The sequence below is a fragment of the Neoarius graeffei genome, chromosome 23 (genome assembly GCF_027579695.1).
Source record: "Neoarius graeffei isolate fNeoGra1 chromosome 23, fNeoGra1.pri, whole genome shotgun sequence".
Lineage (NCBI taxonomy): Eukaryota > Metazoa > Chordata > Actinopteri > Siluriformes > Ariidae > Neoarius > Neoarius graeffei.
This window is the reverse complement of record NC_083591.1, coordinates 53,306,147-53,528,794: the sequence shown is the minus strand read 5'-3', so window position 1 is coordinate 53,528,794 and position 222,648 is coordinate 53,306,147. Positions and strand designations below refer to the sequence as shown.

The 222,648-nt window shown below is 42.0% G+C and overlaps 1 protein-coding gene and 1 non-coding gene across 2 annotated transcripts; both read right to left on the bottom strand.

Annotated features, from left to right (window-relative positions):
• Positions 1 to 4,734: 4,734 nt before the first annotated feature.
• On the bottom strand, positions 4,735 to 148,858 carry egfra (epidermal growth factor receptor a (erythroblastic leukemia viral (v-erb-b) oncogene homolog, avian)). The gene is made up of 28 exons (XM_060906408.1): positions 148,657 to 148,858; positions 72,663 to 72,814; positions 69,587 to 69,773; positions 67,080 to 67,208; positions 66,915 to 66,983; positions 65,367 to 65,485; positions 63,878 to 64,019; positions 58,928 to 59,044; positions 55,310 to 55,436; positions 54,918 to 54,991; positions 54,583 to 54,673; positions 54,239 to 54,438; positions 50,382 to 50,514; positions 49,880 to 49,970; positions 48,534 to 48,691; positions 48,375 to 48,413; positions 48,139 to 48,283; positions 47,511 to 47,633; positions 46,137 to 46,235; positions 42,103 to 42,288; positions 39,891 to 40,046; positions 33,017 to 33,092; positions 32,675 to 32,821; positions 32,339 to 32,436; positions 31,859 to 32,026; positions 22,544 to 22,585; positions 16,063 to 16,156; positions 4,735 to 8,245 (listed from the first exon to the last, which is right to left on the bottom strand). Exons 1-28 carry the CDS (start codon positions 148,733 to 148,735, stop codon positions 7,893 to 7,895), a joined length of 3,594 nt encoding a protein of 1,197 aa, XP_060762391.1. The 5' UTR covers positions 148,736 to 148,858; the 3' UTR covers positions 4,735 to 7,892.
• A 6,559-nt stretch (positions 148,859 to 155,417) lies between these two features.
• trnar-ccu (transfer RNA arginine (anticodon CCU)) lies at positions 155,418 to 155,490 on the bottom strand. The gene has a single exon. It is a non-coding gene; the product is annotated as a tRNA-Arg (tRNA).
• Positions 155,491 to 222,648: the final 67,158 nt, after the last annotated feature.

Below are 222,648 nucleotides of genomic sequence, written 5' to 3'. Positions count from 1 at the left end.
GTGCTCCAGTTTCCTCCACAGTCCAAAGATATGCAGGTTAGGTTAACTGGTGACTCTAAATTGACCGTAGGTGTGAATGTGAGTGTGAATGGTTGTCTGTGTCTATGTGTCAGCCCTGTGATGACCTGGCGACTTGTCCAGGGTGTACCCCGCCTTTCGCCCGTAGTCAGCTGGGATAGGCTCCAGCTTGCCTGCGACCCTGTAGAACAGGATAAAGCGGCTACAGATAATGAGATGAGATGAGATTTTCCTTATAGCATGGAATGGCTGCACTCTCGATTCTGATTGGTCAGAAGTACCGTATTCGTTTTCTATCACAGCAGCTCTGACTGGTTTATATTAAATCTGCTTGTTGTAATAAACATTAGTCGCAACTAATGCAGGAGCTTGTATGACTCAGAGAGGGGAAAAAAGATGCTGGTGAAGGAATGACTGTTTATCGCTGCTATAAAATAAGTCATAATAGGAGCTAACTTGTGCCGTGGACGTTCCGCAACACTGAACGCAACTACAACCCCAATTCCAAAAAAGTTGTGATGCTGCTTAAACTGTAAATAAAAACAGAATGTGAAGATTTGCAAATCATGGAAACCCTATATTTCATTGAAAATCGTACAAAGACAACATATCAAATGATGAAACTGAGAAATGTTATTGTTTTTTGAAAAATATATGCTCATTTTGAATTTGACGTCAGCAAAACATTTCAGAAAAGTTGGGACGGGGCAACAAAAGACTGAAAAAGTTCTGTAATGTTAAAAAAAATTAATTTGGTTAATTGAAAGCAGGTCAGTAACATGATTGGGGCATCCCAGAGAGGCGGAGTCTCTCAGAAGTAAAGATGGGGAGGGGTTCAGTGCGCTGTTGCCCCTTTTCCACCAAAGCAGTTCCAGGGCTGGTTCGGGGCCAGTGCTTAGTTTGGAACCGTGTTTTCTGTTTCCACTGACAAAGAACTGGCTCTGGGGCCAGAAAAACCGGTTCCAGGCTAGCACCAACTCTCTGCTGGGCCAGAGGAAAGAACCACTTACGTCAGCGGGGGGGCGGAGTTGTTAAGACCAACAACAAGACCACGAAAGATCACCATTTTTAAGCGACGAGAAGCAGCAGCTGTACAAACGCGAAGTCATCCATTATTATTATTATTGTTGTTGCTGCTGCTGTTTCTTCTGTGTTGTTTTTGCTTCGATATTCGCGCCAAGGTTTATGCAAACGTAGCGACGTAACTGACGTGTACAACGACATAATGATGTGGCTTCCCTTAGCACCGCGAGCTATGGAAAAGCAAACTGGTTCTCAGCTGGCTCGCAAGTTGAACGAGTTGTGAACCAGCACCAGCACTGAACCAGCCCTGGAACTGATTTGGTGGAAAAGGGGTATGTGAAAGGCTGCATGGGCAAACAGTGCAACAATTTACGAATAACGTTCCTCAATGTAAAACTGCAAAGAATTTGTGGATCACATCATCTGTGGTACATAATATCATTAAAAGATTCAGAGAATCTGGGGAAATCTCTGTATGCAAGAGACAAGGCTGAAAACTGGCACTGGATGCCTGTGATCTTCAGGCCCTCAGGAGACACTGCATTAAAAGCAGACACATGTCTGTATACTGTAAAACATTTCAGCCTTGTTTAGTTATGCCCACTTACTTTTTCTCTTTAACTCAATGAGCTCCGAAAAGTGTTTTAATTTGAACTAATCTGTGCAAGTTTTCAAAGGTTAGACTTGAATTACTTAGTTGTCTTGACTAATTGAGACTTCTTGTGAGTTGAAACAAAGATAATCGTCAAATTGAGTTAATTTGCATTTTCAAGGCAGCAGGTGAACTTGCATTTCCAAGTTAAACCAATTTGAAATGTTTTACAGTGTAGTGGAAATCACTGTATGGGCTCAGGAACACTTCAGAAAACCATCGTCTTTGAAAACACTTCATTATGGCATCCACAAATGCAAGTTTAAACCAGATATAAACAATATCCAGAAACACCGCCACCTTCTTTTTTTTTAAACCTTTATTCGTCTTCAAGCACAGTGAAATTCATCCTCTGCATTTAACCCATCTGAAGCAGTGAACACATGCACAGAGCAGTGAGCAGCCACACCAGAGCACCCAGGGAACAGTCAGGGGTTCGGTACCTTGCTCAAGGGCACCTCAGCCCAAGGCCACCCCATGTTAACCTAACTGCATGTCTTTGGATTGTGGGGGAAACCGGAGCACCCAGAGAAAACCCATGCAGACACAGGGAGAACATGCAAACTCCACACAGAAAGGCCCTCGCAGGCTGCTGGGTTCGAACCCGGAACCTTCTTGCTGTGAGGCGACCGTGCTAACCACTACACCACTGGGCACCCAGTATGGTTTTCCGGCCTTGACCCTTACACACAGAGATTCTTCCAGATTCTCTGAATCTTTTGATGATATTATGCACTGTAGATGATGATATGTTCAAACTCTTTGCAATTTTACACTGTCGAACTCCTTTCTGATATTGCTCCACTATTTGTCGGCGCAGAATTAGGGGGATTGGTGATCCTCTTCCCATCTTTACTTCTGAGAGCCGCTGCCACTCCAAGATGCTCTTTTTATACCCAGTCATGTTAATGACCTATTGCCAATTGACCTAATGAGTTGCAATTTGGTCCTCCAGCTGTTCCTTTTTTGTACCTTTAACTTTTCCAGCCTCTTATTGCCCCTGTCCCAACTTTTTTGAGATGTGTTGCTGTCATGAAATTTCAAATGAGCCAATATTTGGCATGAAATTTCAAAATGTCTCACTTTCGACATTTGATATGTTGTCTATGTTCTATTCTGAATACAATATCCGTTTTTGAGATTTGTAAATTATTGCATTCCGTTTTTATTTACAATTTGTACTTTGTCCCAACTTTTTTGGAATCAGGGTTGTACATGTCGGTCCTGGGATCGAGATACTGACCTCTTCGGCTCTTCGGACCTGCCTGATCCATCCTGGTGCCCTGTGTCTGGTTGGAGTCTCATCGCATCACTCCTGTGGAGGATGGCCCCATGTGGACAGTTGGGGGCCGCGCCTGGAGGACGCTCTGGACTCTTGCAGTGGTGCTTTTGTGGCTGGGGACTGCAGTTGACTTGCTGACTTTAGATTAGATTAGATTAGATTAGATTAGATTAGATTAGATTAGATTAGATTAGATTAGATAGATCTAATTTATTGATCCCTTTGGGCAGGTTCCCTCAGGGAAATTAAGATTCCAGCAGCATCATTACAGATAAACAGAAAAAAGAAATAGAGAAAAAACTTCTAGATAAATTAAAATAAATTAAGTATTTACATATACAAATATAAAAAGAATAAGATATGGGGAAGAGAGGAAGGGGGTAGAGAGAGGAGGGAAGAAAAAAAGGGAAAAGGGGGGGCAGCAGGAGAGATACTGCACTTTATATTGCACATTATATTGCACATTGTCCAGTATTGCTTATTGTTAGGCTAGGCTACTGCTCCTTCCCGTCCTCTGTCCTCCTGTTACCCCTCCTCCCCCCCAGAGAGGAGTTGTACAGGACTGCAGTTGACTTGCTGACTTTGGGACTGCGGTTGTCGTGAACGGTTTTGCACTCGGGTTTCCGTCAGTGGGGGGTTTATAGCATCAACGAAGCTGACTTTATGTTAGGACTGTTAATGTTATAGTCATGTTGTCTGTTGTCGCCCAAATGAGGATGGGTTCCCTTTTGAGTCTGGTTCCTCTCGAGGTTTCTTCCTCATGTCGTCTGAGGGAGTTTTTCCTTGCCACTGTCGCCACAGGCTTGCTCATTGGGGTTAGATTAGGGATAAAATTAGCTCATGTTTAAAGTCATTAAAATTCTGTAAAGCTGCTTTGTGACAATGTTTATTGTTAAAAGCGCTATATAAATAGACTTGACTTGACATATGTCAAAGCGATGGCCATAAACGAGATTCGTTGAGACCTGTGCGAGACATCGTAGGACAGAAGTAAAACATACAGCGGAAATCAAAGTGACCGACATCTGCCAACGTTGTCAAAAGACGCGCGCGCCCTCTTTCGAATGCTGATGTAATCAAGCTGGAAGTTTTGTTTGTTTTGATAGCAATCAGGAAAGTTTGAAAAAAGTCGGCAGTAATCGTCATTTAAACTCGTTTTTGTGCAATATTTCATTTGGAAAACAGTTTTCAAAATGTCGGCACTGACACCTGGCTGACACTTGACGTTTCGAAGTCTCGCACAAGTCTCGTGAAGATCGCGCGGATAAGCGACGCCTGCCGTGGACCAAACGAACTAAATTCAACACGGCTAAAAACCGAATAGGCCGATAAGTATAATATTTAATTGTGAATAGTTGCCAATACGAGTCATGATATAAGGTTACTAAAACCGAAAACGTAATTGAATAACACGCTAATTAAGAAATAAAGCAAGTTGAAAAATGATTTCAGTTCCCCTTTAAAATAAGTTTGAAAATCAGTCCGCTGGAGGATAAAATTAGCTCATATTTTAAGTCGTTCAAATTCTGTAAAGCTGCTTTGCGACAATGTTTATTGTTAAAAGCGCGATACAAATAGACTTGACTTGACTTTAGCCCGTGTACGACTCGATTTCGTGGAATAACTGTTAAACAGTTTTTAAGAAAGAAAGAAAGAAATGAAACCATGAAATTTGTACTGTATTAATGTTTAAGAAAGAAAGGCTTAAATTCACCAATATCAAACCAGCTCTGTTAAAAAAAAACAAAAACCCATCACACACAGACGCACACACTTTATTCTGTTTACTTTTTAAAAGTAATAATTATACTCAAGAGGACATATGTGAAAACTTCAAGGAGCAATGTTCCAATAATAAGAATACTTTTTTAAAAGACAAAAGGTGAGACAAAGAAAGATTTTTCCCAACTGAAGACTATCTAGAAATCTTACTGTATGTACACTAATCACACATTTATTTCTCTTTTACACCGCTTAAGCACAACCTTAAAGTTTTCAACAACAACAAAAAAAGCTTTGCAAGCTTGAACAGTTTTCACTAGTGTTTCGATATAAAATTTCAAGAGTTGTACAACACAATGACACGAGATCCGATTTACAGACAGGGAAGGATACATGTTGTGTGACTGTACACAGCTTGTATGATGCAGAATAACATGCTGTAATAATAGATGCGATAACAGGAAAAAAAAAACAACAAAACCCAAACCCTCAGCCGTGTTTGTCAGTCTTATGAGCGTACCGATCGCTTGGCGGCTTGTTCGACCAGCCAACACTTTTCCAGCATTAAAACGGCGGTGAAGTTTTTCCTGCTGTCTTGTTTTTGAATCACAGAGAAGACGTGTGGCTCAGCCTCCGTGTTCTGATGATTGATCACCGAGTGAAAGCTACACATGCTACAGAGCACAGCATGTACAGGATTACATGAAGCTTGTTTATTAATCACGTTTTCACATTCGAGAGAGAGAGAGAGAGAGAGAGAGAGAAAAAAAGGTCTGATTCTGGGAGTTTAAATGAAGGCGCCATTATGATGAGGTTCTCCTTTCTGATCAGGTTGATTCTTTAAGTTTAAAGAAAGAAAGAACGAAAGAAAGAAAGAAAGAACGAAAGAAAGAAAGAAAGCACAACTTTATTCATCACACACTTGTGAAATTCCTCCCTGCATTTAACCCATCTGAAGCAGTGAACACACACATGAGCAATGAGCACACACACACACACACACACATACCCAGAGCAGTAGGCAGCCATGCTAACAGCGCCCGGGGAGCAGTTGGGAGTTCAGTGCCTCGCTCAAGGGCGCCTCAGCCCAAGGCCGTCCCATATTAACCTAACCGCATGTCTTTGGACTGTGGGGGAAACCGGAGCACCCGGAAGAAACCCACGCGGACACGGGGAGAACATGCAAACTCCGCACAGAAAGGCCCTTGCCGGCCTCGAACCCAGAACCTTCTGCTAGACTGCCTTTCAGATTCAAGTGTAGGTCGTAAAAAGAATTTTCCTCGACACCCAATTATTTTTGTTTAGTGGACCGAAAGCTACTGAATTTGAATCACAGACTTCTATTTAGAAAAATAAAACTAATAAAATTGGAACAATTAATGAATTTAGAGCCACGTGGCCCTAAATTCTCCGCTATTTTTTTCCTGCTTCACCATGACCCAATACAAGATACTACGTCATGCGTCACGTGGTGGGCTTTCCCCGTTCGCGCAAGGCATTGTGGGATACAAATTTGAAACAGGAGAGAAAAATGGAGGACGTGAGTGTGCGAATGAAACGTGAAAGACCGACTACAGTAACGGAAAGAAAGCGAGAAGAAAAGACGTTATGTTATATACGAAGGAAAGGAAACGCAGGACCAAACTAATAAATATTGGCGCTCAGCGAGCACCTCGGTGTGATCAGCTGTTCGTTTAGCGACAGAATGATGGAACTGTCAGTGCACACTCAAAGGTGAACCTGTAGATGGCAGTAATGCGACACTGTGGATGCCAGCTGCCGCAAAACCCAAAAGAAGAAGGTAAACCTGCGCATGCGCACACGGACTTCCTCTGTCTGCTTGACTGCGCGAAGCGAGCGATTTCATGCACATTATTTGCTTTAATCCCCTCAAATTAAATAACTTCCCAGCCACAGAACAGAATGGCCTGATCATTTTTAGACATTACAGAAATAAACATACATCACAATGACCAGATTTCAGAGGGGACTAAATTTCACCGATTTTTATGAAATCGAAAGGCCGTCTCGCTTTAAGTTCTGCTGAAGTGTGAGGGAAGTTGATACACAGAGTATGTACATTATTATTATTATTATTATTATTATTGATTTAGCCTTATATTCAAACCTGCACAATTCCATCCACAAATCTTTTTCTTAAAATTTTGTTTGAGTCGTGTTTTTGGCTCCATGTGTACCACAGTATGAGAGTCTTTCCCTTGGACATTATAAAACCTGAAACAGGAAGTAACATGACCTGATGATAAAATTCACTCGAACAGGAAATGATGAAGGGATGTGGAAAAAAAAAGAAGACGTTCACTTCTAGTAGTAAATTTTGTTTTGCGCTCAGCTCATCTTTAACTCTTTATTCTTCAAAGACGTCTGTTTTTTCTGACAAAAAAAAAAAGCTAAAATTGAGGCTACGGAAAAAAAAGAGTTCACCATATAATCGTAAGATTTGAGAGTTCAAATCCAAATGTCGTTCAGTCATCCATGTCTGGGCGCCAAGGGAGTAAAATTGGCTGTGCTTTCAAGAGTAGGAGGGGCTTATTCTTTTCTTTCTATTCTTTCTCATCTGTCAATCACAGCAACACTAGCCAATCATCGTGGGTGTCTGGGAGCTCATGTATGCAGAAGATCATGTGTTAGCCCTCATGCTTCCTGCTTGGAAACTGTCGTATGATAGCTGGTGGGTGGGAATCGGCACGTGACCGAATTGGTACAAAATGGAGAAACTGGTCATTCAATAATAGTAACAACCACAACTGCGCACTATCTATCCGTTCCCTCATTTCTGACTACCTGCATGAGATCCCGTTCCCGATACACTCCTCCAGACCAGATGTGTACCCTGGATTGGATTCATGAAGCGCTTTCACACTCAACCAGTCATAGATGTGGGAAAAAAGTGCAAGGTGTCTTAAAATTTGGCCTAAAAGTTCTGTAAGGTTGGAAGTTTAACACAGTTAGACTTTGCCTGAAAAAGAATTCAAATTCTGACACTGATTTGCAGTCTGTGGCAGATGGGTTTGTGTTGCGTCCCCACCGTCCAGCTCCGAAGAAACCTGAAAACATAAAAAGTCTTAAAAAGTTCATGGCAGTTCAGAGCCTCAACCAAAGCGCTTCAGTACAGCCTGCGTCCATCAGTTCAGTCAGGTCGTTTTTAAAGAGGCCACACCCTTCTGAAGAGTTCTAGTGCACCTCCACACCCATGTACTCAGAGTTCTCTGCAGCCGGGAAGTGCCCGTTCGGCTTGGACCCCACCGGAAAGAAGTCCTGCTGATAGTCGGGATTGTCGATGCTGTTCTGCGTGATGTAGCCATGCCCATTCGGCTGCTTCTGGCTGGATGTGAGCGGGGAGATCATCTGAGAGTGGGAGGTGTTTAGGTACTCGGGAGCGGATTTAGAAGACGTGACGAGCACTGGGTTTTTGAAGCAGTTGAGGTACTCCTCCTCTGTCTCGTCCAGGGTCCCATGTGCAGGATGCTGATACATGGGGTTGGCCATGTCTGATGCAACAGCGCTGCCATTCTGGTTCATGTATTCTAGTTGGAAAAAAGAAACAGAATTTTAGTGTTTCAGGAAACGTCAAGGGATCCTCCAGCGGACTGATTTTCAAACTTATTTTAAAGGAGAACTGAAGTCATTTTTCAACTTGCTTTATTTCTTAATTAATGTGTTATTCAATTACGTTTTCGGTTTTAGTAACCTTATACACTACCGTTCAAAAGTTTGGGGTCACTTTGAAATGTCCTTATTTTTGAAAGAAAAGCACTGTTCTTTTCAATGAAGATCACTTTAAAGGTCCCATGGCATGAAATTTTCACTTTCTGAGGTTTTTTAACGTTAAAATGAGTTCCTCTGACCTTCTTAAGTCACCCCAGTGGCTAGAAATTTCATAATGTGTAAACCAAACTATGCCCAACATTTGAGAATGGCGCGTCAAAACGGCGCGTTGATAAGCTCTTCCCTTTACTACGTCAGCAAGGGAGATGATCCCCACGCCCCCCCCTCTGGATTCCCACCCACTGTATGGATTGCCCCGCCCAGGTAGTGAGGAAACCATAGAGGACACAACAACATGGCATCACCTAAGCGAGCGAAACATGGAAATTGCGCTGTACATGGATGTGACGACACAGAAAAGAGTCTGTTTTTACTGCCGACGGGAGAGCCCCTGAAGACGCAGTGGCTTAATTTTATTTACTCCAATAATACGCCGTCGAGTCTACCTAAGACGGTGTATGTTTGTCGGAAGCATTTTCCTGAGGAATGTTTCCACAACTTGGGACAGTACAGGGCAGGTTTTGCACATCAACTGTCACTGAAGCCTGGGTCCGTACCAAGCATCCCTGCCGCATCAGCAACAAACACCGAACAAGTAAGTGTATAACTGTTAAGTCGTTTTGCCGTGTTTTAAAATCGGTGCGTTAGCCTAGCAATGGCTACATTAGCTGTGCAGCTAACCGCTTCCTGCAGTTAGCCAGGTAATCTGCGCTACAAAACTAAAGCGCATGCAGCATGCTCTGTTAAACTGAGTTTAGTCTGGAAATTGACTGTAACTTATGAGCTTATGTTTGACTATTGCTCCGCAATGCATGTCTTCTGTTGGATAAGCGATATGTTGCTGCTTCTATCCTCTTTGGTTATGGAGTGCGTGTTCAAGCCTAGGGTATTATACGTTCGTAAACTACCACTCCGAACACTCTCACTCTCTGTTCTCTGTGTCACGTTGAGTTTACGAAAGGAGTCCGAGGGAGAACGGGGTTTTGTCTTAGCAGCGTGGCTACAGGCGCTGATAGCAGCGAGTATGTGTGTGCGCAGCTTGGTCAAGCCCCTCCCCCTCCCCCCATGGCCCGCCCCCACCCTCTACCCTTCCACGCCTCCTGCTTCTCATTAGCAAAACGACGCACTGGGAAAAGCGCTGAAATGGGGCTTTCTCCCAGGAGGCTATATTTACGTGCCGAGGGTTCATTTCGAGAAAGGCTGCGGATATAACATCCGGAAGCCTCCACGAGCCCGTTTAAAGCATCAACAAACCACCATGCCATGGGACCTTTAAACTAATCAGAAATACACTCTATACATTGCTAATGTGGTAAATGACTATTCTAGCTGCAAATGTCTGGTTTTTGGCCCCAGTCACACCGCTCGAACTTTGCTGGAGCGTTCCTTGAACGGTGGGGGGGGGCGAATTTCGACAACGCTCGTCACCGCGCACAAAATGGGAAAAAAATCGAAAACACGGGCATTGGCTTAGCGGTGCACCGCTGAAGCTGGCGTTGCTTTAGCGTTGGTTTAGCGGTAGCGAGCGTTGGTATAGCGGCGTTCTGCGCATGCAGGCTTTGGCTCGGCGGGGGTATAAAGTTGGTTTAGCACCAATCATCGCAAGTCTCTCAGCATCCATGGTGATACAGTTTTACTGTAACTTTGAGCAAATTCGATATAGATGAGGTCTGAACTCAACGGCAGCTCGATTCCAAATGAGCTCCTGGTCCATTTCTCCCCGTATTTATAGCCAAATTCTGGTCCCGCTCCGACACCTCTATACCAACGCCAAACCAAAGTTCATCGCCGCCATGGATAGCTGCTTCAACGCCCGACACCGTTCCAGCAACCCCGTGTCCGCTCGTAAAACGCTTACAACCGCTCCACCGAAGTTTGTGCAACGTTTAATCGCCGCCCGGGCAACGCTGGCGAAGCAGCGGTGGTCCAGTGTTCAAGATTTCTGCGTTGGCCTAGCGGACCCAAGCGTCCATGAACTTGCGTCTAGCGGTGCCAAACTTTGACTGGGCGTTGGTGGAGCGGGGGTGAACTTTGCCGGGGCGGAAAATTGCCCCCTCCTCACCGCTCGCAATATTTTGTGCAGCTCAAAACTTTCGGAGCGGTAGGAGGGCCCCTCGAGAAACATCAGCGGTGGCCGAGCGTATACGGCGTTGCTTTAACGGGGGCCAACTTTTGTTAAACGGTGGTGAACGGTTACGAGCGGTGATGAATTTTTTTCACCGCTCCAGGAACGCTCCAGCAAAGTTCGGGCAGTGTGACCGGGGCCTTTGGTGCAATATCTCCATAGGTGTATAGAGGCCCATTTCCAGCAACTCTCACTCCAGTGTTCTAATGGTACAATGTGTTTGCTCATTGCCTCAGAAGGCTAATGGATGATTAGAAAACCCTTGTACAATCATGTTAGCACAGCTGAAAACAGTTGAGCTCTTTAGAGAAGCTATAAAACTGACCTTCCTTTGAGCAGATTGAGTTTCTGGAGCATCACATTTGTGGGGTCGATTAAATGCTCAAAATGGCCAGAAAAATGTCTCGACTAGATATTCTATTCATTTTACAACTTATGGTGGTAAATAAAAGTGTGACTTTTCATGGAAAACACAAAATTGTCTGGGTGACCCCAAACTTTTGAACGGTAGTGTACATGAAAAATTCCCAGGAGAAAAGCCCAGTGAGTTTAGGTCCTGGTGGTTAATCAGTGTTTCTTTTACCAAGGAATGCGGAAAAACAGCTTTGTAGCTAATAAAGAGCCGTCTCTCTATCAAACTGCCGTGAGGCTTCAAGGCAAAAGAACGTTCTAGATGTTTGTTTAACTAACCTGAATGTTTTTCCCCCCTTTTTCAGTTTAGCCATGCAGAAACACGGCACATTTTATCCTTTCTGTTTCTATATTACACGTGACATGACGTTTGATGTAAATATAATTACATAAAACATATTCTGTGATCTTCCATGAGCGTTCCTGAGACACCGAATTACCATAAATAAGAGTTTTAAGCTTGTTGAGATCTAATTGTCAACATTTTCTCATGCAGTATATTCAGAGTGAGACTTTCTCAATCATCTTATGATGAGTAGGTCATGACGAGATCTCGTTCAGGAAACGGAGGTGTGTGTAAACAGGATGAGTCACAGCATTACGAAATGAAAGCCGTGTCAACACACCTCGCTCTGTCTATATATACAGTCCCATGCATAAGTCTGAGTTACCCTGGGTTTTTTTTTTTTCTCCATACAAACTTTGTTATAGATTTCTATTTTATGATTTCTACATTATCGAGTCAAAACATCGCAAAAACATTTTAGAGTTCCAAACGTTCGTTTTTTTTCCAGCACAAAATTAAATGTTACTGGAAAAAAAAAAAAAGTTTGTATCTGAGATCTCCTCTCATCTCATTATCTCTAGCCGCTTTATCCTTCTACAGGGTCGCAGGCTAGCTGGAGCCTATCCCAGCTGACTATGGGCGAAAGGCGGGGTACACCCTGGACAAGTCGCCAGGTCATCACAGGGCTGACACATAGACACAGACAACCATTCACACTCACATTCACACCTACGCTCAATTTAGAGTCACCAGTTAACCTAACCTGCATGTCTTTGGACTGTGGGGGAAACCGGAGCACCCGGAGGAAACCCACGCGGACACGGGGAGAACATGCAAACTCCACACAGAAAGGTCCGCGCCGGCCACGGGGCTCGAACCCGGACCTTCTTGCTGTGAGGCGACAGCGCTAACCACTACACCACCGTGCCGCCCCTATCTGAGATCTGAGTGGCATATTACAGTCCATAAGAGAGCGCTTTTCAGTTTGCATGTTCTCCCTGTGTCCGCGTGGGTTTCCTCCGGGTGCTCCGGTTTCCCCCACAGTCCAAAGACATGCAGGTTAGGTTAACTGGTGACTCTAAATTGAGCGTAGGTGTGAATGTGAGTGTGAATGGTTGTCTGTGTCTATGTGTCAGCCCTGTGATGACCTGGCGACTTGTCCAGGGTGTACCCCGCCTTTCGCCCGTAGTCAGCTGGGATAGGCTCCAGCTTGCCTGCGACCCTGTAGAACAGGATAAAGTGGCTAGAGATAATGAGATGAGATGAGATGAGATGAAGGCTACTGGGTTTTGGTGTAAAATGAAGATGTGAGTGTGACAGTCAGAGTGTCTAGAAGAATCGTGGCTGGTTCTGGAAGATGCTCAGTAAAACCTACAAATGTGAAAAACACGAGCAAGTCGGTTCTTCATCATGTTCAAATCTTTTTGATTTTCTGTCCAATTTTTCCGTTTTAAATTTTTCACGTGCACAATTTTTTTTCTCTTCTTGGTCTTTTTAAAAAAATGTCTTATTTTCCGCTGTTCTTTTTTTGTTTATTTTATTCTCTTTTATTTCTGATGAGCCTTAACCTTAATGAAGAGACAGGAGGCAAAGTTGGAGGTGGCGGAGTTGAGGATGTTAAGGTTTGCGATGGGAGGTTGGACAGGATAAGGAACGAGCACATCAGAGGGACGACACATGTGGAGAGCTTGGGAATTAAGCTAAGAGAGATGAGACTGAGATGGTATGGGCACATCCTGACACGAGATGCAGAGCATGTTGGAAGGAGGATGCTGAGAATGGAGCTGCCAGGCACATGAAAACGAGGAAGGCCAAAGAGGAGATACAGTGGTGCTTAAAAGTTTGTGAACCCTTTAGAGTTTTCTATATTTCTGAATAAATATGACCTAAAACATCATCAGATTTTCACACAAGTCCTAAAAGTAGATAAAGAGAACCCAGTTAAACAAATGAGACAAAAATATTATACTTGGTCATTTATTTATTGAGGAAAATGATCCAATATTACATATCTGTGAGTGGCAAAAGTATGTGAACCTCTAGGATTAGCAGTTAATTTGAAGGTGAAATTAGAGTCAGGTGTTTTCAATCAATGGGATGACAATCAGGTGTGAGTGGGCACCCTGTTTTATTTAAAGAACAGGGATCTATCAAAGTCTGATCTTCACAACACATGTTTGTGGAAGTGTATCATGGCACGAACAAAGGAGATTTCTGAGGACCTCAGAAAAAGTGTTGTTGATGCTCATCAGGCTGGAAAAGGTTACAAAACCACCTCTAAAGAGTTTGGATTCCACCAATCCACAGTCAGACAGATTGTGTACAAATGGAAGAAATTCAAGACCATTGTTACCCTCCACAGGAGTGGTCGACCAACAAAGATCACTCCAAGAGCAAGGCGTGTATTAGTCAGCAAGGTCCCAAAGGATCCCAGGGTAACTTCTAAGCAACTGAAGGCCTCTCTCACATTGGCTAATGTTAATGTTCATGAGTCCACCATGAGGAGAACATTGAACAACAATGGTGTGCATGACAGGGTTGCAAGGAGAAAGCCACTGCTCTCCAAAAAGAACATTGCTGCTTGTTTGCAGTTTGCTAAAGATCATGTGGACAAGCCAGAAGGCTATTGGAAAAATGTTTTGTGGACGGATGAGACCAAAATAGGACTTTTTGGTTTAAACGAGAAGCATTATGTTTGGAGAAAGGAAAAACTGCATTCCAGCATAAGAACCTTCTCCCATCTGTGAAACATGGTGGTGGTAGTATCATGGTTTGGGCCTGTTTTGCTGCATCTGGGCCAGGACGGCTTGCGATCATTGATGGAACAATGAATTCTGAATTATACCAGCGAATTCTAAAGGAAAATGTCAGGACATCTGTCCATGAACTGAATCTCAAGAGAAGGTGCGTCATGCAGCAAGACAACGACCCTAAGCACACAAGTCGTTCTACCAAAGAATGGTTAAAGAAGAATAAAGTGAATGTTTTGGAATGGCCAAGTCAAAGTCCTGACCTTAATCCAGTCGAAATGTTGTGGAAGGACCTGAAGCGAGCAGTTCATGTGAGGAAACCCACCAACATCCCAGAGTTGAAGCTGTTCTGTACGGAGGAACGGGCTAAAATTCCTCCAAGCCGGTGTGCAGGACTGATCAACAGTTACCACAAATGTTTAGTTGCAGTTATTGCTGCACAAGGGGGTCACACCAGATACTGAAAGCAAAGGTTCACATACTTTTGCCACTCACAGATATGTAATATTGGATCATTTTCCTCAATAAATAAATGACCAAGTATAATATTTTTGTCTCATTTGTTTTACTGGGTTCTCTTTATCTACTTTTAGGACTTGTGTGAAAATCTGATGATGTTTTAGGTCATATTTATGCAGAAATATAGAAAATTCTAAAAGGTTCACAAACTTTCAAGCACCACTGTACATGGATGTGGTGAGAGAGGACATGAAAATGGCAGGTGTGGTAGAGAAGGATGCGGAAGACGGGGAGCAATGGAGACGAAAGATCCGCTGTGGCGACCCCTAATCGGGAGCAGCCAAAAGAAGAAGAAGGAGAAGAAGTTTCTCTTTTATTTCTGATGTACCTTCAAACCGTTTTATTTTGCTCATAGGTTGTTTTTTCCATTCTTTTTTTCCCCTCTCTCATTGTTTTTGATTTTTTTTCTCTCTCTTTATTTTCTTTTCCTTCTTTTATTTCTCCTGTCATTCTCCCTGACTTTAACAGTAAAGAAACAAAAATATATTTATATTACTGTGCAAAAGTCTTAGCCCCTCCTATTTTTTATTTTTTTTGTCATTTCGACTTTGTTATCGATTTCTATTTTATGATTTCTATATTATCAAGTCAAAACATCACAAAAACATTTTAGAGTTCCAAACGTTCGTTTTTTTTTTCCAGAACAAAATGAAATGTTGCTGAAAGAAACAAAAAAAGTTTGTATCTGCAATCTGAGCGGTATCCATAAGAGAGCACTTTTCAGATTAAAAAAGAAAACATAATGAAGGCTGCTGGGTTTTGGTGTAAAATGAAGACGTGAGTGTGACAGTCAAAGTGTCCAGAAGAACTGTGGCTGGTTCTGGAAGATGCTCAGTAAAACCTACAGCTCATTTCCGCATAAAACTGCACTCATTGGACCTGAGACTATTTTTTCCACCAAATACTGACTTTGTTTAATTTATTATGGCTTACTGCTTACTGTATTTTTTAATGTTGAAATATTTCATTTCGGGCGGCACGGTGGCGTAGTGGTTAGCGCTGTCGCCTCACAGCAAGAAGGTCCGGGTTCGAGCCCCGTGGCCGGCAACGGCCTTTCTGTGCGGAGTTTGCATGTTCTCCCCGTGTCCGCGTGGGTTTCCTCCGGGTGCTCCGGTTTCCCCCACAGTCCAAAGACATGCAGGTTAGGTTAACTGGTGACTCTAAATTGAGCGTAGGTGTGAATGTGAGTGTGAATGGTTGTCTGTGTCTATGTGTCAGCCCTGTGATGACCTGGCGACTTGTCCAGGGTGTACCCCGCCTTTCGCCCGTAGTCAGCTGGGATAGGCTCCAGCTTGCCTGCGACCCTGTAGAACAGGATAAAGCGGCTACAGATAATGAGATGAGATGAATGTACAGTATGTACACCAGTTCTCCATCATTCCATCCGATGGTCATGCCAAATCACAATCCCTGACTGATTACTCTTGAAAAATCCCCCACACATGCCAAAGACATGTCCAGACATGACCTTTAACTCTTGTTTACCTGGGGCAGGCTGGAAATCTCCATCCAGGAAGCGTTCAGTGGGGTCGGGGATGTAGCGCAGCATGACGCTGTTCTCACGCACTGGCACGAGAGCCTGAAACAAACACAACAGCACTATGGATTCCAGAGTTACCGGAGAAACTAGTTTTACTTGACAAATATTATGTGCACATAACATTTACACTGAGGACAAAGTTATTCAGGTAAAATAGAACTCAAAACCCTGAGTGATTTTTGAATAGAAGAAGAAGCCTTTATTTATCACATGTACACTCTGGCACAGTGAAATTCCTCTTCTGTATTTAACCCATTGGAAGCAGTGAACACACAAGTGAGCAATGAGCACACACACACACACACCCAGAGCTCTACTACAGCACCTGGGGAGCAGTAGGGGGTTAGGTGCCTCGCTCAAGGGCACTTCGGAGTGATCCAGACGGAGAAAGTGCTGTTCATCAGAGGTGGACAGTAACGAAGTACATTTACTTGAGTACTGTACTTAAGTACACTTTTTGACTACCTGTACTTTACTTGAGTATTATTTTTTTTGGAAACTTCTGACTTTAAAGGAACAGTCCACCGTACTTTCATAATGAAATATGTTCTTCTCTGAATTGAGACGAGCTGCTCCGTACCTCTCCGAGCTTTGCGCAACCTCCCAGTTAGTCAGACGCGCTGTCACTCCTGTTAGCAATGTAGCTAGGCTCAGCATGGCCAATGGTATTTTTTGGGGCTGTAGTTAGATGCGACCAAACTCTTCCACGTTTTTCCTGTTTACATAGGTTTATATGACCAGTGATATGAAACAAGTTCAGTTACACAAATTGAAACGTAGCGATTTTCTATGCTATGGAAAGTGCGCACTATAATGACAGGCGTACTAACACCTTCTGCACGCTTCGACAGCGCATTGATACCTTCACTCCTCTTCGGGCACAGCCAGGCGGGCGAATGCCCTGGTCTGTCCGCCCTGTCTAAAAAAATGGTACAACTCGAGCCCCATGGTAAAACTGGGACTTTGTCATTTTTCTGCAAGAGGCCCATGGTAAAACCACACTTCCAGGCGGGGCTGCCGTCTGCCTCCCAAGCCGGCCGAGAACGCTCCTCGTCGGGCACGGCCAGGCGGGCGAATGCCCTGGTCCGTCCGCCCTGTCTAAAAAAAAATGGTACAACTCCGAGTGAAGGTATCAATGCGCTGTCGAAGCGCACAGAAGGTATAGTGCGGACTTTCCATAGCATAGAAAATCGCCACGTTTCAATTTGTGTAACTGAACTTTGTTTCATGTCACTGGTCATATAAACCTATGTAAACAGGAAAAACGTGGAAGAGTTTGGTCGCATCTAACTACAGCCCCAAAAAATACCATTGGCCATGCTGAGCCTAGCTATATTGCTAACAGGAGTGACAGCGCGTCTGACTGACTGGGAGGTCGCGCAAAGCTCGGAGAGGTACGGAGCAGCTCGTCTCAATTCAGAGAAGAACATATTTCATTATGGAAGTACGGTGGACTGTTCCTTTAACTTCACTACATTTGAAAGGCAAATATCGTACTTTTCACTCCACTACATTTCTATCAAGGTCCTCGTTACTTTTTCGTTACGTGATTGATTTTTTCCCAGGTGACACTGAGACAGCTGATCAGTAATCACTAGGGTCATGTCACGTCCATAGACCGTACAAAATCAAGTTCAATGATTTCTCCGCAGCGTTATTTAACACGATCAGTTGATGGCAGAATGGAAGAAGGCGGTTCTTCTGGAGAACGCACGCACTCGTGGCTTTACCTGGAACCCTTGTTTCAGTTTTTGGAAAGGATTAAAGATTTGTTTCTTTTTAAATGTTTGCCAAAAACTAACTACGTACATCACGGCCGACAAAAACTCGCCGTCCAACCTGCGGAAGCATATTGAGGGATATAAACATTTTATTCCAAGAGGAAGCTTGCAACGAAGTTGTCTGTGCTTTTAGAGCTAGCGATAACGTTGCAAATGTAGCTATGCAATCTGGTTAGTCACATGACTTTCTATGGTATGGATTTGCCAGCCAAGTTGCCGTAGCCTTGTCCATGGCTAATGTTTACACATAGCTAGTTAACTTAGACACTGTTAGTTAGCATGTAAAAACGGAGTTACGTTAACATGAATAACGTTAACTTATCTGAAGTCCTTTCAGAAATATGTTTTAGCATAATCTTGCCAAATAAACAGAATGTAGAAATCTTTCTTTTCTAGTAGCGTTAGCTACCCAATATGATTTCGAGTTTGAAAAGTTTGCTAGCATGTCAGGTGGAGCTTCACTGACTAGCTAGCTTAACGTTAAACCACCATGATGGCGCAGCATGCGTTCGTTTTGTGAATTCACATTTCTGTCTTTGGTAACGGCGTTAGGTTTGTAAGCGTTGTGGCAATAATACAACAGTGCACTGACTGGATAACTTTCACTTGTATCAGAGTAACATTTGACCAGTGGGATCTGTACTTTGACTTAAGTGATGAAGTTGGGGACTTTGTCCACCTCTGCTGTTCATTCACTCAACTCCCTTCACTTTTTTCCTGCTGGTCCTGGGAATTGAACCAACAACCCTTTGGGCCCAAGTCTGCTTCTCTAACCTTCAGGCCCTATAATTCGTTCCTAGAATGAATTATAAATAATTGTAAACTTATAATTCGTTAAAACTACATCATTATATTGCATAGCAATCATAGTACTTTTATTTTAAATAATCTGATTTCGAGACCCAGTTCAAATGCAGCCATTTACTGCCAAAAAACAGGAACTTGACACTTCAGGTGCTAAACGTTCTGTCATGTTCCGCCCCGGACTTCCACTCTGGAGATTACTTATCTCCCAGGTCTGCGCTAATCCGGATCCGGGACAGGAATTCCATCTTGCCTGCATTTCATGTCCTGGTTTTCCTGCTGTGTATATAAACTCCGTTCTCAGACAGGGACTTCGCCAGAACGTCTTGTTGGTTTTTCTTGCCGTTTCTGTGCCCTTTATGCCTTCATGTTTTTTTGCTCTCTAGCCTGCTTGTTTCTTGTCACGGTTTCATGTTTTTTGTGCTCGTGTTTTTTGTCCTGCCTGCCTCGTTTTTTGTCTCGCAGTTTTTTTATCTGGACTATTTTTTCATGTGGGGCGGCACGGTGGTGTAGTGGTTAGCGCTGTCGCCTCACAGCAAGAAGGTCCGGGTTCGAGCCCCGTGGCCGGCGAGGGCCTTTCTGTGTGGAGTTTGCATGTTCTCCCTGTGTCCGCGTGGGTTTCCTCCAGGTGCTCCGGTTTCCCCCACAGTCCAAAGACATGCAGGTTAGGTTAACTGGTGACTCTAAATTGAGCGTAGGTGTGAATGTGAGTGTGAATGGTTGTCTGTGTCTATGTGTCAGCCCTGTGATGACCTGGCGACTTGTCCAGGGTGTACCCCGCCTTTCGCCCGTAGTCAGCTGGGATAGGCTCCAGCTTGCCTGCGACCCTGTAGAACAGGATAAAGCGGCTAGAGATAATGAGATGAGATGAGATTTTTTCATGTCTTTTGCACTAGCGTTTTTGTCATTGCCCACCTCGGTTTTTTTGTCAAGTTTTTTGTCTCTTTTTTCCTGGACTATTTTGCTATTTGTTTTTTCTATACTGTTTGCCTTTTTTGCCACACCCTTCCCCTGGATTAAATCTCATTATTTATTGGATTACTGTCTCTGTGTTCTGCTTCTGAATCCTAATCTTGCCACACCTCCATCACGGTCAGTCAGCACAGAGTATACACTGATTAGCATCTCATCTCATCTCATTATCTGTAGCCGCTTTATCCTGTTCTACAGGGTCGCAGGCAAGCTGGAGCCTATCCCAGCTGACTACGGGCGAGAGGCGGGGTACACCCTGGACAAGTCGCCAGGTCATCACAGGGCTGACACATAGACACAGACAACCATCCACACTCACATTCACACCTACGGTCAATTTAGAGTCACCAGTTAACCTAACCTGCATGTCTTTGGACTGTGGGGGAAACCGGAGCACCCGGAGGAAACCCACGCGGACACGGGGAGAACATGCAAACTCCACACAGAAAGGCCCTCGCCGGCCACGGGCCTCGAACCCGGACCTTCTTGCTGTGAGGCGACAGCGCTAACCACTACACCACCGTGCCGCCCCCCTCTGATTAGCATCGCTACTGTAATTGAGTTATCTCAGGTCTCTTCAGTTTTAAAAAGTTTCAAAGGAAGAAGCGTGATAATGCTCTGCAAACTGTGCGAGCTGAAACTTGTGGAGCAATCAACATTTCACAGCTCAGCATCAAACCTGCGGAAACATGCACGGATATGTACGCCGTTAGCTAACTGAGTGAACGAGACTTCTTCTTCTTCTTCCCATCAGGGGTTGCCACAGCGGATCTTTTTTTCCTGCATATTTGATTTGGCATAGTTTTTACACTGGATGCCCGTCCTGACCCAACCCTTCCCAATCTATCTGGGGTTGGGACTGGCATTGAGTATATACTGGTTGGGGAATTTTACCTAATTTGCATGTCTTTGGACTGTAGGAGCAAACTGGAGAACCCGAAAGAAACCCACGCAGACACGGGGAGAACATGCAAACTCCACACAGAAAGGACCTCATCAGCCGTGAGGTTCGAACCCGGAACCTTATTGCTGTGACGCGACAGTGCTAACCATCGCTTTATTTATTTATTTATTTATTTATAAGCTTTATTTATACAGGGGACACCCTTCAGCATAGCTGTTCTCCCAGGTGACCCGATACAAAATAAATTACAATTGTTTACAATGTGAGATTCGATATCAAACGATTCAGTAGTGACTCTTAAAATATATGCACTAGTAAGTACAGGTGTAGGTGAATCTATTAAAGTATATGTACTAGTAGGTATAAGGAAGTAATTTTTAAATGCACGGCACCACCGTGCCGCCTCCCTGAGTGAACGAGACTAGCTAGCCCGATCTTTGGATTGCTTGTTTTATGGAATAAAAGCTCTGTATCAAACATGTCACTTCGATGCTTGGTAGTGATCACTTGTGTTAATAAGAGTGCTCTGAGAGCACAATATCCCCCGCTGGGAACTAAACCATAACTCTGGTAAAATGCGACCGAATTGAACGAAATTGCAACATCCGTATTACCAACATATAACAAAGAATCCTGTCAAGTTTCGTGAAATTCCTCCAAAAATTGTAAGAGGAGTTGATTTCAGAAGGTGAGCGCCCTTCCTCGGATGGACGGACGGACGGACATCGCCATGACATAATCCCCCTTCGGGCCTTTCAGCCAGCGGGGGATAAAAATTGTGAGGGAAGTTGATTTCAGAAAGCAAGCACACCTTGATGAAATTACCAAAGTACAAGTTTGTTAATAATCAAGTGCATAACTCGGGTAAAATTTGCCCAAATTAAACGAAATTTCAATCTGCGTATAACTGTCATATAACAAAGCCTTCTGCCAAGTTTGGTGAAATTCCTCCACAAACTGTGAGAGGAGTTGATTTCAGAAGAGCGTACGCCCTCATGAAACTGTCAAAGTACAAGTTATTTAATTAAGGGTCAAAACTCTGGGAAAATTTTCACAAACGAAATTAAATCGCAATATGCGTATTACCGTCATATACGTAACAAGGCCTTTTGACAAGCTTCAAGAAATTTGTCCAAAAATTGTGAGAGGAGTTGATGTCAGAAGGAAAATGCACCTTCATGAAACTGTGAAAGTACAAGGTTGTTAATCAAGGGCCGCAACTCTGGGAAAATACGACCAAATTTAACGAAATTACAATATGCGTACTACTGATTGTTATATAACAATGCCTTGTGCCAAGTTTCGTGAAATTCCTCCACAAATTGTGAGAGGAGTTGATTTCAGAAGGAAAACACACTCTCGTGAAATTGTCAAAGTATAATTTTGTTAATCAAGGGCTGTAACTCTGGGAAAATGTGACCCGATTGAACGAAATTACAATATGTGTATTACTGACTTACAACAAAGAATCCTGCCAAGTTTGGTGAAATTCCTCCAAAAACTGAGAGAGGAGATGATTTCAGAAGGTGAGCGCCCTTCCCGGGACGGACAGATGGACGGACAGACGGACATCGCCACGACATAATCCCCCTTCGGGCCTTTCGGCCAGCAGGGGATAAAAACTATCTATCTTTAGTCAGTGCTTTTACAGGACACACTGTAGGAGAATGTATAAAGGCTAGTTTTGCTAGCTAGAAACATGTACACGTTAACATAGCAAGCTGCAGAAAACCCTAAGTTAGCTAGCCAGGTATATTCCGATGACTCCCACACACCAAACCTGAACCTGTAAATCTCCTCTCGGACGCAGTCGGTGCGGTCTGAAAGTCCGCAGCTGGTGATTAATGATGAATATGAGGCAAAACCGCTGTGAGCATCACTACAGTGCGATACAGTACAGAACAAAATGTCTACATTTGGTTACACAAGAACTGCTCCTGAGATTTTATTTCATAAATCACTCACCCCGTTCCTGTTCTGGCATGACCCGATGCTGCTGTTCAGGCTCTGAAACGAGAACAAGGAACACAGCGTTGTCAACAATCCCAGAAGATTTTACAGTTCGATTGTGCTATGTTTTAAAAGTACTCTTGGTAAAACGGTGACTGTAAAAGAATTGTAAAAGGAGGATGAATAAAAGAGTTACGTTAAAGATTGTGGGTTGTAAAAAAAAAAAGGCATGTTTTGGATCTACACTGAATTTAGACCGCCATCATCACATCTATTGGGTTGCTTTTAGGTCACATGACCAGATACGCACTTTTTATTCCCCATTTCCACGCACCATTTCCGTTTCCACTCTGTTTATTCTGACTGTAAAAAATGTAACTTGCAAAATTGTTGAGTGAAAAAAGGATTCTAAGTTGAATGAACACATTTCCCTTCTAATTGTTCAAGTAACTAAAAAAAATAGTTGAGACGCCTTTCCTTCGCCACAAGTTCATAGGAATTGGAAAATTAAGTTAAGTGAACTTATATATTCAAGTGCTGATTGACGCCCCTTAACCAATGCCACTGCGCATGCGCACTTCACAAGTTCGAAAGTTTCAACAGTCGGGTGGAGTGAGAAGTCCGTGGAAACTGACACGAGACGTTGTATAGGAGTCTAGACTAAGCTTTCCTCAACAGACGCCAGGGAATTCCCTCCTTGTATGTCGGTATTTGTTTCTGTTTGTGTAATAATAGGCAAAGTGAAGTAGAACTTAAGTGTTGAGAGGTTTGTGTTAACTAAAAAATGTAATGCACACTAAATCTCATCTCATCTCATTATCTGTAGCCGCTTTATCCTGTTCTACAGGGTCGCAGGCAAGCTGGAGCCTATCCCAGCTGACTACGGGCGAAAGGCGGGGTACACCCTGGACAAGTCGCCAGGTCATCACAGGGCTGACACATAGACACAGACAACCATTCACACTCACATTCACACCTACGCTCAATTTAGAGTCACCAGTTAACCTAACCTGCATGTCTTTGGACTGTGGGGGAAACCGGAGCACCCGGAGGAAACCCACGCGGACACGGGGAGAACATGCAAACTCCACACAGAAAGGCCCTCGCCGGCCACGAACCCGGACCTTCTTGCTGTAAGGTGACAGCGCTAACCACTACACCACCCACACACTAAATCATTGTAAAAAAAAAAATAGTCAAGCCAACTTAAAAATGTAACGCAACCTGCTGCCAAAGGATTTTGAGTAAACTCAACTTAGAACCATGATGTGCCAACTTGCTCTTCTAAGTTAATTGGCATTATTATTATTTCAACTAAACAATTTGTTGGACTGAACTTCTAAAGGCAAGTCAAGTCAACTCAACATAAAATACTCTTCTATGTGAACTTAAAAGAACATTTTGGGGCGTCGTAGCTCAGGTGGATAAGGCGCCATCCCATAAATCCAGGGACCCGGGTTCGATTCCGACCCGAGGTCGTTTCCTGATCTCTCTCCTGCTCATTTCCTGTCTCTACACTGTCCTATCCAATAAAGGTGGAAAAAGCCCCAAAAAAATCTTTAAAAAAAGAATAATTTAGGATAACAATGTTTTTTGTGCCAACTTGCTTTTCCAAGTTAATTGGAATGATTATTTCAATTTATTTCAACATCACAATTTGAATGCACTGAGCTTGCTAAATAAAGTAAGGTCAACATAAAATACTCATCTGTGTCGACTTAAAAGAGCAAGTCAGCACAACTATTTGGCCCGGAGTTGAGTTTACTCAAAATCCTTTGGCAGCAGGTTGCGTTACATTTTTAAGTTGGCTTGACTAATTTTTTTTTACAGTGTATGATGGCCTGAATCATTTTAATAAAAGTATAATTCAGCTTGAAATGAAAACTGTTGTAAACGTGAAAAACATGAGCAAGTCGGTTCGTCATCATGTTTACTATGATTCTTCTCTTTTCCTCTCTTTTTGATTCGCTGTCCAATTTTTCTGCTTAATTTTTCACATGCACAATATTTTTCTCTGTCTTTTTTCAAATGTAATATTTTCTGCTTTTCTTTTTTTTGAGCTTATTTTATTCTCTTATTTCTGTTGTGCCTTCAAACTGTGTGTTATTTGGCTGGTACATTTTTTCATTCTTTTTTTCTCTCGTTGTTTTTGCTTTCTTTTTTAATTTCTTTTCCTTTTTCATTTCCTTCTGTTTCCCCCTGTCCTTCTCCCTGACTTTAATAGCTGTTTAAAAAAAAAAAAAACCTGGCTGACACTTCACGTTACGAAGTCTCACACAAGTCTCGTGAAGATCACGCGGATAAGTGACGCCTGCCGTGGACCAAACGAATTAAATCCAACACGGCTAAAAACCGAATAGGCCGATAAGTATAATATTTAATTGCAATTAGTTGCCAATACGAGTCACGATATAAGGTTACTAAAACCGAAAACGTAATTGAATAACACATTAATTAAGAAATAAAGCAAGTTTAAAAATGACTTCAGTTCCCCTTTAAAGGCTTATGTGGTGGTGGTGGTGGTGGGGGTGTTTCTCTACTTCTTGTTTTTCTCGCCATCTCTTAGAGTAAAAAAAAAAGTAAAAACGTAACTTTATACTCCATTCATCCATCCATTATCTGTAGCCGCTTTATCCTGTTCTACAGGGTCGCAGGCAAGCTGGAGCCTATCCCAGCTGACTACGGGCGAAAGGCGGGGTACACCCTGGACAAGTCGCCAGGTCATCACAGGGCTGACACATAGACACAGACAACCATTCACACTCACATTCACACCTACGGTCAATTTAGAGTCACCAGTTAACCTAACCTGCATGTCTTTGGACTGTGGGGGAAACCGGAGCACCCGGAGGAAACCCACGCGGACACGGGGAGAACATGCAAACTCCGCACAGAAAGGCCCTCGCCGGCCACAGGGCTCGAACCCAGAACCTTCTTGCTGTGAGGCGACAGCGCTAACCACTACACCACCGTGCCGACCTGTTGAAAAAATCTAGAAGGTATAATCTTGCTGTAATCTCTAACTGCCATTTTCAATTCCAACACTTGTTGTTTCACAACTTGTTGGTTGAGACAAAGTTAGCATTTAATAGCCACAGCCATCATTGTCTTTTTCTTTCCTCTAGACAGCCAGGGTTTTTTATTTTTTATTTTTTTCAAGTCCCCTTTTTTGTAGCTGATGTCTAGTCACTGAGTTTATCCATGTTTACGGAATAAAAATGACAAAATATGTCCAGACATTATCGGTCTGATTTCATTCATTTCACTGAAATCCTATTTCCTGTGTCTTCCTCAGCTCGTTGTGAAATCTTATCAATGTTCTGATCACGTTTGAACACGCCATTTGGATCACGGCGAACTCTGACGTATTATTGCTAACAGTACAGTTTGTTAGCGGTCGAATATCTCTGTCAACAGTTCATTTTCTTCTTGGCCAAGCTCCACTTGATGGATGACTGAAGTCAAGATAATAACTTGTCTTGCAGGCTCAGCTTTGCTTTACACGCATGATTTGAAGCAAAACAAATTGAATTTCCTGTAAAAGTTTAAGAAAACCAGCCTCCTAAGCTAAGCAAGACGAGGTCACCCGGGTTCTCTTTTTTAAAGAACTCTTTTTAAAAAGTTAAAGGTCAAGAAACAAGCTAAATAGGCTACCATGTGTGAAGACGAGAAGATGAGATCCAGCCCATAAATGGCTATAGCCTGAAGTCTGCGTTATATAAGCTAACACTTCACACACGAATCCCTTTTTTCGCCTTCAGCCAAATGTTTCTGAACAAGAAGTTTCGCCTGCAAAGGCAATAACACTTGAAAGGCTTGAGGGAGTTTAGCGAGCACTCTGCAATGGGCAAGACGCCAAAACACGATGAGGCCATTTCTGTGATTCTTTCAGTGCACAGCGCTCATTAATCAGTGGGCACCTGGGAGGAAGCGGGGGTGCGGAGACGGCAGCACACGAGTGAACAGGAAACAGGCGGAACAGTGAAGCTGGGCCAGAAGAAAGCAGGCCAGGTAGCAGAACTGTTTCTGCAGCAGGGGCTCAAAGAAGAGCGCTCAGGCTGATGTGCACGCAAACAATACCTGAAAAACCTATTCAACTACACAGGGGAGTATCATGGTGCGATATCACATGCTATAAACACGCGGTCAATAACGGCATCCAGTACTGTAACACAGGCACCACAGATCCTCTATTACTATAAAACATGTCGTATAGTAATAGAGTAGTAATGTGCCATAGCTGCTATTTTACTACAAAGCATGCAATATTAGAAGAGTTGATTAAAATGAAATTATGGCCCTACCATAATATACTATTAGTATGCAGGAGGGCAATTTTATTACTACAAGGAATGGTAGGATGGTGTTCTATTCCAATATCCTAAATTCTTAATACAATTAAGTGTGAAGGACTGTGATGTATTCTTACTCTATTACCGCAAAGTGTGACATACTTTTTCTCAATTACTATAAAGTATAGATTATTGTTACTCTATGACCACAAAATATGACATTACTCTGATACTACAGAGTATGATGCATTGCTACTCTATTACTATAAAGTATGGCATATTGTTGCTCTATTATTACAAAGTGTGGCATATTGTTACTCTTTTATTAGAAAGTATAGAGTATTGTTACTTTATTACTAGAGAGTGTGATATATTAGTACTCTATTACTATAAATTACAGGGTATTAGTACTTTATTACTACAAAATGCGGTACATTAGTACTCTAGTACTATAATTGCGGGGTATTAGTACTCTATTACTATAAAGTGTGGTGTAATAGTACTTTATTACTATAAAGTGCAGTGTATTAGTACTCTATGATTATAATTGCGGGGTATTAGAACCCTATTACTATAAAGTACTTATAAAAGTATTTATATATACACTTTATATATAAAGTATATAAAGTGCGGTGTATTAGTGCTCTATTACTATAAAGTGCAGCGTATTAGTACTCTATGACTATAAAGTGAGGTGTATTAGTGCTCTATTACTATAGAGTGCGGTGTATTGATACTGTATTACTATAAAGTGCAGGGTATTAGTACTCTATTACTATAAAGTGCGGTCTATTAGTGCTCTATGACTATTAAGTGCAGTGTATTAGTACTCTATTGCTATAAAGTGCGGTCTATTAGTAGTCTGACTATAAAGTGCGGTCTATTAGTGCTCTATTACTATAGAGTGCAGTGTATTGATACTGTATTACTATAAAGTGCAGGGTATTAGTACTTTATTCCTATAAAGTGCGGTGTATTAGTGCTCTATGACTATAATTGCGGGGTATTAGTACTCTGACTATAACGTGCAGTGTATTAGTGCTCTATTACTATAAAATGTGGTGTATTAGTACTCTATGACTATAATTGCGGGGTATTAGTGCTCTATTACTATAAAGTGCAGTCTATTAGTGCTCTATGACTATAAAGTGCAGTATATTAGTACTCTATGACTATAATTGCGGAGTATTAGTGCTCTATTACTATAAAGTGCGGTGTATTAGTACTCTATTACTATAAAGTGCAGTGTATTAATGCTCTATTACTATAAAGTGCAGTGTATTAATGCTCTATTACTATAAAGTGCGGTGTATTAGTGCTCTATTACTATAAAGTGCGGTCTAATAGTACTCTATGACTATAAAGTGCAGTGTATTAGTACTTTATTACTATAAAGTGCGGTGTATTAGTACTCTATGACTATAAAGTGCGGTGTACTAGTGCTCTATTACTATAAAGTGTGGTGTATTAGTACTCTATTACTATAAAGTGTGGTGTATTAGTACTCTATGACTATAAAGTGCGGTGTATTAGTACTCTATGACTATAAAGTGCAGTGTATTAGTACTTTATCACTATAAAGTGCGGTGTATTAGTACTCTATGACTATAAAGTGCGGCGTATTAATGCTCTATTACTATAAAGTACGGTGTATTAGTACTCTATTACTATAAAGTGTGGCGTATTGATGCTCTATTACTATAAAGTGCGGTGTATTAGTGCTCTATTACTATAAAGTGCGGTGTATTAGTGCTCTATTACTATAAAGTGTGGTGTATTAATGCTCTATTACTATAAAGTGTGACATATTAATGCACTATTACTATAAAGTGCGGTCAATTAGTACTCTATGACTATAAAGTGCAGTGTATTAGTACTTTATTACTATAAAGTGCGGTGTATTAGTACTCTATTACTATAAAGTGCGGTGTATTAGTGCTCTATTACTATAAAGTGCGGCTCATTAATGCTCTAGTACTATAAAGTGCAGGGTATTAGTACTTTATTACTATAAAGTGCGGTGTATTAGTACTCTATGACTATAAAGTGCGGTGTATTAGCACTCTATTACTATAAAGTGTGGCGTATTAATGCTCTATTACTACAAAGTGCAGTCTATTAGTACTCGATGACTATAAAGTGCAGTGTATTAGTTCTTTATTACTATAAAGTGCAGTGTATTAGTACTCTATGACTATAAAGTGCAGTGTATTAGTGCTCTATTACTATAAAGTGCGGTGTATTAGTGCTCTATTACTATAAAGTGTGGCGTATTAATGCTCTAGTACTATAAAGTGCAGGGTATTAGTACTTTATTACTATAAAGTGCTGTGTATTAGTACTCTATGACTATAAAGTGCGGTGTATTAGCACTCTATTACTATAAAGTTTGGTGTATTAGTGCTCTATTACTATAAAGTGCGGCGTATTAGTATTTTATGACTATAAAGTGCGGTGTATTAGTACTCTATTACTATACAGTGCAGTGTATTAGTGCTCTATTACGATAAAGTGCGGTGTATTAGTACTCTATTACTATAAAGTTTGGTGCATTAGTGCTCTAGTACTATAAAGTGTGGCGTATTAATGCTCTATTACTATAAAGTGCAGGGTATTAGTACTTTATTACTATAAAGTGCGGTGTATTAGTACTCTATGACTATAAAGTGCAGTGTATTAGTGCTCTATTACTATAAAGTGCAGTGTATTAGTGCTCTATTACTATAAAGTACGGCATATTAATGCTCTATTACTATAAAGTGTGGCATATTAATGCTCTATTACTATAAAGTGTGGTGTATTAGTACTTTATTACTATAAAGTGTGGGGTATTAGTGCTCTATGACTATAGAGTGCAGTGTATTAGTACTCTATGACTATAATTGCGGGGTATTAGTACTCTATGACTATAACGTGCAGTGTATTAGTGCTCTATTACTATAAAGTGCGGTGTATTAATGCTCTATTACTATAAAGTGCGGCGTATTAGTACTCTATTACTATAAAGTGTGGCATATCAGTACTCGATTACTATAAAGTGCGGTGTATTAGTACTTTATTACTATAAAGTGCGGGGTATTAGTGCTCTATGACTATAAAGTGCAGGGTATTAGTGCTTTATTACTATAAAGTGTGGTGTAGTAGTACTCTATTACTATAAAGAATGGCGTATTAGTGCTCTATTACTATAAAGTGCGGTGTATTAGTACCCTATTACTATAAAGTTTGGTTTATTAGTGCTCTATTACTATAAAGTGCGGCGTATTAATGCTCTAATACTATAAAGTGCAGGGTATTAGTACTTTATTACTATAAAGTGCGGCGTATTAGTACTCTATGACTATAAAGTGCGGTCTATTAGTGCTCTATTACTATAAAGTGTGGTGTATTAGTGCTCTATTACTATAAAGTGCAGGGTATTAGTACTCTATTACTATAAAGTGCAGGGTATTAGTACTTTACTACTATAAAGTGCAGTTATTAGTACTCTATTACTATAAAGTGTGGTGTATTAGTGCTCTATTACGATAAAGTGCGGTGTATTAGTGCTCTATTACGATAAAGTGTGGTGTATTAGTACTCTATTACTATAAAGTGTGGTGTATTAGTACTCTATTACTATAAAGTGCGGTGTATTAGTGCTCTATTACTATAAAGTGCGGTGTATTAGTGCTCTATTACTATAAAGTGTGGTGTATTAGTACTCTATTACGATAAAGTGTGGTGTATTAGTGCTCTATTACTATAAAGTGCGGTGTATTAGTGCTCTATTACTATAAAGTGTGGTGTATTAGTGCTCTATTACTATAAAGTGTGGTGTATTAGTGCTCTATTACGATAAAGTGCAGTGTATTAGTACTCTATTACTATAAAGTGCAGGGTATTAGTACTCTATTACTATAAAGTGTGGTGTATTAGTGCTCTATTACCATAAAGTACAGGGTATTAGTACTTTACTACTATAAAGTGTGGTGTATTAGTACTCTATTACTATAAAGTGTGGTGTATTAGTGCTCTATTACGATAAAGTTCGGTGTATTAGTACTCTTACTATAAAGTGCAGGGTATTAGTACTTTATTACTATAAACTGCGGTGTATTAGTGCTCTATTACTATAAAGTGTGGTGTATTAGTGCTCTATTACGATAAAGTGCGGTGTATTAGTACTCTATTACTATAAAGTGCAGGGTATTAGTACTTTATTACTATAAAGTGTGGTGTATTAGTGCTCTATTACTATAAAATGTGGCGTATTAATGCTCTATTACTATAAAGTGCAGGGTATTAGTACTTTATTACTATAAAGTGCAGTGTATTAGTGCTCTATGACTATAAAGTGCGGTGTATTAGTGCTCTATTACTATAAAGTGCGGGGTATTAGTACTCTATTATGATAGTGTGGTGTATTAGTGCTCTTACTGTAAAGTGTGTTGTATTAATACTCTATTACTATAAATTATGATGTATTAGTACTCTATTACTATAAAGTGTGGGGCTTTAATGCTCTATTACTACAATGTATGGAGTATTGTTACTCTTACTATAAAATATGTTGTATTGGCACTCGTTTAGAAAAAAAAACCACCTGAATTTCCCATGTATTTCACATGTGATCACGTTACCACATGTGTTACCATGTAGAGCACATGTGGAAAACATGTTACCCCATGTGTAAAACATTCCCACATGTGATTCACATAAAATTGGGCCAAAACCACATGTTTCCCATGTGCAAATAACATGTTTCCCATGTGCAAAACACATTTTCCACATATTTCACATGTGAGAAATCACATGTCAAGTTCATGTGGTTTTTCTTGTGTGTGGGTGCTACCCTACTAGACAGTATGCAGTATGGGTAGTTTAATGTTTATTACTTTTAAGCTATTAAATTAAATAAACTATTAAATATTTAAGGTTTAATTAAATTATATATAAGTTATACATGCTTAGGTACCACAACACACATTAACCATCATAATGCTTGGAGGTAAGATGAGTCTACCATGAGTATGTGCACGTGTGTGTGTGTTATTACCAAAGAGTGCAGTAGCTGTGTACGAGACGTGCTGGGGCTGCTGAAGAAGCCATGGTTGGGTAATAAATACTCATCGGCATCCACGACCTCGTCTAGATCCACCCCGCTCATCAGACTGCGGAAGAATTTGGGGTCTGTGGGACTGGGCAAGTGCATCTTCTCATCGCCCTGGAGGACCAAAAATACAGAAGACACGCTGCAAAAACAAGTCTAAAATATGCACATTTGGAAAGGCATACATTTGTATATTTGTATTTACACCACAGTGATGTTAAATTCTCGATTCTGATTGGCTGTTGATGTTGACTGATTATTTTATATAACAGCAGCCCTGATAGTAGTTCTGGTTGCAAGGTTTATATTAATGCACTCATTATAATAACATGTTATTGTTTCTGAGTAAAGTAGCCAACAGGAACATGAGTGTCTCAGGGTTAATTTTCTACCAACACACAAGAAATTTAAAAAAAAGAAGCTCACCTGAATGACCAGGTAGCGTGTTGGATCTCGTGCCATCTTGGAAAACTCGGCAATGAGCTCTCTGAATCTTGGTCTGCTTTCCGCGTCAATCATCCAGCCTGAGATAAATAAAAACAAGATGACATAATATTTGTATTTAGTTTACAATAGCTTCATCTATAGTGAGTACGTATATTTATATTTACTGTATTTTTGGACAGCATTTCATAACATGGCATTTCACCTGCATATCATATCAGTATCATATATTACTGGCTGCTTTAAATGTATCCCATCTGTTCATTGATATGACCTCAGGAGAAGATGCACACAAACCTCCAAACCTTCAACACTTACATTTGACCATGATCATGTAGACGTCAATGGTGCAGCTTGGTGGCTGAGGGAGTCTCTCTCCTTTCTCCAGGACCCCGGCGATTTCACTGGCAGGAATTCCGTCGTAAGGCTTCAACCCGAATGTCATCAGCTCCCAAACAGTCACACCTCCAGAGATAACCACACACAACGTTAAAAGAACAGCTCGTTCCCAAAGAGCTTGTTTAGCGAACAATATGCCAAGCAAGTGACCCACATTCTAATCAATTCAATAAATCTCTTCTTACATACGGTATACATTTCTTTGAAACGTTAACTACGTCCACACTCATGCGACTTTTTCACATGGGATGTATTTCTTACCATAACTCCATACATCACTTTGATGCGTGTAGGTCCGGTGAAGGATGGATTCAAGGGCCATCCATTTTATTGGCACCTAAACAGTAAGGAAACATGACTAGGTTTAAATACGAGTCCTTACAAGAATGACTTCATCACTCAAACTGTAATAGAAAAAAAAATCACTCTGAACACCTTGTATGGCAACTGATATGTGATGTGTTTAACATTTAATTCTGATGTAGGTACAGTCCCTTTAAGAACTACATTTCCCATCAGCCAACTTCCGCGTTGACCTACGGCACGCGTGGGCGGGATCACCTACGTCACTTCCTCCATGATTCCATAAGAAACTAAGACACGCTACTCTCTTCCTCTTTCCGTCTGGACCAGCTGTCTGTAGGCACAAAGAGATTCGCTCCGCCGAGCAAATCAGATAAAGACGTCTTTTCCTCAAGAATCAGAGTTTCGTGCTTTTCTCTTACCTTTGGCCACGGTAAAGTCTAGAATCGCGCGATTTTGACTCAGATTGAGCTACAACCGGTTTTTGTTTGTCTATCAGTAACGTTACCAAACTGCAGCCCAAGCAGTTAATTAAAGTTAGAGGCGACCGGCTCCCTCTAATAAAGCGCTGTGCACATTGTTTTAATCAGAGACTTTCTTTTCATCACGAGCAACCACGCGTCGGACCAAGAAATCCTCTGCTTTCCACGGAAGCAACTCATGTGCTCCACAACGGTGAAACTCCAAAAGTCTCGGAACATCTCTTCATAATCTTGCGTAGAGGCAAGATACTAAGTAAGACTGGCAAATTTTGGGCATAAAACTATTCTTAGGAATTAGCTTTATGAAGAAGTGTGAATTTAAACTCAGGAACGGTTTAAATGTGTAAACTGTAGACCCTCAGGGTATTGAATTAATTATTGTTCTATTTTTGTCCTCTCAATTGCTTAATAGATAGGTTGCATGCTCTCTCTCTCTATTCCTTTCTTACCCTTAACTTCATTATTACACATATTTTGACCTCATCAAGATTTCAGTGGAATTAGCTGCTACGGCTAATTCTTTTGTTTCATTAGCATCCAGGGCTAATTGTATTGTCTCAAGGGACCATGAGGTCATCATCCTCCCCCCACAAACACACGTGGAGTTAGCTACCAGAGCTAATTCTTTTGTTTCCACCACGTGGACACAAACACATCTTAGCTAGCAACCAAAGCTAACTCTTTTGTTCTACTTAGAAACACGTGGTCACGACCCCCCACACCTCAGATAACACACACACACACACACACACACACACAAACACACACACACATACCTCAGATAAGATTCCAATCACTCTCACACATCACTCTCAAACACACACACACATACCATATCATATTTGTATATCGTCTCGTCTTCTTCCGCTTATCCAGGACCGGGTCGCGGAGGCAGCAGTCTAAGCATGGAAGCCCAAACTTCCCTTTCCCCAGACACCTCGGCCAGCTCCTCGGGAAGAACACCGAGGCGTTCCCAGGCCAGCCGAGAGACATAGTCCCTCCAGCGTGTCCTGGGTCTTCCCCGGGGCCTCCTCCCGGGGGGACATGCCTGGAACACCTCCCCAGGGAGGCGTCCAGGAGGCATCCGAAAAAGATGCCCGAGCCACCTCAGCTGGTTCCTCTCGATGTGGAGGAGCAGCGGCTCTACTCCGAGCTCCTCCCGAGTGACTGTGCTTCTCACCCTATCTCTAAGGGAGCGCCCAGCCACCCTGCGAAGGAAACTCATTTCAGCCGCTTGTATCCGCGATCTTGTTCTTTCTGTCATTACCCAAAGCTCATGACCATAGGTGAGAGTCGGAACGTAGATCGACCGGTAAATTGAGAGCTTCGCCTTTTGGCTCAGCTCCTTCTTCACCACGACGGACCGGTAAAGCGACCGCATCACTGCGGAGGCTGCACCGATCCGCCTGTCGATCTCACGCTCCATCCTTCCCTCACTCGTGAACAAGATCCCGAGATACTTAAACTCCTCCACTTGAGGCAGGACTTCTCCACCAACCTGGAGAGGGCAAGCCACCCTTTTCCGGTCGAGAACCATGGCCTCGGACTTGGAGGTGCTGATTCTCATCCCAGCCGCTTCACACTCGACTGCAAACCGCCCCAGTGCATGCTGAAGGTCCTGGTTTGAAGAAGCCAACAGGACAACATCATCCGCAAAAGCAGAGATGAAATCCTGTGGTTCCCAAACAGGATTCCTTCCGGCCCCTGGCTGCGCCTAGAAATTCTGTCCATAAAAATTATGAACAGAACCGGTGACAAAGGGCAGCCCTGCCGGAGTCCAACATGCACTGGGAACAGGTCTGACTTACTGCCGGCAATGCGAACCAGACTCCTGCTCCGTTCGTACAGGGACCGGACAGCCCTTAGCAAAGAGCCCCGAACCCCATACTCCCGAAGCACCCCCCACAGAATACCACGGGGGACACGGTCGAATGCCTTCTCCAGATCCACAAAGCACATGTGGACTGGTTGGGCAAACTCCCATGAACCCTCGAGCACCCTATGAAGGGTATAGAGCTGGTCCAGTGTTCCGCGACCAGGACGAAAACCGCATTGTTCCTCCTGGATCCGAGGTTCGACTATCGGTCGAATTCTCCTCTCCAGTACCCTGGAGTAAACTTTCCCTGGGAGGCTGAGAAGTGTGATTCCCCTATAATTGGAGCACACTCTCCGGTCCCCTTTCTTAAAAAGAGGGACCACCACCCCAGTCTGCCACTCCAGAGGCACTGTCCCCGACCGCCACGCGATGTTGCAGAGGCGTGTCAACCAAGACAGCCCCACAACATCCAGAGACTTGAGATACTCAGGGCGGATCTCATCCACCCCCGGTGCCTTGCCACCGAGGAGCTTGCAAACCACCTCAGTGACTTCGGCTTGGGTAATGGACGAGTCCACCTCTGAGTCATCAGCCTCAGTCTCCTCAGTGGAAGACATGACGGTGGGATTGAGGAGATCCTCAAAGTATTCCTTCCACCGCCCGACAATGTCCCCAGTCGAGGTCAACAGCTCCCCACCCGCACTGTAAACAGTGTTGGCAGAGTACTGCTTCCCCCTCCTGAGGCGCCGGACGGTTTGCCAGAATTTCTTCGAGGCCGACCGATAGTCCTTCTCCATGGCCTCCCCGAACTCCTCCCAGTTCCGAGTTTTTGCCTCCGCAACTGCCCGAGCTGCAGCACGCCTGGCCTGCCGATACCCGTCGGCTGCCTCAGGAGTCCCGGAGGTCAACATGGCCCGATAGGACTCCTTCTTCAGCTTGACGGCATCCCTTACTTCCGGTGTCCACCACCGGGTTCGGGGATTGCCGCCACGACAGGCACCGGAGACCTTGCGGCCACAGCTCCGAACAGCTGCGTCCACAATGGAGGTAGAGAACATGGTCCACTCAGACTCAATGTCCCCCGCCTCCCTCGGAAGCTGGGAAAAGCTCTCCCGGAGGTGGGAGTTAAAGACCTCCCCAACAGAGTGCTCGGCCAGACGTTCCCAGCAGACCCTCACCATACGTTTGGGCCTGCCAGGTCTGTCCAGCTTCCTCCTCCGCCAGCGGATCCAACTCACCACCAGGTGGTGATCAGTTGACAACTCAGCCCCTCTCTTCACCCGAGTGTCCAAGACATAGGGTCGGAGATCAGATGACACGACTACAAAGTCGATCATCGACCTCCGACCTAAGGTGTCCTGGTGCCACGTGCACTTATGGACACCCCTATGCTCGAACATGGTGTTCGTTATGGACAAACTGTGACTAGCACAGAAGTCCAATAACAAAACACCACTCGGGTTCAGATCGGGGAGGCCGTTCCTCCCAACCACGCCCCTCCAGGTGTCACTGTCATCGCCCACGTGAGCATTGAAGTCCCCCAGTAGCACAATGGAGTCCCCAGTCTGAGCACCCCTCAGTACCTCTCCCAGGGACTCCAAGAAGGCCGGATACTCTATACTGCTATTTGGCCCGTAGGCACAAACAACAGCAAGAGCCCTCTCCCCAATCCGAAGGCGCAGAGAGGCGACCCTCTCGTTCACTGGGGTAAACTCCAACACATGGCGGCTGAGCTGGGGAGCTATAAGGAAGCCCACACCAGCCCGCCGCCGCTCACCATGGGCGACTCCAGAGAAGTGGAAAGTCCAGCCCCTCTCGAGGAGCTGGGTTCCAGAGCCCAAGCTGTGCGTGGAGGTGAGCCCGACTATCTCTAGCCGGTACCTCTCAACCTCCCGCACAAGCTCAGGCTCCTTCCCCCCCAGCGAAGTGACATTCCATGTCCCAACAGCCAGCCGCTGTGTCCGGGGGTCAGGTCGTCGAGGCCCCTGCCTTCGACTGCCACCCAATCCACACTGCACCAAACCCCTACTGCTACCTCTGTGGGTGGTGAACCCACAGGAGGTCGGGCCCACGTCGCCTCTTCGGGCTGAGCCCGGCCGGGCCCCATGGGCAAAGGCCCGACCACCAAGCGCTCGCATACGAGCCCCAACCCCGGGCCTGGCTCCAGGGTGGGGCCCCGGCTGCGTCCTACCGGGCGACGTCACGGTCCTGGATTTTTTCTCCATAGGGGTTTTTTGGTGAACTGCTCTTGGTCTGGCCTGTCACCTAGGACCTGTCTGCCTTGGGAAACCCTAACAGGGGCATAATGCCCCCGACAACATAGCTCCTAGGATCATTCAAGCACACAAACCCCTCCACCACAATAAGGTGGCAGTTCTAGGAGGGGCATATTTGTATATAATGATTCCAACTGCTATTATTCATTTTTATCTTTGTTATAATAAATTCAATTATTATTGAAACTGTGTGTTTATTTGTTGTACCAATATTTTTGAAGTACCCAACCTCAAAGAATTCCAAGGTGCATATGAGTTATGTAATACGGTAAGTGATCATAATAATTTGGAATATACCATAATTTAGCTGTTTGGTAATTTATTATTAAGCACCAAAATTAATGGTATTAATTAATGAGACTGATTTAATGGTATTTAATGAGACTGATTTAATGAGACTGATCACTCAATTACCAATTGCACCTACACTGAGATTTTGGTTTAAACGTCTTTTATCGACATGTTGGTCTAGTTTCACTTTGGGTAACAGTTTATAACTTCTACATTATCGAGTCGGTACAAAAACATTTTAAAGTTCCCAACGTTCATTTTGTCCAGCACAAAATAAAATGTTTGTATCTGAGATCTGAGCGGCATATTCCCTTCCATAAGAGAGCACTTTTCAGATTAAAAAAGAAAATATAATGAAGGCTGCTGGGTTTTGGTGCAAAATGAAGAAGCGAGTGTGACAGTCAAAGTGTCCAGAAGAACTATGGCTGGTTCTGGAAGATGCTCAGTAAAACCTACAGCTCATTTCCGCATAAAACTGCACTCACTGGACCTGAGACCAAGCAAAGGGTCGTCTCACACCAAATATTGACTTTGTTTCATTTATTATGGCTCACTGTTTACAGTTTATAGTATTTTTGTGATGTTGAAACGTTTCATTTCATTATTTTTAAGCCATTTTTGGTCGACAGCATTTCTTTAAACACATACAAGACTTTTGCACAGTATACTCTATGTCATCTCATAGAGCCAAGTCTCTGCTGTAACATTGCATCGGAAGGTTAAGTCCAACATTTGCACCAACGTCTCCCCTGTTTCCACATCGGATTTCTCATTAACCCCTTCAATGCCTTTGGACGAGTCACATACGTCATGAAATCTTTTACCGCTGTGCCTTATGACGTACACTACTCGTCATAAATGCCTCCTTTTATGTACTTTACATGGCACATTACTTTTACTTCACAGTGGTATGTTACCACAAGTTGGCCTGGTGGTTAGTGTGTCTGCCTCTCGAGCAAGAGCTTGCGAGTTCTATTCACGGTCGGGTCGTACCAAAGACCATCGTAAAAATGGTACCCAGTTACTTGGAATACATGGCCCCTTGGTGTACGTTGTGTTTTCAAGTACTAGTAATTCATGTTGATGGACAGGTTCTCATTGACAAGACCCAATGTTTTTGATTACTAAAGTTATTTTTACTCTACAACAGTGGTTTTTTTTGTGATTTTTCTATACAAATATTAAAAATATAAGGTTCTGAACAAGTTAGATAAAGATTATCAAAATATCCCAATTTTGACCTATTTTTGTCCTATATGCCCGGCACATTACAATTAATTATGGGTGGCAGCCAAGGGGTTAATATGGCATTTGAACGTCAATGGAAAATCGGTAATTGAGAAGTGAAGAATGTGCCTGAGCAGCAGAAAACTGCTAAATGCTAATGCAGTATCAACCAACAACCAAATTAATATATTTAATGTGTTTCAGGGTGGGGTTTTCCTCTAGTTTCAGAGCTGGAAACATAACTGGAGATTGGTATCGCTTTCAGAAACTGATTACATCAATAAAGTTCTTGCTATTCACGATTGTCTATTTGTTCTCCAAAGGTAATGGGACACTATCCAAAATTGAACCATTTAATCATCAAGGTAAGGTTTCTCTTAGCATTTCCTGGTTTCAGAGATGGAGAAAACCCCCTTCAGATGACGTATTTTGGTGGCGCAATGTCATTTTGGAGTATACTTACGAACAAACTCCATTTACAATAAAGCTGCAAAGAAGCTATTGTGAGGGAATTGCAGGAACCTGATTAAACATTGACAGACATCCAAACCCATGAATTCTGCCAAACATGACATGCACTACATGATAAATAACACCTTAAATGTTAGGTTTACGCCAGAACAAACCAACAGACTCCAAAAACAGTCAACTGTCACCCAGAATGCAACATTAAATCCCCTTGTCTTTCAAACATCATGTAAAGTATTTAACAATCAGCCATCAGGACTGTACGCACTCACCTTCCCTCCGTCCGCGTGGTACTCTTTCTCATCAGCGTTCAGGAGTTTGGCCAAGCCGAAGTCAGTGATCTTCACATGCTGAGGGGTTTTCACTAGCACATTGCGTGCGGCCAAATCCCTGTGCACCAGGTGGCGCTCTTCCAAGTAGTTCATACCCTGAAATAAGCAGCAAAGCACAATTTCCATAAAGAGGGAAAGGATATAAGAGATGAAGAATGGAAGCAGTTGGTTTGAGTTACATAGTGATGGTTGATGAGATGTGGATTAATATTTATCGCAGGTCAAATATCATGTTTTTGAAAATGTCATGATGCATCCAGTGTGCTTCATTTCTCTCCTCATTATTATCTTATTTAATATTCATATTCAAAACACTGAGGAGATCAAATTCATTTCCAAGGCCATCAGGGAAATCTGGCAAACGCTGACAAATATTTTTATCTGCCTTCCCGTGGAGTCGATCTCAGCGTCTCAGTATGAGATAAACATCCGAGCGGAAAAACAGATCCCGTGATGATGATGAAAAACTATTCCGATAATCGTTTTTATGTATGATTCCTCATGGACTGATAAACTATTACTCAATAAGTAGAGCCACTAGAGAAGCAAAATGGAAATATTTTCTGGGAAAATATGACTGCTCCTCTTTGGACTGATCTCTTCTGAGAATTATTTCCCAAAACACACATGAGCTCAAAAGTTTGCATCCCCATTCGCATGCCCTTATTCATTGATATCAATGTCTGTCGGTATGGCACTTAATGCAAAACAGCTTTGTTTTTCCCCTTTTCATTTTTTAATTTAAGACACAAGTTCTCAAGCGGGGATCAGAACAACTCGCATGAGACCTCAAAAATGATAATATTGTCCTTTCATAGTGCTGGAGAAAGGAATAAAATGATAAATCTTCAGTTCCAAAAAAGTTGGAACATCGTGTAAAATATGAATAAAAAACAGAATGTGATCATTTGAAAATCATGAAAACTCTGCATTTCATTGAAAATTGTACAAAGACAACATATCAAATGTTGAAACTGAGAGATTTTATTGTTTTTTGAAAAATATATGTTCATTTTGAATTTAGTGCCAGAAACACATTTCAAAAAAAGTTAGGACAGGGGCATGTTTACCACTGTGTTGCATCACCTTTACTTTTAACACCATTCTGTAAATGTTTAGGAACTGAGGAGACCAAGTGCTGTAATTCTGAAAGTGAAATGTTATCCCATTCTTGCCTGATGTACAATTTCATTTGCACAATCGTTTGGGCTCTCCTTTGTCATGTTTTTTTTTGCTTCATAATGTTTTCAATGGGAGACAGTTCTGGACTGCAGGCAGGCCAGTTTAGCACCTGGACTCTTTTACTATGGAGCCATGCAGTTTGGAATTTGGATTGAAGTTGTGTTACGTTTGGTAGAGAGATTCAGCAAATATGAAGGTTATACTTTAGAAATGAAATATCTATCGAGACAAAGATATGATTAAAGAGTGGAAGATAAAGAACTAAAAAACCAGCAGAAACATGAAAATGTCATTATTATTGTTGTTGTTATTAATTATCATTCCACATCCATCCATCCATTATCCATAGCTGCTTATCCTGTACAAGGTCGCAGGCAAGCTGGAGTCTATCCCAGCTGACTATGGGCGAGAGGCAGGGTACACCTGGACAAGTCGCCAGATCATCGCAGGGTTCACACACAGAGACAAACAACCATTCACACCTACAGTCAATTTAGAGCCACCAATTAGCCGAACCTACATGTCTTTGGGGGAAACCAGAGCGCCCGGAGGAAACCCACGCAGACACGGGGAGAACATGCAAACTCCACGCAGCCGCTGGGCTCGAACCCAGAATCTTCTTGCTGTGAGGCGACAGTGCTAACCACTACACCACCGTGCTGCCCTATCATTCCACATTTGCTGTACAAATAAAAATCCCAACTGAACATGTTTGTTACTTGTGATTATAAGTAAATTGCAAAGCGTACTTAAATGTTTTCCTTTTTAAATTATACAAACTTCTGCGCTCAAATCTATAATAACGAACTACCCCAGCATTAAAACAGACAAAAAGTGGACAATAGGCCAAAACCAGGTCTGTATATTTGACTCAGGCTTTTGCACCCTACTGTAAGTGATAATTGGCTTTGGTCTGGCTCTGTTCTTCCTCGGAATGGCGCGTAGCCAAGATAGAGGCCGTTCTCCGTACCTTAGCGATTTGCACACACCAGTTGAGCAGGTGCTGCGAGCCAATATTGTCCTTGTTTGCCTTGACATAGTCGAGCAGGCAGCCGTAGGGCATGAGTTGGGTCACCAGCTGCACGTTGGAGGTCAGGCAGATACCCAGCAGGCGGCACACATGCGGGTGTTCCACACTCGCCATCACATAGGCCTCCTGAAAGCAAAAACACTTGCAAATGAGAATTTGCAGCAAACTGGAAGTTAATTTTAAAACAACACTCACTGAGTGACTGCATGCTTGCTTAGTGTCCCTGTGTTGTGAGTTACAGCTTATTACAAACAACCATCCATCCATTATCTCTATCCTGTCCTACAGGGTCGCAGGCAAGCTGGAGCCTATCCCAGCTGACTGTGGGTGAGAGGCGGAGTACACCCTGGACAAGTCGCCAGGTCATCGCAGGGCTGACACATAGACACAGACAACCATTCACAATTCATTCATTAGCATAATTCGCCTAACCTGCATGTCTTTGGGGGAAACCGGAGCACCCGGAGGAAACCCACACAGACACGGGGAGAACATGCAAACTCTGCACAGAAAGGCCCTCGCCGGCTGCTGGGCTCGAACCCAGAACCTTCTTGCTGTGAGGCGACAGCGCTAACCACTACACCACCGTGCCACCATTATGTACAACCTAGCATGCTAATAGTTAGCTACAACAGAATGGCCTGGGAGCCCTCAAAAATAATATTTTTTCATTTGGTATGCAGCCTAATTTTAATTATAAATGTAATATGCCTTAAAGTAGTGGACTTCATCTTTTTGAAGCTCAGAAACGTTCTGCTCAGAGTAGAATGATTTTTCCTAAGTGGATTAATTAGCCCGCACAAATGACAGACAGGCGGCACGGTGGTGTAGTGGTTAGCGCTGTCGCCTCACAGCAAGAAGGTCCTGGGTTCGAGCCCCATGGCCGGCGAGGGCCTTTCTGTGTGGAGTTTGCATGTTGTCCGCGTGGGTTTCCTCCGGGTGCTCCGGTTTCCCCCACAGTCCAAAGACATGCAGGTTAGGTTAACTGGTGACTCTAAATTGAGCGTAGGTGTGAGTGTGAATGGTTGTCTGTGTCTATGTGTCAGCCCTGTGATGACCTGGCGACTTGTCCAGGGTGTACCCCGCCTTTCGCCCGTAGTCAGCTGGGATAGGCTCCAGCTCGCCTGCGACCCTGTAGAAGGATAAAGCGGCTAGAGATGATGAGATGAGATGAGAAATGACAGACAATGTTTTCAGGATCAGAGTGCAGCTAGCAGCTCCTGCTAGCATCGCACACCTTCACGTCATGATTAAACATATCAAGAGGGACACTTTCCAGACTCAAATAATATCTTTTACCTTATTATTAGCCAAAATTTTGGACAACTGCTCATATTTGTTGCACGTTCATTAACTCATGAACTCAACATGCTGACTAGCTTCCTGAACATTATTACATTAGCGATCACTTTTTAGCTTTGTTTTCCAGACAGAACACTGTAGCTGTTGTAAGCTAGCTAATGGATTTATCATTTTCCACCCCTGTCTGTAGCTACATGCTAATATTTGACACAGAACCAGGATGTTTTTGCAAAAAGAGAACATAATAGCGCACCGGATTCAGCAGTGTTTAAAAAAAACAAACAAAAACCCCCCAAAAAACCAGGCTGCTAATGTGGACTTAGCATAAAAATGATTAGCTTAGTGAGACAGTAATTATAAGCTATAATTATAGGTTATATAATTATAGGCTGTATGAGCGTGCGTGGTTCAGTACAAATCTTCAGAGTATTAGTAGTGTCATGCTGGAATGGAATGCAGTTTTACCGGAAGGCACAAGGACGAACGAAATAAAACGTAGCTTTAGCCTTCAAGTCAGGTCACTTTCAGGAAAAGACTTAATGCTCGGCCAATACAAATAAATGCTCCTTTCCTCTTTAGTCACAGGGAGTCAACAGCATGTGTTCTAGATGCAGCACATCCTTATTATTATTTTTGCCGGCCTGTTCTCTGTCATGTTTCTGCTTCTGTAAGTTCTTCTGACTAATCAAAGGCAGCCATGTTTACATATCTGACTTATCTTCATAGTAACCCTGCTATCCAGGCTATCGCTAAAAACACATCCTTTAACTCAAACAGGATTTTCTTTTAAACTAATATTATTTTTTTCGTCTTAAGACCTTCTGGCCTTAGGGTTCACGGACGAGCGGCTGAAACAGAACTCCCAAGAAATACCACGATATGTAACACTGTAGGGCGTTTCTGCGCACACGCCGATGATGCATTCTGTCCCCCCCCCCCAAAAAAAAAAGTCAAAGAAAATGAAAAAAGTTATTATATTGAGATCATTTTTATGCTTAATATAAGGGTTAGATACATATGAGAAACCTTTGTGGTTTCTCAAACAAACAGCAAGTCTGTTTTTTTGATAGAATTGCTGAAGTAAGGTGAATTTATGCTCATTTAAGGCCAAAATGCACCGTTTGAGGTTTTAAACATTATTTTCCACACAATATGAGAATTTAGATATTTAAATAATATTGGCTGGCGTTGAGTGGTCTATCAGATATATTCCATTCAGCTAGCATGATATGGAACGAGTCAAAGACGTGTAGCTGAATAGAATATATCTGATAGACCACGAAAAAAAGCCAGCCATTATTATTATTATTATTATTATTATAATACGTACAGGGCGGCACGGTGGTGTAGTGGTTAGCGCTGTCGCCTCACAGCAGGAAGGTCCGGGTTCGAGCCCCGGGGCCGGCGAGGGCCTTTCTGTGTGGAGTTTGCATGTTCTCCCCGTGTCCGCGTGGGTTTCCTCCGGGTGCTCCGGTTTCCCCCACAGTCCAAAGACATGCAGGTTAGGTTAACTGGTGACTCTAAATTGAGCGTAGGTGTGAATGTGAGTGTGAATGGTTGTCTGTGTCTATGTGTCAGCCCTGTGATGACCTGGCGACTTGTCCAGGGTGTACCCCGCCTTTCGCCCGTAGTCAGCTGGGATAGGCTCCAGCTTGCCTGCGACCCTGTAGGACAGGATAAAGCGGCTAGAGATAATGAGATGAGATGAGATAATACGTCCACACTCTCTTCATATCAGCATTCTCGAAGTCCAACTCTAGCTTAGTTGGCACCATCAGCGCAGCAGTGACGTCACCTTCCAGCCGGTGTAGCGTTCATCAGTAGTGTTAGCAAAGGCTAATAAGGCAGTCAAGCCAGTGCTATCGAGAGCTACAGGTTAACGACCGAGAAACTAAGATTTCTGTCTCCAGACTCTTCTTCCACGCATGATCGCTATGGTATTTTTCACTCAGACTTAAGTATTCATTTCCATATGTAGTTTACTTTGTGACTTTTAAAATCAACATCCACAACTACACACACGGAGTGACCTGGCAGCCAAAATTCTCTCAAAATCTTCCGTATTTAACAAAGCAAACCTGGCGGCTATGTTTGTTTACCAATTGTCACAGTCGCTCACTAGTGCGGAAGTTTTACGTCTCCGACGTGTCTTGACAACCGTGCAATATCGTAAACCATATTCAACACTCATTCTCCATTGGATAGAGTGACATAATACAATACATGTAGGATAAGCGATATGCTAACAATATTGCATGCTATCGAACCAAATGAATGAAACCCGCTAGAAGGGAATAGAACACGTTTTTAATCCATGGAAAAAGTTGATAATTTAATTGGATAATTTATGTATAATAATCAACTATATGTAACTTGCGCTAGAGTTTTTTTTTTTTTAAATTAGCATCTCAAGATCAGAAGCTCATCATCACCATCATCATCGTTCTTCAACAGTATGAGTGCCAGATGAAAAGTGGTACTGATTAGTTCATCTAAAGCAATGGAACATCCTGATGCTAACTATAACTATGAACTTCTAATCAAGAGCAAGCAAATGTGATAAACATCATTCTAATATTGAACCTCACTAGAGTCAAAAACCCGATCTAATCTCTGATCCTGTATTTCATCATCATTTAAAAAAACAAACAAAAAAACCCACAAAAACTCACATCCAGGATCTCCTTGTTCGCTTTCTGTAGCGTGGCCTCACGTAAAACCTTAATGGCGACGGGAATCTTCACATCTTCTCCTTCGGGAACCCATAAACCCTGCATCAAGGGATTTGATTTATCATCACTTCAAAACATATAAACAGCTTTCAGAAGCCAGTGGCACAAAAGACTCGGTGACGTAAAGCCTAGAAATAAAACGTCTCAGATGAAAACAAGTCAAACAAATAAAACATAACTTCTGAAGGTCCAGTGAGGATTTAGTGTCTCAATGAGGAATAAAGAACCTAAATCAAATTTACTAGAAACAGGAGGTCCGCTCGAATCAGAAGCACAGAATCTGCACAAAATGTCTACGAATAAATGGAACAGTCTCAGTTTCAGTGTTTGAATAAATATCATGTTTTTCTTTAATTTCCAGAGATCATGAGTGCAAAATGCTTTAACACGTCAAGTCAGTTGTTATTTGTTTTTATTCTCTTCTCCGCACGTAGGGTTGCTGGAAGAATATGGGTTAAGTTAAATATGTATGGAATATTATTTTCCCAGAACAGCAAGTTCTGATCGTGACCAATCAGAATCGAGATTTTAACAGCGCCATGGTATTCATGTATTTAATGTAAATTATATAGGATATTATTAGCTCATCTGGCCAACAGATGTTGTTATTAGCTCATATGTCCTCATATGTTGTCCGTTGTCATCCACATTTCACAAAAATCGCTTCTTGTCTCTCAATTCTTCACTGATTTTTATTATTTTGGCATGAAGGTAGGGGTATCTAGGGTGCATAGAACTTCTACCTAGATTGGCTTCATTACAATTAATAATGGACTAATTAAGCCTTAATGAGCAGTTCAACAAAAATCACTTCTCAGTCAATTCCTCGCCGTTTTGGATTCTTTCTAGCAAATAGGTCGGTATTCCTAGAGTGGATATCGCTTCTATATATAGCTTGTATATAGTGTATATAGCTTGCAACACTTACTGTGCAAGGTGACCCACTTTAGATCGTTCCTTCTGGACTAGACGGAGACGGAGTGAGCTACGCTGTCACTGACGGTCTCGTTTTTAACGAATTACAAAAAAGACTCAATCGAAACCAGAAATATAACTCTAAATCAGGGACCGTGTTTTATTTATTTTTTAAAAATAACCATAATATGAGACCATAAAAATTTTCATTTTTTATACTTTCCCAGTAATATCTGGAATCACCTGCATATCTAGTTTTTTTTTAACTGTAAAAAAATGAACATAAATAAATAATATACAGTAATTGACCAGGTGTAGATATCATATTTCAAAATAGTGGTTTTTTTTTTTCCTTTTTCAAAAAAAGGTCATGTATCGGAAATAAAAAGGGTTAGTCACCTTGTACACGGTGCCGAAAGCTCCGGAGCCGAGCACTTTGATCTTCTTGAACTCGGTCTCTTTGAGGACGCGCAGCAGAGCCTGGTTTGGAGCTTCTCCGCTGGGAGTGAGAGGCTCCACTAGCTGAGAACACACACATACACGTCCTGTCAGGAAACGTCTCCACACTCAGTGAGGAGCATATCCTGTCTTGATGTGCTGCTTCCTCTCCCATGATGAATGATACAACGCTCGGCTTTGTTAAGAGAGACATGCTCATGTCCTACTTATCAGCCAACTGGTTCAGATAACAGTGTCCAGAGTAACAAAGCTCTCTTTACTACTAAACAACAGATGTCACACTGACCCAGACCGTGTATTTACACAGAAACGACAGCAATGCAATCGTTAAATATTTTTTAAAAGACTGTTACAAAATTAAAAAAACCCAAAAAAGCACAACTTTTCTTGTGACGTTAATTCCAGTCCATGTCATCATCATTTTAGTTCTAAGAATAGCAGTTAATTATAATAAGATTACTGCAACACAATACTCTTAACCAGCCCCACACAATTCCAAATCGGTAAACGGTTTACTCTTTTACTAAAACTCGAGTGTGCATTTTTGGAGTCGGGTGTTGAGCCGAACCTCTCTCTCCTGCAGTAATCTGCGCAGTGTTCTCTTCCGCTTGATCTTCCGTCTCCTGATAAGCACGGCCACGGCCAGGCAGAGAATGACGAAAGCCAGGAGTCCACCGACTATGCTGGCGGCGATGATGGACGTGCTCGCATCACTGAGAAACACGAAGAGCTCGTTTATTTATACAGAATAGGTTTTATTGCTGTTTTTTTTAAAGGCAGACTGTTTTCTTTTCGTATTCTTACCTTGTATCTTTGCAGTCATGAAGCTCTGGTCCAGTGCATCTAAAAATAATGCACAGTCATCAAAAAAACAACAATATACAATACATAGAATGTAGAAGAGAAGAAATCTAATCTAATCTAATCCAAAGTTAAATTAGCAGGAAGAAGACTGGTGCTCACCCTTGGGTGCAGTTGGGGTGGCAGAGCTGACACACCAGATTGCTGTCCGGGTATTTCCACACGAGTGTGTCCTTCTCCCCGGGTACACCCTGCGGGCAGCGTGACACGCAGTGTGGCCCGTCTTTGTAGTTAACACACACTGCACACATGTCAGGACCCTGTGAACCAAAACACTAACTATTACACCTTTACACCAGTACACATTTACATCATTACACCTTTACACTAGCACACCTTTATACTGGCACACCTTTACACCATTACATCATTACACCTTTACACCAGTACACCTTTACATCATTGCATCATTATAACTTTACACCAGTATACTTTTTGACCAGCACTTTACACCAGCACACCTTTACACTAGTACACTTTTACACCAGCACAGCTTTACACTAGTACACTTTTACACCAGTGCACCTTTACACCAGTACACCTTTATACCAGCACACCTTTACACCTTTACACTAGTACACTTTTACATCAGCACACCTTTACACTAGTACACTTTTACACCAGTGCACCAGTACACCTTTACATCATTACACCATTACACCACACCTTTACACATTTACACTAGTACACTGTTACAGCAGCACAACTTCATACCAGCACACCTTTACACCTTTACACTAGCACACTTTTACACCAGCACACCTTTAAATGAGTACACTTTTACACCAGCACACCTTTACACTTGTACATTTTTACACTAGCACAATTTTACACCAGCACACCTTTACACCTGCACACCAATACACTTTTACACCAGCACATCTTTACACTAGTACACCTTTATAATTTTACATCAGCATACCAGTACACATTTACATTAGTGATCCTTTACACTTTTACACCAGTACACATTTACTCCAGCACACCTTTACACTCATACACTTTCACACCAGTACACTTTTACACCAGCACACCTTTACACTAGTACTCTTTTACACCAGTACATGTTTGTGTTAGTAAACCTTTACACTTTTACACCAGCACACCTTTACAATTTTACACCAGCACACCTTTACACAAGTACACTTTATACACCAGTACACTTTTACACCAGCACACTTTTACAGATAGATAGAATAAAGAAAGATAGAATAAAGAAAGAAAGGACAGATAGACGGATGCACAGATGAATGTACTTTATCCATCATTGAGGGATGAATGAGGAGAAAACGCAGGCTTGTGTTTGCTGTGGAGAGCCACAACCCTACACACTGCTGTCTCTGTGAAATGATTTCCTATAAAACTCTTTCCTGCTGCTGGTTTCGGGAGCCATTTTAGTTCCTGTGTTTTGAATTGTTGTGTTTTTTAAGATTCTTTATTTTACTCACAGGCCCGGTGCAGGTCAGAGTTCCATTTAGAGGCTTGCACTCGGGGTCACACTCCAGACACGTCTTATTGACCTCACATTCACGTGGCTCGCTGTTGAAAGAAACACAGCTTTCATTATTTCATTGTTATGCAATCAGGGATACAGTGTGTTCCTCTGTAATTACAGATTTAGCTCCGGAACATTCTGTAAGATTGCTCAGACATGGATGAATTAGTGCTTCAGGCCAGACGTCCGAATAATTATGGCTGCATTCACATTTCAAAGTGGCACAAATCAAAAACATGAGACACTTGGTCCTACAGTAGGACATATACAGTATCTGATACTTTGTCATGTGATGTAATCGAAATTCATCCCGTTTCTGATCTCACACTTCACTGCAAACGCGTGTACCACTGATTTTTTTCTCATCTCACACGTTTCTTGGATAAAGATCCCAGTACCAGTTGGTGGAAAAGTGTAACCGTGATGTGCACCACAGCAGTCCAGATTGGACTCACCCCTCCAGGAGGTTACAGGAAGCTACACAGCGTTTCTTGCGGCTGTGGCTCATGCAGCTGAAGCACATGTCGGGCCCCGGACCCCAGCAACCGTCAGACGTACACATCTCATCACAGGTCCGGTTCTGCGCCACTGTAGAAAACAGAGAAACCAAGCAATTGTGGCGTTAAGAGCACGTGTGTGTTCTGCTCAGGTGAAAAAAACCCCCACTTTATTCTACAAGTCCCATGGAGGACATTGCCTCCGAGTTTCATCAGAAGAAGAAGAAGAAAAATAAGTTCTCTCATTGCGATATTAACTGATGAGGTCACTGTTAAAGCACAACCCTGTTCGGAAAGTAAATTATTCATTGGAAGTAACTAATTGAATCATTTAAGAATGTCCTTAATGCCCTCATGCAAGAACATTTAATAAAGCAAGAAAGCATCAAATGCTAACAGCTAGTTTAAAAAAAAAAAAAAAAAATAATAATAATAATACATAAACCTGTTTCCTTCAACACTTTTACTTATTTATGAGCAAAATAACAGACAGAAAGTACAGACAGGAATAAAGAAAGGATGGACAGAAAGAAAGAAAGAAAGAAAGAAAGAAAGAAAGAAAACATGGATCAATAAAAAGAAAGAAAGAAAGAAAGAAAGAAAGAAAGAAAGAAAGAAAGAAAGACCAATAGACAGAAAGTAAAAAAGAAAGGAAAGAAAGAAAAGAAAGAAAAGAAAGAAAGAAAGAAAGAATAGGTAGACAGACAGACCAATAGACAGAAAGAAAGAAAGAAAGAAAGAAAGAAAGAAAGAAAGAAAGAATAGGTAGACAGACAGACAGACAGACAAAGAAAGAAAGAAAGAAAGAAAGAAAGAATAGGTAGACAGACAGACAGACAGACAGAAAATAAAAATGGAAGGAAAGAAAGAAAGAAAGAAAGAAAGAAAGAAAGAAAGAAAGAAAGAAAAGATGGATAAATAAAACCAAAGAAAGAAAGAAAGAAAGAAAGAAAGAAAGAAAGCTAGATAGACAGACCAATAGACAGAAAGTAAAAAAGAAAGGAAAGAAAGAAAGAAAGAAAGAAAGAAAGAAAGAAAGAAAGAATAGGTAGACAGACAGACCAATAGACAGAAAGTAAGAAAGAAAGAAAGAAAGAAAGAAAGAATAGGTAGACAGACAGACAGACAGAAAGTAAAAATGGAAAGAAAGAAAGAAAGAAAGAAAGAAAGAAAGAAAGAAAGAAAGAAAGAAAGATGGATAAATAAAACGAAAGAAAGAAAGAAAGAAAGAAAGAAAGAAAGAAAGAAAGAAAGAATAGGTAGACAGACAGACAGACAGACAGAAAATAAAAATGGAAGGAAAGAAAGAAAGAAAGAAAGAAAGAAAGAAAGAAAGAAAGAAAGAAAGAAAGAAAGAAAGAAAGAAAAGATGGATAAATAAAACGAAAGAAAGAAAGAAAGAAAGAAAGAAAGACCAATAGACAGAAAGAAAGAAAGAAAGAAAGAAAGAAAGAAAGAAAGCTAGATAGACAGACCAATAGACAGAAAGTAAAAAAGAAAGGAAAGAAAGAAAGAAAGAAAGAAAGAAAGAAAGAAAGAAAGAAAGAATAGGTAGACAGACAGACCAATAGACAGAAAGTAAGAAAGAAAGAAAGAAAGAAAGAAAGAATAGGTAGACAGACAGACAGACAGAAAGTAAAAATGGAAAGAAAGAAAGAAAGAAAGAAAGAAAGAAAGAAAGAAAGAAAGAAAGATGGATAAATAAAACGAAAGAAAGAAAGAAAGAAAGAAAGAAAGAAAGAAAGAAAGAAAGAAAGACAGACCAATAGACAGAAAGTAAAAAAGAAAGGAAAGAAAGAAAGAAAGAAAGAAAGAATAGGTAGACAGACAGACCAATAGACAGAAAGAAAGAAAGAAAGAAAGAAAGAAAGAAAGAAAGAAAGAATAGGTAGACAGACAGACAGAAAGAAAGAAAGAAAGAAAGAAAGAAAGAAAGAAAGAAAGAAAGAAAGAAAGAAAGAAAGATAGACAGACCAATAGACAGAAAGTAAAAAAGAAAGAAAGAAAGAAAGAAAGAAAGAAAGAAAGAATAGGTAGACAGACAGACCAATAGACAGAAAGTAAGAAAGAAAGAAAGAAAGAATAGGTAGACAGACAGACCAATAGACAGAAAGTAAGAAAGAAAGAAAGAAAGAAAGAAAGAAAGAAAGAAAGAAAGAAAGAATAGGTAGACAGACAGACAGACAGAAAGTAAAAATGGAAAGAAAGAAAGAAAGAAAGAAAGAAAGAAAGAAAGAAAGAAAGATGGATAAATAAAACGAAAGAAAGAAAGAAAGAAAGAAAGAAAGACCAATAGACAGAAAGTAAAAAAGAAAGGAAAGAAAGAAAAGAAAGAAAGAAAGAAAGAAAGAAAGAAAGAAAGAATAGGTAGACAGACAGACCAATAGACAGAAAGTAAGAAAGAAAGAAAGAAAGAAAGAAAGAATAGGTAGACAGACAGACAGAAAGAAAGAAAGAAAGAAAGAAAGAAAGAAAGAAAGAATAGGTAGACAGACAGACAGACAGAAAGTAAAAATGGAAAGAAAGAAAGAAAGAAAGAAAGAAAGAAAGATGGATAAATAAAATGAAAGAAAGAAAGAAAGAAAGAAAGAAAGAAAGAAAGAAAGAAAGAAAGAAAGACCAATAGACAGAAAGAAAGAAAGAAAGAAAGAAAAGATAGATCAGTAAAATGAAAGAAAGAAAGAAAGCTAGACAGACAGACCAATAGACAGAAAGTAAAAAAGAAAGGAAAGAAAGAAAGAAAGAATAGGTAGACAGACAGACCAAATAGACAGAAAGTAAGAAAGAAAGAAAGAAAGAAAGAAAGAATAGGTAGACAGACAGACAGACAGACAGACAGAAAGTAAAAATGGAAAGAAAGAAAGAAAGAAAGAAAGAAAGAAAGAAAGAAAGATGGATAAATAAAATGAAAGAAAGAAAGAAAGAAAGAAAGAAAGAAAGAAAGAAAGAAAGACCAATAGACAGAAAGTAAAAAAGAAAGGAAAGAAAGAAAAGAAAGAAAAGAAAGAAAGCCCAATAGACAGAAAGAAAGAAAGAAAGAAAGAAAGAAAGAAAGAAAGAAAGAAAGAAAGATCAGTAAAATGAAAGAAAGAAAGAAAGCCAGATAGACAGACCAATAGACAGAAAGTAAAAAAGAAAGGAAAGAAAGAAAGAAAGAATAGGTAGACAGACAGACCAAATAGACAGAAAGTAAGAAAGAAAGAAAGAAAGAAAGAAAGAATAGGTAGACAGACAGACAGACAGACAGACAGACAGACAGACAGACAGAAAGTAAAAATGGAAAGAAAGAAAGAAAGAAAGAAAGAAAGAAAGAAAGAAAGAAAGAAAGAAAGATGGATAAATAAAACGAAAGAAAGAAAGAAAGACCAATAGACAGAAAGTAAAAAAGAAAGGAAAGAAAGAACAGAAAGAAAAGAAAGAAAGCCCAATAGACAGAAAGAAAGAAAGAAAGAAAGAAAGAAAGAAAGAAAGAAAGAAAGGATAGATCAATAAAAAGATAGATAGATAGATAGATAGATAGATAGATAGATAGATAGATAGATAGATAGATAGATAGATAGATAGATAGATAGATAGAACGGATTTGTGAGCAAAATGCAAGCTGTAAACAAATAAACCTTGTAAAAATGTACTTCTTGTGTGAAATTGGATCCTGTGTTCAAATTTTCTTTGATTCCGTGTTGAAAAACGATAAAAACTAGTTTAAGAGACACAAAGTGGAAAAGGCACTGTGATCACAGAACCACGCGAGAGCCCTTTAATACACTGCAGACCGTTTATTTTCTAAGATCTGGGTAATACAGTAAAGTCTGTACCACAGGTGGCGGCGTCTGTGTTATACGCGAGTTTGGCCGTCTGTGTGTCTGATTTAAACAGGAGCTTCCAGTGACTTGGACTGCTGTAGCACAGTTTGCTGTTGTGTATGATGGTTACGTCGCCGTCGCTGATCTCTCTCAGAGCGCGCAACCCCAGGTGCGTTATGTCCGTCCCACTGACACCCAGACTCACCGTACCTCTGAAAAACAACAATAATAATAATAATAATCAGCCTGTCATGGTGACACTTTCCTTCTCAGAGCAAGGATTACTGGGAGATTAACCTCAATCCAATAAGAGTTCTGTATAAAAAGACTTGGGATGAACGTGTTTTAAAGCTTACTGGTGTTTGGTTCTTCCACGGATCACCTCCAGGTTTTCAAAAGGGCTGAGAGAAGGCAGGTCAGACGTCCAGCACTGGATCAGCAGCGTGCCTGGGAATGAAGTGGAATGAATTAATTAATATAATGTGATAAACTAGATCATGAAACACTTTGGTGAGAGAGTTTCAGTTAAACTGAATTACAGTTAATTCTATCAAGCCAATAAAAGTTCAGGAGCGATGACACTTTAACCTTCGGAAGGACAGATTTTTAAAAATTGATTATTATTTTGTAGTTAATAGACATATAAAACTATGTAAATAAAAGGTGTTTAGTCACACGGAGCTGTACTCACCAGTGATTTCTTTCACTGTTTTGAAAATGTTGAGTCTGGCGGGATCCAGGGGCGGAGTGCCAGTAAATTTATCCCTGTAATAAAACATCATGAAATACTCAACATCATCAGCTTTTTGTTCATCATGATCTTGAGGAATCTTAATGCTAAGAAGCTCAGAGACAAGAATCAATCAATCAAGTTGTTTGTTTTACTGATACTGTATAACATAGCCATACTTTTAGGTTTTTATTCAATCTCAAGACCATTTCATCCTACTGTTTTTTTTTTTTTACAGTTAAAGGTCTTGCTCAAGAACAAGTCCATCGTGGGATTCAAACTCAGCATGGTAACCACTAATCCATTATGTTGGGATTCTTTCTTAACACGATGCTTGATATGTCTCAGCTCACCCTTGGAACGTTGTCCTCAGGATGGAGATGTCTCCATTGATAGTCGTGCAGTTCTCGAATGAATCGATGTTGCTGGCGTTGACTGACATGACGTGAGTTAGATGGCCCACACCTAGTCCAGAGCACACTGCAAAATAAAAATACATGATAACTAGATTTGGGGAAAGAACTTGATTGATAAGGCGGAAGCCATGGCTAAATGGTGAAAGAAACAGCTTTGGGAGCAAAAGGTCACTGGTTGGATTCCCTGAACCATCAGGACTGGCTCAAGTGCCTTTGAGCAAGGTACCGGTACCTAACTGACAACTGCTCCGGCAAGTGTGGTGCCGTACCTTGTGTCTGATTAGCCAAAGAAAAACTGAATATGGGATTATCAATTCGGGCAAGAACCCAGCCATAATAACGATTTGTTTTAGTAAAGTAGCACTTGGATGTCCTTCTTGTTCTGGCTACTCCTGTTAGGGGTCATCTTGATCTGCATATTTGATTTGGCATAGCTTTTTACACCGGATGCTCTTCCCGACGCAACCCTCCTCAATCTATCCGGGCTTGGGACTGTGGGAGGAAACCACAGCACCCAGACACGGGGAGAACGTGCAAACTAAACAGGCCATCGTCAGCCACTGGCTCAAACCCAGAACCTTCTTCCTGTGAGGCGACAGTGCGAACCACTGCACCACCAGGTCACCCAGGAACTGGATGTCCTTACGACATCTCAATCTCAAAATCCCTAAATCTAATAAAATTAGTACGTAAACTCCTCATGATTAACAAGATCACGCACCCGTACGCTAAAACTTACTAAAACTCTAAATCGTGACAAGAACGAGTACGAACAATGACAAGACACGTCCACACGCTTTCCCTCTAAACCCCGCCTCAATTTCTAGTTCGGATGTTTAACGACGTATCGAGTGAGTTCAGACTTCAAAATGGTGGTTGAATGGAATGATTTTTAGCTTTAGATAATATCTAAGGAATAAAACACTTGGATGTTAAACACTTGATGTCATTCGTCTGAAAATAATCAACAACAGGGTGAACAGTGAAAATGTATAACTGGATTCTTTTCCAATAAGAGCATGTCGCAAAGTGTTTCACTGGTCTCATATCATAAAAATGTCCCGGCAATTACATTTATTATGAAGTAAAGAATCAAATCTTGTACTTTTTATCCATTTGTAGTTACTTGTAATGTTGTGGAACGCCCATGAAACAAGCTCCTGTTAACACTTACATTATAGCAGCTATAAACAGTCTTTCCAATTATCAATTGCAAATAGTGTTGCCACCTGTCCCGGTTTTTCCTGATTATCCCGGATTTTCATGGTCTGTCCCGGAAAAAAAAAATAAAAATCCGGGACACTGAATGTCCCGGTTTTTTGTACATGATGGGCAAAATGTGTATTTCAACTTGCGAGCCAGCTGAGAACCAGTTTGCTTTTCCATAGCTCGCCCGTGCTAAGCGCCACTAAGCGGAGCCACGTCATCACGTCACTGAATACGTCATTACGTCGCTGTATACGTCACTTACGGCGCTACGTTTACATAAACCTTGGCGCGAATATCAAAGCAAAAACACGGAAGAAGCAGCAACAACAACAACAATAATAATAGATGACTTCGCGTTTGTACAGCTGCGGCTTCTCGGCGCTTAAAAATGGTGATCTTTCGCGGTCTTGTTATTGTTGTTGGTCTTAACAACTCCGCCCCCCCCGCTGACGTAAGCGGTTCTTTCCTCTGGCCCAGCAGAGAGTTGGTGCTAGCCTGGAACCGGCTTGGACTGATAAAAGAAACAGACTCTCTGTTGCAATGGTGAAGGCTGAGCTTCAAGTCAGGCTAAACTTTCAGTTGTCCTGTACTGAGTTCAAGACATTCATTGAAAATCAGCCAGGACTCATAGCAGCAGCAAAGAAAAACACCAAATATAAATGGAAGATTAGGTAAGGTTTTGGTGAATTAAATGAAATAGTGTAGTGTAGTACATACTCCTGTATGTACTCAGTTATATCAGTTACATGTCCTCCTATGTATTTGTTTAGCCAAGAGCAGCAGAGGCACAGGCAAGCACAAGCAAAGCACACACCACACTCTAAGCAATCAGGTAAGCTGTTTGACACTACACCTTACATTGTTACATTCAGGTATTCTTAGATACAATGAAAAATTAGATTCATTATTTTTATTCCACATAAGCAAACAAACAGAACTTATGTATTCCCCTTTTACCTGTGCCCACTACTGCCCCCAGGTGTCCACAACCAAAAACTGTTGGAAATAAACCAAAATAATGAAGACCTAGCCTAGTAAACTAGACCCACCCGCCTAGCGGCCAAAAATATTTTTGCCTAGCGAGTGGGTCTAGCCTCGCACCATATAAACAAAAACACCCCGGGCATCAAATCGTGCCCGCCAATCACAACGCAAGGTTTTTGTTTGGATTCTTTGGGCGGGCTTTTGCAGGAGTGACGACAAGGCTGCGTGACGCTGGAGAAAGCGCAACAGGAAAGATGGCTACGGCTAGTGAACAGTGCGCGTTTGACTCCGCTTTGGAATCAGTTTTAGAAGAATTAGACTTGGAGTTTTCGTTGAAACATGAGCAGGAAGAGGCTCTCCGCTCATTCCTTTTCAAGAAGGACATTTTCGCTGTTTTGCCGACCGGCTATGGCAAAAGTCTGATCTACCAGCTGGCTCCGCTCGTAGCCAAAAGGATGGGGCTAGTTTGTGCAGTACGAAGAATTAATAAACAGCTTTGAAACATTACTTTTTGATTGTTTCTTATTTTCCTGTTATTTTAAATTTAAGGGAAATTATTTCACCAAACACCACTAAATAAAAACTCTCAAAAACAGTTTAAGCAAAGCCTTGAAAAACACTTGGGAAAAAAAATGAGTGTATGTTAAGTATGTGTTACAGACTCCAAACTTGTGGTCATTATCTCCAAACTTCTTAATGTCTAGAACCTGTTTATTAATTAATACGCATTTTGAAAAATTATTTATTTCAAGGTCTCCCCCACTGCTTTCTGTCACTCTGGCTACGTCACAGTCACTGTTGCGCTGATTGGTCAGAGCGTTGGCCTATACGCACAGAGACAGTTTGAAAGACAGCGGTTTGTTCATCCCACCCCCGTCAGAAATGTCTACGGATCGAGGCCAGACTAAATATTCACATTTAGTCTGGCTTGCCAGGCTAATGAAGACCTGCTATATTATGTAAAGCAATTAACTAAACAAATAACTAGCAAAAGCATCATTTTTACTAATTAGAGCAATACAGTTTCAGCGTAGAAGGGCGATTTTTGTCTTGGGTTAGATGTGCGAAGGGCGCCGTTGCTTACAAGCAAAAAGGTCGATTGGATGGTCGAAATGTCCAGGATTTTTGTCAGACACAGGTGGCAACCCTAATTGCAAACCACTAGCACTTTTAACAGCAACACAAAATTTGTTGATTGTTGTGATTAGATTATGTGGAGTGTTAGGATTACCGGTATGTACGGTATAAGCCCCTGTGAATTAGTTACTACGGAAACGATAATGTTAGAACAAGAGCATTAATATAAACATTATACAGAAAATGAATCATGCAATTTCATGCAATCCATCTTTCATACCCTACCTTTCGGACACAGACCCTCGCACTTCTTACACTTCCTGACCCCGTCTTCGTCCACTTCATAAGTTCCAGGGCTGCAAGCTCGCACACACGCGCCGTGGTCTGTGACCACATAGTTATCTGTGAATGAAGGGGGGGAAAAAAATCAGTAGCTAAAAATGACTCCAGAAAAATGTATCTGATGTTACTCAGAAACCAGGAGAGTCCGGAAAACGAATGCAAGCTCACGATTCAGGATTCAATGATTGTCTCTGCTTTGGTTAGAATCGATCACATTTTAACTACGGTGCTCTGACACACGGAGCTGTGCGATGACAAAAAAAAAAGTTTCACTTTCCGTCTTTTTTCCCCCAGCTTCTCTTAAAGTATGCCAGAACATCATTTTAAACAATTAGATAATAATAATAATAATAATAATAATAATAATAATAATAATAATAAATGACCTTTGCATTAAGTGATTGTTACATCAGTTACAGCCTAAAGAGGTTTTATACAAACAGAAATTAAAATAAAAGGAAAAAAGAGCAAAAACAAACAAAATCATGCCAACAAATCAAACTGAATAGAATAGAACTGAATTTTTTCTTACTGCCCAAGAAGCATAAAGATCACCTTGGAACTTTACACTCATCCAAATACAAGATACCAGGAGTATTGAATATTTAACAGTTATTCCACAAAATTGAGTCGTACATGAGCTGGTAGCCGACAAGGCGCGTAGCACCGAGTTGTCTATAAGCCATGTATGATGAGATTGAGTGGAATTGCAGTTTTATTCTATCCAAATTCACTGGATTTTGAGAAACGGAGCATTTTTATTGTTTTTTTTTTGCAAATTCGATAAATAAAAACTTTATACAAAACGTCCGACAAAATCATTTCCGCTTAGAATGTAAACAAACCGGCAAAATGACAGGAGCAATTTGTGAAAAACACTATAATAATAATAATAATAATAATAATTCTTGAAAAATAAAAAATATACATTATTATCATCAAATACTTACGGAAGCCGAGAGAGGCCCTTCATATAATCCTTTTTTTTATTCACCTTGTTATCCCGAGATAACGACATAATTAATTCAGGATCTCGAGAAAACAACACAACTAATTTGAGATCTTGAGAAAACAAAACAATTATTTCATGATCTCGAGTAAACAGCTGAGAAATGGTTCATTCAGGTACGCCAAGAGACTTGTGATATGCTGACTTTGGGGCTATTTCTCACTCTGTATAGACGCAACTTTGGTCATTAGAATGTCTGGAATAATCGATCACCTAATAAGGCAATATTTTGATCAGGGTTTGACACAGGGAGAGATTGCATTAAGTCTTTTAATAAGGGATAATTTCAAAATTAGTCCGTGGCACCTCCGCAGAAGACTGGCCCGGCTTCGTCTCTACCGACGGAGATACGGTGATCCAGCTGAGATCATGAAACAATTGTTTTGTTTTCTCGAGATCACAAAATAACGGTTTTGTTTTCTCGAGATCTCGAATTAGTTGTGTTGTTTTCTCGAGATCCTGAATTAATTATGTCGTTATCTCGGGATAACAAGGTGAATAAAAAAAGATTATATGAAGGGCCTCTTTCGGCTTCCGTAAATACTTTCATTCCATATTTTGTTGCTTTTTTTGGTCATTTTGTTTTTCTCACGGTATATAAGCTGATATCCTTGTAGTAGAGTGGCCAATCAGAGTGCGTGATTGCTCATATCCAGTGAATGTGGATAGAATAAACATGCCAATATCATCCTACCATGATAAAATACATCAAATTAAAAAATAAATAACTAAATCTCCAGCCAATTAATTACCCTGAGCCTTATTTTGGATCATTCAATTCACGAGAATAATTCAATATTTTGTTAATTCAATAATCACCAAATGTTTCAAAATGTACTGCAACTGTGATTTTGTTTACGGACATCAGCAAACTTAGCTAGCTAGCTAAGCACACAGGATCTTTGGCTAAAATTTCCCAAGCGTCTCGTGATTTTTATGCTGCTGTAACTTGCAATTTGACCCAGAAATCAATCAATCAATCAATCAATCAATCAATCAATCAATCAATCAATCAATCAATCAATCAATAACCAAAAGCAGCAATACTAGATTTCACCACTGTTTACAAATAATATTTTTTGCTGTAGGTTGTGTTTAATTGTCTGTTAAACTACCTGAAAGAGTAAAGTCAGTCAGAACCAAGTAAGAAAACGTGCACTGTCGGAAATAAAACCAGCTTTATTGAATTTGATAAGCTTGGTGTTGAGTTGAAATAACAAGTTCTTTTAGTTCTTTCAGTCTATTTGGCGCAATTTACTAGCTCGATTTTGGCTCTGACTTTTAGTTTTACCCAGCATTTGTTTCGTTAAACCTTTAAAATCTAAACCCCTTAAAATCCAGGCTTGTATCTCAGTCCTTCTTATGTAAATATAATTCAGTAACTGCTACGATTTATTCAGTAACCAATGGAAACTAAAAAGGACTTCTGGATTTGCGCATCTGCCGCATGCTGTAAATCTAAATGGATCGTCAATGACCCTAATATTGAACGTGTGAAGGTATAAGCATGAGGAATGTCAGGATCTGCCAATGTTTCCTGGGAGCTGAAGGGTTAAACCTGGTCCTCTAGAGTTACTTGTGTTGTTTGCACTGTGGTCCACATGATAATGAATTCACAATGAATAAGAATATGAGCGAGGCAAAGCCGTGGTTTGAGTCAGGCAAGGATAATTTAGTGAAACTAAAAGAAACGTGAAACCAGCTTTTGTTTGCTTGTAAATTCATTAAAGTGGAATTTAAATGTAATTTTCATGGGGGCTGAGTGGTGCAGCTGCCCAAGGTTGAGTTTTATTGTCAAGAGAATGGTGCGATTGAATACTGAGGATGCTTTGCATGTCTGGGGATCCGAGAGAGAAAAACGGTGATTCTTCTCACCTGTTGTTTAGGGTGGTTTAGGGTAGGCTAATCATGTGACCAAAAACTGAGGGGAAACTGGGTAAAAAAAATTGCATGACTGATTTTATCATAGACACTATTGCTAGGAAGTTGAAATTTTCAAGTTGCAAGCAGCTGAAAGTTCGGAATTTATTAAACCTCGAGCAAAAAGCAGTATTGCTGACTTTGTTTGGAAGAAAGAAGCTGATCCCTGGTCAAAGAGTATCGAGAGAGGAGTCTTTGTTCATACAAACACTTTATGTCATTACAAAATAATCAATTGAACAGGTCTTTGGGCTCAATGTGATCAATGACTGGTCTTTAAGGAAAATAGACGATCAGGGATTGGCCATTGGGAACAATGGGGATCAGGGATTGGTTTTTAAGAAAAACGGATGATCAGTAACTGGTCATTGGAAAAAATGGTGATTGGTCATTTTGAATAATGGGGATTAGTGAGTTGGTCTTTAAGAAAATAGATGATCAGGGATTGGCCATTGGGAACAATGGGGATTAGTGATTGTTCATTTAAAAATAGATGATCAGTAGTTGGTCATTGGGAACAATGGGACTTTTGCCCCTTTTCCACCAAAGCAGTTCCAGGGCTGGTTCGGGGCCGGGGCTTAGTTTGGAACCGGGTTTTCTGTTTCCACTGACAAAGAACTGGCTCTGGGGCCAGAAAAACCGGTTCCAGGCTAGCACCAACTCTCTGCTGGGCCAGAGGAAAGAACCGCTTACGTCAGCGGGGGGGCGGAGTTGTTAAGACTAACAAGATCGCAAAAGATCACCATTTTTAAGTGGCGAGAAGCAGCAGCTGTACAAACGCGAAGTCATCCATTATTAGTATTGTTGTTGTTGCCGCTGCTGCTTCTTCCGTGTTGTTTTTGCTTTGATATTCACGCCAAGGTTTATGTAAACGTAGCGCTGTAACTTCCGTATACAGCGACGTAACTGATGTATACAGCGACGTAATGATGTATACAGCGACGTAATGACATGGCTCCGCTTAGCACCGCGAGCGATGGAAAAGCAAACTGGTTCTCAGCTGGCTCGCAAGTTGAATGAGTTGTGAACCAGCACCAGCACTGGCTCCAAACCAGCCCTGGAACTGATTTGGTGGAAAAGGGGTATTAGTGATCGATCACTGTGAACAATGGGGGTCAGGGATTGGTCTTTAAGAAAAAAGATGATCAGTAATTGCTCATTGGAAACAATTGTGATTGGTCATTTGGAGCACTGGGGATTAGTGACCAGTCTTTTAAAAACAGGTGATCAGTAATTGGTCATTGGGAACAATGGGGATCAGTACATTGTTGTTGGGAGCAATTGTGATTGGTCATTGGGAGCAATAGTGATTAGTGACTGTCTTTAAGAAAAATAGATGGTCAGTAATTGGTCATTGGGAACAATGAGGATCAGTAGTTTGTCAGTGGGAGTGACTGTGATTACCGATTGGCCATTTGGAACAATGGTGATTAGTGATTGTTTTTTGGAACAATAGTGATTAGTAATTCATTTTTAAGAAGAAACAGATGATTAGTAATTGGTCATTGGGAGCAATGATGATTAGTGACTGTCTTTAAGAAACATAGATGATCAGTAATTGGTCATTGGGAACAATGCGGATCAGTAGTTTGTCACTGTGAACAATGGTGATTAGCGAGTTGGTCATTTGGAACAATTGTGATTAGTCTTTAAGAAAAACAGATGATCTATGATTGATCACTGGAAACAATGGTGATCAGTGACTGGTCATTTAGAACAATTGTGATTAGTGATTGCCTTTAAGAAAAATAAATGATCTGTAATTGGTCATTGGGAACAACTGACTGGTTAGAATAGTGATTAGTGATCAGTCTTGCTATGGTTCTAAGCATTCACTAAATCTAGCAACAATAATGCCAAGTTTCCTCAAAATGTGACACTGAAATACCACAAAAAGAGTAGAGTCTCATTGACAGTCTTCAGATCCTAACTGAGTTCATTTGACTGAATGAATTGAATCTTACGTGGACACTTCTTCACACACGTGGCCCCGAAGTTGTACTTCCCATTCGGGTTGGGGACCAGCTGGTGTGTGTTGGGGTCGTAGAGCATCAGAGGAGGACACGAATCTTTGCATGTATCATCGTCCTGGAAGGCCCTACAGGCCTGCAACACACACACACACACACAGTTATGATAACCGAGCATTTCCTCATTGCCCCAGAGATTACGCTTCCTCCAGCTGTGCTCAGAGCCGGAGGCACGGCAATGCTGATCGATGTTTAATCACCAAACCACTTGGTTCAGCCACAACGTACACACAACAGTACAGAAGTCTCAGCTGAGTAAATGTTTCCAGACTCTAACATACAAGAAGCTTTTAAGAAACTGTGTCAACAATAAAGAAGTGTTGGAAAATATTCTGCAATAAATTACATTATCAGCTTCACAAGAAATACACTTCAGCATGTGGTCATGCTATTATTCACTGTTGAATCATGCAGACTACAGTCATTTTTTTTTCATGTTATGTCTTTACATCGTGTTCAGGTGCAAAATTAAAGTAAAAAATAGAATTCTGGTTTTGACAAGTTCTAATAATTTGCACGTCAACCGTGATAGGTTTGCTAATAGCTACTGATGCTATTTTGTGATGTCGCTAATTGAACTCATGTGACACTACTTAAAAGAGACTCTGAGAAACTCTCTGGATTCTCATCTCATCATCTCTAGCCGCTTTATCCTGTTCTACAGGGTCGCAGGCGAGCTGGAGCCTATCCCAGCTGACTACGGGCGAAAGGCGGGGTACACCCTGGACAAGTCGCCAGGTCATCACAGGGCTGACACATAGACACAGACAACCATTCACACTCACACCTACGGTCAGTTTAGAGTCACCAGTTAACCTAACCTGCATGTCTTTGGACTGTGGGGGAAACCGGAGCACCCGGAGGAAACCCATGCGGAGAACATGCAAACTCCACACAGAAAGGCCCGCGCCGGCCACGGGGCTCGAACCCGGACCTTCTTGCTGTGAGGCGACAGCGCTAACCACTACACCACCGTGCCGCCTCTAATAATAACAATAATAATAATAATGCTGACTTTAAATTGATTATAGATAAAACTTGTAGATAATCAAATCAAATAATAAAAGAAATCTATAATAAGACAAACAATTAACAATCCCCAGGCTATACGTCATGGATGTCTGGTTATGATTTGCTCTATAGATCACCAACAATTAATCTATAAAAAAATGATAGAATAAATAAAAAGAAGTTGAAATATCTAATGTATTTTAAAGACTGAAATAAAAGTCAACATGGGGATTTTGTCCTGGTGTGACAGGGTTAAGACAGGGTTCTACTTCCTCCTCTGCCTTTCAAAGGTCACTCCAGCCAATAAACCTCACAGGCAGTGAGTGATATAAACACCACTGGATGAGCAACATAAATCTTGCATTTTCAACCATGCAGACAGTGAAGTGTTTTCGGAGTGTTGTTTCCTCACCAGGCAGTCTGTAGGTCTCGGGCCGGTGCAGCCGGACGCACAGTGTTCGTTGCAGCAGTCGCTGGGCTTGGGGCCTTTACATCTCCCGGAGCACTGCTCAGCGCATGTCAGCTTTGTGACTGCAAACACACATACAAATCAAGTACTCATCATTAGAATAACATACATTTCAAATTATTCTATCCATGTTCACTGGATATGAGCAATCGCATGCTCTGATTGGCTACTCTACTACAAGGCTATCAGCTCATATACCGTGAGTAGAGAAAAACAAAATGGCGGAGCGTGTTGCTGAACCAACCAAGGATGAAATAAAAACTGTACTTGAAAACCAAACTGCAAAAAATACAAAAGAAAAGCAACAAAATATGTAATAAAAGTATTTGATCATAAGAACGTATCTTTTTTTATTTTTCAAGAATTATTATTATTATAATAACATTTTTCACAAATTGCTCCTGTCATTTCGCCGGCTTGTTTACATTCTAAGCGGAAATGATTTTGTCGTCGTTTTGTATAAAGTTTTTATTTATTGAATTTGCAAAAAATAAAAATGTTCTGTTTATCAAAATCCAGTCAATGTGGATAGAATAAAACAGTTATTCCACTCAATCTTGTTGTACATGGCTTATAGCCGACTCGGTGCTACGCGCCTCATCGGCTATCGGCTCATGTACGACTCGATTTCGTGGAATAACTGTTAAATATATGCGATTACCTTCGATTTGGTTGAATTTATAGATCGCTTGACTGCATTTCTGAAGTCAAAATGTAATAAAGTTCTGTACTGATTTGTAATTTACACATTGAGTACCAAGAAATACTTTGTAACGTCTACATTGTGTCATGCATTGACCAATCCATTCTCTTTAGAAATTTATTAGGCCTATAACCAGCCAAGACGTGAACTGTGGGGTCCAAGCACCCTTTTCAAAGAGTACCTAGACTGGCCAGTTCTTGCCAAATTACACAAAACACTTAAGAATCCATATTTTCAGGTTTTGTGACCAGAGCTCACTGTAAATTGCCTGCTGAAATCTGATTGGCCGGTTCTGGCCAATGTTTTTAAGTAATCCAGTCATTATTAGAATTCCACTTACAGATATGTACAATAATCCAGTACACCAAACTTCAACTCAATCGTGATTATGCTTCCTGAGAAACACCTATATGAAATTAACCCCGTGTAGAGACATTTGGGTAAATTAAGCATCTAGGAACTGGAGGGAAAAAAAGTTTTGATTAAAATAGTGGTGCGTGGACCCTTAAAAATTCTAACAATAACAAAAAAAAGAAAAAAAAAGATTTCATGCTTGGACCTCTGACGATATCATTCACAACGTCATTATCAACATGGAAGTCAGTTGTTTGCGTAGGAAAGAACCTGTAGTGATTTTATGGGTGAATCAGCAAGAACGTCTACATTTTAGTCATTTAGTGAGCTCAGCACTTCTTGTAAAAGTGTTTCATTCAACATAGCATTTATGAGCTGTAAAACAGGAAACATTTAACTCCTTCATTGAAATCCTCCGAACATTTATTACTTACAAGTCTGGCAGTTTGTCGGGCCAGGAGCCCAACAGGAGCCGTTATAACAGCTTTGGTCACACTTCTTACCTGTAAGAGAGATAATAAAGCAAGAAGCATCTTAATATTCAAAGGAACAATGGATAGAACAAACAGAATATTGCAAAACATAAAGGGTTCGCTTACAGAATTCTTTTAAATTGGGCAGATGTTCGATTACTTTGCTGTTCTTTTTCACAATGTCAGCCCACTGGATGGTTTCCACATTACATAAGAGCTGGTTATTGGAAAACTTCACACCACCCCGGAGTATTTCTTGAGGAGAAGAATTTCCATTTTAAAAGGGATCCAAAAAAAGTCAGTGTAAAAAACCTAGCAGTGACTTAGCAGTTTTTATAAATAACGTCCAAAGAGGATATTACATGGTGCCGTGAAGATATGAAGTTTATCTTCAAGTGGTGAATGTAGATATTCACGAATAAGTGAAGTGAACAAATGGAAATATTTTCAAAACGAGAAGATAAACTTCATATCTTTGCGTCAACGTATAATGTTCTTGATATTATATGGACACATCCACAAAAAAAATACGCAAGTTAATCAAAAGAATTTTAATTTTGAACACTGGGAGTGACATCATTGGAGTGAAATATCAGAAATTATTATCCATACAGGACACTTTTCGATGGAATAAAAACGTGTTCTATTCCTTTCTAGCGGGTTTCATTCATTTGGTTCAATAACATGCAATATTGTTAGCATATATCACTTATCTTACTTGCATTACATCATTCTACCCAATGGAGAATGAGTGCTGAATATGGTTCACGACATTGCATGGTTGTCAAATCGACATGACGTCACACTTCGGAGACGTAAAACTTCCGCTCTAGCGAGTGACTGGGACAATTTGCAAACAAACATTGCCACCAGGTTTGCTTTGTTAAATACGGAAGATTTTGAGAGAATTTTGAAACAGAAAGACGTGTTGAACACCCGAAAGGAATGTGTATGTATAATAATAATAATAATAATAATAATAATAATATTGGCTGGCTTTTTTTCGTGGTATATCAGATATATTGCATTCAGCTATTCGTCTTCGACTCGTTCAGTATCATGCTAGCTGAATGGAATATATTTGATATACCATGAAAAAAATCCAGCCAATACTATTTAAATATGTCGCTCAGATCCGCGATGCATTTTGGATGAAAAATGCGAGTTTTTCAACATGAGAAGATAAACTTCATACCTTCAAGCCAACGTGTGATTTTCTTTTTATTATACAGACACGTTCACAAACAAAAAGTACCCAAATTTATCAAAACAATTCATCAATTTCCTCACGAGTGACATAATAAAGATTTATGTCATGGTTTTGGTTCTCCATGTCCGGGATGGAGCTCGTATGAAAAGTATGAGTATTAGTACTAGTATTTCCTAGTAAAACATTCGTGTCCGTATAATATTATATATATATATATATATATATATATATATATATATATATATGAGTGATTCCACGCTTATGGGTACTGAAATGGGGACATGAACTTATTTTTAAAAATTCACCTAAAACCATTTTTTTTTTTTACCATCAGGTCACAAAACATGTAATCTTTAATGAATGATATGTTAAAAGATAACTTTAATTTTCTGAGATGTAATAAAAACATATTTATATGCCAAAGTCAGAACGCAACAGAGAGGTGAAGTGGCCAAGTGGTTAGAGTGCTTGACCACTAAGCAAACGGTCCCCGGTTCGAGCCTCGTCTTGGACGGTGATCTGGGGCTCGCCTCCTGTCCACCCAGCAGTGAATGGGGACCTGGTGGAAACACTGGGGGAAGTCAAAAGGCGGCGAGGAAAGGAACTGGCCACCCTACCTCACCATGCCGTGGCCTAGACAGAGTGTGCTCTCTAACAGGCACTCTCCCCAATGTACGAAAATGTATATGGGACTGACTTCTTCTTCTGGGGGCGGCATGGTGGTGTAGTGGTTAGCGCTGTCGCCTCACAGCAAGAAGGTCCTGGGTTCGAGCCCCGGGGCCGGCGAGGGCCTTTCTGTGTGGAGTTTGCATGTTCTCCCTGTGTCCGTGTGGGTTTCCTCCGGGTGCTCCGGTTTCCCCCACAGTCCAAAGACATGCAGGTTAGGTTAACTGGTGACTCTAAATTGACCGTAGGTGTGAGTGTAATTAATTTGTAACAGACGCGAGATGGACAATCGTAACAGACATCATTTTGGAACTCATAGGCTTGACTTTGGCATATAAATATGTTTTTATTACATCTCAGAAAATTAAAGTTATCTTTTAACATATCATTCATTAAAGATTACATGTTTTGTGACCTGATGGTAAAAAAAGAAATGGTTTTAGGTGAATTTTTAAAAATAAGTTCATGTCCCCATTTCAGTACCCATAAGCGTGGAATCACTCATATATATATATATATATATATATATATATATATATATATATATATATAATCTCTAAATCTTTTATGTTTTATCTAAAATATCATTGGCATCAATAATTCTTAAAATAACCATTAAAAGGTTAACAATGTAAAGCTATTTTTAATTCCATTACCACGGTACACCATCACTGCTGTCATCATACCCCAATTATCACAATCCACTCCACAAACCTGTATAGGAGTCATTCGTTACTGGCATATGATCATGACGTACCGGTGAGGCTGTTGAGCGACAGCTGTTTCAATCCTTTGAATATGGTTTGATTATAATTTAACAAGACTGCCAAGGCAAATTCATTATCGTATAGTGAGTGGCCTCGGATGAGGCGCAGGTTGTCCAGTGGGATTTCTGATGCCTTGTTCAAAGCTATGAGAACATGGCCTCCAACTTCTTCAATGGTCTAAAGAAAAACAATGAAATCATATCAAGCATTTACGTATTGAAGAAAACACAGTTTCCTGTTCACTTCTTGTCTTCTCCCACTTGGCCAAGCCCCTCATCAATGTATAGTTTAGTCAGGTGTTCCGTTATTAGCTAAGTTTATTTTCATTTTTGTATTTTATTATTTTACTGGTGTCTAAGAGAACAGGAAAACAAAAACTAAGATATCATTGCAAGTCTTGAAGTCATAAACAGTAAGAAATATGAAGACCAGCTTTAAGTTAGCTAATGACCGAGACTAACTATTTATACACATAGCTGTTAAATCTTAAATGAAGGTGCAGTGATAAACAACAACAAGATAAAACTATCAGGAATATCGACATTTTCCTCAGATGTCTTGGTAAATCAGTAAGAAAACACTCTCTTTGGCTAAAATTACAATGCAAGTACAGTTAGCATCAACCGCTATCTGTGGACGCTGCCATATTAAGAAAAACATCAACAAAATTTATAACCTCGGGGTTCATGAATGTCACAAGCAAAAGTGGTTTAGTTAAATCTTCTCTCCTCTCTAAGCTGTGTGTAATCATAGATCGTGATTGGAGGGTTAGCTAAATATTAAACTAGCCTGCTGGCTGATGTTCAGATTACGAGAGAAACATTTTCAGGTGTATACAAGTTGTATAAAAACGGGACATTAATGAGAAGACTCACTATGAAGCCTTTTGTAAAAAAAAAAAAGTAAGGGGTTAGCTAGTTATCTAGCTAATGTTTGTAAATGTCATTCTGGTTGTCTGCCTAATGCTAGTTTTAAATAGATGACGTGGAAAAAATAATTTGACTTAATAATCTGATTTTTGATTTAAGCAATAAGTTTGGGGGTCCAAGCATTCTTTCCAAATAGCATCCTAATAGCTAGTTCTTGCCAAATTACATAGAACCATAAAGCAACCATGGTAGCTCAATGCTAATCATGATAAATGCCTGAGGAAGCTGATAGAAGCCAGGTATATATATATATATATATATATATATATATATATATATATACACACACATTTTAATAATCTACAATATAGAACTGCCTTTTAAGTGTCACATGAATCCATGAACTAAATCACAAGCCACAAATGTCTGGGTAAATCTTGCGGTACATGGCTTATAGCCGACTCGGTGCTATGCGCCTTGTTGGCTATCAGCTCATGTACGATTCGATTTCATGGAATGACTGTTAATTATTTTTTCGCGGTCTGGTTTCCATCAAATCCCACGCTCTGATTGGCTAGCGAGCAGGTCCGTATCCTACGGTACGGACCCCAATTACAGACCCCGGTTACAGCCCTCTGGTGACTCACTCATTCACAACAACAACAAACATAGTAGCAATTTTTGTCAACATTTATCTTTTTTATAAGATTTATTTATAAGATTTTTATCAAAAATCTTATAAAGTTTTGCCAGCATTTCTCAGGAGAATAGCATTAATTTTACAGCATGGATAGCGATAACGACAGTGTTCACAGCGAAAGCGAGTTTCACTACCCTGAGGAAGAAGAAATAAAAGAAAACATTTCAGGAGAAAGCTAAAAACCTGTAACTGTTGCTAACACGAGCAAAAACATGGCTGAATCCTGAATGACTCAATTTTGTATAAATAGGGGACTACATAGGCAGCAAAATGTAGTTTTTTTTTTCCTGCCATGGAAGTGCACTTGTATACCGAGGACGAAGCCATTTGCATTACAGCTGTGAATGAGGATTCAAAATGGCGGCTCGGTTCGGTTTTCCCTTTCGGGCGCTCTCGTTTTCTGTTAGAATTTGGTAAAGAAAAAAATAAATATATTATTTAGCAGCTTAAGGTCGGTCCGTATGGTGAAATACCGTGACCTCGGCCTTGAATACTGACCTCGGCCCAGAGGGCCTCGCTCAGTACTTTCAAGACCTCGGTCACGGTATTTCACGACATGGACCTCCCAGCTGGTAAATAACATATATTTTTTTTTTTTGCGGTCCAAATCCTGTGCTCTGATTGGCTGGCGAACGGGTCTGTATCCTACGGTATGGACCCCAGTTACGGACCCCGGTTATGGACCTCTGGCGATTCGCTCGTTCACAACAACAACAAACATAGTAGAATTTTTTGTCAACATTTATCTTTTTTATAAGATTTATTTACAAGATTATCAAAAATATTATAAATGTTTGCCAGCATTTCTCAGGAGAATAGCATTAATTTTACAGCATGGATAGCGATAGCGACAGTGTTCACAGCGAAAGCGAGTTTTACTACCCTGAGGAAGGAGAAATAAAAGAAAACATTTCAGGAGAAAGCTAAAAACCTGTAATTTGCTAACGCCGAGCAAAAACATGGCTGAATCCTGAATGACGCAGTTTTGTATAAATAGGGGACTACATAGGCAGCAAAATGTAGTTTTTTTTCCTGCCATGGAAGTGCACTTGTATACCGAGGAGGAAGCCATTTGCATTACAGCTGTGAATGAGGATTCAAAATGGCAGCTCGGCTCAGTTTTCCCTTTTGGGCGCTCTCGTTTTGTTAGAATTTGGTAAAGAAAAAAATAAATATATTATTTACCGGCTTAAGGTCGGTCCGTATGGTGAAATACCATGACCTCGGCCTTGAATACCGACCTCGGCCCAGAGGGCCTCGCTCAGTACTTTCAAGACCTCGGTCACGGTATTTCACCATACGGACCTCCCAGCTGGTAAATAACATATATATATTCTCCACCAAAGCTGTAAATATCACCAGGTTGTTTTCTGTGGAATTTTCTTGTAAACTCTGAACAAAATCAGACTTCAGTCTTATCTTAAGTCTGTGTATATTAAACAAGGGCAGCTCATTTGTATAACCTGTGAAAAGACAACTTGTATGAAATCCTTGTACCTTGAGAAAGGACAGATCATGCGTGTGTGTGGTGTGTGTGATTTCCAGGTTCTCCAGGATCACGGTGCAGTTGCTGTACATCTTCACCATGTTCTGGTAGTGATCATCTTCAGTGCTCAGCAGAGTCAGTCTATTGTTCGACCCCTGACATACTGAGGAGAAGGAAATACAAACAAAAATCATTATAATTCTAAGGTGAAAGTCGTTACGTACTGTAACTGATGACAGACATTCCAGTCCAACTCAGGAATGTTAAAGAATATTCTATAAAATGTGGTAGAATTGTAATATTATAGCACGCTGTGGTTTCTTTGTTTACTTCAGGTTCTCACTATCTCGTGCCAAAATCCTGCCCACTTCTTACTCCAGTGTGTGGAGTTACATTTACACTGCAAAAAATGCTACCTTAGCAAGTGAAAATATCTTGAAAATAGTTGAAACGATCTAGCACTTCCTATTAGAAGAATACAAGACACCAATTCTGAGATTATTAAAACCCATACGGAAGCCGAGAGAGGCCCTTCATATAATCTTTTTTTATTCACCTTGTTATCCCGAGATAACGACATAATTAATTCAGGATCTCGAGAAAACAACATGACTAATTCGAGATCTCGAGAAAACAAAACCGTTATTCCGAGATAACGACATAATTAATTCAGGATGTCGAGAAAACAACACAACTAATTCGAGATCTCGAGAAAACAAAACAATTATTCCGTGATCTCGAGAAAACAAAACAATTATTTCATGATCTCGAGAAAACAGCTGAGATTTCTAGCAGAGCTGCGCCCCCTGTGGGTCAGACAACGAAGACTTAGAAATTGGCGGACATGTAACAGAGCAGAAATGGCTTTTTACGATGCCTTGAAAGAGAGGGGGGCCAGTCTTCTGCGGAGGTGCCGCGGACTAATTTTGAAATTATCCCTTATTAAAAGACTTAATGCAATCTCTCCCTGTGTCAAACCCTGATCAAAATATGGCCTTATTAGGTGATCGATTATTCCAGACATTCTAATGACCAAAGTTGCGTCTATACAGAATGAGAAATAGCCCCAAAGTCAGCATATCACAAGTCTCTTGGCGCACCTGAATGAACCATTTCTCAGCTGTTTACTCGAGATCATAAAATAACTGTTTTGTTTTCTCGAGATCACGGAATAATTGTTTTGTTTTCTCGAGATCTCGAAATAACGGTTTTGTTTTCTCGAGATCTCGAATTAGTCGTGTTGTTTTCTTGAGATCCTGAATTAATTATGTCGTTATCTCGGGATAACAAGGTGAATAAAAAAAAGGATTATATGAAGGGCCTCTCTCGGCTTCCGTACAACCAACTTACTCTAAGATGTCTTATCAAGTAAAAATATCTGTCCGTGCAGCAAGATAACTTCACTAGTATTAAGTAATTTTCTCCTCAAATTTAGTTTTCAATTTTTTGCAGTGTATTTGTTTCTTGAATATATCAGCGATATATGAACTTATGTATATTTTAATTAGAATTAATTATGAGGCTTTAATCATTGTCCATTTTCCACCATAAATTCCCAGAATGTGTTTATAAGCAACAAAACGCACAAATTTCAAATTCTTAGCCATTTTGTTTTCAAATGCATCACACCACACTGGAAGAAGAAACTGTAAGGTAAGTTTTATGTTAAGAATAAAACACTTGGGGTTGTGCTGTTATAGAAAAATAATCACAGACAACAGACCGTGACAAGCAAAATTACTCTTACTGCCTTAAAGTTGATTATTTTCCTATAACGGCATGTCCAGAAGCGTTTTATTCCTCTTATACCACAGTGATTTGACAACTATTAAAATTTTTAACATGTTGTACGGTGGGCGGCACGGTGGTGTAGTGGTTAGCGCTGTCGCCTCACAGCAAGAAGGTCCTGGGTTCGAGCCCCGGGGCCGGCGAGGGCCTTTCTGTGTGGAGTTTGCATGTTCTCCCCGTGTCCGCGTGGGTTTCCTCCGGGTGCTCCGGTTTCCCCCACAGTCCAAAGACATGCAGGTTAGGTTAACTGGTGACTCTAAATTGACCGTAGGTGTGAATGTGAGTGTGAATGGTTGTCTGTGTCTATGTGTCAGCCCTGTGATGACCTGGCGACTTGTCCAGGGTGTACCCCGCCTTTCGCCCGTAGTCAGCTGGGATAGGCTCCAGCTTGCCTGCGACCCTGTAGAAGGATAAAGCGGCTAGAGATAATGAGATGAGATGAGATGTTGTACGGTTTATCTATTTATACCAGAGGGGGAACCGTCAGAACCTTTCAGGCGTTCAGAGAAGCCCAAACGTATCAGCATTCAAATGTTATATTTAATTTCTTTCATTCTTTCATAATTTCATGAAAATTATTCTCTTCTAATTCGGCCTCATTTTCTATCAAATGTGCTTCAGAAATGAAAGGGTTACTGTCCTAAAAACATTAAAATCGAGCTATCGAATGAGATTCTTTTGTTTGTTGTGTCTAGGCTGAGAAGAGTTTCGAGCTGTTCACTCATTGGTTAGGACTTCATTGCCGGGACAGAAGGCCATGGCAGTGTGTGTTTATGTAGGAAGTGACAGATGAATTAATTAACCAATCATATTTTGATTTATAGTGGGAGGGACCAAAAATTTATCACCCTAGGCCTCCTCGAAGGCCAATGCGAGTTTAACTGCGAGTCGGCGCCGTCAGCGCTGCAGTGAAGTCACCTTCCAGCTGGTGTAGCATTCATCAGTAGATGCTAATAAAGCGGTCAAGCCAGTGCGATCAAGAGCTACAGGCTAACGACGAGAAACTAAGATTTCTGTCTCCAGACTCTTCTTCCACGCTGCAAGCTCACTACAGTATTTTTCACTCAGACTTAAGTATTCATTTCCCTGTGTAATTTACTGAGTTACTTTTAAAATCAACATCGACAACTGCACACAACGGAGCGACCTGGCAGCCTGCCGCTAATCCCCTACAAAATCCTTTACCCTGTTGCTGTTTTGGTGTCTGGCTAAGTTTTAGCTGAGCTCAAGTCCCAGCTCTAATAGTACTGGTTTATAGCTACATTTAATATTGTAGAACCTCCACAAAACAAACTCTATTATGATATCAATTACATTATAGCAGCATTAACTATCAAGAAAACGTATGTGGTTTGGGATGATACACATAAATACTAGATACGGGAAAAAAGAACATAATTTGACAAAGCTGCAGCACTTGCTAGTAGCCTAGACTAGCCTCGCATAGCTAGTTTGTAATGTGCAAGTTACACAAACCTGACATGGCATACAGACATTAACAAATTACCTTTAGCCATCCGCTACATATAACTCTTTCATTATATACTGGTTTGAAAATTAGATGTTTAAATGAGGGCGGCACGGTGGTGTAGTGGTTAGCGCTGTTGCCTCACAGCAAGAAGGTCCGGGTTCGAGCCCCGTGGCCGGCGAGGGCCTTTCTGTGCGGAGTTTGCATGTTCTCCCCGTGTCCGCGTGGGTTTCCTCCGGGTGCTCCGGTTTCCCCCACAGTCCAAAGACATGCAGGTTAGGTTAACTGGTGACTCTAAATTGAGCGTAGGTGTGAATGTGAGTGTGAATGGTTGTCTGTGTCTATGTGTCAGCCCTGTGATGACCTGGCGACTTGTCCAGGGTGTACCCCGCCTTTCGCCCGTAGTCAGCTGGGATAGGATCCAGCTTGCCTGCGACCCTGTAGAACAGGATAAAGCGGCTAGAGATAACGAGATGAGATGGGATGTTTAAATGAACCAGCTATTTTTCATAAAACATCAATATGCTAGCTATAGCTACAGTGAGCATACACTGATAATTAATTATTCCATGAAATAGAGTCATATATCAGCAGATAGCTATAAGCCTTGTACAACCAGATTGAGTGGAATAACTGTTTTATTCCATCCACATTCACTGGATTTTGAGAAACAGACCATTTTTTGTTTTATTTTTTGCAAATTCGATAAATAAAAACTTCATACAAAATGTCAGACAAAATCATTTCTGCTTAGAATGTAAACAAACTGGTGAAATGACAGGAGCAATTTGTGAAAAATACTATAATAATAATAATAATAATAATAATAATAATAATTCTTGAAAATTAAAAAAAATGATACGTTCTTACGATCAAATATTTTTATTCCATATTTTGTTGCTTTTTTCCTTGCATTTTTTTGGGTTTTCTTTTCGAGTAGAGTTTTTATTTTGTCCTCGGTTGGTTCAGCAAAACGCTCTGCCATTTTTTTCTCTATTCACGGAATATGAGCTGATAGCCTAGTAGTAGAGTAGCCAATCAGAGCGCGCGATTGCTCATATCCAGAGGTGAACAGTAACGAAGTACACTTACTTGAGTACTGTACTTAAGTACACTTTTTGAGTATCTGCACTTTACTTGAGTATTATTTTTTTGGAAACTTATGACTTTAACTTCACTACGTTTGAAAGACAAATATCGTTCTTTTCACTCCACTACATTTCTATCAAGGTCCTCGTTACTATGAAGCGGCTTTCAAAGTGGATGTTTTTTCTTTTCTTTTCTAAAACGTGATTGGCTTTTCCGCAGGTGACACTGAGACAGTCAATCAGTAATCACTAGGGTCACGTCACGTCCATAGACTGGATAAAATTAAGTTCACTTATTTCTCCGCAGTGTTATTTAACACGATCAGTTGATGGCAGAATGGAAGGAGGCGGTTCTTCTGGAGGACGCACATGCTCATGGCTTTACCTGGAATCCATGTTTCAGTTTTCTGAAAGGATTAAAGATTCATTTTGTTTTAAATGTTTGCTTTGTTTGCTGAAAACGAACCACATCACGGCCTACAAAAACTCGCCGTCCAACCTGCAGAAGCATATTGAGGGATATAAACGTTTTATTCCAAGAGAAAGCTTGCAATGAAGTTGTCTGTGCTTTTAGAGCTAGCGATAACATTGCAGTAGCTACGCAGTCTGGTTAGTCACATGACTTTCTATGGATTTGCCCGCCAAGTTGCCATCGCCTTGTCCACGGCTAACGTTTACACATAGCTAGTTAACTTGGACACTGTTAGTTAGCATGTAAAAACAGTTACGCTAACATGAATAACGTTAACTTATCTGAAGTGCTTTCAGAAATCTCATCTCATTATCTCTAGCCGCTTTATCCTGTTCTACAGGGTCGCAGGCAAGCTGGAGCCTATCCCAGCTGACTACGGGCGAAAGGCGGGGTACACCCTGGACAAGTCGCCAGATCATCACAGGGCTGACACATAGACACAGACAACCATTCACACTCACATTCACACCTACGCTCAATTTAGAGTCACCAGTTAACCTAACCTGCATGTCTTTGGACTGTGGGGGAAACCGGAGCACCCGGAGGAAACCCACGCGGACACGGGGAGAACATGCAAACTCCGCACAGAAAGGCCCTCGCCGGCCACGGGGCTCGAACCTGGACCTTCTTGCTGTGAGGCGACAGCGCTAACCACTACACCACCGTGCCGCCCTGCTTTCAGAAATGTTTTAGTATAATCTTGCCAAACAAACAAAGTGTAGAAATCTTTCTTTTCTAGTAGCGTTAGCTACCCAGTATGATTTTGAGTTTGAAAAGAGTTTGCTAGCATGTCAGGTGGAGTTTCACTGACTAGCTAGCTTAACATTAAACCACCATGATGGCACAGGCAGATTCATACGTGCATGAATACATGCGTGCACACATATCCAGTGAATGTGGATAGAATAAATACAGATATCAAAGCATCTTGTAGGAACAGATTTGACGTCTTCTGGCATTTGGCACTCTTCTTAGAACGACTAATGTTCTAGACATGGTCGCATTTAGGAAATACGATTTTCTCTCTCATCTCTATAACCACCATGATAAATAAATAAAGAACGTGAGACGATTCCGTTACCTAGGTTACACCATCACGAACTCCAGCGAGGACACGCAGACCCTTGGCTCGAGAATTGGATCCGCGTTTGAAAAATGGAACGAGCTTAAACGTGTCCTTACGGATCAGCGTATACACCTGTCTACTAGAGTAAAGTTCCTCACTGCATGTGTGAGATCCCGACTCTTGTACAGTGTACAGACATGGCAACTGACTACGAAAGAAGTCGCAAAGATCGAGGTCGTATGGAATGGTATCCTGAGGAAGATGGTGAAGGGTGGATACAGAAGACAGAAGGATGATAGAACTGAAGAAAATGTGAGTGATCATAAACAGGATTGGAGCTTCAAACTCTCAAATGCAGACCTACACCGCATTACCGAGACAAAACCGATCAAGTCCTTCTGCTTATACTAGCGATTAAAATACCTGGCGCATGTCTGCAGGATGGATAACGGAGACATAAGGAAACATACTTTCTGACGAACGCTCCCCAAGTTGGATGAGGTTCGAGAGACTGTTGGGGATAGACGCCCCACAGATAAGGAGAATGATGATGGATAGGACAAAATTTCAGCGTCTATTGGATACAATAGATGCACCCTAAGGAGTTAAAATCTCCAGAAAAGGGAACACGATGATGATGATGATGTATGATGCAGTCGATTCTGTAATGCTGAACTTTCTCATCTCATCCACAATTCAGGAACCCTGAATTCTTCTTTCCTGCTTCTCTGGGAATCTCAAAAGTGGCCTCTGGTTCATGGTTATGAAGCCAGTGGGTGGATCTTTTACCAGAACTGCATGCCAGTGGAAAGCTTCAAACACATGCCAAGAGAAATAATGCTTGTTCAGAGATTCTGCCTGTTTGGTGGACTTTCTCCTTCTCACACACTTTCATATTTCATGCACAGAAACTCCCTTTCTCTAACCATAAGCAGAAAAGTATCCTGAGCTTGCCCAGCACACACTGTCCCAGATTCTTGGACGTCTCCTTGTTTTTTAAACACCTGACTGGAATGTGCTTTCAAATCATACATCTACTATCTCTTTCCTGAGACGTGCATGTAAGCAGACAGGCACCTTCAGAGATCCTGTTAAGAACACAGAGTGAACGGAGAAGTAGAATCTGCTCATCTCGTCGTTTAACAAAAGTGTCTAATTGGAGTCACGAAGAAAAAAAATCATGCCGTATAAACAATGGTGAAGAAAAAAAGTCTGCAAATTCTTATTAATCGTGTTATTTAAAAGCACTTTTAAGGTTTGCATCTTGCTAAAATACTGTTGGGTTGATTGAAATTGATTATTTTCCAATAACAGCATGTCCTATAGTGGTTTATTTGCTTCATAGCACAGCATAGGTTCCTGTAGTATATGACATTAAAGGAACAGTCCACCGTACTTCCATAATGAAATATGCTCTTATCTGAATTGAGATGAGCTGCTCCGTACCTCTCCGAGCTTTGCGCGACCTCCCAGTCAGTCAGACGCGCTGTCACTCCTGTTAGCAATGTAGCTAGGCTCAGTATGGCCAATGGTATTTTTTGGGGCTGTAGTTAGATGCGACCAAACTTTTCCGCGTTTTTCCTGTTTACATAGGTTTATATGACCAGTGATATGAAACAAGTTCAGTTAAAAAAATTGAAACGTAGCGATTTTCTATGCTATGGAAAGTCCGCACTATAATGACAGGCGTACTAACACCTTCTGCGCGCTTCGGCAGCGCATTGATATCTGAGCTCCGTATCAATGCGCTGCCGAAGCGCGCAGAAGGTGTTAGTACGCCTGTCATTATAGTGCGGACTTTCCATAGCATAGAAAATCGCTACGTTTCAATTTTTTTAACTGAACTTGTTTCATATCACTGGTCATATAAACCTGTGTAAACAGGAAAAACGCGGAAGAGTTTGGTCGCATCTAACTACAGCCCCAAAAAATACCGTTGGCCATGCTGAGCCTAGCTACATTGCTAACAGGAGTGACAGTGCGTCTGACTGCGTCTGACTGACTGGGAGGTCGCGCAAAGCTCGGAGAGGTACGGAGCAGCTCGTCTCAATTCAGATAAGAGCATATTTCATTATGGAAGTACGGTGGACTGTTCCTTTAAGGGAAGCCATGGCCTAATGGTTAGAGAAGCAGATTTGGGACCAAAAAGTCGCCCGTTTGATTCCCTGGACCAGCAGGAATGGCTGAAGTGCCCTTGAGTAAGGCACCTAACCTCCAGCTGCTCCTGGTATGTTGTACGTTGCTCTGGATAAGAGCGTCTGCCATTAATGTGATGATTTGGCCAAAGTGAAGATGTTAAAATCCTGCAAATTTACACATTATATGACACTCAGCATAAAAAACAAGTTCTCAGTTCCAGCACTTGCATGTCTATGGAAGTATCCCTATCTCGAATATAAAGACTATAACGCAAACAATCGTCTCGAAGATGTCTTTTGTTTGAATCCTGTATTATATTAAGCTTATTCAAACTTAGGTTCTTGTTTGAATAAGCTGGACTTCACTCAGCTGCAGAGCTGCACATAATACACATCTGTAAAACAGTAACATGATACCAGGATGATACGCATCAAACATCAAAACGAAGCTTTTGGAATGATTAACAACTAAAATAGTTTACTGTAAATGATCATGTAAAAAAAAGCATCAAATGTGATAACACTGTAGGCGAGTTTATTCTAATCGTCATCTTTAAAAATTAACCTCGCCAATTTTTAAATATAAATAGACATTCTATCCACATTCACTGGCTATGAGCAACCGTGCACTCTGATTGGCTACTCTATTACTGGGATATCAGCTCATATACCGTGAGTAGAGAAAAACAAAACAAAAATGGCGGAGTGCATCAAGTCAGATATATCACTTTGTTATCAAGTATTTAAAAGAAACAGAAATATCTAAAAGAATAGGTTGGGTTTTTTTTTTTTGCCCAATATCGCGTGTTCCACACTCCAGCCCAGTCAGTGGCAGTAATGCACCTTTAAGTTGGTTTGCCAACCGACAACAAACCCTAAAGAAGAAAAAGAAAATAGCAGAGCGTGTTGCTGAACCAACCGACGATGAAATAAAATCTAAATTTGAAAGCAAAACCCCAAAAATACAACCACCCCCCCCGACAAAATATGGAATGAAAGTATTTGATGGCAAGAACGTCTCATCTCATCTCATTATCTGTAGCCGCTTTATCCTGTTCTACAGGGTCGCAGGCAAGCTGGAGCCTATCCCAGCTGACTACGGGCGAGAGGCGGGGTACACCCTGGACAAGTCGCCAGGTCATCACAGGGCTGACACATATAGGGTGTTCACATGGCACATATTTGCATCGATGCTGCACCGATGTATTTTGTTGCGATATATCTTACACCGGTGTAAATTTTGCGCAGCGTTCACACGTCACAACCCTGCTTACTAGAGAGAAGCGTGTTAGCACCGGTGCAGCCCCACTTGCGGTCACACGGCAGTTTCTGCGACCGTGTTATAGTAGCAAAAACTTTATTACTATCATTTCCTTTGATAGTAATAAAGTTTTGATATTTCCTTTTATTACTATCATTTCCTATCATTATTACTATCATTTCCGATAGTAATAATGCGGAAATTAAATATGCGCATGCGTGAAAATGTACTTCTTTTTCCCGGTTGTCATGGCATCACCAAGCGCCGGGAAAACAACGTGGATGAAGACACCAGTGTTGCCAGATATTGCTGACGTTTTCCAGCCCAAAATATGTTCAAATCCGCCAAAATGCACTTAAAACCGCCCAGTCTGGCAACACTGGAAGACACGCAGTTCTGTTGTTGTTGATATTCGCCATTTTGGAAGCGCAAAATACCAGGATGCAAATTATGCAATACCCTTATGTAATCAACTCTCCTCACGCGTAGCGAGTCTACCCCTGTAGCGTTCAGACGTCCCATTTTATATCGGTGCTGCCCCGCAAACTAGCATTTACTCCGGAGTAAATTTCTTAAACCACCTCCCGAGCAGGGTTAGATTTGCACCGGTTTAAGCAGCTTTCAGGGGCTGCACCGGTATAACTTTGTACCGTGTGAACGCTCTACCGGGGCAGCCCCGGTGCTACACCGGAGTAAAAGTTGCCGTGTGAACACCCCTCTAGACACAGACAACCATTCACACTCACATTCACACCTACGCTCAATTTAGAGTCACCAGTTAACCTAACCTGCATGTCTTTGGACTGTGGGGGAAACCGGAGCACCCGGAGGAAACCCACGCGGACACGGGGAGAACATGCAAACTCCGCACAGAAAGGCCCTCGCCGGCCACGGGGCTCGAACCCGGACCTTCTTGCTGTGAGGCGACAGCGCTAACCACTACACCACCGTGCCACCATGGCAAGAACGTATCTTTTTTTATTTTTCAAGAATTATTATTATTAGTTGGGGTGGTGGAGGTGTGGTGAGATAGGATAGGATCCAAATGCAGAACAGACAGTTATCCAATAAATAAGGTGATTTAATCCAGGGAAAAAAGGGCATGGCAAAAAGGTAAACAAACAGGACAGAAAAACAAATGGCAAAGTAGTCCAGGAAAAAAAAAAGAGACAAAAACTAGACAAAAACACGAGACAGGTAAGGGCAAAAACGCTAGTGCAAAAAACCATGAACAAGAAAAAACCTTAGTGCAAAAAGCCATAAACCAGAAAAACAGCTAGAGCAAATACCATGAGATGCCGCCGCCCCCCCAAAAAAGGCCATAGAAACTGCTAGAGTAGCAAACAAGACATTCTGGCGAAGTCAGAGTCTGAGAACGGCGTATTTATAGGCAGCGATGAAAGCCAGGACGTGAATACAGGTGAGGTGGAATTCCTGTCCCGGATCAGGATTGGCGCTGGCGTGAGAGATCCGTAATCTCCGGAGTGGATGTCCGGGGTGGAGCATGACATTATTATTATTATTATTATTATTATATTTTTCACAAATTGCTCCTGTCATTTCGACGGTTTGTTTACAATCTAAGCGGAAATAATTTTGTCGGACGTTTTGTACAAAGTTTTTATTTATCGAATTTGCAAAAAATAACAATAAAAATGCTCCGTTTCTCAAAATCCAGTGAATGTGGATAGAATAAAACAGTTATTCCACTCAATCTCACTATACATGGCTTATAGCTGACTCGGTGCTACGCGCCTCATCAGCTATCAACTCATGTACGACTCGATTTCATGGAATAACTGTTAAATATTTTTTTAGCCACTCAGAGCGCGCGATTGCTCATATCCAGTGAATGTGGATAGAATAAGAGATATTAGCTTTTATAGATATTAGTTTATTTTTTTAGATACAATGCTAACCTGGTCTAACACTACCTTAGTACCATATTTTAGCTAATATTTTAGCTACTAGTCTATCCAGGTAGCAATTATTGATTACATCTGCTACTTTTCTTCATAGCTAGCAACGACCTCTACTATCATACTAGCTAGCTATATTTACAAAGGCATTAGCTATCTATCTTTCCATTTATGTTCACCTAGCATAACCGCATGTCTATCTGGTGTTCTTAAAGGAACAGTCCACCGTACTTCCATAATGAAATATGCTCTTATCTGAATTGAGACGAGCTGCTCCGTACCTCTCCGAGCTTTGCGCGACCTCCCAGTCAGTCAGACGCAGTCAGACGCGCTGTCACTCCTGTTAGCAATGTAGCTAGGCTCAGTATGGCCAATGGTATTTTTTGGGGCTGTAGTTAGATGCGACCAAACTCTTCCGCGTTTTTCCTGTTTACATAGGTTTATATGACCAGTGATATGAAACAAGTTCAGTTACACAAATTGAAACGTAGCGATTTTCTATGCTATGGAAAGTCCGCACTATAATGACAGGCGTACTAACACCTTCTGCACGCTTCGGCAGCGCATTGATATCTGAGCTCCGTATCAATGCGCTGTCGAAGCGCGCAGAAGGTGTTAGTACGCCTGTCATTATAGTGCGGACTTTCCATAGCATAGAAAATCGCTACGTTTCAATTTTTTTAACTGAACTTGTTTCATATCACTGGTCATATAAACCTATGTAAACAGGAAAAACGCGGAAGAGTTTGGTCGCATCTAACTACAGCCCCAAAAAATACCATTGGCCATACTGAGCCTAGCTACATTGCTAACAGGAGTGACAGCGCGTCTGACTGCGTCTGACTGACTGGGAGGTCGCGCAAAGCTCGGAGAGGTACGGAGCAGCTCGTCTCAATTCAGATAAGAGCATATTTCATTATGGAAGTACGGTGGACTGTTCCTTTAAAGGTGACAGACACCTTTTTCACAAGTCGACACAGTTCCCTGAGGTCTTAATGAAATGTCTGTGACATGCTTTGGTCTAAATATTAAAAGGATAAAGCACCACAGCTCCCTTCTCACCCTAAACAGCCAATTTGAGAGCCTGTTCCTTTAAATGATAATGAACCCCTGCCCACCCCACCCTTCCTTCGTCCGCCAGCCAATCAGGTAGCATTTTTCTCATGAATATTAATTCGCAAAGTCTGTTCTCAAGCCATGAATTGAGATACTCAGATGAGGGGGTGGTACTATTCTAATGAGCTGCACCTGTGACATAGAAAGTGGAGGCAAATCTGATCGTCTTGTTCAAGGACGTATTTTCTGAAATCGGCAGAACAAACCGACTGGGTTGTTTTATTTCAGAGTTTGTACATTAGCAGACACTCCAGATACCCAAATGCACACACACCGGCCACTTTAATAGGAACTTGTTCTTGATTCTAAGAGTCTTGTTCTTGGTTGCAGGACTGGAATCCAATGTGTTCTTCTGTTTTCTGTTGCATGCTGGGATGCTTTTCTGCTCACCACGGTTGTAAAGAGTGATTACATGAGTTACTATATCTTTCCTGGCACAAACGCTCAAACCAATCTGGCCATTTTCCTCTGACCTCTCATCAACAAGGAGCGATTTTTTTTCAGCTAAGTGTAAACTGCCGTTAGCTAACCACCATTCCATAGAGATTGAATGGGATTTAGTTAACTAGCGATGGTTTTTGCTAACATAGTTAGCTGAAAGTTATCTCTAGCTATGTCGGGATAACATTAGCTCTCTTGCGTCAAGTTAAAAGTGATAGGCAGCTCATGATTATTTTACATTTTTTTTTTGTGCTCTTATCTGATTGGTTTCTCACCTGGTTGCCTGTTGCCAGCAACATTACCCAAAAAGTTGCCCCGTGTCTCATCACCTTTACTCATTTCCTACGTCCTCCTAATTAACGACGAGATGCTTGTCGTCTTCTCCATGACACATCGGTTACATTACTACATTTGGAGTAGCCTTAAAATACACTCCCCGGCCACTTTAATAGGAACTTGTTCTTGATTCTAAGATTCTTGTTCTTGGCTGTGGGACTGGAACCCAGTGTGGTCTTCCATTTTCTGTTGCATGCTGAGATGCTTTTCTGCTCACTACGGTTGTAAAGACTGATTATATGAGTTACTGGCACAAAAGCTCGAACCAATCTGGCCATTTTCTGATCTCTGACCTCTCTTATGAACAAGGCGTTTGTTTCCACCCACAGAACTGTCGCTCACTCGCTCGGTGTTTTTTGTTTTGCGCACCATTCTCATACATGTCAACCTATACGGCATGTCCGTATTTTATACGGATTTGATTCAATAAACGTAGTAAACGGGCGTACAAATAAAGTTATACGGATTCTTTAAAAAAACTTCAATATTTATTTAGAGCTATAATCAATTCCCACGATGATAAAAGAGCGCATAACATTTACAAACGTACTGTACAACACAGAAAGCACAAACAGCCAGTAAAGAGTCTTATGAAATCGCGCGTTATCTTGTGGTAGCGAGACTTCGTTCCACTTCTGATCATGCGCACACCGCATTGTGAGAATCCCGCCAACCGGGAAGTAACATTTTGTTTGAAAAGCGTATTTCCACCTGAGCGACTTTCACTAGCGACTGAAAAGATTCTGAATGGGCACTCCGGCAAGATCAACACAGACACTTGCTGTGACATGCAGCCTCGTGAGGTATTGGTGCAGAGTGCTAAAAAAAAGCTGTCATGGAGTACAATTCAGAACATTAGAGTGACACTTCGTGTTTTTGTCAAACATTGGAGCTTTGTATTCATTCTGAAGGTTTATTGTTATTAATATTGAATAAAAAGTAACTGGGATATATCATTGTTAATTATCATTCAAATTTTAGGTAAATTATTTTAATTTGCATCTTATAAGGATTTTATAAGGGAAATACGGATTTTGGAGGTTGGTTATACAGGTTTGATTGACCAAAGGTTGACGTATGCATTCTGTCTGTGTAAACTCTAGAGACTGTTGTTTGTGTGTGAAAACCCCAGGAGATCAGGAGCAGTTTCTGAAATACTCAAACCTCAAACATCTGATGAGCACCAACACGCACGGCACAGTGAAAGAAAGTCATACTTTATTGCGAGATCACAATTTTGTCCCATTCTGATGTTTGAATGACGTGACCATTAACCGAAGCTCTTGATTTGTATCTGCATGATTTTACGCATTGTGCTGCCATCAAGGGATAGGCTGATTAGAGAATGGCATAAAACAGCATGGTGCAGCGGTCTCAAAAGTAGCCGGTCACCGGCAGCAAATCGCCGGCTATGGCTTGTTATGCCGCCGGCTATTGTCAGTCGAGTCACAAAATTTAATATTAAATATTTCTGACAGCAAAAAAAGTTGTGAACGTAAATTACATCCACTATGTCATGTATGTCCGTTGCTGCGTCAACTGTGTTTACATCCTCGACACGAGTGCAGCCATTACTGCCGCCTGTGTTGCCAGATTGTTTTTACATCCTCGACATGAGTGCAGCCATTACTGCCACCTGTGTTGCCAGATTGGGCGGTTTTAAGTGCATTTTGGCAGATTTTGAACATATTTTGGGCTGTAAAACGTCAGCAGTATCTGGCAACATATTTTTTTACTTAATACAAGAAATTAATGGATGCCAACGTTTTTGCCAAAATGGTATTTTATTTTCCATTACTTAGGCAGCTTCAGCATCATACTGTGAGATTCTGTTCAAATTGTTTTTTTTCTTCTATGAAGCCTGAGCCATTTATTTTATTAGTTTATAATTATTGTTTAATTTAGTCTTCAGGAGAGACTGCCTGCACACAGTACTAGTATTAATAGTTTTTTTTTCTTACATGAAAGCTGAGGCATTTATATTATATTTTAAGGGAACTTCATGTTGTGCTGCGAGGTTCTCTGCACTTTAACTTTTGAACCAACAGGTGCATTTGGATAAGTAAAGCCTATTTTTCTGCATTTTTGTAGTCCTGGTAATCTTTTATATTGGTAAAGTTGTTTATAGGACCATTTCTCAGTGTCTGGTTTTTTAATCAATAGTTTTTCAGTAATAACTTAATATTTAACATATCACTCAAATTTAAACAACCCCCGCGCCTCCCCCATGGCCTGCCCCCATAGTCTCCAAAATTTCTGTGGGAAACACTGGCGTGCGTAACAACGCTAATCAAGCTTAAGCTAGACGACCCGCCTCAAATACCCGTCCCGGGTAAATATCCCAGTTTTAGATGGCCTGTTCCAAACCATCCCGCCCCATGAAAAATTCGTACTTGCATATCTCTATCTATCTATCTATCTATCTATCTATCTATCTATCTATCTATCTATCTATCTATCTATCTATCTATCTATCCTGCACGCTTTGCGTGCATTATGTCTGCCGCTGGCAGACATTTTACCATTTTGCACCCTGCTGTAAATTATTTGTACCCTGCTATTCTCCCAAACTTTGAAGCCCCTGATGGTGGATGTAGGGGTGTTCCTAATAAAGTGGCCAGCGTGTGTAAAAGCATTGAAAAAGTGAGTTTTTCATAAAATGCCTAGTTTGATGCTAGTTAGCTTACAGAACAGCAGTCTAACAGAAGGTAGTGAGCTTTTCAGAACGATCCCCAAACAACGACTGAATAATTTAAATACATCGCTGCTGTTTTAGGGTTTTTTAAATCATAATACTCCATCATATACAGCTTTAGCAGCGGCAGCTTAGTGGTTAAGGTTCCCTGCTAGCAGTCAAATGGTTGAGCTCAAATCCTTGACTTGTCCGGAAGCCATTTTGGACTTTTCATTAAATTGCTGATGCTTGAGCTCAGCAAAAAATTACAGCTGAAAGATCAGTAGAACTGAAAAGAACTTGCTCCGCAAATCCAGTTGTTCCTTTTCCACATTTGCTGTTGCTATTGAGAAAAACAGACTTAAAAACCAGAGATTTTTCCTTTGAAGGCACTGACTGGTTAGATCTCATTCCTCGACATGTCGGTGCTTGATGACACGTCCAGAAGCTGCTTATTAGCCATGGAGATGGCATGCTTTGCCTCACTGCAGAGCTCATAATTTAAGTCGAGATGTTTATCTGTGGTTTTAAAAATCAACATTTGCTGCGCTAATGCGTTTGGATATAAATTATTAGTTATGTCTGAGTCTTCGTAAGAATGAAACTCATCATTCAAAGCGGTTGGTGACAAAGCTGGATAACAAAACTGGTTGGTTTGATTTTTTTTTTTTTTTGTCGTACGTAATTGTTCATGTACGATGAAGCAAGAACAGGGATTGGATATTGTTTCCTTCTCCAAACGCACGCATACACAAAACCAGCTGTGTAAAAAAGAATGCAGGTACACAAGAACGCAACATTCACTCCTTCTTCTTGTAATAACTCATGACACACTCCTTTCTCGCGTGCTAAAGTAACCCAAACAACCCAGGCCCAAGCCAGGCTAACAGGCTTGATTAATTCTAAGATTTAATTACAGACTATCATTTCCTTGGCTGTGACAAAACAACAACACATATTAGTCTTGAAGATTGGCGTAAATAATCTGATGGTTTACTGTAAACCGGACAGAGCTGCAATAGATAAGGAAGAAAACCCTAAGGAGGTATAAAGTTACAGGAATATTTACGACCTTTACTGTTACTGTTATTATCTTGAAATTGATTATTTTCCGATAACCACATATCATAAAGTATTTTATTCCTCTTATACCACATCAACACTGTGTTTGCCAGAATGACCATGCAGATTATTTCAGATATTCTGGCACTGGGGTAGCACGGTGGTGTAGTGGTTTAGTCTGGCTAACGCGACTTCAAAGCTCTGCGAGCATTTGGTCTGGCAAAGATATTAAGCCCAACCGTTTCCCAAAGGCGTGGTTGACCCGCCTCCCTGAAATGCCTAAGTTTGCTACTGGTCGAAGCCAGAAAAGGCTGTGACGAAGCTTAAACCAATCACATCACTCTTTCCTCTGACGTATGTGACGTGACGGAAACTGCTTGAGTACCAGGAAGAAGATAAATACCTCCAGGGCTGCTCTTTGCTCCGTTTTCAATGAGAACTTCCCGTTGAATGCTTTCAATACAGCATCTACCGCTGTGTCAAAGGCTTGCCGCTGCTCCATGTTCGTAATGTTTCTAGTGAATGAAGCGCTTCCGGCATAGATTCTGTAAACAATCTATGGCTTCCGGTCGCAGTTCTACTACATCACTGCCTTGAACACGCCTCTACCCAGGGCCGTTGGAGATGCTCAAAGTTGATTGGCTCCCGATTTTTCGGGGGCTTGGAAGAGCTGGAGATAGCTTGCCTTGCCAGACTAAGCTCGCAACAGGCCCTCGTGTTGCGTCACACTTAGGATGGGCGGGCCCAGGCTAGTAGTGGTTAGCGCTGTCGCCTCACAGCAAGAAGGTCCGGGTTTGAGCCCCGTGGCTGGCGAGGGCTTTTCTGTGCGGAGTTTGCATGTTCTCCCCGTGTCCACGTGGGTTTCCTCCGGGTGCTCCGGTTCCCCCCACAGTCCAAAGACATGCAGGTTAGGTTAACTGGTGACTCTAAATTGACCGTAGGTGTGAATGTGAGTGTGAATGGTTGTCTGTGTCTATGTGTCAGCCCTGTGATGACCTGGCGACTTGTCCAGGGTGTACCCCGCCTTTTGCCCGTAGTCAGCTGGGATAGGCTCCAGCTTGCCTGCGACCCTGTAGAACAGGATAAAGCGGCTACAGATAATGAGATGAGATGAAGAAACGAGTGTGACAAAGTGTCCAGAAGAACTGTGGCTGGTTCTGGAAGATGCTCAGTAAAACCTACAGCTCATTTCCTTATAAAACTGCACTCATTGGACCTGAGATCACTATTTTTTTTTAAAGCAAAGGGTCGTCTCACACCAAATATTGACTTTGTTTCATTTATTATGGCTTACTGATTACTGTTTATGGTATTTTTTATGTTGAAACATTTCATTTCATTATTTTTAAGCTATTTTTGGTCGACAGCATTTCTTTACATGTGCCTAAGACTTTTGTACAGTACTGTACATTAGCTATATTATACTGAAACTCGGGCGGCATGGTGGTGTCATGGTTAGCGCTGTCGCCTCACAGCAAGAAGGTCCGGGTTCAAGCCCTGTGGCCGGCGATGGCCGTTCTGTGCTGAGTTTGCCTGTTCTCCCTGTGTCCGCGTGGGTTTCCTCCGGGTGCTCCGGTTTCCTCCACAGTCCAAAGACATGCAGGTTAGACTAATCGGTGGCTCTAAATTGACCGTCGGTGTGAATGTGAGTGTGAATGCATGTGTGTCTCTATGTGTCAGCCCTGTGATGACCTGACGACTTGTCCAGGGTGTACCCCGCCTTTCACCCGTAGTCAGCTGGGATAGGCTCCAGCTTGCCTGCGACCCTGTAGAACAGGATAAAGCAGCTACAGATAATGGATGGATATTGAAACTTGGATATTTAACACAAGGCTATTAAAACTTGACTAATATTTAACAGTTATTCCATGAAATCGAGTCGTACATGAGCTGATAGTTGTCTACAATCCATGTACGACGAGACTGAGTGGAATAACTCTTTTATTCTATCCACATTCCCTGGATTTTGAGAAACACAGCATTTCTATTTGTATTTTTTGCAAATTCGATAAATAAAAAATGCCTGGCAAAATAATTTCCGCTTAGAGTGTAAACAAACCGGCGAAATGACAGGAGCAATTTGTGAAAAATGCGATAATCATAATAATTCTTGAAAAATAAAGAAAGATACGTTCTTACCATCAAATACCATATTTCGTTGCTTTTTTTTTTTGGTAATTTTTGGGGTTTTGTTTTTCAAATGGAGTTTTTATTTCGTCCTCGGTTGGTTCAGCAACAAGCTCTGCCATTTTTTTCTTCTACTCCCCGTATATGACCTGATATCCTAGTAGTAGAGTAGCCAATCAGAGCGCATATCCAGTGAATGTGGCCAGAATAATCAAGTATAATACAGAAGAAGCATTCAGAATGTAAAATGTACAGTATAAGGATATAATTATCTCATGCAAGCATAGCACTTAAACAAAACGTCTGCATCTTGCAAGTAAACCTTTAATTTCTTTCACTTAATGCTCACTAAAGAAGTTGCGCAATCCTGTTCTGACCCATATCCTGCTTCCACAGCAGCGTTAGGGTGGATTCAGCTGAAGGCTACTGAGCTGAGATTAGCGTGATCTTGTACAGCTAGGGAGGTGAAGTTAAAGGTAAAGGCATGCTTCAGTGTGACAGCGACGCATTTTCACTATAACAAAGCACGCTGTGTGTTTTACAGCTGCGACCCGAGTGATCTGTACATCTCCCACGCACAAGCCTGATTCCTAAACAGTGCTTCGATTGCTATGTTATCAAAGAAAGGTGATAAAGAGTCGTCCATTTCCTGTTTGCATGAAGGGTGCTCTTTTAGAGTACATGTTTTCGCTCTCAGCTTGTTACCTTGTCATGAATACTGACAAATCCCTATAATAATAATGATTTAACTAGGTCATTTCAGCCAGGAGGTACTGACAGGAGGAATGGTGTTGCTGAATGGTGTTTGGCTTAGCAAGGCCAGTGCAGTAAAATAAAAAAAAGTTAATATTAAAGTTTAACGGTAATGAATTGTGTCAAATAGTAACGAATAAGTAAACGAAAGGACTCTTGTGGCTGGACCAATGCCAGTCCTGAATACCAAGAGTGTGTTGTTATTTCCTGATGTAGGCTGTGATGATGTCAATATGGGCATAGGTTCTTCATATCACCTGTCATAAAAACCTGGGTCATTGCATCACTTCCTGTACTCTTCTTGCTGGAGGACAAGGCGTTGCAGGTAAGGAGTGGCCAGCAGGAACAGGCAGAACTCAGACCAACTCAACTTGCGTGCAAGTCATAACTGTTTATTTCATGTATACCAAAATTTCTTTACACGGTCTGTGTTAAGTGTTGCCATGTATCAGAAAGAATGAGTAAGGCTATTAGTCACTTCCTCTGGTAAAAGCTGCTTTTTAAAAAAAAAAATAATTATCAAGCTTTTACGCTTGAAGAAAACACATAAAGCAGCTTGCCTTAGACACTGATTAACATACCCAAGTGAACTCTGATATGGGTCACGATTATACATATTTCTAAATCGAAATGGGTCGGAAGCTACTTTTTAACCTCAGTTGCTCCAAACCGATCACCCTGCTGCTGCTTTTTGTCCAAGTGAAAAATCCTGAGTGTTTTGTTTGACACAATGGTTCCCATTGCTAACTGCTATAGTAATCAAATATACCATGCATATGGATGAAATTATGGATTCTCTTCGGTGACTGGCAGAGTAGTCACTCAAGAGAATCCATAATTTCAACCGGTGCCTCTCAGTACATTGTATATTAGATTTTTATTCTATCCACATTCACTGGATGTGAGCAACTGCGCGCTCTGATTGGCTACTACGATGTCAGCTCATATACTGTGAGTAGAGAAAAACAAAATGGCGGAGCGTGTTGTTGAACCAACCGAGGATGAAATAAAAACTCTACTTGAAAACAAAAGTGTTATCAAGTATTTAAAAGAAATGGAAATAGCTAAAAGAATATAGACCCCCCCCCCAATATCTCCTGTTCCACACTCCAGCCCAGTTGGTGGCGGTAATGCACCTTTAAGTTGGTTTGCTAATTGCCAAAAAACCCTAAAGAAGAAGAAAAAGAAGGAAACCCAGAAAAAATACAAAACAAGCAACGAAATATGGAATGAAAGTATTTCATGGTACGAACATATCTTTTTTATTTTTCAATAATTATCATCGCATTTTTCACAAATTGCTCCTGTCGTTTCACCGGTTTATTTACATTCTAAGCAGAAATGATTTTGTCGGACGTTTTGTATCAAGTTTTTATTGATCGAATTTGCAAAAAATAACAATAAACATGGTCTGTTTCTCAAAATCCTGTGAATGTGGATAGAATAAAACAGTTATTCCACTCAATCTTGTCGTACATGGCTTATAGCCGACTATCAGCTCATGTATGACTCAATTTCATGGAATAACTCTTAAATATCCCTCATCAAAAAATTCCAAACTAAAAGTGTTAAGATTGAGTCTCGGCATAAACTCGCTGGAGGCAGCCATGTTTGTTGTTTCCGTCCGAGCGACCTTCGACCTGCGCATGTCCAATACCCCATGCTATAACCTGCTTCGCTAGGTCTGATCATGATACGTTGATCTACACACACAGAAATGCTCGCTGAGCCATAGCTGTGACTCGAGTCAGCCGTATAGCTTGAAATTGTGGCGTCAGTTCATGCATATACCACGACTGACTCACACCATATCCATTTATTCTTATTTTTGACGTCATGAGATACACTGCTTAATCAACACTGGAACTATTTTACGTCATGTGAGCCATCCTTGGCCAATTCCAGCATGGGAATTTTTTGATGACGGATATATAAAATATCCGCCCATCCATCCATTGTCTGTAGCCGCTTATCCTGTCCTACAGGGTCTCGGGCAAGCTGGATCCTATCCCAGCTGACTACGGGCAAAAGGCGGGGTACACCCTGGACAAGTCGCCAGGTCATCACAGGGCTGACACATAGACACAGGCAACCATTCACACTCACATTCACACCTACGGTCAATTTAGAGTCACCAGTTAACCTAACCTGCATGTCTTTGGACTGTGGGGGAAACTGGAGCACCCGGAGGAAACCCACGCGGACACAGGGAGAACATGCAAACTCCACACAGAAAGGCCTTCGCCGGCCACTGGGCTCGAACCCGGACCTTCTTGCTGTGAGGCGACAGTGCTAACCACTACACCGCCGTGCCACCCGATATAAAATATAAATATCCATATTTAGTGCTCACACAATACAAAGGTTTTTCTAAAACCACAGAAATGACAACTGACACATGACTCTACTCAGCCTAGCACTAATTGTTTGGTTCTGTCCTGGAAGCTGGTAAAGATACCCAAGAGTACTGGGATATGAGGAATAAATTGCTATGAATTGAATATGGTTGGACAAAATTGGACATTTCCTATTCTGGTCTAATCAGTTGTGCCATCCATTACACGCAAAACTTTTCCTAAATATCACTTGAATTCAAAAGTAATTGGTTTGTCGGTGTGTAAGCCATAAAAAAGGATAAACGACAGTGATGCCTGTAGGAAAAGAAATCCTATAATCAGGTTTTTGTTGTATGAAATACACCAATAGTCTTGACATGTACAACATGCAGTACAGAGATTAGAACTGTTAGATTTTTTTTTTTTTTGCACCATATGTTTTTAATAAAAAAGTTTTAAAAAGCTAGGGTGGTCACTGGAGTCTGGCACGAAACTATATTGGTACATATTTATTTAATTTAGGATTCTGAGCAGAAAGTTTGTCAAGATATACCAGAAATCAGGAGGATGATTTATGTTACATTACATTAATGATCTCAAGTGACGTGGAGGTGCTTTTTATCTTCTATTGTCCTAAAAACAGCCTTAAATTGACCGTCCATAATTGTGGACATTACATGAAAGGGCTATGCTGATTGTTCCAAGGTGTTCCTCAGGGGTCTATGCTTGACCCAGTTATACTTTTGCTCAGTCATTTGTTTATAGCTCAGTACCTAGCTATGTAATAGGCGAGAGGCCGAGGGCTGCAGAAACGGAGATCGGCGCCGCCCGATGCGCCATATGGCACGGGAAGGAGGAGGACTACCGGTAAATACGGCCTTAATGAGTTTATGCTGGACAAGATAGATAAGTATCTATTCCTGAGAAGAAACTATTCTGGTTTCGTTCTGAATAGCACCCAAATTGAGCAAATATTATAAATTGATTTATTATAAATTGAGAAAATTATAATTAAATTATATACAGTTATACATTTTAGGTAGGTAGGATTTTATTTGAGCAGCACAACCTGTTTTTTTTTCTTTTTTTCACCCACTGATCATATAGCAATTTATAAAAATACAATATGCCATCTGATGCCGTTCCTTGTTCCAGTATGTGGTCATATTACTCAACAGGGTTATGTACATAAGGAATTTGAAAAGCTCTGTCTGGAACTGGGTGTGAGCCGATTTGTTTTTTACAGCTCTGCCTTTTCACTGTGGTGTAAACAGACTGGTTTAATTATGCCTGATTGCATGAGTCCTCCACGATCGCGAGGAAGAATGGTATAAAGCAGCATGTATTGTTTGGAGCTTTAGCTACAATTAGTTAGAGGAGATTTAATTGTCAGCTAACATTGTTCCTCATAGCATCATTACCTGCAATGACATTAGCCATTAGCATAAACGAATTAGAGGAAAGCATATCCATGCTTATAAGGAAGAAGCAATGCTAATCAGGTTTCCTGGGTAATTACAGCGCACAATCTTCATATCGTTCTTTGGTTGAAATGGATATCAAAACAACAACAACAAAAAAAACCCTAATGTTTATGCCAGGCAGTGTTTATATCCTTGAAGCCTCCGCACTGGACGAACAGAAGAACTGGCCATTTCCCTTTCCAGACCCACGGTGTTGAAACTTGGCCCAAATCTTGGAGGTCCACCATCAACTTTAGTGAGGGAAAAAAATAAAAGCATTTCCTCCAGCTTTCCTGTTCACCTAGTCCCCGCTTCCTGCTCCACCTCGGATTTAATTGTTATATGTTCAGGGTGGGGAAGGCCTATTCCTCTTCATACAATCTAAACAAAGAGTTCTACAACACAATAAATAAATCCACATCTGGAAAGGGATGGACGCGAAGCATTTGATCTATTAAACCTGTTACTGTGAATTGCAGATGCGAACTGGACCAATACCCATTGGGAGGACGAGCTCTGAGGGTGTGCCAAATAAAATGGGGGGTTGGAAAAGGGCTGAAGGAGGTTAAACACCCCCCCCCGTCATCCTCTTTAGGAAAAAAAGGGACTGAGAAGAAAAACTGGCCCTTCTAGCTTTTCAGGAAGTTCCCTATATGGGGGAAAGCAAAGCTCTTTGCTAGAAACACAGATGCTGGTGGCCTCCTGGGAGGATGGAGGAGGCTCAAGGTCTGATCTGTGGAGGAAGGCACGTGTGTGAGCCAACCCAGATGCCGAATGGCTACAGTAGAACATAGTGTTTAATTTCATTCAAGGAATGTTAAATACATTCACGGGAAAGGCTACTTGAAAAATAATACCCTTATTCTGACCTCTTTAAAGGTTCTTTTTGACTAGATATACGTACACTGGTCTCAACTTCAGGAGTTCCTATAGATTTTATGCGTTGTTATGAAAGAACTCACTTTTAGGCAACCTTAACCCAGGCATATTAAAGGGGGCCTGGGATAAAACCATTTAAAAGGGGCCACTAAAGAAACACACGTGTGCAACCCATAAAATGTAAACAGCTAATCGAGCTACAAATGAATCTAATACAAAATTGCTTTAAAGAAAGTTCCCATACACTCCCTTGAGTTAACTGGTCCTTCTGACCCTTTTCTTTACTTTTTGGGACTTACATGAACACATTATACATATATATTCTCTACATGCCAAAAATGGCTGTAATTGGTAGTGGTGTAATGATACGGCGTATCGCAACCTTTAGTATGTGGTTCGTATCAAACAATACATTCAGTAGACAATAAGCAAAACATTCATCTTAACGGTTCCGACTGCAAAGTTGAATTCTGGGCAAAATGTTCTGTTGCTGGTGGAGTTTCGAGATGTTTCGCTGCTGCACACACACATCCCGTGTGTAAACGTTTTGCCGAGATAAAAAGCGTCCTGCATTTTACAATTCTGGAGCTTGCTGGAGCAAGCGAGCAACGATATCACATGACCACCATGGGGCGTGTTTGAGTTACTTTTAACCAAAACAAGTCGGCATGGGTGAACATGGCGGACTCGGCTCTCCCGCCAGCGGAAAAGAAAAGGAAAGCCTACCTAGTGAGTGCAAATACAAGATAGAGCAAGGTTCGATGATGTCATTTTTCCAGATACAAGGCGGAAGTCCGCGCCGTTTTTCATCAGTCGCGTCACATGACCAACGCCAGCGAATCAGGAAGGTGTTTGTCACAGTAACGTTGTCCAATGACGACGCCAGCTAGAGCTCAGCACAGCGTATCCGCGTATTCTCAATGTTTACACAGCACCGGACCAGACACGATCTGGATTGAATACGTGGACCCTGGCGGATTCCCGTTTCCCGGCGTTTCCAGGCGTTTTAATGTAAACGGACAGTGCATCCGCGAAGAAAACGAGACAGATACGGTCTAATGTAAACTTGGCCTATGTGTCAGCCCTGTGATGACCTGGCGACTTGTCCAGGGTGTACCCCGCCTTTCGCCCGTAGTCAGCTGGGATAGGCTCCAGCTTGCCTGCGACCCTGTAGAACAGGATAAAGCGGCTACAGATGATGAGATGAGATGAGATAATATGCTAGCATAAGCTAAAAATTAGCTTAAAAAAAAGCAGGAACTGGAAAATTCCCTCTCATCTTTAAGGTCTGGTGTTTGGGAACATTTTGGCTTCCCGGTAAGTTAGTTTGTTGACGGCCAACAAGCGACAAATCAAAGTTTTGAAAGTGTGCTAAAGTAAATCCTGCAAGTAAAAAAGCGCTAACACCACTAGCTTCTGCGCCAATACCGTATGTTTTATAATTTTGACTGAGTTAATCGAACGAGATGAAAACAACAAGCAACACACACATTTTGTGTCGGGTTACACAACTAGTAATTAGCCACAAAAGAGTGTGGAAGCTCTTTACCACAAACACACAGCAGAGCAAACCATTTTACAACAAAAGACGAAATATTACTTAGCGTACATTCATAGTTGTACATTTTTGTTCATCACACTTTCAAAAAGACACAATTCACGCTGTTTTATTCTGTATGTCAATGGACTCCTAACACTCCTAGACCTGGGACAGCTTCCCTCAATCAATCACGTTAATGCAAAAAGAAAGAAGACTAAATCTTTTCTCTGTGGCAGACGTTTTCCACGTTGAGAGACAAATAAGGACCAACATCAAGGCAAATGTTTATGTGCCTTGGAAAGGCCTCCCTAACAAGTCAGTCTTCATCTCCAGTTACACTTTGCTAAAGTTTAGCTGTGTTTATCCTGAGGCCCAGGGGCTGGAATGCTGGCAAAAAAAAAAAAAGTCTCTTTTTCTTTTGTATGTAGAGGTAGCATTCGCCAAATATGTTCATGCTAACCTTTTACACAGTTCAAAAGAATGTCTTCTTGTGCATGTTGCACTTGGGTGACGTTTGTCGGACGTCTTGGGGCGATGTCTGATAAAAGAGGAGATCATCAATCCTAAAACGTCTGCGGTGTGAACAAAAAGTGCATTCAAGCCATTTGGATCCATTACCTTTTGACTTGCTAATGTGATCATTGGTGTCTGGAAAGCTTTAGCGCTTATTCATGATGTTGAGAGAAATACGGACCATCAGCAGCCGATTCATGGCAGTAAATGACCTCTTTATGTCATTAACTAATAAGTAATGCTATAGTTATACATTTCTTTAAATGAGGCTTTGTGAAATGCAACTCATAATCAGAGAAAGCAGCCTTGTTGTGTGGTTTATATGAAAATAAAAGAGAGAGAGAGAGAGAGAGAGAGAGAGAGAGAGAGAGAGAGAGAGAGAGAGAGAGACGCCCTGTTTCTCATAGTCATGGTAAACATTTGAGTGGCTAACAAGCTAATAACAGTGTGCATTGTTACTATTATTGCTTTTGAATTGCATTTGTAAAAAAGAGACATGAGGTTCCAGTCCCAACTCCAAACAGCACCTCATGTGTGTGCATTATGATGTCCATAGTACATTCAAGCCATCGTTGTCAATTCTTTTATTTTCCAAACAGCCAGTGGAGTCAGATGGTAGTTAAAGCTCACGAAAAGGTCAGATGTCTTGAGTGAAGAAAAATGGTTTCCGCTTTGCAATTGTAGTACAAACTCTGAAAATGTATTATCTCCGGCGAGAAAAGTTCTGTCAACTGACAAACCTGAGCTAAAGTCGACCCCCTGATTTTTGAAAACTTGTTTCAAATCGTCACTTTGTGCCATTTTAAATGATTTCATGCATAAATTATGAAACTGTGGCAGGGAGGGCGTGGTTGAGCATCGGCTGCGAACAGCAAGGAGTCAGGTTGAATCTGGAGGTAATATATAACGAGTGGGTTACACCTGTACCGCGAGTTGGCCTAGTGGTTAGCGTGTCCGCCTCTCGATTGGAAGATCATGAGTTCTGCTCACGGTCAGGTCATGCCAAAGACCATCATAAAAATGGTACCTACTACCATCTGGCAAGGCACACTGCAATACATATGCGAGTGGGGAGTCAAACTCTCGCGGTTACCAGAGGACTAGTCCCCTACTGTAACCCTAGCTACGCGAGAGGCCGAGGGCTATGGAAACGGAGATCGGCGCCACCCTATGCGCCACATGGCATGGGAAAGACTTTGGCCGAATCCCATTTCACCCCTTGGACCAACCCCTTGGCCCTTCCCCTCCATTTTGCGCGTTCACGTGAAGGGGTAGGGGTATCCCAATCCCAGTTAACGCAGAGGGGTAGGGGAAGGGGTAGGGCTTCTGTACCCCTCCAAACGGAGATTTTCCTGGAGCTGACTCTGAACGAAGGGGTTTGAGTGATTTCCCACAATGCCATGCGGATTTCAGAAAGATGGCGGTTCCCGCGGCGAAAGATTGTCATAAATGTATTTTCTCCATTATTTACGTGTTTTAAGTTGTTATCCAGAGGAAACACGCCGCTTGATTCGCTTTCGAGCTGAGAATGAGCAGCGATTTCTGAAATCCAAGCTGCTGCTAAAAAGCTTTGGGAGTGAGTATTGTTTTCGGTTGCTTTACTGCGTACGTTTTGTTCTGTTATTCTCGCTTTTATTGTTTACATGAGTGTTCTGACACCTCATTCTGTCGGATGTGGTGCACGAAGCGCCAAAGATATCCCATTCAGTGGTGTTAGTTAACAAATCACACCCTGCCAGCAGAGATTTCTGCCTCTGACTGTAGCGGCTGGTCGCAGCCAATGACGCATTTGGTCGCGTTTTGCTAACGTAAACGCTGACGGAGGTACGCGATGACGTATGCGATCGTTGAAGGGCTATCCCAATACGTAAGGGTTGAATTTCAAGCCCTATCCCTTGTAGCTCAGTTTCAAGGGGAAGGGCCAAGGGGAAGGCGGAGGGGTAGGGGTAGAAATTAGATTTGGGATTGGGCCTTTGAGTTACACCTGTGTCTATTTTCAGATAGCCAGTAACGAGAGAGCGAGCTGCATCACCCCACGTGTGTGTCTTTTGAAACCTGGCTCCCAGTTCCTCATTGTCCCACCACAGAGAACCTTAGATGGGGTTATTTCTCAACAACTGCATGCAAATTCAAATGAATTTGGACTTTTTTTTCTAAAAAGCTTTCACTAAAAGCAATAAAACAATATTCTGTGAAAATATCGAGAAAACTAGAGACCTGTGCAGGTCTGAGCTCAGCCTTTCTCTGATTGAAAGATAGAAGCTATGGTACATCATGAGCCTGGGTATATAACTATGTTCAGACCTGTTCAGGGTTGGACTCTCTACCATCCAGCAGTTGGGTGCCCAGTAACCACAGACTGAAGTGTGCCAGTGAGTGTGACTAATTGCTATAATCTACTAGAGGCTCCAGAAGGTTATAGAAACACGGCACTATGGCCTAGGCTTTAGGCTGCCAGACGTCAGCAACTTAGTATGACAAATTCTTCCATTAGAGTCATCTGTGGGGAACAAGTCTCAGGAACTGGTGCAAAGGCACATAAATAGAAAAAAAAAAACCCAGAAATACATCGACACCTGGATTCAAACTGACGTTGCAAAAGCTGAACAGCATGCTAGACTGCTCAGCTATGAAGGTTTACGTGACAAGGCAGGGTTATGCAATGTAGCACTTACATAGTCAGTATGCCGTGGCACCACATTGCAACTGTGGAATCGCTACCTAAGGCTGGCACGCCAATTACATTCTTAAGCACGCTCGGACTCGGTTAAACACACACATACAGACAGGCGTCTTGGCAAATTTGTCGAGAAAATGGAGAGAAATTAAAATAAAAATGTCTGGTCTTTTCCAAGTCTTCAGCTGTCCAGTTTGGGTGAGTTGGTTCCCACTGTAGCATCAGAGTCCGATGTGGTCTTCTGCTGTTGTAGCCTGATTCCATGTCTTGTGTTCTGACATGCTTTTCTGCTCACTGCGGTTGTAAAGAGTGGTTATTGAGATTTTCCGTGACCTTCCTGTCAGTTCGAACCAGTCTGACCTCTCATCAACAATATATTTCTGCTGATTGGATGTTTTTTGTTTCCCCCACCATTCTGTGTTAACTCTACTGACTGTTTTGCGTGAAAATGTTCGGAGATTCTGAAATATTCAAAGCAGCCTGTCTGGCAGCGATATGGTGACCTTCATCTGCATGATTTTATACACTTTTCTGCTGCCACACAATTGGCTGATTGGATAACCGCCTGCATGACCAAGGGTACGTGTTCTTCATGAAGTGGGCACTGAGTGGACATCTTACACATCTAAAAGCAGCCTTAAATTAACGGTCCACGAGTGTTGACACCATACAGAAAAGGGTTAAAGTCTGTATTAATCCTACATCCCAGGAGCACGCTCACTTATTAGGCATCCTCGCATGTCTGCTTCAAATATTCTTCTGGCTTCTAAATCAAGACAGTGAGTCAGTCAGTCTCACTGTAATTATCTTCTTTATGAAGACTTCGCAAAACTTACAAACCCATTTTAGGCATTTGTTCCTCGTAGAAGTATGACCACACCAATCTCCAAAAGCCTCCCAGTCACATTGCACTCACACTCATCTGTCTTACAGGAAATAGAGGAGGCCACTATGAAGAGAGAATGAGTGGGCAGTGGAAGCCGGCCTTCTTTCCTGTTCACCACAAACTCCTTACGCTATGGCACACGAGAGAGAGAGTGAGAGAAAGAGAGAGAGAGAGAGAGAGAGAGACTACCACAGGCTGGATAACCCACACATTTCACATATCATTCCAGCCGGAAAAAAGCAGCTGCTCGTCAAATCCCCCCACCACCACCACCCCTCCATCACATAGCAGTAAACGTTCCCAAAGTTTTTCCCAGTCTTCGAACCAAGCAGGCAAGATCCAGAGTTAAGATTTACTGACCAACCAGCACCCATTAGTGGCACTGGTTTAGCTTCGCCTTCCACCACAAATTTACTAAAGTGTGCACGCCAGTTGAGTCACTGGAATGTAGTGAATTAAATGGAGGAAATTAAAACTAGGTAATGGCCTGAGAATCAAGAACATCTGACTGCACTTTTTAGCTGTTGGTTTAGCTTAGCGTTCCAACAGACCTCAAATTAACTTACGGTTACTTAAATCCAAGGACGTAGTCAGACCTTTAGTAGTCAGATAGACGGTGGTGTAGTGGTTAGCATTGTTGCCTCATAGCAAGAAGGTTCCGGGTTCGTGGCTGGTGGGGGCCTGTCTGTATGGAGTCTGTATGTTCTCCCTGTGTCTGCGTGGGTTTCCTCTGGGTCCTCTGGTTTCCCCCAGAGACATGCAGGTTAGGTTAATTGGTGGCTCTATATTGACCGTGAATGGTTGTTTGTCTCTATGTATGAGCCCTGTGATGATCTGGCAACTTGTCCAGGGTGTACCCTGCCTCTCACCCATAGTCAGCTGGGACAGGCTCCAGCTTGCCCCCGACCCTGCACAGGATAAGTGGTTATGGATGGACTTCACTGGGGTGGAATTCTAGGGTTGGACAAAATACTAAAGTACAATGTTGGCTCTCCTTATCTAAGTAAGATCTTTCTTTGTGGTTGAGCAAGCTACAGAAAAGTCACAGCTAACAAAACATTAGCTACATCTTATGAAGTACACTAGCTTTATGACTTCTTTATCATTAGCTAATGTTAGCTAATAATGAACCAAATCAATCGAATGTTATGCCGTTACATAATTATTACTAGTAGTTATTGCCTGTGAACCTGATTTCCTCTGAATGGCCCAATGGAGAGTTGAGTGGACACATGCAATGTGATGTGATATACTATATGTATATTTTCGCTGTGTTTTGTCAAAATGATGTAAATCGCTCCCCGCATCTCCTCAGTGATGTAGACTCGGCCCTGGCAGAAGTCTCCGGTGAGGATCACTGATTGTGAGGTCCCATACAATCGAAACTCTCAGGCGAGTGGGGGAGGGGCTTCCCTGCTGAGGTTGTGCGCAGTGTGTTAGCGCGAGCATGTAGCCTACGGGAAATGAATAGTGTGTTGGATTAGCACTAATCCCATGTTTTGGAAAATCAGAAATGTTGTCTTGGGCCCCTCTGGGGTGTCACCAATCCATGTGCAAAGTATAGAGTATGTGCATCCAGCCGTGTCGATTTGCACAGGTGAACAGGCAGACAGACAGACAGCCTTCCTTGAGTTGCAGTATAGATAGATTGTTAAAGTAGACATTTTGACCAGTGTATATGTATGCTTACTAGATGGATGATGATGAAATGAACTTTCAAATTTTGTAGCAGGAGTTCTGTTATTGGGCGGCACGGTGGTGTAGTGGTTAGCGCTGTCGCCTCACAGCAAGAAGGTCCTGGGTTCGAGCCCCGGGGCCGGCGAGGGCCTTTCTGTGTGGAGTTTGCATGTTCTCCCCGTGTCCGCGTGGGTTTCCTCCGGGTGCTCCGGTTTCCCCCACAGTCCAAAGACATGCAGGTTAGGTTAACTGGTGACTCTAAATTGAGCGTAGGTGTGATTGTGAGTGTGAATGGTTGTCTGTGTCTATGTGTCAGCCCTGTGATGACCTGGCGACTTGTCCAGGGTGTACCCCGCCTTTTGCCCGTAGTCAGCTGGGATAGGCTCCAGCTTGCCTGCGACCCTGTAGAAGGATAAAGCGGCTAGAGATGATGAGATGAGATGAGTTCTGTTATTATTCACCTATCACAGCCATATTTACCAAGTTGTTCAGTTTTGCATTATATGACATTGCTAACCAAGGCCAAATCACTCTCTGGCCTGCGTGCTAGCTAATAATTAGCAAATCTTTCATTCGTGTTACCGACCTGAAATACGACAGTCCCGTTCACTCGATTTCTACTGGCTCACACGACTGAGGTCTGTGAATTCACAGGTCGACGTTCACCAGTGTTGAACAAGTGTTGATAAAAGAAAAGCATAGTTATCAGGTATCTCCAATATCACCCTAGCAATGGGTGAACAAATGTTCATGCTATGTCTGGATAAATTGTAGCTGTCTACCCCTTGATAGCATGTGTAGAATGTGTGTGATGTGGTAACAGATGAGAGTCTGGTGTGAATTCAGGGTCTGAGTAAAAAAAAAAACAAAAAACCCTCAGACGTTACGCAGGAGTATTCTTGGATTAGATGCTAACGGTGGTGAATTAGCTTAGCCTTATCTCACAGTGCAAGAATACAGCAAGGCTGGTATTGAACTCTACATTTTAGGAAGTTAATTTAGAATAAATCAAATGAAAATATAACTCCAGGGGATAAGGGTGTAGTACGTACAAGTCGGGGGTGAGGCTCTTTAGTGCTGTCTCCACACGGTTAGTCAGCACACACTCACTATTTTGCTCTGCTTTGCACATTATGACACACGCTCTTTTAATCAGAAGTGAATAATCCTACCCAGATGGAGACTGGTACAGAATTAAGGTTACTTGCACTGACTATGGCTAGTAGGGCATGTTGCAATATTGGGCGTCTATTGGGTACAGCCTTGGCAGGCTTGTCAATGGTGTGACCCATCGATTTTTTTGGTCTGAAATCCAAAAAGCCCTGTTACAACTTGTGTATGACACAGCAAGAAGTCATGTACAAAATGCAGGCTGCAAGCCAAGAGCTGGGCTTCAGTTAGTCAAATCCTCCACGGTAGGCCTTGTGTAAATCTCAGAGAGGAAATGAACTAATCGGAACCATGTGGCAGGACTCTGTGAGATTTCGACGTGGGCTCGGGATGGGGACATATCTTTACAACTAAATGTGAAGTGTCAATGTTCGTACAGCTTCTAAACCCATCTGAATTGAACTGAAGGCCAATGCTGTCTGAATGGGACAGTCATCTTTTCCAGAGACAAGAAGCCACAGGATGTGGCCGAGTGGCCAAAGAAACAATAGTTCTGCTTGTCTGGGGCTTTAAATCCAACACAAGCCAGTTGGTTTAAAGCCACCCCCTCAGTCTAAACACAAAGAGTTCCTGGCTGTCTGTCTTGCATCACTAGTTTCAGCAATGAAAGTTGGACATTAATATTATCATCAGGCCTAGCAATAGTGGAGTTTCTTACAAATGGCCTGGCTTGAAATCAAGCTATGAAACATGACCAAGGGCTTTGGAATAGAAAGAGAGGTGCAGGATGATGGTTCAGCTGCTAAAAGGTTATTCTGATTTAAGAATTAATGCTGCTTTCCCACTTGTATTTTTTTCAAGACCCAGGACCATTTGCCCTGAGATATTGGTACATTTTGTGAAGTGTGAAAGCTGTAGGGTGGCACGGTGGTGTAGTGGTTAGCACTGGTGCCTCATAGCATGAAGGTTCTGGGTTTGAACCTCACAGCTAACAAGGGGCCTTTCTGTATGAAGTTTGCATGTTCTGCCTGTGTGGGTTTCGTCCATAGTTAACTGGCTACTCTAAATTGTCCACTGATCAAGCTTGGAGAGGGATGGGCTCTGCTAAGTTTAAATGCCCTAGACATGCCAGTACCGTAAGGTGCCCTTACATTCCTTGGACCACAGAAGTGGTCCAGTGCAACCGATCCATGGTTGTCTTGAAAACGGTGGCCTGGGGCTTGATATAGTGGACCTGAGGCACAGTCAGCATCAGGTGTAGAAGCTATCCATTCTTGGTGCAGGATGCCAAGTAACATTGGTTCAGTTTATCATGTTACCTTCTGTTTCAAGTTTTGTGATGCCAGAGAAAGGGTTGTTATAGTCAGCAGAGGAGACACAACATCTCACTGATGTATCAAACCAGATTTTCAAAGGACTTCGCGGTGTGAGTGCAAGTACTGATGGCATCAGAAAAACTGAATGTCTTGCGCCGGCTTGTATGATTAAAAATAATTTTATAGGCGTAAACCTCCTTGTTTGTAGGAATCCTAAACAATGGCATGCCATGCATCCAAGAAGCTGGACAAAAATGACATATGGAATTGTACAAGACTGCAATCAAAATTATTAGCCCCGCCACCAAATGAACCCAGAATCAGCCCAAGGTGCAGACTCAAGTATTCCGGCCAAGTGTTTAAACTCTGCCACACTGTTTTTTGTTTTTAACATATACATCTATAGTCCTGGCAGCACGGTGGTGTAGTGGTTAGCGCTGTCGCCTCACAGCAAGAAGGTCCTGGGTTCGAGCCCCGGGGCCGGCGAGGGCCTTTCTGTATGGAGTTTGCATGTTCTCCCCGTGTCCACGTGGGTTTCTTCCGGGTGCTCCGGTTTCCCCCACAGTCCAAAGACATGCAGGTTAGGTTAACTGGTGACTCTGAATTGACCGTGAATGTGAGTGTGAATGGTTGTCTGTGTCTATGTGTCAGCCCTGTGATGACCTGGCGACTTGTCCAGGGTGTACCCCGCCTTTCGCCCGTAGTCAGCTGGGATAGGCTCCAGCTTGCCTGCGACCCTGTAGAAGGATAAAGCGGCTAGAGATAATGAGATGAGATGAGATCTATAGTCCTAAAAAAACGTTCCTTAAAAGTTCTTTTGAGGATTAAGCACGGAAAAATAATTTCTGACCAGGATATCTTCTAAGGTCATACATCGACATTTTATGATACATGTTACAAAACCAATCTGTTTTCTGTTTGGACAAATCATCTCTATTAGAAACTACCTTGACAAGTTCATGCTAATATTAAGCTGTTTGCAGTCACACATTTCAATTCTCCTGGCATACCAACCAACCAAAACAAGCTGGATGACATCAGGGTGATTTTAGGAACAGATGTTGGAGTCCCTCAAGATGCAGTGTTACAGTCAGTGAAGAATGTTCCATGTTCCCAACTTTGGCACTGCTGTGCACTTACACAAGATATGAGAAATGAACCCAGGGAATTCAGCACCATCGCATCCAGTGATTAAGTCCTCCATGGATCGTGCACATCATGACCTTTGGATGAGCAGTGGATATAGGCTTAATAGGAGTTGAGAATTGAGATCATGAAAACAGCTGTGGTTACGTAAATCAGAATGTTAGCATACCAGATAAGTGGTATTAATGGCTATTAAAAGTTAATCTTGTCTGAATGCCAGGCACGCTTGAAACCTCAGGCAAGGTAAATAACATACACACCCTGCTGATACAGCCTGATTAAATTACCAAGTGTGAAAATAATGATTCCGACTGTTTTGCCCTAACTGCGTTAGAGGGCACTGACTGCACTGTTGTGCTGCTTTGGATTCCACACATAGTTCTGAGTGGGGCCGCTATGACAACACGGTCTGACTTGCATACTTGCCCTCTCGACCCACAATGATCCTCTAATCTCTAGGTCATTTTCCGCACTTGTGATTACAGCAAAATTCAAAAGCTGTTATAATCCCACAACAAGAGCCTGTATATTAAAAATTCCAAACGTCTATAATCAACTAGAGTGAGGCTTACTTTCAGATCACGAGGCCTGGATCTTTCCCAGATTTAACTTGAGGGAGATTTGGTCATTGCGACAGATCCAAGATCCCCAGCTCGATCTCCAAGAATGGACAGTTGCAGAAAAGGGTTCCTCAAGGGTTCTTCTAACTAGTAAAAGGTTCTACCTAGATCCTTTGGTGAAGTACTGTAGGGACAGGATTTTCTGACCTGCTAACCACAAAGAGGAATAATGCATAGTCCGGCCAGGGGTGAGGTGGTATGGGGTAAAAACGCAGCACATGTTCAATATTGTCCATTCACAAATCACTAAGGTAGAAATTGGTGTATCTATGGTGGTATATATCCATCCATTCATTATCTGTAACTGCTTATCCTGTGCAGGGTCGCGGGCAAGCTGGAGCTTATCCCGGCTGACTATGGGCGAGAGGCAGGGTACACCCTGGACAAGTCACCAGATCATCGCAGACCACCAATTAGCCTAACCTGCATGTCTTTAGAGGAAACTGGAGCACCCCAAGGAAACCCATGCAGACTCCACACAGAAGGGCCCCCGTTAGTCACTGGGCTTGAACCCAGAACCTTCTTGCCGTGAGGCGACAGTGCTAACCACTACACCACCATGCTGCCCCCAATCCTCAGTAAAACCCTGTGTATATATACAGCATTTGTCAGACATACACTGATAGATTTTATTTCATATTTATGAACTCAAAACATTCTCCATTTAGTGTGGCAGAAATCAAGCACAAGGGATTACGAATATGCGATGGAGGGAAGGGGGCAGGACTTCCAGGGGTCTCAGTGAGTTCAAATCTCCTATGTAATTGGCATTCTTTCCAGATTCACATGCCGATTGGATCATCTACCATTTTTTATGGTTGGGGGTAAGACTGCTCTTTTTTTGGATACCCCGATGTTAAAATGCAGCATAAATGCATAAAGCTTGACAGGTCTGGGTTCCATCTAGTCCCTTGAAAGAAAATGAAAACAGATGGGATTATTTTTTTGTCAGGGAGGCCACTATAACTCCATCAGGTGTGATGTCATTTTCCGCGAGCACAGCAGAGGTGTACAAGTGCATGCTGTACTAGACTATAGGATACGGTCTAGCGTGACTTCTCGGTCAATTTGTTTCTATTTCTCGACAAAAATTATGGCAATGCAGGATTAGAAACGGAATCAAAATAAAGTAGTGGCTAGTTTATCGCCTGCTTATTTAAAAATATATATTTATCTGCTTATCTTCCATCCGTTTGATGCGTGACGCGGGATGCTGTCGTGCTGTTAGTGTTTTGTGGTGAAACAAAGTCAGGATCGCATCTGGCTTCAGTTGTCGTTTCTGCCTCGTGTCTCACTTCTTCCCAGTGATTTTTTCATCCAAGTCCTCCACAAATCCACAATCTTCTGTAAAATGCTCACTTCACAATTTGCTGCTTTTTCCATGAGTAAAGTTTTCTCGCTTTACTTGATGAAGCCACTCGGCCAAACGTCTTGGATCCAGGATGGAATGAGGAAGACGTGCGGAATCCTATGTCACGCAGCGCCACCTTCGTTTTCGTCTCCTAATACATCCATCCAATGTATCTGGCTAATCCAGTATGGCCACGCCCATGGAAATGGCCCAACGGACTGATGTTACAATTTTAACGTTTTTTAAGCTAAAGTCCACAAAAAATGTTTTCGTCTAGAACATCTTGTATCAGGGTTTTTTCTAGAAAAAAAACGTCCCCCCTTGTCTGTCCCCCCCTCCGCCGTGCGAAGCCTTTGAAAAATTGAGGCTACAATGGGACGTTCTGAGGCTATCTGAGAGGGAAATTGTAACACATTGTCTGTCAACATTGAGAAAGAAAGAGGTAATCTTCTTCTGCCCCAGACAGTCTTTGGCTTTCTTCCATTTCGTGCCGCGGGATGACATCTTTAAATGCCCAAGTGTCAACAAAAACAACTCGCGAACTACTTCTGTCAAAAGTTTCCGTGCCGGTGGGTGAAAGGTCATTCAGTCTCGAGAAATCTCACTCTACAAGTCAGCTGACCTTGTATGTAACCCATGTCAAATCTCGCGAGAGCAGCCGCGACAAGTAAACAACTAAACAACATGGCGCCTCAGTCTGGAAAACGCCAATTCGGATTGTTTTTGCACCGTCTGGCGGTGTATCTACTATGATTGGAATATTTTTGGAGCAATTATAACGTATTTGATGATCAGACACATTGTCACGTAGTGTTGCTGGGATGTTTTCACGGAGAAAAGATCGTTTTGAGAAAGATTGCATGTTGTGCAGTAGCATATAAGTGCATGGCCTAAGTGTGACTTGGGGTTCATTCGGCATTTCGGTAAGGGGGCGCACGCTGAGAGTAAGGGGGCGCAGCGCCCCTGTTCCCCGGTTTAGATGAAAGCCTGTTGTATTAATGTATAATGATGACATTTCATAATCCTGTAATTTCAAAATTTCCTGGTTAATTGCTTTTTCCTCAGTGGGTCAACTTGAAGAACACTTTCTCAGGATGCTAGATGGAACTTATTTTCAAGGAACCTAATTCTGAGAACCGCTGCTTAAAAAAAAAAAAAATCATTTGGATCTGTTTCGACGCAGCACAAAAAATGCTAATCCAAGACATGACAAAAACATGCAAGACAAGCTAGCTGAATCTTAATAATAATAATAATAATAATAATAATAATAATAATAATAATGTCTTTTTTTATTGTTTCATCATTACCATACAGTCATAAATTGTGCTTACTGTACATCCTGGTCCACCTTCAGGGCAAACACAGGTTCACGTTGAAATCATTTGTTCCACCTTTAGATAGCTCATAAGGAACAAACAGCACTCCCACAACACTGTACTCAAGTGTTTCACATCCTGTACACCTGCACTGTGCAGTTTTGTAGTTTCCCTCATCAAACACTGATTTTATTCAGAAGATCATTCTCCAGATTGTCGGTGCAAACCAAATTATGCTTCCAGGATTGAGCAATTGCTTTCTGAATGAGCAGGGTTGTCCTGCGGAGTATTAGGCCGAATCCCATTTCACCCCTTGGACCAACCCCTTGGCCCTTCCCCTCCATTTTGCGCGTTCACGTGAAGGGGTAGGGGTATCCCAATCCCAGTTAACGCGGAGGGGTAGGGGAAGGGGTAGGGCTTCTGTACCCCTCCAAACGGAGATTTTCCTGGAGCTGACTCCAAACGAAGGGGTTTGAGTGATTTCCCACAATGCCATGCGGATTTCAGCGAGATTTCATGCGGATTTCAGAAAGATGGCGGTTCCCGCGGCGAAAGATTGTCATAAATGTATTTTCTCCATTATTTACGTGTTTTAAGTTGTTCTCCAGAGGAAATACGCCGCTTGATTCGCTTTCGAGCTGAGAATGAGCAGCGATTTCTGAAATCCAAGCTGCTGCTAAAAAGCTTTGGGAGTGAGTATTGTTTTCGGTTGCTTGACTGCGTACGTTTTGTTCTGTTATTCTCGCTTTTATTGTTTACATGAGTGTTCTGACACCTCATTCTGTCGGATGTGGTGCATGAAGCGCCAAAGATATCCCATTCAGTGGTGTTAGTTAACAAATCACACCCTGCCAGCAGAGATCTCTGGCTCTGACTGTAGCGGCTGGTCGCAGCCAATGACGCATTTGGTCGCGTTTTGCTAACGTAAACGCTGACGGAGGTACGCGATGACGTATGCGATCGTTGAAGGGCTATCCCAATACGTAAGGGTTGAATTTCAAGCCCTATCCCTTGTAGCTCAGTTTCAAGGGGAAGGGCCAAGGGGAAGGGGGAGGGGAAGGGGGAGGGGAAGGGGTAGAAATTAGAATTGGGATTGGGCCTTAGTCTGTGTATACATCTCTAGCACGTCCATCGTCTTGCAGAACTTCACATAATGCAACCTGTTACTGCGAGAAGGAACAGGCAGAACTTTGAATATTCCAAGGCTACATCCACACGACAACGGCAATGAGATTTTATTAAAAAAAATATCGCGTCCACATGGGCAACGGATCAGTAAAATATCAGGTACATATGGCAACGCAACGCTTGCTGAAAACGATGCAATACACATGCCACACCTCTACGTGCTCTGTAAGACGGTCCCATCGGAGACACCAGAACAATAGAAGAAGTAGGACGCATGCGCATAAACCCCTTCTTCTACCCGGCGTGAAGCACTCACAGGAACAAACACACAACAACAAGAAGAAGATGGTTGCGACCACGCGAGGAAATCGTGCCTTCTGTGTGTACAAATTAGTTTTATTAGTGTGCATAGTTTTATATAACTTAATTTTCTTATTGTGTGTGAACATTTTGAAAAGCATTTTTATATAATTTATATAACTTTTTATATTGTGTGTGAACATTTTGAAAAGCAGTCTTATCCAATAAAAAAATAAATTCAAGAAATGGTTCAGTTACTTGTTTATTTAAAAGAAAAGCTGTATACAAAAGTGAATGCAATGCAGTGGTTCATACAAAACAGCGAGAGTGCTGCTTGTTCTAGTCATGTGGTTGTGACGTCATCGTAAACAAATCCGTTCTACTCATCCAGACGACTTCGCAACGGCGCCGTTGCCAGATTTTTCCACTCTGGAACCCGTTCTCAAAAAATATCGATTGGGGGCACCGAAAACGCCGGTGCCGTGTGGACGCCAGGCCGAAACGATAAACAATTTTATCAGATTCACCTGAATCCGTTGCCGTGTGGACAGGGCCCAAGAGGCCAAGGGTTTTATTTTGCATTCTGGTAACAAGTGTCTTTAAAAGGTTTTCATGTTATTAGAATCTGACTACGCCCATGTTTACATTAGACCGTATCAGCGGATCATCAGATTAACGTTTTTAAAACGATTAGCGTGCACACAGCAACACCAATACACGATTCGCGTGCACACAGCAACACCAATACACGGATACGCTCGGCTCCGCAGGCATCCTGCGCTCCAAATCACTCCGCCCTGAACAGCGAGTGCCCTCTGGAGGGTGCGCACTCCGGCCCTGCGCAGCTCACAGAGCGCGCGAGTGAAGTGCACGAGCTGTGATTCGGGACTGAGCCGCTGTGTGTGTGATCCCAGTGCATATCACTTACCACTTGCAAGTGGAAGGATGGCAAGCCGAAAGACAATCATAACTACACAATGGGCAGTATTTGCATCAGTATTTGCAGTATTTTCATACTTTTATACTCTTTAATGAAAGGTGATACAAGGCGGAAGTCCGCGCCGTTTTTCAGCAGTCGCGTCACATGACCAACGCCAGCGAATCAGGAAGGTGGATGTCACAGTGACGTTGTCCAATGACGACGCCAGCTAGAGCTCAGCACAGCGTATCCGCGTATTCTCAATGTTTACACAGCACCGGAGCTGACACGATCTGGATTGAATACGTGGACCCTGGCGGATTCCCGTTTCCCGGCGTTTCCAGGCGGTTTAATGTAAACGGACAGTGCATCCGCGAAGAAAATGAGACAGATACGGTCTAATGTAAACTTGGCCTAAGGCGCAATGTGTAACCCTACTGCAAAACATTCCCGAGGAATTAAAAAAAAAATCATATTTGTTGTGAAATAATTGCACAAAAAATTAAACGTGGTTATTGTTTACAGTATAAACTCATCCAGTGATGGTCTATCTGTGTTTGTAGTGTCTTTAATTGCAACAGGGCAATTCTAGCGTTGAGGATGTGACATTTGAACTTGACATTTGTCTAATTTCCTGTTCAAACATAACATCGTTGAGTCAACAGATTATATCTGGTCATGTGACTTTTCGAGAAGCATGTAGAGGGATGCTGAAAAAAAGAATAAATCCATGGACATATTACAAATACATGGACCAGAACTGTATTAGGAACATCATACGAATACTGACTAATACCGACTAATACCAGAGAACGCTGACTAACACTGACTAATTACCAACTCCATCACCACCACCACCTCACTGATTTTGGGTGACAGGAGTAGAACCTGATGTGGTCTTCTCCTATTGTACCTCATCCTCCTCAAGCCTCAATGTGTTGATTGTTTTGAGATGCTTTTCAACACACCACGGTCGCAAAGAGTGGTGAGTCTGACCAGTTTCTTCTGATGTCTTTCATCGACAAAACATTTCTACCCACAGAACTACCGTTCACTGGATATTTTTTTGCTTTCACGCCACTATTTGTATTGCTGGGTTTCAGTCACGTGACTTTTCTTAGCGGTTTTACCGGAAGTGAAATAGCTAGTGGCTGCCGTAGTGCAAACAACTAGCGATAACTTATCAGAGTATGCCCATAATCTAGAAGCCGCTGCTCGCTTTAGATATATTCAGAAGATCGCTATGTGCAATGAAATCGACCCCTACAGTCTGGGAAAGAAGGATTTGTCATATGATCTCGAAAACTACCATTCAGTCGAGTTCCCCGGCAACTTGAACTATCTGGTGTTGCAGACGTCCTTCTACACTGCAAAACAGATGGAAGCGTGGAAGAGTAAAGGACCTCGGTATCAAGTCGCTGCCAAATGAATCCTGTATTGTTTTTGCCCGTGTAAGTATGTTTTTTTTTAAGCTTTTCGTTCGTGTCTTTACAACGAAGCGCTGCAAGTTGAAGTGTAAACAAACAACAGTTCGCTTGATTCTCACTTGTGTTGGCTCTTATCTCTCAGGTAAATCATTCACAAAGATCATCAGGAACCCCTTTAAAGACCAGGATCTTAGTTAAACAAGACGGAGAAGAAGCGAACATGGCGCACTGTAACTGTACGGCTGGGGAAGAATTTTGTCGTGACCTTCATGCGTATGGACTTTGTGAGGAGTAAACAAAGAAACAGCTGGGGACTTTAGCGCTTTGTGGCTAAAAAAAGTACCGTAAAATAACGACACATAGCAAGAAAAGTCCTTGGAAAGCACTAAGGCCAGAGCTGAGAGGGAAATACAAACCTTTCACCAAGTGATCACTGCAAACTCGAGCATGCTTCGACTCGGCTCGCTTCGAATTCAGTGAGAGGTTCAAAAGCCACCTTTCTCCACGTCTTTTTGTGAAACCCTGTGTTCGTTCACCCTTTTTATTAGTTCACGAGGAACCTTGAAGAAACTTATCAGTTTCACGGTTTGATCGATTCGAACAACCTAAAACAACGCAAGCGTAAGGCATTTTTCATGCGAGCAATGCACCTTCTCCGTACAAACGCTTTGTCAGCTGAGCTTTGGTAGACCACCAGCTAAAGTTTTGAATAACTAATGAGGCGGATGTGACGTCACGTGAAACCCAGATATACACTAGAGATCCCAGGAGTTCAACAGTTTCTGGAACCCAAGTAGCACCAACAACCATGACACGGTCAAACGTCACATGGATAATTACATGAATGAGAAGGTGTATAGGAGTTTCTCATCTCATCTCATTATCTGTAGCCGCTTTATCCTGTTCTACAGGGTCGCAGGCGAGCTGGAGCCTATCCCAGCTGACTACGGGCGAAAGGCGGGGTACACCCTGGACAAGTCGCCAGGTCATCACAGGTCATCACCTACGGTCAATTTAGAGTCACCAGTTAACCTAACCTGCATGTCTTTGGACTGTGGGGGAAACTGGAGCACCCGGAGGAAACCCACGCGGACACGGGGACAACATGCAAACTCCACACAGAAAGGCCCTCGCCGGCCACAGGGCTCGAACCCGGACCTTCTTGTTGTGAGGCGACAGCGCTAACCACTACACCGCCGTGCCGCCCTATAGGAGTTTCTATTAAAGTGAATTACTATCAGAGTATCAGAGCTAGTCTACAGAGGCAGCCCTTGGTATACCTGACATCTGTACCGAAAAGATCAGAATCCAAAAAATATCTAAAACGTAGGCTGAATTTGTCTTTTTGAACTGACATTTCATTTCAAAAGGCCACGCTGACCTTCCATGATGGAAAACCCAGGTCCGTCATATTCCCGAAACATTTTTTTTTCTTTGCAAGCAGACTCTTTTTCTTGGCCTTATACCATCATTCAGTTCCCAAAACACCTCAAGAAAGCCTGATGCTGTCATACCACCTTGCAGAAACGTAACCCTGAAACAGTTTATGTTTCTTCTGGTACATTTAAACTTGACCAAACACCTCAAAGCCAATGGGCCAATGGTTCGTTTCTCCATAGGGGAACAGATATAACAAATATAACAGATATAACACATACTGGACTAAGAGTGATCGCTTGATTCTTCTGAAAGCACAATATTCAACGTTAATATCAGTAATGTCTTGGGATGCTGATGGATTAGTCATTAAATATCTTGTGACTGGAATCAACTGAGCTACTGCTGGTGTCGAAGAATATTATTTCACTGAAAATATATAATGATGACAAATGAAAGGACATAAAAGCCTTAATTAAGGAGGAAGTTTGCTATAAAAACCAAATTAGCGCTGTGTTTTTCTTTGAGATCTGAGAACCCAGCAGTAAATCAGCTTCCTGCGGTGAAAAGCCATCACCCACGAATTGGAAGGAAATTAGTTTTTATTATTATTAAAAAAAAAATACAGTTGGGAAGAAAAATACTGGCACTGCAATAAGAAAAACAAGCTCCTTAATTTGTTAACTTTTTTTATAAAATGGTAAAAATGATAATTTTGCCAATCACACACACACACACACACACACACACACACACACACACACACACACACACACACACACGTTTTATATATAGCCTTGGAACTGAAGAAGATTAGTTTAAATTATTCCTTACGTTCATAATTTTTCACAATTTTGGTCATGATATTTCCTGCTTTTGCTAGGTTGGTTTGTTTTAAAACATTTTGCGAGCATGTTGATGTGAATCACGCTGTGTGGGATCGATGTTACAGAATAAATCACATATTTTTATTTTCTTCAGTACTTCTTATTAAGTTTCACCCAGTGAAGTACCCTCTATACAAGAACACTGAATTCTTTACATGTACTATTTAAAGCGAGACGGCCTTTCGATTTCATAAAATCGGTGAAATTTAGTTCCGTCTGAAATGTGGTCATTCTGATGTATGTTTATTTCTGTAATATCTCACAAAATATCAGGCCATTCTGTTCTGTGGCTGGGAAGTTCTTTAATTTGAGGGGATTAAAGCAAATAATGTGCATGAAATGGCTCGTTTCGCGCAGTCAAGCGGACAGAGGAAGTCCGTGTGTGTGTGCATGCACAGGTTTACCTTTGACCATGAACTGACAGGTCCATTGTTCTGTCGCTAAACGAACAGCTGATCACACCGAGGTGCTCGCTGAGCGCCGATATTTATTAGTTTGATATTTCCTGTGTTTCCTTTCCTTCGTATATAACATAACGTCTTTTCTTCTTGCTTTCTTTCCGTTACTGTAGTCGGTCTTTCACGTTTCATTCGCACACTCACGTCCTCCATTTTTCTCTCCTGTTTCAAATTTGTATCCCACAATGCCTTGCGCGAACGGGGAAAGCCCACCACGTCATGCATGGTGTAGTATCTTGTATTGGGTCATGGTGAAGCAGGAAAAAATAGCAGAGAATTTAGGGCCACGTGGAGCTATATTCATTAATTGTTCTGTTTAAAAAAAACAACTAATAAATTTGGAAGTCTGTGATTCAAAGTCAGTAGCTTTCAGTCTACTAAACAAAAATAATAATTGGGTGTCGGAGAAAATTATTTTTATGACCTCCACGTGAAAAATCTGAAAGGCAGTCTAGCTTTAATAGTCTATTTGATTTATCATCCATCATAATGCTAGCTCAGCCAGATATAGGTAGCTAACGTTAGCTGAGGAAACCAGCTAGTCTCTTTTTTTAACTGAGGAATCAAGAGATTTAAGATTTTAAATGACCCAAATGAAGCACAGGATGCAAGGACATTACTGAGGATGTTTGTACCACAAGTTTAACAGTAAAGTCACAGAGTAATTTCATGAAGCTCGTCTATCAACATCGCACTCTGTCGCAAACCTCGAAGCTAATCCTGCTTCAAAGAGCCACAGAATCTTGGAATAAAAGCCTTTTTGTTGGGCAGGTAGTTGTTTCTTGAAACTCTCTCTCTCTCTCTCTTTGTCTCACTAAAGAGAAATGTGCCAAATCTCTCACGTTCTCCTTTTTTTTCTCTGCCCACAACCATTTATTTCCTGTACATGATGCTGAATTGTGAGTAGAAGTCCTGTTTGTTTGATGACGTAGCCTACAACATGAACATACACATAGACATACAGTCAGGACTCTAGATTTAGTTTCCCAAAGACGCGTACTTGGAATTTTCTTGGACTACAATGGAGTCATTTTATTAGAAAAGTCTTTACAGTGGTAGCTTAGTGGTTATATATCTAATACTAGTTGTTTGTTTGATCGTTGAGAAAGTGCTTAATACTAAACTTTGGGGTTGGATTGGATTAAATTCTGCCTCGCTTTAGATAAATGTGTCTCCTGGATAAATTAGTAAGGAAGAAAACACTTGTGGGTGTGCTGTTGTAGGAAAATAGTTGATTATTTATCTACTGTACACACCATAGTGGGGTTTTTTTTGGTTCTTATACAACAGCAATTTGCCAATGATTCCAATATTTTTTAGTAATTAAAGGACACATTGCACTTTTATCCATTTACAGTTACATTTAGTGGCGTGGAATGTCCGCAAAACAAGTTCCTGTTATCGCTTATGTTATAGAAGCTATAAACAGACTTTCAGCAGATAAACAGCAGATTGAGATGCTCCTGAAAAAACGAAAACTGAAAAAGTTACAGCATTACCTCTGACTGTTACAAAACTCTGACCCTCGAGACTCCTTCTGAAATATTAAATCAACTTCCCCTCACAGAAAGCCTCAACATATCACCAATTATTCTATCCACAGTCACTGGATATGAGCAATCGTGCACTCTGATTGGCTACTCTGCTACTAGGATATCAGCTCATATGCCTACCGTGAGTAGAGAAAAACAAAATGGTGGAGCGTGTTACTGAACTAACTGAGGATGAAATAAAAACTCTACTCGAAAACAAAACACCAAATATATATATATTTGATGATAAGGGCATATCTTTAAATTTTTTTTTCAAGAATTATTATTATTATTATCGCATTTTTCACAAATTGCTCCTGACATTTCGCAGCTTCTCATCTCATCTCATTATCTGTAGCCACTTTATCCTGTTCTACAGGGTCACAGGCAAGCTGGAGCCTATCCCAGCTGACTACGGGCGAAAGGCGGGGTACACCCTGGACAAGTCGCCAGGTCATCACAGGGCTGACACATAGACAACCATTCACACTCACATTCACACCTACGGTCAATTTAGAGTCACCAGTTAACCTAACCTGCATGTCTTTGGACTGTGGGGGAAACCAGAGCACCCGGAGGAAACCCACGCGGACACGGGGAGAACATGCAAACTCCGCACAGAAAGGCCCTCGCCAGCCACGGGGCTCGAACCCGGACCTTCTTGCTGTGAGGCGACAGCGCTAACCACTACACCACCGTGCCGCCCACATTTCGCCACTTTGTTTACATATTTCATCTTTAAGCATTAAAATTTGTTGAATTTTTTTAGACTGGTTCAAAAGCTCAAAGAAGTTTGAAAATTACATCACTGAAATGTCCGAGGAAGAATTAAATAAACGTCTAAAGCTATTCTACACCTCGGCATGACAGCAAGACGGCGCTTTCTCCAAAAAAAACAATACAAAGTCAATTCGTGCAGGTTTTTAAGAAGTCCGCCTCAGCGGAAATGATTTTGCCGGATGTTTTGTATAAAGTTTTTATTTATTGAATTTGCAAAAAATAAAAATAAAAATGCTCTGTTTCTCAAAATCCAGTGAATGTGGATTGAATAAAACAGTTATTCCATTCAATCTTGTTGTACACGGCTTATAGCCGACTATCAGCTCGCGTATGACTCGATTTCATGGAATAACTTAATTATACGTCTCTAAAGTCTGTACAAGTCCCTGTGGAAGTTGTTTCTATAGTAACAATATTATACTAATATTAGAATGTTCGCATGAATATAAACCTAAAGCGGCTATTAGAGAAAATTAATCAACACAACAACAAAAACCAACCACTTCTGAGCATTTAACAATGTTTAATTGTGGTATAAATCCATTACATTAATGTATAATTGCCATATATAACCACCAGATTAACAAATGTGACAAGTTTCAACACTGAGACCTTGAAAAGGAGACACAGAGTCTCGTCTTGGTGCTGATGAAATCCATTTGTAGACCAAACAAAGCTCCAGTCTTATAACAGCAGCGCTTTCTCCAACAATATCAGCTAAAGCCCAGATATCACTAAAGACACAATCCTATCTGAGGATTATCTCGCTAGCCCAGATACCGCTTCTTATTTCAAGAATGTAACGTTTCTTCAAGAAACCTTGACAAAGTTGGCATGTACCGGTATGCCTCCGTGTTATTTTTCCCTGCATCGAGACTTGCATTTTAGTTGCTCAGTGTTCACGTTAAACCTTTTTTCATGCAACTTGGCTTTCAAAGGCTTAGAGTTTCCTTTTAGACTTAACAGAATTCAATGCAAAACTCGCCAAGCAAGTCAGCAACTACAGTAGTTATATGTTGTTCCACTTCCACCATGGTGACAAGAGCTTGTTCTCACACATCAAAAGCCTCGGGCTGGGAAAACCAAACCTGATGGTAAGAAAATCCCAGATTCTTATCGTCATCTTTTGGAAGGTGGGAAGACCAGATGGTAACAGAAAACGAGTGTTTCTGGGCTGTTTTTCTTTCCTGACGTCTGTTTGACATGTTCTCACCCAGGTGTGGACAAGGTGGGGGATGTAGATCACAGTATCTTCTTCTCATTTTCAAACAGTGGGAAAAGGGAAAGTAAAGAAATAGCTCAGCCGTTACAGGAAAATAATTAAAGCAAACGTAGCTGTTTTAAGGAATGCACGTAGAAATGAAGATGTGTCACGTGTACATTACAGCAGAAAACAGGGCCAGTCATGATACAGCACTGCTGGAGCAAATGGGGTTAAGGGTCTTGCTCAAGGGCCCAATAATGGCCCTTTTCCACAACCCTTTTTCAGCTCGCTTCAGCTCGCTTCAGCCCGACACGGCTCGCGTTTCGACTATCTAAGAACAGCACGACTCAGCTCGCTTCAGCCCTGCTCAGCCCCCAAAACTCGCACGGTTTTGGAGTGGGGCTGAAGCGAGCCAAACCGAGCTGAGTGAGGCTGAGGGCGTGAGCAGACACTCCCCTGTGCACTGATTGGTGAGGAGGAGTGTCCTCACATGCCCACACACGCCCCGCGAGCACGCTGGGATCTGTAAACACCGTAAACCCGGAAGAAGAATTACGAATTACGAGAATTATGAAGCCTTATGCGCCTCGCCTCATCTATACGCTCTTGCCAGTATCTGTTGGCGTTGTCGGTGACAACAAGCCACAGCACCAAGACCAGCAACACTAACGACTCCATGTCCTCCATGTTTATTGTTTACTCTCTGAGTTGTGAGACTACCGCTTAAAAGGTCACTGATGTCACTGTTTGCGCCGCATAACGACATCACGTGACGTCCACCCACTTTCGCTAACTCCACCCAATGTGTCCACCCACTTCCAGCCAGCACGGTTCAGCGCGGTTGTAGTCGAAATGCAACTCCAACAGCCCCACTCAGCTCGACTCAGCACGGCACGGCTCAGCCCGACTCAGCCGCGTTGGTAGTGGAAAAGCGGCATAAGTGGCAGCTTGATAGTGCTGGGGTTTGAACCCAGGACCTCATGCAACATGCCAAGCCTGTGGTCTACCACATTAACATGCTGTTAGATTCATAAGAATGTTATTACAGATCAACTTTCCCAATCACGGTACCATCATACTGGTACACTCACTCTCAATCACAGCCATGAAAGCTCGGTTCCCTGAAGTGATGATGTTCCTGCTGTATTGTCTTCCTGAAATCTGGCCGTAAAATTTCCCGAACACACCCTTCAAAGTTAAGGAGGCTCCATGACATTACACTCGACACCAAAACATCAGACATGAATTTCTATGTGGAAAACGAGCATTTACTTAAAGCTGATCTTGTCATCTATTGGGAGAACTGACGCTTTGATTGTTTTGAAGAATCAGATCTTCCAACATGGATATGATTCAATATTTACATTGCACTGATTAAAAAAATGAATCATCACTGAACTGATTCAGTTATCTGTACTGCTAATAAGCTTTTCATTATTTGGAAATGTTATCAAATTAATTGAGCCATCATTTCACAGATAGACAGAAGGTGTGGTCTCAGTTAGGGAGGCGTGGCGTTTGTATCTATAGCCACTCTATCTGTTAGCTATAGTAAAGAAGGCGTGGCCTCAGTCCCAGCTTCTGTGCCTGTTTGTTTCAGTAAAGGAGGCGTGGCCTCAGTCCCAGCTTCTGTGCCTGTTTGTTTCAGTAAAGGAGGCGTGGCCTCAGTCCCAGCTTCTGTGCCTGTTTGTTTCAGTAAAGGAGGCGTGGCCTCTGTCCCAGCTTCTGTGCCTGTTTGTTTCAGTAAAGGAGGCGTGGCCTCAGTCCCAGCTTCTGTGCCTGTTTGTTTCAGTAAAGGAGGCGTGGCCTCAGTCCCAGCTTCTGTGCCTGTTTGTTTCAGTAAAGGAGGCGTGGCCTCAGTCCCAGCTTCTGTGCCTGTTTGTTTCAGTAAAGGAGGCGTGGCCTCAGTCCCAGCTTCTGTGCCTGTTTGTTTCAGTAAAGGAGGCGTGGCCTCAGTCCCAGGTTCTGTGCCTGTTTGTTTCAGTAAAGGAGGCGTGGCCTCAGGCCCAGCTTCTGTGCCTGTTTGTTTCAGTAAAGGAGGCGTGGCCTCAGTCCCAGCTTCTGTGCCTGTTTGTTTCAGTAAAGGAGGCGTGGCCTCAGTTCCAGCTTCTGTGCCTGTTTGTTTCAGTAAAGGAGGCGTGGCCTCTGTCCCAGCTTCTGTGCCTGTTTGTTTCAGTAAAGGAGGCGTGGCCTCAGTCCCAGCTTCTGTGCCTGTTTGTTTCAGTAAAGGAGGCGTGGCCTCAGTCCCAGCTTCTGTGCCTGTTTGTTTCAGTAAAGGAGGCGTGGCCTCAGTCCCAGCTTCTGTGCCTGTTTGTTTCAGTAAAGGAGGCGTGGCCTCAGTCCCAGCTTCTGTGCCTGTTTGTTTCAGTAAAGGAGGCGTGGCCTCAGTCCCAGCTTCTGTGCCTGTTTGTTTCAGTAAAGGAGGCGTGGCCTCAGGCCCAGCTTCTGTGCCTGTTTGTTTCAGTAAAGGAGGCGTGGCCTCAGTCCCAGCTTCTGTGCCTGTTTGTTTCAGTAAAGGAGGCGTGGGCTCAGTCCTAGCTTGTGCCTGTTTGTTTCAGTAAAGGAGGCGTGGCCTCTGTCCTAGCTTCTGTGCCTGTTTGTTTGAGTAATGGAGGCGTGGCCTCAGTCCCAGCTTCTGTGCCTGTTTGTTTCAGTAAAGGAGGCGTGGCCTCTGTCCTAGCTTCTGTGCCTGTTTGTTTCAGTAATGGAGGTGTGGCCTCAGTCCCAGCTTCTGTGCCTGTTTGTTTCAGTAAAGGAGGCGTGGCCTCTGTCCTAGCTTCTGTGCCTGTTTGTTTCAGTAATGGAGGCGTGGCCTCAGTCCCAGCTTCTGTGCCTGTTTGTTTCAGTAAAGGAGGCGTGGCCTCAGTCCCAGCTTCTGTGCCTGTTTGTTTCAGTAAAGGAGGCGTGGCCTCAGTCCCAGCTTCTGTGCCTGTTTGTTTCAGTAAAGGAGGCGTGGCCTCAGTCCCAGCTTCTGTGCCTGTTTGTTTCAGTAAAGGAGGCGTGGCCTCAGTCCCAGCTTCTGTGCCTGTTTGTTTCAGTAAAGGAGGCGTGGCCTCAGTCCCAGCTTCTGTGCCTGTTTGTTTCAGTAAAGGAGGCGTGGCCTCAGGCCCAGCTTCTGTGCCTGTTTGTTTCAGTAAAGGAGGCGTGGCCTCAGTCCCAGCTTCTGTGCCTGTTTGTTTCAGTAAAGGAGGCGTGGCCTCAGTCCCAGCTTCTGTGCCTGTTTGTTTCAGTAAAGGAGGCGTGGCCTCAGGCCCAGCTTCTGTGCCTGTTTGTTTCAGTAAAGGAGGCGTGGCCTCTGTCCCAGCTTCTGTGCCTGTTTGTTTCAGTAAAGGAGGCGTGGCCTCAGTCCCAGCTTCTGTGCCTGTTTGTTTCAGTAAAGGAGGCGTGGCCTCAGTCCCAGCTTCTGTGCCTGTTTGTTTCAGTAAAGGAGGCGTGGCCTCAGTCCCAGCTTCTGTGCCTGTTTGTTTCAGTAAAGGAGGCGTGGCCTCAGTCCCAGCTTCTGTGCCTGTTTGTTTCAGTAAAGGAGGCGTGGCCTCAGTCCCAGCTTCTGTGCCTGTTTGTTTCAGTAAAGGAGGCGTGGCCTCAGTCCCAGCTTCTGTGCCTGTTTGTTTCAGTAAAGGAGGCGTGGCCTCAGGCCCAGCTTCTGTGCCTGTTTGTTTCAGTAAAGGAGGCGTGGCCTCAGTCCCAGCTTCTGTGCCTGTTTGTTTCAGTAAAGGAGGCGTGGGCTCAGTCCTAGCTTGTGCCTGTTTGTTTCAGTAAAGGAGGCGTGGCCTCTGTCCTAGCTTCTGTGCCTGTTTGTTTGAGTAATGGAGGCGTGGCCTCAGTCCCAGCTTCTGTGCCTGTTTGTTTCAGTAAAGGAGGCGTGGCCTCTGTCCTAGCTTCTGTGCCTGTTTGTTTCAGTAATGGAGGTGTGGCCTCAGTCCCAGCTTCTGTGCCTGTTTGTTTCAGTAAAGGAGGCGTGGCCTCTGTCCTAGCTTCTGTGCCTGTTTGTTTCAGTAATGGAGGCGTGGCCTCAGTCCCAGCTTCTGTGCCTGTTTGTTTCAGTAAAGGAGGCGTGGCCTCTGTCCTAGCTTCTGTGCCTGTTTGTTTCAGTAAAGGAGGCGTGGCCTCAGTCCCAGCTTCTGTGCCTGTTTGTTTCAGTAAAGGAGGCGTGGCCTCTGTCTTAGCTTCTGTGCCTGTTTGTTTCAGTAATGGAGGCGTGGCCTCAGTCCCAGCTTCTGTGCCTGTTTGTTTCAGTAAAGGAGGCGTGGCCTCAGTCCCAGCTTCTGTGCCTGTTTGTTTCAGTAAAGGAGGCGTGGCCTCAGTCCCAGCTTCTGTGCCTGTTTGTTTCAGTAAAGGAGGCGTGGCCTCTGTCCTAGCTTCTGTGCCTGTTTGTTTCAGTAAAGGAGGCGTGGCCTCAGTCCCAGCTTCTGTGCCTGTTTGTTTCAGTAAAGGAGGTGTGACCACTGTGCCACTCCTCCAGAAGGAAGGCATGATCTTTTTGTCTGTCAGTCACACTGGAGGTGTGGCCTCTCATATCAAGACCCTGTCTCACGCTTATTTCTGGTGAGCTAGTGGAAACTTCGTCTTGCAACCATTATTGGCTCCATTAACAGCTTGGAGCTTGGACCAGACACATTTGTAACTTCGGATAAAAGCATCTGCTACACGATTATGTAAACTGTGCAGTGTTTGCCAGAGCTTAGCATCTTAGACATTTCCTTGTGCTTTTTTTGACTATTCTGTGAGTACGAGCCGAAGCTGCTGGTCAAATATGGGCTTCTTTTAGAGAGTCAGAGCTGGAGAGAGATGAATCAGAAAGAACAGAGCTGTCGAATGAGTCAGGAGCAGAGAGAGACACATACAAAGCCAAGCTAAACACACACACACACTTCACACTTTTTATGTAACATCATATCTGTGTTATAAGAAGAAAATATTTCTTTTTTCAACTTCATGAAACAGCACTGAATATGTTATTCTGTGTGTGTGTGTGTGTGTGTGTGTGTGTGTCTGTTCAGAGACTGCTGGCCTAGAACTGTCATCTTGCTCCTCGATCCTTTCCTTTCTCCAACGATTGCTAAATATACCACTGAAATGTCAAGTTGACTGGAAAACCTGTTCCAAATCAGTTAAGAAGCGAAATCTAAGAGGGAGTGAACATTTCCTTCGTATATCTCCCGACTAATATCAACAAACATGAGGTAAACATGTACGTTATCCTGTTCTCAACCTCTTCCTAATGCGACTGCTGTTGTTTGCTTAATTACACCAGTCAAATATTTGGCATACGGTTTAACACTAAATTAACGGCCAGGTCTATTTGCGGTATGTTTTAATTTATGTTAAATGCTTTTCTTTGGGAGATTAGACCTCAGCTACTGCACCCAATAATCCCTTAATGTAAAAAAAACCCCCAAAAACCTGAAAATGAGCGATACATGCAGTGCGTCTTTGTAATTTCCTTTAAAAATAAAAAAGAGCAAGCTCTGTGTAAAATGGAAGCCATTTCCAAGCTGCTCGCATGGACCTGCGCCTAATGAGATGTAAAAGAAGTGATGGGAAAGTGTGTGTGTGTGTGTTTTTTTTTTCCAGAATGAATTCCAAGGTCGCTTTCCACCACTATGGCCTGTTTGCTGATGGAAAAGCAATAAAGCCCATGACGCTGGCTGCTATCATGCAACTATTTTAGGTTTTAAGGGACATTTATGTCTTTCCAAACAACAACGTCTTCCGCTGAGGGGCTCGACATGTCACAGAGGATGACAAGGTTACATGAATGTCGCTGTCTTTCTGGAAAAAAAAGTGAAAAACATGCCAGTGAATTGAAAACTAGGGATTTGACTCATATTGGATGGATGTTGAGCTAAAACGCTGGATCACGCAAAAAGATTTGCAATCTGTATCGGTATTTTTATGCATGTTACTGACAGGAATTGCTGACACACACACACACACACACACACAGTCCGTTTTACATCCTGGCCTTAATGAATATGCAATTTCTGTCAAAATTTAAAATCCTTTTTTTTTTTTTTAAATTCAAATAGACTCATTGGAGACTGAAACTCACTTCGAGAACAAAGAATGCATGTATTTTTAGCATTTAACCCTCACCCTACCATGCTATTTTACACCTTAATCTTACCACGTGGGGTCCGTTTGGACCCCAATACTTTTCTTTAAAATTAAAGCTTATAAAGACAAAATCACCAGATAAGTTTTGTTCAGAACATCTTGTATTAATAACAGCAATACACTAATGCCGCTTTTCCACTACAAACGCGGCTGAGTCGGGCTGAGCCGTGCCGTGCTGAGTCGAGCTGAGTGGGGCTGTTGGAGTTGCATTTCGACTACAACTGCGCTGAACCGTGCTGGCTGGAAGTGGGTGGACACATTGGGTGGAGTTAGCGAAAGTGGATGGACGTCAGGTGATGTCGTTAAGCAGCGCAAACAGTGACATCAGTGATCTTTTAAGCGGTCGTCTCACGACCCGAATAGTAAACAATAAACATGGAGGACATGGAGTCGTTAGTGTTGCTGGTCTTGGCGCTGTGGCTTGTTGTCACCGACAACGCGGACAGATACTGGCAAGAGCGTATAGATGAGGCGAGGCGCATAAGGCTTCAGAAATTCTCGTAATTCGTAATTCTTCTCCTTCCGGGTTTGCGGTGTTTACAGATCCCAGCGTGCTCGCGGGGCGTGTGTGGGCATGTGAGGACACTCCTCCTCACCAATCAGTGCACAGGGGAGTGTCTGCTCACGCCCCCAGCCTCACTCGGCACGGCTTGGCTCGCTTCAGCCCCACTCCAAAACGGTGCGAGTTTTAGGGGCTAAGCAGGGCTGAAGCGAGCTGAGTCGTGCTGGTTTTTGGTAGTCGAAACGCGAGCCGTGTTGGGCTGAAGTGAGCTGAAGCGAGCTGAAGTGAGCTGAAAAAGGGTAGTGGAAAAGGGCCATAAAGGGCCCAAGGCATAAAGAACACACTTAACCTTCATCCTACCAGCCAATTTTACATGCACAAACTACCAGGCGGGGTCCGTATGGACCCCAGGAGGGAATACCTTGAAATCAATGCAGTAAGAACCAATTCAATGCAGCAAACAGACATAACTTTATTGAAGAACAAAATCCACTATGGCTGAATATCAATGATGTATTATAAATGCAATAACATTGCAATAATATTGCAATAACTAGCATACATGTAGCAAATTATAGCGCCACAAAAAAATTGGCATTATATACATGATTTTTGCAGCTCATGCAGCTGTAAAACATTCTGGATTACAACTTAGGTCTTTTCTTACAGAATTTAAAACAAAAAAGTAATTGTAAAATAATTTAGGGCTTTTGTTTTGCAGTCTGTGCTTATTGCAGCAGTGGGGTCCACACGGACCCCAAGAAGGAATGCCTTGGTAGTTTCATTATGGAACATAAAAGAAATAAAAGTAGTTAACTTTCAGTGTGCTATTCAATTATAAAATGAAAGACAGATAAACTTTACTCTGGGGTCCGGTTGGACCCCAGTAACAAATTAATTATACCTTCACAATGCAAAAAGCTGATCTTCCGGTGCTTTAGTGTTTTAATTAAGACATAAATTCCGACAAATTCATAAAATGGTGAGGCAGTATGTCACATATTTTTAAAATGGCAAACAAACATATAGGTGCGGGGTCCAGATGGACCCCACTTGGTAGGATGAAGGTTAATACAACTAAAACGCAGGGATTAAAGTCACACAAGGCAGTTTCTTGGATTTGACAAACAAGCATTATTTTAATACCTAGATGCATCTAGTGTGTCTGTGTGTCTCAAAATAACGGGATAGGTTCTCAAAATGGTGAAGTTGTTTTCAGATAAGATGTTTGGCACGCAAACCTGTTTTGAGTACGCCAAGTAAGTAGGTAATGTGGGGTGTAATTTTCTCAGGGGAAGACGGAGAAGGAAAAAAGAAAATGCCTGGAAGAAAATAAAAAAACATCCTGGACAGGATGCGCTTTTAATTAAGCCTGACAAAATGGAGCTTTTGTTTCTTAGGACTGTATATCAGGGCATGAGAGTAAAAAAGTGAAGCAACACCTCGTGAATATCACCAGCTGATTCTCAGAGGTCTGAGTAAATAGCATCAATGAGAACGGTTCATCTCGACCAAGTTTTTATTATGAGCTTGTGTATGTTACAGGTCAGAATTGTCGGTCAGGTGGAATTTTTCAACCTAGGTTAGAATTTTTAACCCAGTTCATAATTTGCTACTTGTATTAGGGAGACTTACTCTATCTAGGGTCGCGTTAGGATGTGGGGAGACTTTTATTTTGAATTACTTGATGATGTAATATGACTGGACTCATTAATAAATTCAAAATATACCGTATATCACTCCTTCTGTTGCAGTCATCGCTGGTCTAGTGGCCAAGCTGTTGGGTTAGCAATCAGAAGGTTCGGAGTTCAAATCCTGGTTAAATTGATGCAGGTTGATGTATTAAAAAGATGAATAGTACCTTGTGGAGCTAGAATAACTCCTAGGGACTTGAATCACATGCTGTGCTGCCTGAGAATGAGCTGGAAAAACACAGCACGTGAATGTTTACACCTGAGTACAGAAATGGCTTAAGTTTATCCTTATTATAATGAGCGAGATCACAACAAACATGGCGGAACCGGCAGCCTCCGACACAGAAGCGAGCGCTCGAGAGCCTTCAAGCCACAGTTGCATTTAGATTTGGAATATTTCAATTCTCGAATTTTATTTTTATAAAAATATTTTTCTAAATATTTCAATTTTTGGGGCGGCATGGTGGTGTAGTGGTTAGCGCTGTCGCCTCACAGCAAGAAGGTCCGGGTTCGAGCCCTGTGGCCGACGAGGGCCTTTCTGTGCGGAGTTTGCATGTTCTCCCCGTGGGTTTCCTCCGGGTGCTCCGGTTTCCCCCACAGTCCAAAGACATGCAGGTTAGGTTAACTGGTGACTCTAAATTGAGCGTAGGTGTGAATGTGAGTGTGAATGGTTGTCTGTGTCTATGTGTCAGCCCTGTGATGACCTGGCGACTTGTCCAGGGTGTACCCCGCCTTTCGCCCGTAGTCAGCTGGGATAGGCTCCAGCTTGCCTGCGACCCTGTAGAACAGGATAAAGCAGCTAGAGATAATGAGATGAGATGAGATTTCAATTTGTCTTGATTTAGGAGTCTTCGTTCAATCTGGGCGATCCACCATGTTTGCTGTGGCTCCGCGGTCGCGACCTCTGACCCGCACGTGACCTGACGTGACTTTTCCGAACTGGCTGCTGAGCGAGCAGTTTGTAAACAGACTAACACATGGTTAGGACACCCCACATTAGGAAATAAAATGTATTGAAACAATATGATGCATACCAGCTATGGGGATGGGTATCAGCTCCAACAATTCAGAAAGGGGAGTGGATTAAACAATTCCTGAACCAACACATTGACCTGTCACTTTAAGTATGAAAAAAGATATGTAAAACTAAACAGAGACTGTGACTAAAATCACAGTAATTTGCGCTAGCTGACCTTTGTCAACTGAAGGTCGAGGAAAAGTTGCGCCCTGCTGCCCTGAAAAAAACAAAACTGATTGAAAAAATCATGAAAATTCACAGTTATGCCCTGTGATGACCTGGCGACTTGTCCAGGGTGTACCCAGCCTTTCGCCCGTAGTCAGCTGGGATAGGCTCCAGCTTGCCTGCGACCCTGTAGAACAGGATAAAGTGGCTACAGATAATGAGATGAGATGAGATGAGATTGACAGTTATATAAGTGATTGAAAAAAGGCCAGTTTTTCATGGCTCATTCCAGATCAGTGATCCAGATCAGCACCAAAAGTCATAGCAACGTAATTCAGCCCAGAGGTATTCTTCATGTGACATTTGGTGATGATTGGTTGAAAACTGAAGGAGAAATAGTGTCCTAAACATGTTAGGATAATAATAATAATAAGAGGAAGAAAGAGAAGAGTAGAAAGACCCTGAGTGAGAGTAACAATTTGCACTACCGCTGCTAGCACAAATTAAGAAAGATATGTAGATACTGTGACTGAAGTCACAGTGATTTGCATTAGCTCTTACAAACCGGGACGTCTGGTCACTGTACCCTATAGATCCGGAACGGTAAGAGATAGAGAATGACACTTAGTGAGGAAAAAAAATCCTGTTTTTCATGGATCATTCCAGTTTGGTGATCCAGACCAGCACCAAAAGTCATAGAAACTTAATTCAGCCCAGAAGTATTCTTCATGTAAAATTTGGTGATGATTGGTCGAAAACTGAGGGAGAAATAGTGTCCTAAAATGTTAGAATAATTACAACAACAACTGTTGCCTGGCAAAACAAACCTCGCCCGGTAGCACTTATGATGAATATGAAGGACGATATCACAAAAAAACAATTTTGACCTTTTTGGTGATTTTGATCTTGTGTGTGAACATACTTGGCCAATAAACATGGTTCTGATTCTGATTCTCTGCTGCTCTCAGCCAATCAGAACACACCGTACTACACGATTGTTACACTCTTACATTCTTACAGCACGATGACATAGTGGCTACCGCCTCTATATGAAGCAGTAGTCACAAAAACCTTGACCTTGACCGGATGACCCCCAAAATGTCGGAGGTTCTATTTGAGATCAATGCCCATCTATCCTGAAAGTTTCATGAAGATTGGTCCAGCTGTTTTTCCGTAACATCATGAACAAACAAACAAACAAAACAAAGAAACCCGACCGAAAACAATAGAGTGCTTCGAGGTCAGCGCGAACCCAGTGGCGGCCATATTGGAAGTCAAAGGTCGCTGTGTCAGTGCATTGTTGTTGTTCAGCGAAGCAAAAAGGGGTGACAATGCCGAATACGTGTGTCATTGTTGGCTGTAGTAGCCGGGGGGAAAAGGGTGGCAAAAGCTTCCACAGACTCCCTAAAGTCGTGACTAACCAGGGAATTGCAGCACAGGAGAAAAGCGAGCGGAGGAGACGACAGTGGCTGGCTGCCATCAACCGATCAAATTTAGGACAACTTGACTGTATCCGGATTTGTTCTGATCACTTTGTGACAGGTAGGTTAAATTGTCTTGAATTTCATAGTTACTAAAATAAATGTGATACAAACTATTATCTTTTCTATGTACGTTCAGCAATGATTAATGGATATATTTGTCACATTAGGTAGCTTATGTCTACTGCAGTGCATTGTTGCATCAAATGGCATTTAAGATCTAGGCCTAGTAATGTTTATGTACACATGCTTTGGTTCACAAAATGGACTTGGGTGAAACACTAGATAGTTCACAAGATCGATGTATGTCATATGCGGCAACAAGCTGGGGTCAGCTTTCCATTCCTTCTCACTAACAGTGTATGGATCTACATTCCCAATGAAACGTACCTTCTCAGCATAACGCTCCCGTGCCTGCTTATCCAAACTTTCACAGTAGTGCTCCATCACTTCAGATGTCTAAATTCTTAAAAAATCCAATCTTCTAAGCCCTCTAACGCGGAAACGAATCAGTGAATGTGTACTCTATGATGTGTACTCTATGAGCGCTCTGGAGCGAGTGACTTCCAAGATGGCCACACACACCGCAGTGTTACTATTTTTAGCATCATCTCGGAGCACTCTATACCTCGCCCCCTGGTGGACTCCGTCCCAGGCAAGGTAGTAATAATAATAAAGTAGAAAGATCCTGAGTGAGAGTAACAATTTGCATGACTGCTGCTAACACAAATTTAAAAAATGCTAATTAGATAGACAGGAAAAGGTGGACAGACAGATAGGAAGTGGATGGAAGGAAGAAAGACAAAAGAAGTGATGGAAAATCCCTTTTAAGAATCTTAGATAATCCAAAGGGCGGCACGGTGGTGTAGTGGTTAGCGCTGTCGCCTCACAGCAAGAAGGTCCTGGGTTCGAGCCCCGTGGCCGGTGAGGGCCTTTCTGTGCGGAGTTTGCATGTTGTCCGCGTGGGTTTCCTCCGGGTGCTCCGGTTTCCCCCACAGTCCAAAGACATGCAGGTTAGGTTAACTGGTGACTCTAAATTGACCGTGAGTGTGAGTGTGAATGGTTGTCTGTGTCTATGTGTCAGCCCTGTGATGACCTGGCGACTTGTCCAGGGTGTACCCCGCCTTTCGCCCGTAGTCAGCTGGGATAGGCTCCAGCTTGCCTGCGACCCTGTAGAAGGATGAAGCGGCTAGAGATAATGAGATGAGATAATCCAAAATTTTAGCTAGGTTGGAAATTATGAACTAGATTAAAAAATTTAAGTCAGGCCATAATAATAATAATAATAATGCCTAGGTTGAGATTTTTTGACCTGTAACACATATCTATAAAACAGACTTAAAGTGAAAAAGAAAACCAGAATGGCATACAGAATGGCACAGAGAGACAATGTCCAGATTGCTGATGGGAATAACAGAGTGCAGAACTAAATGGATTCTGGCCATTTCCAAACCCACTCAGTGTCATTACAATCAGCGGAACGGTTTGAGGCACTTCATCGTCGCAAATGGCAAAAACGTTATGGAACTTAACACTGGCAATCAAACCTCGCTCTTAGCAGCCAAATTAAACTCACAGAAACCCTCTCATTGTTCTTCGTCAAATATAGAGACACTTTCAAATCACAGGAAGGGAACTGTGCCAGGTTAAGTGGCTGCTCGATAGCTTAGCCAAGCAGGAGGTCTTGCTGTTTTCTCGGGCGGTTCACTTGACTTCTCGGCTCTGAACTCTTTCGCAGATGTGGCTCTGGGAAAGTAGAGCGGCCGATGCAGCCATCAAACCTCTCTGACATTCAGAGGCTGTTTTAATAGCTCAGCATTTTTGTTTTTAACAATTGTACCTCCGGGAGCTCGAGGAAGAGCCGAGAGAGGGCTCTGATAACGTGCTTTGAAAGAAATGATGGAAAGCTAGGTGTGGAGGCGGCAGTCAGAGGGAAAGATGTCAGAGCAGAGAAATCAGAGCTCTACCTGGCAAAGGAACACAATATCTATGCAAAATGCATTCAAATTGCGTGGGTGCTTTGCAGAACAGACTGATAAACAAGAGCCTGTCATTTTTTTTGTGTGATTTGAACCTGGTAATCTCTTCAAACGCTTCCGTTTTTCTTCGTAAACCAGCACATTAGTGATGTTTACTTTGACTGATCAACTATCAGAATTATCGCAGATTTATCAGGAAATCTGACATGACGCGCGCGACTTGTTTACTCAGCAGCAGGACACTCGAGTGCGTAGGCTGTTTCTATAAACAAAGCATTAAGACAAAAACTTTGCATAACACTTGAGCTTTTAATTCAAATGGAGTCTCTTGAGCAAGTGACAAATCTGAACCTATAGTCAGTTACAGTAAAAAAATCAAATCAAAAATCAGGGGCGGCACGGTGGTGTAGTGATTAGCGCTGTTACCTCACAGCAAGAAGGTCTGGGTTCGAGCCACGTGGCCAGCGAGGGCCTTTCTGTGCGGAGTTTGCATGTTGTCCCGGTTTCCTCCGGGTGCTCCGGTTTCCCCCACAGTCCAGAGACATGCAGGTTAGGTTAACTGGTGACTCTAAATTGAGCGTAGGTGTGAATGTGAGTGTGAATGGTTGTCTGTGTCTATGTGTCAGCCCTGTGATGACCTGGCGACTTGTCCAGGGTGTACCCTACCTTTCCCCCGTAGTCAGCTGGGATAGGCTCCAGCTTGCCTGCGACCCTGTAGAAGGATAAAGCGGCTAGAGATAATGAATGAATGAGATCAGAAAATAGACTTAGGCCAAATCCCATTTCACCCCTTGGATCAACCCCTTGGCCCTTCCCCTCCATTTTGCGCGTTCACGTGAAGGGGTAGGGGTATCCCAATCCCAGTTAACGCGGAGGGGTAGGGGAAGGGGTAGGGCTTCTGTACCCCTCCAAACGGAGATTTTCCTGGAGCTGACTCCGAACGAAGGGGTTTGAGTGATTTCCCACAATGCCATGCGGATTTCAGAAAGATGGCGGTTCCCGCGGTGAAAGATTGTCATAAATGTATTTTCTCCATTATTTACGTGTTTTAAGTTGTTATCCAGAGGAAACACGCCGCTTGATTCGCTTTCGAGCTGAGAATGAGCAGCGATTTCTGAAATCCAAGCTGCTGCTAAAAAGCTTTGGGAGTGAGTATTGTTTTCGGTTGCTTGACTGCGTACGTTTTGTTCTGTTATTCTCGCTTTTATTGTTTACATGAGTGTTCTGACACCTCATTCTGTCGGATGTGGTGCACGAAGCGCCAAAGATATCCCATTCAGTGGTGTTAGTTAACAAATCACACCCTGCCAGCAGAGATTTCTGGTTCTGCCTCTGGCTCTGACTGTAGCGGCTGGTCGCAGCCAATGACGCATTTGGTCGCGTTTTGCTAACGTAAACGCTGACGGAGGTACGCGATGATGTATGCGATCGTTGAAGGGCTATCCCAATACGTAGGGGTTGAATTTCAAGCCCTATCCCTTGTAGCTCAGTTTCAAGGGGAAGGGCCAAGGGGAAGGGGGAGGGGTAGGGGTAGAAATTAGAATTGGTATTGGGCCTTAGGACTTGATTTTGACTGTTGTGGGACAAAATATAGTCCAAGTGACAGGTTATTATTTAGCTCACAAACGCTGCACGATATCTGTGGTAAAGTTCAAGAAGCTCCAATTCAGTTTCTTGGACAACCCAAGAGCATGTCAAATCCAAACTTCATCTGAGGGAAAACAGCACTGAAAGGTTTCACGTCCGATGCGTTCCCCATACGCAGCCTTACCGACTAAACGGATTCAAATCCCATGAGCAAGATCCTGGCAGGACTAAAGCTTCTTTCACCATTACTGTAAGAAGCACTGATGGCTTTTCAATCTCAAAGAGGACGTGACCTCAATGGAGTGAAACTTGATTAGCGTTCTCCCATCATTCACTAAACTCCAGATTGTTGGCCGAGAGTAGAAAAAGTCGAAATCTTTCTCCATATTTGTCAGATCTTGCTACTTATCTTTAGGGTAGTATGAAGAGATACCTGGTTGGTTTCTGATATCCAACCCTAGATTGGTTCTTAGAGAGCTTTAGTGCAAAAACCTTTTCATGGAAAAGTACCTAATGCATGCTTAAAACGTCTCTGGTTACAAGTCTCCAGATGACGAGAGAGACCCGCATTGAACTGTCAATCATTTTCATATCAAAACATCTTCCATGAAGAATAACGAATTTCTGAAAACTCTTTGAAGAAACAGATGAGAAGTAAAAAGGTCAGGGATGGAATAACGCAGTTTTATGACTGTAAAAGAGGATGTGGGGAAGGGGTGGCAAACAATGGTGGTTGGTGATTGCTTTTTGGGAACAATGTTGATCAGTGATTGGTCATTGGGAACAATGGTGAACAGTGACTGGTTGTTCAGAACAATGTTGGTCAGCTTTTGTTTGTTCAGTTCCATGTTGATCAGTGACTGGTCACTGGGAACAATGGTGAGCAGTTGATCGGTCATTTTGGTACAATGGTGATTAGTGATTGGTTGTTTGAAACAACGGCGATAAGTCAGTGGTCAATGGGGACAATGGTGATTAGTGACTGGTGTTTGAAACAAACGGTGATAAGCAGGCTTGTAGTACTCGAGTCCAGGACTCGGACTCAAGTCCGACTTGTGATTTGACTTGGACTTGAGCACTGATGACTCGGACTCGTGCATTAACTGCATTCGGACTCGTAAATTGGAGACGAGGACTCGGATTTTTTCTTTATTTTTTGTAACATGCCATAATAATTTGGCAGAAGATATTTATATCTACATTAATTTTTACACTAATTTTGCACAAGAGAATGCACAGTCACCTGTTCATATGTCATATTCAGGAACAAACTAATGTTAATGGTGCTAAAATGCCTGGAGAGAACGCCCCGGGATTGTCCGCTTTGCTTCTACAGACTTCTTGTGCAGTGGGAAAAAAATGCACTGCTGTGTGTTCCATATGTAGAAGAACTATTGAGGAGACGACGGGGACAACCTCGAACTTCAATCGTCATTTGGCAAGACCCAAAGAAGGAAGTGACACGCTATGTTCATTGCTCTGTTGATAGTGGGCAGGGTTTGCTTGCTGAGCAATGAACTAGCTAGTGTTAACCCTCTCTCATGTTATTTGCCCTGCTGATAGTGGGCGGGGCTTGCTGAGTGATGAAGAAGCTTTTTATCTATAGCCTGTTAACTAAAATGGAGCAGTCGAGCAGGAACGTTAGTCCAACACAGCAGCAGAGACGCTTTCACATAAAGGCAGCAACAGACACCGTCAAATGGTGCGGTTGGAGTCTTGTTCTCAGACTCAACTCGGCTCAATAGTGCACTCGATTCGAAATTTTCTTTAATGACTTGGACTTGAAGACTGGGGACTCGAGACTGGACTCGGACTCGAAGTTTAGTGACTCGACTACAACACTGGTGATAAGTCAGAGGTCACTGGGAACAATGGTGATTAGTGATTGGCTGCTTGAAAAAAATTGTGATAAGTCAATCAGAACAACTGTGATTTAGTGATTGGTCGTTTTGGTACAATGGTGATCAGTGACCAGTCACTAGGAACAATGATGATCTGACTGGTTGTTTGAAATACTGGTGATCGTTGATTGATCGATGAAAACAGATAACTCAGTCAGGGTTTACACATTGGTAGTGAGTTGAGTGAACTTGCTCTCTCAACTCATATAACCATTACATAACACAATAACAATGGCGAGCTAATTAGTTAGTTACATGCATTAATCCAGACTAAAGGGAATCATCATGTTTTGTGTCGAGCTCTGTGCTTCCCGAGAGATTTAATGACCTCAAATTATTTTTCTTACCATAGTGATGAAACAAGTTGCTGTTATTCACATTGCTCTTGGATTATATTGCATGACCAGCTGGGATTCAGCACTGAAATGGGGTTATTATCTCCATTATCTCCATTATCTCACCTACAATTGCTGAATTCATGCTTTGACAAAGTAGAGCAGGTAGGCAGTTTTTCTTTTCATTCGCCAGATGTTAGTGTTGGCAAGGATGCCAGGGCAATTTTGTAAATTGAGCAAGTGATGAAGAAGCCAAGCGGAATAAAAACATCTGCCCAAGGCTCTGGACAAGAAGAAAATAACTTGGCTGCTTTTGGGTCCTTGTGGAGTTTGTGTCCACTCAGAGACACTCAGGAAACGAGGCAGTAACAACAACTGCAACCACGCAAATAGAGGTGCGGTAAAAAAACGAGGGTTCTGCTGGAACATCTTTCCATGTAAAGCACACGCGCCTTGCACACAGCCAGCTCATATGCAAGCAGGCTTCGCGCGTGCCGTCTGTTTTGTTTAACCGTACTGAAATATTTGGGAGATCTGTCTTTAAACATGAGCGATTTGTTAGGATTGGGAGAACACCGGTTTGGAGTGGATGCTGGTCAGAGCAGCCAGGAAGCGTCACTTGTGTAATCTGCTTACCGGTTTCATCTTAATACAAAGCAACAGCACTCGAAGAAACTTTGGCAGTTTGTAAACTAATTAAGACAGAAAAAGTTTTTCAAGCCACATGTTCGAAAGGTCATTGTGCGCAAAGAAGTTTACTAATCCCTCCAGGCAGTGTTTAGTAACAGTGGCATCAAGCTGAGATGGCGATTCACATGCACTCCATAAAGGGCCTGGGTTTTAGAGCATGGATTCAATAAAGGTTACCATGCTGACAAGCGCATTCCCACAGCCTTAGTGTCTGAGCCAGTCAGATCCGCCTGAGAGACCTAAAACAACAGGAGAATCACCACACACGGCGCGACCATGAAGCGTCCATTCACCCTCAGATTCTGTTCAGCATCACCATGGATGTCCCACTTGTCCAAAAACTTCTAACAATATACAATAATTGTGAATTTTGCTTTAAAATGCTTTTCATATTCATCCCGGTCTAGCTCCGCCCATGTTTCTTCACTGAATAATTGATATTATTTATGCTGTGGTCCCACACTTCAAATTGTCCAAAAAAAAAAATTGTACAGTGTATACAGAAAAACGTTAAAGGTTAAATTTAGGGTTGGTGCACGGTCAACATTCGTACTGTTTCTTACTTCATTTGTATGAAACTACGTGAACTTTAATGATAGTATTTCCCTCATGTGTTTGAATTTCTATACAGTAATTCATTAGATCAAGAATAATTAGTTTGCAATATTGTTACATAATTTAAAATTTTAAAAATTAATTTTTCTATTTTTTCTGTTTTGTTTTTATTTATTGTATTTCTTGTTTTTTATTTAATTATTACACATGTATTTATAAATTATTTATGTTCTTTTAATTTTATTCATTTGTTTTTATATTCAGAGTTAAAAAAAAAACACCCGAATTACTGAATTAACGTGATATAAGCGCTGTCTGATTGGGAGAACACAAACATATTTATTTAACAGGAATAACTGTTTTATTTTGAGAAACAGAGCATGTTTATTGTTATTTTTTGCAAATTCAATCAATAAAAACTTTACACAAAACGTCCGACAAAATCATTTCCGCTTAGAATGTAACCAAACCGGCGAAATGACAGGAGCGATTTGTGAAAAATGCTATAATAATAATAATAATTCTTGAAAAAAAAAAAAAAGAGATGTGTTCTTACCATCAAATACTTTTCATTCTATATTTTGTTGCACTTTTTAAATATTTTTTGAAGTTTTATTTTCAAATAGAGTTTTTATTTCGTCCTCAGTTGGTTCAGCAACATGCTCTGCCATTTTGTTTTTCTCTACTCATGGTATATGAGCTGATATCCTAGTAGTAGAGTAGCCAACCAGAGCGCATGACTGTTCATATCCAGTGAATGTGGATAGAATAATAAAAAATATAACAAAATGAATGTGTGTGAAAACTAATCCCATATTCAATTCAGTGAAAAAAAAAAACCTGACTATTCTCGTGAACTGACTGGTCATTTTTAGCACTGCTACACTCTAAAAAATAATGGGGCCAGTACCGGTTCTTCAGGGCGATGCCATAGAAGAACCTTTTTTCAGGGCTTCAAAGAACCGTTCATGCAACAGTTCTTTAAAGAACCATTTAAACCATTTGTTTGAGCAGTGAAGACAGATTTGTGTAAACATAGCCTATGTGCATTGACCAGCAAATGGTAAGAGAATGCCAGGCTCTGAAGAACCATTTCCAATGTGAAGAACCTTTCGCATAATGTAATGGTTCATCACAGAGTTTTGACTCTCCGTGGAACCATCCAGAGATTTGAAGAACCACTGAAGCACCTTTATTTTTTAGGGTGTAAGATGTTTTAAAATGGCTCATTTGGACGTGAATGGTGGTGAATAAGAGTCCAGGGTTAAACTAGTGTTGTATAACTGATAAAGTGGAGCACAGAGACTGAATTTTATCCACTGAAACAGAAGAAGGTAAAAGCAAGAAGAGACTAAACAGTCTCCAATTTTGCCTTTAGTGCACCACAAGATTGACCTTCAGTGTGGAGAGCAGGGATGACTTTAGGGAGCTCGTATGTCCTTGTGGAAGAGGTACACATCGGGTCTGTTTGTCTGTTCTGCTACGGCTGCAGAGCACATTAGTGCAAGTAGGACAAGCTGCTTTCATTTCCTTAGGAGTATGATTTAATTATTTCTTTAATTATCTACAGTCATGGTGATCGTTCTTGATCACAAAGCTCTACATGAACCTACGAACCATGAAACCACAAATTCCATCGAAGTGATGGAAAACTTAAAGAAAGTGACAGCTTTCTTTTAACACTGACTGTAACAAATCACTGGCACTGGAGACCCCTTCCATTAATGTCAAATGTCTCCTTAGAAAAAAATGTATTTATCTGTAAAATAACACATTTTTAAATCCATTTTTATTAAGCTTAGATTATTTGCCAGACAGTCCCTGTGAACGAGTTGCATCAGAACAAGGGCATTAATACAAACATCGGATTTGTTGCTATAGAAAATTAATCAACACCTTCTGACCAATCAGATTCAAGAAAATCAACAGCACCATGGGATAAACTCAATTAATGCAAGCTATTTAAATAATATTGGCTAGCGTTGTGTGGTATATCAGATATATTCCATGCAGCGAAGACAAGTTCAATATCATGCTAGCTGAATGGAATATTTCTGATAGACCACGAAAAAAGCCTGCCAATATTATTATTATTATTATTATTATTATTATTATTATTAATATACATTCGTTTCGGGTGTTCAACATGTCTTTCTCTTTCAAAATTCTCTCAAAAGCTTCCATATTTAATAAAGCAAACCTGGCGGCCATGTTTGTTTAAAAATTGTCACAGTCGCTCGCTAGCGTGGAAGTGTTACATCTCCGATGTGTGACGTCATGTTGTCTTGATGACCGTGCAATATCATAAACCATATTCAATGCTGATTCTCCATTGGGTAGAGTGACGTAATACACGTAGGATAAGCGATATGCTAACAATATTGCATGCTATCAAACCAAATGAATGAAACCTATGAGAAAGGAATAGAACACATGTTTTAATTCCATTGAAAAAGTGTCCTGGATGTATAATAATCTTTAAATGTCACATCCAGGGCATGTCACAAATCGCAATATTTGCTATTAAAATACAACTCCAGCACAGCATTTTATCCAAATCACATAGCTGATATCCAGACGCAGGATTTGGTTATTTAACTGGTTAGTTTATGAAAAGCCAGCCTCTTTCTAGTTCATGCATTTCTCATGTCCTTGTAGTAAATAGTTTTGACCTGAGTCTGCATATCAAGGCAGGGTGAGGGGAAAAAGAGCTGGTTGTGAATCAGTGAGGCGACTTCAAGGTACTGTATTAAGTGCAACCCTTTTGTGTAGATTTTCAAAAGTCCTCCTTGATATCTCTTTCTATCTCATTCAGTTTGATATGGATTGATATAGAAGCTTGTGATTTTAAATCTGAGTACTCCCAGAGAGCAGATGGGTCCTGGAGTAAGGCCCTTAACCCTCATCTGCTTTGCTGTGTTTGGATTATATGTATATTTCAAGCTATTTTTGAAATATTCCTGCTTTCCTCATTCAGACTCCTTGGGTAATGTCTGTGTCTGTCAAACCTGGTTAAAGATTTCAAACCGAATACTCGGCACTTTGGAGATTTTGTAACAAACAAAGCAAGTGACTCCTGGCCCGGTCTGGTCTGATCTGGACTGAATTTTGCGTCAGATTGGTCAGCCAAAAGAGGAAGCAGACTGTAATAAACTGATTTGTGTGCGTCCCATCTGTCAATATTGGCACAGGCCACTGTTTACACACAGGACACCTCTCAGCTGACCCGACTAACATGTCGAATTATTGAGACACTCTAAACAAACAGCAGTAAACAGCATTACATGGGCCAATTAACAGCATGGCCTAATATTTACTCCTTTATTTCATTTTACAGCAGTCACAGACTTTGGCATGGAACATAAGATACACGGATTAATCCGAACAAGTCTTAAGGATGTGCTTTAATTAAGTCTTAAGGATGTTAGTCAATTAGAGAAAGTACACAGGCCTAAGACTTTAACAGAAAATCTACAACAGTGTTTTGAAATCTTGGTTCTGGCATTCTCCTTGAATCACAGATTGTATTGTTTACCTGATCTAGCACACCCTGTCAGGTTCACGAAGCCTTTTAATAAAGTTTAAAATTACTGTCAGGACAGGAATACACACATCTAGAGTCTAAAGGGGTGTTCACATGGCAACTTTTACTCCGGTGTAGCACCGGGGCTGCCCCGGTAGAGCGTTCACACGGTACAAAGTTATACCGGTGTAGCCCCTGAAAGCTGCTTAAACCGGTGCAAATCTAACCCTGCTCGGGAGGCGGTTTAATAGGGTGTTCACACGGCACATATTTGCATCGATGCTGCACCGATGTATTTTGTTGCGATATATCTTACACCGGTGTAAATTTTGTGGAGCGTTCACACGTCACAAACCTGCTTACTAGAGAGAAGCGTGTTAGCACCGGTGCAGCCCCACGTGCGGTCACACGGCAGTTTTTGCGACCGTGCTATACGATAATAATAATGCGGAAATGAAATATGCGCATGCGTGAAAATGTACTTCCTTTTCCTGCCTTGTTTGTGATTAATATCGAAAAACCATGGTTTATACTTCTCCAGACAAACTTTCTACATTGTGGTCTATCAGACACCGTAAAAGGGTAAAAGAGAGAAAGGAAAGGTTGCGCAAGTACAAGAGAGCACAAAAACAACGCATTCTACAATTCATTCGGCAACAAATCGACGACTTCCTGTCGTTCATGGCCATGTGGACGGTTGTCATGGCAACACCAAGCACCGGGAAAACAACGTGGATGAAGACACGCAGTTCTGTTTGGTGGGAGAGAATTGTTAACGGATCGTTTACTCATTCAGACTGGATATCAAACTTCAGAATGAGCAAGGAAGCATTCGGATATTTGTGTGCTAAGCTTCGTCCATCCCTCTCACGTGTAACGACTGTCATGCGAGTGCCGATCAGCGTTGAAAAACGGGTCGCAATCACCCTATGGAAACTGGCTACCAATGCGTGCTATAGAACGATAGGACATCTTTTCGGTGTTGCTAAAAACACAGTCTGTGTCATCGTTCACTAGACTCGTTCTGCCATTGTTTCGGAAATGAGCCAAGATTTTATTAAATGGCCTGTTGGTGAACTGATGATTGAAAATGTCCGAAATTTTGAACAGCGCTGGGGCTTTCCTCAAGTTCTGGGTGCGATCGATGGTACACATATTCCTATTATTCGACCACACGATTGTAGCCGTAATTGTCTTTGCTAGAAATTTGTGCCTAACTAGCACAGTGTGTCTGAGGTAAAATTTACTTTTAGACTACTGAAGTTATTAAAAGTTATTAAAGTTATTAAATGTGGATTTTTTTTTTTTTTTTACCTCAGACACACTTAAGAGGTTTATATCTAACGAGCATAACACTCCAGTGGGTCTGAGGTAAAATTAGGTTTTAGACTATTGAAGGTCTTTTTTTTTTTGAAAGTCTACGTTTAATAATTTTCATAACTTCAGTAGTCTGAGGTAAATTTTACCTCAGACACACTTAAGAGACTCATGCGTAGTCTAACGAGCATAACACTTAAGTATGTCTGAGGTAAAATTTGCTTTTAGACTATTGAAGGTCTTTTTTTAAGTCCACGTTTAATAACTTGAATAACTTCAGTAGTCTGAGGTAAATTTTACCTCAGACACACTTAAGAGGCTTATGTCCAACGAGCGTAACACTCCAGTGTGTCTGAGGTTAAACTTGCTTTGGTCTTTTTTTTTTTTTTTAAGTCCACGTTTAATAATTTTAATAACTTCAATAGTCTGAGGTAAATTTTACCTCAGACACACTTAAGAGGCTCATGCATAGTCTAACGAGCATAACACTTCAGTATGTCTGAGGTAAAATTTGCTTTGGTCCTTTTTTTAAGTCCATGTTTAATAACTTTAATAACTTCAGTGATCTGAGGTAAATTTGACCTCAGACACACTTAAGTGGCTTACGTCTAACGAGCATAACACTCCAGTGTGTCTGAGGTAAAATTTGCTTTTCGACTATTGAAGGTCTTTTTTTTTTAAGTCTACGTTTAATAAATTTAATAACTTCAGTAGTCTGAGGTAAATTTTACCTCAGACACATTTAAGAGACTTATGCATAGTCTAACGAGCATAACACTTAAGTATGTCTGAGGTAAAATTTGCTTTTAGACCATTAAAGTTCTTTAAAAAAAAGTCATGAATTTTAATTTATTTAAGTTATTTTTTACAAAAACACACAAACACAAACATAACTGGTAAATAAAACCGTCAAAAGTCTAAAAGGCTGTGTTTCTTTAGAAGCTAAGGTGCAAAACCCAAACTAGCCTACTAAACAGTATGTAGAAATATTAGCAAACATACTATTTTAGCATACTACATAGCACGATAGTATGCTATTACCATACACTTTGTTTATGGATGTCATATGATGTGTTAGATAGATAGATAGATAGATAGATAGATAGATAGATAGATAGATAGATAGATAGATAGATAGATAGATAGATAGATGGATGGATGGATGATTGGATAACCAAGTGAAAAGTGTTAGGCATAAGTCCCTTAAAGCTAGACTGCCTTTCAGATTTTTCAAGTGTAGGTCATAAAAAGAATTTTCCCCGACACCCAGTTATTTTTGTTTAGTGGACCGAAAGCTACTAAATTCAAATCACAGACTTCTAATTTTATTCTTTTTTTAATAGAACAATTAATGAATTTAGAGCCATGTGGCCCTAAATTCTCTGCTGTTTTTTCCTGCTTCACCATGACCCAATTCAAGATACTATGTCATGCGTCCTGTGGTGGGCTTTCCCTGTTTGCGCAAGGCATTGTGGGATACAAATTTGAAACCGGAGAGAAAAATGGAGGACGTGAGTGTGCGAATGAAACGTGAAAGACTGACTACAGTAACGGAAAGAAAGTGCAAAGACGTTATGTTATATACGAAGGAAAGGAAACACAGGACCAAACTAATAAATATTGGCGGTCAGCGAGCACCTCAGTGTGATCAGCTGTTTGTTTAGTGACAGAATGATGGAACTGTTAGCGCACGGTCAAAGGTAAACCTGCACATGTGCACACACACGGACTTCCTCTGTCTGCTTGATTGCGCGAAGCGAGTGAGTTCATGCACAGTATTTTCTCGGGAATCCCCTCAAATGAAATAACTTCCCAGCCACAGAATGGCCTGAAATTTTTTTGAGATATTGCAGAAATAAATATCACAATGACCAAATTTCAGAGGGAACTAAATTTCACTGATTTTATGAAATCAAAAGGCCGTCTAGCTTTAAGCGTGTCTGAGGTAAAATTTACTTTGAGACTATTGAAGGTCTTTTTTTTTTAAAAGTTCTTCAATAGTCTAAAAGCAAAGTTAGTATGTAGAAATATTAGCAAGCATGCTATATAGTACAATAGTATGCTATTTCCATACACTTTGTTTATGGATGTCATATGTTTAATAATTAATTAATTAAATAGTTGATTGTATAACCAAGTGAAAAGTGTTATATGAAAGAATACTACGAATAAATATATGGAAAAATAGACATTATTAGACGTCATGACGTATTCTACAAAACATTAGTGGTAAAGTGTTGCTTAGCGATGGAGGTAAAGTTGACGCTTTCTGTCTATGTCATGAAAATGATATACACTTTTTTTTTAATCACTGGTTGTGATGATAATCTTAACGCAACTGCGGAATAAACAAACCCTATACGCCCTGGGTAATTACAAGACAAACCGCAGTCTGTGACGAGGCTCCGTGTTAGCTTGCCTGCCTGCCCCAGTCAGCGGGTGAAATCACCTCGGCTCCATTTACAAGTCAAACTTCTGCGCTGTTCCCATGCGCGCGCCCTCCACTGCACATCACAGAGGAGGCTCGCGCTCAGTTATGGCATGTCGCACTTTCCCCTCGGAGTCTAAACGCCTTTGTGTTCAAAAAGCAAGACCTTTTACCTCACTGTTTAACCCTGAATACACCCTTTTACACCCTTTTTAACTATTTAACCCCAAACAGACCCTTACAGACCAGTTCTATAACCTGAACACACACTTTTACCGATACCAAGACGGATTCCCAGCTCATTATGAACTTGTACACAAACTTTTCTTACTTTTAAAACATTTATACCACAAAGATACTTTTTTTATATGAGCACATACTCATTTATAACCATATACAGCTTTAAAACGAGGACTTACTACATACCCCTCACTACATACTGTATATTTATACCTTGATATAAGTCCTGAACACTGATTTTGACTGACATTTAGAAATAATTGGACCACCATATATATGAGCCCATAGTCTATTATAACCTGAATACACAAGCTATATTTCCTTGTACTTATCACCAAAAACGCTTGATTTATATCTTCACTACATATTTATACCCTAAGGTACATGATATAAGTCCTGAATACTGATTTTGATATCCTGAACACTGACACTTACGTCTTGAAAACTTTTTTGGCCACCATATATGAGCCCATAATTATTTATAACCAGAACACACAGGCTATATTTCTTTGTATTGAACACCAGAAAACTGATTTATATCCTCACTGCATAGAGTTACATGATAAAACTCCTGAATACTGATTTTGATATCGTAAACACCGACACTTAGACCTTGAATACCAATCTGACCACCATAGTCTTTTATAACCTGAACCGTACGCAGGCTGTTTTTCTTTATATGTATCACCAAAAACCTTGATTTATATCTTCACTACATATATCCTAAGGTACATGATATAACTCCTGAACACTGATTTTGATATCACAAACACTGACACATCTTGAATACTTTTTTGACCACCATATATTCAAAGATTCAATTTTTTTTTTTTATTGTCAATTCAGTATATATCCAGGACATAGGGGAATCGAAATACAGTTTCTCTCTCACCTTACTTGTAAAATCATATATATATATAAAACACAAAGCCATTTATGATAACTTTTCAGAAGGCATGGATTTACACCCTCACTACATCCCTCATATGATATGATATGATATGATATGATGGGGCGGCACGATGGTGTAGTGGTTAGCAGTGTCGCCTCACAGCAAGAAGGTCCTGGGTTCGAGCCCAGCGGCCGATGACGGCCTTTCTGCATGGAGTTTCCATGTTCTCCCCGTGTCTGCGTGGGTTTCCTCCGGGTGCTCCGGTTTCCCCGACAGTCCAAATACATGCAGGTTAGGCGAATGAATTGGTGGCTCTAAATTGACTGTGAGTGTGAATGGTTGTCTGTGTCTATGTGTCAGCCCTGCGATAACCTGGCGACTTGTCCAGGGTGTACCCCGCCTCTCGCCCATAGTCAGCTGGGATAGGCTCCAGCTTGCCTGCGACCCTGTAGACCAGCATAAGCGGCTAGAGATAATGGATGGATATGATATAAATCCTGAATACTGATTCTGACTTCTGAAACACTGACATTGAAACCCTGGATGTTTTCTATCTTTAGTACTTTCTTGTTTCAGGATTTTTACACTGCTTTGTACACCTTAAACAGACTTTCTCAAAACCTATACAGAGCTTTGTTCTTACAGGCTACTGAACACCTGAACATACTGATTTATATCTTAATTGCATGTGTCAATAAATCCTGAACACAGATTTTGAGATTTTATTCAACTCTGGCACTGAACAGATTTGTTCATACCATCACATGTGTGTGTGTGTGTGTGTATACATTTTACCCCTGAATACTTAATAACACCTGAATACAATTCAGTATTTGACACCTTGAGCGCGAGCGCAGAACCCACACACGCACACCTGAACTTTACCCATAGAAATAAATCACAACTGGTTACATACAGAGCTCGCGCTTTCTTTCCCATTACCCAAACAGGCTACAGATGTTTATACCCTAAACAGATGTGTCTATAAGCCTTACGTCATCACGCATAAGTAATATCCAGATGTTACCTTTCTTATCCGGCGTCAAGCACGAGCCCAAGGAAATCAGGAAAGTCAAAAGGAATCCGCTTTTTCCTAAAGTCTCCATTTCGTCTCTTTTCACGCTTTAGAAGAATCTCTCGGTTTGTAAACGTCTTACTCCATAACTGTAATGCGCCTCTGTCGGCGTGCGTCTGTGTGAAGTTGTGTCCCAATTCGCAGAACCTCTCCCGACTTGAAACTTTTGACAGCTCCTCCTTCGATTTCTGCCCTGAAGGAGTCGATACTCATCGGGCTCGATCCCAAATCACCGCCTCCACCCTGCCCAAGTGCACTAGTTTAAGTGTTCCACAAGGACTCCTGCGCCCTATGTAGTGCACTGCGACGTCCAATCCAGGGTTCCAGCCTGTGACCTGGGGTTCTGACGTCATTAAGGAGGTAGGGAGGGAGGGAGGGAGGTATGCAAGAGAAAGGGTTCCAGTAAAATAAAATAAATAAAGGTATGATGGAAACCTGGGTTTCTCACATTAAGTCCTGGGAACAGCACTTTTTTTTTTCCTGCTGCTGCTGCAACACACCTCACTGAACTCAAGTCTTTAACAAGAATCAGATGTTTGCGGAGGGAAAATGAAGAAATGACTACTCTGAGAACCGTGCTACAGAAATACTGTGTAGCCCGATTAAGAAGAAGAAACCTTTATTCTATATGCACACACACCCAGAGCAGTGGGCAGCCACACCAGAGCACCCGGGGAGCAGTCAGGGGTCAGGTACCTTGCTCAAGGGCACCTCAGCCCAAGGCCACCCCACGCCAACCTAACTGCACGTCTTTGGATTGTGGGGTGACGCAGACAACATGCAAACTCCACACAGAAAGGCCCTTGCCGGCTTCTGGGTTCAAACCCGGAACCTTCTTGCTGTGAGACGACCGTGCTAACCACTACACCACCGTGCCATCAGAACGTCTTAAATAATCCAAATAAACAATCCGGTTCAAGAAATCCAGCGAAGTCTTTGGCCGAATCCCATTTCACCCCTTGGACCAACCCCTTGGCCCTTCCCCTCCATTTTGCGCGTTCACGTGAAGGGGTAGGGGTATCCCAATCCCAGTTAACGCGGAGGGGTAGGGGAAGGGGTAGGGCTTCTGTACCCCTCCAAACGGAGATTTTCCTGGAGCTGACTCCGAACGAAGGGGTTTGAGTGATTTCCCACAATGCCATGCGGATTTCAGCGAGATTTCATGCGGATTTCAGAAAGATGGCGGTTCCCGCAGCGAAAGATTGTCATAAATGTATTTTCTCCATTATTTACGTGTTTTAAGTTGTTATCCAGAGGAAACACGCCGCTTGATTCGCTTTCGAGCTGAGAATGAGCAGCGATTTCTGAAATCCAAGCTGCTGCTAAAAAGCTTTGGGAGTGAGTATTGTTTTCGGTTGCTTGACTGTGTACGTTTTGTTCTGTTATTCTCGCTTTTATTGTTTACATGAGTGTTCTGACACCTCATTCTGTCGGATGTGGTGCACGAAGCGCCAAAGATATCCCATTCAGTGGTGTTAGTTAACAAATCACACCCTGCCAGCAGAGATTTCTGGCTCTGACTGTAGCGGCTGGTCGCAGCCAATGACGCATTTGGTCGCGTTTTGCTAACGTAAACGCTGACGGAGGTACGCGATGACGTATGCGATCGTTGAAGGGCTATCCCAATACGTAAGGGTTGAATTTCAAGCCCTATCCCTTGTAGCTCAGTTTCAAGGGGAAGGGCCAAGGGGAAGGGAGAGGGGGAGGGGTAGGGGTAGAAATTAGAATTGGGATTGGGCCTTTTTCTTCTTCTGGCTGCTCCCGATTAGGGGTCGCCACAGCGGATCTTTCGTCTCCATTGCTCCCTGTCTTCCACATCCTTCTCTACCACTTTCATGTCCTCTCTCATCACATCCTCTTTGGCCTTCCTCGTTTTTGTGTGCCTGGCAGCTCCATCCTCAACATTCTCCTTCCAACATGCTCTGCATCTCTTCTCAGGATGTGCCCATACCATCTCAGTCTCATCTCTCTCAGCTTAATTCACAAGCTCTCTACATGTGCCGTCCCTCTGATGTGCTCGTTCCTTATCCTGTCCAACCTCCCATCGCAAACCTTAACATCCTCAACTCCGCCACCTCCAACTTTGCCTCCTGTCTCTTCGTTAAGGGTATGGTCTCCAATCCGTACATCACAGCTGGTCTCACTACTGTCTTATACATCTTACCTTTCACTTTTGCTGGGACTTTCCTATCACAAATGACTCCCGAAATCCTTCTCCAACTGCTCCACACTGCCATCACTCTCTTTCTCACCTCATGATCGCAGCCCCCATTTTTCAAGAAATCCAGTGAAGTAAATCAAGAAAATCAGTCCAGGTGAAGAAAACCAGTTCAATAAATCCAAATATGGAAACAAATCCAACAAAACCAATCCAATGCATGCTGAATGTGTACTAAACCAATTCCATCCATCCATCCATCCATCCATCCATCCATCAGCGCTTATCCTAATCTAGAACCCATAAGGATTCTTCTTGAGGACACTATGTTAGGAACCCATTGAGGAACCCTTGTAGGAACTAAAGGGCCAAATCTGGAACCTGTAAGAATTCTTCAAGACAGCCTGAGAGGAACCAATGTAAGAACCCTTGAACAATATATTGGATACTGTATATACCATGTCCTTGGGGGGATTGAAATATCTAGAACCCTTATGGCACTCATATTCACACCTATACCACAATGTAACATGAAGTACAGTTGCCATGATTACCATGATGTAACGTATGCACACTGTGATCAAGTTATCATAATGTAACGATAATAGTGAAAGTTAGCTTGAGCTCTAGTGTTATTTCACCAACGATTTATGATATGTCACTGGAAATGTAAATTGACTTAATCAAACTTAAACTTTGTACATTTGATTTTGTTATTTGATTGAATGAGATGTTATTCTAAATTATAATCATGTTTTGTTGTTTCCTGTTATGTGAATATCAGTATAAACGTCTTATAATACAAGAATCATTATTAACACACAGGTCATTCCTGTGATAGTTTTCTTTTTAAACCACTTATTTTACTCATCTCATCTCATTATCTCTAGCCGCTTTATCCTGTTCTACAGGGTCGCAGGCAAGCTGGAGCCTATCCCAGCTGACTACGGGTGAAAGGCGGGGTACACCCTGGACAAGTCGCCAGGTCATCACAGGGCTGACACATAGACACAGACAACCATTCACACTCACATTCACACCTACGGTCAATTTAGAGTCACCAGTTAACCTAACCTGCATGTCTTTGGACTGTGGAGGAAACCGGAGCACCCGGAGGAAACCCACGCGGACACGGGGAGAACATGCAAACTCCGCACAGAAAGGCCCTCGCCGGCCACGGGGCTCAAACCCAGACCTTCTTGCTGTGAGGTGACAGTGCTAGCCACTACACCACCGTGCCGCCTACTTATTTTACATTTTTAAAATTATTTTACAGTTATATCATTCACTTATATATACAGTTGTGGTCAAAAGTTTACATACAGTGACCTGAATGTCATCTAGGATATGAAGGTCATGGCAATATTTTTGCTTTCAGTAATTTCTTTGAACTGTTCTTTTTCTGTGGAAGAATGATTGTACAGCATACATCTTTAATTACAAAAAAACCCCACTACAAGTTTTAATTTTCTTTGGGTTTTCTGAAATCAACACAGGGTCAAAAATATACATAGAGGGTCAAAAATTTACATATGCTCACTTAGGTTATTAATTCAGAGGTGCTGAAACTTCCAAAATGTCTTTTATCTTGCCAAGGCCGAGGTCTCTTAACTTCCTGTTAGTGATCATGATTGACTACAGCTGGTAGCTTCTCTGTGCCTTCATAAAAAGGGTTTGTTTACAGCACTCATTGGATTGACCAATACACAATACAATGGGAAAGTCCAAGGAGCTCAGTGCAGATCTGAGAAAGAGGATCGCAGATGTACACAACTCCGAAATGTCTCTTAGAGCAATTTCTAAACAACTGCAAATTCCAAGATCAGTTCAAACAATTGTATCCAAGTTATTGTGAGGTGTAGTCACTTTGCCAAGCCACTTGCTTCAAGAAAACCTAAACTGTCACCTTCAGCTGAAAGGAAATTGGTTTGGATGGTCAAGAACAACCTGGGAACCACCATGGCACAGCCCTGCCATGGACTGGAAGCTGATGGATCACTGTCTACAGTTCAGATCACCATGGACTAAGAGGCTGCTATCCAAGAAATAACCCCCTGCTCCAAAATTGACATCTTCAAGCTTAACTAAAGTTTGAAGCTGACCACATGGACAAAGAAAAAGCCTTCTGGAGGATAGCTGTATGGTCAGATGAGACAAAGATTGAGTTGTTTGACCACAATGACCACCATGTACAGAAGGACACTGTACCAGCTGGTGGTGGTGGTAGGATCATCATGCTGTGGGGCTGTTTTGCTGCCAGTGGAACTGGTTCATTGCACAAAATGGATGGAATAATGAAGAAGGAGGACTACCTCAGAATTCTTCAGCATAAACCATCAGAAACTTGAACACGACTTGGGAGTTACAACAGGACAATGAACCCAAACACGCATCAGAGCTGGTTGTGGAGGATAAAGCAGGCTAACATTAAGCTTAAAACAAGCCCTGACTTTAACCCTATTGAAAATATATGGACCGTGCTTATAAGTTGAATCTATGCCAAGAAAAAAAAAATTAATTGAACTCTACTAATTTTACCATGAAGAGTCGTGAAATATCCAACCAGAATTCTGTCAGAAGCTTGTTCATGGTAAACAAAAATGTTTGATCAAGGTGAATCTTGCGAAGAGACATTTTACCCAAATATTAGGTGTGCTGTATGTATATTTTTGACCCCATGTTGATTTCAGAAAACCCAAAGAAAATTAAAACTTGTGCACCAAATTCTAGTGTTTTTTTTTTAAATTAAAGATGTATGCTGTACAATCTGCCACAGAAAAAGAACAGTTCAAAGAAATGACTGAAAGCCCAAATATTGCCATGACATTCATATCCATGATGACATTCATGTCACTGTATGTTAACTTCTGACCATATATATATATATATATATATATATATATATATATATATATATATATATAAAATTCAGTTATATTATAATTATTATTTTTAAATTATTTTACATTTTTTATTTTACTTATTTTTATTTTACAAATTATCATTTCTGTCCGTATCATTCGCAACAGTAGCAAATGTGGCATCGATCATATATCAATGATATGTCAAAACTTAATGCTTCAGGAAGTTTTTGTTTTTGTTAGTAAGAGTATAAGCCCTAAATCTGGGGATAATAATTACAAATGTAGTTACACATCTACGTCATACTTCCTTAATTACACAAAATGTACAACAATGATTACAATTTCCTTTTCCACATACAGTATGTGAAATGCGACTTGGTGTCTTCAAACAGTTTAATAAAAATTACACTATGCTAAACCTCTGGCATAATTATTAAAGGACATATTACTTCAGGATAATTAATATAAATGGGACTTTATAGTTTCTTTAAGAATCCTTGGATGAGAAAGCTGCAATACAAATATTATTTGTATTCTTTTGAAAGATTTATAGGAACGGATTTTCTTGTGCATTGACCCATGTGATCGACTCTGCTGTATGTTCTTTGGAAACCCTTCAAATATATACGTTCACCTTTGACTCGACCATAATAGCGCAGCTGAAATAACAGGTATCTATTTACGGCCAGGAATCCACTACAGGATGTCTGGTGAAATTATTATAAATCGACACAGAAAGATTTCTCAACTAACTGCTGTACAGATTGCTCAGCTAGATGTAAATGGACACGGTGGTGGTGTAATGTGGTGAAACAGATCAGGACTGGCTTAAATCTGCAAGCCCTTCAGGAGAATTATAGCCTAAAGCGGTGTTTTAGTTTTATTTACTTCCAGATTTGTTTAATGAAATTTGTACATGAATTCCCAAGAAGAGCAGAAATAAAATGATGGATAATTACAATAATGAAAATATCACAAACCCAATCTCAGTCAAGGAATTAAATACAGAAAGTAATAACAAAAATATAGCACGTTATCAAACAACTTACAATACTAATGTGAATCTTCAGTATATATCACGAGGCAAAAACAGTAAATGGATTAAAATAGATATATATTTAACAGTTATTCTATGAAATTGAGTCGTACATGAGCTGATATTCGACAAGTTGCGTAGCACCGATCGGCTATAATCCATGTATGACGAGATTGAGTGGAATAACTGTTTTATTCTATCCACATTCACTGGATTTTTTTGTGAAACGAAGCATCCATCCATCTATTATCTGTAGCTGCTTATCCTGCCCTACAGGGTCACAGGCAAGCTTAGAAGAAACCTTTATTCGTCACATGCACACTTCAAGCACAGTGAAATTCATCCTCTGCATTTAACCCATCTGAAGCAGTGAACACACACACACACCCAGAGCAGTGGGCAACCACACCAGAGCACCCGGGGAGCAGTCAGGGGTCAAGTACCTTGCTCAAGGGCACCTCAGATCAACCTAACTGCATGTCTTTGGATTGTGGGGGAAACCGGAGCACCCGGAGGAAACCCACGCAGACATGGGGAGAACATGCAAACTCCACACAGAAAGGCCCTCGCTAGCCGCTGGGTTCAAACCCGGAACCTTCTTGCTGTGAGGCGACCGTGCTAACCACTACACCACCATGCCACCCAAATATGGTCACACCCCACATGGGACTCAAACCCACAATCCCTGGCTTAGGAGGCCAGTGCCTTATCCATTAGGCCACTGGGGCTTTTTTTTAAGCTGGAGCCTATCCCAGCTGACTACGGGCGAAAGGCGGGGTACACCCTGGACAAGTTGCCAGGTCATCACAGGGCTGATACAGACACAGACAACCATTCACACTCACATTCACACCTACGGTCAATTTAGAGTCACCAGTTAACCTAACCTGCATGTCTTTGGACTGTGTGGGAAACCGGAGTGCCCGGAGGAAACCCACGCGGACACGGGGAGAACATGCAAACTCGAAATAAAGCATTTTTATTTTTATTTTTTGCAAATTTGACAGAAGTGGACAAAGTCCCCAACTTCATTACTTAAGTCAAAGTACAGATCCCTCTGGTTAAATGTTACTCCGATACAAGTGAAAGTTGTCCAGTCAAATTTTTACTTAAGTTAAAGTGCCATTCCATCATTGGATGTATTGTTTGGCATAAAATACAATATATTTTGACAACATATATAAATGGTATCACTAGATAGAGAAATCTTTTAGCTTCAAAATGATATATCAAACATAATTTTTGACAACGACAAGTATATTAATTTTGCGACCAAAGTCACCTACCCTTTTAATTTCCGCGCGTGATGTCATCGGCAGGTTCCCCTTCTTGTGTACCACGTGACGTGTGACGTGGCACATATTATCAGCAATGGCGGACAGAACGCGATAAAAATAATACCAATAAATCTAGCTAATACCAATAAATCTAGCTAACTGAAAGATTAACTCAAAAATTTTCGCAATTTTTTTGGCCCCCATATACGAGGAGAAATGACTCTCTCACTTTGGGGGTTTCCTGGTCTAAAAATAGACCGACACGTGGTACACAAGAAGGGGAACCTGCCGATGACATCACGTTTCACTACCGCGCGGAAATTAAAAGGGTAGGTGACTTTGGTCGCAAAATTAATATACTTGTCGTCGTCAAAAAATTATGTTTGATATATCATTTTGAAGCTAAAAGATTTCTCTGTCTAGTCATGTTGTCATAAAATATATTGTATTTTATGCCAAAGAATACATCCAATGGTGGAATGGCACTTTAAAGGACTGAAGTACTTGCTTTTAAAAATACTTAAGTATTAAAAGTACATTTTCTGTCAACGCACTGTGGTATTATTGACACAACACTTACAAAACCTAATGCCTCTGAAGCAACTGACTGGAGTTTCTGACTAGTTTGTAGAACCTGTAGCGCTGAAGCTCCACCTGACATGCTAGCAAACTCTTTTCAAACTCGAAATCATATTGGGTAGCTAATATTACTAGAAAAGAAAGATTTCTACATTCTGTTTATTTGGCAAGATTATGATAAAGTTAACTTTATTCATGTTAGCGTAACTCTTTTTTGTATATGCTAACTAACAGCGTCCAATTCAACTAGCTATGTGTAAACATTAGCCATGAACAAGGTTACGGCAACTTGGTGGGAAAATCCATAGAAAGTCATTTGACTAACCAGACTGCATAGCTATTTTATCGCTAGCTCTAAAAGCACAGACAACTTTGTTGCAAGCTTTCTCTTGGAATAAAACGTTTATATCCCTCAATATGCTTCCGCAGGTTGGACGGCGAGTTTTTGTAGGCCATGATGTGGTTCATTTTCAGCAAATAAAGCAAACATTTAAAACAAAATTAATCTTTAATCCTTTCAGAAAACTGAAATATGGGTTCTAGGTAAGGCCACGAGTGCGTGCGTTCGCCAGAAGAACCGCCTCCTTCCATTCTGCCATCAACTGATTGTGTTAAATAACGCTGCGGGGAAATAAGTGAACTTGATTTTATACGGTCTCTGGATGTGACGTGACCCTAGTGATTACTGATCGGCTGTCTCAGTGTCACCTGCGAAAAAACCAATCACATTTTAGAAAAGAAAACAAAAACATCCACTTTCAAAGCTGTTTCATAGTAACGAGTGACGAGGACCTTGATAGAAATGTAGTGGAGTGAAAAGTACGATATTTGTCTTTCAAATGTAGTGAAGTTAAAGTCATAAGTTTCCAAAAAAATAATACTCAAGTAAAGTACAGATACTCAAAAAGTGTACTTAAGTACAGTACTCAAGTAAATGTACTTTGTTACTGTCCACCTCTGAAATTTGATAAATAAAAACTTTATACAAAATGTCCGACAAAATAATTTCCGCTTAGAATGTAAACAAACCGGCAAAATGACAGGAGCAATTTGTGAAAAATGCGATAATAATAATAATTCTTGAAAAATAAAAAAGATACGTTCTTACCATCAAATCAAATCAAATCAAATCAAATCAAGTTTATTTGTATAGCGCTTTTAACAATAAACATTGTCGCAAAGCAGCTTTACAGAATTTGAACGACTTAAAATATGAGCTAATTTTTCCCTAATCTATCCCCAATGAGCAAGCCTGTGGCGACGGTGGCAAGGAAAAACTCCCTCAGACGACATGAGGAAGAAACCTCGAGAGGAACCAGACTCAAAAGGGAACCCATCCTCATTTGGGCAAATCAAATACTTTTAATCCATATTTTGTTGCTTTTTTTTGTATTTTTCGGGGTTTTGTTTTCGAGTAGGGTTTTTATTTCGTCCTTGGCTGCTTCAGCAACATGCTCTGCCATTTTCTTCTTCTTGCTCTTTAGGGTTTTTTGGTGTTTGGCAAACCAACTTAAAGGTGCGTTACTGCCACTGACTGGGCCAGAGTGTGGAACAGGAGATATTGGGGGAAAAAAAACAACTATATTCTTTTTACTATTTCTGTTTCTTTTAAATACTTGATAACAAAGTGATATATCTGACTTGATGCACTCCACCATTTTGTTTTTCTCTACTCACGGTATATGAACTGATATCCTAGTAGTAGAGTAGCCAATCAGAGCATGCGTTTGCTCATATCCAGCGAATGTGGATAGATAGATAGATAGATAGATAGATAGATAGATAGATAGATAGATAGATATTATGATCACAAACCAGACAAAACAACCCCCCCCAAACCTCAATAACCTCATAAACACAAACGACACTGTGTACAATATGAAGATGTTTAAATATCACTCCACCATGAAAAAACATTAATTACGGCTGTATAATGTCTCAACAACGATAGGTTTACATTCCAGAACTTTCTGAGCACGTACTGTATCTACTCCAACACCTTGCAGCGTTCAGAACCCCACATCACTTTATCATAATAATGTCATTTGTTTCTCTGATACCCCACAACCTGGAACACGTTAATGTTGGACATTAATTCTCAAGAGCTCCATTCCGACAAGCCGAGTGAGGCACAAGGCACAAATCTTGATAATGTCTCCAGCCAGACTGAGAGGGGACGTGACTGAAAGAGCTCATATATCTCTAGTCAGTTCCATGAGCTGTTATTGCATTAGAGTAAGCGTGTGCCTCAGGGAATGGGGTTCGCACGGATATGAGGAGTGCGGACCAGTGGGTGAAAGCAGGGATGTCATCAATATCATATAAACACATTAAATATGATACGAGCCCATAAACAAGATCTGAGTTTCTAGAATACAGAAGGGTGTTCCTCTATAAATTCCTCAAATAACATCTGAAAGCAAAACACGAAGGCTATTGTCTAGGTGTTCGTTTAAGTGACCAGAAGGTTGTGAGGTTTAATCCCATGACTGTCACTGTTGGGTCCTTGTTGCTATCATTGATATGGTGAAGTTATCTGTGGGTTTTCTCCAGTCAGAGATAAACAGGCATGCGTGCTTAGTAACTACAAGAGTTTTCTTTAAAGCAGATACGCAGAACCATGGCCTCACTTTTTGTTTATAAATGCCTTGAGACCTCAAGAATGGCACAGGAATAGTTTTAAGTGTTACCAATGAATCTAATATAGTAATTTTTACGACTAAAGTGATTCATATAGGTAGCGGTCTGAGTGAATGACCTTGACATCCGTGATGTCACAGCAGGAAGTCTATCGGTCTCATCGCCATTTCTGCTATACTGAAACACAGAGCTGACTGCAACTCCGATCCTCCATTTTGAGCTAATTTATCACCATGCCACGTAGATGTGTTGCTGGCGGGTGCAGCAACATGACAGAAGGTGGATTTACGTTGCATTTATGGCCCAAGAATGTTCAAACTGCAAAGATTTGGATGCGTTTTGCGAGAAATTCACAGACACATTGGGCGGCTATGAAGTGGTCTCTCCTCTGCTCTGCACATTTTACTGAAGACTCGTACGAGACCTCTGATCTGTTGAGGAGCATTGGCTATAAGCCCGTATTGAAAGAGGGTGCAGTACCAACAATTAAATAAAACTACAAGAAAAGGAAAGTAAGTTCAGTTGGTCCAGTTCTCCCGGAGTGTGAGCCGAGGGTTGTTGCTAAAACCCAGGACGGAACGGGATGTGACATATTATCACTCAGGCAGTGACCTCCCCGCGGTTGTTGCTAAAACCGGTGATATCCCATCCCAGGTTTTAGTAATTGCCTGAGCCAAGCAGTAATGGCGGAGTACTCAATATGGAGAAAATGGAGAATGAGTGAACCAGCTGTCTGATTTCTCCGCTGGATATGCTCGCCTCAGCAGCAATATCTCGCCCTTATGTGGAAGAAGCGAATGAACAGAGAACTGAATGAAGAACTGAAAGTCAGATTGTTTCAAAACAATCGGCCACAAGGTCGGCCTTCAAGAAGTGAGAACACAGACGAGTAAGATGCAACTCTCATTTGGTTACATCACAACAACAACAACAACAACAACAACACTCGCTGTTTACCTGCATTTAGATTAATACATGTAACTTGTATTGTGCATTTAAGTTACCGGTATGAGATTATTTAATTTGCTTCAGCATGTGATTGTCTCAGTTTATCTGCTTATTTAATGAGCCTTTTACGTTTTATCAGTGAAAATGCATGCAAGTACATGTACGTTGCATAAGTTATAACACCTATCCTGTTTTAATGAGAGTAAACCCACAATCAGTGAAGTCAAATCAGTCTTAGTTGAGCAAGTCGGTAACGGTATTTCTTACTTTCACCATAAATTTTTATTTATGTGACTTTGGGCTATAGCTGTCAAAGGCCTCGGCCTTAAAACCGGTTACCGCTGTGTGTCACACACTCAGGGCTGGCTGGCTCAGCGGGGCAGCTTGAACGCCAACTTTGTGGTTGATTTTAACTTTTTATTCCCATTTATGCAGCATACAAGAGTCAAGGATGGAGATACTATCCACTCAGAAATGTATTTAAAAATAAAGGTTCTGCGTATCTGCTTTAAAGAGGGATTGATTGAACAGTTTTTGGAGTCTCCGCTTACAGTCAGAGCTAAAGAGGGATTTGTGCTTAGCAGTTTCTTGCTAACTTTTTGTCTTTATAACTTATAGAGAAATAGAAAAAAAGAGGCTGGTGAAGGAACAACTCTTTATAGTTGGGTATATCTACTGGGTATATGGTGGTGTAGCGGTTAGCACTGTTGCCTCATAACTAGAAGGTTCTGGGTTCAAACTTCACAGCAGACAGGGGCCTTTCTGTGTGGAGTTTGGATGTTTTCCCCGTGTCTGTGTGGGTTTCCTCCATAGTCCAAAGACATGCAGTTAGGCTAACTGGCTCCTCTCAATCCTTGACTTGCAAGTGACATCAAAGCAAAGGAGAAACCTGGATGTCGGCCATGTTGGTGGATATACAAATGCGGGGTCAAGCGACATTCCATATAAAACATGGTCAAAACGTGCACAACTCTTTTTGTTTTTCCACTGCTTTAAGCGTTCTTTTAGTTCTGCTATATCTTTGTGCTGTACAGTATATGGTTGTGGTCACAACAGTACTCGTCACTGTGGCACGTTCTGATTTTTTAGAATTCCGTCCGTGATTCAGAAAGAGGGCGAGGAATCTCTGAGGCTTAGTACGGAGAGGAGACAAGCACGGCTGAACAACATCGACAGGACTGATCTAACAGAGGCTAAAACCAAAACAGCTCGTGTTTGCAGTCATCATTTTATCTCAGGTGAGATTTAAAAGCTTTCCCGATAATATCATGGAAGAATTTTATTTCGTGTTGCTAGAATTTTGCAAGAAAATGAGCGTTCTCTTGTCATGGTTCACTCAGTCATTGTTATAATTTTAACACGTGTATTACCATTTCGCTTCTAGCAGTGCCAGTAAAATTATACGATAGAAAAAATCCAAACTGGGCACCTACTCAGAACATGGGCTATGTATTGTCCGAGCTCGGACTTGATTCTTCGGCAGCCAAACCAGATAGAATGTGATATCTGGGTACTTGATGGTCAGTAGAAGCGTCTTATCTTCAGAAAAATCTGACTTTTTTAAATAATATGGGTCAAAACCACACATCTCTATCTTGTCTTTGTATCGAATCTTCACTCAAGCGTTCAAATCGTGGTAATACTGAGAAAATTCAGCATTGTTTACAGACACGCTTTCAGTGGCTGCCATCCTAGCTGCTTTGTATATCCACCATCATGGCGGACGCTCATGATGTAGCACATTTTGATCACGTGGTTGCAAGTTATCTATTGCCCAGAGGTGTGTGTGTGCACGTGCTGAAAGGAACTGGCCGCCCTACTATTGCAATTCTGGCCAAGTCAACCAAAAACATGGTTTGCCTCAAGTATGGATCGGGTTCAGCAGCGACAACGATGATGATGATATCAACCCTATAATGTGATAATGGAAACTAGCTTGTTTTGTGGTTGTTGAACAATGTAAAATGTACTTATAAATGGACAAAAATACAATGTGTCATTCTTTAATTAAAAAAAAGATTATTGTTGGCTTGAGAGGAGACTTAAAACATTTTAAGACATACTGTTATTGGAAAACAATCAACTCCATGGAGATACCATGGCTCAGTGGTGAGAGAGAAGCAGCTTTGATACCAAAAGGTCACTGGTTTGATTTCCTGAACCAGCAGGAATGGCTGAAGTGCCCTTGAGCAAGGCACCTAACCCCCAACTGCCCCTCAGGCCGCTCTGGATAAGAGCATCTACTAAATGCTATTAAAGCTAGACTGCCTTTCAGATTGTTCAAGTGTAGGTCATAAAAAGAATTTTCCCCGACACCTAATTATTTTTGTTTAGTGGACCAAAAGCTACAGAATTCAAATCACAGACTTCCAATTTTATTCGTTTTTTAAATAGAATAATTAATGAATTTAGCTCCACGTGGACCTAAATTCTCCGCTATTTTTTCCTGCTTCACCATGACCCAATTCAAGATACTACGCCATGCATCACGTGGTGGGCTTTCCCTGTTCGCGCAAGGCATTGTGAGATACAAATTTGAAATGGGAGAGAAAAATGGAGAACGTGAGTGTGCGAATGAAACGTGAAAGACCGACTACAGTAACGGAAAGAAAGCGAGAAGAAAAGACGTTATGTTATATATGAAGGAAAGGAAATGCGGGACCAAACTAATAAATATCGGCGCTCAGCGAGCACCTCGGTGTGATCAGCCGTTCGTTTAGCGGCAAAATGATGGAACTGTCAGTGCACGCTCAAAGGTAAACCTGCGCATGCGCAACACACACACGGACTTCCTCTGTCTGCTTGACTGCGCGAAGTGAGCGATTTCATGCACATTATTTGCTTTAATCCACTCAAATTAAAGAACTTCCCAGCCACAGAATGGCCTGATATTTTGTGAGATATTACAGAAATAAACATATAACACAATGACCACATTTCAGAGAGAGGTTAATTTCACTGATTTTATGAAATTGAAAGGCCGTCTAGCTTTAATATTTATGTAATGTAAGTCCACTTTGGTGGCGTTGGCTATAATGGAATGTTTTATTGCTTAAAGGGGACATGTTAAGCGATAAAACTCACTTTTTCAGTGCTTGTGCACATATCTGGAGTGCCTACCAACCCACACTCTGAAATAAGACAACCAGTGAGTTTCTTCTTACATAGAAATGAAAGCTCATTAGAAAAATCACATGGCTTGAGAGAGCCATCTTTGCAAAGGATACAGCAGTTTTTCCCCCTCACAAGCATCAGACCTGCTAGCATTATGTCAAATTGAGCTAAGCACTGAAACTGCTCTGCACAGAGCAGCACATATGGTTACATCGACCCCCCATTCTCAGTGGACAGAAGAGCTGAGTGGATTGGGTTTATTTTTAATGGCAACGTCCCAGCTCCAGTTGGAAAAAAAACCTGTTTGTGTGCGATAATTACTTTTCGTCTGACTGTTTTAGCAACCTGGGCCAATGCAGGACTGGCAATTAAATTGTTCCTAAAAGAGGGATCAATACCAACTGTACCACGGTAAACCTGCAAATGAGGGAAATGTAAGTCATCCCCATTCTCATTATCTCTAGCCGCTTTATCCTTCTACAGGGTCGCAGGCAAGCTGGAGCCTATCCCAGCTGACTACGGGCGAAAGGCGGGGTACACCCTGGACAAGTCGCCAGGTCATCACAGGGCTGACACATAGACACAGACAACCATTCACACTCACGGTCAATTTAGAGTCACCAGTTAACCTAACCTGCATGTCTTTGGACTGTGGGGGAAACCGGAGCACCCGGAGGAAACCCACGCAGACAACATGCAAACTCCGCACAAAAAGGCCCTCGCCGGCCACGGGGCTCAAACCCAGGACCTTCTTGCTGTGAGGTGACAGCGCTAACCACTACACCACCGTGCCGCCGGAAATGTAAGTATTTAAAATAAATAATTATGCTATGTGTTTCTTTGGCCGTTTAATACTAGCTAATGCAGTGGCATAACCGTTACGATTAGAGCTGGGACTTGAGCTCAGCCAAACCTTAGCCAGACACCAAAAAAGCAACAGGGTAAAGGATTTTGTAAGGGATTAGCAGCAGGCTGTCAGGTCGCTCCGTTGTGTGTAGCTGTCGATGTTGATTTTAAAAGTAACTCAGTAAATTACATAATTTTTAAGCTCGCCATAGCTTGCAGATTTGTAACTGAATTCTGATGATAATGGGCTGACTTTGTTAAGTTAGTAAGGCTAACAAATCCAACATAAGCCCAGGCGGATGACTTATCCATAAAAAAAAAAAAAGTTAACTCCAGCAATACAGCCTGCTAGTGGTTTTTTTTTTACAGCCAGTCATCCATGGGTAGCATTGATAATTGTCAACTTTGAAATGCTTTTCAACAGTTTTCCCTGTTTCTGTTAGGTCTAGTGCTAGAGTTGGTCTTCCCTTTTGCATTATAAATTGTTTCTCCGCAAAAGCCCACCTTGGAAAAGGTAACGTTATTAAGCCTGCCACGTCGATCTCTTCTGTCATAGCTGCAGACATAACGATCTGACTCACGGTTAAGCTAGCATTGGCCTTCGAGAGGGCCTAGGGCGATCAATTTTTGGTCCCTTCCACTATAAATCAGAATCTGATTGGTTAATTCATCCATCTGTCACTTCCTACATAAACATACACTACCATGGCCTTCTGTCCCGGCAATGAAGTCTGAACCAGTGAGTGAGCCAACTCGAAACTCACAAAAAACAATCTCATTGGATAACTCGATTTTAGTGTTTTCAGGACAGTAACCCTTTCATTTTTGAAGCAAATTTGATAGAAAACAAGGCCGAATTAGAATTAGAAGAGAATAATTATAATGAAATTATGAAAGAAATGAAAGAATGAAAGAAATTAAATATAACATTTGAAATACTGATATATTTAGGCCTTCTCTGAAGACCTAGAAGGCCCTGACGGTTCCCCTCTAATCTAATAGCTGACCTAACAGCTGAGGTCATCGATGTATGCTCATTTTCAAAAAAGTTAATGAATAGAATGCCTTTATTGTCACTGCACAAATGTACAATGAAATTTAGTTCATCACAGGAGAGCAAAGCCACTGCATACTTACGCACCACCACTCTTGGGCACTTCAGCCCAAGGCCATCCTATGTTAACCTAACTGCTTGTCTTTGAACTGTGGGGGAAACTGGAGCACCCGGAGAAAACCCACACAGACACAGGGAGAACATGCAAACTCCACACAGAAAGGCCCTCATTGGCCGCTGGGCTCAAACCCAGAACCTTCTTGCTGTGAGGCGACAGTGCTAACCACTACACCACCATGCCGCCATGCCACAAGTAATGCCGTTACTTGCTGCAGGATCCACAATACCGTAACACTATGAGTTTGTTGGTTGAGGTGAACTTTTCATAAACGTGAGATGCTTTTGTAAAGTTTGCGAGGTTTTTTTTCTCATGTTGTTTTACCATGGTATGGACAAGACGCTGATTTTGTCGCTGTGCCTTTAAATTTAAATATGTAATTAGCTTTAGTCTGATTGGCTAACATCCATCTCTGTCATCCATGGATTCCGTTAGCCAATCAGAACAAAGCTATTAACATATTTAAATTTAAAGGCACATCCGCAAAATCAGCCTGTCTCATCCGACAAGGTTTTAAAGCGATGAACCAGGAAATTTTGAAATTACAGGGTTATGAAATGTCATCATTCTACATTAATACAAGATGTTTGAGATGAAAAAAAATTAAGCAGAATTTAGCTTAAAAAAAAAGTTGTAACGTCAGTCCACTAGGCCATTTCCCTGGGCGTGGCCGTACTGGATTAGCCAGCCAGATACATTGGATGGATGTATTCGGAAATGAAAACGAAGGTGGCGTTGTGTGACGTAGGATTCCGCACGTCTTCCTCATTCCGGATTGGATTCAATTCATTTGGCTGAGTGGCTTCAGCAAGTAAAGCGAGAAAACTTTACTTGTGGAACAAGTAGCAAATTGTCCAGTGATCATTTTACAGGAGATTGTGGATTTGTGGAGGACTTGGATGAAAAAAAAAATCACTGGGAAGAAGTGAGACACGAGGCAGAAATGACGACTGAAGCCAGACGCGATCCTGACTTTGTTTCACCACAAAACACTAACAGCACAACAGCACACCGTGCCATGCATCAAACAGATGGAAGATAAGCAGGTAAATATATATATTTTTAAATAAACAGGCAATAAGCTAGCCACGACTTTATTTTGATTCCTTTTCTAATCCTGCATTGCCATAATTTTTGTCGAGAAATGCAAACAAACTGACCGAGAAGTCACGCTAAACCATAATATTATACTACACAGGAAATTTGCCTGAGTAAAATTTACTCAAATTGAAGAAAATTTTACTATACATTACCGTTCAAAAGTTTGGGGTCACCCAGATAATTTTGTGTTTTCCATGAAAAGTCACACTTTTATTTACCACCATAAGTTGTAAAATGAATAGAAAATATAGTCAAGACATTTTTCTGGCCATTTTGAGCATTTAATCGACCCCACAAATGTGATGCTCCAGAAACTCAATCTGCTCAAAGGAAGGTCAGTTTTATAGCTTCTCTAAAGAGCTCAACTGTTTTCAGCTGTGCTAACATGATTGTACAAGGGTTTTCTAATCATCCATTAGCCTTCTGAGGCAATGAGCAAACACATTGTACCATTAGAACACTGGAGTGAGAGTTGCTGGAAATGGGCCTCTATACACCTATGGAGATATTGCACCAAAAACCACACATTTGCAGCTAGAATAGTCATTTACCACATTAGCAATGTATAGAGTGGATTTCTGATTAGTTTAAAGTGATCTTCATTGAAAAGAACAGTGCTTTTCTTTCAAAAATAAGGACATTTCAAAGTCACCCCAAACTTTTGAACGGTAGTGTATGCCAGATAACATTTGGTCCCTCTCTAAAAACAGTAAAAGTCACTCTTTTGATAGAGCTGTTTTTCCAGAGTCACTTTTCCTCAACTCGGTGTTAATATTTTACTCTTTATTTTGGTATTTGACTCTATTCAGTGTGTTTTGAAATGAACTCTTGTACTATTTTACTCAGTTCAGAGCCACAGTCAATTCTGTTACTCTGTTACACAATTACTCTGTCATTTTGCTCCCACTCCAACTCTACGTTTTACTCTCTAAACTCAAAATAGAGCAAAATTAACTATTTTTTGAGGAAAATACTTATAACTCTGGAAAAATTCCTGGAAAAATGGCATGCACTTGTACACCTCCACTGTGCTTATGGAAAATGACGTCACGCACGATGGAGTTATGGCGGCCTCCCTGACAAAAATAAATAAATAAAAATAATAATAAAAAGTCCCGTCTATTTTCATCACTTTAGTGATTATATCGTTAAGAACAAATTCAACATGCAGCTTTTTTTTATAAAGGACAGACATAAAGACCGACGTTTAGCTTAGTTTGTTTATTTGCGAGATATTTCCTTTATACCATATTAAAACAGCGTGAGAAAAAATAACCCAGGGTGTTTTTTAAAATTAAAAATATTCACAAACTTTACAAAAGCATTTCAGAGAATAATTTAATATAATCGAAAAGAGGTTTAATACATCTCCTTCGGTGTTGTAGTTGAGTCACTAAACCTCAAGTCCGAGTCCAGTCTCGAGTCCCCAGTGTTCAAGTCCATGTCATTAAAGAAAATTTCGAGTTGAGTCCACTATTGATCCGAGTCGAGTCCGAGAACAAGACTCCAAGTGCACCATTTGACGGTGGCTGTTGACCATTACTGCTCCGTTTGGGATCACCACCTTACTCGTGGTGGGGCGGTTTGCATGTCCCAGTGACCTCTAGAGCTATGTCGGCTGGAGTTTCAAACTCCTGGTAGGGCCACCCATGCCGAACAGGTCGAATGGTAGGGGCCAGACGAAGAGTGATCCCCTGGTCCTCCAGGTTGGGGGTTGGGCGTGAGGCCAACTACTCCACCCCGTAAAAAGAAACAAAGTTATGGAAACCACGACAATGACGACAAGTGAAATATCTGGTCTGAGGGTAGTCTTGAGTTGGACAATCAGTGGCAGCATGACCAACTCTAATGAAAGCCTCCATGGGGAAGTTAGAACTGCGAGAGATAGTCTACTCGGACCAAAGGCAAGGATTAGAATAGGAGTATGGAACGTCCGCACTGTGTATGAAACATCAAAGTCAGCCCAGGTTTTGAGAGAAATGAGTAAGTAACTCTATAGATACACGGGCTGCTACATCATCATACTGGAAATTAAACGTCATCGCCTGAAATGGTTGGGACGTGTTTTAAGAATGGAGCAGGGGTGCATACCAAAGGCATTGCTACAGTGGGAGGTGTAGGCCTGAACGACCCAAAACAACCTGGCAAAGAACAGTCCAGACCGAGCTTAAAGAGATGGGCCTTACATGGGGCGAGGCCCAAAAAGTAGCGAAGGATCGCCAAGAATGGCGTTGCCGGGTTGGGGCCTTATTTCCCACCAGGGAAGAAGAGGATAAGTAAGTAAAAAGTAAGTAAGTTGACCATTGAGTCATTGACCATTGACTTATCACCATTGTTTCAAATAACCAATCACTAATCACCATTGCTCCAGTTGACCTATGACTTATCGTCATTGTTTCAAACACCAGTCACTGATCACCACTGTACTAAAATGACTAATCACCTATCAATGTTGTTCCTAGTGTCCAGTCACTGATCACCATTGTACCAAAACGACCAGTCACTAATTACCGTTATTCCCACTGACCATTGATTTATCACAACTGTTTCAAACAGCCAATCACTAATCACCATTGTTCCCATTGACCTCTGACTTATCACCAGTGTTGTAGTCGAGTCACTAAACCTCGAGTCCGAGTCCAGTCTCAAGTCCCCAGTGTTCAAGTCTGAGTTATTAAAGAAAATTTTGAGTCGAGTCCACTGTTGATCCGAGTTGAGTCTGAGAACAAGACTCCATCCGCACCATTTGACGGTGGCTGTTGCTGCCTTTATGTGAAACCGTCTCCGCTACTGTGTTGGATTAATGTTACTGCTCGACTGCCCCGTTTTAGTTAACAGGCTACAGATAAAATGCTTGTTCATCGCTCAGAAAGCCCCGTCCACTATCAACAGGGCAAATAACATGAGAGAGGGTTAACACTAGCTAGTTCATCGCTCAGCAACAAGCCACGCCCACTATCAACAGAGCAATGAACATAGCGTGTCACTTCCTAGGGGCGTTCTCGCCAGGCATTTTAGCGCCATTAACGTTAGTTTGTTCCTGAACATGACATATGACTAGGTGAACGTGCATTCTCTTGCACAAAATTAGTATACAAATTTATGTAGATATAAATATAAATATCTTCTGCCAAATTATTATGGCATGTTACACAAAAATAAAGAAAAAATCCGAGTCTCCAATTTACGAGTCCGAATGCAGTTAATGCACAAGTCCAAGTCAAATCATGAGTCGGACTTGAGTCTGAGTTCTGGACTCGAGTACTACAAGAAAAAATCTGAGTCTCCAATTTACGAGTCCGAATGCATTTAATGCACAAGTCCAAGCATACCTGTCAACCCTCCCATTTTTCCCGGGAAATCCCTTATTTTGACTTATTTCCCGCTGTCTTCCCGTTTTTTTATTTTCCCGAAAATATCCCGTATTTTCACATTATATAAAAGTCGGTAGGTCCAGAATTCATGATGCGCCTCTGACAGGAGTTTACAGTAGGAAGTCGGGCCATGAATTCACGTCCCCGCCCTCTCCAGTACAGCAGGTGGCAGTCTAGTAATTACACATTGATTTTAATTGCATGTCTGTGAAGAAGACTGTCAGAACCATAGCGCTAGTCTGACCCATAGATTTACATAGAAGACTAGATTCCTCACCGCGTATTCCAGAACGTCCGCACAGGGCGACCATCTTACCACAGGCAAGGGGGATGAAGACTTACGCAAGCACAGCACAGCCCAGCACTCACATTATGATTTACAGGAAATCAAAGTACTGACTTTGATGACAAGCTGATGTTTGTGTCTGTTTTAATTGTAGATGTTTATATCAGTATGTTTAGTTTTATTTTAACTGCACATTGGAGCCTAGTCAAATGAAATTTCAATCTTCTGTGCTAACATATATTGACTTTGACATGATAATCAGCTTTGAATGTTCTTTCTGTAAATGTAAAGATATCTTTTTATCCTTGGAAGTATAACCACATGTGATTAATTAAGTGCTTTTTTTGTCACAAACTACCGTGAGTCGCTGTCACTGTTTTATACTATTACTTACTCGGGCAGTGCATTTGTTATTATGCTATGATGCGAGTTTACATTTGTTATTATGCTATGCTGTGAGTGCATTAGGTTTTTGAGGTGGATGAAGTATTTCTGAAGTTTCAGAAGCGAGTAAGCTGTTTATTTAACTTTAGCTTCCCCTACGGCCCTATCACATGTAAAAATCTCATCTCATCTCATTATCTCTAGCCGCTTTATCCTTCTACAGGGTCGCAGGCAAGCTGGAGCCTATCCCAGCTGACTACGGGTGAAAGGCGGGGTACACCCTGGACAAGTCGCCAGGTCATCACAGGGCTGACACATAGACACAGACAACCATTCACACTCACATTCACACCTATGGTCAATTTAGAGTCACCAGTTAACCTAACCTGCATGTCTTTGGACTGTGGGGGAAACCGGAGCACCCGGAGGAAACCCACGCGGACACGGGGAGAACATGCAAACTCCGCACAGAAAGGCCCTCGCCAGCCCCGGGGCTCGAACCCAGGACCTTCTTGCTGTGAGGTGACAGCGCTAACCACTACACCACCGTGCCGCCCACATGTAAAAATATTTTCACTAAAAATTGGAAATAAATTGTATGGTTATTTGTCCTAAGGCCGCAGTTATCCATAAGTATGCAGTGTTAGGCTTCTCACAGCACAGGAATTTCAGCATGCATCCTGTCTTACAGTCTGTAGTAGACTGAAATATTTTCGCCAAGCTATGCGTATTTTTTTTAAATATAAAATGATTATTCATCATTAATATCATAAATACATACTTCCGTTTTTTTTTTTAATATAACAAACCAAACCGTTTGAATATTGATTGAAATTTGAGGAAGTTACGGTCATCTGAAAAGTACATATCGCTACCAACACAATGTAATGGGTAAGCCAGCTGTCTGAGGTAAGATGGCCGCCATGTGCGGACGTTCGACTTCGTTGACGGGCAACAGGGACGAGGCATCTAGTCTTCTATGTAAATCTATGGTCTGACCAAGGTCACTGCTCGGAACTTCTCACAAAACTAAAAGATGGTCGTAATTCTTTCCTCAGGGAGCGAGTTTCAGTAGACGGCGAGACTAGAGACATGAATAAAGAAAGGAGCGAGGCAAAACCAAAAAAGGTGTATTGCCGCTACTTGCCCAAATGGCAGGACGAATTTAATTTTGTGAAGAAAAGTCAGTTCGATTACCGACTTTCTGAAATTTTCGGAAAGTTCGACTTTCCGAAATTTTCCCTTATTTTGAGTTAAAATCTGGGAAATATCCCTTTTTTTCAAACCTCAAAGTTGACAGGTATGAGTCCAAGTCATCAGTGCTCAAGTCCAAGTCAAGTCACAAGTCCTTAAAATTAGCGCATGAGTCAGACTCAAGTACTACAAGCCTGGTCTCCTTTAAATGGATGAAGCATGGACACATTTTTGTGCTTTCTGACACCCAGGAAAAATGTGTGGTGTTTTAATAAAAATATTAAATATAATAAAAATGATGGTTTTTCATCTGTGAGTTTCACTGTCTGTGTGGAAATAATAAAAAAAACAACAATTTTACTTCTTTATATTGATGAATATGATGGAATACGTAGAATCCAAGCTTTGGGTTAAATTTACAAATGATCTGTCTTATTTGTTATGTTTACTGTGTCCTTGATGTGTGTGATGTGGTATGATGGTGTGTAACGGTGAGGTCTGAGACGTCTCTGCTCATCCTGACAGCCAACGGAAAATATAAACCCATGACACGTAAGTTTCTGGTTGAGTTGAGTTACCTGCTCATCATGGAAATTCACACAGATGCTACATATGGATGACTTCAGAGTGTGTGAGCAATCTGACTGGAAATGAGAAGCTCCCAGTGACGTCACTGACGTGTGTTATCTGACTTGAAGTAAAGCAGAACCCAGATAACACCAGGAATATTAGACCACAGAAATCTCTTCCTCTCCTCAACACTTTTTTTTTTAATTTTAAGACAAATGGAAGTCAAGGAATCAGATCTTCCTCACAACTGAGATGGAACCTGGAGATTAAATCAGAAACATACTGTATGTACAGGTTCGGGTAATGAAAAGCTTAAACTGAGGAGATTATTTTAATTCCACAGGACTGAATCTGATTTGAGCTGTCTGTGCGCTCACTTAACCCTGCTTATATCAGGGCTTATTTATCCTGCCCTCTGATGAAATATTACCTTGAAATTAAATTATAGTGAGCACAGATTTTTTTTTGATGGGAGATTGAAATAGATGCTGTGCTGTACAGCATTAATTAATTTTTTTTGTGATGAAGCAGGATTTAGATTCATCAAAAGGAAACAGTATATAGAGGAAGTGAAAGATTTTCAACACAAGAAGATAAACTTCATATCTTCGCACCACCATGTAATGTTCTTTATATTATATGGACACATCCACAAAAAAAAATACTCAAGTTAATCAAAAGAATTTTAATTTTGACCCGGTTCGCCCCCTGTGGTTGGCGAGGGCCTTTCTGTGCGGAGTTTGCATGTTCTCCCCGTGTCCGCATGGGTTTCCTCCGGGTGCTCCGGTTTCCCCCACAGTCCAAAGACATCCAGGTTAGGTTAACTGGTGACTCTAAATTGACCGTAGGTGTGAATGTGAGTGTGAATGGTTGTATGTGTCTATGTGTCAGCCCTGTGATGAGCTGGCGACTTGTCCAGGGTGTACCCCGCCTTTCGCCCGTAGTCAGCTGGGATAGGCTCCAGCTTGCCTGCGACCCTGTAGAACAGGATAAAGCAGCTAGAGCTAATGAGATGAATGAGACCCGGTTCGCCATTTTGACAATGCGCAAACAAAAAGTCAGCGGGAAAATACTGGGAGTGACGTCATCGGAGTGAAATATCGGGAATTATTATCCATACAGGACACTTTTTCGATGGAATAAAAAAATGTGTTCTATTCCCTTTTAGCGAGTTCTGTTCATTTGGTTTGATAGCATGCAATATTGTTAGCATATCGCTTATCTTATGTGTATTACATCACTCTACCCAACGGAGAATGAGCGTTGAATATGGTTTACGATATTGCATGGTCATCAAGACATCATGACGTCACATGCCAGAGACGTAAAACTTCCGCGCTAGCGAGTGAGCAACTGTGACAATTTGTAAACAAATATGGCCGCCAGGTTTGCTTCATCAAATATGGAAGATTTTGAGAGAATTTTGAAAGAGAAAGATGCATTGAACACCCAAAAGGAATGTGTATGTATAATAATAATAATAATAATGGGCGGCACGGTGGTGTAGTATTTAGCGCTGTCGCCTCACAGCAAGAAGGTCCGGGTTCGAGCCCCGTGGCCGACGAGGGCCTTTCTGTGCAGAGTTTGCATGTTCTCCGCGTGGGTGTGCTCCGGTTTCCCCCATGGTCCAAAGACATGCTGCATTGCCATAGTCCTCATAGAACTATCAGCATTCTCTTGCATGCCTTTTCTCTGGCCACGGCCATTCCACCATCAGTCCACATCCTGATGTTATCAATCCATCCTGTTTTCCTTCGTCCTGGCCAGGCCTTCCCTTCTACTTCACCTTCTACTGTCACCTGAACTAGACTATCTGAACGTTGTTTCCAATGTCCATACATAGACAACTTCTTCTTCAATTGGGCAAGCAGACCATCTCCCTCTGAAACTCCTACCCTTTGGCGAATCCATGCATTGGTCTTTCTATCTTTCCAACTGACCTGCAGCATTCTACGCCATACCCACAGCTCAAATGACTCTATCTTCTTCATATCACTCTGCTTTAATGTCCAACTTTCTGCACCATAGAGGGCTATACTCCAAACCAGAGATTTCACCAATTGTTTCTTCAGTTTCAGGCTGATCTCTTTTGCCTTCCACAATCCAATTAGCTGGCTGGTGGCATCTCTTGCAATTGCTAACCTAGCACAAATCTCTGGTGTTGAATCTCCGTCAGTCCTTACCATTGAGCCAAGGTATTTGAAGCTATCTACCTGGTTGATTACATTTACACCAAGGAAGATTTGTTCTTTACTTCCATGGACCATAACATGAGTTTTGGCTGAGTTTATATGGAGACCAAAGGTGTGGCTGCATTTCTCCAATTCTGCTGCTTGCTTCTCCAGTTCTATCTTTGAGCGTGCAAGCAGTGTAGTGTCATCAGCATAACGTATATTCCATATTGCTCTTCCACCAACAATGCTACCCAATCTTTCATCCAGTGTCTCTTTCACCTGTCGCATGATGGCTTCACCACAGGCATTGAAAAGCAAGGGGGATACAATACAGCCTTGTTGTACTCCTTGTTCAAATGGAAACTGGTCTGTGTGGACGTCTGCTACTCGGATGACTCCAGTAGCTTTTGAGTATAGTCTCTCCAAAAGCCAAACTAGATGTTTAGGTGTGCCAAAATCCACAAGAGTTTTCCACAAGACCGCATGATTGACTGTGTCAAATGCCTTGCTATAGTCAACAAACATCAGCCATAGCTCTTGATCTTGCCTTTTCACTGTTTTCTCAATGATGTTAAGTATGGTAAGAATTGCATCAGTTGTCCCTTTACTGGCAACAAAACCAAACTGCTCCTCAGCGATCTGAGGCATTACAAAGTGTGCTAACCTGCTACGTATAACTTCCAGCAACACTTTAGATGCGTGGCACAACAGACTGATGGTTCGATATTTGGAGCAGTCCTGCATTCCGGGTACTTTTGGTAAGGCAATGATTTCGGATTGTGTCCAATCGCTTGGCCAATCACCAGTCTTCCAGATGTTATTATTTTTTTCATAGCTAGCACTACAGTGTCTCCTCCTGCCTTTAACATTTCTCCATAGATTCCATCCTGGCCAGCAGCTTTACCAACCTTTAATCTCTTTATGGCTGCTCTAATTTCGCTTGGTAGGACTTCAGGTTCCAGTAGCTCTGGTGGATGTTCATCAGGAGAGTGCTGTGGGGAGTCTGAGCTGAAGAGTTGAATGCCGTACTCTGTCCACCTGTCTTTGATGTTATCAGCTTCATAAAGCATTTCACCACTCTTATCCTTGATACCAATGCCTGCCTGAGGGGATCTCTTCCCACTAATCTGCCTTATCAGCTGGTAGGTGCGTTTGGTATTACCAGAGCTGAATGATTGATCTGCCTCAACACTTAGACTAGCCAGCCACTTCCGTTTTGCCTTACGGCATGCAGTTTTAACAGATTTACAGAGACTCTTACCGTATATTCTGCATCCTGAAAGTTGTTTATCTTGGCTTGACGTCTTTGGTGAATCAAATCTTGACATTCTGGGTCATCTATCCATGGCTTCTCAGTCTTTCTTACAACAAGACAATGTTCTTTTGTTGCTAAAGTTAGTACATCTGCCAATACTGGCCATGTGATGTCCTTACCTGCCTGGTCCATCCTGGTGCCCTGTGTCTGGCTGGAGTCTCATCGCATCGCTCCTGTGGAGGGCGGCCCCATGTGGACAGTTGGGGGTCGCGCCTGGAGGACGCTCTGGACTCCTGCAGTGGTGTTTTTGTGGCTGGGGACTGCAATTGACTTGCTGACTTTGGGACTGTGGTTGTCGTGAACGGTTTTGCACTCAGGTTTCCGTTGGTGGGGGGTTTATAGCATCAATGAAGCTGACTTTGTTAGGACTGTTAATGTTATAGTCATGTTGTCTGTTGTTGCCCGGATGGGGATGGGTTCCCTTTTGAGTCTGGTTCCTCTCGATGTTTCTTCCTCGTGTCATCTGAGGGAGTTTTTCCTTGCCACCTTCACCACAGGTGTGCTCGTTGGGGATAGATTGGGGATAAAATTAGCTCATATTTTAAGTCATTCAAATTCTGTAAAGCTGCTTTGTAACAATGTTTATTGTTAAAAGCGCCATACAAATAAACTTGACTTGACTTACCTTTGAGATGATCTTTGACACTGGATTCGAATGCAGCTGCCGTGGCTGGGTCTTTCAACTGTGCCAGATTTAGTTTGGGTTTCTTGGTAAGCAGCTTTTTCTTGTTCCATCTGCAACCCTTCAGTTTCATCCAGACTAATTGGTGGTCTGAACCACAATCAGCACTGCGTAATGCCTGGCTATCTTTGCATTCTCTTCTGTCACGTAGCCTGATGGCAATGAAGTCAATTTGGTTATTCCATTGACCTCCAGGGGAGCACCATGTGTACAGCTGGTTCTTTCTATGTTGAAAACAGGTGATCACAGCAATTAATTTGTTGTCACTGAGCCAGTCGAGAAGCAATTGCCCACGGTCATTACCTACTCCAACACCAAACTTTCCACTGGACATGTGTTGACGATTTGCACCAATTTGGGCATTGAAGTCCCCCATTACCACAAGTCGATCTTTCTTTGGACATTCATCCACTACTTTTTGCAGCATTGCATATATGGAGAGCACCTCATCATCTTCTGCTTCAGTTGTTGGCATGTAGATCTGGATGATTGTAATTGATTGTGGCTTTGCATTTAGCTGGATCACTATAATTCTGTCCGATGTTGGTTGGACTTTCAGCACAGTTTTGATGATTTTTGGTGCTACAAGGAAACCCACACCGCTTTGGTGAACTTTGCCATCTCCAACATAATAGAACATCCATCCATTTGTATTCACCTGACCTCATGATGTCCATCTGACTTCTACCAGCCCTAGTACATCCAGTCTCAAACGTTCCGCCTCCATGTGAAACTGATGTAATTTACCACAGTCATTCATTGCACAAACATTCCATGTTGCAATATTCAGATATCGTTGACCTCTGCCAGAAGTTGCCTGAGAAGTATCAGATCCATGCCTCTCAAATGAGTTTAAGCATGGCTCGTCATCAACTGTCTCAAAGCTTCTGTCTGGAATTAATCCTTCCCCAGTATCTCTAGAAGCACAGTCAACCCTAGGGGGCCTAATTGCTGACTCCATAGTGTTCTGTTCATTATAATACATCATTTATATACAAGAGAATAATAGACTAATAATCCGTTGGGACGCCAGTCCGCTATGGATGCAGCTGGCCAGAACATACTATCTGTACAACCGCCCTTTACTACACGTACACCTACTGCTGGTGCTGCTGCATGCCTTCAATACCGTAGGATCCTTAGATGATCAACGCCATTTCCACTGTACAGACTTCTCCCAAAACCCAACCCATGGGCCCCGCTCAATTTTTTGACGCCGACCGACCCGCCAGTCACATTGTAGGTAATAATGGCTTCTTGTGTGCATTTTATGAGACATTAGCCTGGGACTGACTAACCCCCACACACAGCCTTCCTACTCTGCCTGGATGCAGTTTAACGTCATGCCCAGGATGGTTAGGTTAGGTTAACTGGTGACTCTAAATTGACCGTAGGTGTGAATGTGAGTGTGAATGGTTGTCTGTGTCTATGTGTCAGCCCTGTGATGACCTGGCGACTTGTCCAGGGTGTACCCTGCCTTTCGCCCATAGTCAGCTGGGATAGGCTCCAGCTTGCCTGCGACCCTGTAGAACAGGATAAAGCGGCTAGAGATAATGAGGTGAGATGAGATAATATTGGCTGACTTTTTTCATAGTATATCAGATATATTCCATTCAGCTACTCATCTTCGACTCGTTCAGTATCATGCTAGCTGAATGGAATATATCTGATATACCACTCAACGTCAGCTAATATTATTTAAATATGTCGCTTTGATCTGTGATGTATTTTGTATGAAAAATGTGAGTTTTTCAACACAAGATAAACTTCATATCTTCAAGCCAATGTGTGATTTTTCTTTTTATTATATCGACACATTCACAAACAAAAAGTACCTGAGTGTTTGGGCGCTGTGTGAGACGGCTGCCTCTCCAGTAGCTCTGTAGTTTTTAGCTCTTTAAACCTCTTTTTTTCCAACTTTTTTTTACTTTTTTGCTCTTCTTACAAAGACATAGTGTGTTTAACCATATAACATGGATATATTTAACTTTAACATGCAACCAGGAGCCAGTTTTCTCACTTATTCGAGAGAGGAGCTGCTGGCCATGAAAACAATGGGACGAGCCGGGATACAACACCCCATCCCAGCGGAGCTGAGGAGGAAGTCCAGGGGCTGCAAGGCTGGAGCTAAGCTAAAGACTAGGCTAGCGGACAACTGGCAGCACTACAAACCATCCATTCCCTCCGTTATCATGGAGAATGTGAACTCGCTACCGAATAAAGTCGACGAGCTTTCCGCTCTGAACAACCAGCAGATTTATCGGGAGAGCAGCTTATTTATCTTTACGGAGACATGGCTAACACACCTTGTACCGGATGCTAATGTGGACCTGCAGGGGAGAGCCGACAGAGACACTAACACGTGGGAAAAGCAAAGTGGGGGACTCATCATTTATGTTAACAACCGCTGGTGTAACCCGGGACATATCTCCGTAAAGACAGTTTTATGTTGCCCAGACTTGGAGCTGCTAGCCGTTAGCATGTGGCCATATTATCTGCCAAGGGAGTTCAGTCACGTGATCACCATCTGTGTTTACATCCCTCCGAAGGCAGATGTAGCCGCTGCATGTGAGAGGAGTCACTCTGTCGCAGCAAGGCTGCAGACACAGCACCCTGAGGCATTTATGATAATTTCTGGGGACTTTAATCACACTACTTTGGACTCTACTTTGGCTGCTTTTTACCAGGCTGTGGATTGTCCAACAAGGAACAACAGGACAATTGACTTGCTGTATGCTAATGTGAGGGATGCATACAGAGTCACACCCCTCCCCCCACTAGGGAAGTCTGACCACAACCTGGTTCTTCTACAGCTGACGTACACCCCCCTGGTTCAAAGGCAGCCTGCAACAACTAGCTCCATCAGGAGGTGGTCCCCTGAAATGGAAGATGCCCTCAGAGACTGCTATGACATCACAGACTGGGATGTGCTGCTTAGCCCACACTGTGAGGACATACAGTGGTGCTTGAAAGTTTGTGAACCCTTTAGAATTTTCTATATTTCTGCATAAATATGACCTAAAACATCATCAGATTTTCACACAAGTCCTAAAAGTAGATAAAGAGAACCCAGTTAAACAAATGAGACAAAAATATTATACTTGATCATTTATTTATTGAGGAAAATGATCCAATATTACATATCTGTGAGTGGCAAAAGTATGTGAACCTTTGCTTTCAGTATCTGGTGTGACCCCCTTGTGCAGCAATAACTGCACCTAAACGTTTCCGGTAACTGTTGATCAGTCCTGCACACCGGCTTGGAGGAATTTTAGCCCATTCCTCCGTACAGAACAGCTTCAACTCTGGGATGTTGGTGGGTTTCCTCACATGAACTGCTCGCTTCAGGTCCTTCCACAACATTTTGATTGGATTAAGGTCAGGACTTTGACTTGGCCATTCCAAAACATTAACTTTATTCTTCTTTAACCATTCTTTGGTAGAACGACTTGTGTGCTTAGGGTCGTTGTCTTGCTGCATGACCCACCTTCTCTTGAGATTCAGTTCATGGACAGATGTCCTGACATTTTCCTTGAGAATTCGCTGTTATAATTCAGAATTCATTGTTCCATCAATGATGGCAAGCCGTCCTGGACCAGATGCAGCAAAACAAGTCCAAACTGTGATACTACCACCACCATGTTTCACAGATGGGATAAGGTTCTTATGCTGGAATGCAGTGTTTTCCTTTCTTCAAACATAACGCTTCTCATTTAAACCAAAACATTCTATTTTGGTCTCATCCATCCACAAAACATTTTCCAATAGCCTTCTGGATTGTCCACATGATCTTTAGCAAACTGCAGAAGAGCAGCAATGTTCTTTTTGGAGAGCAGTGGCTTTCTCCTTGCAACCCTGCCATGCACGCCATTGTTGTTCAGTGTTCTCCTGATGGTGGACTCGTGAACATTAACATTAGCCAATGTGAGAGAGGCCTTCAGTTGCTTAGAAGTTACCCTGGGGTCCTTTGTGAACTCGGCGACTATTAGATGCCTTGCTCTTGGAGTGATCTTTGTTGGTCGACCACTCCTGGGGAGGGTAACAATGGTCTTGAATTTCCTCCATTTGTACACAATCTGTCTGACTGTGAATTGGTGGAGTCCAAACTCTTTAGAGATGTTTTTTTCACTTTTTCCAGACTGATGAGCGTCAACAATGCTTTTTTTGAGGTCCTCAGAACTCTCCTTTGTTCGTGCCATGATACACTTCCACAAATGTGTGTTGTGAAGATCAGACTTTGATAGATCCCTGTTCTTTAAATAAAACAGGGTGCCCACTCACACCTGATTGTCATCCCATTGATTGAAAACACCTGACTCTAATTTCACCTTCAAATTAACTGCTAATTCTAGAGGTTCACATACTTTTGCCACTTACAGATATGTAATATTGTATAATTTCCTCAATAAATAAGTGGCCAGGTATAATATTTTTGTCTCATTTGTTTAACTGGGTTCTCTTTATCTACTTTTAGGACTTGTGTGAAAATCTGTTGATGTTTTAGGTCATATTTATGCAGAAATATAGAAAATTCTAAAGGGTTCACAAACTTTCAAGCACCACTGTACAGGGGCTGACACATTGTCTGACAGATTACCTCAACTTCTGTGCAGACGTGGTCTCCCCCACTAAGACTGTATGGTGTTACCCTAATAACAAGCCATGGGTAACACAGGAAGTCAAAGCTGTCCTCAACAGGAAGAAGGCCGCCTTCAGGAGCAGGAATAGGGAGGCAATGAAAGCAGCACAGCAGGAGGTGAAACACTGCATGAGGGAAGCTAAGGACAACTACAGGAGAAAGGTGGAGCAGAAGCTACAGGAGAACAGCATGAGGTAGGTCTGGGAAGGTGTGAAAACCATCACAGGCCACAATACAAAGACCATAGTTGTTGAGGGGACAGTGGAGAGGGCGAATGAGTTGAATGACTTCTTCAATCGGTTCAACCAGCCCACGTCCCCCCCACCCTCTCCCTCACTGCAGCCATCTCTCCTTCTTCCCTCAACACACCTCCCCCCAGTTATCACAGCAGCCCCCTCCCCCGCCTCAACACAGACTCCTCTATGCATTACTGCAGGCCAGGTCAGAGGTCAACTGAGGAAGCTTCATCCCAGGAAAGCAGCAGGTCCGGACAAGGTGTGTCCACGACTACTGAAGACCTGCACTGCTGAACTGGGTGAACCACTCCAACGCATCTTCAACCTCAGCCTGCAGCTGGGGAGAGTGCCAACCCTCTGGAAGACATCAAGTATGGTTCCAGTTCCCAAAAAGAATCGGCCCAGCGAGCTGAACGACTTCCGACCGGTGGCACTCACTTCACATCTGATGAAGATGTTGGAGCGGCTCTTCCTCAGCCTCCTCAGACCCCAGGTACAACCTGCCCAGGACTGTCTGCAGTTTGCATACTGGGCAGGTGTCGGTGTGGAAGACGCCATCCTCTACCTGCTACACCGAGCCTACTTGCATCTGGATAAGGGAAATGGCACAGTGAGGATCCTCTTCTTGGACCTCTCGAGTGCCTTCAACATCATCCAGCCCCTACTGCTTCAGGACAAACTGAACAGGATGCGAGTGGACCCCTGCCTGGTCACCTGGATCTCCAGCTACCTCACTGACAGGCCACAGTATGTCAGGCTGAAGGACATCACGTCTGACACTGTAATTAGCAGCACCAGAGCACCCCAGGGCATGGTGCTGGCCCCTCTTCTCTTCACCCTGTACACCGCGGACTTCTGCTACAACTCAGAGCTGTGTCACATTCAGAAGTTTGCCAATGACACAGCCATTGTTGGATGTATCAGTGACGACAGAGAGGAGGAGTATAGGAGCCTGGTGAGGGACTTTGCTGTGTGGTGCAACAGGAACCATCTGCAGCTCAACATCTCGAAGACCAAGGAGCTGGTCACTGACATTGGGAGGTCCAGACCAAGGTCACGACCAGTTCTGATCAAGGGAGTCGAGGTGGGGACTGTGGATTCCTACAAGTACCTTGGGCTGTGGTTGGACAGCAAGCTGGATTGGACTTGCAACATCAATCACTTATACAGGAAGGGACAGAGCAGGCTATACTTCCTTAGGAGGCTGCGGTCCTTTAACATCTGCAGGAATCTCCTGTGGATGTTCTATCACTCTGTGGTCGCCAGTGTCCTGTTTTACACCGTGGTGTGCTGGGGGGGGCAGCACATCCAAGAAGGACACATCCAGGCTGGACAAACTGATCAGGCGGGCCGGCTCTGTGGTCGGCATGAAGCTGGACTCTCTGGTGAAGGTGGCAGAGAAGAGGTCTATGGACAAACTATTGAACATCATGGACGATGCCAGTCACCCTCTGCACACCGTCATCAGCAACCAGAGGAGCCTGTTCAGTGACAGAATGCTCCTTCCCAAGTGCAGGACGAACAGACTCAAAAACTCCTTTGTCCCTCACGCCATCAGACTGTACAACTCCTCTCTGGGGGGGAGGAGGGGTAACAGGAGGACAGAGGACGGGAAGGAGCAGTAGCCTAGCCTAACAATAAGCAATACTGGACAATGTGCAATATAAAGTGCAATATCTTTCCTTCTTCCCCCCCCCCACACACACTTACCCTAACCCCACTTCTCCCCCCTTTCCCCCCTCCCCCTTCCTCTCTTCCCTATATCTTATTCTTTTATATTTGTATATGTAAATACTTAATTTATTTAAATTTATCTAGAAGTTTTCTCTATTTCTTTTCTCTGTTTATCTGTAATGATGCTGCTAGAATCTTAATTTCCCTGAGGGAACCCTCCCAAAGGGATCAATAAAGTTTTATCTAATCTAATCTAAATTTATCAAAACAATTCATCGATTTAATCACGAGTCACATATAGAGATTTATGTCATGATTTTGGTTCTCCATGAGCTCGTATGAAAAATGTGATGTATTTATAGGAGGAAAAATGTATATGTAAAAATGTAAATAAATTATATATATATATATATATATATATATATATATATATATATATATATATATATATATACACACACACATATACATACATATACATATATATATATATATATATATATATATATATATATATATATATATACTCACACACACATATATATATATATATATATATATATATATATATATATATATATATACACACACACATATACATACATATACATATATATATATATATATATATATATATATATATATATATATATATATATATATACTCACACACACATATATATATATATATATATATATATATATATATATATATATATATATATACACACACACACACACACACATATATATATATATATATATACACACACATACATATTTTATATATATATATATATATATATATATAACACGGGCCACGTACATAAAAAAAAGAAAAGAAAAAAAATTTTCCTTCTTGGGACCAAGGTATTAACACACACACACACACACACACACATTCTGCAGGGGTCAAGAGCAGGTTCAAGGGTGCCATCTGGGCGTACAAAATTACCCACAGTCCTATTATCATATTTTTAGATCACAAAAAAAAACCCCAACAAAATCCACTTTGACTGAAACAACACATCCTGATTGTTGCGAAGATGTCCAAGGCTGCCTCTTCTGCGCTAAGTGTTCTGGGTCAAATTTCTTCTATCAGTGAAACACTGGGAGTAATTAAGTTGTTTATTGATGCAGAAGGGATGATGTGCGGAGCAGGAGGTGTCTCAGAGCTCAGCTTTGATCTTGCGCAACAGAGACCAGCTGGACCACGGAGACGTCATCCAAAACACAAAAGACGAGGGATATGAACTGCTTACGACTGCTGCGGGATGCAGGATGGAGTTTACAAGCCAGCTCTCAATGCTAAAAAAAATGATGATTAAACAAGGACAAGAAATGAGTGTGTTTATTAATTATTATAAAATTAATTTTGAAAAAATTTTGTATAGCTGTTTTTCCATTGCATAAATTGATATCCTTTCAAATGTTTTGATTGACTTGTATGCTCTTCTGCCATGCATTCTGTTCATGTAATAACGAGCTACACAGATGCAACAGGGGAATTTTAAGCCTTCTCTTGGATCAAACATTATTCCATGTTTCTAATTATTTCTCGGAACAGGGCTGTGTAATAAAGCAGCTTAGATGTAGACCATGTGCTATTAATATTAGCCTGCACTATCAACTCTGTGGATTTGTCATCGCTGTGTGTTTTTTTATTTATAAAACTAATTTAGGGCAACTCCTATATTATTTAGCTGTTTTATGTCCCAGAACATGCCACTAATGGGTTGCAGTGCTTGACTCATCCGAAAGTTCAGTCAGTTTTGGAAATAAAAAGTGGCTTTTAGGAGATTTTTCTCCAAATTTTATCCAATTTTTCCCAACAATTTCTCCTCATGTTGACAATTTTCCAATTCCTAACATGTGCGTCCTCCAAAACAAGCAAAGCCAGCCAGCTCCATCTTTTCAAATGGCTGCTCATGCTGCGTCACATGGCAACATAACTCACTCGGAGGAAAGCGCAATCTGTCCTCTTCCGCATACATGAACTCAGACTGCCTGTGATTGGCTAGTGTTGCTGTGATTGACAGGGAAGAAAGAGTATAAGAGTATTCCATCCCTCCCACCCAGACAGGACAGACAATTAGTTCTCCAGACACCATAGATGGTTGTGGCATCTCCTACATCAAAACTGATGTTTATTCAAATCCAGTCAATGCATACATTCACTGGCCACTTTAATAGGAACTTGGTATTGATTCTAAGCCCATGTTTACATTAGACCGTATCAGCGGATCATCAGATTAACGTTTTTAAAACGATTAGTGTGCACACAGCAACACCAATACACGATTTGCGTGCACACAGCAATACCAATACACGGATACACTCGGCTCCGCAGGCATCCTGCGCTCCAAATCACTCCGCCCTGAACAGCGAGTGCCCTCTGGAGGGTGCGCACTCCAGCCTTGCGCAGCTCACAGAGCGCGCGAGTGAAGTGAACAAGCTGTGATTCGGGACTGAGCCGCTGTGTGTGTGATCCCAGCGCATATCACTTACCACTTGCAAGTGGAAGGATGGCAAGCCTAAAGACAATCATAACTACACAATGGGCAGTATTTGCATCAGTATTTGCAGTATTTTCATACTTTTATACTCTTTAATGAAAGGTGATACAAGGCGGAAGTCCGCGCCGTTTTTTAGCAGTCGCGTCACATGACCAACGCCAGCGAATCAGGAAGGTGGATGTCACAGTGACGTTGTCCAATGAGACGCCAGCTAGAGCTCAGCACAGCGTATCCGCGTATTCTGAATGTTTACACAGCACCGGAGCTGACACGATCTGGATTGAATACGTGGACGCTGGCGGATTCCCGTTTCCCGGTGTTTCCAGGCGGTTTAATGTAAACGGACAGTGCATCCGCGAAGAAAACGAGACAGATACGGTCTAATGTAAACATAGCCTAAGATTCCTGTTCTTGGCAGGATCAGGACACTTTGTCCAATGGCCATTTCGTTCAATGGTTGAGACATTTCGTCCAAAGCCTTTTTCATATGCGCTATCAATTATTTTATATGTGGTAACAATATGTGCGACAAGATCAAGATATAAACAAACCATAATTCATTTAAGGGAGTGCATTAAGCAGGTTTATGACTGCGTCTCCCTGTAATAAATGGAAATAAACAATTTTTGTAAAGCAAATGAGTGCCGTAGTACCAGCGCTTCAACACAAAAGAGCGGTGTAAGGGGCGTAAACAAGTAAACCCTTGCCATTACAGGCTGCTCTCCGAACTTTGAGTCCAGTGAAGCCGTTTAATTCATCACATAACCAGTCTTAATATTGCGCGTGCACAGTCTGGAGCGCACCCAAGAGTCCTGCGCAAGGAAGGAGTTTTTGTTGAATATTTCTTGGATTTTACATGAATACTCAGTAGGAACCCATCGTTTTGAACACACTCACCGAGAAAGGCGAGTCTGGGGTGATCTTTACTTGACATTACTTGGTTAAACTACACACTGCAAAAATGCGTTTTGCTTCGGTTAAATTCCGTGAAGAATTCCTCCTTTTTCCGAACAAACAAATACCTGAAATATAAAATAATTGGTAGTGCGTTGTCAGTAAACCCACTGGAAACAAGCAAACTACAAACACAGACAGCTCGGACTACAACTCCCAGCATGCACAGCGCCCTCTATCTCCCGCCTTCTGATTCACAGCTGACTCACATTTCCACAATCACCTGTCTCCCTATATAAACCCCAGTCACACTCTCACCCATTGTGAAGTATTGTCCTGATTTACCAGTTAATACCAAGCCTTGTTTCTTTCTGACAGCCTTTTTGATCCTTGCCAGTACTTCCTCGCTTTCTCACTCTCTGTCTTGCCCTCGTAACTCTGTTTGCCGATCGCCCGACCCTCGCTAGCTTCTGACTACATTTCCTGTCTCTCGATTTGGCTTGATTTGCTCTTCTAAAGCTGTCTTCCGCTGTACATACATCCATAAGTGCCTGCATCCTCACATGGTGTGAAAAAGGCTTTGAATGAAATGTCTTAACAATTGGATGAAATGGCATTGGACGAAATGGTTGTTGGACCAAGTGTATCCTGTATCCTTTTTGGCTGCAGGACTGGAACCCAATGTGGTGTTCTGCTGTTGCATGCTGAGATGCTTTTCTGCTCACCACGGTTGTAGAGTTACTATGAGTTGCTATATCCTTCCTGGCCATTTTCCTCTGACCTCTCTTATCAACAAGGCATTTGTTTCCACCCACAGAACTGTTGTTCGCTCACTCACTCAATGTTTTTTGCACCATTCTGTCTGTATAAAGTCTAGAGACCGCAGTGAAAGAGTCACACTCAGAGAGATCACAATTTTTCCCACTCTGATGTTTGAATGAAGTGAACATCATTAACTGAAGCTCTTGATTTGTATCTGCATGATTTGATGCATCAAGGGATCGGCTGATTAGAGAACAGCATAAGACAGCAGGTGGATGTAGGGGTATTCCTAATAAAGTGGCCAGCGTGTGTGGATCTGAGCAGGTCAGGTTTAAGGATTTTGTTCCTTCAAATTCCCAACGGTATCTTTCTGAACACCACAGAACTTATAACCTTCTTAATATAGCTTGTAATGGAAAAAAAAACATAAAATGATTGGTTTGATAATTTAAGAATTTAAGAAACCCAAAATCAGGGATTGAATGTTTTTGTTTTTTTTCCCTGCCAGTAATATAGCTGACTCTGGCATTTCTATGTAAGACAACATCAATCTTCGTTGAAGTCACGAAATCACCACATTTGGCATGCAGGTTTCAGTCTCCTAAAACAGCAATGCCACACCCGCCTGTGTTAGGGGTGGTGGAGGTGTGGTGAAAAGAACTACAGACCAGAAGTTTAAGCTGTGATACGTGGAAAGTGGGGTGAATAAATTGCATGGTGAGTGGTAATGCCAGTCTGATGGAACATGGATTGATTACTTTGCTGATGAGGAAGGGTCCTAAGTATTTGGGGGCCAGCTTGCGGGAGATGGTTCTGAGTGGCAGATGGCGTGTGAAGAGCATGACTTGCTGCCCCACCCAGTAGGTGGGTGCCTTAAAGCGGCGTTTGTCGGCCTGCCTCTTAGATGTTAGGGCGGAGCGAATGAGTCTTCTCCGGGCCAATGCCCACGTCCTCCTGCAGCAGCGTATGAAGGTCTGGGCTGAGGGTATGGCGACCTCCTCCTCTTGGTTGGGGAAGAGTGGTGGTTGGTAACCTAGGACACCATACACCTGAGTGCCACCTCCAAATCTTGATTTGCCCGTTCCGCCTGGCCGTTGGTTTGAGGATGGAACCCTGAGGAGAGACTACAGGAGGCCTCAATTAGTTTGCAGAAGGCCCTCCAGAACTGCACAGTGAACTGAGGACCCCAGTCGGAGACGATATCAGTGGGGAGTCCGTGTAGGCAGAAAATGTGAAGGATGAGTAATTTGGCGGTTTCTTTAGCTGTGGAAAGCTTGGGCAGAGGGATGAAATGGGCTGTCTTGGAGAAACGGTCAATAACTGTGAGGATGCATGTGTTGCCACCTGAGTTGGGGAGTCCTGTGATGAAGTCCAGGGCGATGTGAGACCAGGGTCGATGAGGAATTGGGAGGGGTCTTAGCAGGCTGGCAGGGGGTCGATTGGCTGTCTTGTTCCAGGCACATGTGTTGCAGGCTGCCACGAACTCCTGGATGTCTTCCTTGATGGAGGGCCACCAGAAGCGCTGTTGGATGAATGCCAGGGTTCGAGCAGCTCCCGGGTGACAAGCCAACTTGGAGCCATGACCCCACTGCAGCACCTGGGTTTGCACAGAACAGGGAACAAACAGATGGTTAGGTGGTATGTTGCTTGAATTACCTTCTCCGGGGTTCTGCTCCAGGGCCTTCTGCACCAATGTCTGTACCTCAAGTAGGGTGGCCCCCACCAGACTGCGTGGATGGAAGATGGTTTCGGGCATACTAGACTCCTCCTGGCAGGCAGAGAATATCCTGGACAGGGCATCGGGTTTGCCGTTCTTGGAGCCTGGGCAGTAGGAGAGCGTGAATCAGAACCGGGAGAAGAAGAGAGACCATTGGGCTTGTCGTGAGTTAAGGCATTTGGCGAACTTGAGGTATTCTAGGTTTTTGTGGTCGGTCCAGACAAGGAAGGGGAGATCCAACCCCTCAAGCCAGTGCCTCCACTCCTCCAGGGCTAGCTTGATGGCCAACAGCTCTCTTTTGCCAATGTCATCATTTTGTTCAGCAGGGGACAGCCAGTGAGAGAAGGAGCAGGGGTGGACCTTGTTATCATTGACCTTCTGGGAGAGAATGGCTCCGACCCCAGACTCGGAAGCGTTGACCTCCACGATGAACTGTTTGGTCAGATTGGGTATGGTGAGAATGGGTGCTGTGGTGAACTTGTGCTTGAGCATGGAGAAGGCTTTCTCTACTTCCTCCCCCCACTTGAACAAGGTCTTAATCGAGGTCAAGGCAGTGAGAGGTCTGGCCACAGTGCTGAAGTCGCAGATGAAGTGCCTGTAGAAATTGGCAAATCCCAGGAAACGCTGGAGCTCTTGTCGCGAGGATGGGGTGGGCCAGTCAGCAACTGCCTCAAGCCGGAGGGGGTCCATCTGGATCCTAGCTGGGGTGATGATGAACCCCAGAAATGAGACAGAGCTCTGGTGGAATTCACTCTTTTCCGCCTTGACAAACAGCTTATTTTCTAGCAGGCACTGGAGGATCTGCCAGACGTGGCCCTGATGTTCCTCCAGGGATCGAGAGAAGATCAGGATGTCATCCAGGTACATGAAAATGAAGATGTTAAGAAAGTCCCTTAGGACGTCGTTGACAAGTGCCTGGAAGACTGCAGGAGTATTGGTCAGGCCAAAAGGGACCACGAGGTACTCATAGTGGCCAGTGGTGGTGTTAAAGGCCATCTTCCACTCATCCCCCTCCCTGATCCTGATGAGATGATAGGCATTGCATAAGTCCAACTTGGTAAATATCTTGGCTCCCTGGAGTAGTTCAAAGGCCGTGGTCATGAGCAGTAGTGGGTAGCGGTTCTTGACTGTGATGGCGTTGAGACCTCGATAGTCAATGCAGAGGCGGAGCAACTTGTCCTTCTCCATGAAGAAGAATCCCGCCCCTGCTGGGGAGGAGGAAGGGCGGATGATCCCAGCTGCCAGAGACTCGGAAATGTACATCTCCATAGCTTGCCTTTCGATGGGAGAGAGAGAGCAGAGTCGCCCTTTGGGCAGCACCATCCCAGGCAGGAGGTTGATTCCGCAGTCATAGGGTCTGTGAGGAGGGAGGGACACTGCTTGGGTCTTGCTGAAGATGAATCTTAAGTCCAGGTATTCTGGAGGCACGTGAGAGAGGTCGGGAAACTCACTGACTGAAGGCTGCGGTGGTTTGGCGGGAGGCAGAGCAGAGTTCAGGCAGGAAGCTAGGCAGGAATGGCTCCAGCCTAGGATGCTGTTATCGGCCCAGTTTAGGTGAGGGTTGTGCTGCGTTAACCAGGGTAATCCTAGGATGATGGGTACGTGGGGGTTGTTCATGATGTGGAGTTGGATGGTTTCAGAGTGGTTGCCGGAAATCCTCAGGGTGAGCGGGGCGGTAAGGTGGGTGATGGTGGTCAAGCCAGTGCCATTGAGAGAGGGCGAGTAGCGGGATTCCCAGACACTTGGCGGTGGCAGAGCAGATCAGGTTCCTGTCCGCCCCGAGTCGACGAGGGCCTGGAGATGATGATGCTGGTTGTCGTGGATAATGATGACAGAGAGTAACGATCGATCAGCGGGGGGCTGGTTCCAAGCGTTGCCCACCAGGGCCCCTCGATTTGCTGGTGGTCTCGTTCCCTTTAACAGGCAGGCTCGGCAGATGCGTCCTCGCTGACTGCAGTAGAAACAGGCCCCTGTGCTCCACCAGTGCTGTCGTTCCTCCGCTGACACCTGTACCCGGTCTACCTGCATGGGTTCGACGGACGAGGCAGGAGGTGGAGAGGAGGTGAAGCTGGAGCAGGTCTTCTCTCTCCTCCATTGCTGGAACCGGGCATCGATATGGTTGGTGAGGTCCATGAGACTGGAGCGGTCTGACAGCAGTTCCCACAATACAGTTCATCCTTAATGGTGTTGGACAAGCCATGCAGGAACGTGTCAACCTGGGCACTCTCGTTCCAACTGCACGATGACACCAATGTCCAGAACTCGATGGTGTAGTCCCAGGTAGACCGGTACCCCTGCCGCAGCTCCATGAGTTCCTTAGCTGCCTCCTGGCCAGACAGAGAGTGGTCGAAAGTTCGCCCCATCTCCTCAGAGAAAGCTTTGAAACTGGAGCAACAGGGAGCATCAGCGTCCCAGACCGCTGTTCCCCACTCCCTGGCCTTGCCGGTGAGGAGCGTGATGATATATGCCACCCGGGAGCATTCTGTGGGGAAGCTCAGAGGTTGCAGCTCCATGATCAATGGGCATTGAGATAGGAACGATCTGCAAGTACCTGGCTCTTCATCATAGGGCTGAGGCGCTGGGAGTTTCGGTTCGCGGAGAAAGGCAGTGGCAGGAGCTGAAGTTGGAGATGGCTGGGCAGGGGTAGGCACGGCTTGATAGCACTGCATCTGTGTGGTGAGGAGGTTGAGTGAGTTGGACAGGGTGGCGAGGTTCTGGGTGATCTGCTGGAGGTCTTGTTGATGGATCCCCAGGAGAGTCCCTTGCTGCTGGATGGCCGTTATCAGACGGGTGAGTTCTGCTGGGATCCATGTTGCCCAGAACGTACTGTTAGGGGTGGTGGAGGTGTGGTGAGATAGGATCCAAAAGCAGAACACAGACAGTTATCCAGTAAATAAGGTGATTTAATCCAGGGAAAAAGGGTGTGGCAAAAAGGTAAACAAACAGGACAAAAAAAACAAATGCCAAAAATAGTCAGGGAAAAAAGAGACAAAAAACTTGACAAAAACATGAGACAGGTAAGGGCAAAAACATTAGTGCAAAAAACCATGAACAAGAATAAACGCTAGTGCAAAAAAAATCATAAACCAGAAAAACAGCTAGAGCAAAAACCATGAGACGCAAAAAGGCACAGAAACAGCTAGAGTAGCAAACGAGACATTCTGGCGAAGTCAGAGTCTGAGAACAGCATATTTATAGGTAGCAGTGAAAACCAGGAAGTGAATACAGGTGAGGTGGAATTCCCATCCCGGATTCGGATCGGCGCTGGCGTGAGAGATCCGTAACCTCCGGAGTGGATGTCCGGGGTGGAGCATGACAGCCTGAGCAAACACAGAACAATCAAATCATTGACTAAATGCCAAATGTTATGGCAAAATTATGAAAATAGTTGCAGGAATTTGCTATAGAAATTTAAAAAGGAAAGACATCAGGTTTACCTGATGACCCAATTTACCAACTTCGCTCTACTGGAATTCTTTTTAAAAATTAAAGTTACTTTTTAAACCTTGCGCCTATATTATTTCAATTTAAAACATTTCATTCAAAATTTCAATTTAAGAAATCCAAAATTTTACCATGCAAATCCTTAATACCTTTGCAATTTACACTCATAAATTAGGTCTGGCTACAAGTAGCCAAAGAGTTTATTTATTTAATTTGTTTTTTTCTATTGTGGAAAAAAACAAAGCTCATTTCATAGGGGTTTCAGAGATACATGTTCAAATAAGCAGTTTGAGTGAACTTGAAATAAATGCCCTTATCAAAAAGAAGTATACTTCAAGTTCATTTTATTAAGTATACTTAAGTAAAGTTAAAGTATATTTCCTTAAGTATACTAATCTAATACTTCTTGGGACTAAATTGGCCCACTTTTAGTTTATAAAAAGCATACTTTAAGTCTAAGAGAAGTAAACTCTGAGTATACAACTAGTATTTTTTATTTTGTACTGCAAGTATACCACAAGTAAACTTATATACTAATAGTTTACTAGTTCTATACTTGTAGTCCACTCTTTAGTTTACAAAAGCGTACTTCATAGTGTACTGGAATATACTATGAGTTTACTCGTTTTATACTTCTAGTCCACTTTTTAGTTTACTAAAGTATACTTTGTAGTATACTGGAAATATACTATTGGTTTACTCATTACACACTTCTAGTCCACTTTTTAGTTTATAAAAGTATACTTTATAGCATATTGGAAATATACTATTAGTTACTGGTTATATACATCTAGTCCACTTTTTAGTTTTGAAGTTTACTGCAATTCCCCTTCTAGGTATACTATTAGTTTTCTAGCCCGAACCCTTACCTCATGCACACTACCAGTAGACAACTTAAGTGTTTTGTACCTTAAGTTACAATGAAGTTATAAAGGTAAGGATTCACAAAATAACAACAGATAATCAGGATTAAGAACATAATCATTTTCTTTAAAAATCTAAATTTAAAGCAGCATGGTATTAAATGCCAAAGTATAAAAACATGGCAATGACAACTGAAATTGGCATCCAAGCCCTAAAGAAAAATAAATAAATTTAAAAAATGTTAATTATCCCACTCAGGAAAAATTAAAAAAACAAACAAACAAAAAAAACACCTTCTATGGAACCACAGACATAACTAAGAGTCAACAGTGCTGAAGCACAACTACAGGGTGAGTACACTTAAACATAAGGCACAAATATTTTAATACTTTATTACACTTTTGTTAAGTATATATTGATCAAAAGTTTAAGTATAAGCTTAATATACTTAGACTTTTCTATATACTTTTCAGTATAAGCCAAGTATACTTGTGTGTGACTTTATTAAGTATATCTCTGATAAGTAAATAAAAAGTAAACTGAAAGCATACTCTCTTATTTTTAGTTGAAAAGAAGTATACTAGAAACACACAAATAAATTTTTTAATAAGGGTGTACATTTTTTCATCATCTATAATGGATTGTGGATGAAGCATCATGGAAAAGGATTCTTCAAGAGATGCATGACATACATACAGATGTTAAATTCACATGTTAAATCAAAAGTAATGTGACTTTTGAAGTATTTTAAAGCTAAAACGTACTTATGTTGGTCTGGAACAGGTCCGGATGCTGTTTTCTAAGTATCATGGATGTCTTTTACCTTTACCTTCCATACAAATTTGTAAATGTAACATCAGTGGGATTAAAATTGAACCCCAATCATGGACTCACACTTTTATATTAACACATCAAATTGCTGCAATTTACTTTTTATCTGATTGTTTTAAGGTTATGTATTGAGTTGCAATGTCGTCCAGGTCTCTCCTGGGAAAGAGACTCACCAGGACTGACACTAACCTGGTTCAATAAAGGTTAAATAAATAACAACCCAGCTCTATTTGTGCTGAGAACATCTCAGGAACAGGGGGAATAATTAGCCATCATTAGGGAAAGAAAGAAGACTGTAAGTTTCCACAGCAGCTGCTTGTCTTCAGTCTATTTTCAGCATGATGATAAAAAATGCACAGGTATACGATACCAGTCAAAATTTGGACACAACTTCTAATTCAATGGCTTTTCTTTAGCTTTATTAATTAAAAGACACTTCATGTCTTAAAGTAGGGCTAATGATGGATGTTGTTTCTCTTTTTCTTAGTTGAGCAGATCTTAACATAATATGAATTACTACAGTTGTGGTGTGGAATAGGGTTATTTCCTGTATTTTTATCATTACTTACTATTTACTGTTTGATCTCAAACGCATTACAAAGGATAGGAAACTCGTCCACTAATTAACTTTTGACGAGGCACACCTGTTAATCGAAAAGCATTCCAGGTGACTACCTCAAGAAGCTGGGTAAGATAATGCCAATAGTGTGCAAAGAGTCATTAAGGTAAACGCTGGATACTTTGAAGAATCTAAAACATGAGAAATATTTTGGGTTTTTTTAACACTTTTTGTTTACAACATAATTACTGCCACCAACTTTGTTGGAGGAGGTTATGTTTTCGGCTCCGTTTATTTGTTTGATTGTTTGTTCCCAACGTAATTCAAAGTAGTAAACGGATTTGGATGAAATTTGGTGGAAAGGTGGGTCATGGGCCAAAGAACAATTGATTAGATTTTGATGCAAATCTGGATATATATGCAGCTCCAGGACCCAGATGTGGATCCAGGACTTTTTTTGCCTGTTCCCAACGTAACTCAAAAAGTAGTAAACAGATTTGGATGAAATTTGGTGGAAAGTTGGGCCATGGGCCAAAGAACAATTGGTTAGATTTTGATGCAAATCCGGATATGTATGCGGTTCCAGGACCCAGATATTTATCTGGATCCAGGACTTTTTTGTCTGTTCCCAATGTAACTCAAAAATTAGTGAACAGACTTGGATAAAATTTGGTGGACAACTTTAATATTATCCTAGGTTCAAATGATTTAATTTTGATGTTGATATGTGGCTTGGTGGACATCTGCACTCTCCTGAGTGCCCTTCTAGTTCCATATACACTGTCAGAAATAGGGATACGGTAGGAGCCCATTTCTGTCCACCAAGGTATAATCTACACAAATGTACCCCCTAGGGCTCATTATTCGCCCTCAAGCTAACAATGTGTACCATTTATATGGTCCCAAGCAGTATATACAGTGGGGCAAAAAAGTATTTAGTCAGCCAACAATTGTGCAAGTTCTCCCACTTAAAAAGATGAGAGAGGCCTGTAATTTTCATCATAGGTACACTTCAACTATGAGAGACAGAATGGGGGGAAAGAATCCAGGAAATCACATTGTAGGATTTTTAATGAATTAATTGGTAAATTCCTTGGTAAAATAAGTATTTGGTCACCTACAAACAAGCAAGATTTCTGGCTCTCACAGACCTGTAACTTCTTCTTTAAGAGGCTCCTCTGTCCTCCACTCGTTACCTGTATTAATGGCACCTGTTTGAACTCGTTATCAGTATAAAAGACACCTGTCCACAACCTCAAACAGTCACACTCCAAACTCCACTATGGCCAAGACCAAAGAGCTGTCAAAGGACACCAGAAACAAAATTGTAGACCTGCACCAGGCTGGGAAGACTGAAACTGCAATAGGTAAGCAGCTTGGTGTGAAGAAATCAACTGTGGGAGCAATTATTAGAAAATGGAAGACATACAAGACCACTGATAATCTCCCTCGATCTGGGGCTCCACGCAAGATCTCACCCCGTGGGGTCAAAATGATCACAAGAACGGTGAGCAAAAATCCCAGAACCACACGGGGGGACCTAGTGAATGACCTGCAGAGAGCTGGGACCCAAGTAACAAAGGCTACCATCAGTAACACACTACGCCGCCAGGGACTCAAATCCTGCAGTGCCAGATGTGTCCCCCTGCTTAAGCCAGTACATGTCCAGGCCCGTCTGAAGTTTGCTAGAGAGCATTTGGATGATCCAGAAGAGGATTGGGAGAATGTCATATGGTCAGATGAAACCAAAATAGAACTTTTTGGTAAAAACTCAACTTGTCGTGTTTGGAGGAGAAAGAATGCTGAGTTGCATCCAAAGAACACCATACCTACTGTGAAGCATGGGGGTGGAAACATCATGCTTTGGGGCTGTTTTTCTGCAAAGGGACCAGGACGACTGATCCGTGTAAAGGAAAGAATGAATGGGGCCATGTATCGTGAGATTTTGAGTGAAAACCTCCTTCCATCAGCAAGGGCATTGAAGATGAAACGTGGCTGGGTCTTTCAGCATGACAATGATCCCAAACACACCACCCGGGCAACGAAGGAGTGGCTTCGTAAGAAGCATTTCAAGGTCCTGGAGTGGCCTAGCCAGTCTCCAGATCTCAACCCCATAGAAAATCTTTGGAGGGAGTTGAAAGCCCGTGTTGCCCAGCGACAGCCCCAAAACATCACTGCTCTAGAGGAGATCTGCATGGAGGAATGGGCCAAAATACCAGCAATAGTGTGTGAAAACCTTGTGAAGACTTACAGAAAACGTTTGACCTCTGTCATTGCCAACAAAGGGTATATAACAAAGTATTGAGATGAACTTTTGTTATTGACCAAATACTTATTTTCCACCATAATTTGCAAATAAATTCTTTAAAAATCAGACAATGTGATTTTCTGGATTTTTTTTTCTCATTTTGTCTCTCATAGTTGAAGTGTACCTATGATGAAAATTACAGGTCTCTCTCATCTTTTTTAGTGGGAGAACTTGCACAATTGGTGACTGACTAAATACTTTTTTGCCCCACTGTAAAGGGGACAAATACAGTTGTGCTCATAAGTTTACATGCCCTGGCAGAATTTTTGCTTTCTTGGCCTTTTTTCAGAGAATATGAATGATAACACAAAAACTTTTTTCCCCACTCATGGTTAGTGGTTGGGTGAAGCCATTTATTGATACACAACTGTGTTTTCTATTTTTAAATCATAATGACAACAAAAAACATCCAAATGACCCTGATCAAAAGTTTACATACCCCAGTTCTTAATACCGTGTATTGCCCCCTCTAACATCAATGACAGCCTGAAGTCTTTTGTGGTAGTTGTGGATGAGGCTCTTTATTTTCTCAGATGGTAAAGCTGCCCATTCTTCTTGGCAAAAAGCCTCCAGTTCCTGTAAGTTCCTGGGCTGTCTTTCATGAACTACACGCTTGAGATCTCCCCAGAGTGGCTCAATGATATTGAGGTCAGGAGACTGAGATGGCCACTCCAGAACCTTCACTTTGTTCTGCTGTAGCCAATGACAGGTCGACTTGGCCTTGTGTTTTGGATCGTTGTCATGTTGGAACATCCAAGTACGTCCCATGAGCAGCTTCCGGGCTGATGAGTGCAAATTTGCCTCCAGTATTTGCTGATAACGTGCTGCATTCATCTTTCCTTCAACTTTGACCAAGTTTCCTGTGCCTTTGTAGCTCACACATCCCCAAAACATCAGTGATCCACCTCCGTGCTTTACAGTAGGAATGGTGTTCCTTTCATCATAGGCCTTGTTGACACCTCTCCAAATGTAAACGTTTATGGTTGTGGCCAAAAAGTTCAATTTTGGTCTCATCACTCCAAATTACCTTGTTCCAGAAGTTTTGAGGCTTGTCTCTGTGCTGTTTGGCATATTGTAGGCGAGATACTTTGTGGCATTTGCTTGGTTTTAACAGAGCCTCTGATTTTCCATTTGTTAATCACAGTTTGAACACTGCTGACTGGCATTATCAATTCTTTGGATATCTTTTTGTATCCCTTTCCTGTTTTATACAGTTCAACTACCTTTTCCCATAGATCCGTTGACAATTCTTTTGCTTTCCCCATGACTCAGAATCCAGAAACGTCAGTGGCTGGATGAAAGATGCAAGAGTCTGTCTGGATCCCAGAAACTCACTCAGCTTTTATGCGCACACACTGATTACAATCAAACAGATCACAGGTGAGGATGTTACCTTTAGTAGCCATTCAAACCCATTTGTGTCAACTTCTGCGCATGTTATCAGGCCAAAATCACCAGGGTATGTGAACTTTTGATCAGGGTCATTTGGGTAGTTTCTGTTGTCATTATGATTTAAAAAGAGAAAACACAGCCGTTTGACAATAAATGGTTTCACCCAACCACTAAGCATGAGTGGAAAAGATGTTTTTGTGTTATCATTCATATTCTCTGAAAAATGGCCAAAGAATCATAGATTCTGCCAGGGTATGTAAACTTATGAGCACAACTGTAAGTGTCTTAGAGGATACTGACCCAGTGACAAACTGTTGTACCCCTAAAGGTACAGTAATGTACTTTTATTTTTTGAGAGTGTATGTTCCTGTCGGTTCATAGTCTTAATGTCTTCAGTATTGTTCTACAATGTAGAAAAGAGTCAAAATATAGAAAAATCTATGAATGAGTAGAGTAGGGGTGTCCAAAGTTTTGACTGGTACTGAATATGCATCACATATGCAGTACTTATTTTCTGTTACAGGGTCATGCGTAAATGAGAGGCTGCTGAATTCAAGATGAGGTGGATTTGTAAACTTTAACAGAGGGTATTCTTGCATAATGAGAAACATTACCAAGCATACAAACTAGTAGGAAAGGAATGTTATAGAAAATGTTTTAATTAATTAATGCAAGATGATAGATGGGCGGCACGGTGGTGTAGTGGTTAGCGCTGTCGCCTCACAGCAAGAAGGTCCTGGGTTCGAGCCCCGGGGCCGGCGAGGGCCTTTCTGTGTGGAGTTTGCATGTTCTCCCCGTGTCCGCGTGGGTTTCCTCCGGGTGCTCCGGTTTCCCCCACAGTCCAAAGACATGCAGGTTAGGTTAACTGGTGACTCTAAATTGACCGTAGGTGTGAATGTGAGTGTGAATGGTTGTCTGTGTCTATGTGTCAGCCCTGTGATGACCTGGCGACTTGTCCAGGGTGTACCCCGCCTTTCGCCCGTAGTCAGCTGGGATAGGCTCCAGCTTGCCTGCGACCCTGTAGAAGGATAAAGCGGCTAGAGATAATGAGAATGAAGATGATAGATAAATGAATGAATGAATGAATGACTACTTATTGAAGCAGACTTGTTAACGGGATCACTTTTTCGGTAGGTTGTGAAAACCCACAGGTTTCTTGTGTTGCTCAATATTTTTGGTCTAAAATGCAACAGGGAAAAAACCCAACCAACCAAAAAAAAACCAAAACAAAAAAACCCAACCTCACACAAGATAAGACAGGTAGAGCTTTGAGAGCACAAAAGCCCTAAAGAGATAATTCTGGGAAATAGTCTCAGTATTCCTGTTCTCCAAATGTACCTGATCAGCGAACCTGTTGTTTGGTGTTTGAGATTTGATCTTGTTTGGTTTGGTTTTGCTGTGAGCTGAATGTAACGTAAGTCTAAACAAACAAACAAACAAACAAACAAACAAACAAAAAACCTCATTAGGCTCTGATTTTGGAATCAGTTATTTTTTAAAATACAAAATCATCCATATGATCCCTGGTCCATATTTCAATAGAAAAGGGATAACCCATAAATCAAGTTTAAATTGGTACAAGTCCTTGTGCAGTTCTCCAAACACTGGTAAGGAAAAGAACCATATGAAATTGTGTTAACAGAAAAGTCCAGCGTGTCCTAACCCACATCAGCAAGTTGTCATTCCATTACTGGAGAACTAGATTTGTTTTCAGGCGGATTTATTATTATTATCTCATCTCATTATCTGTAGCTGCTTTATCCTGTTCTACAGGGTCGCAGGCAAGCTGGAGCCTATCCCAGCTGACTACGGGCGAAAGGCGGGGTACACCCTGGACAAGTCGCCAGGTCATCACAGGGCTGACACATAGACACAGACAACCATTCACACTCACATTCACACCTACGGTCAATTTAGAGTCACCAGTTAACCTAACCTGCATGTCTTTGGACTGTGGGGGAAACCGGAGCACCCGGAGGAAACCCACGCGGACACGGGGAGAACATGCAAACTCCACACAGAAAGGCCCTCGCAGGCCACGGGGCTCGAACCCAGACCTTCTTGCTGTGAGGCGACAGCGCTAACCACTACACCACCGTGCTGCCCCATTATAATTTTTATTATTAATTAACTAACTAACTAACTAACTAACTAATTAATTTTTTTTTTTAGAAAAGCTTTATGTTTTTGAGTTTCCAACTTAGTCATATTTGGGATACGTGAAAACAAACTATTTAGTGTAACTATTTCAGATTTCCTGATAATGATTTACTGTCACACCATTGTCATCACACGTCTGGTGAACATATAACAGTGGTGGACTAATCACCCTGGAACAGAATGATTTTTTGTTTGTGTGTGGGTTTTTTTTTGTAGTTGCATGGCTGACAAGTAGCTTCAACAAACAGAAAAAAGGAAACAAACCCTCCTTCCTACTGACTTATGCAAATGTTTACTTTTGGTTTGTAGCTTGTATAGTATGTTTAAACTTAACACATTTCACAGTGATGTCACACACCACCATGCTCTAACACTAACACTAACTATATAGTACTCATTCTGAATCCCCACCACCTGCTGCACCACACACACTGACGCAGTCTCTGGTACAGTAAAATGATTGTAGCTAGACGCCAGGCTTGTAGTACTCGAGTCCAGGACTCGTGCCCTAATTTTAAGGACTCATGACTTGACTTGGACTGATGACTCGCACTTGGACTCGGACTCGTGCATTAACTGCAGTTGGACTTGTAAATTGGAGCCGAGGACACTTTGGCTACGTTCACACTGCAGGCTGAAGTGACTCAAATCCGATCTTTTCGCCCATATGTGACCTGTATCGAATCTTTTATTGACAATATGAACGACACAGATCCGATTTTTTCAAATCCGACCCAGGCCGTTTGGATATGTGGTCCTAATTCCGATTCCTATCCGCTCTTTTCATATGTGACTTCAGTCTGAACCGCCAGGTCGCACTCATCCGACTTACACGTCATCAACAAGCCACAAACGTCACTATTCTGCGCTGAAGTAGGCGGCGGGTCTCTCAAAAAAAGTTACAACAACATGGCGCATAATCACGGGCGCAGATAGAGGGTGGGACTCGTCCCACCCAGATTTAAATTCACCTCGCTCGGTCCCCCCCACTTATAGGGAGGAAAAAACGTCTATGCTGTCTTTCTTTGCATAAGGCAAACCTCACGGAAAAATCAAAAGACTAATTACCATTCGGTTTATTGAGGTGCACAGCAGTGTATACATAGTTGCAACAACTCACATAAAACAAAACAAAGACTGATATTCGGTTGATTGAGCTGCGCAGACTGCACAGGTTGCGAGCTCGAGCTTGGTTGCTATGGTAACCCACAACAAGTTTGATTGGATGGGTCATACCGCAACCGGGCGGTTTTACTTCCGTAAACACTGGCCATGCTCACTGTGTGTGATGTCGTCGTATCCTGCAATGCGCATGCGGAACACTTTTAGGTCGCTTTTCGTTCATACTGAGGATCACATACAAGTCGCATATATTTGTTAATGTGAACGACCTCACAAAAAAATCGGATTTCACAAAAAAATCGGAATTGAGCATTAAGCCTTGCAGTGTGAACGTAGCGATATTTTTTCTTTATTTTTTGTAACATGCCATAATAATTTGGCATAAGATATTTATATTTATATCTACATTCATTTTTATACTAATTTCATGCAAGAGAATGCACATTTACCTGTTCGAGGGACGACCTCGAACTTCAGTCGTCATTTGGCAAGACTCCACCCAGAGAAGGAAGTGACACGCTATGTTCACTGCTCTGTTGATAGTGGGCAGGGCTTGCTTGCTGAGCGATGAACTAACTAGTGTTAACCCTCTCATGTGATTTGCCCTGTTGATAGTGGGCGGGGCTTGCTGAGCAATGAACAAGCTTTTTATCTATAGCCTATTAACTAAAATGGGGCAGTCGAGCAGTAATGTTAGTCCAACACAGTAGCAGAGACGCTTTCACATAAAGGCAGCAACAGCCACCGTCAAATGGTATGGTTGGAGTCTTGTTCTCGGACTCAACTCGGAATTTTCTTTAATGACTTGGACTTGAACACTGGGGACTTGAGACTGGACTCGGAATCGAGGTTTAGTGACTCGACTACAACACCGCTAGACAAATGAATTAGCTTTCATGGATGACACAATCATTTCGGATTCGGCAAAAATAATATCCCAAACGTTGCTGATTTTTCAACTAGGACGCAAACATGATGTGCAAGATGATCATGGAAATGTTTCTTTCCTTAAGTCTGTATCAATGCACTTGACTAGCATTAAGTAATTACGTCAGCTCTTCGTGTATCTTTGCATGTAAGGCCGTTCTGTTTTCTTCCATGCTCCGTTTTAGATGTGATGTTACTCAACAGGCCCCTGAGCACCTCTGCCAAGACACACTTGTCAGAGCATGTATGTCGCCATGGCTTCCGTACTGGTTAAACAATAAATAACTCACTATCCAAGAAGCTTGTGAAATCCACAAACGGTCTCTTGGTGCAAGAGTGCAGATCACTTTGTACTCTCGGCCCTAAAAGTATCACTAAATAACACTTCACTTCACCTCGTTATAAACTTTTGACACTTGTTTATTATGACTTGCGGTGCATGAGATTGTGCTTTCTTGAACTTGCATGCCATAAAAGTGAATATGAATGACATATGAATGTGCTTCTGAATGATATATTAGCATTAAGTGAAGATCCCAGTTCCAGTTATGAGGCGGGGCAGGTAATCCAGTTCTCAAGAAGGTGCAAAGGAGTGATGATTGCGCTTCTTCTGTGGTTTGGTTTCTGTCTTAGATGTGGAACATACTGTATTTTCCTTGGGCTGAGTGATTAGTCATTAAAAGGAGTATTTTGGATTGCTGTGACTGGACATATTTATTGATATTGAAGTCAATAATGGTGGAAAAGAAAATATTATTCATATTAAGCATAGCTTTACTGAAATTGGTCATCTTAACATCACCCAAATTTAGCAAAGGATGTTAACAAGAATCTACCATGGGACAAAAGTAAGGTTTGACCAATCCTATGGTATATTCCATGTTTCTTCACTTCCCCACTCAAAACATTAGTTCCTACCTAATTAAATCCCATTTACTGAAAACCTACAGTGCTGTGAAAAAGTATTTGCCCCTTCCTGATTTGTTCTGTTTTTATATTTGTCACACTTTAATGTTTCATGTCTCATCTCATCTCATTATCTGTAGCCGCTTTATCCTGTTCTACAGGGTCGCAGGCAAGCTGGAGCCTATCCCAGCTGACTACGGGCGAAAGGCGGGGTACACCCTGGACAAGTCGCCAGGTCATCGCAGGGCTGACACATAGAGACAAACAACCATTCACACTCACGTTAACACCTACGGTCAATTTATAGCCACCAATTAGCCAAACCTGCATGTTTTTGGACTGTGGGGGAAACCGGAGCACCCGGAGGAAACCCACGCAGACACGGGAAGAACATGCAAACTCCGCACAGAAAGGCCCCCATCGGCCACTGGGCTTGAACCCAGAACCTTCTTACTGTGAGGAAACAGTGCGTGCTGCACCCCCCCCCCCCAATCAATTAATCAATTAACCTTGACCAATCAAAAATTAACCAAATTTAATTGATAATTGCGCTCAATTTTGCTAGCCACACCCAGGCATGATTACTGCCAGACCTGTTAAATATAAAAATATCACATAACTAGAACCAGGCTGGCAATGTGAAATAGGTTAACAGATCTTAAAAAGATATCACAAAGTAAAGAGATACAAGAACAGATGCACAACAAAATAATTGAAATCTATCAGCCTGGAAAGGGTTACAAAGCTATTGCCAAGGCTCTGGAACTCCAGTGAACCACAGTGAGAGCCATTATCTACAAATGGAAAAAACTTGAAACAGTGGCGAACCTTCCCAGGAATGGCCGGCCTTCCAAAATTCAACCGATTGATACAAGAGGTCACAAAAGAACCCCGATGAATATCTAAAGACCTGCAGGCCTCACTTGCCTCAGTTAAGGTCAGTGTTCATGATTCTATAATAAGGAAGGCACTGGGCAAAACTGGCATCCATGGGAGCGCTGCAAGGTGCAAACCACTGCTGACCACAAAGGCTCATCTCATGTTTGCCAAAAAGCATCTTGATGACCCTCAAGACTTTTGGGATAATATTCTGTGGACTGATGAGTCAAAAATAGAACTTTTTGGAAAACATGGGTCCTGGTACATCTGGTGTAAGAATAACATTCCAAAATAAGAACATCACCAACAGTCAAACACGGTGGTGGAAGTGTGATGGTCTGGGGCTGCTTTTCTGCTTCAGGACCTGGACCCTTTGACATAATTGATGGAACCATGATTTTGCTCTCTACCAGAAAATCCTGAAGGAGACTGTCCACGGGCGGCACGGTGGTGTAGTGGTTAGCGCTGTCGCCTCACAGCAAGAAGGTCCGGGTTCGAGCCCCGTGGCCGACGAGGGCCTTTCTGTGCGGAGTTTGCATGTTCTCCCCATGTCCACGTGGGTTTCCTCCGGGTGCTCCGGTTTCCCCCACAGTCCAAAGACATGCAGGTTAGGTTAACTGGTGACTCTAAATTGACCATAGGTGTGAATGTGAGTGTGAATGGTTGTCTGTGTCTATGTGTCAGCCCTGTGATGACCTGGCGACTTGTCCAGGGTGTACCCCGCCTTTCGCCCGTAGTCAGCTGGGATAGGCTCCAGCTTGCCTGCAACCCTGTAGAACAGGATAAAGCAGCTAGAGATAATGAGATGAGATGAGACTGTCCACCCATCAGCTCAAGCACAGTTGGGTTATGCAGCAGGACAATGATCCGAAGCACACAAGCAAGTCCACCTCTGAATGGCTCAAAAGAAATAAAATTAAGGTTTTGGAGTAGTCCAGTCAAAGTCCCGACTTGACTCCAATTGAGATGCTGTGGTAAGACCTTAAACAAGCAGCTTGTGCTCGAAAACCCTCCAATGTGGCTGAATTGAAACAATTCTGCAAAGAAGAGTGGGCAAAAATTCCTCCACAGCGATGTACAAGACTCATTGCGATTTATCGCAAACATTTAATTGCAGTTGTTGCCACCAAGGGTGGCCCAATCAGTTATTAGGTTTAAGGGTGCAATTACTTTTTCACAACGGTGATACAGGTTTTGATGAACCCTTTGCTTTTAATAAATGGAGTGATCATTTACAAGGTGCATTTTGTGTTTACTTACATCGTCTTTATCTTGTATTAGACTAAGTGGGATGACCTAAAACATTTAAATGTGACAATAAAAATGGAAGAAATCAAGAGGAGGGCAAATACTTTTTCACAGCACTTATGACTTTTCATATCCTGTATGACCTGTCATTAAATGTATACAAAGACATTACGAAGAAAAATAGAGATTATAAAGAATGTAGCCGAGATGCCTCTGATGAGGCTAAGTACAAAGCTAGTACAGTTAGCTCGTTTTGCTAAGCTGCAAATGAAGCTAATATGAAGGCTAGGACATGGTACGTAAATAAAAACAATTTTCACACTGATTAGTGCATTATTTAAGTCATGGTTAACAAGTTAGCTTTTGAAGGTTTATAGCTACTCTGAATTATCCTGTCAGAAACAGAAAATGCGCAAAACAGAATGATGAAGTATTATTATTAATGTTAACGAGCTTTTGAGAAAAGCTATTTCCGCTCAAGCAGTCTGCGTTTGGAATGAATTCTTTGTCACGCTGCATAAAACTTCTTCCAAATGAATACATTTAAAAGTAATTCTGTACTAAAATACTTCACAAACTCTCTAAATTAAATAAATAAAAATGCTAAATCAGAATGCTATTCCATGACAGACAGCTAATAGAAAACCCCATCCGTGTAATAGCACCTCAGTGTTTAGTATCTCTCAGTTGATATCTAAATTGCAGTGTGAATTATGCGGTACTATCAGATGGCTCGAGAAAATGAAAATCTCGAGTGTGTTTTCAGCTGAGCATCATTAATACAGAGCAAGCTGCAGCTGCTGAGGCTCGGCTTTTCATCTGCCGTGTTTAATGTGTGAAACAGATGAATTCATGCTTCCATGGATGAGCTTTCATCGAGCTCTGGCGTATAATTGATTGGCCTCTTCTGTGCTCTAATTGGTATCTCTGGTATTGTGTTTAATCCTTAATGAAAGCCTGCTGAAGCTCTCATCATACAGTCACTATCGGCACAAATCAACAAGATTCACCTCGCAGGCAGGTGTTAAATATATTGTCAGGAATCTTACAGCTTATAATTTGAATCTCAGCAGCTTTCGAATTTCAAGTTTGCGAAATGTACACTCGCCGGCAGCATACCTGTCAACTTTGAGGTTTGAAAAAAAGGGATATTTCCCAGATTTTTAACTCAAAATAAGGGAAAATTTCGGAAAGTCATACCCTTCACCAAAAGTGGGTGTGTAGTTGAATGGGGGCAATTTTCTATCTAGTATTTGTGATTTCCTGTACTCTGGTGCATGTTGGTGATAGCCAAGACGCAAACTCAATATGCTTATGGTTTATAGAGTGCATTTGTGAATAAACTATACATTTATTTTTATTTGCTTTCAGTGGTACCAGTTATTTCCCAAATTAAGGGCTAAAATACGTATCTTATGTTAAAATAAGAAAGGTCATTATATAACCAGTCAATAAATTCAATTCCATTGCAATTTATTATGGTTTTACCATAATCATGGCCTCGGAACACTAGATAGATAGATAGATAGATAGATAGATAGATAGATAGATAGATAGATAGATAGATAGAGTAATAAAGAGATAAAGAGTAATATAAGATATTAAACCAAGAGTGATTTAAAATGGGTAAGTTCATCTCATCTCATTATCTCTAGCCGCTTTATCCTTCTACAGGGTCGCAGGCAAGCTGGAGCCTATCCCAGCTGACTACGGGCGAAAGGCGGGGTACACCCTGGACAAGTCGCCAGGTCATCACAGGGCTGACACATAGACACAGACAACCATTCACACTCACATTCACACCTACGGTCAATTTAGAGTCACCTGTTAACCTGACCTGCATGTCTTTGGACTGTGGGGGAAACCGGAGCACCCAGAGGAAACCCACACGGACACGGGGAGAACATGCAAACTCCACACAGAAAGGCCCTCGCTGGCCCCGGGGCTCGAACCCAGGACCTTCTTGCTGTGAGGCGACAGCGCTAACCACTACACCACCGTGCCGCCCCATGGGTAAGTTTCAGATAGAAAATAATATAGACAATGAGTGGATAAAACAGTTAATACACCAATTAGTTTACACTAGGCTATGTATGAGGTCTTAGCCAGGACATACTTAATGTAAACATGTGTAGCTTACCTTTGATTATTTGGGAGGCTTTTGTTTTCCCCATGGAAAATTTCTTTGCGAGGGAAGAGTCTGGGAACATTCCAGCCACGCACTTGTTGAAATCATCAAAGAAAGAGAGGCTAATGTTTTTCTTAGCTATTAGCATCGCGATCTTCACCTCAGACCTAATCAGTGTTGCCAGATACTGCTGACGTTTTCCAGCCCAAAATATGTTCAAAAACCCGCCAAAATGCACTTGAAACCGCCCAACTTGGGAGGGAAACCGCCCAATCTGGCAACACTGGACCTAATCACTTGTTCAGCCTCGCCTCCGGACGTAGTTATGTAATTACTGATGCCTGAGAGGGCGGGGACGTGAATTCATGGCCTGACTTCCTGCTGTAAACTCTTGTCAGAGGTGCGTCATGAATTCTGGACCTACCGACTTTTTTATATTGTGAAAATACGGGACTTTTATATAATGTGAAAATACGGGATATTTTCGGGAAAATAAAAAAACGGGAAGACAGCGGGAAGACAGCGGGAGGGTTGACAGGTATGGCCAGCAGAGGTGGACCAAGTACCCAACTTCATTACTTAAGTCAAAGTACAGATCCCGCTGCTTAAATGTTACTCTGATACAAGTGAAAGTTGCCCAGTCAAATTTTTACTTAAGTTAAAGTACTGAAGTACTTGCTTTTAAAAATACTTAAGTATTAAAACTACATTTTCTGTCAACGCACTGTTGTCACTGTTGTATTATTGCCACAACGCTTACAAAACCTAACACCGTTACCAAAGACAGAAATGTGAATTCACAAAATGAACGCATGCTGCGCCATCATGGTGGTTTAACGTTAAGCTAGCTAGTCAGTGAAGCTCCACCTGACATGCTAGCAAACTCTTTTCAAACTCGAAATCATATTGAGTAGCTAACGCTACTAGAAAAGAAATATTTCTACATTCTGTTTATTTGGCAAGATTATGCTGAAACATATTTCTGAAAGGACTTCAGATAAGTTAACGTTATTCATGTTAGCGTAATTCGTTTTTACATGCTAACTAACAGCGTCCAAGTTAACTAGCTATGTGTAAACGTTAGCCGTGGACAAGGCTACGGCAACTTGGTGGGAAAATCCATAGAAAGTCATTTGACTAACCAGACTGCATAGCTATATTATCGCTAGCTCTAAAAGCACAGACAACTTCATTGCAAGCTTTCTCTTGGAATAAAACATTTATGTCCCTCGATATGCTTCCGCAGATTGGACGGCGAGTTTTTGTCGGCCGTGATGTGGTTCATTTTCGGCAAACAAAGCAAACATTTAAAACGAAATGAATCTTTAACCCTTTCAGAAAACTGAAATATGGGTTCCAGGTAAAGCCATGGGTGCATGCATGCATTCCCCAGAAGAACCGCCTCCTTCCATTCTGCCATCAACTGATCGTGTTAAATAACGCTGCAGAGAAATAAGTGAACTTGATTTTATACAGTCTATAGATGTGACGTGACCGTAGTGATTACTGATAGACTGTCTCAGTGTCACTTGCGAAAAAATCAATCATGTTTTAGAAAAGAAAAGAAAAATCATCCACTTTCAAAGCTGCTTCAGAGTAACAAGTAACGAGGACCTTGATAGAAATGTAGTGGAGTGAAAAGTACGATATTTGTCTTTCAAATGTAGTGAAGTTAGTCATAAGTTTCCAAAAAAAAAATACTCAAGTAAAGTACAGATACTCAAAGTGTACTTAAGTACAGTACTCAAGTAAATGTACTTCGTTACTATCCACCTCTGCTCACCGGCCACTTTAATAGGAACTTCTGTACTCTTGCTTGTTCCTGCTCAATCAGCCGATCATGTGGCAGCAGTGAAATGCATGAATCCATGCAGATACCGATCAAGAGCTTCAACTGATGCTCACGGTAAAAAACATTACAATGACCGAGAAATGCGATCTCAGTGACTTTGACCGTGGTATGGTTATTGGTGCCAGTTTGAGTGTTTCCGAAATCTGGGATTTTTGCACACAACACTGACAGAATGGAGTCAAAAACCAATATACACTCACTGGCCACTTTATTAGGAATACCCCTACATCCACCTGCTGTTTTCTGCAGCTCTGTAATCAGCTGATCCCTTGACGGCAGCACAGTGCATCAAAATCATGCAGATACAAATCAAGAGCTTCAGTTAATGTTCACTTCATTCAAACATCTAAGTCTAAAGTCCTTCCCGCGCCATGCCCTGGTCTTCCCAGGTAGTCTCCCATCGCAGTACTAACCAGGGATGGGTTTCCCAAAAGCTTCTTAATGCTAAGAGCATCTTAATTAGGAGAGTGTTCATTGTGATGCTCACTCTACCATTTGACGATCTTTGTACTACGATGCTTTTGGGAAACCCACCACAGGCCATTAAGGTACATTTCCATACCCCTCGGCCTCTCGCCTATACAGCTAGGGTTATAGTGTGTGTGGGGGGGTCCTCTGGTAACAGATTTTTATTCTTTTTGGCAGGAAGGCATGTCTCCCTAGGGTGCATATAGCTTCTACCCAAATTTACATAATTACAATTAATAATGAAGATATGGAGTAATTAATCAATCAATCCCTAACGAGCAGTTTCCACACAAATTGCTTCTTCTCCTTCAATTCTTCACTGATTTTGATTCTTTCTGGCATGAAGGTGGGGTACCTAGGGTGCAAAGAACTTCTACCCAGATTTGCTTCATTACAATTATTAATGAAGTTATGGACTAATTACAGTGGTGCTTGAAAGTTTGTGAACCCTTTAGAATTTTCTATATTTCTGCATAAATATGACCTAAAACATCATCAGATTTTCACACAAGTCCTAAAAGTAGATAAAGAGAACCCAGTTAAACAAATGAGACAAAAATATTATACTTGGTCATTTATTTATTGAGGAAAATGATCCAACATTACAAATCTGTGAGTGGCAAAAGTATGTGAACCTTTGCTTTCAGTATCTGGTGTGACCCCCTTGTGCAGCAATAACTGCAACTAAACGTTTCCGGTAACTGTTGATCAGTCCTGCACACCGGCTTGGAGGAATTTTAGCCCGTTCCTCTGTACAGAACAGCTTCAACTCTGGGTTGTTGGTGGGTTTCCTCACATGAACTGCTCGCTTTAGGTCCTTCCACAACATTTCGATTGGATTAAGGTCAGGACTTTGACTTGGCCATTCCAAAACATTAACTTTATTCTTCTTTAACCATTCTTTGGTAGAACGACTTGTGTGCTTAGGGTCATTGTTTTGCTGCATGACCCACCTTCTCTTGAGATTCAGTTCATGGACAAATATTTTCCTTTGGAATTCGCTGGTATAATTCAGAATTCATTGTTCCATCAATGATGGCAAGCCATCCTGGCCCAGATGCAACAAAATAGGCCCAAACCATGATACTACTACCACCATGTTTCACAGATGGGATAAGGTTCTTATGCTGGAATGCAGTGTTTTCCTTTCTCCAAACATAACACTTCTTGTTTAAACCAAAAAGTTCTATTTTGGTCTTATCCATCCACAAAACATTTTTCCAACAGCCTTCTGGCTTGTCCACGTGAGCTTTAGCAAACTGCAGATGAGCAGCAATGCTCTTTTTGGAGAACAGTGGCTTTCTCCTTGCAACCCTGCCATGCACACCATTGTTGTTCAGTGTTCTCCTGATGGTGGACTCATGAACATTAACATTAGCCAATGTGAGAGAGGCCTTCAGTTGCTTAGAAGTTACCCTGGGTCCTTTGTGACCTCGCCGACTATTACACGCCTTGCTCTTGGAGTGATCTTTGTTGGTCGACCACTCCTGGGGAGGGTAACAATGGTCTTGAATTTCCTCCATTTGTACACAATCTGTCTGACTGTGGATTGGTGGAGTCCAAACTCTTTAGAGATGGTTTTGTAACCTTTTCCAGCTTGATGAGCATCAACAACGCTTTTTCTGAGGTCCTCAGAAATCTCCTTTGTTCGTGCCATGATACACTTCCACAAACGTGTGTTGTGAAGATCAGACTTTGATAGATCCCTGTTCTTTAAATAAAACAGGGTGCCCACTCACACCTGATTGTCATCCCATTGATTGAAAACACCGGACTCTAATTTCACCTTCAAATTAACTGCTAATCCTAGAGGTTCACATACTTTTGCCACTCACAGATATGTAATATTGGATAATTTTCCTCAATAAATAAATGACCAAGTATAATATTTTTGTCTCATTTGTTTAACTGGGTTCTCTTTATCTACTTTTAGGACTTGTGTGAAAATCTGATGATGTTTTAGGTCATATTTATGCAGAAATATAGAAAATGCTAAAGGGTTCACAAACTTTCAAGCACCACTGTAAGCCTTAATAAGCAGTTTAACAACAACAACAACAACAACAACAAAAATCGCTTCTTCTTGGTCAATTCTTCGGCGTTTTGGATTCTTTCTGGCAAATAGGTCGGTATTCCTAGGGTGTATATCGCTTCTATATATAGCTTGTATATAGTGTATATAGCTTGCAATAGTTATTGCGCAAGGTGGCCCACTTTAGATCGTTCCTTCTTGACTAGATGGGGCTGGAGTGAGCTACGCCCTCATTGACGGTCTTGTTATATCCTGCCACGAGCAAAGAGCATCTCCACGCTTTAGGATATTTTTCAACGTGTCCTTGAATTGAAGAAAACGACAGCCAAACTTCCTGGTTCCTTCTGCCAGCTCGCCATGTAGAGTTACTGTACGGTATGTTGTCTTGAACGTTCATCTGGCATGCCAGCAACATGACCCATCCAGCATCCAGGGGTCACACTACAGGGTGAATAAATAGCAGAAATCAATAACTAGTGTCTCTAGGTGGAACCTATAAATAATAAACCCAGAACACACCCCTGTTTTATATTCTCCACGAATCATTATTTAGGAAAAGTAAGAAAAATGTGCATTTTTGTCCCACAAGATTCACCCAACCCTATTACCTGAACACATTCAGCTTTATGGAATATTTAGGATGTTCTACAAGTCACGTGTCTCATCTCATTATCTCTAGCCGCTTTATCCTTCTACAGGGTCGCAGGCAAGCTGGAGCCTATCCCAGCTGACTACGGGCGAAAGGCGGGGTACACCCTGGACAAGTCGCCAGGTCATCACAGGGCTGACACATAGACACAGACAACCATTCACACTCACATTCACACCTACTGTCAATTTAGAGTCACCAGTTAACCTAACCTGCATGTCTTTGGACTGTGGGGGAAACCGGAGCACCTGGAGGAAACCCACGCGGACAACATGCAAACTCCGCACAGAAAGGCCCTCGCCGGCCACAGGGCTCGAACCTGGACCTTCTTGCTGTGAGGCGACAGTGCTAACCACTACACCACCGTGCCGCCCGCTCTGAGTTATGGTCATAATAAATAAATAAAAAATACTCATCTTGATATAGGAAGGGGTTTATTATGATTGCTTCGGGACTGGAAGCTAGAATTTCTGCTGCTGTGCATGTTAAAGATCAATTGTTGATCCCTGAAACGTGGATTGTTCAATTAAATTTGTTTTTTTTCTTGGCATGGACTCGACGTATAAGCACGGTCCATATATTTTCAATAGGGTTGAAGTCAGGACTTGTTTTAAGCTTAATGTTAGCCTGCTTTATCCTCCACAACCAACTCTGATGCATGTTTGGGTTCATTGTCCTGTTGTAACTCTCAAGTCCCAAGTCATGTTCAAGTTTCTGATGGTTTATGCTGAAGAATTCTGAGGTAGTCCTCCTCCTTCATTATTCCATCCACTTCGTGCAATGAACCAGTTCCACTGGCAGCAAAACAGCCCCAGAGCATGATGATCCCACCACCACCACCAGATGGTACAGCGTCCCCCTGTACATGGTGGTCACTGTGGCCAAACAACTCAATCTTTGTCTCATCTGACCATACAGCTTTCCTCCAGAAGGCTTTTTCTTTGTGATACATTTTAAATGTGGTCAGCTTCAAACTTTAAGTTTGAAGGTGTCAATTTTGGAGCAGGGGGTTATTTCTTGGATAGCAGCCTCTTAGTCCATGGTGATCTGAACTGTAAACAGTGATCCATCAGCTTCCAGTTCATGGCAGGGCTGTGCTATGGTGGTTCCCAGGTTGTTCCTGACCATCCAAACCAATTTTCTTTCAGCTGAAGGTGACAGTTTGGGTTTTCTTGAAGCAAAGTGGCTTGGCAAAGTGACTACACCTCACAATAACTTGGATACCATTGTTTGAACTGATCTTGGAATTTGCAGTTGTTTAGAAATGGCTCCAAGAGACATTCCGGAGTTGTGGACATCTGGAATCCTCTTTTTCAGATCTGCACTGAGCTCCTTGGACTTTCCCATTGTATTGTGCATTGGTCAATCCAATGAGTGCTGTAAACAAACCCTTTTTATGAAGGCACAAAGAAGCTACCAGCTGTAGTCAATCATGATCACTAACAGGAAGTTAAGAGACCTCGGCCTTGGCAAGATAAGAGACATTTTGGAAGTTTCAGCACCTCTGAATTAATAATCTAAGTGAGCGTATGTAAATTTTGACCCTGTTTTGATTTCAGAAAACCCAAAGAAAATTAAAATGTGTGCACCAAATTCTAGTGTTTTTTTTAAATTAAAGATGTATACTGTACAATCATTCTGCCACAGAAAAAGAACAGTTCAAAGAAATTACTGAAAGTAAAAATATTGCCATGACCTTCATATTCAAGATGACATTCATATCACTGTATGTAAACTTTTGACCAAGGGTGGACAGTAACGAAGTACATTTACTTGAGTACTGTACTTAAGTACACTTTTTGAGTGTCTGTACTTTGAGTATTATTTTTTTTAAACTTATGACTTTAACTTCACTACATTTGAAAGACAAATCTCATCTCATCTCATTATCTCTAGCCGCTTTTTCCTTCTACAGGGTTGCAGGCAAGCTGGAGCCTATCCCAGCTGACTACGGGTGAAAGGCGGGGTACACCCTGGACAAGTTGCCAGGTCATCACAGGGCTGACACATAGACACAGACAACCATTCACACTCACACCTACGGTCAATTTAGAGTCACCAGTTAACCTAACCTGCATGTCTTTGGACTGTGGAGGAAACCGGAGCACCCGGAGGAAACCCACGCGGACACGGGGAGAACATGCAAACTCCACACAGAAAGGCCCTCGCCGGCCCTGGGGCTCGAACCCAGGACCTTCTTGCTGTGAGGCGACAGCACTAACCACTACACCACCGTGCCGCCTGAAAGGCAAATATCGTACTTTTTACTCCACTACATTTCTATCAAGGTCCTCGTTACTCGTTACTATGAAGCAGCTTTCAAAGTGGATGTTTCTTCTTTTCTTTTATAGAACGTGATTGATTTTTTTTCTCAGGTGACACTGAGACAGCCGATCAGTAATCACTAGGGTCACGTCATGTCCATAGACTGTATAAAATCAAGTTCACTTATTTCTCCGCAGCGTTATTTAACACGATCAGTTGATGGCAGAATGGAAGGAGGTGGTTCTTCTGGGCAATGCACGCACTCATAGCTTTACCTGGAACCCATGTTTCAGTTTTCTGAAAGGGTTAAAGATTCATTTTGTTTTAAATGTTTGCCGAAAACGAACCACATCATGGCCTACAAAAACTCGCCGTCCAACCTGCGGAAGCATATTGAGGTATATAAACGTTTTATTCTAAGAGAAAGCTTGCAATGAAGCTGTCTGTGCTTTTAGAGCTAGCGATAATGTTGCAAACCTAGCTATGCAGTCTGGTTAGTCACATGACTTTCTATGGATTTGCCATAGCCTTGTCCACGGCTAACGTTTACACATAGCTAGTTAACTTGGACACTCTTAGTTAGCATGTAAAAACAGAGTTACGCTAACATAAATAATGCTAACTTATCTGACGTCCTTTCAGAAATATGTTTCAGCATAATCTTGCCAAATAAACAGAATGTAGAAATATTTCTTTTCTAGTAGCGTTAGCTACCCAATATGATTTCGAGTTTGAAAAGAGTTTGCTAGCATGTCAGGTGGCGTGTCACTGACTAGCTAGTTTAACGTTAAACCACCATGATGGCGCAGCATGCGTTCATTTTATGAATTCACATTTCTGTCTTTGGTAACGGCGTTAGGTTTTGTAAGCATTGTGGCAATAATACAACAATGCACTGACAGAAAATGCAGTTTTAATACTTAAGTATTTTTAAAAGCAAGTACTTCAGTACTTTAACTTAAGTAAAAAATTGACTGGACAACTTTCACTTGTATCGGAGTAACATTTAAGCAGTGGGATCTGTACTTTGACTTAAGTAATGAAGTTAGGGACTTTGTCCACCTCTGACTATATGTGGAAATGCATCTGTATCCATGGTCAACACGTGCAAGAAACGTGTTGCTGCAAACATCTTTAAACATGATCAGTAAGTATTCATAATAAAGATTAAGGGTTCCTGGATCTTGTGCTAAAGAACATAGAGTTGTGCTAAAAGACTTTGGATTTGTGCTAAAAGACTTTTTTGTGCTAAATAACCATAAACTACTTATACCAGGTGACCTTAGTGTTTTTTTTTCTTCTGCTATTCTCAGTCGTCAACCACAGAAGTGTCCCAGCCGTGCTCCTACTCAGCGTACGCTCTTATCTGTATCGTCTTCCTCTTGGGTCTCGTCTGATACGACATGCTTGTGTGTCAACAGATTTTGAGCTGAGGACTTGTTCCTGTGCTCCTCTTGATGCCATCTTCTCATCCAGTCCACTCACGGAGGATTAATCCATGTCAATCAGCTCTGCTATCTGTCAGCATGTCAGCATTCCATGGAAGCACTTCACTTATCGTGTCACGGCCTGTCTTTTCTTTTTTCCAAGTTATGAATTTCTTCGATCTATTCAGACATGCTCACGGCAGCTCATTCTTGCCTACGTATGGATACTAATCGATTTAGAAACAGATATGAACTGTATGTTCACAGATTTACCAACGGAGTTGTTTTTCACATTGGAAAATTTTTCCAAGTGACGGATTTGTTACTACTGAACCAACCACTCTGGTGTTATCACAGTGACATGTACTTGAAAATAACCTGATCATCCTTGGCTGGGGAAGGAAGCCAACACATTTTGCAATTCATTTGCAAGGCCATTTATTTATTTTTTTTTTAAATTTTGTTGTCTCATTCCTCATGTCAGCATGACACGTACTGTATGTTATTCTGCTTGAGAGGCTGGTTTGCTCAAGAGCATCATTATTTTTTCACACAGTTTGGTACAAAAGCATTTTGGAATAATTTCCAAAGCTGATCATATTGATCATATTCAGAATATAAATTAGGTGCTTTAGTGATTGTTTTATCTCCCAGCATTGGAGCACAATCAGTGTGATATTTTGTGTCAAATATACTAGCAATAACTTTTTTACAGTATTGTTGTCTTATTTTCTGATTTAATAGTTAGATGTTTTATGCGACAATAAATTCTCTGGGGTTTTTTTTTCTGTATTTTGTGATTTTCTTTCGAAAGTAAACATTTGAACTGAGCCAGTTAATATTGTATATTATTATCCATACGGGACACTTTTTCCATGGAATAAAAACATGTGTTCTATTCCCTTCTAGCAGGTTTCATTTATTTGGTTCGATAGCATGCAATATTGTTAGCATATCGCTTATCCTAAGTGTATTACGTCACTCTACCGAATGGAGAACGAGCATTGAATATGGTTTATGACAGGGGTTCTCAACCTTTTGCAACCTGGGCCCCACCAAAGCTGGTTCATTGCAGTTGGGGGCCCCTCTTCTCGCCCCGTCCCCATCCCCCCCCCAAACACACTCACCCGCAGTGACGCCACCCGACCTACAGCACCTTATATCGACCGATAGATAGATAGATAGATAGATAGATAGATAGATAGATAGATAGATAGATAGATAGATAGATAGATAGATAGATAGATAGCCCTGGGCTAGATTATTATTATCATCTCGTCTCGTCTCGTCTTCTTCCGCTTATCCGGGACCGGGTCGCGGAGGCAGCAGTCTAAGCATGGAAGCCCAAACTTCCCTTTCCCCAGACACCTCGGCCAGCTCCTCGGGAAGAACACCGAGGCGTTCCCAGGCCAGCCGAGAGACATAGTCCCTCCAGCGTGTCCTGGGTCTTCCCCGGGGCCTCCTCCCGGGGGGACATGCCTGGAACACCTCCCCAGGGAGGCGTCCAGGAGGCATCCGAAAAAGATGCCCGAGCCACCTCAGCTGGTTCCTCTCGATGTGGAGGAGCAGCGGCTCTACTCCGAGCTCCTCCCGAGTGACTGTGCTTCTCACCCTATCTCTAAGGGAGCGCCCAGCCACCCTGCGAAGGAAACTCATTTCAGCCGCTTGTATCCGCGATCTTGTTCTTTCTGTCATTACCCAAAGCTCATGACCATAGGTGAGAGTCGGAACGTAGATCGACCGGTAAATTGAGAGCTTCGCCTTTTGGCTCAGCTCCTTCTTCACCACGACGGACCGGTAAAGCGACCGCATCACTGCGGAGGCTGCACCGATCCGCCTGTCGATCTCACGCTCCATCCTTCCCTCACTCGTGAACAAGATCCCGAGATACTTAAACTCCTCCACTTGAGGCAGGACTTCTCCACCAACCTGGAGAGGGCAAGCCACCCTTTTCCGGTTGAGAACCATGGCCTCGGACTTGGAGGTGCTGATTCTCATCCCAGCCGCTTCACACTCGACTGCAAACCGCCCCAGTGCATGCTGAAGGTCCTGGTTTGAAGAAGCCAACAGGACAACATCATCCGCAAAAAGCAGAGATGAAATCCTGTGGTTCCCAAACAGGATTCCTTCCGGCCCCTGGCTGCGCCTAGAAATTCTGTCCATAAAAATTATGAACAGAACTGGTGACAAAGGGCAGCCCTGCCAGAGTCCAACATGCACTGGGAACAGGTCTGACTTACTGCCGGCAATGCGAACCAGACTCCTGCTCCGTTCGTACAGGGACCGGACAGCCCTTAGCAAAGAGCCCCGAACCCCATACTCCCTTCGGGAGTATTATTATCATTATTATTATTATTAGTAGTAGTAGTAGTAGTAGTGGGTGGCACGGTGGTGTAGTGGTTAGCGCTGTCGCCTCACAGCAAGAAGGTCCCGGGTTCGAGCCCCGGGGCCGGCGAGGGCCTTTCTGTGTGGAGTTTGCATGTTCTCCCCGTGTCCGCGTGGGTTTCCCCCGGGTGCTCCGGTTTCCCCCACAGTCCAAAGACATGCAGGTTAGGTTAACTGGTGACTCTAAATTGACCATAGGTGTGAATGTGAGTGTGAATGGTTGTCTGTGTCTATGTGTCAGCCCTGTGATGACCTGGCGACTTGTCCAGGGTGTACCCCGCCTTTCGCCCGTAGTCAGCTGGGATAGGCTCCAGCTTGCCTGCGACCCTGTAGAACAGGATAAAGCGGCTAGAGATAATGAGATGAGATGAGTAGTAGCAGTAGTAGCATTATCCATAGTAGACTAGCAGTAAGAAAACAACAAAAACAACAAATTATTCGGGTAGAGCTGAAATGGGGAAAGCAAAAATACAGTGTGGGGTAGTAGTCTTTAAAAAGACTGTTTGGGTTTTGCGCTGTATCGATGGATTGATGATAGTAGACTAGCGAGAGTCGGCACGAGTTAACTCGGCAAGAAACCAGACTAGTGTGTGTGTGGCAAGCACTCACACGGTGGCCACGGTATGCAGACTCACTCACGTGACGTTGCGTCATGTTCGCGTCACGGGCTTAAAATAACCTACACACAAGATTTTATGATAGATTGATGATAGATTTTATAATAGTATTGATTTGTATGTAATAGTCCAATGTCCTGCATTTTGACATGGGTAAATGTGTTGCATCTGCTTAGCTACTATAGCCTGTTAGCCCCAGATTTTTTTTTTCCTCCATACATGAAGCCTACTCGCAACCCCCCTGGAGTACCTCCGCGCCCCACCAGGGGGGCGCACCCCCCGGTTGAGAACCACTGGTTTACGATATCGCATGGTTGTCACACGTCGGAACTGATGCGAATATCCAATGAGAAAATGTTCTGCTGCGCATGCACACAAGCATTTCTTTGTTTGCCAGCATGTTGAACACCTGAAAGGCTACCAAAACTTCATTAGATATTCTTCATGCATATTTACAAGCAGTGGTGAACTATTACTATTAGAGCTGGGACTTGAGCTCAGTCCAAACTGAGCCAGGCACTAAAAAAGCAACAGGGCAAAGGATTTTGTAAGGGATTAACAGCAGGCTGCCAGGTTGCTCTGTTGTGTGTAGCTGTCGATGTTGATTTTAAAAGTAACTAAGAAAATTACACAGGGAAATGAAAAATACTGTAGCGAGCGTGCAGCATGGAAGAAGAGTCTGGAGACAGAAATCTTAGTTTCTTGGTCGTTAGCCTGAGCTACTTGCTCTTGCTACACTACTGATGAACGCTACACTGGCTGGAAGGTTACTTCACTGCTGTGCTAAAGGCACTGACTCGTGGGTTAGCTCTTGTTGGCCTTCGAGAATGCTGATTTGAAAAGTGTGTATGTAATATAATAATAATAATAATAATAATAATATTGGCTGGCTTTTTTTCGTGGTATATCAGATATATTTCATTCAGCTACTCGTCTTCGACTCGTTCAATATCATGCTAGCTAATTGGAATATATCTGACATACAGTGGTATGCAAAGGTTTGGGCACCCCTGGTCAAAATTGCTGTTACTGTGAACAGTTAAGCAAGTTGAAGATGAAATGATCTCCAAAAGGCATAAAGTTAAAGATGACTCATTCCCTTTATATTTTAAGCAAAAACAATTTTTTTATTTTCATCTTTTACATTTTCAAAATTACAAAAAAGGAAAAGGGCCCAAAGCAAAAGTTTGGGCACCCTGCATGGTTAGTACCTAGTAACACCCCCTTTGGCAAGTATCACAGCTTGTAAACACTTTTTGTAGCCAGCTAATAATCTTTCAGTTCTTACCTGGGGGATTTTCACACATTCGTCCTTGCAAAAGGCTTCCAGTTCTACAAGTTTCTTGGGCTGACTTGCATGCACTGCTCTTTTGAGATCTATCCACAGATTTTCAATGATGTTTAGGTCAGGGGACTGTGAGGGCCAGGGCAAAACCTTCAGCTTGGGCCTCTTGAGGTATTCCACTGTAGATTTTGAGGTGTGTTTTGGATCATCGTCTTATTGTAGGACCCTTCAACTTTTTTACAGATGGTGTGATGTTTGCTTCCAGAATTTGCTGGTATTTATTTGAATCCAGGCTTCCCTCGACCAATGAAATGTGCCCTGTGCCACTGGCTGCAACACAACCCCAAAGCATGATCGATCCACACCCATGCTTCAGAGTTGGAGAGGTGTTCTTTTCCTGGAATTTGGCACCCTTTTTTCTCCAAACATAGCTTTGCACATTGTGGCCAAAAAGTTCTATTTTGATTTCATCAGTCCACAGGACTTGTTTCCAAAATGCATCAGGCTTATTTAGATGTTCATTTGCAAACTTCAGACGCTGAATTTTGTGGCTAGGACGCAGGAACGGTTTTCTTCTGATGACTTTCCCATGAAGGTCATATTTGTTCAGGTGTCACTGCATAGTAGAACAGTGCACCACCACTCCAGGGTCTGCTAAATCTTTCTGAAGGTCTTGTTTTTATTTGCCTTTCTAGCAATCCAACAAGCAGTTCTTTCAGAAAGTTTTCTTCATCTTCCAGACCTCACCTTGATCTCTACTGTTTCTGTTAACTGCCATTTCTTAATAACATTACAATCTGAGACGGGCGGCACGGTGGTAGCGGTTAGCACTGTCATCTCACAGCAAGAAGGTCTGGGTTCGAGTCCTGTGGCCGGTGAGGGCCTTTCTGTGTGGAGTTTGCATGTTCTCCCCGTGTTTCCTCCGGGTGCTCCGGTTTCCCCCACAGTCCAAAGACATGCAAGTTAGGTTAACTGGTGACTCTAAATTGACCGTAGGTGTGAATGTGAGTGTGAATGGTTGTCTGTGTCTATGTGTCAGCCCTGTGATGACCTGGCGACTTCTCCAGGGTGTACCCCGCCTTTCGCCCGTAGTCAGCTGGGATAGGATCCAGCTTGCCTGTGACCCTGTAGAACAGGATAAAGCGGCTACAGATAATGAGATGAGATGAGATTACAATCTGAAGAAACGGCTACCTGAAACCACTTTGCTACATTCTTGTAGCCTTCTCCTGTTTTGTGAGCATCAATTATTTTATTATTCAGAATGCGAGGGAGTTGCTTAGAGGAGCCCATGGCTGTTGATTTTAGGGACAAGTTTGAGGAGTCAGAGAATTTATACAGCTTTGAAATCTGCATCATCTGACCTTTCCTAATGAAGAATTTGAACAAGCCACAGCTCAATAAGCTAATTAAGGTCTGGAACCTTGGGAAAAGTTACCTGAGAACTCAAATGTATTGGGGTGGCCAAACTTTTGCATGGTGTTCCTTTTCTTTTTTCACTCTCCAATTGTACAAAACAAAAATAATACACAAATCTTGCAGAAAACACTGAAAAGAAATGTCGTCTTTACCTTTATGCCTTTTGGTGATCAGTTCATCTTCTGCTCACTTAACTATTCACAGTAACAGACATTTTCAGTAAGGGTGCCCAAACTTTTGCATGCCACTGTACCACTCAACTCCAGCTAATATTATTTAATGATGAAGTGACGGGAAAAGTGAGCCTTCTTCAGACTATATGCTTAATGTGAAATAAATTCACTAATATAATGAACTACATTCATTTTTCTTCAGCAACCATCCTGTCCTGGTTAGGGCCAACACCAGGCTCAAGGCAGGAGAATCCATCACAGGCCGCCACCACACACACACACACACACACGCACAGTTGCCAAAGGGCGCTTTAGTACACCCAATCTACATCGGCTATCTGCATGTTTCTGGGTGGGTTCCTTTCCCCAGAGGGAAACTCTCATGCACATGAGAGAACATGTACAGACAGTAACCTGAGCTCAAGATTGAACCGAGGATCCTGGGGCTGTGA

Coding starts and splice junctions, on each gene's coding strand:
- egfra (XM_060906408.1), bottom strand. CDS start 148,735: ATGGAGACTTTAGGAAAAAGCGGATTCCTTTTGACTTTCCTGATTTCC. Junction 32,822..33,016: donor AAGTGATGTATGGAGTTATG/GTAAGAAATACA, acceptor TTATCTCTGGAG/GTGTGACTGTTTGGGAGCTG. Junction 32,437..32,674: donor CTACATGATCATGGTCAAAT/GTAAGTGTTGAA, acceptor TATTTATCTCAG/GCTGGATGATTGACGCGGAA.